This window comes from Crinia signifera, chromosome 9 (genome assembly GCF_055691185.1).
Source record: "Crinia signifera chromosome 9, ASM5569118v1, whole genome shotgun sequence".
Classification (NCBI taxonomy): Eukaryota; Metazoa; Chordata; class Amphibia; order Anura; family Myobatrachidae; genus Crinia; species Crinia signifera.
The window spans coordinates 3173142-3423439 of NC_139225.1; the positions used below are offsets into that span (position 1 = coordinate 3173142).

At 46.3% G+C, this 250298-nt stretch overlaps 1 protein-coding gene across 2 annotated transcripts; it reads right to left on the minus strand.

Moving 5' to 3' along the window:
* Window positions 1–5082: 5082 nt before the first annotated feature.
* MED27 (mediator complex subunit 27) lies at window positions 5083–203003 on the minus strand. Of its 2 annotated transcripts, none has more exons than XM_083160916.1 (8): window positions 202718–203002; window positions 196992–197136; window positions 120857–120987; window positions 56709–56802; window positions 30897–31004; window positions 26227–26268; window positions 11677–11754; window positions 5083–6791 (listed from the first exon to the last, which is right to left on the minus strand). In XM_083160916.1, the coding sequence occupies exons 1-8, from the start codon at window positions 202918–202920 to the stop codon at window positions 6657–6659; spliced, it is 936 nt and encodes a 311-aa protein (XP_083017042.1). In that variant the 5' UTR covers window positions 202921–203002; the 3' UTR covers window positions 5083–6656. The 2 variants fall into 2 exon arrangements, with proteins under 2 accessions (XP_083017042.1, XP_083017043.1); XM_083160917.1 differs by lacking the exon at window positions 5083–6791 and adding an exon at window positions 6803–7055 and having other exon boundaries at window positions 202718–203003.
* Window positions 203004–250298: the final 47295 nt, after the last annotated feature.

Genomic DNA, 250298 nt, shown 5'->3' on the forward strand with positions numbered 1-250298 from the left:
GAGCCTCCCAGCCATTACCGGGAAGGTAGGCAAGTATGGTGAAAGCCCGCCCTGTGTAAGGCTGCACATTGCTTGGGAAAATCATGACGATCAGTGGCTAGGTGCAAATCGATACACACTCACTGTACGTTTAAGTGTGTGTTACTGACCCTTCCACTACTCTGAGACAGAGACAGGCTGAGCGAGGCCGGAGCGGACGTCATACACCCTCCCTGAAACCTCCTGGGCACTCCTGCATTCTCTCTGATACCCCTTTTATACCAAAACGCCAAGTCACACCCAGGGTTTTTGGACCCAGCATCAAGCCGGGTGCGACCCGGCATTTGGTCCCTTTTACACCATGACATCATCTCCAAGCGCCGATCGCCAGGACCCGGACTGCTGTGCTGGGGGCAAGTCAAGCATTAAGGTAATCTGCCCCCAGCCCCCGTGCACAGGCATCCATTCACCTCCTCCGCTGCCGCGGCTTCTGTTTGCAGGGTACAGCAGCGGAGGTGTGTGTGCCCCCCCCCCAACCTGCGGATGTTGCGGTCCGCAAGTTGCACCTTGTAAATGGGAGCCCGGTCGGATGACCCGGCGTACCCATTTACACAGCCCTCTACCCAGGACCTAGCCGTGTTCTACCCAGGTCAGGACCTGGGTAGAAGTCCCATGAAAAGGGACACGGTGTGTCCCATTTACACTGCCGCTGACCCGGGTCTGACCCGCCGAAGACCCGGGTTTTGCGGTGGTGTAAAAGGGGTATGACACTCCCAGATTACATCCGGTTACCACCCCCAAACGCCGGCATCCTGTCAGTCAAAATAGCAACGTGCTTGCAATGAAAGAAAGAGTCCGATTATGGTCAGTTTTTGGCATCACACATGTGTACTGTAATCCACACACAAGTGCAGTCATTTGAGAACTGAATAACATTTTGTTGAGCATGTCTGGTACATACAATTGTAATAATTTGCCAAAAAAGCAAAAAACTGCAGCTGCCACCCAACATTGCAATCACAGCGCCTGGGGATGACCCCTCCTTTACAGACTGGCTGCAAAAGCAGACGCACAACTGCCATTTTTTCATTTGTTGCGACTGCATGTGACCTCAAAATGTTTTAGTCTGTGCCCCCTAAACGTTGCGTTGCTGCCCTCCGAAGTCCTTCCGGGATGCTATTGCACTTTGACACCTCAAACACGTGCAGAAATGTGAAATTGGCTTCTGCGTTCTATAATGAACTAGCCCCAATTTTTGATGTAAAGCTCATACGTCACCTCTACACAGTGCAGGCAGACATCTTGTGGAATGAGCCATCACTGGGGTATAAAGATCTCAGCTGGTTGGCTGACACGATATCCATTAAAATGCATCTCAACAATCTACTAAGAACTTGAGACGTCACAAAGGTGCCCACAAAATGGTTGCATCCACTGTGTTCTGGGATCCAGTCTGAATTAGTCCCATAATACAAATGACATTCTACAGTACTTGATTTGGAAGCGTGTAACACACTAAATCAATTCCAGGGTTAATTTTGTGGGACCCCATTAACCTACCAGTATATGTTGGATTATTATCTACGAGATCTGGAATTGGAGAACCTGGCAGAGATTGTTCATAGACCCAAGTACCAGGCTGAATCACCAGGCTGCGATGCATACACCCACAATAACACCTTTTTTTTTTTTCATTTTCTAGCTACAATGTCCTGTATACGATAAAAGGCAATCACTGTTATTTCCATTCTGCAAAATAGAAAAAAATACGATTAACCATGACACTAAATAACAATCTTATGTAACCAGGCCAGGGTGCAGAAAACGGTAAACAAGACTTCCCGCAGAGCCCCGCTTCACTTTTCTGTACCGTGACTTTCTATGTATACTGTTGGCTGGAAAACCGGTCGCTGATTCACCGCTCCCCATCTGTAAAATTTACCAAACTTTGCACAGGGACGAGGGAGAACATCTGAGCCACAGAAACCTAATTAAAGCGACGATGGACTAAGGCGTCTCTGTGCAAGCTAATTATCTCAATATACAGATGAATCTTCTTGTTTGTGTGTGATCTTTCCATGAACCCAACTGGGGGCGTTGAAGCTGTTAAAAGCGGAGATTCCCTCTGCCAAAAACATCCCGGAGGATTTATAACAACAGAGAATTATACAAGGTGTAAATAAATAGGAATTTAAAGGCAACAAGGCATGTTATCATTTAAAGGACAACTAAACGCCACAATTGAAACTCATATAAAGGATAATAGAAAAATGCATTGCTTACTCTAATCAACATCCTGTCACAGTTGTTAAAAGTGAAGAATGCGTTGCATTCAGAAATGCGCAACATAGAGCTGCAAAAACACCCGCCTCTATCCCACTCCTAACCAGAAACAGCCGCCTCTATCCCACTCCTAACCAGAAACACCCGCCTCTACCCCACTAATAACCAGAAACCCCCGCCTTTATCCCACTCCTAACCAGAAACACCCGCCTCTATCCCACTCCTAACCAGAAACACCCGCCTCTATCCCACTCCTAACCAGAAACACCTGCCTCTATCCCACTCCTAACCAGAAACACCCGCCTCTATCCCCCGCCTAACCAGAAAAACCCGCCTCTATCCCCCTCCTAACCAGAAACACCCACCTCTATCCCCCTCCTAACCAGAAACACCCGCCTCTATCCCACTCCTAACCAGAAACACCCGCCTCTATCCCACTCCTAACCAGAAAGCCCCGCCTCTATCCCACTCCTAACCAGAAAGCCCCGCCTCTATCCCACTCCTAACCAGAAACACCCGCCTCTATCCCACTCCTAACCAGAAACACCCGCCTCTATCCCCCTCCTAACCAGAAAAACCCGCCTCTATCCCCCTCCTAACCAGAAAAACCCGCCTCTATCCCCCTCCTAACCAGAAAAACCCGCCTCTATCCCACTCCTAACCAGAAACACCCGCCTCTATCCCCCTCCTAACCAGAAACACCCGCCTCTATCCCCCTCCTAACCAGAAACACCCGCCTCTATCCCACTCCTAACCAGAAACACCCGCCTCTATCCCACTCCTAACCAGAAACACCCGCCTCTATCGCTCTCCTAACCAGAAACACCCGCCTCTATCCCACTCCTAACCAGAAACACCCGCCTCTATCCCCCTCCTAACCAGAAACACTCGCCTCTATCCCCCTCCTAACCAGAAACACCCGCCTCTACCCCACTCCTAACCAGAAACACCCGCCTCTATCCCCCTCCTAACCAGAAACACCAGCCTCTACCCCACTCCTAACCAGAAACACCCGCCTCTATCCCACTCCTAACCAGAAACACCCGCCTCTATCCCACTCCTAACCAGAAACACCCGCCTCTATCCCCCTCCTAACCAGAAAAACCCGCCTCTATCCCCCTCCTAACCAGAAACACCCACCTCTATCCCCCTCCTAACCAGAAACACCCGCCTCTATCCCACTCCTAACCAGAAACACCCGCCTCTATCCCACTCCTAACCAGAAACACCCGCCTCTATCCCACTCCTAACCAGAAAGCCCCGCCTCTATCCCACTCCTAACCAGAAAGCCCCGCCTCTATCCCACTCCTAACCAGAAACACCCGCCTCTATCCCCCTCCTAACCAGAAACACCCGCCTCTATCCCCCTCCTAACGAGAAAAACCCGCCTCTATCCCCCTCCTAACCAGAAAAACCCGCCTCTATCCCCCTCCTAACCAGAAAAACCCGCCTCTATCCCACTCCTAACCAGAAACACCCGCCTCTATCCCCCTCCTAACCAGAAACACCCGCCTCTATCCCCCTCCTAACCAGAAACACCCGCCTCTATCCCCCTCCTAACCAGAAACACCCGCCTCTATCCCACTCCTAACCAGAAACACCCGCCTCTATCGCTCTCCTAACCAGAAACACCCGCCTCTATCCCACTCCTAACCAGAAACACCCGCCTCTATCCCCCTCCTAACCAGAAACACTCGCCTCTATCCCCCTCCTAACCAGAAACACCCGCCTCTACCCCACTCCTAACCAGAAACACCCGCCTCTATCCCCCTCCTAACCAGAAACACCAGCCTCTACCCCACTCCTAACCAGAAACACCCGCCTCTATCCCACTCCTAACCAGAAACACCCGCCTCTATCCCACTCCTAACCAGAAACACCAGCCTCTACCCCACTCCTAACCAGAAACACCCGCCTCTATCCCACTCCTAACCAGAAACACCCGCCTCTATCCCACTCCTAATCAGAAACACCAGCCTCTATCCCACTCCTAACCAGAAACACCCGCCTCTATCCCACTCCTAACCAGAAACACCCGCCTCTATCCCCCTCCTAACGAGAAAAACCCGCCTCTATCCCCCTCCTAACCAGAAAAACCCGCCTCTATCCCCCTCCTAACCAGAAAAACCCGCCTCTATCCCACTCCTAACCAGAAACACCCGCCTCTATCCCCCTCCTAACCAGAAACACCCGCCTCTATCCCCCTCCTAACCAGAAACACCCGCCTCTATCCCACTCCTAACCAGAAACACCCGCCTCTATCCCACTCCTAACCAGAAACACCCGCCTCTATCGCTCTCCTAACCAGAAACACCCGCCTCTACCCTACTCCTAACCAGAAACACCCGCCTCTATCCCACTCCTAACCAGAAACACCAGCCTCTACCCCACTCCTATCCAGAAACAACCATGCCTCTACCCCACTCCTAACCAGAAACACCCGCCTCTATCCCACTCCTAACCAGAAACACCAGCCTCTATCCCACTCCTAACCAGAAACACCCGCCTCTACCCTACTCCTAACCAAAAAAATGCCAGCGTTGCTCACATTTGTTATATGAATTGAAAAAAAAAAATGTTGTGTAAAAAAAGATTATTTTACCTATATACAGTACGGTAACATTGCAGGTTATTATGATGAATAAAAATGTTTGTCAATTTTCACACCTATTTTGGTAAATTCAAATATTTTGGCACTCAAAGGGTTAACTGATGGCGGAGTCCCCCTTTGTATCAAACTCATATCCTGCAATCAGGGAACCAACCACGTCTTTGGGGACCGGCATCCTCTTTTACCCAAAATGATCAGGAGACTTTGCATAGTGTAAAATCATTTTTCATTTATTCACAAGCTATGCAATAAAATGCAAACTTACACAAAGACAATATCCAAGGTATGTGCAGAACAAGGAGTCCCAGCATCATGGTCTCCACTACCGCAGACCTTCCACCCAATGGAATTTATATGTTCCATGAATGCTGCAGGTTTGGCAAGTAAAAAAAACACATAAGACCAGCTCTACCCATGGTCGGAGAGAAGTGTGTTGGGTATTGATGAGCCGCAGTATCACAATTCCCGTTGCTAGTTTAACCCTAGCGAAATAGAACACAGTGAAAAAATCATAATGTACATCGCTCAGTGTAAACCGCCATATTTAATTTTTATTTTGTTAGGTTTCTTCTATATCGAGCATGATCAAAACAAATACTACAATAAAAATGACTGAGCTGGACAATGGTAGGGTTCACTCTTTGGTACCCAAAACCTTTCAGTGTCCTTTACACTTTGGGGCTAATGTAGTGTCACATGCACAGCAGCTGTACGTATGGTTGTGTTCCGTGCTCTCCTCAGTGTCGGCCGGGTCCAAGTGGCTGTACATCTTATGAGGGGTATTCAGGGGAGACAGCCGTGACCCTGGCCCATTTTTGTTTTGCTCAACTGCAAATTGCCAAGCAGGATTCAATGTCCCACCTGCCGATTGGCAATAAGGTGGTGTTGCCGTGTAAAGGGTGGTGGATTGTCGAGATCCGGCCGTGATCGCAACAATTAACGGGCGATCTCGGGAAAACAGGGAAGACAGCATTAAATAGGCGCCTGCTGTTATTTCCCCTGTCGGAATTAGCATCAGGAATTGACTACCCCCTTTGTCTATTTGTGGGCAGCTGTCGACACCATCGTCGGTAATTTGTAGCAGCCCAATGCTTTGGGGCAAGAGATCTGTCAGCCACATGTGCACAGTCACCTCTGAATAGGCCGCAATTCTGTCTACACGGTAAACTGGCACTAAGTGCGAACATGGTGCCTCCAATGCATGCACAGACTGCGAATACACAGATGCAGCACCTCTGCATTCACCACTGAATCAGCCCCTTAATAATGTCCGCTGCCCACGTTCCACAAGTATCGGCAGACAACTTATTGAACAAACTCATAGCTGAACACAGGATAAAAATATTGATTTATCAAAAATGAAAAACTGTCTTGTACAATATCCTACTTTATCGAACATGGTGAATAATAAATGATAGAAAATGTTTCATGTACTCTTATAGAGATAAACATGGAGTTTAACACGATGGAGAATCAGATGTACAAATCATTCAACTCCCAGATGCCCTTAAGTCCAAGATCTGAGCCATCGCTGAATGTCACGGCTGGGCCTCCGGCATGGAGAAATGTCTTTGCCACTAACGTTGTCTCTAGAGAAGAACATCTCATCTGTGAAGGGTCAGAGGTCCATGTTCCCGGGTCACCATGAGCAACTTCATCTCGTCCAAAAAGCCCTTTCATTTCTTGGGATATCTGGCTAACGTAGAAGCAATTACATCACAGCAATGTTGGCATCAATGCGATCTCTGCAATGTTCCCAAGTCCTATAAATCAATACTCCTTGCTACTGCCGGCAGGTATCATGAAAGGCCTCCAAGGTACGAAAATCCCTCCACGTGGGTGGCAGGCCGTCCTGCAAAAACTTCCCGCAGCGTTGGCACGGAGCCTGGAACAGCTTGATATAACTTCTTAACCAGGTCTGCAAAGATGGAAGAGGGAAGGGGGGGAAAAAAAGAAGTGAAATCAGAAATGTCATCCCAGCTGTCATGTTTAATACACTCGGTGACGAGATGACACTCACTGGCATGGACCCATGCAAGACGCACTGAATTCACAGCAGCAAAAGTGCCCCAACTATTTCGCTCTCTCTTTCCAAGGTCACAAGATAGCTGATTTTAACAATTATCAAGAGATTGTACTTTTTTTCCTCCAAGGCTCAGCTCTCCTAAATTCAGCAGCCCATCTGTCAGGGAAAATTTTATTTAACACGCAGGAAAACCGTCATACTCGCCAAAAATAAGAAGCACTGCACAGATATAATGCTATAAATACATGTTTAATATGCTGGATTTTTGCAACATTTTACATTATAAAATGCTCCGCCATCCTCAAATTCTGTTTTAGAGAAAGAATATCAGATTTCATGTTCCCTTGATTAATTAGGAATATATCTTTGGGCAGCACACTGTGTGTAGTGGTTGGCATTTACTGCCCCACAGCACTGAAGTCCTAGGTTTGAGTGTCACTAAGGGGGTTATTGAATCTGTTCCCATTGGATTGAATAGGTGAAATTTACATTTCACCTATTCAATCCAAGTGTCGAGTCTTAAAACAGGGCCGAAACTAGGTGTTTCGGCGCCTGGGGTCAGGCAGCGGGGGTCCGGGGACTGGAGAAGGTTAACTCCGGCTCCTAGCGCTGCTGGGCGGTGGGCGGGAGGCAGATTTTGAAAAGACTTGCCGGACGCTGATTGGCTAGTCTTTTCAAAATCATCAGCGCTTCCCGCCGCCAGGCAAATAGCGAGCGGCTGTGTATGTGAAAGCCGCCAGGCAAATAGCGAGCGGCTGTGTATGTGAAAGCTGCCGCTACACCATTCCCTGGACCCCCGCTGCCAACATACCTGTGTGTAGCGTCCAGGGACTGGTGTAGAGGCAGCCTTCACTCACTCCATCTCCTAGCGCTATCTGCCTGGCGGCGGGAAGCGCTGATGACTTTGAAAAGACTTGCCGGACGCTGATTGGCTGAATTCAGCCAATCAGCGTCCGGCAAGTCTTTTCAAAACCTGCTTCCCGCCCACCGTCTGGCAGCGCTAGGAACCGGAGTTAACCCACCAGTCCCCGGGACCCCGCTAGGACCTAGTATTAACCCACCAGTCCCCGGACCCCCGCTGCTCATCCCAGGGACCACGCTGCTGGGACACCACACTAGCGCCCCCACCCTCCAGCGCCCGGTGCGCGTGACCCCCTAGCCCCCCCTAGTTACGGCCCTGCTTAAAATACATGGATCAGTGAATTACTCGCTGATCCATGAGTTTAAGTAGAAAATGTGTCTGTTTTCGACTATTTTCCACCGATACAGATTTGACTTTCACCTGCATAGGTGGAAAAACTGTCCGAAAGCAGCTGCATTGATCTGGACATCATAGGATACCCCTATGAGGCCATGAATGCAGAGGCCCATATTCAATTCCGGACTAAAATTTTACCAGCCGAAAAAAATGCAGTTTTCGCTTGTTGTTTTAGGTAAATTCGATTTGCCTAATCAATCCCAGTGCTGACTTTTTTTTGTCAGGGCAAAAATCCAGCATCAACGAAAACCACTTGTATCGTCGAAATTGCCGCAAATTCACAAGGTGCAAGAAAAGTATTATACCCCTTTCACACTCGCAGAGCCGGGTCATACTCGGGAATATGTTCCCGGATGCTTCCTGGGACTCTACTCGGGAATGTACCCTTTCACACTGCACTCAGACCTGGGATCGGCCCGGGACATTCACACTGATCCCGGGAAATCCCTGCAAATACATATGTCATTAGAAATGGACTCCAGGGCTCTGAAAGATGACATCAGCATTTGTGAACCCAAGAAAGCTCCAATCAGCAGCTTTTTTAAAGTCCCGTGTACGGGACCATTCACACTGACCACATCCTGGGTCGTTTCCGGAATCTACCCAGGTCAGGACCTGGGTAGAAATTCCGGGATATTCTTTGAAGACCCTTTCACACTTAGCTAAATCCCAGGTTGATGCGCGTTCATGTGCAAAACCCGGGATATTTTTGCAAGTGTGAAAGGGGTATTATTAGGACTCCCACCTGATCAAGGCCTTCATTGATCTTTATACGTACTAATAAAGGAGATGTGACATTCACAATGACTTGCTACAGAGTAGCATATAGGAAACCGCAAGGTTTTTAGAATTGGTTTTGGCAGTTTGTAAAACGTTCAATACTTCCTAAAGGCAAAATACGCTGCGTAATCACCACTTTACATGGCCAATTTATGTGGGAGGGAAGAGACAGTCAGGATTGGCTGCCTAACTGGTAAACAGGCGGGATTACCAGAGATGAAGTCACTGTGTATTAGCAGCACTTTGGGAACAGTCTGTGTCATCTATAAGGTTTTTATTTTCCATATGGACCACGAAATCCATATGGTTGGATCAGAGAGATCCAAGAAAACCCAGATATACATTAATCCCACTGCAGAAACATTTGGGACCCAATTAAGTCACTTATGTACGATGTCAATATTATCTATGTAACAAATGGGGAGCAATGGATTTATTCAAATGAGTCTATGGGATCTTTCTACACTAACAGAGGCAATGAGAATTATTTAGTTATTAAATGTAGGAAAATTAGACATTAATTTAGTACTGTATTTAGCTGTATTAACTTTTGGCCGACCAGGTGGCCGGACAGGGGGGCCGACCAGGTGGCCGGACAGGGGGGCCGACCAGGTGGCCGGACAGGGGGGCCGACCAGGTGGCCGGACAGGGGGGCCGACCAGGTGGCCGGACAGGGGGGCCGACCAGGTGGCCGGACAGGGGGGCCGACCAGGTGGCCGGACAGGGGGGCTGACAAGGTGGCCGGACAGGGGGGCTGATAAAATAGTCGTACATAGGGACTGATAAGATTGTAATACAGAGAGATAGATATGATGGTTACCGGTAATGTGCATACACACGGTGCGATTTCCCTTGGACTCCCGGAGCCCAGAACTACAGATTTTGACTATATTTCTGTGCAATTTTGACTATGGCCGATTTGGACTAAACGATAACACTAGATTGCGATACTGATTCTGCGGGGACAAGCTGTATACACACTGTGCAATATGCACTAACTCAGAGCCGGAAAGAAGGACTTGCCCCCAGGACACCAACTTCCATCAGCTGTGATATAAATATCCTCCCATCCTCCGGCAACCACACACTCCTTCCATTGTTCAGCTATTCACAGACAACGGACAACTGCTGCTTGGTGGGTTATGTGTCCATGCCGACACCAAATACTTAACATTCCAAAGGTCAACTTGGACAAATGTCAACACAAGCAATAGGTAGATGTGGAAATAGTCAGCACATGAAAAGGCCGACATGAGACATTTTTTATTTTGTGTCAGTTTGTAGATTTCACCACATGGATTTAAAAAAGCAAAGACCTTTTCGTGTGCCGACATTTTCTCTATGTCGACTTAGTCCGTATCGCCTGCTTGATGACCATACACAGATATAGAACAAATCCTGATTGGTGGATGCGGCACAGAATCCATTCTTCATCTAAATGTGATGTTAGTAACCCTCGGATCCAAGCGAAATTGTTCCTCACAGCGACTTACGTCGGGGTGAAAGAGCGCAGGCTGTGAGATTAAAGTGCTCTCAAAGCGGAAGGTGATTAAGACGTTTTCTGAACGCTGCAAGCTCCGCTGCTCGGCTGACTGGTGAAGGGCCCAGAATTATTGACACGTCCATTGAGTGTCTGTCAGATGTTCAGGAACGGGATCTCAGCTGGAGTTTTAGCCAAATCAATCACAGAGCCCCCTCCCCGGGAGGTTATAGAGCGAGTACCTGCTGACTGCGCTGCGGGGCTGGGGACTGCGAGACCTTTTCACTTGTCAGAGCTCATTTGAGGAGAACTCCTCGGCTCCTTGTGTAACATTACCATGTGCGGTGATATGCAGCTCTCATTGGCCTCAACTCTACATAAAATCTTACTTTATTTCAAAGAACTATTAATAGAAATCGCCAAGGGCTGATATGGTCCTGCTTACATGCAATGAGGCACAAATGGTCTCCAATATTTTAGGGAGAAATCTCGCTCTTCTTGGACACCACCGCTGTGATATGAGCGCCGGAGTAAGGAAATGACGGTCACAAATACACAGGGAGGGGTCACAAATACACAGGGGGGGTCTTAACGCGGCCTCAGTCCTCATTCAACTAACAATTTACTAATGCTATTTTCAACTCAACACATGTGTCTCTACTACAAGACCTTCTTCCATACTGTATCATCGGATTTTTGTCTTAGGCTGGGCACACAAAGCTGGCGACTGATCACTGCGCCGAGGGGCTGATTAGCTATACAAACTTACCAATCAGTCCTCCATCTGTTGGGCCAGACGTCACAACTGGGCGGACATTTACATGTGCAGTGGCGGTGGTCCATGCCGCCAGAGTTAGTGCAGTCAGATATATCAGCATCCGCTGTGCTGCAGAGCCCAGTGTATATGTCCGGGGACAACGTACATATCCCCTAATGATATATCATTAGTTGGTCGAAAGATATATATTTCCCAGCCTTAGTATTATCATGTGTTTAAAATCTTTGTTTAAAGTATTTTTCAGAAATATTCCCAGAGGGAACAGAGCGATATTTAAGTTATTGGAAGTAAAGGGAAACAGACGTTAAATAGCCGATTCCCATCGTCTCAGTACACGAAAGAAACCCCAATCTTCCTTTACACCAATGTCATGCACCTGATATTACTGTGGTCATGTCAGGTAACCGTACCAAGCCTCTTGGGTTCACGTGCCAGGATTTCCACGTCCTAGAAACATTAGTATTTCTAGGCTTAGCCTTACCATAAATGATCGGACCACCACATCGGGCATCTGGGGCAGCTGATAATGCAGGAGGGCTGTTGTGGCATGATCTGTAACCTGAGAATACAATAAGAACAGTACATGATGTTAGGAACACATACCAATTGCTTGTGAAAGTAGTAACCGGCACCTAATACAAGAGAGAGGCAATGACCTCTTCTCCCGCTACTGCAAGCCCCAGTGTGCGTTGTCTGGTATACCGCCTACCGTGAACTTTGCATTATTTCATTCAGTTCAGTAAATCTCCATGTGTTCTAAAACATACACAAGGTTCCCAACTACCCCCCCATATAAAATGAAGGCTGATTTCCCTGCGAAGCAGAGAAACATCCTCAACATTTACCTTGACAGATTTCTGCTTGGGATTATAGACTACCTAACAAGGAGCTGGGGTTATCTGTGCCAAGAGGGCAAAGACAGACACTGACTGACAGAGGTAGATTGTTCCCAATGTAGTCTGGGCTTAGATGGGAGATAACAGGCAGAGGCAGACAGCTGCCCAACTGCAAATTCCCACTTTCCAGAAAATTATTTGACACATCTAAAAGAAGTGTAAGTACACATCTGGTGAAGTACAAGCGCGCAGCCAGCAGGGCTGTCAGGAGGAGAGACAGCCTTTATCTGTGCAAACACGGACATCGGAACGACGCAAAGATCAATGCTGAACGGGAGGTGGAAAACGAAGCAGAGGAACATTGAGATGTTGGCACTTTCTGAGTGATGGGTGAAAGAAGTAAAAAACAGTTGCTGGTGAGAAGAGAGACGTGAGCAGGACAGAGACATGGTGGTGGGGGGGGGGGGGCGCTCTGTGCATAGACAATGAGGACAGATACAGATCAATGATTACAAGGAGCAGAGGAACAGGTTTATCATCACCGTCAAGTACCGTCTCATGTACGATGTGTTCCTGGTATTTTATCTCTTCTACTCAAGACATCGCTTTGGGCTAAACTGAGTTCTCACCTGTTCTGCGTTTCTGAACATCCTGTTATAAAAGAAATGGGCCGTATGTATAAGGAAGTCCTGCCTCATTTATGGTCCATGTCATGTACTCGTCACCCAGCGGGAAAGGGAATTACTTAAAAGGCTAATGTGTAATGCAATACCCAGCCAAAAGTGCTCCAGAAAGAAAGCCGCTGCCTCAGACGGCACTGTAAGAACTATCCTGTAGTAATGAGCTGGGAATAATGTGTGACTGAGGGCTGTGCTACCCCGGCCTCTCTGCTGGCCAGCGTCACACAGAAGGGTATAGCAGTGCCTGGAATGGGCGTCATGGCAAGCCTTGTAATACTGGACATGTTAAGTAGAAGAAGGAACACAACTGGTTTAAATCAGAAAATAGCCAGCAACTTATGGCCAACGAGGCAAGTGAAAGTAACTGGCCCATCACAAGTATACAGGGACTCGATAAAAACTGGAATCGGACCAGACAGGCGCCATTCATCAAACTGCCATTCTGGAGCTTGTAGTGCCCCACCTGAGAGTGCATGTCCAAGGGGTGTCCCCTATTGGTGAGGGTGCATGTAACACCTGTCACCAGGGATATGGGGAAGGAGAGAGCCTCCCTGTATGGTCTGGACTCTTCCAGATTTTACTACATCCCCGAACCATACAGGGAGGCTGTCATGTCTCCATCCCCATCTCTCTGGTGATAGATGCCAGAGGCATACCCACCGGATGGGACGTTCCCCAGATCGGACACCACAAGCACAGTTTGATGACTGGAGTCTAAGTTCCAGGTTAAGTCCAGTTCCGGTTTTTACCCATTTCCAGTTTCCATCTGTTATGAGAAGAATATAAAGCAGCATTAATCAATTCACCGGAACCCCCGATAGCAGATCTGTTACAATACTGCTGATAGTGATTGGTCAGCCATATAGGTGCGATTATATAGCGCAGTGCTGGGCACGAGACGCGGTCATCCAGGTAACGCTCCTTCTCCGCTATAGGATTGTCTGTAATAAAGCTTCCGACTGCCGTGCTTCCTCCCATTACCACCGTCCCCATCACACACACAGAACGGATACGGATGAATACTGCAGGGCATGGGATATACAATGTAGGGAGTCATATTATACGCTGTATGTTAAGTACCGTGTTATACTGTACTCATGAGCCATGGGGTCGGCTATATTGTACTCATGAGTCATGGGGTCAGCTATACTGTACTCATGAGTCATGGGGTCAGCTATATTGTACTCATGAGTCATGGGGTCAGCTATATTGTACTCATGAGTCATGGGGTCAGCTATATTGTACTCATGAGTCATGGGGTCAGCTATATTGTACTCATGAGTCATGGGGTCAGCTATATTGTACTCATGAGTCATGGGGTCGGCTATATTGTACTCATGAGTCATGGGGTCGGCTATATTGTACTCATGAGTCATGGGGTCAGCTATATTGTACTCATGAGTCATGGGGTCGGCTATATTGTACTCATGAGTCATGGGGTCGGCTATATTGTACTCATGAGTCATGGGGTCAGCTATATTGTACTCATGAGTCATGGGGTCAGCTATATTGTACTCATGAGTCATGGGGTCAGCTATATTGTACTCATGAGTCATGGGGTCGGCTATATTGTACTCATGAGTCATGGGGTCGGCTGTATTGTACTCATGAGTCATGGGGTCAGCTATATTGTACTCATGAGTCATGGGGTCGGCTGTATTGTACTCATGAGTCATGGGGTCAGCTATATTGTACTCATGAGTCATGGGGTCAGCTATATTGTACTCATGAGTCATGGGGTCAGCTATATTGTACTCATGAGTCATGGGGTCGGCTATATTGTACTCATGAGTCATGGGGTCAGCTATATTGTACTCATGAGGTCGGCTGTATTGTACTCATGAGTCATGGGGTCGGCTGTATTGTACTCATGAGTCATGGGGTCAGCTATATTGTATCTATGACATGCCACAGGATACAAAGTTTCTGTCTTACATTGCTTATACAGAAGTGCTGTATGTGTGTCTGTGTATAACACTGTATTATTATTATTTTTGTATAACCGTCACAGGAGATACATCGAAAAAAGATAAAAAAAATTCTCTGTCTTTATTCCATTAACAAGTAAGGTAACGTGTGTGTAATGTTCCCTATGTCCTTCTAAGATCAGGTAGACTATGTCACAGCTAGTAATGGTGGTGCGGGTGTGTAGTGTGATTAGACTCCTGTGTCTAAAGGGCACATGAGCAGCAATCACTGCCAACTTGTCACGGTGCATGGTGATAGCGCCATGCCATGGAAACAGGCTGGTGCACTGCCTTAGGACAGACGGTCAGTATGAGCAGCGATCTGCCCCCCCCCCCCCCCCCGGCACCGAGAGGAGGGAATGCAGTTCCTGCAGATGTTAAGGTGATGAAACATGGATACGTACATCATTTACCCTACGTATAGAACCATCCGCATATACTTTATAATATGAGTGAGCCCTGTCACGGAGACTGAGACCAGATGTCACCGCGCTCTGTAGCAGGGAAGTAACAATCACTATTAATGGTAGAACGCTTGGTAATATTGTGCTACACTCACTGATCTTTTTGTCATGCCAGATATACAACACTGTACAAAGGTTTCAGGCAGGAGTAAATAAAATTAATGTGTTAAGTTTTTTTTTATCAATTAACTAAATGCAAAGTGAATGAACAGAAGGGAAATCTAAATCAAATCAATACTTGCAATACTTTTTTCTTTCAAATACGCCTTATTTACATTGCCATGCGTTTTAGATGCTCAAGCAGCTTATGCTAATTAAAATGATGTGCCTATATTGTGTGTAAGTGGTTGTATCGGCATATATAATGTTTTCTGGGAAGACCCTGTAACAGTCCTTTGCATGCAGATATAACCACAATCACACACACAGCAAGCCACATATCATTTTAATCAACAAGGTCTGCTTGTGTGTCTAATACGCATAGCTATGTGAATAAGATGCATTTTCGGCAAAACAAAGCCTCCCAGCGTTCGCAGAACTGAAGGGGAAGTGCCAGCTTGCTCACACCAGGCATCACGCAGTGCACGGTGTACTGGGGCGAGATGTTTGAGGACACATCTGTATTTCAGAAGGTGGAAATGCTGCTTTCCCAGAGAAACCCAGAGATCTCTTAATGACATCTCCAGGACTTTTTCAATGAGCAGCATGCGTACTAAAAATCTAGGCCACCCACAAAAGACAGACGAGAGGCAGCGATAGATATGATGCATCTAATCCTTGATAACTTACCCAGCATACTGACATTAAGGGGGGTATTCAATCCCCCACCACTATTTCCGACGGGGGAAATATCGGCGGGTGCCTATTCAATGTGGTCTTTCCCGACAGCATTGAATAGGCATCTCGGCAGAACGAACCCGACTTTAAAAGCGGCCGGGCCTATTCTGCCGAGAATGGCCATAGATTGTTGAGCTCACGGCGGGATCTCGACTATCCACGGCTGTTTCTTATGGCCACGCCTCCTTTTCAGCGCTCGGCAGGGGGGACACTAAATCCCAGCTGCTGATTATCAGTCGAACAGTAAAAAAACATATAAAAAAATAAAAATACAATAAAAAGGACAAACAATAAATGGTTAGTCAATAAAAAAGAATTAAGGAAATAATAAAAAAAAAAAAACAAGAAAAGAAAAATACTGATAATTAATGATTATGGTCTCTCAAATCTTAAACTTTAAACACCATAACCTGGAGACATGGACTCATTCTGCATTTGTGCTTAACCCTTTCAGGTCCAACGTCTAGTCAGGCTCAACAGCCTTAAGGCGACTATGCCCAGCGTGTATGGACAGCGATGATGTCAATCATCGCTGCGAGAAAGCCGCTCAGTGCATACACACGGAGCGGCTTTCCCCCTGCCCGGCACCGATGGAGGGGGGGAGACAGTGTTGCATAGCGCAGCGTAATACAAAGCCGTCCTGAAAGCCGCTCATCTGCTGGTATAACCAGCAGATGAGCAGCTTTCCCGGCGATGATGCGGGAGCGCGCAGCAGCACTCACCGGGGGCGGCTTTGAGCTGAAAGCCACTCAAACTGGGTATGTATGGGCCTTTAGCGCTAGTAGCAGATCCAGTGGTGAGACACTTTAACATAAGAACATTAACATTGTTCAACCTTCATTGTAGACCATTTTTGAATAATAAAAAAAAATCCAATTAATTTAAACCAGACTGTTTGAATTGCAAAAAAAACTATTTGGATTGCAAAGGGTTAACTGTCCCGGTGACACCCAATCTCACAGTGTGTATACTTTATTCTGCCCGCACCTGGACCGATCATCCCATACTCACACAATGACAAACGCTGGACCTACAGGACCATTATATGTGATCATCAGAAATGTAAAAAAAAAAAGATGTAAAACTAAAAAAATGTAATAAATAGAACCAAAAATTAAAATAAGCACAGCAGTCTATGAATAGGTCAGTCCTGGAATAATATAGACATATTGACATTGCGTTACTCTGTAATACTAAGCAATATTTTCAGGCGACTAACGGCCTGATTCAGACCTGTTTGCTAGGCTGCATATGTTCGCAGCCCAGGAAACCATCGCCTGGCGCCCGACCAAACATCCGCCCCCCCCTCCCACTGCATTAATTCACGCATTTGCATGTGAGAGGATGAGTACGGGTAAAAAATAATTAGATGGTCGACGATTAATTATTTTTTTCCCTATTCACAAATAAATATGCTGGGCGTTCCCCTGCCCCCTCCCCGACAGTGCGAAGGTCTTGGCGAGTGGGATACTCACAGGAGGCGTTTGCACAGGGGGTTTGCAGACCCCCACCATCGGAAACGGAGCCGAATTCGGCCCCATCAGATCAAAAATGAATCAGGCCCAAATTGGATGTCAGTAACAATCGCTTCCTCTTTCTGCCCATTTCCCTAAAAACTTACAAGCTAAAAACTAGTCCAAAAATCTAAAAGGCTAGAAGTCAAATAAATATATAAAAGTCATCCTGAGTTGAACAAAAATCTCAAAAGAAATTTGGTCTGGTCATAAAGAAGTGAATGACGGGTTAAAGAATGCAAAAAATCATGTATATATATATATATATATATATATATATATATATATATATATATAGATATATATATATAGATATATATATATGAGGGTCACTGCAAACATACAATCTCTTTAATTAGAGATTATATGTAAACAAGCATTAATGCAATTAATTATTTAAATACATCCAGTTGCCTATTTGATCTCTCTTCCATGATGTAGCTCTTGTCCTTTAGCAATAACAGGGGTAACTTCAACAACGGAATCTGTTCTCATTAAATAGAGTGAAGGTCACGCGTTATCGCCGCGTCCCCAACACATACAAAGTTCCAGAACAGTTCCGCGACAGAACACGTGTGTTAGAGACTGACGGTGGCGTACGCACGACTGACATGAAATGGACTTTTTCATGTCCGCTGTACAGAAGGTATTGATCGCTGCACACGTAGCAGAACTGATAAATACAATTTGCTTGTAACATTCCGACCCTATTAGTTTCATATTAAGGCTTCTGGGAAGACAGATGGTGGGCAGCTTTGTGAATGACCGTGAAGTTGTGCCCTCTCTCACCTTGAGAACACATCATCAATAGCCAGATCTATTGGCCTCATGAATGCATTCATCGTCTAGCACTTTAGCTTGCTTGCACAATATTGATGAGAATACATTTTCATACATTACACGGCTGTATTGTCTCTGCTGTAAAAACCTGAGGTCCCACAGCAGCTTGGCTCTGCAGTGTGGGATCATATCCGCCGAGTGCATGGAATGGGCTAATGCACACAGGAAAGCGGCTCGCCTGTGGGACATGTACAACGCCATAGAGGCCTAAATAACCAAACTACAGTATATCCCATTAATGTGTATGGCGTAAAGCTTGATCGAAGGTCATCCCTGAATAGACATTAAAGCAATTCAGAAAAATATAGCAGCTTAAAGTACGGTATAGGCACTGGCGGCAGCCATATTGTAAAGCAAGATCTTCTAAGAACCAGGTCCTAATGACAGCTGGACAACCCTCATGACCCACAGGAAGTCCTCATGGCCCCTGAGCACAAACATTTTTTGCAAGATTTACGCGCTCCCCCCCCCCCCCCCCCCCACCCCAAAGATTCTTTGTAGTCACACAGCGCTAGAAGAAGCTGTGTTTCCAGTGTGGTGTAAAAGAGCAACATGACAACACAAAAACACCCAGTGGACCTTTCCATATGCTAACAGAGGCTTATGCGGGCGGACTGTGTGTCACCTGTGCTTGAGTCGCACAGAAGATTTAGTGATGGTCATGAAGACGATGAATGACCAGGAAGGTCTTGCTGGGTGGTGCATGATAGGTCAATGGATCCAAAACATAGGGTAAAAAAGGTCAACAGGTACATTAGGTTGACATGACAATGGTCAACACATGTTTTTGTCATGATCTCACAACTTTTGGTTATTTTTCTATGCGTGTACACAACTATTTTGAACGGTAAGCAGAGCAAAGCTAGTCCGCAAGGGGACACATTATCCCTAATCCCGGGCATATCTGGTTAAACATAAAAAAAAACACCCAAAAATAAAGTGTTAACATTTTTATGTCAACCAATTTCATGTCTACGTGTCAACCCTGTCTACCTTTTACAGGTTGACCTTTTCACCCTGTTGACCTATTGATTGTCGACCCAATGGTGTTGACCTATTGACTGTCCTCCTCCCCGGTTAATCCACGCCGCCTTGCTGAGGAACAGATTGCAGTGCTAGGACACCCGCCATACTCGCTAGACCTAGCGCCATGTGACATATTTAATTTCCCTAAAGTCAAAACGGTACGCAAGGGAAGCCATTTTGCCTCAGTTACGGAGGTAAACAAGAAAGTAACAGCGCTGTTGAGAAAGCCGACGGAAAAGAATGTAGATGGGGAATTCATAGAACAATGGATTTAAAATGAACTTAATATAATGAAACGTTATTTAATAGCCACACCTTGTAGACTGCTAACCACATGCAAATAAGTGAAAATTATGACGGGACAAACAAAAAGACAATGGTTTAATGTTACGGATCAATAATATTGGCCTGTAATGTAATAGTTTATAGCACATTCTTATTAAGGCTGTACCGTTAGAACAAGGCTATCCCGCCATGGCACAATAAAATGGTCTAGTGGTGATACGGTGGCAGACTTCATTCACTTCTCTGACTGGTCTAATAGACGGATTATCTGTTAAACGGTTAAAGAGGAGCCTGAAGCCTTAATCAGGACAGCCTCCCGATGGTGTATTCATAGGCATTCGGAGCTTTTGTTTGGCCTTTTTTGAAGCTCGACATGATGCAAGCTGCTGTGTTTACTAGATCACATCATCTATTCATCTTCCAGTCGGCTACCTGGAGTTTGTCACAAGAACGGCTGAGCACATGAGGCCGAATCCCTTTCTCTAAAGACGATCAGGGAGGCAGACCGGCTTGCCAGGCCTAAGGAATACACTCTAAACAGACCATTTACTGGGAGAGTTTAAATGCCACATAAAAAAAAGAAAGAAAGAAAAGTGGAATATGCCTGTCGGTGGTCAACAGGGGACCCATTCTTCATTTACCGCCGCAGCGTCCCCTTGGGGAATCAAACTCTTCTGTTGTCCATGGTCTATTGTTGGCGGACTATATTGGTAAGATTTAGAGTTGCAGCACACAAAGGGAAGACGTAATGGCAAGGTTCTGCTCCCTAGCAGGAAGTTCACAATCAATCCGTAGGGTGTTCAGTAATGTGCGGTTTGCATATTGGTATACAAGGGCCTTTGTCTGATACCATATTTATGGAAAGCGCTGTTCTATAACAAACAAAGATATAGAATGGGCTTCCTTTTATTAGGAAGTGAACATACATTGCAAAATAAATGACTACACGAAAGAGACAAGAACATAATTATTCTAAAGCAAGAGAAGTGGTTATAGTCTTGGTATGAATAAACACCTTTTATTTAAACAGTAGGTACTCCCATGCCATTACTCTGCAACCAACGCAAAGGGAGGATGGTCAAACTCAAGCATTGACAGAAGCAAAACATACCAAGGGTTTTAACAAGGTACAGGAGGGAAATATTCTTCAAGGGAGAAGTTCAAGAACACAAGGACCTAGACAAGGACATAGACAAGGACATAGCCCCATTGTAGATGCAAGGAAACGGTCATCTACAGGCTTCTTCTGCCTGCACAGAGGACACAGCTTTTGATACATGTCCACAACACTTGCACATGTCAGGGTTGTTAGGTGTGACCGCCTATTAAACGCCCCTAAACACCCCATTTCACAGAAAGATCTGTCTACGCTCTTTATGACTAAGAATAGAACAGACATGTACGCAACGATGTGTACATTTGTATCTGCAAGTGTGCTGTATCCAAAATCTCTCCATTTGTGTGAGCGCACAAAGATCCATTAGAAGCACACCTTACGGGGCTCAGACACAGTGTGCTGCTAAAGGGGGGCCATGATCGGTAAGATGATAGTGAGTGCTATTAACAATAAGGCCACTTGGTAAGAAGCATTAGCCTAGGAGCGCCTGCCAGTCAGTCCAAACACTGGAGCAGATGTATTAAGTCTGGTGAAGTGATAAAGTGGTGATTAAGTGGAAGGTGATATTGAACCAGCCAATCAGCTGTGTTGGAAAAAAAGACTGAGCTGATTGGCTGGTGTGGTGCATTATCACCTTCCACTTTATCACTTCACCAGGCTTAATGCATCTGCTCCACTGAATCTTTGGATGGATTATTCTCCAAAATAATTTAACGAAATGATAAGAAATATTTCCACAAAGGACTGTAGAACTGTACAGATGGCTGTCTCTCCACTGAGAGGGCAGACATGGAACACGCTGAGCCCAGAAAGGGTTCTCAACAGCAACGCAGAACAAGAACTCAAGAACTGTTACCAATACAATATACATGCCCATACATCAGGAGGCCCATACAGGGACGTGCCAGCAATAGACAATGCTTCGCATGTATAACCAGCTCGGTGATATGATTCAGGAAGTTGTAGAACGTCTCCAGGGGAAGAGCGATCGGTTGCCCAAGTTTGCTTTATAGCGTACAGGCAGGAAATTATCTCATCAACATTACAAGGCGCTCACAAACTTCAAAGCTTCTTCAGTGGATAACTGCTGAGCTTCCCCCTGTTGTAAAATTATTTCAATGCCAGCATGGGCAGTTTACAAGTAAAAATGATCTAAAAGCAGAAATTGCAGCGGTCGTAGAAAGCGCAGTGCTCCGAGGAGCCTCCGGCAAGGCAGGGGTTTCATAAACAAGCCTCACTGATAAGGCAGCCTGTGCTGACACAGCGCTTATTGGGAAATAAGAGCAATGACTATCTGGGATGCATTCGGCCGGCTGACGGGTAGAGGTCTCCCAAGTTTCAGGGCCTGGGGACGGTGGGAGCCAAGGTCTGCGGGGAGAGATTTGTTTCTTTCATTTTCTGACAGCAGTGCCAGCGTTACGAGACAGTGATCCGGATAGACGCAGGTGTTAAGTTAGGATTACTGAAAAGGGAATTTACAGGGAAAGGGGTCAGCAATAGTGTGTAAGACCCCAGGAGGACTCATAAGCATTTTGTAAACACTAGAAGCGACTGCAACATACAACGACATTTATGCTACTTGGAAACTTTGCCCCAAGACAAACGTAACCCGCCACAACCAAATATATTACTCTCTTTTTATTTAATAAATTAGTTTATTGTATGGTCAAAGGATTATTAAGCCAGGATAGACTACAACCTTACATAGCAAAGTAAAGGCCCCCACTAGTCCCATTTGGTCACGTTCACCAGATTCCGACAGGTCGGGTCCCAAAAAACGGGTGAAAAGTGGCCAAATCGGATATGACATCCTCCTTGCACCATGATCAGTGAAAAAATTGTGGGTGCCGGAGTCCCCTCACTTTATAAAATTGGGGTCCTGCACCACTGTTTCTGGGTCCCGTCGCAATACTTTTGAGATAACCCCCTACTACTGTGGAGGGGGTGGGGTGAAAAAAGAGAGGGCCCCATGGAAAAAGTGATTACCTTTCTTTTTCCATGAAGCCCTCTATTTCTTGCTCCTTGAAAGAGAGAAGTGAGAGACAGAGAGAGAGAGAGAGAGAGAGAGAGAGAGAGAGTGTCAAAGAGAAAGGGGGAGTGCGAACAGGAGAAAGAGAATGTCAGGGAGGGAGAGAAACACTGGAGCAAGAGATAGAAAGATGGGGAGAGAGGGTATCAGGGACAAAAAGGGGTGCCGGAGAGAGCGAGAGAGAAAGTGCAAGGTAGGGGGGTGGGTGGGGGGTGGTGGATAGACTGTCAGATAGGGTGAAGCATGGAGAAAGGAGGAGCAGAAGGAAGAGATTAGGTGAGAAAGAAAGATAGGAGACTGGCAAAGGGATAGAGGGGGAGATTCTCTAAGAATCTCCGCCCCCTTCGCCGCCTATCGCAATTATAATTATCGCATATGTTCTAACATATGAAATACTTATAGCAACGGACAGCTCTTGCGTTAAGAGCTGTCCTTTGCGGTGAGAGTCGCCGGGTCCCAGCGGCTTCCCCCTCCCTCCCACACCCGGCGCTGCTGCTGCTGTGCCAGGCTCTCCTCCTCCCTGCACCCGGAAGAGGATCAGTGCAGGGAGGAGGTCACAGGTTTTGGGATGCACTAAGGTTACCGCGGCGGGGGACATCGACAGAAAAATCTGGCGATGCCCCATAGAAGCCTATGGGCTTCTACCGCATCGCAACGACCCCCCCGCCACCCCGCACGGACCCCCGCCGCCCCACATTGCCCCCTCACCTGTGTCCGGGCAGCACAGGCTTCTATGGGGCATCGCCAGATTTTTCTGGCGATGTCCCCCGCCGCGGTAACCTTAGTGCATCCCAAAATGTGGTAAAAACCCCGATAACAGGGTTTTTACCGCATTTTTAGCTTAGAGAATCTCCCCCAGAAAGAGGAGGAACAGCAGGGGACAGAGAGCAGGGGAGAGGGGGCAAAGGTAGAGAGGAGTAACAGTAAGGGAGAGGGTGGAGTGACGAGGGAGTGGTGTGATTTTAACATGTTACCTCAAACCATATTTGATCCTTATTTCTTTGTAAGGATATCAATACGCCTATCCCAAGCATGTTTAAATTTTTCTACTGTATTTGCATCTACCACCTCTGATGGGGGGAGGCTATTCCACTTATCTACTACTCTTTCTGTGAAGTAATTCTTCCTCCCTCTAGTGTCAGTGCATGTCCTCGTGTTCTGCTGCTCCTCTTCCTGTGACTAATGTCTCCCACCTGTACCTTCCTCCCCCCAGTGTCAGTGCATGTCCTCGTGTTCTGCTGCTCCTCTTCCTGTGACTAATGTCTCCCACCTGTACCTTCCTCCCTCTAGTGTCAGTGCATGTCCTCGTGTTCTGCTGCTCCTCTTCCTGTGAAGAATGTCTCCCACCTGTACCTTCCTCCCTCTAGTGTCAGTGCATGTCCTCGTGTTCTGCTGCTCCTCTTCCTGTGAAGAATGTCTCCCACCTGTACCTTGTTATAACCCCTGATATATGTGAAAGTTTCTATCATGTCCCCCCTTTCCCTTCTCTGCTCTAAAGTATACATATTAAGATCTTTTAGTCTATCCAGGTACGTTTTGTGATGTAGGCCATGCACCATTTTAGTTGCTCTTCTTTGTACAGTCTCTAATGTATTTATATCCTTCTGGAGATATGGCCTCCAGAACTGAACACAATACAATACTCTAGGTGAGGTCGTACCAATGACCTATAAAGTGGCATTATTATGTCTTTTTTTCTGCTACTGCTACTCACTGCATCACATGCACACATGTTCCATTTGGTGGCGTAGCGCCAAATTTTGCACCCCCCCCCCCCCCCCGCCGCAAAATGTTGGCGCCCCCTCCCCCTCCTGTCTTACCTGTCCGCGTTCGTGGCCGGGAGTCGGGACCGCAGATCTACTCTGCACTCCTAGCCTCCTCCGGGCTCTGAGTCGTTATGACAAAATGTCTCTCAAAAAATGGCCACCCCCTTACAGCAGACCGTTTTGAACGATGCTAGAGCAGGCCACTGCTGCCCACTCTAGCATCCTAAATACTGTCTGCTGTAAGGGGGCGGCTCTCTCCTGGTGTAACCCAGGCACATATACTTCCGAGCTCTCCAGATGTAACCCAGGCACATATACTACCGCTCTCTCATGCTGTAAACTCAGGCACATATACTACCGCTCTCTCATGCTGTAACCCAGGCACATATACTACCGCTCTCTCATGCTGTAACCCAGGCACATATACTACCGCTCTCTCATGCTGTAACCCAGGCACATATACTTCCGAGCTCTCCTGCTGTAACCCAGGCACATATACTACTGCTCTCTCCCGATGTAACCCAGGAACATATACTACTGCTCTCTCCTGGTGTAACTCAGGCACATATACTACTGCTCTCTCCCAGTGTAACCCAGGCACATATACTACTGCTCTCTCCTGGTGTTACCAAGACACATATACTACTGCTCTCTCCTGCTGTAACCCAGGTACATATACTACCGCTCTCTCCCGGTGTAACCCAGGCACATATACTACTGCTCTCTCCTGCTGTAACCCAGGCACATATACTACTGCTCTCTCCCTGTGTAACCCAGGCACATATACTACTGCTCTCTCCTGCTGTAACCCAGGTACATATACTACTGCTCTCTCCTAGTGTAACCCAGGCACATATACTACTGCTCTCTCCCGATGTAACCCAGGAACATATACTACTGCTCTCTCCTGCTGTAACCCAGGCACATATACTACTGCTCTCTCCTGCTGTAACCCAGGCACATATACTACTGCTCTCTCCTGCTGTAACCCAGGTACATATACTACTGCTCTCTCCTGCTGTAACCCAGGCACATATACTACTGCTCTCTCCTAGTGTAACCCAGGCACATATACTACTGCTCTCTCCTGCTGTAACCCAGGCACATATATTACTGCTCTCTCCCGGTGTAACCCAGGCACATATACTACTTCTCTCTCCTGGTGTACCCAGGTACATATACTACTGCTCTCTCCCGATGTAACCCAGGAACATATACTACTGCTCTCTCCTGGTGTAACTCAGGCACATATACTACTGCTCTCTCCTGGTGTAACCCAGGCACATTTACTACCGCTCTCTCCTGGTGTAACCCAGGCACATATACTACCGCTCTCTCCTGGTGTTACCAAGACACATATTACTACTGCTCTCTCATGCTGTAACCCAGGCACATATAATACTGCTCTCTCCTGCTGTAACCCAGGCACATATACTACTGCTCTCTCCTGCTGTAACCCAGGCACATATACTACTGCTCTCTCCTGCTGTAACCCAGGTACATATACTACTGCTCTCTCCCGATGTAACCCAGGCACATGTACTACCGCTCTCTCCTGCTGTAACCCAGGCACATATACTACTTCTCTCTCCTGGTGTACCCCAGGCATGTACAGATGTAGCCACGTGCAATGTATAAGCATGTGCAAAGTGGGGAAAGGCAGATCTTACCTTTTGGAAAACTTGGTAGTTGGACTTTGACCATATGTCCAGCTGTAAGGAAGAGAAAAGAAAAAGATGGTTTTAGTTGGTGCCCAGCACAATGTTAGACAAGGACACATTTCTTCCCCCTGCTTCTTCCCGTCGCCTCCTGCCTCTCCATGTCACCCACGGCCATGCTGCATATGGTGAAATTACCTTGAGGTGGAGGAGGGCGGCCTGAAATTATATTTTTCCACCTTGCTCCATCACTGCCTCTGGCACCCAGTTTTGGGAACCACTGGCTTATAGATATGTATTTTTTGGGGGGGAAAAGGCCAAATACAATGTGCTTTGTTTGTTTAAGCATTTACGCAACGCCTGCTCTGACTGTAGTGAATGCGATTCAGCAGCTTCAGTGCTGGACTTCGGAAACATGTCACTTTCTGTTCCAGTGACTCCGTCCTGTATGGTCTCTGCACAGCACTTTTATATCAGTACATAGAGTAACACTGCACAGGACTATAACAAACACATGTCTCAGAAGAACGGGATCAAACACACAAAACGATCCTGCGTTCGCAATAATTGGTTTTCATTTCAGCAGTTCACAAATAATTACATCTAGAATCTTAATGAACAAATAAGAAAACAAAGCGTAACGCACAATTAAGAGACCCCCCCCCCAGTTCCCGCTTAGCCCCGCGTCCCCCTCCTATTTACTAGCAGAGGAACATGATGCAGTTTCTGAAGGTCGTCCGAATGATTTCAAAGTCGATAACGAATCACAACCTTCCTTGCATCTCATATCAAACAGGGATGGTGCCAGCCCCTATTATAGAAATCAGATTCCGACCCCTCCCTGCCGGAGCGCCCCCTCCCACACTAGTTCTACGCTCATCTTTGAAGTGGTAGGGAAGCAGGGATCAGAAGTTACCCCAGAGACGGCTCTGGTGATCTTTGAAGCTGCGCTTTGATAGCTTTGCTGAGGTTTGGATGATGTGAGCAGCTAGTCCCTCGCTGATGTGGGGTAATTAATGAAGCCGTGGTTCTAACAGACACTGGCACTGCTTAACAAAAGAATTCAATGGGGATGCTTAGTTTCCCTAACTGCTACACTGAAGGATGTAGCCGTTACCTTCAATGCACTACAGAGCCCAGGAGAAAGAGAGGAGTCCCAATACGGTGCTGATTACATGGGCTTACAAGCTAAGTGCCCTCCAAGAACCTCGCAGAGCAACGAAGGGGAAGGAACTGCGATAGCATGAAAACATCATTCTTACAGCACATGTACAGATCATATGACCAGAAGCAGCACAGAGGCCAGAGCTTTGTGTGTGTGCATATTTATATATGTACAAACACACACACATATATATATATTTAGTTAGTATATTAGGTATTTTTAGTTAGGTATTTGCAAATATATATATATATAGATCCACAAAAAGCCTGCACTCGCACAGTTAAAATTTTGGCAACAGTGGGGTGTTCTTTAAGGACCACAGGCGTGCCTGTGTCCATACACAAAACAAAAAACCTACCAAAGGTAGGAAAGAACACTCGCCACAAAAACAACTGATACTGCTCCTAGTTGTTTTCAAATGAGTAAAGATTCAACAAAAATATAACCTGTTTCACAGATCCATCATCCTCCAACGTTTCGGTCATCTACAGTGACCTTTGTCAAGGAATGAAAAGGGGTCAGCAATGATGCAGTGATATCCAGAGACAACGGGACCAATTCCCAGGAGAAGGGAAGCCACTAATATATATATATATATATATATATATATATATATATATATATATATATATATATATATATATATATATATATATTATTATTTTTTTTAAATTTATTTATTTATTTGACTAATAGCTATTTTAGTCTAGATCAGTGTTTTTCAACCACCGTGCCGTGGCACACTACTGTGCCTTGAGCTGTTCTCAAGTGTGCCGATCTAGAAATGCCCAAACCAGTTTACAGCCACCACCAGTTGAACTGTTATTTACTGGTCTCTTCTTTGTTACCTGTGGGAACAAATGTGATTGTTTTTTAATATGGGGGGGGGCAATAGGTTTGGATTTTTTCCTGTGGGGGCCAATGTCTTTTTGCCCTGTGTGGATCTCATGGTGTGCCTTGGCAATTTTAAATTCTTATTTAGTGTGCCGCAAGGTATAAAGGTTGAAAATCACTGGGTAGATCCTCTATATCTAGCTCTTATCTCTCGATAGAAATCTATCTATATCTCTCTCTCATTTTTTATCTCTTTCCCCCTTCTCTCCCGTTCTCTCTGCCCCTATGGGAGGTACTCAATCCCGGGTCACGATTGCCGATTCCTCCCGACAGCCGTGACTCTGGCCCATTTTTGTTTTGCTCGATAGCATATCGCCAGATGGGATTCAATGTCCCGCCTGCTGATCGGAGAAAACTGGGCGCAACCGCGTAAACGACCGCGGATTGTCGAAATTGGGCCGTGATAACTCTGCAACAATTCACGGCCGTTATCGGCAAAACGGGCCCAACAGCTTTTAAAGTCCGTCCGGTTCTGTTGATCTGCCTCCTTAATGCTGTCGGGCATTGACTAGGCGCCCGCCGCTATGTCACCTGTCTGTAATAGCGGCGGAGATTGAATACCCCCCTAAATCTATCTATGCATCTCTCTCTCAGCTTGATAAGGGGCCATGTGAAGTCTAAAAGCGGCTATGATTTAAGCCAGTGGTTCCCAAAATTTCTTGAATCAGAGCAACTTTTATCCCAGACAGCTCGAGGCTCGAAGATTCTTATTGAGAAGGAACGTATCACATTTGGTAAATTGTGTCTACCTGTCCTCTATGGTGGGGACAGTTTGGTGCTTCTGATTGTTCCCATATTATAGGACAGGCAGCCACCAGCATTGGTTTTTGGCTATAACATTACATTTGGTCCTGGACCACCAACCTGTAGTGTCCCAGCTAATGCGCCATGGTACCAGTTTAGGAGCTACTGTGTTAAGCCCATGGTGTTCCTCTATTTTGTAGCACCATGCACTACAGTGCCGCCTCCATAGTGCCGAACCCCATTAGGGTTCTTCTACTCTGAGATTTGTCAGACATACGAGGAGGGCATACGGTTAGCGGAAGGCCACAAATCACTGATCCCATAACAGCGGGTACTACTCTACCTAGTAAACCTGCAGACCGCTGCATACAGACAAGCGCTGTGGCATGCTCCCCATTCCAGGCCGAATGCCACGTGTTTGACAAACTGGGTGACTGTTATCCCCCCCCCCCCGAATCTGCCACTGCAGACTCTAGATCATGTACAATTCATACAGCATAGCCCTAAACGCGGCAGCAGAAGTAAAACATCTGCATGCTAATTACACCTCCTGCAGCAACTCGGCTCATTACAATGTGGCCTTTGGGTCCATGAGAGCATTGTGTGAGCTGTAATCAGTCAGGGAACCTGATTCCCATATTAAATTTTTCCAATAAAGGAGTCTGGACACGGCCCGGGAGGCGCTGAACTGACCAGTAAAGTCAGGAGCAGATAGTGTTCTGGCAAGGCATGGGTTAATCTCAATGCCATTCGTGTTTTTAACCCTTCTCTCAGATGGCAGAAGCAGGATCAAAGTCCCAGCTCTCCAGCAGTCCCAACACTACAACCAGCATGTCGGTTACTTACACACTACATTCCCCTGCGTCAGAGGTATCGGAGGTGTTAAAACTAAAAGGCAATTATATGAACACAGTCGGCTGTGAAGTCGGAAATTAATTTATTATCAGTAACAATGTTCTAGTGAATAAGAACGCCTTTTCTTGTTGTTTTTAAAATGCATTCATCGGTTCTTGTCTGGCCTTTTGTTTGTTAATAAATACATTTAGGGAACAGCTATCCCCTACATAAAGACACTGTGACAATACTGCACGCAGAACGGACTGAGGAGGGTGGGAGAGGTTGGACGTGCACTGAAATAAACACCCTTGTGAGGTAATGTTTGCGGTGGCACAGGATGACCTCTTCCTCGGACAGGTAGAGCCCTATACTGCATGCAGAACGGACTGAGGAGGGTGGGAGAGGTGGGACGTACACTGAAATAAACGCCCTTGTGAGGTACTGTTTGCGGTGGCACAGGATGACCTCTTCCTCGGACAGGCAGAACCCTATACAGCACACAGAACAGACTGAGGAGGGTGGGAGAGGTGTAACGTGCACTGAAATAAACGCCCCTGTGAGGTACTGTTTGCGGTGGCACAGGATGACCTCTTCCTCGGACAGGTAGAGCCCTATACTGCATGCAGAACGGACTGAGGAGGGTGGGAGAGGTGGGACGTGCACTGAAATAAACGCCCTTGTGAGGTACTGTTTGCGGTGGCACAGGATGACCTCTTCCTCGGAAGGCAGTACCCTATACTGCATGCAGAACGGACTGAGGAGGGTGAGAGAGGTGGGAGGTGCACTGAAATAAACGCCCTTGTGAGGTACTGTTTGCGGTGGCACAGGATGACCTCTTCCTCGGACAGGTAGAGCCCTATACTGCAGACAGAACGGACTGAGGAGGGTGGGAGGTGCACTGAAATAAATGCCCCTGTGAGGTACTGTTGGCGGTGGCACAGGATGACCTCTTCCTTGGACAGGCAGAACCTATACTGCAGGCAGACAGCCAGCCACACCACAGCATGAATCTGATGATGGAGCAGACAGAAGAGATTCCCACCTTGCCATCTTCCGTGTAGACGTTCTCATTGTACCCTTTCACTATGGTGCGGTCGATGAAGAGACTGCGCATCACCACGATCACTTTCAAGACTTTACCCAGCGTCACCTGCAGAGAGAGAGGGAGAGCATAGTAACATCATACAGTATAATGACTTGTCTACAGTGTCAGCTGAACGAACAGTCTGATCTCTATTCCATATTAATTGTACAATGGGCAGACAGAAAAACACATATAGGAGGGTGTGAGGGGATGATGGCCAATGCAATGTTTTCTCCACACCTGTCTATTGTGTGCTTTTGTTTAACCATACATTGCTAGAACATTCACTGTTCTTGGAACACGTTCCTTAGAATGAGCCCTAAACGCAACCTACACGGGGCTGCGCATCGCTATGGCCGCTACACATATACAATAAATGGATATACAACATGCAGCAGGCTTACAATGCGTTAGGCAGGTGACAGTTAGGCCTGCTGATGGCTGGTAATATAGATCAGACTCCCTATGACAGGTCAGACATGGAGAAGTGCCTCCCACGTATAGCCGTGCTGTACATATCTCTAACTAATTTTCTGAGAGGAAACCCACACAAGCACGGGGAGAATCTACAAACTCCACTCTGTTAGGGCCATGGTGGGAATTGCAGTTGCTGTAATGAACCAATTCTGGTTTCCCCTTTGTTATACCCATTTATAAAGCCAACGGTCTTTCTACCAGTCATATACAATGGCCGTTCAATGGTGGAACATACAGAAAGATAAATCACACAATGGACATAACCCAGATTATATTTGTCACTCTCTGACCATAGTCTCAAAATTCCCCTCAACCAGCCCCCATTCGCCAAGTCCCAGTGCCCCAGTCAATCCCCATCTTCATAAAATACACAAACCGCCATAACGGAGACCTTACTGAGCACATGGGATAAATGTTATACAAATAATCCAAAACAGGTTTTGTTTTTTTAAATGGTCAGTTTGCCGCTGTGGCTCCTGTTTGGATACATTTACTAAAATGGGAGTTCTACTGAAGATGGGATATCGCCCGTAGCAACCAATCAGATTCTGTCTATTATCTTCTAGAAAGTGCTACATACTGTATGTACATAAGTAGAATATGATTGGATGCTTTGGGAAACATCCCATCTTCAACAGACCTTCCAATGTAGTAAATTTACACCTTTGTGACCAAATCTGTTCTTTGCCACACATGCAAAGCAGACTGGGGATGGGAAACGCATCGCCAGAACTTCCTATGATTAATCAATTACTAATTATAGTAAAGTCACAAAAACTTTTGGATGCAAATGTTTGGTGTCATTTATGATCTCATTAAAAAATATATTTTAGTATTAAGTAGTATAGTTGGTGAAAATTATATATATATATATATATATATATATATATATATATATATATATATATATATATATATACACACATATATATACATATACAGTATATGCTTGATATTTTTTCGTGTGAAATATATCAATCTGTGTCTTCTGGGGACAGGTCGGTTCAGATTCTGTGTGATCCATCTGGCAGACTAATTAGCCAATGACCTACAGTGACTGATATTCATATTCAGTTCAGATCTGTGGGACTGGCGGAGGGATAAAGTACTTTTCATCCTACAAGACTTATGGAAAGTCATTTGGCCCAGCAACATGTTTCTTCCCCTTGCAGGACCGCCTGCCCAAGTGTGCTATGTTGCTGTGCCAATGCAGAAGTGCCAGGTCTGCCTTGGGTCACTTACGGCTTGAATGGCTGCTGAACAGAGCTGGCACCATGCATGCCCAGATGGCAGACTGAAAGGCTCGCTCCATGCTGCTTAAGTGGTCTCCATATCTATTAGGGATGCACTCAGCAAACCCGGTGTAACGTCTATACTTGCGGAGAGATCGGTTGTACAAACACAAAGCTGCCGATATGCAGAATGCCAGGAGAGATCTTCCTCCATCACTCTGGAATAGCAGAGTATCGATAGGTCGATACAAGCATTAGGTGGACATGGGCAAGGTCGACATGGGGTTTTTCACAGTTTTTTTTTACCTACATGTTGACACAGTTCACATGGACACAAGTTAAAGAGCACCACTGCGCTCGCCATGCTTTGGGCACGGCGCCACGCTACGCTTGGCACACTATTTTATTCTCCCACCACGCCCTAGTGGATGGCAGGGCATGAAATACAGCATGTCGGAATATGTCGACTCAAACCGTGAAAAACCTCACGTCGACATTTTGACTGCCGACCTTGCCCATGTTGACCTAATGCTTGTGTCGGCTTAATGACCTGTCGACCTAAAGCCATGTCGACCATCATGCTGTAGACCGAATGACCGTACCCGCGCTAGTAGAACACGTCCGGGCGGTGTTTAACTCGCAAAGCTGTGAAATTGGCAGGAATTGGAACGAGGGCCTAAATCTGTGACTACCACCATTCTAGAAAGTCTCTGATGTCTCGGTGATCAGGAACAGTGGGGCAGAAATATTAAGCCGGGTAAAGTCATAAATCGGTGATACAGTTGAAGGCGATAATGCACCAGCCAATCAACTCCTGTTATTTTGTCAAACACAGCTGATTGGTTGGTGCATTATCACCTTCGCCAGGCTTATTACTGTATATCTGCCCCACTGAGTGCTAGGCACTCCTAAGGTTCCAATGTCCATGCAATTAGTAGTGCCCACATGGTCTGAACTGGATGCAGCCTTTAATGCAGTGATGGAGAACCTTGGCACTCCAGCTGTTCTTGAACTACCCATCCCAGCATGCACTGCAACAGTTTAAGCATGGCCAAATAGCAAAACTGTTGCAGGATATGCTGGGTTGTGTAGTTCAACAGCAGCCGAAGTTTCCCCATCCCTGCTATACAGCATGATTAGACATTTTAATAAGAGTAAACCAGGACTGCTGGTGGCCCGGTATTTTACTGGCATCCCTGGCAGCATCCTCAGCATTACAGTACCTGTCCCTCCCTCCTCCTCATCCTCTCCTCCACACTAATTCCCAATGCTGGAAGGAATGCAGGTGGTAAGGGGACTTTGCGTATCTACCCATCAGGACAGCTAATAAGCTGTGACACCGCTTTGGCAGCGGAGGGGATGAAATGACAGATCAACATCTTTCAAAGCCCCAGATAGATCCGTGGAAGAAGAAAAACTTTGTCAACCTCTCAGAACACGGAGCATAAAATATAGATGCATCCAAACATTTCCTCCGCCCTCAGCTTATTTTGTCAAATCCCCAAACTGTTTTCTGCCCGAAGCTCTGATATAAGTTCCAGGTCGCAGAATAATTATCTGTCCCCTGTCCTTCCATTACACAGTAGGTCAAAGAGTCTCAGAAGACGTAAATACAGAAATCAGGAAGGGAGAGGGTGTCTGTATTACCAGCCTGCTCCGGCCCTAACTGCATCGGAGAGATTGCAGCTGGCAGGAACTAGTGCTGCAGACTGCAGGGATCACATAAAGGGGTGTGGATTAGGAGCTAGACGTATATTGGATGACAGTGAAAAAGTCAACACAGAGGGAAAAGTCTACATGCACTATGTTGGAAAGGGAGTGGTTGACAGGGGGGGAAACTGTCGACATGGGTTTCACAGGTTTTTTTTTTTTTGGTGTCTATGTCGACAAGGACCACAATACTGCGGGAATGGTGCCTCTCTCTGCCTCACTCGGCACACTTTACCTTTCTCAAATTGTAGTTCATATGGATTGTAAAGAATGAACATGTTATCTGAAAGAAAAAGTGGTGAAAACCGCATGTCAGCCTTTTTACCATGTCGACCTTTTGTGATCAACCTACTGACTCAAGCTAGACACCGTGGATCTAACAACCGGAACCACACATAAAGCAAATAGGATCCAGGGTTTGGCAAGTGAGAGATGTGCAACGTTCTTATAAAGATTCCTGAATACTTGGAACTGGAAGAATTAAACATGAACTGCTGGCGTGTACATTGTGGGGGAGGTGTAAGGAGATCGCGGGAGAACCCTCCTTTCCTCTGCACTGGTTAGGGTTGGCCATTCTCTAGGATACTGACAGAACCTTCGACCTTTTCAAACATCTCCAGCTAACGAAAAGCTAAGATGTTGGCTATTGGTTAAAAGCCCATCAAAAGGACGGCTTCTGCAATGTACTTTCACTTTGAGCTGTGACCGTTTTTCCTTTCACTTTGAGCTGTGACAGTTTTCAGCCCACAAATTCTCCACCCTACTCCCAAACTCTATTTGCTCCTACCTCCAATCTCTATCAACACAGCCCCCTCTCTCCATACGGAACACTTCGACACACCCCTGTACAGACAGCTCTCTGCCTTCCTCCATGCAGACAGGAGTGCCCCAAAAACAGAGTCTTCTTTCTCTCTCCATTTTTGTCTAATTGTTTACTTTGGACTCACGGGAGCACCACCAACTGATTAGTGTCCGCCCAATCAGGTACCCAGACACACGTCTAATAGTTGGTTACAGGCAACCTAAGCCGAACCCCACACGGTGGGTCGGGATCTCACTTGATCCCCCCCATCCCGAGTGGGGGTGACTTTGTGCGGAATCCAAACAAAACCCTTTGCCCCAGGAGTGAATTCATCAATGATAGCCAGCTGCGTTTAATATTAAACAGCGTCTGGCTGCAGGAAAGCGTTACTTCTACTTCTTCTTTATAGCAAAATATACAGTATTCTTATTTGGCCATTGATATAGTCTAGAAACATGGGGCAGTAGCCTTGCTCCGCCAGTAAGGCCCAGTTAGGGAATCTGCGATAGCTAGTATCCCTACAATGTCAAACAAGGACGCTCTGCACTTTCGTCAGACAAGCTAGAACAAGGGAACACACTACACAAACTACAGCGGGATCGAAGGAGCATCTACAGCCTTAGGAGTAACTTTGAAGTTAAGAAAATGTGAGGTGCTGAAATATTAATTAAGTGCACATTACAATACATCGGATTAGAACTGGAGAGCTTCCTCGGCTCGGTGCGTGGAACTTTTAAGGAAGTCGAGAATGCTAGGATTTCTCCTGGTCGCTAAACGACCTAATTATTTCCAAAACACCTCTCATTTGACAAGGAATCATCTGAGAAAAGTTTAGCCGTCTGGTTATGGGGCTTGTAGGCTCCTTAAACTTTGGTGACATTATCTTTCCCCCGGGAGGGAACGGTGTTGGCGGTTATAAATATACATTTTCTTACATCAGTGTCTGTAATGAGGAATAGGCAGCTGTCTTTAATTCACACTTCTCTGCATACGGCAGACTTGTTCCTCTACCAACCTGAGCTGCAACTCCCCCCCCCCCCCCCCCCCCCCAACTTAAAGAAGTAGCGTAATGCAGAGGTTCCAAAAAGTGTTAGTCAGACATACTAGTTCCAGGTTTTAAGGATAACCAAGATTGGCAGAGGCACCAATTAAGCCACATGCCCAATCCGATTTAAATAACGGTGCTCAGCCATGGCTAAAGCTGGCCATACATCTACAGATCGATTGTCAGATTGGGCTGGTTGGAACAAAATCATGTTAGCGGCGATCAGGCCTGAATTGGCCCCATTAATCATTACACCTTGTAGCACCATGATCCAGGGCGAAGGGAAATCGCCTCGACCATCGTCAATATAGCCGGTCATGCTGGCGAGTACCCAGCCTTACAGCAATTACATCAAAACCGTATGTCATTTTTTATTTTGTAAGTACTTTAAAGGATTTTTATCCAAGAATACAATTATTCAAGAAAGCTCCTCTTGAAATACCTACCAGCACGGACGTACATAAATTCAGAGTAAATAAAGAAATCAAAGCAAAGAATGTATAATTAACTATGTGCGGCCTCTGAAACTCCTCGTCTTGAGCCACATTAATTATGACAGCCTCCTTCTTACAGTACAGAAAACTTTTCCCATTACGTCTTAAACTTGTTCCGTCAATACCCTGTTAGACAGGTCTTTGCTTTTTCATATTTCGCCTGTAGGACGAGAGCCAACTCGACCTTGATGTGGAAAATTTTAATTCAAATCAATACATGAGCAAGGTCATTTTTAAATTCAATTAATATGAATGAAAATATAGGCTTCGCCGCTCCTGCAGGAGGAACATGGAACTGTGTTATTTTAATGTTGTTTTTTTTTTTTCAACAGGTAAAAAACATGGCGAGAAAAAAAAATACGTAATAAAATTGAGCTGAACACGTCCGTTGCCTTGAATATCACATTCAGCACAGATCGGCTCCAGTCTCTTATGAAGTGATATTAAAATCCTTAAAAGAGTATTCTCTGATCCAGGAAAATGTGCTACATACTGTACGCTTTAGATTGAACCCTTTGAGTGCCAACATCTCCGTGAGAGATGTTCAAAATACCCGCTATAAATGCCAGCGTCGCTCACATTTGTTATATCAATTCAAACAAAAAATTTGCAAAAAATATATATATTTCCTATAGAAAATAAACATTACATATCATATTAATGACCTCAAAATTACCATTTTAGTACAGTTTTCACGTGTCTAATTGTCCAAGCTGTCCAACTATAGACAGAATAGTTGCCGTCTCCTCAAAATGACAAAACATCATAACAGTAACCTCAGCGCTGGCAGCTGTGCGCGCCCCAAATGGAACAGCAATTAAATTGCCCTGTCTGACGCCATCTAGTGGCGGCGCCAGAGCCAAAAAACACTTGAATTCATCTAATAGAGGTGAGGAGCAGGTTTTGCCTTTCTCTTATATGGGATGAATCAATATACAAGTACAAAATCAGGGTATCCTATAGGCAGACAGGACTAGGAGAAGAGGAATCCTAGATTTAACAGCAATATAGAGACAGGGTCCTGTATTACTGTGATGAATCAGAGACTGTGTGTATGCCAGAGAGTCGTCGGAGGGTAGCGCCAGCAATGAGCCATTACGGCTACCAGCCTAGATTAGAAGACTGTGAAGAGAGAACAGGACCAGGCTGGATTCTAATTAAATTGGGTGATCACATTAAAATATTTATCTTGTGATAGCATTTCAAAATGCTCTGCCTACGTAGTGCCATAGAGCGCTGCGTATTTCTAAGGACTTATGGTTCCTTTCAGGTCAAGGCTGCAACCAAACCAAAGTCCAATGTGGGAGGAGAGCTCTAGATCCACATGCAGGGCCTATTGCAATTAGACTCAGTCATATGCAGTACTTGGATGTGAATGTAGGTACACACAGGAAATGAGGAAACACTGAGCTGCAATATAAAGAGTTTGGTCTTAATTTATTGTATTGTTCTGGATACCTGGAAATCCATTTACACAGATCAGTAAAAGCAGTGGCTGCCTCTCGCTGTGTTATTGTCTGTTTTACAGATCACATATACACAATTCTGCAGGACATGATATTCTCTTATACCTCCAAATCTGCCTCATTACCGAGGACCCCACACCTGCCCCTTTCACCCCTGTATCTTCTCTCTCCCCCCCCACTTCTAGCACACAACTTCAGCCTATCTATTTGAACTGGGACCAATCCCAAGAACAAAATAATGACTTGGCCTCTCTCGCTCTCCACCTACTGAGTGCCAATGAAGGAGTGTCAACCGTTAAACAGCTTATAATGCTCCTGCATCAGTCAGGACCAGGAGGTTGCATCTTATGTGCTTCACATGTGGCCTTCTGATCCTCATAGGAGTCACTAACCCCCTCCTGCTCCCGCCCCCCCCAAAGGGGTCAAAGTGGTTGATGGCTGGATAAACACACAGCCTAGTTATCAGAAGCGTTTATCCCATCAGCTAGGAATCAAACAAGTGTGTACCCAGCTTTAATCTCCAAGATTGTCAGTGTTAACTGTTGTTAACACTGCTTTATGCTAGGCAGATTTAGCACCTCTTATCTGATTCACCTCCCTATATTTTTGTTGTGTATGTGATTTACTGCATTGGTTCAGCTTACTTAAATGAAGACCACAAGCAACAGGAATGTGGAATACCACCAGGGATTCCTACCATAGTTTTTTTTTTTTAAAGCATGGCTTTGTGTCTGCAGTCACAGCATAATAAAAAAAAATTAAAAAAAGAGTGGGTTTAAACCCCCCCCCTGAAAACATTTTGTTTTATGCGCCCCCTCACCGCTACCCCAATCTTTACTCTGAGCCCCATTTGTGATTCTTGTATTAGCTGTGCCCTGTAAGCACTCCTGTTGATTTCAGGTCATCTGCATTTATTTGGTCTACCATGTACAGTATGTCCTGTTCTCACCGCTGGCTGTGACACCTTACACACAGATTGCCTACCTCCTAACCAATAGAATTACTGGGTCTGCATGCACTATGTAAAATGTGAAAACCACAACAACAACAAAAAAAGTGCAAAAATGAAAATGTTTTCATCCATTAGGACCAGCAGCATTCCTGAAATATTTAACACATTTGGTGAAACAAGCACTTAAGCAGAGGCAGCGATGCCCTTGTAGGTGCCACACTAATTAGGATGGTACCAACCGTGAAAGTGCGACCCACAGACACTCATAACAGGGTGAACATTTTATGTTCCTATCCCTAAAAGCACCTAATGAGATTGAATTAATAACATTGGAACTGTTCCTCAAAGCGCTAAAGAGGAGGTGGGGTAACATCTGTGTAGACTGTGCACATCGCTGCCAGGCAAGGTGTGAAAACCAACCCCCAAAGTTCGCTCGCCACCCTCATCCTGTGCCTGCTGTTCTCCTTCAGACTATCCTACTAATACACACTTCTATTTGCAAGACTTGTTTGTAAATAGCAAGATAGGTTGCAATTAAGCCATTAGCTGCTAAAACAAACAAGCTTGCTAATTAGCGTCTATAACAGGATGGTTTAGAGGAGAGCCTGGCATTTACCTTTCATTAATCTCACTTAATTGCAAGAGTGCATATTCTGAGAGCAAAGTCAACATGGACTGCAGGGCAAAGGGGGCAGATGGGTGAGGGCTATTCTGCTGGGTAAACACCACGAACAGCAATTATCCCTTTACTTCCCCATAAGGTTATCGGAAAGGTTACAGAACAACAACAGTCTCACCTAATGAGCCATTATACAGGGCCTGCACTCTGACGGGTGAGCGCGCTGTGGAGCCCTGAGATAAGACCTGGGGAGTGCAGCTTCGGGGAAGCCACGTGTGGCTGTGGGAGATATTCTCAGCAATATTATACCTGACTAGAAATGTGAAGCTTTGTCTGTTTCACAATGGAACATCAGACCAAGTACAGCTGACATTAACAGCTAGTACAGGACTGCAGGCTGCATGTGAGCTAGTACAGGACTGCAGGCTGCATGTGAGCTAGTACAGGACTGCAGGCTGCATGTGAGCTAGTACAGGACTGCAGGCTGCATGTGAGCTAGTACAGGACTGCAGGCTGCATGTGAGCTAGTACAGGACTGCAGGCTGCATGTGAGCTAGGACAGGACCGCAGGCTGCATGTGAGCTAGGACAGGACCGCAGGCTGCATGTGAGCTAGGACAGGACCGCAGGCTGCATGTGAGCTAGGACAGGACCGCAGGCTGCATGTGAGCTAGGACAGGACCGCAGGCTGCATGTGAGCTAGCACAGGACCGCAGGCTGCATGTGAGCTAGCACAGGACCGCAGGCTGCATGTGAGCTAGTACAGGACCGCAGGCTGCATGTGAGCTAGTACAGGACCGCAGGCTGCATGTGAGCTAGTACAGGACCGCAGGCTGCATGTGAGCTAGTACAGGACTGCAGGCTGCATGTGAGCTAGTACAGGACCGCAGGCTGCATGTGAGCTAGTACAGCCAGGACTGCAGGCTGCATGTGAGCTACTACAGGACTGCAGGCTGCATGTGAGCTAGTACAGGACCGCAGGCTGCATGTGAGCTAGTACAGCCAGGACTGCAGGCTGCATGTGAGCTACTACAGGACTGCAGGCTGCATGTGAGCTAGTACAGGACTGCAGGCTGCATGTGAGCTAGTACAGGACTGCAGGCTGCATGTGAGCTAGTACAGGACTGCAGGCTGCATGTGAGCTAGTACAGGACTGCAGGCTGCATGTGAGCTAGTACAGGACTGCAGGCTGCATGTGAGCTAGTACAGGACTGCAGGCTGCATGTGAGCTAGGACAGGACTGCAGGCTGCATGTGAGCTAGTACAGGACTGCAGGCTGCATGTGAGCTAGTACAGGACTGCAGGCTGCATGTGAGCTAGTACAGGACTGCAGGCTGCATGTGAGCAGCGGCAGCACATAGCAGGGAGGAAGGTTACAGCTACAGTATTCCTTATAGGAAAGGGAGACCTCTGCTCATAATCCATGCCATAGGGTTCGTTTGTGTCAGTGTAGATAGAGGAGAGGTTTTCCTCTACCCCAGGGGCGGCCAAACTGGTCCTCGAGAGCGAGCATCGGTCCAGGTTTCACAAATCACTTAGCTGGTGCACAGGTGTAGTCATTACTAACTGTCACATTCCACAGATCACCTAGCTGGTGCACAAGTGCAGTCATTACTACCTGTCACATTCCCCCATATCACCTAGCTGGTGCACAGGTGTAGTCATTACTAACGGTCACATTTTCAAACCTGCATTAATTCCTACTATAGAGCCACAGGCTGCCTGAGATACATGAACTGTTGGTAGACCTTGAGGACAGGTTTGCCCACCCCTGCTCTACCTCATATTCACATACAGCTGTGAGTTTGAATCCTGAGGGATTATTTCACACGCTCCGGCTCCTGCTGTGCGGCAAAACCCCGCACGGCCAAAAGCCGTGCCGCACACAGTAGTTAATAATGGACATGATTGTGTCCATTCACACGGGACTGGGACTGCCACGGCCCGGCTGCCCGGTTGCAGCCGGATCCCACCACTGGAAAGGACGGCTGCTGGGCTGTGGCCATCCCCTCCATTGCAAACTTCTCAGTGCGGCACGGCATCTTGGCCATGTGGGGATTCACCGCCCGTCAGGAGCCGGAACATGTGAAATAGCCCTTAGAGGAGCATAGTACTTACAGTACCTAGACATCAGGCATGATGAAAACCACCAACGATTTGACTACTAGAGATGTCTGGAAAGGGGATCCAGATAATTGTAATGTATGGGTCGACCTACTGACCAACGAAATATACACTGTCTATCGTATGACCCATAGCCCTGGGTTCCCATTTCTATATTCAGTCTGTTGCTAGGAAACCCATGATGACAGTTCTATCATCCGCTCTTCTTCAGGATTCAGTGAATACACAGTTTCCATAGGAGCCTAGGTGGATTGACTGTGATGGCGGTAACAGCAGTGTTTCTATAGGAGGAGTCTTCTATAGGCCGCTGCATTGCATTAATGCATTTTATTGGCCATGCCATAGGCCAGATTTTCTATTGGGGATGTGTTAATATAGGGGCAAGAAATAAAGATAGAATAGGGGTCTAATCAGAATATCTATCAGGGGCTACTGTGGGAGTGAGGCCCAATGTAGGATGCACAAATCTGGGGATCAAACTATGGGCTTGATTCAGAGTTGATCACTAATCGCAGTATCCGGGTGCAGTGGTGATAACCGCGCCATTTGCGTATTCTGTTCACATCATGCATGCGATTAGCGACAGACAGGAAGCTGGCATTTGGGGGTGTAACCTGTCCTTTTCCAGGTGACCGAAAAAAAGCAGCCATGCCAAAGCATTTTAAAGGAGGGTCCATGACACCTGCGCTGGTCTCAATCAGCCGCAGACTAGTGGAAGGGTCAGACCTGCTCACATGTGCACAGACTGCAACAACCTTTAATGGTCCGGGAATTGTGTATGCATTAGAGTCGATGCAGGTTAGTGATCCATTCGCAATTCACTCGCCCCTGGTACACGGGGCAGGGTTTCCTGTCTTGGTGGGTGGGTAACTTTGCAGATTAACGATCAGATCTGAATTGTGCCCCCAAAACAGATACCTCGTCCCTAAAGAAGTGCAAGGCTTTTAAGATAACACACACGGTATTATAAGTCGCAAGTTACTGCTAAAAAAAAAAAAAAAAAAAAAGGGCACAAAATATGTTTTTTTTTGCCCGACTACATAACCTCCGAAGGCTTAACAGGTACTAAACTTGTTATTTAAAAAGAAGTGGGAAAAATCCTAGGTGGAATTGCTGCTTTAATCTGCAGCTGTTAGAGAAAGATGTGAAGCTCTCCAACACCTATGTCCTTATTATTAAACGGTTGCCGTAACCTTGTGAGGAGCAGGTAATGACTGTTATAACAGGAGTAAATAGACACTGCGAGCTGCGATCTCATACTGAGCGCGGGAAGGCTCCGGGAATGTGGAATGATTTAATTAGATGCGCTTGCAGAAATGCCTCAGTATGATTCTCATTAGGATACATTAGCAAGATCGGAGCAAGTGTTGGCACACTCTTAATTAAATACGGGTGCGAGAGTATCACATTACGCACTCACATCCTGCAACCTTTGGAGCCGTCGTCTGTAATCAGGGATCTTTCTGTGCTGCCACCTAGACCTGGAGAATGCAGCTACGCAATCAGTTTCCCTCAGAGCCTCAACAACAAGACTGTGTGACTGGCCAGGTGGGGTGTGAGGTGATGTCGACACGCAGTAGCTTAACGCAAGAATGTCAACATCATATAGATTGTACGCTGTAAATACCCACTTTGTTGGATCACTGTCTCCAATTGTAAAGCACAACGGAATAAGCTGCGCTATATAAGAAATAAAAATAATAAACAAACATCGTCAAACAATAAACAGGCTTGATTCCCCCTTGGAGCCACACCCACCACCATTCCAAAGCGACTCACTGCCAGTTACTGTGGCTAGCCTATTTGAATTAGGGATGGCCATCGGTGCAGTCGCCATTAATTAATTGCCATTAATAGTGATACTGCAACCAGCCATCGATAGTCATAAACTATGTGAAGTATAACCATCAATAGTTTTAGCTATCGATGGTCATCTATTATATTTGACTGAATGACCCGTTGGCCAATCCAAACATGAGGGAGGGGTTTCTGGGTGTCAGGGGCGGAGTTATGCTCAGTGTCCCGGCACCTGGGAGAAAAGAATAAAACATCGGTTCTCCTTTGCCATCGATGTAGGTAAAACCAACTGGTTGTCCCACATAGATGGCAAAAGTATTTAACATCGGCCATGAACCATCTGTGATTTCAAATCATCGATGGCCAAATTTGAATTTTGTGCTGCAGCCCCTTCTTTGGAGCCGCCATTGCCTACTACTGAAATTTAATGGATTGCCCTTCCCAATGTGGTCCCCGAAGTGTATCTGGGTGCCCATCACTGCATGTGGAGTATAAATGTGCGGGATATGAGCCACCAGGATGCACAGCTGACATCCCATCCAATGTGACTCGTGTCAGTGCGCTGCAATCCATGTGTAATGATTAATAACAAAACGAGTGGGGGTTGAGAGGCGCGCGGGGGGGCGGCAGCTATGTAAAGCGGTAGAAAAGGGGGAAAAATTGTTGCTGCCCAATAATTAGCATTGATTCCCACATATCACATAAATCCCAGGTGTTAGAAATGCACTTACAATAATAAAAATCTACCATAGTTTATAAATCGCTTGCACACCAGAGGTTTCACATTGTGGTCTGTCAGCGTTGTGATATTGGAGAAAGAGGACATTTACATCTGCAAACATGGAGCTCTCGGATTTCTTGGGGAAAAATGTTCCATCATAATTTGGGTTGACTTAGACGTGCAGTGATCTCTTGACCACTAGGTGGCACAGTTCCTTCAATGCTAGTGGATTAGATGGAAGGAATAGTAATATTATTTAACAACCGTCCATGTTTTAATGAAATTAAATAAAACATTTTCCCATAAACAGGGTGTACTTTTCCATAATTCATACAGCTCAATTAAAAAAAAACAAAAAAAAAAAATACCACTGTAGATAAACCAGTGCTATAGTATAGCTTCATTTACTAAGTCATTTGCAATCACTAGCCTATTTATACACATAATTACACGCTATTTTCCTTTATTAGAACAACGCTGGACTGCAGTCTGTTTAGGCAACAGCCCAAAGAGCAGGCCATCTGAGGTCAGTAGCAAACCGCTCACACTGTAGCATCCTAGTACAGAGAACCACACGCACACCAACAGCACTGCCTCCCTAAGGACGGGGCAATGTGCCCTGCGCCAGGTGGAAGGTGTTCCCATCAGTCTATCAATCCAGTTATATAACCCAGGGTGCCTCAGTCACAAGCAGTCAGCTGTCAGGAGTCACGAATACGTCGACGTCAGTATTTCATGCTGTACAACATGATCCTGTTTCGACACCGACTCAAAATTCTTAAAAATCCAGGTCGACATTTTCATTTAACGACATTGTGCATGCTGACTATAGCACACCCTCCACTCTCAATCACCAAATGCTGGGACCACAAGTACACGGATACAAGACCTTTATTTTCTTGTCAGAAAAGCAGCAGCAGACAATGATTGAGGAGTTGTGTGGCCAGTGACACTCCATAGTGACTTGTTGTATGGTGCTCCGATGGTCGGAATCCTGACTGCTGGTGCTTGCCACGCTGCGGGCACAGTGGCTGGCTACGCTCGCCACAGGTTCTATTCTCCCTCTATCGGGGTTGTGGACCCCCAGAAGGGAGAATATCCCCTGTGTATTGGGATCCCCCCTTTCGGAACATCACCCACTTCTAATATCCCCCTTGTGGGAGATGAACATAGCATCTGTAGCCATCCAGACTGCACCTCTGTTATTTTATGGCCGTACAAAGCGATTGCAGCGACCAGAAGTGAATACGTTGTGCCGGTTACATGTTGGCATGTTGTAAATACCGGCACGCAACACTGATTAGTGATCTGCACATGCTTCCGGGTAAATACTTACATACTACTTGCTTGGTTTTACATTTACTTTATATTTGTAAATGATACAACCATTTGTTACACAGTCACTAGGTCGACACGGTTTATTTTTGAGTTGACATGTGTCCATGTTGGCATTCAGGATAAAAAAAAGAGAAAAATGTCAATGCCCCATGTCAACCTAATGCTTGTGTCGACTTAATGACCCTTTACTTTACTTTTATATATGTAAAACAAATGAAAACACAGCATTATGAACTAAAGCTGTGGACGCACGAGCCGAGCTAGCGGGCCCAGATATCAATTTGATATTGACGGCCGCCATGAGCCGGCGGGGTGCCGGAATTGGTGGGGAGGGATGGCCTGGTGGGGGGAGCAGGGGCCAGGCTACATTGAGCAGCATGGTCCTTGTTCTGAGATAGTAGCAATAGACTGCGCTGCACAGTGGAATCCGATGCCGCGGGGCCGCGTATCAGGATTGGATCGGGATCAGGTGCTGCATAGCGTGGTACGATTTGCACTATGTGCTATGACACAGGTCTTCAACCTGTATCCCTCCAGATGTTGTGGAACTACATGTCCCAGCATGCCCTGACAGGTTTGGCCTGCTCTTATAGGAAATCACACCGCATGTACACCAGCTTAGGGCAGCAATACTAAATTAATAAGTGCACCATACAATAGTAATGGTGCAAGGCCCAGTATTAATTCTATCACCACCCGTGCAGTTCCTCTTCCTGGCCTGGGATGTCGCTCTCTGCTCTGGTGCTTCTAGCACACTCCGGTCTGTATTTCAGAGCTGAGATCCAGACAAATAGGCGTCAGAAGCACCAGAGCAGAGAGCGACACCCCAGACAGGGTAGAGGAACTGCACGGGTGGTGACAGGTGCAGGGTGTTAGAATGAAAACTAAAAGTCTGATGTGGAAAACCTTGATTTGCAGGAACACACACTGAATCCTTATACACCAAGCTGGAATCTCAGCATCTGTACTGTGACAACAATCCCAAACTGCCTCAACACCTGTAATGTTCCCATCAGGCAGAATGGACCCCTAGGGGGTCACAAGGTAAAGCTCAGACTTGGCCGGTGGTGCACTGTATGATGGCCCTGCTCTAGGACACTAACACTGGATCCTAGTAATTCACAAGATGCATTCTCATTGGCATCAATTGCAAAATAATAACCAGCACTGTGGGGTGCGGAACACTTTATTTGCCTATATAGCGTCCCTCCACATCCTACAGCACAATACTTCTAAATTGAGGACTACCTGTCCAACATATTGGGCCTGACCTGATCCAACTACAATGCCAACACCGGTTTAAGCTCTGCCCACATCGAGGTCATGCATTGGCAGTAACAGGGGTGGGGTATCCTGATCAGATTTTCCCATCCGCAGCTCATACAGCAAGGTTACGCTGCACCGAGACCGCTCACACAGAGCACAAATTAGGAGGAATATGTAAGACGTGAATGGGGGTTTCGGAGGCCGCTGTTCTCCCAATATCTCGAGACATCCATCATGTTTAGGTGAGGGGTGGCTGGAAAGACATGAATTATATTTCCACGGCTCTTATCTCGCAGGATGTTCCCGTAATGGCCTGTCTGCCTTCATAGATAATTTAAGAGTGCTGGTTCACCTTTAATTTATGGCGGCTCTTCTCCTAATCCTTTTGTTCCAGGATGGACATATTAAGTGTCACATTCTTCATAAACCTGGAATATTATAGGTTAAAACAAGACGGTACTGTGTCGTTATCCATGTCTCTCTTCAGAGGGGTATGTGTGACTTTAATAAAGTGACACTGGGAACCTAATTAACTGCCAGATTGAGCCACATAATAGGAATTTATATACAAAGCCTAATAAGATCTTAGATCTCAAAGCAAAATGTATAGATCTCTATGACCAATTGTAAAATGTAACAAGAAGTTATGTCGGGCAGATCCAACCCGCTGTGGGTCACGTGTTCTGTTACGGAAAGCAGATTGCCCAGATCTATTCAATGACAGAATCCGAAGTAGTCCAGACGTAGCAGTTAAAGCTTATTCTGAGGTCAAAACAGAAACCAACGTCACCTGCTCTCGGGGTGATCGCGTGTCTGTCATTTAATAAACGTGGACACTTCTTCTTCAGGCACAGACCCTGCGACTCAGCCTACAGATAACAGAGTCTGCTCCTTGGGGTGATTATTGGTAACAAATTTTGTGCGTCAGAGGGGTCCATGTTGCATTCTGCAGTTTGGCGCTCGATAACGAATCGTTCCCTCGTTTGTACATGCAGAGAGGGGAGTCGTTAGCGACCCAAGGGAGTGCACGTCATTCATCAGGCATAGCGTACACACTGGATGTAATGAACGATATGACTAAGAATGGGCAAAATATCATTGGCTCCAGCCAGGCTTGGCTGCCACTGCTGCTCACATATACAACCTGATGCTCCAGAGAAGCAGTCGATCCTGGAAAGGGGGCAGGTACTCTTGTGGAGTGGGCGTGGCCACACAACAAACACCCCGACCAGTTTCTCTTTTTGGCGGCGTGTCCAGCTGGACAGCCCCCCGGCTCCCCTCCCAGCACTGATAATCCTTAGCTGCTTTGCAAAGCAGAACAGCAATGATCACTGCCTCCCCCAACCTGCCCCACTGCCATGGGTGGGACAAAGCAATGAAATATAACTTCATATTGCCACACTGTGTGTACCTAGTTAGCAAAAGTATTCCTGCAACACAAGTAGCAACCAATTACTTAGCCAGACAAGAAGCTTCGTAGAGCAGGTGCTGTCTAGCAATCTAGATTGCTCAGCACCATCTCCCAGTGTGTAGGCCCCTTTAGAAAGGCTTCTTGGCTTAACTCCATAATATTGTAAGCAATTATCTATCAGATATGAGAGAACCCTTAACTGTAATCAGCTAAAATAACTCTACAAATTAAACGGTTTTCAAAACCAAGTAACGTTTTAAGATCAGTTGTTTTGCGCTACAGCAAATCCCCATCTCTGCCATAATCACCCCACGGGAGGGGGATTTCTACTGAACTTTCATGAAAGATGATGCTGAATTATTTCAGAGCATTTTTTTTTTTCTTACAAGTCTTTAATCTTCCAACTGTTGACACTGGAAATAACAGATAATTAACTATTAAAATATGTATATAACTACACTTAAAAAAAATATTAAAGTCACATAAAAAAATAACCCCTTAGGCCAACTGTTCACCCGCAAACGGCCTTGTGCTGGCACGCTGCTTAAAGAGAGCACTTTACAGCAGTGTGCCCGCCTTAGGAGGTGCTTTGATCTGCGTTTAGACACAATCAGGCCTAAGTTTATATTTTTATCAGTCCCTATGCACCGCTACTTACATAACGGGGAAAACTTCCACTCGGCAACAGAAACAGACTTCATTATTTTTACACCAAAACTCGCTTGACTTATTGTAAGAAAGTTTTCTATATGTCACAGATTACTCTTGAGGCAGAAGATATTCTTCATAATGCCTCCTTGTAGAGTTATGTATGATTCTTGTTACCAATTATCAGACAGGTATTAATCAAACGGCGCCAGGGACTAAAAATCTAAGGCAAACACGTGCCAAAACATGCTAAAGCTTGTGACACAATAAAAACCGAGAGTTTGGGGGTTTAATAGAAATGACCAGCATAGTGATTACATATGCTGAATATTTTTTCTATTATTACAAATAAATAAAACAAAAATAAAATCAAAATTTAGAGATGGTTTCAGGCAAGCTCAGTTCAAAAAGTAGACCCTATATCAGTACAGGCCAACCTGTGGCTCTCCAGATGTTGTGAAACTACACATCCCAGCATGCTTTGCCACAGTATTAACACTCCCTTATAGCAAAACTGTGGCAAGGCATGATGGGATGTGTAGTTTGACAACATTTGGAAAGCCACAGGTTGGCCAGGCCTGCCCTATATGATAAAAATAAAAAAGTAGCTAAGAATCACCAGAAAAAAAGTTCACCATCATCCAACTAATTTATTTACTTGAATATCACCATAATTTTTGGATCAAAACGAAACAACATTTAAAGAAAGTGAGATATGAGGATTCACAGCTGCATCGTGTAAGCCAACGTGTGAGCACATACTTTTGGATTGATAGGCTTGATAAAGCACGTACGAATGTAAGCTTCGTGTAAGAGAAGATTCTCTTTCCATCACTGTGCTGACCCTATAGAAGAAGGAATTCTCCACTACCCACAGTTGAGGAACGGTTGATTGGACCGCTGGGAAAACAAATGTTTTTTGTGTGAAACCGATTACACTATGGTTTTCTGCTTTTATTCTCTTCACATATTTTAACCTCTTCACATACATGTCTGTCATATTTTCACTAGGTTACCTTATGTCAATAAATGAAGGTACAGTACACACATGATGATACTGTAATGCAACGTAATAATGGTTTTTGCAATATACAATCACAACATGTTTGGAGACACAGAGTTACATTTACATTTAGCAGGATTCTGTTTCTTTTCTCTGCCGTAGAACATTACACTGATATGAAGATACAATTAAAAACTGTATCTAAAGACCAGCAAAGGGCAATTTGGCTGATTTTCTATCCAGAAACTCCAAGATAATTAATAGGAAGGACAGAATTCACTTTTCTACTATTTCATTTACTTGAGTGGAAAAATAAAAATAAAATGGGACTCTCGGTGCCTGTTTAAGGGGAGTCACTGAGGTCCTGCTGCAGGCTGGGAAAGGCAATCAGTGAACGTGTTAGCTGGGAGATGTAAATATGCCTGTCCCCTCAATTTGTTTATAAATTGCACCGGATTGCAATCTATCAAGGTAATAAATTGGAGAGACACGCCACATGGTGTCAGATGAAGAATGGCAGCCTCTGTATCATCCATCATAGGCGCTAGCTATTGAGGTACATAAGGAAGGCAAGAAAACAGCCCGCAAATAAAATCCCTTAAAGTGGAACTCTGCACAACAATTGCACAGCCATTCATTAGCACACGAGAGAGAGAGAGAGAGAGAGAGAGAGAGAGAGAGAGAGAGAGAGAGAGAGAGCGAGATGTATTTTATCCTCTCTTACAGCCTACATGCTTATCTCTGACAGACAAGGGGGAGGAGCCATATACCAATAGACCAGAGACTAGTGGGAAATTTGGTCTTGGCCATGCTATACTGGATGGGTGGAGGTGTGCATACAGACTTTGTTATACAGTGGAAGGTGCAGGGTCCCCAGGCAGCGCAGAGTATACCAGGACTTGAGTGATGTGTCAGTGAGGACAAGACTGCATGTGGTGAGGGTGGGATGGAGGAAGCCACCTACCGAGAGTTATTTAGTAGAAGTAGCAGGGTCTCCCCGACAGCACTGAGTATTACCAGGAGGAGAATAATTTGTCAGCAAGGACAATACTGCATTGGGCAGGTGCAGTGACATGATGTGAGGAGGGGAATGGGGACAGCAGGATGCCACAGACTGAGAGTTATATAGTGGGAGGAGCAGGGTCCCCAGCAGCACAGAGTATATCAGGAGATGAGTGATGTGTCAGTGAGAACAGGGCTGCATGTGACAGGGGCAGTGACATGATGTGAGGAGGGGAATGGGGGCAGCAGGATGCCACAGACTGAGAGTTATATAGTGGGAGGAGCAGGGTCCCCAGCAGCACAGAGTATATCAGGAGATGAGTGATGTGTCAGTGAGGACATGGCTGCATGTGACAGGGGCAATGACATGATGTGAGGAGAGCAATGGGGGCAGCAGTAAGCCACAGACAGAGAGTTATATAGTGGGAGGAGCAGGGTCCCCAGCAGCACAGAGTATATCAGGAGATGAGTGATGTGTCAGTGAGGACAGGGCTGCATGTGACAGGGGCAGTGACATGATGTGAGGAGGGGAATGGGGGCAGCAGGAAGCCACAGACTGAGAGTTATATAGTGGGAGGAGCAGGGTCCACAGCAGCACAGAGTATATCAGGAGATGAGTAGTGTGTCAGTGAGGACAGAGCTGCATGTGACAGTGGCAGTGACATGATGTAAGGAGGGGAATGGAGGCAGCAGGAAGCCACAGACTGAGAGTTATATAGTGGGATCAGCAGGGCCTCCAGCAGCACAGAGTACATCAGGAGATGGGGGTGTGTGTCAGTGAGGACAGGGCTGCATGTGACAGGGGCAGTGACATGATGAGAGGAGGGGAATGGGGGCAGCAGGAAGCCACAGACTGAGAGTTATATAGTGGGAGGAGCAGGGTCCCCAGCAGCACAAAGTATATCAGGAGATGAGTGATGTGACAGTGAGGACAGGGCTGCATGTGACAGGGGCAGTGACATGATGTGATAAGGGGAATGGGGGCAGCAGGAGGACACAGACTGAGAGTTATATAGTGGGAGGAGCAGGGTCCCCAGCAGCACAGAGTATATCAGGAGATGAGTGATGTGTCAGTGAGGACAGGGCTGCATGTGACAGGGGCAGTGACATGATGTGAGGAGGGGAATTGCGGCAGCAGGAAGCCACAGACTGAGAGTTATATAATGGGAGGAGCAGGGTCCCCAGCAGCACAGAGTATATCAGGAGATGGGGGATGTGTCAGTGAGGACAGGGCTCCATGTGACCGGGGCAGTGACATGATGTGAGGAGGGGAATGGAGGCAGCAGGAGGCCACAGACTGAGAGTTATATAGTGGGAGGAGCAGGGTCCCCAGCAGCACAGAGTATATCAGGGGATGAGTAATGTGTCAGTGAGGACAGGCTCATGTGACAGGGGCAGTGACATGATGTGAGGAGGGGAATGGAGGCAGCAGGAAGCCACAGACTGATAGTCATATAGTGGGAGGAGCAGGGTCCCCAGCAGCACAGAGTATATCAGGAGATGAGGGATGTGTCAGTGAGGACAGGGCTGCATGTGACAGGGGCAGTGACATGATGTGAGCAGGGGAATGGGGGCAGCAGGAAGCCACAGACTGAGAGTTATATAGTGTGAGGAGCAGGGTCCCCAGCAGCACAGAGTATATCAGGAGATGGGGGATGTGTCAGTGAGGACAGGGCTGCGTGTGACCGGGGCAGTGACCTGATGTGAGGAGGGAAATGGGGGCAGCAGGAAGCCACAGACTGAGAGTTATATAGTGGGAGGAGCAGGGTCCCCAGCAGCACAGAGTATATCAGGAGATGAGGGATGTGTCAGTGAGGACAGGGCTGCATGTGACAGTGGCAGTGACATGATGTGAGGAGGGGAATGGAGGCAGCAGGAAGCCACAGACTGAGAGTTATATAGTGGGAAGGATCAGGGTCCCCAGCAACACAGAGTATATCAGGAGATGAGTGATGTGTCAGTGAGGACAGGGCTGCATGTGACAGGGGCAGTGACATGATGTGAGGAGGGGAATGGAGGCAGCAGGAAGCCACAGACTGAGAGTTATATAGTGGGAGGAGCAGGGTCCCAGCAGCACAGAGTATATCAGGAGATGAGTTATGTGTCAGTGAGGACAGGGCTGCATGTGACAGGGGCTGTGACATGATGTGAGGAGGGGAATGGAGGCAGCAGGAAGCCACAGACTGAGAGTTATATAGTGGGATGAGCAGGGTCCCCAGCAGCACAGAGTATATCAGGAGATGAGTGATGTGTCAGTGAGGACAGGGCTGCATGTGACAGGGGCAGTGACATGATGTGAGGAGGGGAATGGAGGCAGCAGGAAGCCACAGACTGAGAGTTATATAGTGGGAGGAGCAGGGTCCCAGCAGCACAGAGTATATCAGGAGATGAGTTATGTGTCAGTGAGGACAGGGCTGCATGTGACAGGGGCAGTGACATGATGTGAGGAGGGGAATGGAGTCAACAGGAAGCTTCAAAGAGTGTCAGGAGCAGGACCTCCAGCAGCATCTGTTGCAAGAATATTGCTTTGTCAAATGACAAATATATTAAAGAAAATACAAACTTCAATTTATTTAGGGTATAAATAGATTAGAAAGTTTAAATTAAAAAAAATGATGTAAAAATAAAGCCATAATGGAACCTGGTTAGAAGCAGAAACACTGGCTCTATAAACTAGAAGCTAAAAGCCTGAGTGTGATATAAGCGAGGACAGTGTGTACGTGTCTGTTTGATGAACAGCGGGCAGCTTTTTGGGGGATTTTGACATTAATTGGAGGTGACACTGAATATATTGTGCTTCTTTTCCTGTTGATTACGGTTTCTTAATTACAAACCCGCCTATTGCCTTCCTTTATTGTTTGCTTATTCAATTTTGCCTTTACCATTCTTTCAGAAGCAGGTGTTCAGTTTACTTTTTAATTAGAGGCCTGGTTTTCTCGCTCTTTTTTTGGTGTGGGGGGGGGGGGGGGGGGGGGGGGAGGAGAAAAACCTTCCCCTAAGGCACAACGGGATCTGCCTCCAAACATTTTTTAACTCTACTGGACAGCAGATATGATGAGGTTAATGTTTCTGGAAACATCAGCGGAATTTCTAGCTTCTAAAATGAATGTGCAAAACTTCACATATTATGCAACTTATAACCAGGGTGTTTCTGAGGTAAAATGCACTGTCTGCCTATGCACAGTGGAGGCGGCCATGTTGTCACTCAGCACCAACCCTGAGGAATGAAGTAATCATCGATGCGTCTCTGCGTCTTACACAATTGCCAAGACTACTGGTCTAGTCCACAAAATGGCTGCCTTTGTGAGTAAGAACATGTTTTATTGTTTTTGTAAATTTTTATGGCTCAGCAGGAAAACAGGGCAAATATAAAGCGGGGACATAAGCGGTAGATGACCAACAAAGATGCCTAAAGAATGAAAAAATAAAATAAAAGATACCCTCCCAAAAAGGAGGGATTCCCATCCTCGGTCCTTAATGCACATTAAAGCTTGTTACATTCCCAAAGATATATCTGCAGATCTGCATCAGGAAGTGTGTTCTCGGTAACTACTGACGATCAGTGGTGAATGACATCACAACACCGCCGGCTTCGAGTGTAAGGGCCGTACACACATCATGACATGCTACGCCGCTGATGCAATGGTGGAAATGTACTAAGATGGGAGTTTTATTTCACATGGGATGTTGTTATAGACAAGCAATAGGAGATTCTTATTTATTTTGCACCTTCTAGAAGATAGTAGACAGTATCTGATTGGTACATCCCATCTGATGAACAGAACTCCCATCATAGTAAATTTCCCCCAATATGTCTAAACCACATTGTTCACACTCATATCGTTGCACACACCGGACGGCTGACATATTGGCCAGTGTGTACCCAGCAGGATTTGGTGATATCCAGGCTTCAGCACCGATGGTTAAATAACGGAGGTACTAATTAAGTCACCTGTGCTGAAGCATGAATAGAACTGAAACCTGGACTGTTAGTCTGTCCTGTAGACAGAGGTCGGGATGCTTCGGCTAGCGGATTACAGGTGCATTTAAAACGTCAAATAGAACGTGCACACATCAGATAAGAAAAGTGTGTTTTACCCAGGAGTATTGAGGCAAAAGGCCCTGCTCGTGTGAGCTGACAATCTATGCCAGATTAACGTTGAACAATGTATTTTTAAAGCGTATTTTCCACTCCATCCAGCATGTTCTAATTGAGAACTCAGGGGCAGATTTTTTAAACTCGGTGAAATGATAAAGTGTCTGGTACTTTATCACCGGCCAATCAGCTCCTAACTGTGAAGTTACAGGCTTGGTTTAAAAAATGACAGGTAGGAGCTGATTGGCCGGTGATAAAGACCAAACACTTCATCACTTCACCGAGCTTAATAAATCTACCCCTCAATACTGGGGATATTCAACATGTGGCCCTTCAACAGGTGAGTCTGGCCCTGTCTGCTACAAAATGAATGGGTTAAGAAAGGGGTGCACGTTTTCCAGGCAGCCTGTGTATCTATAGTAGGAATGAATGCAGCAGGTTTTAAAATGTGACAGTTAGTAATGACTACACCTGTGCACCAGCTAGGTGATCTGGGGAATGTGACAGGTACTAATGACTACAGCTGTGCACCAGCTAGGTGATCTGGGGGAATGTGACAGTTAGTAATGACTACAGCTGTGCACCAGCTAGGTGATCTGGAAAACGTGGACCGTTGGTAGATCTCGAGGACCGGTTTGGCCACCCCTGGGTTAAGGTGTCCCTTCCACAGGACAGCAGTGTGACTTTCTCCATGCGTGGGTCACGGAGCATCTGTCACACATGAGGCCTGTCTAGGTGTCCTGCGGTAATATCCGCTATGAGAGAGACTTCTGCCTGACAAAGCAGGTTTTCTACTCCGCCGGGAGAGACAAATGCTTATTTCCTGCAGTTCATGAGCTAATGGAATTCATAAGATGGACAAGTGCTGTCTCCTAATTCACAGAGGAAGCCCTGCAGCCAATAATGCTGTACAGAGTAGGGACCCTGTCTCCATCCACAGCCGCGGTGTATCTACTACATCACATGTTCCCATAATGCGAGCCAGCGGGATTAGTGGTGACGTAAAGATGCTTTCTTCACAGTTAAGATGTCAAATTAATCTCATTGACATTTATTTGTGCGGAGTACGACACTGTGTAAAACTACACAATACGTATAGGACACGGGTTTTATCTGCATCTGACACACCTATATGGTGCGGTCTGAATATTAGCAGAAAAACGAGTGAATGCCTTACAGGCATAAAGTTTGCACTGACCTAGTTATAGCTCACATGACCTGTGACCTCCACTAAGAACTAGGACCCGCGCAGTCTTAAATTCTGTCTACAAGATACAGACATTGGCATCCCTGATTCAGAAGCCTATAAGGTAGTAAGCTACTGTTCAATTAGGAGAGACGTCCAGCTGGACAGAAACCAATACACAGAGTCTATAACAGTGATGGAGGTGCCTTGGCATGGCCATGCTAAAATGGTTGCTGGTCATACTGGGATGTGTAGTCCAAGGACAGATGGCCTTCCAAGGTTCTCCATCACTGGTCTATGACAAAAGGAAGGGAGGGTCCCCAAGATGGACAAAGCCAGCCAATGTAACGATGTATAAACAAGGATCAGGACTGCTGCTTACCAATAACATGGCAGAAGTACCGTTGGGTCTCGATAAATGAATGGTCATCTCTGGGAACATCCGATCAATCCGGCTGATTACATCATCGATATACCTAAGAGAGAGCAGATAAGGAAAACTGTTCAAATGGATGTAATCCTAATATTGATGCAAACCCTCAGTTAGCCATCTTATTTCCCCATGGAAGTCTTCACACAACATATGAGAGGTGATAACGGGGATTCCCTCCGGTTACTAACTATACGCCAAACTAGGCTATTTGTGGGATTTGGTGGATATGGCAGCACCTGTATATGGTTCATTAGGAAAAGTTCTGCAAGTTTACATTGCCAGCTGGTGTAGTGGTTAGCATCACCAACTCTCCGCACTGGGGTGGGATCCACCAGGACCCTAACTGTCCCGAGATGGTATATTCCCCCTGTGGTTCTGTGGGTATCCTCTGCTTTCACTCTCATACTACCCAAAAAAATATTGGTACTGTAGGTTAATGGTCTCCAAATAAAAAGTAACCCTACTATTGTATGTATGTATGTATGTATGTATGTGTGTGTGTGTGTGTGTGTGTGTGTGTGTGTGTGTGTGTATGTGTGTGTGTATGTGTGTGTGTATGTGTGTGTGTATGTGTGTGTGTGTGTGTGTGTCCGCGTGGTAGGGAACATTGAGTGAAAGCTCCACGGAGGCAGGGACTGATATCAATGGCTACACATTCACCGTAAAGTGCTGTGTAATATGTGTGCGTTATATACAGTGCTATGCATAACTCCAACAAAGTCTAGGGCGCTCTGCTATGGTCAATTGTTGTATTCAATTGCTTTAAATTTTGTTAACAAAGAAAAGTGCAAAGAACTGTACACATTGTTGTGTCCTTATACAGCCTCAATGCACCATGTGGGGAGATGGCCTATAAGGAGCCACATTGAGAACTGCAGCGTCTTTCCCACTGGATTGTACATTTTAACAAGATGCGACAAAACCTCCTCACGAGACGGCACTAATTGCTGTGATAGTAGTGCTACAAAGTCTGTAAATGAAGCACATCAGAACCTGGCATGGAAAAAAGGTGCGATCACGGTGCACAATTGGGCAAAAAACATGCTTGTCGCTGGTGGAGACACACAGGACCTGACGCACCATGAAGGGATATTTGCAGTTTGTATTCTTGTGTAGAGTATAGAAGTATATGAGTCTGAACACCTCTCTGAGTAGAGGTCAGGTAGTTATCATTTTATACACTGTTATGATTCTAAACCATGTTGGCAGAAAGGATTAATGTTTAGTAGACTACACAAGCTCATTTCACCCTTTGGTTGCCAAATGAATTTGTTAAAACAGGTGTCAAAATTACCAAGCAAACTAATATATATATATAGGGGAGGAGGGATCGGCACTCAGGGAAAGCAACAGTCAGTATATCAGTATAGTGCCCGGGTGCCTATGAGGGGCATAGAATGCCAAATACAGCAAGGTGGAGACAGAGGCACTCCAGGGTCTTGTAACAAATGAGGCAGACACAGGGGTCCGTGCGACGTTTCGGTCTTTAGTGAGCTTGAAAAAGGTAATTAAAGACCGAAACGTCGCACGGACCCCTGTGTCTGCCTCATTTGTTACAAGACCCTGGAGTGCCTCTGTCTCCACCTTGCTATATATATATATATATATATATATATATATATATATATATATATATATATATATATATATATATATATATCTGTCCAATATCCCATGGGTGTGGGAATAAACGGCACTCTTAAGACTTGGTAAAGCAGAAAAGGTGTATTGAATGTTTGAGAAGGGGAACGTTTCGGGGATTTAAACCCCATCTTCAGCCCCAAGCTACAGCCTATAATTCAAGTGCGATTGCTAGGCTACACACTTCCTAATGTTAGCAAGTGAAGCTGCCACCAATAAATGGAGAGGCCTCCATTGGAGCCATCACAAACTCATTAGGAAATGCATACATGTTAGCGGGCTATACACAAAAAACAGCAACAGGGAGCGACTCGGATGCCAAGTTTCTGCATGTATGAGCTAGCAGCTGTCAGCAGGTACAGGCCCCAAAAATGGCCGCCCCTGACACACCTGTGCTTTCCTAACCACTCCCCATAATCACCTCCGAACAGTTACTTGAGAGCAGGTTTGCTCATTGTGATGTTGGCATGTCTACTTATAAATCATCCATAGTGTGTACTGTGAAACTGCAGTGACATGTAATCACCCCTATTTCATTGTTCTGAGTGACAATCGGCACCTTACCGCAGTGCTAGCGCAGTCACTGGTTTCTGTGCTCCGCAAATAAAACTGTAATGCCGCTTCACGGAGGAACAAAGGTCACTGCTAACTATATGCTAATAAAGACAGAAGATATTTCTCTTCCGCCAAACCACAAATCAATAAAACATCTCAACTTCTGGACACCGGCCGGAGCCTGCAGAATGGAAGCGAACAAGCAAAGGTGATGACAGCAAACAAATGGCAAGTGCAGAAGAGGGAGAGCGCCGGGAAGATGCGCTCATACACTTTATATCAATCCAATGCTGGGGTCATTATTGCATCGTCCTTTTATAAATCCCAATGCACTCGATTTCTGAGCGGAGAGCTTTCACCAAAAGCATATGTTCATTTACAGTCCTCTATTCTCAAGGCAGGTTACAATAGAAAAAAAATAGGCTTTAAATTAAAATTGCTTTAAGTTGCAATAAGCACAGTTCACTTATAATATACAAATGATGCTAACAGAAGTATAAATGACCTAATATATATACCGCACAACTGTCTAGATTTTCGCGGAACAGTTATGATTTTGTTTTTGTGACTGTCCCGTGTCCTGCAGTGTCCGCGGTGGGGCGGGCAGTTATGTTCTGCATAGCAGGTGAGGAAGGGACTGGGGTAATGGGCAGCAGTGTCCGCGGTGGGGCAGTTATGCTCTGCATAGCAGGTGAGGAAGGGATCCCGGCGTTCAGAATCCCGACGCTGGAATCCCGATCGCCGAAATCCCGACACTTTCGGGATTTCGGCGATCGGGATTCCAGCGTCGGGATTCTGAACGCCGGGATTTAATACTGAATCCGAGGAAGGGGCTGGGAGAATGGGCAGCAGTGTCCGCGGTGGGGTGGGGCAGTTATGCTCTGCATAGCAGGTGAGGAAGGGACTTTGGGAATGGCCAGCAGTGTCCGCGGTGGGGCGGGGCAGTTATGCTCTGCATAGCAGGTGAGGAAGGGACTGGGGGAATGGGCAGCAGCGTCCTCGGTGGGGCGGGGCAGTTATGCTCTGCATAGCAGGTGAGGAAGGGACTGGGGGAATGGCCAGCAGTGTCTGCGGTGGGGCGGGGCAGTTATTCTCTGCATAGCAGGTGAGGAAGGGACTGGGGGAATGGCCAGCAGTGACCGCTGTGGGGCGGGGCAGTTATGCTCTGCATAGCAGATGAGGAAGGGACTGGGGGAATGGGCAGCAGTGTCCGCGGTGGGGCGGGGCAGTTATGTTCTGCATAGCAGGTGAGGAAGGGGCTGGGGGAATGGGCAGCAGTGTCCGCGGTGGGGCGGGCAGTTATTCTCTGCATAGCAGGTGAGGAAGGGACTGGGGGAATGGCCAGCAGTGACCGCTGTGGGGCGGGGCAGTTATGCTCTGCATAGCAGGTGAGGAAGGGACTGGGGGAATGGGCAGCAGTGTCTGCGGTGGGGCGGGGCAGTTATGCTCTGCATAGCAGGTGAGGAAGGGACTGGGGGAATGGGCAGCAGTGTCCGCAGTGGGGCGGGGCAGTTATGCTCTGCATAGCAGGTGAGGAAGGAACTGGGGGAATGGGCAGCAGTGTCCGCGGTGGGGCGGGCAGTTATTCTCTGCATAGCAGGTGAGGAAGGGACTGGGGGAATGGCCAGCAGTGACCGCTGTGGGGCGGGGCAGTTATGCTCTGCATAGCAGGTGAGGAAGGGACTGGGGGAATGGGCAGCAGTGTCTGCGGTGGGGCGGGGCAGTTATGCTCTGCATAGCAGGTGAGGAAGGGACTGGGGGAATGGGCAGCAGTGTCCGCGGTGGGGCGGGGCAGTTATTCTCTGCAAAGCAGGTGAGGAAAGGACTGGGGGAATGGGCAGCAGTGACCGCGGTGGGGCGGGGCAGTTATGTTCTGCATAGCAGGTGAGGAAGGGATCCCGGCGTTCAGAATCCCGATCGCCGAAATCCTGACACTTTCTCCCTCCGGGGGTGTACACGACAAGGGGGGGCAATCCACGTCCCCCCCTTGTCGGGATTTCGGCGATCGGGATTCCAGCGTCGGGATTCTGAACGCCGGGATTTAATACTGAATCCGAGGAAGGGGCTGGGAGAATGGGCAGCAGTGTCCGCGGTGGGGCGGGCAGTTATGCTCTGCATAGCAGGTGAGGAAGGGACTGGGGGAATGGGCAGCAGTGTCCGCGGTGGGGCGGGGCAGTTATGCTCTGCATAGCAGGTGAGGAAGGGACTTTGGGAATGGGCAGCAGCGTCCTCGATGGGGCAGGGCAGTTATGCTCTGCATAGCAGGTGAGGAAGGGGCTGGGGGAATGGGCAGCAGTGTCCGCGGTGGGGCGGGGCAGTTATGCTCTGCATAGCAGGTGAGGAAGGGGCTGGGGGAATGGGCAGCAGTGTCCGCGGTGGGGCGGGGCAGTTATGCTCTGCATAGCAGGTGAGGAAGGGACTGGGGGAATGGGCAGCAGCGTCCTCGGTGGGGCGGGGCAGTTATGCTCTGCATAGCAGGTGAGGAAGGGGCTGGGGGAATGGCCAGCAGTGACCACGGTGGGGCGGGGCAGTTATGCTCTGCATAGCAGGTGAGGAAGGGGCTGGGGGAATGGGCAGCAGTGTCCGCGGTGGCCAAGATAACGAGATGTGCAGCAGCCGATTCGTCCGCCCAACATATCAGAACCTGAGAAAACGTTGAGCGATGTTAAAAACAGACGAACCTGGGATGATTTCTTCCTTCATCAGAATTCATTGTGCCACCAACGGTATTGTCAGCTTTGATATGGCAACACGACGTCGTCGCTAGCAACCACGTGTATATCATACACATACTATGCCCGATATGCCCCGTATTACTAGATATGTTGCTCTGGTTTGTCGGATCAGAGGACGTATCGCTCAGCGTGTACCAAGGTTATATAATGTAACCCCGGCTTCCTCCCACACGTACCAACGTAAACTAATAATGAAATAGACCCTGGGTGACTTCTGACAGCCCAATGAGTGACATCTATACGTGCCTTGTCAGTGCCAGCAGCAGCAGTAACCGGACCATTATGCACCGATGTGAAGGCGCTCATTTCTCAACAACTTGGAATTCTGATTAACGTCTGGACAGATGGTGACGAGTTTCAGCCTGACCCTCTCCTTGCTCTGGATGAGATCCAACCCTGGTGCGATGCCGCTCAGCTTCAGCGAGATTTAAATAGCAATGTATCCCACACAGTGTGCAAGAGACATGCTGTTCATTTCATACACCCATGCAAAGTTGAGAAAGTAGGAATCTCTGGCATGAAAACAGCAGTTTAAAAAAAAAATGAAAGAAAAAAGTAATAGCAACAGAGTAATAGAATATCAGAATGCACCCTACAGACAAGGTCCTAGTGCACAGTGATCTGGTGCACACGTGGGAACCCAGAGACAAGGTACTAGTGCACAGTGATCTGGTGCACACGAGGGAACCCAGAGACAAGGTCCTAGTGCACAGTGATCTGGTGCACACGAGGGAACCCAGAGACAAGGTCCTAGTGCACAGTGATCTGGTGCACACGTGGGAACCCAGAGACAAGGTCCTAGTGCACAGTGATCTGGTGCACACGTGGGAACCCAGAGACAAGGTACTAGTGCACAGTGATCTGGTGCACACGTGGGAACCCAGAGACAAGGTCCTAGTGCACAGTGATCTGGTGCACACGAGGGAACCCAGAGACAAGGTCCTAGTGCACAGTGATCTGGTGCACACGTGGGAACCCAGAGACAAGGTCCTAGTGCACAGTGATCTGGTGCACACGAGGGAACCCAGAGACAAGGTCCTAGTGCACAGTGATCTGGTGCACACGTGGGAACCCAGAGACAAGGTCCTAGTGCACAGTGATCTGGTGCACACGTGGGAGCCCAGAGACAAGGTCCTAGCGCACAGTGATCTGGTGCACACGAGGGAACCCAGAGACAAGGTACTAGTGTACAGTGATCTGGCGTACACGTGGGAACCCAGAGACAAGGTACTAGTGCACAGTGATCTGGTGCACACGTGGGAACCCAGAGACAAGGTCCTAGTGCACAGTGATCTGGTGCACACGTGGGAGCCCAGAGACAAGGTCCTAGCGCACAGTGATCTGGTGCACACGAGGGAACCCAGAGACAAGGTACTAGTGTACAGTGATCTGGCGTACACGTGGGAACCCAGAGACAAGGTACTAGTGCACAGTGATCTGGTGCACACGTGGGAACCCAGAGACAAGGTCCTAGTGCACAGTGATCTGGTGCACACGTGGGAACCCAGAGACAAGGTCCTAGTGCACAGTGATCTGGTGCACACGTGGGAACCCAGAGACAAGGTCCTAGTGAACAGTGATCTGGCGCACACGTGGGAACCCAGAGACAAGGTACTAGTGCACACGTGAGAACCCAGAGACAAGGTACTAGTGCACAGTGATCTGGTGCATACATGGGAAGGCAGAGACAAGGTACTAGTGCACAGTGATCTGGTGCACACGTGGGAGCCCAGAGACAAGGTCCTAGTGCACAGTGATCTGGTGCACACGTGGGAACCTAGAGACAAGGACCTAGTGCACAGTGATCTGGTGCACACGTGGGAACCCAGAGACAAGGTACTAGTGCACAGTGATCTGGTGCACACGTGGGAACCCAGAGACAAGGTACTAGTGCACAGTGATCTGGTGCACACGAGGGAACCCAGAGACAAGGTCCTAGTGCACAGTGATCTGGTGCACACGTGGGAACCCAGAGACAAGGTCCTAGTGCACAGTGATCTGGTGCACACGAGGGAACCCAGAGACAAGGTCCTAGTGCACAGTGATCTGGTGCACACGTGGGAACCCAGAGACAAGGTCCTAGTGCACAGTGATCTGGTGCACACGAGGGAACCCAGAGACAAGGTCCTAGTGCACAGTGATCTGGTGCACACGTGGGAACCCAGAGACAAGGTCCTAGTGCACAGTGATCTGGTGCACACGTGGGAGCCCAGAGACAAGGTCCTAGCGCACAGTGATCTGGTGCACACGAGGGAACCCAGAGACAAGGTACTAGTGTACAGTGATCTGGCGTACACGTGGGAACCCAGAGACAAGGTACTAGTGCACAGTGATCTGGTGCACACGTGGGAACCCAGAGACAAGGTCCTAGTGCACAGTGATCTGGTGCACACGTGGGAGCCCAGAGACAAGGTCCTAGCGCACAGTGATCTGGTGCACACGAGGGAACCCAGAGACAAGGTACTAGTGTACAGTGATCTGGCGTACACGTGGGAACCCAGAGACAAGGTACTAGTGCACAGTGATCTGGTGCACACGTGGGAACCCAGAGACAAGGTCCTAGTGCACAGTGATCTGGTGCACACGTGGGAACCCAGAGACAAGGTCCTAGTGCACAGTGATCTGGTGCACACGTGGGAACCCAGAGACAAGGTCCTAGTGAACAGTGATCTGGCGCACACGTGGGAACCCAGAGACAAGGTACTAGTGCACACGTGAGAACCCAGAGACAAGGTACTAGTGCACAGTGATCTGGTGCATACATGGGAAGGCAGAGACAAGGTACTAGTGCACAGTGATCTGGTGCACACGTGGGAGCCCAGAGACAAGGTCCTAGTGCACAGTGATCTGGTGCACACGTGGGAACCTAGAGACAAGGACCTAGTGCACAGTGATCTGGTGCACACGTGGGAACCCAGAGACAAGGTACTAGTGCACAGTGATCTGGTGCACACGTGGGAACCCAGAGACAAGGTACTAGTGCACAGTGATCTGGTGCACACGTGGGAACCCAGAGACAAGGTACTAGTGCACAGTGATCTGGTGCACGCGTGGGAACCCAGAGACAAGGTACTAGTGCACAGTGATCTGGTGCACACATGGGAACCCAGAGACAAGGTCCTAGTGCACAGTGATCTGGTGCACACGTGAGAACCCAGCGATGCAATATTTTATTGTACAGTGTGGGTCTTTGGACCCGAAAATCGGGTCCCATCGCATCCCTTAATTAGTGGTATGCGATGCGATGGGCGCCGTGATAATACACAAGTACCCAAGAATTTATTCTGAGTGCCGCCGGACTGCTGTGTATATATATACATACACAAGTTAAACACCAATTATCTGGCACCTAATGGTCTGGATCCTCCTGTAATCCGGACAGATCAGGTGTTGGGAGAAGTTAGGAATGTTAGGGTGTTAGACTGTAGAAGGGGCTGTGGTGGGTTTAAAAATACTAAGCAGGTTAGTGGCATGGTTAATAAAGGCAGTGGGAATGCAGGGGGGGGGGGGGGGGTTGTGTTGCGGGGACTGAGACGCGCTGTGAGAGGATTTCCTTCAAGTGGGAGGAGCTAATCGTGCTATGGGGATCCCTGCTTTAATATGGTAGCACCGATATTCCGGCAAAATCTGCAATCCTGCTCAGTGCTGGAAATGATAATGCCGGTTAATCAGTGTTCAACACACACACACACACACCAATAACACAGATTTATTATTTATTTACAGTTTCTTATATAGCGCAGCAGATTCTGTTACAGCGTCTTGTATAGCGCAGCAGATTCCGTTACAGCGTCTTATATAGCGCAGCAGATTCTGTTAGTGTCTAATATAGCGCAGCAGATTCCGTTAGTGTCTAATATAGCGCAGCAGATTCCGTTACAGCGTCTTATATAGCGCAGCAGGTTCCGTTACAGCGTCTTATATAGCGCAGTAGATTCCGTTACAGTGTCTTATATAGCGCAGCATTTCCGTTACAGTGTCTTATATAGCGCAGCAGATTCCGTTACAGTATCTTATATAGTGCAGCAGATTCCGTTACAGCGTCTTATATAGTGCAGCAGATTCCGTTACAGCGTCTTATATAGCGCAGCAGATTCCGTTACAGTGTCTTATATAGCGCAGCATATTCCGTTACAGCGTCTTATATAGCGCAGCAGATTCCGTTACAGTGTCTTATATAGCGCAGCAGATTCCGTTACAGTGTCTTATATAGCGCAGCAGATTCCGTTACAGTGTCTTATATAGCGCAGCATATTCTGTTACAGCGTCTTATATAGCACAGCAGATTCCGTTACAGCTTCTTATATAGCGCAGCAGATTCCGTTACAGTGTCTTATATAGCGCAGCAGATTCCGTTACAGCGTCTTATATAGCGCAGCAGATTCCGTTACAGCGTCTTATATAGCGCAGCAGATTCCGTTACAGCGTCTTATATAGCGCAGCAGATTCCGTTACAGCGTCTTATATAGCGCAGCAGATTCCGTTACAGCGTCTTATATAGCGCAGCAGATTCCGTTACAGTTTCTTATATAGCGCAGCAGATTCCGTTACAGTGTCTTATATAGCACAGCAGATTCCGTTACAGTTTCTTATATAGCGCAGCAGATTCCGTTACAGAGTCTTATATAGTGCAGCAGATTCCGTTGCGCTTTACAATAGTAGACAGTGATAAAACAAACTGGGTAACGACAGACAGACTTGGAGGTAGGGGGGCCCTGCTGGAAGCTTGCACTCTATAGGGATATAGGGGGGAAACACAAGGACAGGCATCAGTAATAGCATAGCAGTCCCACCAAGTTACAAGTCCAGAAGGGAAGCTATATAATACATAAGTGCCTCAGAGGGTTATGTGTGCGGTATATATGAGATGGGAGATATTTTGTGATAAGTGCAGAGATATATGCTGGTGCAGTATGGTTAACAGATAGGAAATTAATAAAATAATAAACACATTCTTATGGTAGATCCTTAATTGCGATCATAAAGAGGTTAAAAAGGCGAGATTAACTAAACAAAATATATAAAACACCAGTAAAGTAGTGAATAAGACATGTACAGCAGAATTAATATATATGTGTTGCAGACAAATTGTGCTGATAAAACAACTGCCCCCTTTACCAGGAGCACCATATCTATAGACCCCCCCCCCCCCTCCCTTCCTATCTTTTCTTGCATTTTTGATTTATTTATTAACCTCCAGAATAGGGGAGGGGGTGGGGGAGCAAGGTGAATTTCATCTCCACCACAGCTGTCTCCTGCACAAGTCTCTACATGTCAGCAAATAAACCAGCTCGGTCCTTCCAGCAACACCAATTAACAATGTTTAATAAGGCAGAATGAGAAGCAAAGTACATGGAGGGAATGCTCAGTGATATTCCAGCAGCTGAGAATGCAACAGATTCAAATCCCAGGAGTCCAGGATACAGTCTGATCCCAGGCCACAACAGAGCCAGCAGCAGACACAGGCGAAGCAGTTTGAGGTTTTTGGGAGAGAATGTGACAATGGGAGGCCAGGATACAGTCTGATCCCAGACCACAACAGAGCCAGCAGCAGACACAGGCGAAGCAGTTTGAGGTTTTTGGGAGAGAATGGGACAATGGGAGGCCAGGATACAGTCTGATCCCACTGATACCAGACACCAACAGATCCAGCAGCAGACACAGCCGAAGCAGAATTAGGTTATTGGGAGAGGAGAATGGGACATTGGGAGACCAGAAAGGTACCCACATTGGGTACACCAGTGGTTCCCAAACTGGGCACCCTGGGGTGGTGCAGGATGGAGGTCCAAGACCAAACCAAATTATTTATAGGTAAAGTGATAGGAGAAACCTGTGCTAGTGGCTGCAATCATAAAACGTGGTCAAACAGAAACACAACTGTACACCACCATATAACTGACCATAAGGTGACAGGTAGGCAGTAAACACAATTTACTTAAATGTAATATTGTTTCCCAGATGTATCCTAGGGGTGCCAGGGGTGGACATGTTGCACTTCATTATTTTTGTGGACAAAACACACAAAAGGAAAAAACAACCCAAGTACCACACAGGCGGTAATAGGAATCTATTGGCAACTGCTGGTAATTGCTGATCGCATATGCAGATGACCACTGTCCATCTGTATTCATAGTCACCCGTCAACCACATCAACCTTCCCCAAAGTGCCTCAGACATTGTTTGGGGTGTTGCAGGCAGACAGGGCAATAAGACCAATATGTGGCCAAGTTTGTAATGGACATCTTTACAGGTTATGTGGCCGAGTCACATGGTCAGTCTCCAGGCGGTCAGTTACTGCGAACAATGTAAGCGTATATCATGTGTACAGCAGTTCTAGTATGACATCACAAGAGGGCGTACACCGGCGCACACTGACAAACCGCTCTCCACAACAGAGCTATTTAAAGAAAAATGAATGTCAATGTTATGTGAGCAGGGAAAATGGTGGGTGAGGGGTACCTCTCTCTGTACACTGGGGCCATATTTAGCTAAAACTAGAAATGTCCTTTAAGATGTTGTCATATGAAAATGTATGGATTTAGCCTAGAGGTGTCTCATGGGTAGATGTCACATGCTGTCATCTGCTAGAAGGTATAAACCGCATTTACAGACAGCAGAAACAAAGTCAGATAAATAATGGCTTCTCAGACGTGTATGCAGATCATGACAATTGCCCTCACTCCATTGCAAACTGCAGGCACCTGGAGGGGGGGGGGTTTCCCCACCAGCACCTTAAATAAAGTGGTACAAACGGTGCACAAGAAGCTCTGGTGTCATCGTCTCCACACTACGCGCAAGATATCTATCAGAAACAGGCCTCCCGTACCCCGTACGTACATCTCAGATATGCGAAGAGCTTAACACGCGCCAATCACACTCCCACCAGAAAGGGCGGGTCTGTGCTTTTGCATTGATGAGACCATGAAACGCCCAATTTCACAGAAAGACTAATCTGAATGAGTTCAGTACGACATCAGTATGAATAGGACAGTGCGGGAAGATCCCAGTGGATCTCTGGTCCGGCAAAAGCACAAGGAGACGCTGATGCTGCCGCTGCAGACGGAACCGGAAGTGACGCAACGTGGTTCAGCTCCACAGCAATGGGAGACTTCTTCCACCATTGGGAGACTTGTACTTCTTTTTCTGCCATTAACAATATTATTTTCAAGTACCCCCAATGGGTCTATAGCATACCCCCAGGGGTACAAGTACCCCAGGTTGGGCATCACTGATCTAAAGTAATGGGGAAATAGGGGTTTTCAAAGGTAGAGACTCCCCATTATAAAGCTGATGATATAAAATAGGCAGAAGGAATACATCGGGAATAACGCAGCACTGTCAGTAGAGGTGACTCCTGGACAAAGAGCCTGTCAGAGGGGAGAGTTGTATATAAACGTGGGAGAGAGCCACGTGAGGAACCAGTGCCAGGCTGTGATGGATGGAGCGGGGCAATGTCAATACCTTTCGCAGGACCTGCAGCGACTGCACAATGCTCATAATGGTAGATGAACAAGGCTGCTGCTGCCCAGCTTGTGTCAGTGGCCATTTATACATTTATCTACGTGTACGATACATTAACAGGGGGAGGAGGGCTGAATTGTCAGTGTCCCCCTAAAATCCCTGAGCCAATGGAGAAACCTCAGGGAGCCTGTACCCACTGCCTGCCTCTTACAAAGTACATGATGACATAGTTTGTCAGTGTATTACGAGAACAAGAGTTCATTATTTTCTGGGTAGTGGCCCATTTAGGGATCAAGGGCAACTAACCCTGATATACAAGTCAGGACCCGATTCAGAGATGATCTCTGTTGTGCGAATTCACAATCCTATTGAATTACTGCGCATGCGTACAGATGGTAGAGTCCATGCACGAGCCAAATAGCGCCAGAAATATGGAAACTGTCTAATCGCAATCCCCTCGCCATTGCTCAGGCGTGCCCAGGCATTCTAAGGGAGGGGATGTGATATCAGCACCGTCCTCAGTCAGCCGCTCTCTGTCAGAGGGGTAAAAGTATGACGATTGGAGAAGGGGAATCTATCCCCATAAGAACGTCATGTGCAAGTGGTGCTCCAGCCAATCAGATCCAATATGTACTCTGACAGGTAGGATCTGATTGGATGGAGCATGGTCACAAAATGTTCTTTATGGGGATACTGCTTTCCCAAGCTTCATACATTCACCCCTGAGTTACCCATATACGAACAGACTGGAAAAATTATTCTGTGAATTGCGTATGGATGTGTGACAATAGAGCAGATAGCGTATGGATGTGTGACAATAGAGCAGATAGCGTATGGACGTGTGACAATAGAGCAGATAGCGTATGGATGTGTGACAATAGAGCAGATAGCGTATGGACGTGTGACAATAGAGCAGATAGCGTATGGACGTGTGACAATAGAGCAGATTGCGTATGGACGTGTGACAATAGAGCAGATAGCGTATGGATGTGACAATAGAGCAGATAGCGTATGGACGTGTGACAATAGAGCAGACAGCGTATGGATGTGACAATAGAGCAGATAGCGTATGGACGTGTGACAATAGAGCAGATAGCGTATGGACGTGTGACAATAGAGCAGATAGCGTATGGACGTGTGACAATAGAGCAGATAGCGTATGGACGTGTGACAATAGAGCAGATAGCGTATGGACGTGTGACAATAGAGCAGATAGCGTATGGACGTGTGACAATAGAGCAGATAGCGTATGGACGTGTGACAATAGAGCAGATAGCGTATGGATGTGTGACAATAGAGCAGATAGCGTATGGATGTGTGACAATAGAGCAGATAGCGTATGGACGTGTGACAATAGAGCAGATAGCGTATGGATGTGACAATAGAGCAGATAGCGTATGGACGTGTGACAATAGAGCAGATAACGTATGGACGTGTGACAATAGAGCAGATAGCGTATGGACGTGTGACAATAGAGCAGATAGCGTATGGACGTGTGACAATAGAGCAGATAGCGTATGGATGTGTGACAATAGAGCAGATAGCGTATGGATGTGTGACAATAGAGCAGATAGCGTATGGACGTGTGACAATAGAGCAGATAGCGTATGGATGTGACAATAGAGCAGATAGCGTATGGACGTGTGACAATAGAGCAGATAGCGTATGGACGTGTGACAATAGAGCAGACAGCGTATGGATGTGTGACAATAGAGCAGATAGCGCATGGATGTGTGACAATAGAGCAGATTGCGTATGGATGTGTGCCGGAGTGCACCAGTGAAGCCCAGCACCGCCATAGATTGCGGTGCACAGCGCTTTCCCTGCAGCTCGGGGACGTGGTCACGGTCGGGCAAGCCCCCTTCGGTGATGCGGCGGCCCGGGCACGCCCCCTTCGGTGATGCGGCGGCCTGGGCACGCCCCCTTCCGTGACGCGGCCCGGGCACGCCCCCATTTGTGACGCGCCGGCCCGGGCATGCCCCCATTCGTGACGCGCCGGACCGGGCACGCCCCCATATGTGCCGTCGCCGTGCCTGGTCCGCCCCTCCAGCGCCCTGCCCCGTTTGGTTCCTGGAAGGAACACATATATATATATATATATATATTCTATATGCATGCCCAGCTGTGTGTGTCACAGTACTGTAGTGTACAAGGACCTAATGCAGTGCAGTGTGTCAGGCCCTTGTGTATAACACGCTTCCCTGCATGATACCCCGCCCACTTCTACAGTAGAGTCAACTAGTCTGTACTGCCGCTGGCACCGTGTTTCGTTGCCTGGTTATAGGCTCCTGTCAGGGTAATACCCATCTCTGGTCTAGGGGAAAACATTGCACAGACTGTCACTGTATCATCCTGTAATACTGACACTAATAGTTACCTGGACGTCACAATATCAATGGCTATACCACACATGGGGGTAGATAGCAGTAATAAGGAACGCACTTTATCTCTTCTTCTCCTTTATAGATAGCAGTAATAAGGGAGAAGAGATAATGTGCCTGGTACCACCAGCCAATCAGCTCCTGACTGTTAAATTACAGACTGGAATTAAAAAGGGACAGTTAGGAGCTGCTTGGCTGGTGACAAGTACCAGGTGCTTTATCACTTCTCCCTTATCACTGCTTCATAGATCTGCCTCATATCCATTGATGATGATGAATCATCACCATCAATGGCTGCCAGGCTGTGTACCATACTAGCAGGATATACCATCAATTTCTGGGGGTACAGTGTGTAATACAATTCTACGATTTCCTTCCTTTCAAATCAAGGGGGCAACATTGGCTTATCTAAATATATTTTGGGGTAAAAGGTAAAAAAAGTTCCCTGACCCCTGCCTTAGAACATGTGTAAAACAATACAACTACAGGTCCTTCAACAACCAGTAGAATAACCCCAATCGCTTCTCTTGTCCTGTGCGCTACAGCTGTGCCGGCAGTTATAGCCCCTGACCGAAACCCTATAGCCTAAACCCGACTTGCAATGGCGCTTTCACAAAAACAATTTTTAGAAACACATAATTAGCTATTCGACAACAGCATTCACATATCGCTTGCTTAGAGCAGAAGGATAAAAGTGAAGACTTTTGCGTGACGGCACGACTCCGCGGGGAAACAAAGTTGCTAAAACCACATGTTACATTGCATCAGACTGTTCTATTCCCATTACAGCGGAATGTGTTGAAAGCTCAAGTTCCTTATGGCTGACTCTTTGAACAGTAGCAGTAAGTTGGAAAGGCAGACATATGGTCACATATGTTCAGAGATTATAAATACCAGCAGACGAGGCACCGGATAGGAAACCAGATTAGACGGTGCTCTGCTTGCTTCAAATATAGAAGCGGAGACTAATATGCTTCACTTACGCACAAGCTGAGCCTATCAACTTTAAGAAAGTCACACATTTACTCTCTGATTGGTCAAATTATTGTGACCACCAGGCAATTTTATGAAAAGTTTTTTACTGTTGATCTAGAGCAGTGGTTCCCAACCTCGGTTCTCAGGAACCCCCAACAGTTCACGTTTTCCATGTCACCCGGCAGATGCACTCATTATTCACTGACATTTTAAAAGATCACAGGTGGAGCTAATTATTTTACCTGTGATTCTGTGTGGAGACCTGAAAAACGTGCACTGTTGGGGGGTCCGGAGGACCGAGGTTGGGAACCACTGATCTAGACGCTGCCAAACATTTGTAGGTGTCTAACTAGACTCGTTCGACCGTGTGATTGTCGAACTAGACATGGTCGTTCCAATATACCCTAATCCTACAGAACAGCAGAGTCCCCCTGAATTTGTAGTTCACAAACCTTAAAGCTGTGAGTCCGCTTCTTGTAGGCCCAATGCACAAGTACTCACAATGACGGACAAAAAGGAGAGCGCGCCCTGCTCATCACTAGTCACAAAAGCTGCGGCGCTGACCGTTATCATCTCCCACTATCTAGCAGTCAACCGCACAGAGAATCGCACCGGGCCACTTCCAGCAGACCCTTAAGATGCAAGACACATCATCATTTTAATTTATTTATAAAGTGTGGGCATTCTGCAACGCGGCACAATAGGTGTGAAAATGAAAACAATGGGACATGAGCAAATATTACTATGCTAATGCCGCAGCGTTGCATAGGAATCAGGAGGTTCTTCCTTTAATCTACCAGCGAGGATGGGAAACAAGATATAGTGAAGATAAAGTGGATTGGGGATGAACGGTCTCTCGCGAGTGGAAAGACTGGTGGGGGGGGGGGGGGGGGGAGTTGGCATTGAGTAATAGGTATTCTGGTGTTGACTGTATAAACTGCTCATCACTGGAAGTGATATGGGTGGGGGATGAGAAATCAAATGATAAATCAAATACCTATTTCACAAAGATAATTTATAGCCTTCCAGGTTTACACTGTACTGTAACGTGTATCGCAACTATAACATCCTTCAGATGATGATTGTACTGCACCCCCCTACCCGCTCGGTTCTGGGATAAGTGATCGATAATCACTAGGTCGGCAGTGGCAGTATGCAGACACAAGCAGAAGGTCGACATGAACATGTTCAACATGAGTTTTTGCACACTTTTTGTGCGTCTATGATGACGTCTTGTGTGTCTACATGGACAACGTATACTGTAGGTGCACTGCTGCTTACTTTCTGACACAGGACATTGTTGTTGTTTACAAGTAACATATGTTAAACCTGACTGTTTGTACAAAGTGTTGCCCTCTAGATCGAGAAACTCCCAGGACAACACCGAATTAGAATATACTTTGTACTTTTGCTAGATGACAAGTGGTTTGTTTATCTATATACCGTAACATTTGCAATGTATTATTGTTACTTTCACTGTTATGTTCATTATTTTCACAACCCTGTACAGTATGCTACTGTGAATTGTATGACGTCAAATTGAAAACCCCAATAAACATATTTTCCCCCCCAAAAAAAGTGCACCGCTGCACTCAGCACACCATTATATTCCGCCTCAACGTCCACTGGTATGGTAAAGTACGAACAAGTCCGTTATAATAAAATCATGAAAAACTCACGTCCACCTTTCCCGCTTGCCATGTTTCAGGTATGATGCCTCGCTCATGTCAACCCTTTGCTTGTGTTGATTTTCTGTCAATGTCGACCTACTCACTGTCGACCATTAGTGGTCAATCTAGCGATTATTGACCTAGACATTGTCGACCTGCTGAACGGATCCCCCTCTCTCCACCTTCATCGCCCATGTGTTCAGTGCAGATGCCATCTCTAGCCCGTATTTCATTGTCGGCGATGCGCACACGGTACCGCAACATCACCAATTCTTGTAGGTGTACCATCTGTGCAAGTGAATCTCCCACCATGGCTTTGTAGAACTACAAATCCCATCATGCCTAACACCGTATGGTCCTGAAATACCTTGAAGGCCTAACTCTATTATAGAGGTTTGAGGTGACAAACTGTAATGCTCAACGGCCACCAGAAAGGATTTAAAGAGCTGCACTGGCTGCGGCGGAGGGAGGGGGTATACAGAGGAATAACAAGGAAGAACAGCTCATCCACCCACTGCCTAATGAAATGCTCTCTGACACAGCTTATCTGCCTTCATTAGCAGATATGATGGCACATATCAGAAGCTGCGACTGTTGTTTACAGATAAAGTTAAAAGGAAGCACAGCATGAGGGAAGGATGCTGGGACATCGTGTCCAACGGGCGCAGGAAACCGCAACTATCCATAGACATGTATTGATTTAATTAAGTCTAGGAGTCTAAATGTCATTAGATTAATGGCGACATGGATTTGCTGCTCGCAGTCTTGCTTAGCGCCCCGGTCTCCCCCTTTTTTATTTATAACTATGTTACGGACCGCATGAGTCACTAAAGGGTCTTTCTTTTGTCACAGGTCATTAATTAATGTCGGAAAGATGGGAAAATTAGAGTGAAAAAGGCGACCACATAAAAGTTTGTAAATAGAAAACACATCACAAAGCGATCCGTCTGCATTACTAGATGAACCAGGCTCCAATAGAACAGACTGGCATGTTCCTTCAGACACAGGCTGACATGGCTGGCCTCTTTCCTTGTGTTTGAACCCACATCTGTGTGGAACATTGCTGCTAGAACCTGCAGACCAATCAATGTGCTCTACACAGCTCTTATCTCCTAGTCTGTGCGCTGAGCCCCCTTCACCACTATATACGTATAGAGGCAACTCCTCTGCCCCATTCCTTCCTCTCATTAAACATGACAGACCCACAATAGATTTATATATAAACCAATAGCTCAGGGCAGTGGTTCCCAAAATGTCTTCCTCCATGGTGCCCTAGAACAGTGGTTCTCAACCTCGTCCTTAAGGACCCTCAACAGCGCACGTTTTCCAGGTCACCTGGCAGGTGCACAGGTGCACTCATTTACAGAAACATTTTAAAAGATCACAGGTGGAGATGATTATTTCACCTGTGATTCTGTGAGACCTGAAAAACGTGCACTGTTGGGGGTTCTTAAAGACCGAGGTTCAGAGCCACTGCCCTAGAAGATCAGTGTATTTATCACATCACCGTAACTTTTTTTTTTTTTTTTTTAGAAAAGTAATGTTTTTGGCGCTCAAAAAAAAATCCCCCCCATACATATTAAGCCACATAAAATTCCTAACATGCCACACAGTATTAGTACCCCATGTACACATTATGCCACATAGTAATAGTACTCCATGTACATGTTACTACGTACAGTAGTAGTAACCCCAAATACATGGCAGCGGACATCACACACCCAGCGCTAAATGCCTGCATTCCCTAAGCACGTCTAGCATTTTCTTTCTGGCACGCCTGCGGTTTTCTTGGCACTCCCGCTAAAAAGCCAGTGAACACTCCTAGGCGCCATCTTCTTGTCAATCACTTTGTGAATGTCCAGCAAAAGAAAAAAGTAGCAGGATTTCTTCACTGGCAGGCATCAGGCCTCAGTCATCCCTTAGTCACAACAGAGTGCAAGTTTGGTACACAAGTCACACCACAGCCATCAAACCTCATCTTGGTGCCAGACCCACCATCTACGCATTGTTCTGGGATAATGGATCGATAATGTCTAGGTGGACACCCAAGAATGGTGAACAATGTGACAGAAGGTAGACAAGTTTAAGGTCGATGAGGGTTACGGAGGGGAGAGGTCTAGCCTGGTTGTGATGTTAATGCCGAGATGCCAGTGTCAATCTTGTGCCGCAAACCGGTACCCAACCTATTATGATAACTACTGATTTGGCACAAAGGACGTTTCCACTGTAAGAGGTGAATGAACAGTAACATTAAAGCAAGCTTTGGGATTGTGAGCTCTGCTGAAACTAGGCATGTGAAGATCCGGATTTATAAACGGGATCTTATTGGCTATTCGGCTGTCACATGTTTTGAAGCCAAAACATGTGACAGCTGATCGCCAATAAGATCCAGATTTGAGCTCTGGGTAAATCCTGATCTGCACATGTGTAGCTGAAACAAGATTAAGATAGTGACTTCACACATGTAATGGTCATCCTCATGAAAACCAGTAGTATCCTTACTTAGCATTACACGGCAAGGACCAGAAGCATCTTAGACAAGGACACAACCTTGTTTAGCTCCCCAAGAATAACCCTACAAGCACTGAATTTCCACATGGGAATATGTCAAGCCTCGGTGAGAAACAAAATGGAGGAGTTGCCAAAGCAACCAATCAGCTTCTTACTGTCATTTCATAGGCTGTGTTAGATATATGACAGAAGCGGATTGGTCGCTTTGTGCAACCTCTCCAATTTACCTATCTCCAAGGTTTAATGCATGTCCAACAAAATCACTTCTTATTACTATAAAACCCTTTATCACTCAACATCAAAAATCCCATTTTTGCATATTCATTAGGCAGCTTTACATCATGTTCTGACAACGATTTTTAAAATATTAATTTTGTTTGTTCTAAATTAAACTGAAGCCTCAATACAGTATCTATCCCAAGCACCCTCTAGCACCAGGCGCTAATGACAGCCTGAAGTCTACGCATGGTGGGGTTCCGGGTCAGTTGGCTCATGTAATGCATACGTCTTGTTATACACGTACAATGCAACATTTGCCGATGTCTCCTGGAAGAGCGATTGGGGCATTTAGAATATTCTTAAAGACTGCAAAGTAAGATATAGGGCAGAACACTGAATTATTTATTAGTAGCTTGGAAATTAAACAGCATCAGTACACTTTAAGACTGCAAAACAGAAGTCCTCGATGCTTCATAACCTTAACTGTCTCCTTGCTGAAAGATCGAGGAAGCGGAGCCAGAAAGAAACATCAATATGAATAATTACCATTTGCTCAATATCCCGGAAACCAACGCTCCCGATTCAGACTCGTTCATTCGGGTTGGATTCCTCACGTTGTTTGATGGTGGGGGTGGGGGGAGGGGGGTTGCGCATGCGTGTTTATGATTATGCAAATCAACCATTCGCATAACTGAGGGGGATCAAGGTTCGAGAGGGGGGGGGTGGACTGTCGTACGGGTCAACCAGGATAAGGTCCAATATGCGCTGCTGCGAACATCTCCAGAATTCCAAACACAAAGAATGATTCCCGCGACAGTCTTTTATATTTGTGAGATTGTCCTATCTCCTCTAATATAAGAATCCCTTGGGGAAGTTCCCCTATATTTTTTCAAAAAGGAGGTGCCACCTACTACTTAAGCAAAGACACACATTTCTACAGGTTGTGCCTTCCCACACAAACCGCTCAGACTTTACAGACTTTACTCAGCTCTCGTGAATGTTTTGCCTCCTCATCTGTAGCCGGACTTTATGGACTGTGTCTCAGGGACGGATTACAGGATATGCTACGAAACGCGTGATCTTAGCTCCAGTTGGTAATACATCAAACTGACAACCCCAAAGACACCACCAATTAACTTATAAGGCGACAATTCTGAATTTATTACCAGTTATTTATATAGCGCACACATATTACGCAGCGCTTTACAGAGAATATTTCCCTGCCCCAGAGGAGCTTACAATCTATATTCCCTACCACATGTACGCACACACAGACATTCTAGGGTCAACATTGTTGGGAGCCAATTAGCCTACCAGTATATTTTTGGACTGTGGGAGGAAACTGGAGTACACAGAGTAAACCCACTCAAGCACAGGGAGAATATACAAACTCCGCACAGTTAGGGTCATGGTGGGAATGGCTCCCATGACCTCAGTGCTGTAAGGCTGCAATGCTAACCATTACATCATCCATGCTGCCTTAATCATATATGTACATAGCAAAGTGTTTTCCTATAAAATTCTAAATGGTGATGAAATAGTTATATGCCTTCAAAAACATTGTCTCATTAAATCCAAATGATACTACTGAACTCTCGCCACTGTCCATAACCCACTGGCATTTTTAAGATTTGCTTGCTTTTTTTTCGGGCAGGCCTTTCTATAACCACTATGAGGTTACACTCCAAACTATGTTTTCATTATAAAGCAGACAGAGACTGACAAACCAAACGTTCAGAGAGCCGCAGAACCGGAAAGCTAGCATACGCTCGTACAATATGGCCCTTTTCTGAACCTGAAGGCTTTCATACGCTCGTACAATATGGCCCTTTTCTGAACCTGAAGGCTTTCATACGCTCGTACTATATGGCCCTTTTCCACCAATCTTGTGGATATATCGTATGAAATGTCGTATCATATCGCATTCGATGCGCAGTCCTGTGAGTGTTGGATTGGATCCGGAAATCGTCATGGCTTCCACAGGCGGACATCGTACCATTGTTTGTTAGTTAATATAACACTGTGGCAGACATGAAATGAGAATGTATTGGTGTAACTGTTTTTTTACTATTGACTGATTTAGTTAAAATAAGGTATTTCCCATGATGCTTAGCACCTGATTGGTTTAGCAACAGCTGGAATTCCAAAAGGTAACCAAGAGACCACGCATATCTTATATAATTATAGATGGGCACATTTATATGCATCCTCTAAATATTTCAATAGTGTGTGACCTGCTTAATATACAAGTGAAATCATACAGCGAGACCCTTCCCCTCCAGCTCTCACTTGCTGCAGATGGCTCTGAAGAAATTGGATTACAGCTAACCCTTAGCTCTCTCCCACCACGTAAAGCAGTGGGGCTATCAGGATGCACAGCCCCCCCAAAATATAAAAAAAAATATAAAGAAAAAGATAATTACACCTGTGACCCCAGGTGAAGATGCTGATGAAAGGATTTTAAATATGCAGATGATTGACAGGGGAGGCTACGCCGCAAGGTTACAGACACCTTCACATGACACTTAGACCCCGTGCTGGCTGCTGCCTCCTGTCCGCTCACAGCTGACAGTTACAGGCTCCATCCTTCACGCTCTCCTTGTATCCAAGCTCAGCTCCGTGTGCACAAGTTATTTCCAGAAACGCGTTTCTGCAAAAAGAGCCCGTTTCTCAGGCAGCTAGCTCTGCGCTATAAAAAGGAGCACGAACAAAAAAAACCCCATAAAACAATCACGCAGTACAACAAAAATAGAAGTGATCAAACCACGGGCATTAAAAAGGGCTCACTGGGAAAAAAAAGGTCTGTAGATAACACAGCTGTGTGTCAGAAGCACGGTATGCCAAAAACGGTATATATTACATTAATATAAAGGAAAAAACTTAAGGCGAGACATGAAAAGATCCAGATGTCAGACTGCAATGACACCTAAAATCGTACACCTGTCTGCATAAAGCTCTGCACCTCTTATCGCAACTAAACGGAGATTTAGCAACAAAGCATTAATATAACAGCATACAGTATATAACACAGCAACGTAGCCAAAGAAGGGAATATGAGAAGCAGCAGTACATTGGGCATATTGAGGAATGGGCCTAATTCAATCTTGATTGCAGAACAAATTTGCTCTCAAAATGGATAAAACCATGCTGCAAAGCAGGGGGGCAAATGGAACATGTGCAGAGAGTTAGATTTGGGTGGGGTGTGTTCAAGCTAAAATCTAAATTGCAGTGCAAAAATAAAGCAGCCAGTATGAAAAAATAAATCCCCCAAATCTAACTCTCTCTGCACAGGTTACATCTGCCCTACCTGCAGTGCAGCATGGTCTTGCCCATTTGTCCTACAATCAGGTCTGAATTAGACCCAATGTACAGAGCGTTACATATAGTGCACACTACAAGCCCACATAGATGTAGGTCTGTTACACAATTAATAGAGCAGTGGAAGGGGGTGAGGTAAGCAGGTCGACCAATATTGGTTGACAGGCTGTACGTCGACACATGAAAAGGATTGACACACCTTAGATCGACATACTAAAAATAAAACAAATGGACTGACATGAGTTTAAAAAAAAAAAAAATTCCCAAAACGAGTGGTTTTTCATACTTAACTATCCAAATGGATATAGAGTTAGATTATAATACTGTGCCCAAACCATGCGAGGGGGTCGCGGTACACTTATACTGTGCCCAAACCATGCGAGGGGGTCGCGGTACACTTATACTGCGCCCAAACCATGCGAGGGGGTCGCGGTACACTTATACTGCGCCCAAACCATGCGAGGGGGTCGCGGTACACTTATACTGTGTACTAACCCTGCTAGGAGGTCGCGGTACACTTATACTGTGCCCAAACCATGCTAGGGGGTCGCGGTACACTTATACTGTGCCCAAACCATGCGCGGGGGTCGCGGTACACTTATACTGTGCCCAAACCATGCGCGGGGGTCGCGGTACACTTATACTGTGCCCAAACCATGCGAGGGGGTCGCGGTACACTTATACTGTGCCCAAACCATGCGAGGGGGTCGCGGTACACTTATACTGTGCCCAAACCATGCGAGGGGGTCGCGGTACACTTATACTGTGCACAAACCATGCGAGGGGGTCGCGGAACACTTATACTGTGCCCAAACCATGCGAGGGGGTCGCGGTACACTTATACTGTGCCAAACCATGCTAGGGGGTCGCGGTACACTTATACTGTGCCCAAACCATGCTAGGGGGTCGCGGTACACTTATACTGTGCCCAAACCATGCTAGGGGGTCGCGGTACACTTATAATGTGCCCAAACCATGCTAGGGGGTCGCGGTACACTTATAATGTGCCCAAACCATGCTAGGGGGTCGCGGTACACTTATACTGTGCCCAAACCATGCTAGGGGGTCGCGGTACACTTATACTGTGCCCAAACCATGCTAGGGGGTCGCGGTACACTTATACTGTGCCCAAACCATGCGAGGGGGTCGCGGTACACTTATGCTGTGCCCAAACCATGCGAGGGGGTCGCGGTACACTTTACTGTGCCCAAACCATGCGAGGGGGTCGCGGTACACTTTACTGTGCCCAAACCATGCTAGGGGGTCGCGGTACACTTATACTGTGCCCAAACCATGCTAGGGGGTCGCGGTACACTTATACTGTGCCCAAACCATGCTAGGGGGTCGCGGTACACTTATACTGTGCCCAAACCATGCTAGTGGGTCGCGGTACACTTATAATGTGCCCAAACCATGCTAGGGGGTCGTGGTACACTAATACTGTGCCCAAACCATGCTAGGGTGTCGCGGTACACTTATACTGTGCCCAAACCATGCTAGGGGGTCGCGGTACACTTATACTGTGCCCAAACCATGCTAGGGGGTCGCGGTACACTTATTCTGTGCCCAAACCATGCGAGGGGGTCGCGGTACACTTATTCTGTGCCCAAACCATGCTAGGGGGTCGCGGTACACTTATACTGTGCCCAAACCATGCTAGGGGGTCGCGGTACACTTATACTGTGCCCAAACCATGCTAGGGGGTCGCGGTACACTTATACTGTGCCCAAACCATGCGAGGGGGTCGCGGTACACTTATACTGTGCCCAAACCATGCGAGGGGGTCGCGGTACACTTTTACTGTGCCCAAACCATGCTAGGGGGTCGCGGTACACTTATTCTGTGCCCAAACCATGCTAGGGGGTCGCGGTACACTTATACTGTGCCCAAACCATGCTAGGGAGTCGCGGTACACTTATACTGTGCCCAAACCATGCGAGGGGGTCGCGGTACACTTATACTGTGCCCAAACCATGCAAGGGGGTCGCGGTACACTTATTCTGTGCCCAAACCATGCTAGGGGGTCGCGGTACACTTATACTGTGCCCAAACCATGCTAGGGGGTCGCGGTACACTTATACTGTGCGCAAACCATGCTAGGGGGTCGCGGTACACTTATACTGTGCCCAAACCATGCTAGGGGGTCGCGTTACACTTATTCTGTGCCCAAACCATGGTAGGGGGTCGCGGTACACTAATACTTTGCCCAAACCATGCGGGGGGTCGCGGTACACTTATACCGTGTCCGTGTTGACAGGAACAAAAATGTGGAAACCTCATATCAACCTTTTGACCCTGACAACCTAAGACATATGGATATTTTTCATGTGTCTACCTATGGCCTGTCAACCAAAAGTGGTGGACCTATGGAAAGTCGGCCTTCTTAATTTCGGCCCTATGACCCTTTATCCCGCAGAAGTACAAAGAGATGATCCCCTCCATCTAGTGTGTACACATGCCACACATACAGCAGCCACAAGTGTACGTACAGATGGAACCATCCTCATCCAGCCCGTTATTAGGATGAAGTGAGCCAGAGCTGTGGGACGTAATCCTCTGCTACTCCCCTACTGTATTGTTTTATGTAGTGTATTGCAGCCGAGAACAATAGGTAATAGCCATGGCTCACCAGAGAAGGCTAGCTGAGGAAGGCTCCATCTGTACTTCAGGGGCAGTGGTGTAGCTATGTGCCACTGTGTCCGGTGCAAGGGCATGTTTCCCGCCCCCCGTGCCTGCTCCTTACCCCATGCCCCCTGTGCCTGCTCCATACCCCATGTCCCCTGTGCCTGTCCTTACCATGTGCCCCCTGTGTCTGTGTCTACCCTGTGCCCACTCCTTACACCCTGTGACGGCTCCTTTCCCCATTGCCCCCCCCCCATGCCTGCTCCTTTCTCTGTGCCCCCCCCTCCCCTTCCTGCTGCTTACCCCGTGCTCCGGGGATACTACGAGCGGGCCATGAAGAGGGTGGGTGGCAGCAGCAGCGGAGCCGGTGCTCCAGCAGAAGCAGCGCGGGAGTCCGGAGGAGACCCAGGCCAGCTGGAACCAACGATGCCGCCTTCAATCAGTGGAGCTGAGGGGACCAGCAGCAATAGTAGTGCTGTGCCTCCTCACCCCACCCCTCCCTGCCGCCAGCTCACAGTGAACTGAATTCTGACCCGGGCCCAGGTAACATGTACCCTCCCCCCCCCCCTGCACATCACTTGGCACAGCGTGAGCCGGGAGCGGACAGGGCTGGCGGTGCAGGGAAGTGCAGGGCTGGCGGGCGATGCAGGCACGGCTCCGGCGCACGGAGCTTGTGCTCCGCCCTCACTATGCCACTGTTCAGGGGATGGGGAACAATACCAGCTTATGGAGCAAAATGGGTGTGAATGTGTTTCCAAAGGTGTAACACAGGCACCACCCTTTAGTAAATCACCAACCATTTAGTTCTTTCTGGCAGCAATGGGGCCAATATAAATTGTGGGCATGTCTGACCATGCACGTTACTGCGTTTTGCATAAAGGACCTTTTGCTTATTGCCCTGCATACCTCTATGGGGTGCAAGCAAAAATTAAAAAGATCCAATGTGCCACAGAGTATTTCTAGAACGCTCGTTAATGGCCGTCCAGGTTAATCTAATGAAGCGAACTGTGCATTCAATGAACCTTCCCACAGAACTCTATTACTGTCTCTGAATGCAGCCTTGGTATTGACGCAAGTAAAGCATTGCCCATTATGTATGAACATAAGGGACATTATATCCATTGCATAGAGAAATCTGTGCGTGTATAACACATCTCAGTACTGGCATCATGCCGGCCATACCCCTGTGTGTGCCCATGCATGAACAGAACAAGCAGATGTCTTGTGACATCAGTTATGCCATCATGGCAGGCTCTCCAACCTCTATCACTGTGTCACCCTGCAGTCACAACAGAGTCATTAACCAGTCACTGCATGCTGGCTGTCAGCTACCCCGCCATGTCAGGAACGCTTTCAGTGACTGTCGATTCGTTTGGCAGGTAATCACCTACATTTCATGAGTCTTCATTAGTACATGGCGTATCGACACGAGTCTGTGATGGAATAACTGCGAGTAACTGGAACCGTACGCTGTGTGAACAGGTTCCGCCGGCTGCAAATCTCAACTTGCTCTGTATTTTATGGCTATAGAAAGACTAACAATGCGTTTTATTACCAGCGTGGCTGAGACACAGCAAATAAATGTAAAATACAAGCTGACGCAACGCCTGATTAATAAGAATATACACACTGTGCTCCAGTCATTTAATGAGATGATCTGTGGGAGTAGGCGAAGAATAAAAAAATAAATGTAGGAAGCATTTTCTAGTCAAAGAACTCCCCCCCCCCCCCCAAACACATTTGTGCTGAATTACATAGATTACAAGAAAAGGTTTGGGGCTCCCAGGTAAAATATGGATTCCTTATATAAACAGAAAAACAATCCTACCCAATAGAACATTCTCCTCTCAGAAACATTACAATAAAATAATAATCATTTACAATACTCTCCATAAACAGAACATATTTCAGTCAGATAAATAAGATCATGGTACGGAAGCTCATTTAGGGGGCGATGAACCAACTATTGCAAATAATAAAGGGCCCAAATCAGACGGCCTGCTGTGTTCCGAGCCCAGCAAGCAGGTTAGAGTCACAAGCCATGGCTGCCCTTGCCCCCTACAACAGAACAGACCGCTGTGTAAGAACACAGTGCATAACAACCCTTGCACAGGGCCAAGCATTCCACCTACCCAGGCCGGGAGCCGCATGTGCAGCACAGAGCGCAATGAGAGAAGGTAACGGTCAGAGCAAGATACTGGGGTGGGGGGTGGGGGTGTTATCTCTGTCTGGGTAAATTACTAAGGAGTAAAAGAACATTTAGGCAGTATAACAAATGTATTCTATGACTGTAAGCCATTAGCGAAAACAATTAGCAACCAATTAAGTTGCAGTCTGCCGCCTGTTCTTTTCTAATTTACTTTGTAAACGTTTATAGGTGAGAAAGGAAGCTTATGCCGCTGCCTGTGATGCCAACAATAGATAAGGAGCGAAGCAAAGTAACAGCGTAATGTACTGTTCAACAGCAAACTTGTCATTTAGAATAGTTACAGTGTTTCCTATTAGGAGAGCTGTCACATTACATGAAAAGGTTTAGTGTAAACCTGGAATTCCGCTGTCAGTGATCGTGTGCACCGTTCATTCTGTACCCACTATATCGTGAGCGATGAGCGGTAATGACGACCCCTATAATAATATCGCTGTGATTGTGGCACTGCTGATATTGTTAGTGTGAAGGGGTAGTGGAAGGTAGTCCCTTCCAAGTGCTTAAACCAGGTGTGGGGAACCTCAGGGCCGGTCTGAGTGGCCCGCCCACCCACCCACCCAGCGGCTTTGCCGGGAGTCAAGTACAGTGGAATTCTCATGAGATTCCTCTTAATCAACAGCAGCCGGAGACTGTCAGTCCTATTCAGCGGCAGCCGCCCGAACCTGGGACGGCTGCAGCAGGAGAATTTGTAAGAGAAATTTTTACATATGGCCCCGAAGGATTTTTTCCCCCATACAAACGGCCCTTGGCACAAAAAAGGTTCCCCACCCCTGGCTTAAACCTTTGTTCCGGAATATACAGATGACGGAGGATATCGCTGAGGGCGTGCAGGGTCACGCTTCCTCAGAGACATAATGGGTACACATGGGAATCGCTCAGAATATTCTCTAGAATGTACCCATCTGAAAGATTACTTGTAAAGCATATACAAATAGACTATTATACAAATAGACTTATTCTTCCTATATAAAGCATGAAGGTAAGTACTTGCCAGTATTAATGTACCTTGTAATCTCAGTGATGTTTTAAAAACAAAAGAAATTCAAATATAGCATTACCACTTTTGCAGAGCCCGACTGTCACTCACACACTGGTAACACAGAATGATGAAAGATAGAGAAGCACGCTCCTCGTAACATGACAACCAGCTGCAAAGAAGGTTGTGTGCACAGAGCTATATGATCAGGAATAATCAATATAACTGAGCTTGCGACTACTTAGTCTTTCATATAGATTTATGTGACAGATTAGATATATACGGCATTTCATATATGTATACAGTATCTGGTCAGACCAGTCTACATTCACACATAAATACATGTAAAATATATCACATTAGAACTGGGGATTGGCTGGCACAATATACAGGTAAATTCCGTCATTGCTGCTCATTCCTGAGACAACAGAATATTTATACAACAGTCATCAAGAAATGAGACCTTGTATGAAGAACGACAGACAATGGACAGTCCAGCACAATACGTTCATATGTCATATTGCTTCCTCCTTCAGGGAATGGAGTAGAAGGCGATGGACCCAAAACCCCAACTACTGTCCAAACAAACGTAAATAGATAATAGATGAAAAATCTAGACTTTAAAAATAAAACTCCTTGCATCTATTAGTTTGGGATTGGCCCACCTCTGGGGATTCTAGCTGGGAGGACCTTCTTACATAGGAACACTGCACCCCATGCTTTTCTTCATGTGACTATTCGGGAAATGTGCTGCTACTAGATGGGAAGGTTTATCGAGCGTCCACTCAACAGACTTTAATAATAAATAAGATGTATTGAACTAAACAGAACATTTTCGTTTCTGTGTATGAATCACACGTCCAGTCCAGGTATAGGCTATAAAACAGACCAGAGAAGACGAGGAAGCCTGTCTTACAGTGTATGGCTTTGTTGGTACTTATGTAGTATCTGGGCTGCCGATTTTGTGATTGTATGCCTTACCTTAAGGCATACAATCAGATGCGATGCGATTCGATACGATTTTGCATAGGATTCAATGTTAAGAAGGTCCTGTTCATTTCCCCACTATCCAAGTGGGCATAGAGTTGATTTTATATAGCGTGGCGAGCGCAGCGAGCCACCGAGCCCGAAGCGTGGCGAGCGAAGCGAGCCCCGCGAGGGGACGCATATTTCTTAAAAAGTATTCCTTGTACCCTTGCGGGGCTCGCTACGCTCGCCACGCTTCGGGCTCGGTGGCTCGCTACGCTCGCCACAGGTTTATATCCAACTCCATGCCCACTTGGATAGTGGGGAAAGGAAAAGGACCCCTTTTTCCCATTGAATTCTATGTTAAAATGGACTCAGACCATTTTAACATTGAATCCTATGGAAAAATCTTGACCATCGCATCGCATACGATTTGGTCGCATGCGATGCGATACGATGCGATCCGATACGATTTCTAAATCGGCAGCCCAGATACTACATAAGTACCGCTTTGTTTATTCAACGTGTAAAGAAATTTACAAAGAAATAAATTTTAATTTAATATATAATATATTTTTTATTTATGTGAACATCCTTTTTATGATGGGCTACTGCGTACTCACATTACCCACATTGGCTGCACACTAAGCTCACGACTAGGCGAGATCACCTACTGCATTTTGATAGGCTAATACAAGTTCCTAATCTGATGCACACTTTGGCTGCTTTCCATTCCTGCGTACATCGGATCAGATGCGGAGGTTGTCATGACTGCCACAAGGATTGTCGTAAAATGGGATCGCATGCGATATATTATATGTAAAAGGATCACATACGATGCGATCCAGCCGCCGGGGAGCTGCCGGGTCAGTTGTTGGGGTATCGCATCCGATCCAGCTGCCGGGTCAGTTGTTGGGGTATCGCATCCGATCCAGCTGCCGGGTCAGTTGTTGGGGTATCGCATCCGATCCAGCTGCCGGGTCAGTTGCTGGGGTATCGCATGCAATCCATCTGCCGGGTCAGTTGCTGGGGTATCGCATGCAATCCAGCTGCCGGGTCAGTTGCTGGGGTATCGCATCCGATCCAGCTGCCGGGTCAGTTGCTGGGGTATCGCATGCAATCCATCTGCCGGGTCAGTTGCTGGGGTATCGCATGCAATCCAGCTGCCGTGTCAGTTGCTGGGGTATCGCATGCAATCCAGCTGCCGTGTCAGTTGCTGGGGTATCGCATGCAATCCAGCTGCCGGGTCAGTTGCTGGGGTATCGCATGCAATCCATCTGCCGGGTCAGTTGCTGGGGTATCGCATGCAATCCAGCTGCCAGGTCAGTTGCTGGGGTATCACATGCAATCCAGCTGCCAGGTCAGTTGCTGGAGTATCGCAGGCAATCCAGCTGCCGGGTCAGTTGCTGGGGTATCGCATCCAATCCAGCTGCCAGGTCAGTTGCTGGGGTATCGCATGCAATCCATCTGCCGGGTCAGTTGCTGGGGTATCGCATGCAATCCATCTGCCGGGTCAGTTGCTGGGGTATCGCATGCAATCCAGCTGCCGGGTCAGTTGCTGGAGTATCGCAGGCAATCCAGCTGCCGGGTCAGTTGCTGGGGTATCGCATGCAATCCAGCTGCCAGGTCAGTTGCTGGGGTATCACATGCAATCCAGCTGCCAGGTCAGTTGCTGGAGTATCGCAGGCAATCCAGCTGCCGGGTCAGTTGCTGGAGTATCGCAGGCAATCCAGCTGCCGGGTCAAGTTGCTGGAGTATCGCAGGCAATCCAGCTGCCGGGTCAGTTGCTGGAGTATCGCATCCGATCCAGCTGCCGGGTCAGTTGCTGGGGTATTGCATCCGATCCAGCTGCCAGGTCAGTTGCTGGAGTATCGCAGGCAATCCAGCTGCCGGGTCAGTTGCAGGAGTATCGCAGGCAATCCAGCTGCCGTGGTCAGTTGTTGGGGTATCGCATCCGATCCAGCTGCCGGGTCAGTTGCTGGAGTATCGCAGGAAATCCAGCTGCCGTGGTCAGTTGTTGGGGTATCGCATCCGATCCAGCTGCCGGGTCAGTTGCTGGAGTATCGCAGGAAATCCAGCTGCCGTGGTCAGTTGTTGGGGTATCGCATCCGATCCAGCTGCCAGGTCAGTTGCTGGGGTATCGCATGCAATCCAGCTGCCGGGTCAGATGTTGGGGTATCGCATCCGATCCAGCTGCCAGGTCAGTTGCTGGAGTATCACAGGCAATCCAGCTGCCGGGTCAGTTGTTGGGGTATCGCATCCGATCCAGCTGCCGGGTCAGTTGCTGAAGTATCGCAGGCAATCCAGCCAAAGGCGGAGCTGCTGGTTTAGTTGCCAGAGTATCGCATGCGATCCAGCACTGGGTAGCTGCTGAGATATTGCATGCGATCCAGCGCATACACATCCGGAGCATACACATTCATGGCACATGGCGCGTTACTATACACAGCCGGAGCATACACATTCATGGCACATGGCGCGTTACTATACACAGCTGGGGCATACACATTCATGGCGCATTACTATACACAGCCGGAGCATACACATTCATGACACATGGCGCATTAATATACACATCCGGAGCATACACATTCATGGCACATGGCGCATTACTATACACAGCCGGAGCATACACATTCATGACACATGGCGCATTAATATGCACATCCGGAGCATACACATTCATGGCACATGGCGCGTTACTATACACAGCCGGAGCATACACATTCATGGCACATGGCGCGTTACTATACACAGCCGGAGCATACACATTCATGGCGCGTTACTATACACAGCTGGGGCATACACATTCATGGCGCATTACTATACACAGCCGGAGCATACACATTCATGGCACATGGTGCATTAATATACACAGCCGGAGCATACACATTCATGGCACATGGCACATTAATATACACAGCCGGAGCATACACATTCATGACACATGGCGCATTACTATACACATCCGGAGCATACACATTCATGGCACATTAATATACACAGCCGGATAATACACATTCATGGCGCATTACTATACACAGCCGGAGCATACACATTCATGGCGCATTACTATACACAGCCGGATAATACACATTCATGGCACATGGCGCATTAATATACAAAGCCGGAGTATACACATTCATGGCGCATTAATATACACATCCGGAGCATACACATTCATGGCACATGGCGCATTACTATACACAGCCGGAGCATACACATTCATGACACATGGCGCATTAATATATACAGCCGGATAATACACATTCATGGCGCATTACTATACACAGCCGGATAATACACATTCATGGCACATGGCGCATTAATATACAAAGCCGGAGTATACACATTCATGGCACATTAATATACACAGCCGGAGCATACACATTCATGGCACATGGCGCATTAATATACACAGCCGGATAATACACATTCATGGCGCATTACTATACACAGCCGGATAATACACATTCATGGCACATGGCGCATTAATATACAAAGCCGGAGTATACACATTCATGGCACATTAATATACACAGCCGGAGCATACACATTCATGGCACATGGCGCATTAATATACACAGCCGGGGGCATACACATTCATGGCACATTAATATACACAGCCGGGGGCATACACATTCATGGCACATGGCGCATTAAATACACAACCGGGGGCATACAGATTCATGGCACATGGCGCATTAATATACACAGCCGGAGCATACACATTCATGGCACATGGCGCATTACTATACACATCCGGAGCATACACATTCATGGCACATGGCACATTAATATACACAGCCGGATAATACACATTCATGGCGCATTATTATACACAGCCGGATAATACACATTCATGGCACATGGCGCATTAATATACAAAGCCGGAGTATACACATTCATGGCACATTAATATACACAGCCGGAGCATACACATTCATGGCACATGGCGCATTAATATACACAGCCGGGGGCATACACATTCATGGCACATTAATATACACAGCCGGGGGCATACACATTCATGGCACATGGCGCATTAAATACACAACCGGGGGCATACAGATTCATGGCACATGGCGCATTAATATACACAGCCGGAGCATACACATTCATGGCACATGGCGCATTACTATACACAGCTGGAGCATACACATTCATGGCACATTAATATACACAGCCGGAGCATACACATTCATGGCGCATTACTATACACAGCCGGAGCATACACATTCATGGCACATGGCGCATTAATATACACAGCCGGAGCATACACATTCATGGCACATGGCGCATTAATATACACAGCTGGAGCATACACATTCATGGCACATTAATATACACAGCCGGAGCATACACATTCATGGCACATTAATATACACAGCCGGAGCATACACATTCATGGCACATGGCGCATTACTATACACAGCCGGAGCATACACATTCATGGCACATTAATATACACAGCCAGAGCATACACATTCATGGCACATGGCGCATTAATATGCACAGCTGGAGCATACACATTCATGGCACATTAATATACACAGCCGGAGCATACACATTCATGGCACATGGCGCTTTAATATACACAGCCGGAGCATAAACATTCATGGCACATGGCGCCTTACTATACACAGCCGGAGCATACACATTCATGGCGCATTACTATACACAGCCGGAGCATACACATTCATGGCACATGGCGCAATAATATACACAGCCGGAGCATACACATTCATGGCACATGGCGCATTAATATACACAGCCGGAGCATACACATTCATGGCACATGGCGCATTACTATACACATCCGGAGCATACACATTCATGGCACATGGCGCATTACTATACACAGCCGGAGCATACACATTCATGGCACATGGCGCATTAATATACACAGCCGGAGCATACACATTCATGGCACATGGCGCATTAATATACACAGCCGGAGCATACACATTCATGGCACATGGCGCATTACTATACACATCCGGAGCATACACATTCATGGCACATGGCGCATTAATATACACAGCTGGAGCATACACATTCATGGCACATTAATATACACAGCCAGAGCATACACATTCATGGCGCATTAATATACACAGCTGGAGCATACACATTCATGGCATATGGCGCATTACTATACACAGCCGGAGCATACACATTCATGGCACATGGTGCATTAATATACACAGCCGGGGCATACACATTCATGGCACATGGTGCATTAATATACACAGCTGGAGCATACACATTCATGGCGCATTACTATACACATCCGGAGCATACACATTCATGGCACATTAATATACACAGCCGGAGCATACACATTCATGGCACATGGCGCTTTAATATACACAGCCGGAGCATAAACATTCATGGCACATGGCGCCTTACTATACACAGCCGGAGCATACACATTCATGGCGCATTACTATACACAGCCGGAGCATACACATTCATGGCACATGGCGCAATAATATACACAGCCGGAGCATACACATTCATGGCACATGGCGCATTAATATACACAGCCGGAGCATACACATTCATGGCACATGGCGCATTACTATACACATCCGGAGCATACACATTCATGGCACATGGCGCATTACTATACACAGCCGGAGCATACACATTCATGGCACATGGCGCATTAATATACACAGCCGGAGCATACACATTCATGGCACATGGTGCATTAATATACACAGCCGGGGCATACACATTCATGGCACATGGTGCATTAATATACACAGCCGGAGCATACACATTCATGGCACATTAATATACACAGCCGGAGCATACACATTCATGGCACATGGTGCATTAATATACACAGCCGGAGCATACACATTCATGGCACATGGCGCATTACTATACACAGCCGGAGCATACACATTCATGGCGCATTAATATACACAGCCGGAGCATACACATTCATGGCACATGGCGCATTAATATACACAGCCGGAGCATACACATTCATGGCGCATTAATATACACAGCTGGAGCATACACATTCATGGCACATGGCGCATTACTATACACAGCTAGAGCATACACATTCATGGCACATGGTGCATAAATATACACAGCTGGAGCATACACATTCATGGCACATGGTGCATAAATATACACAGCTAGAGCATACACATTCATGGCACATGGTGCATAAATATACACAGCTGGAGCATACACATTCATGGCACATGGCACATTACTATACCCAGCCGGAGCATACACATTCATGGCACATGGCGCATTACTATACACAGCCGGAGCATACACATTCATGGTTAATCTGCAAGTGAACTGTTTATGCATTTTGCAAGGGAGTCAATGTTGTGCACTGCCTCCTGACCCGAGACAAAAGCAGCCGTTTCCCCCCTTTTGTTAGAAGGAGAAATCCACCTGGGGATCTTGATCATCTGCCTGTTCATCAGAAAATTCTGTTCCAAACTGTTAGAGCCTCAGCTAAACCAGGACTCACCCTCCCAAAGGGAATAGCTCACCCCAGCCTCGGAGCACAGATTTACTTAACAAGACATGAATAGGAGGAGGTGAGGGGATAAGCGATACTAGGGGGTTCCACCCACTCTGTTCAATACACAAACAAATGTCCTATTTATAAAAGAAAAAAATGAGTTTTCATGTCCCAGGTGCACTGAGGGTCCTTATCAGACAGACGAAAAACATTCAAATCTAATATAAACAACAAAACTAACACTTTGCTGAAAGGAACCCCATTTTACGTGGTTATCCACTTTATAACACCTTCTTAATAAAATATAACCCACATTTACAGCAAAATCCTTTGCGGTTACTAGTTATTTATTCAACACAACAAGGTGAATATGGATGTGGTGGGCTGGACTTAACAGAAAATATGGAAGTGTGTAATGAACATTTTCTGAAGGATTTTCATAGTTAAGTGTTCCTGGCATGCAAAATAGTTCACATTATCGCTCTCTTTACAGCAGCGCTTCCCAACCAATGACAAAATGTTGTGATAAGTATACATGTACGCTTACATGTAAATAGCTTTCATATGTAATGGCCGGTGTATATCGCTAATGTCTTCTTGTGCTTCTGTCGTTTCTGCTGTTCGGATGTAAACTAAAATACAACACCTGCTGCAAAGCTTTGCTGTCCGCTCTAAAATTAGGACAACAGAGGCTGTGTGAGGACAGGGGAATACGAGAGGAATCGGAGGAGACAATAAGAATAAATTAGCAGAGGGATTATTATTTTTAGCTCACACAAGCACAATCCCAGAATTGATTTTCTGTCTGTTGGATTCAAACTGCTCTCAGAAATAATAATAATAATTAAAAAAAAAAAAGAATAATGCTCCAGAAGCCTCAAACATGCAGGAATATTTCCAGTTGGTGCCAATCGGTTACTAAAATACACCGTTCCGAAACTAGATGAAAAGATCCGCCCACCATTGGCTTCCCCGGCAAAAGTCTTTGTGCCCAAGTTGTAAGTCTAGATTGTCTGCTATTTCTATTCTGTGTAAATTAAACAAATCTGTTACAAACACAGATGTCTTATTGTCTTGTGGGTCAGAAGATCCTAATTAACACGGGCACACTTAAAATATGCTCATTGGACAATGTATTTATGTAACAACCGGAGTCACGTGATGTAATGAGCAGTGATGCTTAGGAAAATGTCTTTGAGCTTTGTTTTCAATGTAAAATCCTCCTCCAACTTTTCTCACACTGCTTTCAAAGGACTGAAATGGAGTTTGGCAGCCAGAAGTGTTATGAATTCTCTGTGCGGGAAAGCTGCAGCCATATCTATCTACCCCACACAGGGGTATTGAATAGAAGATATTGTTTTGTAGGAGGATAACCAAGAACAAGGACTATCAGATTCCTGTATAAAAAAATACTTCATTTATTACCGTATTTCAAGAAAAAAATAAAAACCTTTATGTGGGATTGGTTTAGTTAAAGCGAAAAAGAGCTGTCAAAGGAGCAAAAAAATAAACTATATAGAGAGAGAGAGAGAGAGAGAGAGAGAGAGAGACACACACACACACACAGACAAAGACATCTATGTAATATACATACACACGCACAAATACATATATAACATTTTTAATAGGACATCACAGTTGGAATGAGCAAAGGTTTCGGACTGACTGGCAGATCATCAGTGAAGCTTTGTTTTTATTCCAAATCCCTCCACTCGCTGTAACAAAAGTGCTAATTGGAAGAACAGTAGTAACATCAGAGCTTTGATGTCGGCTTCAAATATGAACTTGAGCTGACTTTTCTGTCTCTGTCCAACTGTATTAAATGCCTCCAACACCATGCACAGACTGAAATACAGAGCTCAGAGGGAAGAGGAAACTTTTACAGTCAACACTCATCCGTTCAGACAGGCCGGTAATACCTTGGTCATAACTTATAGAAGGTTAACTAATATTTCACAGCCATCTTGAAGGACACCTATGCTTCACAAAAGAACACAGCATCTATGTAGTTACTCAAGAGACACTACAGTGTGTTGTGTGTGTGTGTGTGGTGGTGGTAAGGGTAAGGGGGGGGGGGTGCACACTAGCTTTTCTAGTACTGGGCAGAATTCGCCCTGTTAATAAATGGTGGTCCATGTTATCATGACAGCACTGTACAGTAGCTGCACATTTATATGGTGATGCTAACCATAATGGAATGTAGTATGAATGTCTAGGTCTCCCGATACTTGAGACGCTGCGGACTGGGATCGACCCGCCAGTAAGCACTATGTTGCTGGTCCCTGCTGGTCTCAGTATATTATGCTGCTGTGGGTGTAAAATGACAGAACTGCTGCTGTGAATGAAAATCATCATCTGTATGGCTAGCGTATAGATCCGGATCTATAAAGTCTCAAAGGTTCTTCATTGAATTGAGAGCTGGTCCCTGGAGACCAATGGAGGACACAGTGCTCTTTCTTCTGTTCATTGAACCAATCTGAAAATGTGTGCGCTATGTGACATGGGCATAGCCAATAGAAGATGGGAAGGACTATGGCGTTTAAAATGATGAAGTTAGTGTGAAGGTGCCTAAAGTGTGCTAAAATCATTACCTTTCTCCCCTCATACCGCTCTCCTCATTCCTAAACTCTCCTAATGCCTCAGTCCTTACCTATCTCCCCTCATCCCATACCTCTCTCCCCTCATCCCTAAGTCCATACCTCTCCTCCCTCATCCCTCAGGCCATACCTCTCCCCCCTCATCCCTCAGTCCATACCCCTCTCCACCCTTATCCCATACCTTTCTCTCCCTTCATCTCTAAGGGTGCGTACACACGGGGCGATATACCGCCCAGCGATAACTTGCCGGGCGGTATATCAGCGAGCTATTTATCGCTCAATGCTCCCTTTTCATCTGCGACCAGAGATAGTCGCTGATGAAAAGAAACCTCTGCCAGCGGTGCCACAGAGGTAATCAGCTGGTCGCAGGAGTGATTAGAACAGGGCTGAAAACGGGAGCGCGCACCTGGCGATTTATCGCTGGGGCACTCTCCCATCACTGGCAATATGACTGCCACTCCGATCACTGGCAAACGCTGCGGTGTGTACACGGCTTAAGTCCTTACCTTTCTCCCCTCGTTCCTCAGTCCTTACCTCTCTCCTCATCCATCAAATCTTTTCCCCTTATTCCTAACCTCTCCCCATTTCCTTAACTCTCCTCATTCCTCAGTCTTTACCTATCTCCCCTCATCCCTCAGCCTATACCTCTCTCCACCCTCATCCCATACCTATCTCCCCTCATCTCTAACCTCTCTCCCCCCTCATCCCTCAGCCCATACCTCTTTCCCACCTCATCCCTCAGTTCATACCTCTCTCCCCCCTCATCCCCTCAGGCCATACCTCTCTCCCCCCCTCATCTCCCCCCTCATCCCTCAGGCCATACCTCTCCCCACCCTCATCCCTCAGTCAATTCCTCTCTCTCTCCCCTCATCCCTCAGGCCATACATTTCTCTCCCTTCATCCCTAAGTCCATACCTCTCCCCCCTCATCCCTCAGTCCATACCTCTCTCTCCCCTCATTCCCCAGTCCTTACCTTTCTCCCCTCAATACTTAGTCCTTACATCTCTCCTCATCCTTCAAATCTTTTCCCCCTCATTCCTAACCATTTCCTTAACTCTCCTCATTCCTCAGTCCTTAAATCTCTCTCCCGTTATCCCTTACATATCTCCCCTCATCTCTAACCTCTCTCCCTACATCCGTCACCTTTCCCCCCTTCAGTCTTTACCTCTCTCTCCTCATTACTTAATTGTTTTCTCACTCTTGGCTTATCCTTCAATCCTTACCTCTTTCTTCATCCCTCACCTCTATTTTCCTTCACCCTTACCTCATCCCTCAATCTGTACCCTACTCTTCATCCTTCAGTCATTTTCTCACTTTCTCCTCATGCCTCAGTCCACACCTCTCTCTGGATTAAAAACTGGTTGCACAATCAGGGACAGAGAGTGGTGGTAAATGGCATACATTCCAGCTGGGGTAAGGTCCAAAGTGGAGTTCCGCGAGGTTCAATATTGGGACCCTCCTTGTTTAATATATTGTTTTATAATATGATATTGAAAGTGACATAGGGGGTTATTCTGGTTCACTCCTTCTTGCAAATTCCTTTTTAGATGAACAAAACCCTTTGAATTAAAGGTGGGGTAGATGTTACTTGTGCAGAGAGTTAGATTTGGGTGGGGTTTTACTTCAAAGTGAGATCTATATTGCAGTGTAAAAAAAGGGATTTTTGTAAGAACTTACCGTTCGAATCCCTTTCTCTGATATGGTCCTGGTGACACAGCTCAACACTGGGATGTAGGAGGGTCCGAAGGAGCCAGGCACCTATCCTAAAGTTTTAGAGGGTAGGCTCCTCCCCTACTGCATCCCTGGACTCTTCAGTTCAATCTTTCAAAGCCACTGGAATACATAACCCAGTACAAACGCCTGCACATATTATATGCACATTTTATAACAGAAACTGTTAACTTTTAACCATTTTAACATGAACATCATGAAACTTCTGGCATACTTACTGAGCGTAAGGGAGGGATCGCTGTGTCACCAGGACCATATCAGAGAAAGGGATTCGAACGGTAAGTTCTTACAAAAATCCCTTTTTCTCTTTCAATGGTCCTGGTGACACAGCTCAACACTGGGACGTTCCAGAGCCGGTCCTTTGGGAGGGTACGCTCAGGTCTGCAGCTCTCAGCACTGCTCGCCCGAATGATGCGTCCTCCGACGCGAACTCATGGAATCTATAGAATTTGGCAAATGTGTGAACAGATGACCAAGTGGCAGCTCTGCAAACCTTCTCAGCTGTGGCCCCATGTCGAACCGCCCAAGAGGTGGCAACTGACCTGGTGGTATGCGCATTTATTTTGGCCGGTACCGGTCTACCCACTTTGGTGTATGCAAAGGCTATCACAGACCGCAACCACCTAGCAATAGTCTGCTTAGATGCAGGCCAACCAATTTTGTGTACGTCATACAATACCAACAATGTGTCAGTCTTCCTGACACTCTTCATTCTGTCCACATATATGCGTAAAGCACGCACAACATCCAAAGTTCTCAACTTGTCCCTTTTCTTAGAACCCTCTGGGGGTTGAAACACAGGTAGAACTATCTCCTGATTTAAATGGAAGGTAGATACCACCTTCGGTAAAAACTGAGGCACTGTTCTCAAAACAGCCCTGTCATCATGAAAAATTAAGAAGGGAGATTTACATGACAAGGCTCCCAACTCTGAAACTCTTTTAGCAGATGCTACTGCTAACAAAAACACTAGCTTCCACGTGAGAAACTTAAAGTCAGCCGACCTTAAAGGTTCAAATGGTGCCTTCTGAAGGCATTCCAAAACCAGTGATAGATCCCAAGGTGCTACTGGTTGCTTGTATGGAGGTTTCAACCTGGATACTCCTTGTAAAAAGGTTTGAATTTCCGGCAAAATGGCTATCTTTTTCTGGAAATAGATGGACAAGGCCGAAATCTGCACCTTCAGTGACTGAAGGCTTAGACCCGATGAAAAACCATCTTGTAAGAATTCCATCATTCTTGATAGCTTAAAATGAGATGTATGAGCCTTTCTTCTCTCACACCATCGGATGTAAGTCTTCCAGACTCTATAATAATTTGCCGAAGATACAGCTTTTCTGGCTTTTATCATCGTCTGAACTACTGCATCAGAAAACCCTTTCCTTTTCAAAATGGTGGTTTCAATAGCCAGGCCGTCAAAATCAATCGATCGGAATCCAGGTGATTGAATGGGCCTGGTCTTAGAAGGTCTGGTCTCAGAGGTAGACGCCATGAGTCCACAGACAACCTCTGAAGCCTCGAGTACCAGGACCTCCTTGGCCAATCTGGGGCCACTAAGATCACTGGAACCTTCTGCCCCTGTATTTTCTTCAGAAGTCTCGGTAACATTGGTACTGGTGGGAACGCATAAAGGAGATCTCCCTGCCAGTGAATAGTCATGGCATCCACTGCCTCCGCTAGTGGATCCCTCGTTCTGGCATAGAACCTGGGCACTTGACGGTTGACCCTGGATGCCATCAGGTCCACATCCGGAATTCCCCACATCGAAGTGATCTGGTGAAACACCTGAGGGTGTAAGCTCCATTCCCCTTCCTTGAGCTCCTCCCTGCTCAGGAAGTCGGCTTCTATATTCTCTATTCCTGGAATGAATATAGCCGATACAGCTGGAACATTCTGTTCCGCCCATAGGAAGATTCTGGACACCTCCCACATGGCCAATTTGCTGCGTGTACCTCCCTGGTGATTCAGATACGCCACAGCTGTGGCATTGTCGGTCTGAATCCTCAAAGGGAGGTTCTGTAACCTGTCTCCCGCCAAGGAAATCACTTTCCAGACAGCTCTCAGCTCCAAGATGTTGATTGGTAACGCTGATTCCTCTGCCGTCCACAGGCCCTGAAGCCTGAGATCCAGGACTACTGCCCCCCAGCCCCTGAGACTGGCGTCGGTAGTTACTACCAACCAGTCCCAGGTCTGTAATGACCGACCCCACTGAAGGGAATCTACTTCTGTCCACCATTTCAAGGATTCCCGAGTGTCCGAAGACAGCACTATCATCTCGGATTTCATGGTCAAAGTGTTTCCTGACCAGGCTGACAAAATGTTCCATTGGAACCTCCGAGAGTGGAACCTGGCAAATTGAAGCGTCTCGAATGACGCCACCATTTTCCCCAGGAGCTTGAGGCACCTCCATACTGAAATGCTCTGAGCCCTGAGAATCTCCTGGACTAGGGTGACCAGATCCCTGGCCTTTACCTCCGGGAGGAAAACCCGATGAAGATGGGTGTCCAGTATGACTCCCAAGAATTGGAGCCTTTGTGACGGTACCAACTGAGATTTTTGCAAATTTAAAATCCAGCCGTGAGCCTGCAAAAAACTGATGGCCTCTGCCAAGTGACTCTGCAGCATGGCTGCTGACTCTGCTTTGAACAGGAGATCGTCCAAATAGGGTATTACTGTGATTCCCCTGAGCCTCAGCACCGCCGCCATCACTGACATTATCTTTGTGAATACCCTTGGCGCGGTTGCTAGCCCAAAGGGTAACGCCCGGAATTGTAAATGCAGGTCTCCTATGGCAAACCTCAACAAGGTCTGATGCTCCGGGTGTATAGGGACGTGCAGATATGCGTCCTGGACATCCATGGACGCCAAAAATTCTCCCTGGTCCAGACTCAGGAGTACTGACCGTAGGGACTCCATTTTGAAATGGTCTACCCATAAATGAACATTTAGAGACTTCAAATTTAGTATTGGTCTGAAAGACCCGTCTGGTTTGGGCACCAGGAACAGCGTGGAGTAAAAGCCTTTCTTCCACTCTGCCCTGGGGACTAGTGTAACCACCCCTTTTTCCAAAAGGGAGTGAGCTGCTCTCACAAGAGCTGTACGAAGCCGTGCCTCCTTTGGTAAGGATGTGGGAATGAACCTCTTCGGAGGCGGCCCTCTGAAAGGGATTTTGTAACCCTGTGTTATAATATCTAACACCCAGGCATCCTGGCCTAGAGAAGCCCAAGCGTCCCTGAAGAGTGTGAGACGCCCCCCCACTTTTGTCACTGTCGGGCGAAGCCCCTGACAGTCATGCAGAGGGTTTATCCTCTCCTTTTGTGGCAGGCTTCTTGTGAAAAGAGCCAAATTTTGACTTTTGTGTCTTGCCTCTAGAGGACTGAAACCTTCCCCTGAAAGACTGTCCTCGAAAGGACGCACCACCTCTAGGGGAGGGCCGAAAGGACGGCTTAAAAGCAGAAAATCTGGACGTCTGCTTTGCTGAGGAGGCCGGCAGGAATGTACTTTTGCCGCCCGTGGCCTGTTTTATAATCTCCTCTAATTCGGTACCAAAGAGTACCTTTCCTTTGAAGGCTAATGTTTCCAGAGCCTTCTTGGACTCATTGTCTGCTTCCCAGGCTTTAAGCCAAAGCACTCTCCTGGCATTAATGGAGACTGTGGACACTCTGGTCGCCATTTTAATAGCTTCCTCCTCTGCTTCCACTGCATATTCTGCAGCTGCCTTAATCTTTTCTGCAAGCAGTAACGCACCAGGGTCAGCCTGCAGCATGGTGCATAATTCACCAGCCCACTCTATCATGGCCTTAGAGACCCAGGCTGAAGCAATAAGGGGCCGTAAGGTAAACCCCACCCCTTCAAAGATAGCCTTGAGGTTTCCCTCCAGCTTTTTATCCACAGAATCTTTAAAAGCTGCACCGCCTTGTACTGGTAATACAGTAGCCTTGGACAACCGTGCCACTGAAGCGTCCACAACTGGGACCTTTTCCCAGAGCTCCGCATGAGACTCTGGCATGGGGTACAGACTAAGGAATCGCTTAGGCATCTGAAGCCTCCTATCAGGAGTTTTCCAAGCCCCTTCTAACAATTCCTGTAACCCCTCATCTGAAGGAAAAGTAACAGCCTCCTTCCGCTGTCGCTTAAAAACACCTTTAACAGGAGTCTTATCCTCCACAGACAGCTTTAAAGCCTGCTTCACAGCTACAATGAGATCCTCTATACCAGCAGCAGAGTTCTCTTCCAAATCATCACCCTGATCCCAGGGGATGTCAGTATACTCTCCTTCCTCCTCATCTACCACAGTAGTCAAAGCATAAGACCTTCTAGGGGTCCCTGCCACATCATCCATTTTGTCCAGCATTTCACTGAACCTGTTGATCCCTTTAGCAGTATCCTGCATCACCTGAATCAGCGCAGGATCTGCCTGGGTAAGAGGCAAGGAGCCAGACGACTGCTGAGATGATGACATAGGTCTCTGTGATTCTACCAGCCCATCACTCTGCCTGTCCAAAAGCTGCACCAAAGCGTTTACTGACCTGCCTAGGGCCCTGGCCCACGCAGGTTCCATCTGCTCTGCCCTATGGGGTTCACTGCCCATGGGTCTCACATCAGCGCAAGTAATACATAAGCCCCCCTTGGCCATCTGCTCAGGGACAAACTTTTGTGTGCAAACATTGCACGCGCTCAGTGCACTAAGGGCTCCCTCCCCCAAAACCACAGCCTGATGCTCAGACATGATGCAAGTGATAAATGTATATCTATCAGTATACACAGTGCAAACAATGTACAAGCGTTTATACAGAGGCAATGCACCCAGTCACTTATCTGTCTGTTGGTTTCAACTGCGGGGAAGCGATGCCCAGGAAATCCAAGTCACTCTGCCAGGATCAGTAAGCCAGCTCAGCTCCGCTGCAAGCGTTCTGAAAGGCGCCAAAGTCAGAGTGAAGGAAGAGACCACAGGTCCCTGCTGCTGCGGGGTCCGTGACCTTTTGGCGCCAACCACCCCCAGCCAGCCGCTCCTTAGGTAGGATTTCCTAGTTCCAGTGTCTCCCCCTCAACTGGGGATCACTTGGAACATGCCTGTCACAACGCTGCTGTCCTCTCATCTAGGAGCTCAGCGTGTAAGCTCCGCATAAAATGGCCACCGCCATCACGGAGCGCCTGTCCCCCATGATCCCCACCTAAATGTGGAGCCGGTTTCAGGGTACTCCGGAGCCCAGGCAGCCTCTTAGAAAAGGCTATAAGCGCTGCACAGGGAGACCAGACAGTGTCTCCCCTGTGCACAGTGAGCTGACAGGACGCGCTTCTGTCAGCTCCTGCTTCGCTAGCAGTGTGAGGATTCACTATGAGAATCCTCACACTGTGCCTACCTAGCTAGGGTAAAAGTTAATAAAACAATAAAAATCCCCTAACTACTCTAATTCTTCGGCTGCTCCTGCAGCCCTTTAGAATAGCACCCACTCCAGTGGGCACCTAACACGAACTGAAGAGTCCAGGGATGCAGTAGGGGAGGAGCCTACCCTCTAAAACTTTAGGATAGGTGCCTGGCTCCTTCGGACCCTCCTACATCCCAGTGTTGAGCTGTGTCACCAGGACCATTGAAAGAGAAATAAAGCAGTCAGTATTTTTACTGCACAGAAACAAAATAACTCACCCGAATCGAATTCTCTCTGCACATGTTACATCTGCCCCCCTGCAGTGCACATGTTTTTTCCACCTAAGAAGGTATTTACCAGAATGAGTGAACCAGAATAAGGCCCATAGTGAGTAAAATTTAAATATTTGTGGACAACACAAAATTGAGTAAAGAAATTAACTCAGGAGAGGATGTGGATACACTACAAAGTGACTTCAATAAACTGGAAAAATGGGCAGCAAGGTGGAAATGCAGTTTAACGTTGATAAATTTAAAATAATTAATTATAGGAACAAAATTGAACAAGCTACGTATAGGCTAAATGGAGTTGTTATAGGTATCTCTGCTGCAGAGAAGGACTTGGGGGTCATCATAGATGAAAAATTGGGTAATAGTGCACAGTGCTCAAGTGCAGCAGCAAAAGCAAACAGGACACTGGCATGCATTAAAAGGGGTATGGTTTCAAGGGATGCCAATGTGATAGTGCCTCTTTACAAGGCATTGGTGAGACCACACTTGGAATATTGTGTTCAGTTCTGGGCACCGCACCTTAAAAAGGACATAAATGAATTGGAACAGGTACAGAGAAGGGCGACTAAGCTAGTAAAAGGTCTCGAATCACTAGAATACAAAGATAGGTTATACCAGGCTGAATATGTTCTCACTGGAGAAACGGAGGCTGAGAGGTGATATGATTAGTATGTACATATACAGGATTGGGAATCATATGGAACTGGGAGATTGGTCACTAAGAGGCCTATACTTAGGACACGCGGCATGTACTGAGGCTCGAGGAAAAGAGATTCCGTACTGAATTAAGAAGAGGATTCTTCACCATTAGAGCAGTAACATTCTGGAGCTCATTGCCGGTGGGGTGATTACAGCAACTACTGCTAATGAATTTAAATCAAAACTGGATACATTTTTGGCCACTAAGGGAATCCTATAGATATGACTCAAGTCAGTAGTTACAAGTCAGATAGGTTGAACTCGATGGACTATCGTCTTTTTTCAACCTTAATTACTATTACTAAAAAAAAAACAGTATTAAAATATATATATGACGACGGAGTGAGAGGTTCGCAATTAGAAACAAACTGGTTCAGTATATGAGAAGTCTACTTGAAAACGCTTTCTACATACTGTATGATAACATAATGTTTCTGACATTTGAGGAAACCGAAAACATGAATACAGAGGAAATGGAAGATCTGGCTTGTACAATATTGTTTAATATTTAAAAGAGCTTGTTAGCGCTGTGCATGTCCATTCGTGTGATTTGTAAAGGACGGATGAACAGGCCTGCTTTAAAGGGAAAACTATATACAAGTGATTTAAATCTCTGCGGGGAAACCAAGATAAGCTTGTCACCAGCTAACGTCAGCTGTCTGCTGAAGGAGGAATATGAAAAGAAGAAAATCTCTAGATTAGATGACTGAAGAGCAGACAGGGAGGTTAGACAGATACCAGCCACAAGGCAGATTTAATATCGTATCAGATACTAGGAGATGAAACACAAGAGGTATAGGCAGACGTGTCACAAGGATGTAGCGGGCAGCACTAAGCCAATTGTGATTTAATGCTTTGGTCGCTAAAGCCTCTTGATAGCTTTATAACCCATTATTCAGCGTGATAGATGGAGCGTTGGTGAAGAGCTGGAATTTGTATCAGGCTGTGGGGTGGGCACAGCTGGGCAGCGCCATGCAATATTTATCCAGCTATAGGGTGTGCGGAGGAGAACCAACAGCTCGCTTGTATTATATACCTAGTCCTAGACGCTGCAAACCTTCCAACCACTTCGCACTAATGGGGGCTATACACGGGGAGATGCTGAGCGGCGTGACGCTAGATCGCTCAGAGCGCTTTAACAAGGTGGCTCAGCAGCGCACAGCGATGTGTCAGCGCTGTGTGACCTGTCAGAGCCAGTGATCTCCGCTTAGAACCCTGACACTGGGATTATAGATGTATCCGGCAGGCGGGATATTAATCACCGGGTTATAGCGACGAGCGCGCCGTGCATCGCTATCGATGAAGAGAAGCTTAGTAAGCAAGTTCTACCTCTGTAACCATTGCGTACGATAAATGGTGCTACAGCCAATCATCTTCTGTTATACAGTTATTAGGGGATACGGTCACTAGGTTGACATGACGAAAGGTTAACATGGGTTAGGTCGACACAAGCATCAGGTCAACATAGGGAAGGTCGACAGTCAAAAGGTTGACACAGGGTTTTTCACTTTTACACAGCCGACGCAATACGTCTATACAACACTGCGAATAATGTGTACACTATATTAAGCAATCATTAATGCAAAAGATGTCGCCACAAGATGTCGTACACTATAAAAACAAGCCACCAACAGCTTCTCAAACACAAACCTCCAGTACCCTCAGCTGGGCAGCCACTGTGTCAACATCTCCAACCTTAAACTAACCCACTCACGGCTATTCCCACAGCTCCAGTGTAATGACAGGCCAGGGAAACCACCGTTTATATTGACGTAATCCTGGCTCCCATGTACCCGTATGTATGATGTCTCATTATCAGACTGCTCATGTGAGGCACAATGCCTTCTCTCTCCACCTGTAGGATACACTATAAAGCTAATCAGCAACAGAAACAACAACATGACTAGGGTCTTTGGTGCACATAAAGTGACCTTACAGCAAGACCAACAGGCTCCAGAGCAGCATCCGCTGTGCCTGCAAGGAATACAGACTGGGCATCAAGGGTGAATAGCAGAGTCAGATACACAAGAGGATGGTCCAAAACAGATTAAAGAGAGGGTATACTGTATATTTGTTATCCCTGCAGAATTACACATACATACTCAGCAGCAATTCATTCACTTCTCTCTTCCCGCTTCTATTTTACTAAACTTTCTGAGCAACAAGTCTGCAAAATAAGAAGATCTTCTATCTAGAATACTGTACCTTCTACATATAGGATAATGTACTCCTTACTGGAAATGATACAGATGATAATCTGAGTACACACACAAAGATTTATCTGTCCAGTCTGTCTGGTGGGAACCAAAATCTGGAAATGTATAGGAGAAAATGACAAAATCGATCAATTGCTCCAAAACACTGGAAAATGGATAAAAAATTATTGTTCAGTTTCATTTGATAAATCAAACAACTTTAATTAATTTATCTAAATTACTATTGTTTGTTTTCCAGCATTTGGGAGCAAATAGCTGAGTCTCATATGATCCTATACATTGTCAGATTTTTGTTCCCACAAGAAATAATGGACAAATAAATCTGTGGGTGTGTACCCAGCATTACTTATTCCTAGATCTCCGTCTATTTACTGTCCCTCTGATTTACAATGCCTCCAAGCATCTGCAGTAAGTAGTTTCCATGCTCACCTCATTCCACTCAGACTTTCTCAGTCTCTCCATTTAAACCTAAACTTGCTTCTCAGGACCAAATGTAAAGGGGTCTCTCCTCCCAAAGCAATCTGTGGTATCACACCTCTGCCTGCAGAATATTATCTCTATAAGCCTCTAATGCCATTTCATGCGCAAAAAAACGGCGGAAATTTCGACAAAACCATGTGAATTCCTGGCAAGTGCACCACTTTGCACAGTTGGCCGATGTTGGAAAAATTGGAATGGGGATTGAATTGGGCAGGTCAAATTCACCCCAACAATCATTGAGCTTATCAGCTGCTGCCTTGTGCACCCACAATATCACCGGTATACAGATAGCCAGATTTAATGCACTCAACCCATGACCTACAGTATCTGGTCTCACCTACTGTCTTGTAGCCATTTCCTATTAAACTCATCTCATATTTCTCCCCCTCCCCCAAATGTACCGTCACCCTTGCCTCTACCCTTGCATTCAGTCACCTCACTCATACAGCTTCCACCTCAGCAATATTTCCCTGGAATCAACTAAAACATAATCAATATCAAACTCATTTCAATAACCTACAAAGCTCTTCTCCTTCCTACATCTACCGCCACACAGCCATCCTGTGTACTGTGTCCTGCCAAAGACTACGGTCGCTCTACCGCCTACTCTCAGGACTTCTCCTCAATGGCTTCCAAGCTCTGGAATGCCCATCAACAATGAAATCTTTTCTCTGCCTACAAAGCCACCTATTATCCGAAGACTACCACCCCACATCTAACTCTGTAGCCTCTGAATCTCAATTGTATGTATCCAATAGAACGTAAGCTCTTGTGAACAGGACCCACTCCCGTTTATTTCTCCATCCAGTAGTGTAAATTGCGGACTGTAATTCTGCCATAATTGACATATGTAAATTGTAAACACGTTAGAACTTGTAAATAGAAGATAACATTCTCTATATAGCACTGCTACACATAAATAACTATAATGATATATGAAGAGATCAGTGACCATATTAATGTACAAGGCTGTGTTACTGATACAGTCAGGTCCACAAACATTGGGACATTGACATAATTCTCATATTTTGGGCTCTATACACCCCCACAATGGATTTGAAATGGAACCCAGCACCAGGTGATGTATGTGTTCCAGACTTCAGGCTGTAACTGACTGCAAAGGATTTGCAACAAAGTATTACAAAGTGAAAGTTTGATTTAGGATTGTTTAGTTTGTCCCATTACTTTCTACATATATAAACTATTGTAATAATGCCGATTATGTACAACTTTCTTGTTAATCAAACCCTAATTATAAGGGATGGCGGTCTAATTTAGCATGAATCGCTAAGAGAAAACACAATCCTGTCGATTTTTGAAGGACTGAGCAGCATTTGCTTTGTGCATCCACAATATGCAAATTATTCCATATACACAATTACAGTTTGATGTAAGGGAAGCCGGTGTTCAGGGAAGGAAATATAGAATTTAGCTGTGTGTTTGTCCACACGTAGATGTGACTAGGAGTTTTTGGGTGGGTCTAGACATCAGTGATGACCATTTCCAGCCTGTTGCTTTAGCAGAGCTGTGGAAGCCACTAACTGGCACAGACAGAAGCTACTGTTCAATGTTATGCCAATGGTTCTGTGAATGCATCACGTATTACGATGTGAATGCAATAAGAACTCACCATTTACAGCAACTGATACATATATTCACGTGAACAGCGTGTATTGAGGGATTCTATAAATACATAATAGGAACAAGGCACAGTTCTCAGAACTCAAAGTGGATTTTTATTTATTTCTGTTTCAAAATACGAGGTACCAGAGGCCTTCGGAGAACAGTCTTTGCCAATTCTATGCTATTATCTAAAACTTGGGTTCTGCCCTCTTTGTCTTTCTCTTGCCCCACTGTGCCTGGCACCCTTCACATGCTTCTTGCATTAGGGTGGTCATTTCTGTACTTGACCTGAAAGGCTTTCACCCTTCTTGCCAACAAAGTGGTGCTGACTGCTGACATTAGATCCAGCATGACTCTGACAGCGCCATGCATTGTGACTAGGATGCATTTTCAGGCAAAACAAGATGCCAAAAGGAGCTGAGAATGAGGACACATCTGAATATACAAGTTAGGGTAACGTGCCCGGAAAATGCACCTGTTTCCTAAAGCTCTGCCGTCCTCCCACCACATCTCTTCCACGTTCACCTCCAAGATCAAGCCAATTCTTTAGACCAGTGGTTCACAAACTGTACGCTTAGGTACCCAGGGGTGCGCTGAGACTCTTGCAGGGTGCTTCAGGTTGGCCAACGCCGACCCCCATGCATGGGTTTTTTCATGTACTCCAGTTTCCTTCCACAAACTAAAAATACAATTGTTGGGTATTTGGCACCGGACAAAAAATAACCCTAGAGTGAATGCGTGTGCATGGACATGTGGTAGGGAATATAGATTGTAAGCTCCATAGGAGCAGGGACGGATATGAATGGCCAGATAGCATCTGTAAAGCATGGTGGCATAAGTAAGCACTATTTAAATAACTTAACATACATTTAAGTTGAAAAAAAGCTTGTGGCGTGCAAGCTTAATGGCGTAAGAAAACACGTTAACAATTTGCACGGCTATTTCTCGGACATTACCCAAACACCGCCACTTAATGCACCCAACGCACTCCCAGTGGCTTGTATGACTTCAGAGCCGCTGTGATGGATATAGAAGACATAAACGCCAACTTCAATTGCTCAGCCCATCAAACAGTTCTCCATGTTCTTGGCAAATTGTCTATACATCAACTCTAGTAAGTGAATTTGTAGTCTATTGAATCTCTATGAACAGAATCATCACATACTGAACCACCCTAAAGACTCTAGAGCGCGCGCGCACACACACACACACAGGCAGGAGTGTGTTAATTGAGTTGTGCAACCACAAGAGACTCTTCAATATCTGGTAAAAGCACATAATAGCTTTGGTAATCAAATTTAGCATGGGAATTGTGCCCTGATGATAAAACATGAGACGGCTCCTTATGCTTCAGTGAAACCTAGTATCACAACAAAAATGAAAGGGGCCTACAAACCGGGCAGCACCGCTGAGAAATCTACATCGCTCAGCACACAACTCTGCACAGCAATGTGCTGAGCGATCTGTCCGGGCCAATGTTCTCCGGTTAGAACACTGGCCCTCACTGGTGACCGGACTAGATTTATCCTGCTGGCAGGATCTTAATCGCTCGGTGATAGCAACGCTACAGCCCCTAGACATGGAGTGATGTAGGGTCCGTATGTAAAGATCACTAAGAGCAGCGGTTCTCAACATCCGTCCTCAAGGACCCCAACAGTGCACGTTCTCCTGGTCTCCACACAGAATCACAGGTGAAATAATCAGCTCCTCCTGTGATCTTTGAAAATGTTTCAGTGAATAACGAGTGCACCTGCCAGGTGACCTGGAAAACATGCACTGTTGAGAACCACTGACTTAGAGGATGGGATGAGATTGCCCCGCATGTAGGCCCCATAACACTATCCTGTGATATCCTGCACATGCAGTACAGAGAGCAGCGACACCAGATATGCTGTCCGCCATAGTCATCTAATGGTGATCCCAGGGACAGAGTGAAAGCAGGAGAAGGAAACTTTGCACATTTGTACCCCTTTTCCACTAGCAGAAGTAGCCCAGTAATTTACCCGGGTTTTCTTCTAGTGAAGATGCTTCCCCAGCAATCCAACCCAGGTGATTAAAAGGGCGATTACCAGGGTTAAACCCAGGACACTACCGGGTCGAGGGGTAGTGGAAATGCTCCCGGGATATTTGAAAAACAGAGCTGATTGGAGCTTCTGAGGCAGTTTTATGTGTATATTGTATATGTTTATGTGCCCTTTGTGCCCGTCTGGGTGCACCAATGGGGTTATGAGCCCTTTGTGCCCGTCTGGGTGCACCAATGGGGTTATGAGCCCTTTGTGCCCGTCTGGGTGCACCAATGGGGTTGTGTGCCCTTTGTGCCCGTCTGGGTGCACCAATGGGGTTGTGTGCCCTTTGTGCCCGTCTGGGTGCACCAATGGGGTTGTGTGCCCTTTGTGCCCGTCTGGGTGCACCAATGGGGTTGTGTGCCCTTTGTGCCCGTCTGGGTGCACCAATGGGGTTGTGTGCCCTTTGTGCACGTCTAGGTGCACCAATGGGGTTGTGTGCCCTTTGTGCACGTCTAGGTGCACCAATGGGGTTGTGTGCCCTTTGTGCACGTCTAGGTGCACCAATGGGGTTGTGTGCACTTTGTGCACGTCTAGGTGCACCAATGGGGTTATGTGCACTTTGTGCACGTCTAGGTGCACCTATGGTGTTATGTGCCCTTTGTACACGTCTAGGTGCACCAATGGGGTTATGTGCCCTTTGTACACGTCTAGGTGCACCAATGGGGTTATGTGCACTTTGTGCACGTCTAGGTGCACCTATGGTGTTATGTGCCCTTTGTACACGTCTAGGTGCACCAATGGGGTTATGTGCCCTTTGTACACGTCTAGGTGCACCAATGGGGTTATGTGTACTTTGTACACGTCTAGGCCTTTTCTTATGTAATCTATAGGAAAAAACAGGCCTTACCTGGGTTAAGTGTAAACAGAGTTGATCCTGCATTTTACTGGGTAGCACTGCAGTGGAAATGTGTCTTAAACCCAGGTACAATCCGGCATTGACCCGGGGACAAATTACCAGGTCTGACCCAGGTTGCTAGTGAAAAAGGGGTATTAGTTTCATTCAACAGTATATCACACTTCACACTACCATATTTCTGTAAAAATCTAACTCCTATCTAATCCAGTAGATCCCTAACCCAGTCCTCAAGGCTATCCACGGTTCAGCACAGATGACTAAATCCAATTGACTGGGGTACTAATTAAGTCACCTGTGCTCAAACCTGGATACGCTTGAAACATGGAGGATTGTTAGAGGACAGAGTTTGGTAACATCTGTTCCAGGGACTAAAGGGTCTCTCCCTTGTGTACAGCAGGCCTGGCCAATGTGGTCCTCCAGCTGTTGTGAAACTACAAGTACCAACATGCATTGCCACTATTTTGCTAGTAGGGAATGCTAAATCTGTGGCAGTGCATGCTGGGATGTGTAGTTTCACAAAAGCTGGAGTGCCACATTGGTGTAGACCCCCAAATCCACCCCCCCCCCCCCAAAAAAAAAAAAAAAAAAAAAAAAACACGTATTTTTAATCTGTACAAATGGGTCGAACAAGCATGGAATTTTTTATATTTTAATTCAGTGTGAATTTTAGTTTTACCTGAATAGAGACCCCAGACTTTTACTTGGGGTGCCTGGTTAAGGTTGCAGAGCATTAGCAGAACGCTCAGTGAGTATTATGCTCAGTAAGCAATCATTGTTAAGTCTCCAACCATCACACAATTACCCTAATCGCCAAGCCGTTTATCCTGTATGTAAAAAGACTGAAAATAGCTGGGGATCCCCCTAGCTGGAGCTCAGCGTGGAATTCCAGACAGCGACCATTAATTCTGCCAGGGTTTGAGGAACGCCAAGCAGACAATCCCTGAGGTTTCAGCTAATGGCTGTGGCGCAGTGAAGGATCTGTCAATGGAGCAGAGTAACCTATTTAAACATGCTGTCGTCCTGGCCCAATGATTTTGTAATTATGCTTGCTGCCAGCGACAGAGAGCGTGCCGGTATGTTAACAAGCACAGACGCAGTATGTTAACACGGAAGCCTTTAGACTATAGCTACGAGGCATGGGAGATTTCAAGGGTATCACACCACGCCCAGAAACAAACCCCAACAACTTGTACTCACTTGAAAAATCACAAGAGTGGCGACAGCTGTGCTAATGAAAAAATCTAATTATAGATTTTTTCATACAGGTTGCATAGAATTGTAAGTGCCTGTGTGACAAAACCTGGGGTTCAATTAAGCACTGATAGATTGCATACGTGCAGCGCTGTTTACCACAGACAGCTTTGCCGAGCCAAGTATTATTGTTTCATACCATTAAGTCACAACACGAGTGAATAACATCTTGCACAGAAGCAGATAGTTACCTCCCAGGATGCTGAGCAAAACGCCAGCAATCGCAGGTGAGGCCAAATTACCCAGTAAGAGAAACGCATGAAGGTGTTGAATTAAGCAGGATGCTATGGAAAGCCACCCACCCCATCGTTCATCTGCTGGTAATACCAACAGATGAGCGGTCAGGAGAGCGATGATGCAGAAGTGCGCATCAGCGCTCATGGCTGCCCCGTACAGTGCGCATCAGCGCTCATGGCTGCCCCGTACAGTGCGCATCAGCGCGCAAGGCTGCCCCGTACAGTGCGCATCAGCGCGCATGGCTGCCCCGTACAGTGCGCATCAGCGCGCATGGCTGCCCCGTACAGTGCGCATCAGCGCTCATGGCTGCCCCGTGTGCGCATCAGCGCTCATGGCTGCCCCGTACAGTGCGCATCAGCGCGCATGGCTGCCCCGTACAGTGCGCATCAGCGCGCATGGCTGCCCCGTACAGTGCGCATGGCTGCCCCGTACAGTGCGCATCAGCGCGCATGGCTGCCCCGTACAGTGCGCATCAGCGCGCATGGCTGCCCCGTACAGTGCGCATCAGCGCGCATGGCTGCCCCGTACAGTGCGCATCAGCGCGCATGGCTGCCCCGTACAGTGCGCATCAGCGCGCATGGCTGCCCCGTACAGTGCGCATCAGCGCTCATGGCTGCCCCGTACAGTGCGCATCAGCGCTCATGGCTGCCCCGTACAGTGCGCATCAGCGCTCATGGCTGCCCCGTACAGTGCGCATCAGCGCTCATGGCTGCCCCGTACAGTGCGCATCAGCGCTCATGGCTGCCCCGTACAGTGCGCATCAGCGCTCATGGCTGCCCCGTACAGTGCGCATCAGCGCTCATGGCTGCCCCGTACAGTGCGCATCAGCGCGCATGGCTGCCCCGTACAGTGCGCATCAGCGCTCATGGCTGCCCCGTACAGTGCGCATCAGCGCTCATGGCTGCCCCGTACAGTGCGCATCAGCGCGCATGGCTGCCCCGTACAGTGCGCATCAGCGCTCACGGCTGCCCCGTACAGTGCGCATCAGCGCTCACGGCTGCCCCGTACAGTGCGCATCAGCGCTCACGGCTGCCCCGTACAGTGCGCATCAGCGCTCACGGCTGCCCCGTACAGTGCGCATCAGCGCTCACGGCTGCCCCGTACAGTGCGCATTAGCGCACACGGCTGCCCCGTACAGTGCGCATCAGCGCACACGGCTGCACCGTACAGTGCGCATCAGCGCACACGGCTGCCCCGTACAGTGCGCATCAGCGGTCACGGCTGCCCCGTACAGTGCGCATCAGCGGTCACGGCTGCCCCGTACAGTGCGCATCAGCGCTCACGGCTGCCCCGTACAGTGCGCATCAGCGCTCATGGCTGCCCCGTACAGTGCGCATCAGCGCTCATGGCTGCCCCGTACAGTGCGCATCAGCGCGCACGGCTGCCCCGTACAGTGCGCATCAGCGCTCACGGCTGCCCCGTACAGTGCGCATCAGCGCTCATGGCTGCCCCGTACAGTGCGCATCAGCTCTCACGGCTGCCCCGTACAGTGCGCATCAGCGCGCATGGCTGCCCCGTACAGTGCGCATGGCTGCCCCGTACAGTGCGCATCAGCGCACATGGCTGCCCCGTACAGTGCGCATCAGCGCTCATGGCTGCCCCGTACAGTGCGCATCAGCGCTCATGGCTGCCCCGTACAGTGCGCATCAGCACTCATGGCTGCCCCGTACACACTGGGCGACTTTCGAGCTGAAAGCTGCTCAAACTATTAAACTGGTCAGCTCTCGGCTCAAAGTCGCCCAGTGTGTATGGGATTTTAGTTAATGGATTGATCAGTGCATTCGAGATGCAGGACAACAACACAGGACCCCTTTTCATTTCAAGTCCTATTATAAAATCCAGACTCCTAACAACTGCTGTAACCGGGTTCCACCACCTGTAATGGTGAGATGGAACATTTCTACCTCCACCTTGGCCCTGCACAGTAAATCTTACAGAAAAACATTCTAGTTTGCAGGGAATATGAAAAACCCTACCACTGGCCCTCTCTCTGCCTAATGGAGGGAGGGGAGGAGGAATAATTAGCCGGCAGAGGGAAAGGACTTCCCCCACCTCTCCGGGACCACTGTTCCGAAGAATGGGGTGATGGGAGCTCTGTTCTGAGCGAGGTACTCAACACACCTCGCTGTCACACATGCGATGCACCAGCGATGTGTGCTCTCTGCTGGGAACACTGGCGATGTCACTAGATTTTGACTGCATGCATCTAGTCAGGCGATGACGACGCGCAGAACCGCGCATCACCATCACTACGGGCAGTACACACTGAGCAATCCATGCTTACTTTCTAAGAGATCTAGATAGATTGCACCATGGTCGGGTCACAATATTAGCAGACTCCCTATGTGTGTGCATGTTTAATAGGGAGACTTTCAAACTAAACTAAAATCTCACAAATAAAGGACAATAATTAAAAAATAAATAAAAAAAAAAAAGCTTGAAATAAGAAAGCAAAGATTTTGCGGCGTCTCTCTTCGACAAAGCCCAGTCTCACGTGGTTTGGAGTTTTATGTGTAGGGAGATTAGGCAGAGATTTGCTAAGGTCATATGTCTAAATAAAGAGGAGGGAATTGGGCGCTGGGTCTGGACATAAAGAAAAGAACATCCACGGAGACTGGCGTAAAAGTCCAGCCAATCCCAAAGCAGCAGCTGTTTCGGTGAGAGTAAGTCCGCTCTGCGCCGCTCCGACTGTACATTTCAGCTGCGCTGAATACGTCTTTCTAGTAATTAAGTTTTAGGGCCTTGGCTAAGCCCAAGTCCCACTCTCCCCAAGCACAGGCTAAGATACTCATTACGTTTCAATGATATTATGTACATATATAAGCTTACATGGTTATTGCTATTAATGCAGTGTAAACCTAGTCTATTACTGGTTAGTAAACACCAGTGCAAAGTTTATAAGCCAATAAACAGCACAGATGAGACCAGGTGATGAGAAACAAAAATAAAATAAAACACAAGCAGCAGTCCCATCAATGAAACCTCAAATTCTTATTGCCCAGCACAGGAATATTATATCCGTTTACTATGTGCACAGGTAATGAGCAAATGCAGTAGACCAGATTTGTCCAAACTATGGCCCTCCAGCTGTTGTGAAACTACAAATCCCATCATGCCTTGCCACAGTTTTGCTATTAGGGAATGCTAAACCTATGGCAAGGCATGCTGGGATGTGTAGTTTCACAACAGCTGGAGGGCCACAGTTAGGACATGCCTGTGTAGGACACATGATTTCCTGCTGTGGTCCCAATTTGGTGCCTAGCAGCAAGGGGGCTTGGCCTATGCTTGCGACACGCCAGCTATGCCACGCCCCATTTTCATCACTGTGGGGGCATGGCCAGGGTGTCTGTGAGCCTCTGCCCATGTTGTCAGCCCTTCTGTGCTCGGGAATAGAGGCTGTGCCCCACCGCTGCTGGGACACTGCTGGCCCTAGGCGGGGCAGGACACATGACCCCCACCACAACAAAAAATAAAAAACGGAGCGGTCCTGCGTAATATATATATTAAATGCCAATGAGGTTGTTGGAAAAAAGTATATATTTTAAAGGTTTGATCAACACCTAATTAGCTGTGGTTAACTCCCGCAGCTACAGGACCTACCCAGGGCTATTCAGTTAGCCCAGAAAACCCAGCAGTCATCGCAGATCATACTTTAGGGGCCCTCACTGGATAGCATAGTCATACATCATTCTATCAGCCTGATTTCGGGGGGGGGGGGGGGGGGGACAGATCAGGGCTAATTCCAAGTCAGCAAAAGTGCCCCTCACCCTGCAGTACAGAGGCTTCAGATGCCGAACTTTTCACAGGACAATGTAAAACAGCGAAACTTTGGTTCGGGTATAGAAGCAGTTTGTGCATTAAGCTCAGCATCCCTATGCGACGCCATGTCAGTCTTCCACAGACACTGAGCGATATGCAGCGGCTGAAGGCAGCAACAATAGCGAGATTCCTTGTGTTAAAGCCCAGAGGATCCTGCATGAGCTGTTTGATAATGAAACTTATTGGCCAAAGATCTTGTTCTTATTAGCTCAATCCCAGACTTGTACAAATACCTATCTCGGTGTGCTGGAAATGCAAACAGTGTTTTCATTTTTAATTAGGCTGCTCTCTGTTCTCCAATTCAAGAGAGGGGCAGGAATGCGGATGCGGGGATTACTACTTCATTACAGGTTATCTGCAGCTATCCCGTGAATATTGGTAGTTAATGCTCTGCAATAAGAAATACGAGCGGATGTCAAACTCTTCAGATCTCTGGAGAGCGGATATAAAGTATGACAAAGAAACAGAACCGCGCATCACACTGTAACTCTGTACTGTATTACCTGTGGGTCAGAGAGGACGTCTGCATGTGTGTTATAGGAGAAACAGAACAGCGCATCACACTGTAACTCTGTACTGTATTACCTGTGTGTCAGAGAGGACGTCTGCATGTGTGTTATAGGAGAAACAGAACCGCGCATCACACTGTAACTCTGTACTGTATTACCTGTGGGTCAGAGAGGACGTCTGCATGTGTGTTATAGGAGAAACAGAACAGCGCATCACACTGTAACTCTGTACTGTATTACCTGTGTGTCAGAGAGGACGTCTGCATGTGTGTTATAGGAGAAACAGAACAGCGCATCACACTAACTCTGTACTGTATTACCTGTGGGTCAGAGAGGACGTCTGCATGTGTGTTATAGGAGAAACAGAACAGCGCATCACACTAACTCTGTACTGCATTACCTGTGTGTCAGAGAGGACGTCTGCATGTGTGTTATAGGAGAAACAGAACAGCGCGTCACACTGTAACTCTGTACTGCATTACCTGTGGGTCAGAGAGGACGTCTGCATGTGTGCTATAGGAGAAACAGAGCAGCGCATCACACTGTAACTCTGTACTGTACTACCTGTGGGTCAGAGAGGACGTCTGCATGTGTGTTATAGGAGAAACAGAGCAGCGCATCACACTGTAACTCTGTACTGCATTACCTGTGTGTCAGAGAGGACGTCTGCATGCGTGTTATAGGAGAAACAGAGCAACGCATCACACTGTAACTCTGTACTGCATTACCTGTGTGTCAGAGAGGACGTCTGCATGTGTGTTATAGGAGAAACAGAGCAGCGCATCACACTGTAACTCTGTACTGTATTACCTGTGGGTCAGAGAGGACGTCTGCATGTGTGTTATAGGAGAAACAGAACAGCGTATCACACTGTACAGTAACTCTGTACTGTATTACCTGTGTGTCAGAGAGGACGTCTGCATGTGTGTTATAGGAGAAACAGAACAGCGCATCACACTGTAACTCTGTACTGTATTACCTGTGTGTCAGAGAGGACGTCTGCATGTGTGTTATAGGAGAAACAGAACAGCGCATCACACTAACTCTGTACTGTATTACCTGTGGGTCAGAGAGGACGTCTGCATGTGTGTTATAGGAGAGACAGAACAGCGCATCACACTGTAACTCTGTACTGTATTACCTGTGTGTCAGAGAGGACGTCTGCATGTGTGTTATAGGAGAAATAGAACAGCGCATCACACTAACTCTGTACTGTATTACCTGTGGGTCAGAGAGGACGTCTGCATGTGTGTTATAGGAGAGACAGAACAGCGCATCACACTGTAACTCTGTACTGTATTACCTGTGTGTCAGAGAGGACGTCTGCATGTGTGTTATAGGAGAAATAGAACAGCGCATCACACTGTAACTCTGTACTGTATTACCTGTGGGTCAGAGAGGACGTCTGCATGTGTGTTATAGGAGAAACAGAACAGCGCATCACACTGTAACTCTGTACTGTATTACCTGTGGGTCAGAGAGGACGTCTGCGTGTGTGTTATAGGAGAAACAGAACAGCGCATCACACTAACTCTGTACTGCATTACCTGTGTGTCGGACGTCTGCATGTGTGTTATAGGAGAAACAGAGCAGCGCATCACACTGTAACTCTGTACTGTATTACCTGTGTGTCAGAGAGGACGCCTGCATGCGTGTTATAGGAGAAACAGAGCAACGCATCACACTGTAACTCTGTACTGCATTACCTGTGGGTCAGAGAGGACGTATGCATGCGTGTTATAGGAGAAACAGAGCAGCGCATCACACTGTAACTCTGTACTGTACTACCTGTGTGTCAGAGAGGACGTCTGCATGTGTGTTATAGGAGAAACAGAGCAGCGCATCACACTGTAACTCTGTACTGCATTACCTGTGGGTCAGAGAGGACGTCTGCATGTGTGTTATAGGAGAAACAGAACAGCGTATCACACTGTACAGTAACTCTGTACTGTATTACCTGTGTGTCAGAGAGGACGTCTGCATGTGTGTTATAGGAGAAACAGAACAGCGCATCACACTGTAACTCTGTACTGTATTACCTGTGGGTCAGAGAGGACGTCTGCATGTGTGTTATAGGAGAAACAGAACAGCGCATCACACTGTAACTCTGTACTGTATTACCTGTGTGTCAGAGAGGACGTCTGCATGTGTGTTATAGGAGAAATAGAACAGCGCATCACACTGTAACTCTGTACTGTATTACCTGTGTGTCAGAGAGGACGTCTGCATGTGTGTTATAGGAGAAACAGAGCAGCGCATCACACTGTAACTCTGTACTGCATTACCTGTGGGTCAGAGAGGACGTCTGCATGTGTGTTCTAGGAGAAACAGAACAGCGCATCACACTGTAACTCTGTACTGCATTACCTGTGGGTCAGAGAGGACGTCTGCATGTGTGTTATAGGAGAAACGGAACAGCGGATCACACTGTAACTCTGTACTGCATTACCTGTGGGTCAGAGAGGACGTCTGCATGTGTGTTATAGGAGAAACGGAACAGCGGATCACACTGTAACTCTGTACTGCATTACCTGTGGGTCAGAGAGGACGTCTGCACGTGTGTTATAGGAGCAGGTGGACATATTGTGGCCTCAATTCCTCAATGTTGGCACACGGGAGATAGAAGTACTTCTAAAGCCATGTACACATGGCAGCTATATGGGCTATAACTGCTGGAAATATGGTCACTGGCGACCATATTGCCAGTGATGGGAGTGTGCCCCGGCGATAAATCGCCGGGTGCATGCTCCCGTTTTCAGCCCCATTCTAATCGCTGGTCGTAGGAGCTTGCGCTGCAGAATCTGTCCATGCGCCGCAGAATCTGTCCATGCGCCGCAGAATCTGTCCATGCGCCGCGCCGCAGAATCTCTCCATGCGCCGCGCCGCAGAATCTCTCCATGCGCCGCGCTGCAGAATCTCTCCATGCGCCGCACTGCAGAATCTCTCCATGCGCCGCACTGCAGAATCTCTCCATGCGCCGCACTGCAGAATCTCTCCATGCGCCACACTGCAGAATCTCTCCATGCGCCGCACTGCAGCATCTCTCCATGCGCCGCGCTGCAGCATCTCTCCATGCACCGCACTGCAGAATCTCTCCATGCAACGCGCTGCAGAATCTCTCCATGCGCCGCACTGCAGAATCTCTCCATGCACCGCGCTGCAGAATCTCTCCATGCGCCGCACTGTAGAATCTCTCCATGCGCCGCGCTGTAGAATCTCTCCATTCGCCGCGCTGTAGAATCTCTCCATTCGCCGCGCTGTAGAATCTCTCCATGTGCTGCACGTGTACTGACTTTCCTGACCAGGTGCATCATATCAATGGGCCTTCTCGGAAATCATTCTAGGGCATCCATGAATTTTTGGAGACAGGACCTCCAGAAATGTACACAGTAATAGAGGATTACCATGTACATAGAACTTCCTGTTACCATTAGCTCTTTCTATTAAACAATCTCCCATGGGCTCCTGCCGCTACTTGTTACCTGCTTATCCACCCGCCTGTAATCTCCCCCCCCCCCCTCTTCTGTTGTTAGAGATAGTCCCTCTATATTATGATTACAGATCTGCCGCACATGCATTGTTTTATGTTTAGCGGGTTACATGTTCTAACACTCACTGCGGAGGGAGGACCAGGGTGGTCGGCTGAGCCTTGGGTCTTCGTTTCGCGGACACGCCCATCTGATTAGCAGATCGTTTCAGGGATTGCTGGTTCAGAAGCCCAGATGCTAGTCCAGCATGGTACTGCAACTGGGGAGAGACAGCAAAAACACTCAATTGTATACCATCAAATTCTGTAACAAATAAAAAATAAAAATAACAATAAGAAAGTGCACCTAGATGCCCAAAAGGTCATTATATATCTTTCTGCTTTCTGAATGACAACTAGAGTGCTGTTTTGCATATCTTACAATAACAAGCTTGTGTGTGGGAGTATGTATGTATGTATGTATGTATGTATGTAAGACGCAACCCACGGCTTTACCGCTTGTATACTGCACTGGACAAATTCACAAAGAAGACCAACTTAACAAACGGAACATTGTGTAAAACAAACATACTGTGCTTAAAAACTGTGCTCCGGTGCTACCATGAAAATAGTGTGTGACATTTTAATTGTAATGCAATATATTAAGAAAAACTTAATTAAAAAGTATTCCCATTTATTGTCAACTATTAGTATATTATCCCTTTCTCATTATATCAAACTCTATCATCATATAAACTTCTAAGGGATATTTTTTTTTTTTACCATATACATACATACATGCAGTAGCGCACGCAGAGGGGGTTTCTGAGTACCCAGAAACCCCCCCAGGAGTCTAAGGGACCTAGACTGAAAGCTGAGGTTCCCCTCTTTCCATGGGTACAAGAATTTTAAAAATCGGCCCTTGGAAACCAGAGATATCTGACTTCAAAGCAGTGATCCCCATCCAAGCCTGTTAATTGCTTTCCCAGTCAGATATTTCAGGTTCTATCTGGCTTATAGTTTTTCTGAGGGTATATTACAAAAGCTGGGACTCTCCCCCTTTGATGGACACTAGTATCTTGTCCCTACTTTTCCCTGAACCAGAGATATCAGCCTTCCAGCAGCTGGTTACTGCTCCAGCTCCACACACCTGGTATGTAGTTTTATATACTCATTGGCAGATTGCTCTGCCTCCTGAACTCTGATCCCCTAGTGCCCAATACCATTTGGTAGGTGGGATTCTCTAGTTTTTAATTCCATTAAAATCTAAGAAATCTATTTTTCGGGAACTGGAGATATCTGCAGTCAAGCAAGCTGTCCTCCCACCAGAAAATTATGAATAATAAGCCCACTCCACTATATATATTTATCATTATTATTATTTATATTCATTTGGTCTGTCTATAATACTTTAACTGACCTGGCTTTGCTCCGCCCCTCTGGAAACCCCCTTCTGAAAATCCTGCGTTTTCCCCTGACATATATATACACATATACATATATGTACATATATATATATATATATATATATATATATATATATACATACATACACATACATACACACACACACACACACACACACACACGCACACACACACACACACATATATTAGTTCTTGTTTTCATAGCCATATCATAGGGGGACAATATGTCACAATATTAATTGTATAGCTTTGACACAGTTAAGATAAGGTATATAATAAATTGTGTATTACATGAATGTTTTTAAAAACACATTACATGCTATTGTTTCCTTTAACCCTTTGTATTCAAAGTATGCAACCATCTGAATTCCCTCAATTTAATTGGTCTTAATTACAGTGAGTTCAATTAAACTAAGACATCATATGAGCACAAGTAAAATCAATTAATTAGATGTATCCATTGGTCTTTATAATAGTGTACTAAATACAGAGATCATTTTCAATGGAAACCGACCGAAACAGATAAAAACACCCTTCTTCAATACAGTAGATGTCACGCACCAGCATTGAGGATGGGTCTTCCAAAATCCCAAATGATAACAGCTGCCTGTATCACTAGTGACAACGCCCAACTAGAACGCGCCTTGGATCATATGGTAGACAAGTTTGCTAAAAGGCTCAATGATTTGAACATACTCAAAAAAAAACAAAAAAACAAGAGGCATTAAAAATACCAAGAGAAACTTCTAGAGGGAATATCAAAACAGGCCAAAGAAACCAAGCACTTTAAATGCCCTTTGACCAAAAGTGTCGAGAGACGATCTTTACTCTTTAATGCCCAGTTATCGCAGAGGTAAAAACATATGTGACATGTTAACGAAAACCAATATAAGAAGCCATCAAATCCTCTGTTAACATAAGACCAGGCTGTTACAGATGCCCCTAGTGCCAGCAGGTGGAGGGGACAGACAAAAGTTTTTCCATGGAGGTGTACAGGGAAAAGGGCAGGGGGGCAAGGACAGAACACTGTGGGATGCCAACTGGAAGGATGGATGGGGGTGAGGTGGAGGCAGACACAGGAGCAGTTGGCACGATAGGAGGTGAACCAAGCACAGTTGGTGCTAGAGAGGCCAATGGTCTGAAGTAGGATCCATGGAGTCGTAGGCTGGTGCGTGAGGTCTAAGAGCAGAGAGAAGCCACCCCTGGATTTGTATAGAAGAAGGACATTGGTGACTTTGACAGTGGCAGTTTCAGTGGTGTGACGTGGGCAACATCGAGATTGAAGAGGATCAAGGAGGGAGTTCTCAGAGATGCAGCTGGTGATTGGTTGTAGACAAGTCACTTATTCATTTTGATACCAGTGGAGAAAAAGAGGTTGAAAAGTTGAGGGTAACAGTGGTACCATGGGTCCTGAATATATGACTACATCGTATACTGGGTTGTTAGGCTCGTTGTGCCCGATATTCAACTAATTGTGTTATTCCATGTGTAAATCATTATGTTGCCAAACCATTAATTTCCTATTTGTCTGGCAGCACTGGTTCCTGGGAAATGACAACAGCAATTTGGTATACCCGTCCATGTACAGGTAGTGCACCTCAGCTCTAGAAGGATCGCACATCTTGTTTCTGGTGTTTTGTCCAAGGCTATCCTAATGTGTCAGTCATTCATAATTACTCCAGGAGCAGGTGCAATTATTTCCTGCGTAAGCAAAGATGTTCTGACAACCAAGGAAAAAATTATAACAACATGCTGCAATTCATCTGCATTGTACCATAGGCAATTTATATTTCATCTGTAGACCGTGATTCTGGGTGTAACGGCTTTATCAACACAAAATAATTACACGTTTAAAGGAACACTGCTTGCATAGTTTTTCCAATTTAAATACATGGCTTTTAGGCATGTAAACAACAGGCGTAGGTAAGGTGCCACTCTATAAAAGCAGGCGCCGGTAAGGTGCCACTCTATAAAAGCAGGCGCCGGTAAGGTGCCACTCTATAAAAGCAGGCGCCGGTAAGGTGCCACTCTATAAAAGCAGGCGCCGGTAAGGTGCCACTCTATAAAAGCAGGCGCCGGTAAGGTGCCACTCTATAAAAGCAGGCGCCGGTAAGGTGCCACTCTATAAAAGCAGGCGCCGGTAAGGTGCCACTCTATAAAAGCAGGCGCCGGTAAGGTGCCACTCTATAAAAGCAGGCGCCGGTAAGGTGCCACTCTATAAAAGCAGGCGCCGGTAAGGTGCCACTCTATAAAAGCAGGCGCCGGTAAGGTGCCACTCGATAAAAGCAGGCGCCGGTAAGGTGCCACTCTATAAAAGCAGGCAACGGTAAGGTGCCACTCTATAAAAGCAGGCGCCGGTAAGGTGCCACTCTATAAAAGCAGGCGCCGGTAAGGTGCCACTCTATAAAAGCAGGCGCCGGTAAGGTGCCACTCTATAAAAGCAGGCTCCGGTAAGGTGCCACTCTATAAAAGCAGGCGCCGGTAAGGTGCCACTCTATAAAGTAGGCGCCGGTAAGGTGCCACTCTATAAAAGCAGGCGCCGGTAAGGTGCCACTCTATAAAAGCAGGCGCCGGTAAGGTGCCACTCTATAAAGTAGGCGCCGGTAAGGTGCCACTCTAGAAAGCAGGCGCCGGTAAGGTGCCACTCTATAAAGCAGGCGCCGGTAAGGTACCTCGTTCAAATCATGTTACTTGATAAAGTTATAAAAGCGGATCACCCCTTCTCTGGGGCTCTATTGAGGTCATTGCAAATCTTCACTCTCTCTCTCTACACAAATCTCCAAATTGTATTCATAACATTGGGGCCTTATTCAGACCCGATCGGAAGGGGTCGTAACCGGACCTGTTCTGATGGTGGGGGGTCTGCGCATGCAAACCACCAGGAGCGAATGGCTTCAGTGAGTTTCACACTCGCCAAGCCATTCACTCCAGGGGCCGATTAAAATGCCTGGCGTTCCTCTGGGAATGTAGACTGACGGATACCTGCTCAGTTGGGGCAGCTGCCGTCCCATGACGTCAGTACTCGCCCCGTATCCGTCATCTCTGTTAGAAATAAGTCAGTTTTAGCTGATTTATTTCCTAAGGGGAGAGAAATCATTCAATGGCCGCGACCATCGAATGATTTCTCTCCCCTTCGGCCACATGCGAGGGGGGGGGGATGTGTTCCCAGACACATCCCCTCGCATGTTTTCAATGGGATACAGGCGGAGCTGGTGGTGGGAGAGGGTGCGGGCATTCGTTGCTTTGTCGCTTGCTAGACAACGTATATACAGTATACACCTACATCTGTGTGGACTATCCTTTATTTGTTAGGTGGAACAGTGTAGTGGTGGTGCGTGAGGAGAGGATACGGTGTTTAAAGATTGGTGTTTATTTGCAGTTTATAATTTGGGGTAATAAAAGTGTGCAATTAATCCGTGTTTTTATTACACCTATTTGGAGTCCCCCCACTGGGGAATTTTCAGGGCTGTGTTACTTCAGAGAGGGTCCCCTAACAGGGGTTCAGGTAATCCCTTAAGGGGCTCCTGTGAACTTCCGTAGGTCCCTTTAATTTCCCAGGATCTACGGTCTCTCTGGGTGATGTGCACTGAAAAAGATTGTTGTGCTGTATGTGAGTGGGCTTAAGGCAATTCCAGAGGAACTCCTTTACAATCTCATAGACTTAAATCAAGCCTATGTCCTTTCTCACTCCTGTCTTTCAAAATGGCTTCAGGCGATCACAATGACACACACCCCCCCCCCCCCTTCCATTCCATTCCAACTTTTGAAAGACAGGAGTGAGAAAGGAATAGGCTTAATTTAAGTCTATGAGATAGTAAAGGAGTTCCTCAGGAATTGCCTTAAGCCCACAGAGCTCCTTTCCACTCACATATCCCAAAACACGACCGTACAACAATCTTTTTCAGTGCACATCATCCCGACAGTCAGTAAAACGACATTGGAATCCCGACTGCTGGTGCCCTGACAGGGGTGCAAGCACAACAAATCCCTTTGCGGCCTCAGTGGTTCACTTCACTTGCCACAGGTTCTATTCTCCCTCTATGGGGTGTTGTGGACCCCAACAAGGGAGAATAGCCCCTGTCAGTCAGGATCCCCCTTGTCGGAGCACCGACGTCGGTATACTGATTGTCGGGATCCTGATTGTTGGGAAGTCATCCGGCACCCATGTGAGTCTACCAAATGCCTTTCAAGTTTTTCCGTTACAGAAATGGCTGTACATAATTTTTGCGAACAATGTTAAGACCACAAATATCAGTATCAATATCAATATCTAGTCCTACAAACAGGTTTCATGCATCAATATAAAAAAGTGGAAACAAAAGATGAACTCAAAAGTTTAAACAAATTTTTTAGTTTGAAACTTGCCGCAGATGCAAGAACCACTGCAACTAGCGGCAGATCAACCAGAAAATTGGACTAAAAAAAAAAAATAGACAAAAAAAAGACGAAACCTTCCAGGGTCTCCTTCAACAATGGCCTCGCCATAAACACTATTCATTAACTGAAAGCTGCAGAGACTGATTGAGGGAAGACGGATTTAATGAATGCGGGAATTGAAGGCACGGGCAAGTTCAGGCGGAAAATGAGTAATTGACACCGATGACAGATAAAGAATTTCTTCCCTCCAAAGAAACACGTAGGACCAGCACCAATTAATTCCTTGCCGTAATCATTTCAGGAAGCGACACTTCTATTCAACACTACAGGCAAACGCGTAGTGTTACCACTTTCCAACGCCAGCTTCCTAGGCAATTGTGTTCAGTGCTGTCATGAAGTTCTTTATAGGTGGCTCCAGGCAGACATCTTATAGACACGTATTACTGTGTTCAGAAGGTGCTGCTCACATTGATACGCCTGTAGGGACCACCATCTCAATATCCAACCTCTTTCAACTGACACCGAACGCAGAGGTTTTGCAACACAGAGGTTTTGTCATAAAAGAGGGGGAAAAAAATCACTTTTATTTGAGGTTGGGTAGAGAATTCTAGAATCTAGAAACTGAGAATTCTAGAAACTGATATGGCTTCAATGAAGCTTTCGCACCTTCAGACTGATGTCTAATTTTCCCTGTCAAGAAACAGAGATCAAGGCCCACAAGCGTATTATGGAAATGAAACTCAAACGGTAGAACTTGGGAAAGAAAGAAAACAGCTATTAATGGAAAAGGCAGAAGACCGCACTTGGAGAACCCACGGAAATGTTCAGTACCACAGATTTAATAATATTCTTATATAGCTATACTAAGGATCTTGGACAGTCCTTTAGGAAGTGGCACTCTTCCTGCGCTTCTCGGAGGAACGGCGATATAGATTCTTGCACTGGTTCCTCCTGTCCTAGAACCGCTGAGAACTATCAGTAACCGGCACGGATATCTACATTCTCATAAACTAACACACATTGGACCCAATTCAGAGAGGAAAAAGTCAATGTTTTCACTGTGCATGCGCATAAGTCAACGAGCCACCCGTATATAGAAACGTAGAATGTCACTGCAGATAAGAACCACTTGGCCCATCTTGTCTGCCCATGTACACGCACACGCGTGTACATGGGCAGGAGCCAACTAACCTACCAGGGTTTGATTAACTGTTCAAACCAGCAAGAAGCATAAAGCTTGAGCCTGGTTATTGGTCATCCCTCTCAAACCCCCTCCACAGCTATTTTATAGTTGGCGACATCAGGGACAGTAACGTTAGGAAAATCAAAAATGTAACACAAATCCATAAATCCTTCAGCGATTATTTCAGTGTCTTGTCAGAATCTTGACAATGACATCAGATTGCTCACCCCCCAAAAAAATCATATCGCTAGCATCATAGACTGTGGAGGACAGGAAAGGCATGCAAAGTTTTATACAGAAGGATTACAAATCCCTGGTAGGATGCAGCAGTTCACCTGAAATTAAATGTTTTTTTCCCTCCCCTACCACCAAAAAAAATCCACTCTCTCTCTCAGATTTCCCTGAACGAGAAATCAATAAAAAAAGAAAAAAGGGACATAGCAGCTTTGAAAGAGACATGTTTCAAAATGTCAGCGGCTCCAGGCTTCGATCTCCACATTCTGAATTTGCAATGAGAGCAATATGCAGAGAGTGCGTTATGGAATTAGAGAGAGAGACAGCTTGGCAGGATTCGCGCTCAGACGTTTCTTCTGCTCTTTTCTAGATACAGATTATACAGGGGGGGGAAATCCATGAACACAGGGTGCGAGCTCAGTCACGGAAGCCGCAGCTGGGTACAGTGAAGCAGAATCTGTAAATCCAAGTTATTACCATTTTTTGGGGGTTTGATACTTTTTATGGGGGTTGAGGAGAACGTCCCGCCTTCGCCTCTATTACACTGTATGTACCGGCGGCAACATTTGCACAATACGCCATGTACATACACTGGGTTTCATACAGCATCATTCCCAAAGCATTTTACAGACACATTATTACTGCAATATAAAAAGTCAGGCAAATAACAAATAGCGTCCCGGGATTGGAAGGTCGACACAAGCATTAAGTTGATAATGGCTAAGTTGAAAAGTCAACATGAGTTCTTCACATTGTTTGGACATGGACACCATCAGAGTGTACCACTGAGCTCGCCAAGCTTCAGGCACGGTGCACCGGTGCGCTATTCTACTCTCCCTACACGCCATAGTGGATGGTGGGGCATAAAATACCGCCTGTTGGCACACGTTGGCTAAAATAAAAACAGTAAAAAAAAAAGAATGTTGACCTTTTGACTCTAGTTCTAGCAATTGTCGACCCGATGCTTCAGTCGACCTTATAACCCTGTCAACCTTAGCAGGGTCGACCTAAAGCCCAATGACTGGATTCCTACCCGCGAGCAGCGGGTCTGAACGCACACAACACCCCCCCCAACAGCATTCCTGCACCCACGCAACCCCCTCCCCCATCATCGGGTCTGCATGCACACCCCCCCCCCCCCAGATCAACGGTTATGCCTGCACAACCCCCCGCTGAATGAGCGGGTCTGCCCGCACCCACCCCACTCGCCGGAGCAGTGGCTATGCCTGCAACCCCCCCCCCCCCAACCCCACATCAGCGGGTCTGCCTGCACCTCCCCAACCCCACAGCAGCGGGTCTGCCCGCTACCCCCCCCCTCGCTGGAGCAGCAAGTATGACCGCCCCCTCAAGCAGCAGGTCTGCTTGCACCCCCCCCCCCCCCCCTCCGGAGCAGCGGGTCTGCCCACACTACACCCTCACTGCTCCGGGGAGTTGCCGGCAGACCACCCGCTCCAGCAGGGGGGGGGGTGTTTGCGGGCATAGCCCCTTACGGTGGTGTGAAGAGCGCCCAGAGGGTGCGATGAATCACCTAGTATTATATATATTTTACACAACATTTTTTATTTTAATTTATATAACAAATGTGAGCGACGCTGGGGCATTTTTAGCCGATATTTTGCTCATCTCTCACAGATGTTGGTGCTCAAAGGGTTTAGTGCGTCTCAGTCTTTACGCCCTTTCATTTTTTGTGAGGTCTAAATTTAAAGCTTTTGCAGGTACTTATGTAGTATCTGGGCGTCCGATTTAGAAATCGGATCGCATCGCATCGCATGCGACCAAATCGTATGAGATGCGATGGTCAAGATTTTTCCATAGGATTCAATTTTAAAATGGTCTGAGTCCATTTTAACATAGAATTCAATGGGAAAAAGGGGTCCTTTTCCTTTCCCCACTATCCAAGTGGGCATGGAGTTGGATATAAACCTGTGGCGAGCGTAGCGAGCCACCGAGCCCGAAGCGTGGCGAGCGTAGCGAGCCCCGCGAGGGGACACAGAATACTTTTTAAGAAATATGCGTTCGCTCGCCACGCTTCGGGCTCGGTGGCTCGCTGCGCTCGCCACACTATATAAAATCAACTCTATGCCCACTTGGATAGTGGGGAAATGAACAGGACCTTCTTAACATTGAATCCTATGCAAAATCGCATCGAATCGCATCGCATCGCATCTGATTGTATGCCTTAGGTAAGGCATACAATCACAAAATCGGCAGCCCAGATACTACATAAGTACCCTTTTGCAAATAGTAAAAAGTTCTGGTTTGGAATATTAGCAATACTGAATGTCTGGTGATAACAATAGGAACTATGTTGGTGATTCAGGATGGTTTGCAAAAGCAAACTCCTTCTTTAATGGACTGCACTGCAGGCGGGGCAGATGTAACATGTGCAGAGAGAGTTACATTTGGGGGAGTTATATTGTTTCTGTGCAGGGTAAAAACTGGCTGCTTTATTCTTACACTGCAATTTAGATTTCAGTTTGAACACACCCCACCCAAATCTAACTCTCTCTGCACCTATAACATCTGCCACAACTGCAGTGCAGCATGGTTTTGTCCATTCAAGAAGGAATTTGAATTTGCAAACCAACCTGAATGAACCCCCCCTATAAGCAGGGTTAGTATGGGACACAAAACCAAAAAATACCAGGGCAACTTATTAAGTTCTGTTAATCAGATGCACCTTGCCCCTTCTTCCAGAAAAGAGAGCCTAAAATCTATAAGCTAGCATTAAATATTTAGAAACTGCTTTTTAATGGCGAAAAGGTCAAAGTTAATAAAACGGAGCTTCAGTCTGGCCTGGCTTATCCATTATTTAAGCACCCCGCGCCGTATTCCAGTGAATATATTTTTGATCTTGGGGAATGAGAACTTCCAAGTTTACAGGTCGCAACTCATGACCGACAACGGGATGACAAGCATGGGTGGAAATTAGCATAAGAAGAAAAAATGTGGTTTAAAATAAAAATGATATTTCACTGTGGAAACCCAGGCAGAAAAGTCTACACATCTTACTACGTTGACCTTTGCTGCCTGATGAGTACATGAAATAAATTCGGTAGAATGGACACGGTGGACTCTGAGCAGAGACCTCTCTGAGGCTCTTGCCGTTGCCTCCGTGTTTTGAGTGGAATATTACCGTGTGGATTTGCATGTTAAAGCTTACAAGGTTCTTGAAACGGCTACAGAAATTTCCCAGGAGCCGCAGAGAACATGCTTTTTCAGCTTTAACGCAGGAAAAGATATGGAGAGTGAAACATTACTTGAAAAGGTAATCAGTGCAGACATTCAAAGAATGGGCTCTACATAATGCATGAAAAATACCAGTCGTTATGGGGGTAATTCAATTGTGGTGGAGGGGACAAATTGACGTTTGCACAGAGTTTACACGCAATCAACTTGCACCCTTCGTCCGGCTGTTTCCCTTCCCTATGTGCTCAAAAGAGAGCTCATTACCCTATAAAGCATCAAACATCAAGTGTCAAGCAAACACAGCTGGGCAAATCCATTCGCCACAATTAAATCCCCCCCTAGATCTCCAGCTTAAATGGAATGGTGGCAACAAGCGATGCGGTTCTACAAAAACCATGACGTGACACAAACAAGAAGTCATATTTTCCTGTACATGGCTCAACCGTGAGACATCGCTGGAGGCACCGATCCTGCCGTACCAGTCGCCACTAGACCAACAGGGACTATTCTAATCCTGCCGGTATGTCACCAGTATTGACAAGTCACTATGCTGCTTCCCAACACTATGACCATGTCAATACAATGCAGAACACCACTAAAAACTACCCAGTAACGTAGTATTCCACTAAACCCCACCGTCTCATTGAGCTTCTAGCATCTGAGAAGGTCAATTCCACTTCTCACGTTCTAGGACATTATTGCATGCTGCCTCTTCTATCTGTTAGAAGTACAGAAGACCATGCTTAAGGTTAGTGCTTCTCTAATTTCCAGCAACAGAAGTGCTGGATACACTGGCTGGAGTGGAAATACTGACAGTCTCATGTCCTTTGGGAACGGGAAGGGGTGATAACAGCCTCCGCCTGTGTAAATAGAGGCTTGTTGCTGTTGTTTAGAGGGAGGGGAAAGGCCAGGCCTCAGCTTGGATCACTACTGCAATAGAGGCCTCATGCTGCATTTATACACAGAGCTATTTCTGCTGCTCGTAAACCCGATGGTTTACAAAAATCTCCGATAGTTGCAGATCTGCGCATGTGTAAGATCCATACCGTCTGCGACCATAGATCCAGTGCCCCCAAATACAGCTAACGTGGTGAAGTCAGTGGCGTGGGACGGATCTCCTGGCCACCCTGAGTAAGCCTAGGGTTAGAACACTTTTCAGACATAAATCCCCGGCATCTGCGCCAAGAGTTTTGAAGATGTTTCCGCCATTGTAGAAAAGGGTAACAATACTGGTAGGCTGAACATCTATGTAGGGCTCTGGAAGACAGAATATATAAGTAATTTAATGGTTGTTACCAAGACTCAAACCATGATTGTTGTATTCTTAGCCTAGTGGGCTCACAAACATCACATATGATCTGAAACACACAAATGTTCTAAGCACAGGAACAAAGAATTGTTCCCAGAGGATTCTGCAAAAAAAAATACAAAAAATACAATTTATATTGTTTCAAAATAAAGCAGAAGAGATCTAAATGCCTCATGTCAGGCTATCTCCTTTCCCTTAGGGGAATCTATGCATTATTTAGCAGATGCCAGGGCCTAATCGGCGTAGTCGCTTTTATACATGCAATTGGCATACACTCTTCTGTTCTCTTTTTAAGGAAAAAAAAAAATAGGCCCTTGTTTCTCCTCATTAAAATCGTTTTCTTTCCCCCGTTAATGAGGGAGAGTTTCTCTGCTCGGAGAAAAGGCAGCTCGTCTTTTGAACGCGACTCGGAGCGAGCAGGAGCTGGCTGCCCTTGGTTTCATCCCTATAGAAGAAAGCCAGCGAGAGAGAAAATTACACGGCTTTAATTGATTAAAGAGAAACTCTCCGATAATGAGACCAGTTTGGGGGAATGTTTGTCGTTCAAACAGTGTTTGATCCACTAACAGGGAGGTAAATTCTCAACATGGAATAACGCCGAGACCAATGTGGGTGCCTAGTTTGTTTACTCCCCCCCCCCCATGGACTTTGTTCTGCTCCCATCTTTCAGGGCCTCAAGTTAACAAGTAACCAAGGCACAGGCAGAGATCCGGCCTGTTTTCTGGTCCAATTAGATGACCATTAAGCAGGCTTTGCCGAGCGATGGGAGGGGACCAAAGCCTACATGAGGTAACACAAGCCTACACAGGGTCAAGCTGTAATGGATCATCAGAAACCTTTACTTTTGCTGAGACATACAAGGTAAAAAAACAATGTTAGGGTATTCCTACAGTCAGAGGGCCAAAAAAGACAGACAAGAACTAGCTCGTGCATCAAACTAATGAAACAAAAAGATAATTAAAAAATTACCGCCAGAGGTGTTGTACATGGAATACATAGTAGTATTGGGGGTTATATTTATAAGACTGTTACAACAAGGGAAAACCAGGTTGTGTGTTAGTGCGAATGGGTTGACCATGGTCCACGGCCTTGGATATGAGAAGGGTTTTCCCCAAAGGCTAAAATGGGGGTTGGGTTACTCTACCTGTATTATGTTACAGGCCGCTGATGGCTGCCTAGGCGCTGTGCAGCTCGGCAAATATATGTTTCCTGCGTCTACAATCCCCAGGGCACATCGAGCATATACCTGTATGTATTATGTATATCTGTACTGTCACTGTTTAACTAAACAGCTATTGTGCAGTAATCCAAATCAAATTCCTAGTATACGCCAGTACCTGGCCAATAAAGTGGATTCTGATTCTTTATAAAACTAGAAGGAACTTGTTTAGCCATTCTGCTTTTTCTATGTCTGGAGACTGAAAAGTAGATCACATGCATATCGGAACAGTCGTGTGTATAACATCACACAGCCTGCGCGACCCTCCCCCTAAATGGCCTGGACCCCCCCAGAATTTTCCACAGATAATCACTGTCTAAATCTGTTCTTATACAGTAGGACTCTGCACATAATCCAATAAATGTTAGATGTTACCAGAGAGCGGGGCTGATCAATCCTTGCAGGACTGTGTGGTATGCTGGGACGACCGTTGGGATTCTGATGGTCAGTATACAGACATCGGAATCCCAACTGCCGGTACTCTGACAGGATGGTGAGCGCAACAAAGCCCCTTGTGAGCTTGGTGGCTCGCTGCACTCACCACAGATTCTTCCTCATGGGGGTCGTATGGGAGAGGGAGAATAGCACCTGTCAGTTGAGATCAATCCAGACTGTCGGGCTTCATACAGTCGGTATTCCAAGGTCGGAGTACTGACTGCCAGAATCCCGACTGTCGCTCAGTCATCCGGAACCCATTTGCAGATGGGGGTGGGCTGTAGGTGATCTCCACTAGGTAACTGCAGAGAACTGATCCAATTGGGAACGACGGGAGTCCTGAAATAGTCACCCAGCTTCATCAGAAGCATATGGCTGTGGCGTAACCTTGTACTACACTTTCTGCCTGATCTGTGCACTGGCTCTATGCGGTATTAGGGTGCAGCATCAATGCACGCGCAATTGCTCCATAATTTAAGCAAATGTTTCTACAGTATATTATTATTTTCCAACTTCTAATCACTTTAAATGTGCATCGTGGACAAAAGCTCCATTTAAAAGAAAAGGCTCTAAAGCAACTCTTTGTAATATAACATCCGTGATAATAAAATAGGCATAAAAACCACCTAAATAACTGGTATAGTCTTCCCGCTGAACAGTGTCGCACAAAGATGCAGATCCCTCTAATAATCAGCTTCATATTGCTCCTGCTTCCGTAATGTCCAAAGCAATCTCACAAAAGGAGCGTTTCCCTGTATTTTCCGTATTAATAATCCTCCCTGTATCAGCTGCATTTGCAGTTGTGTAGAAGGTGAAGCCATGGAACAAACACCAATCCGTCATACATATGGCATTTGGCGGAACCCCTTAACGCAGCCAGAACAAGATCAATCTTATGATGTACACAGATGTAACCTCTTTAATGCCAGAGAGATGTGAATAAAGGGGTACTGTATAGTATATTAACTAGTGTCAATAGCAAGAAGCCTGTTCTGGACAACATACGGCTAACATTGTCGGTGCAGCGCAGTAAAAGCCTGATAGCGATATATAAAGTACATTACCGCAATAACGATTTAGGCATTAGAGTATATTGTGTAGGCCAAAATGACTGAACATTAATCTGATCAGTCAGAGCCGATGTCCCTTTGCTGTCTCAGTGGTAAGGAATAAATTCTCAAAACCTTTTACTTAACATTCTGCATTCTTCTGTTCCTCCACAATTATCCAGTGCGAAACAGGTGCAACGCTGCAGCCTGCGGCTGATCTGTTCACAAGGGGGGGGGGGGGGGGATTTTGGTTGGTTGGTTCGCACATGGGAGCGATGTTTTGTTTCTGTGCAAGCGCATAATTTCGGCGCATGTGCAGACTCTTTGTGAATGGACTCGGCGACTTGCATAGTCGCCGGCCTGTTCGAATGGAGCAGTGCAGGAGGGGGGACGTGGGGTGGTGGGCACGGGTCGAGAGTTGCAAGGGGAATACAGCAACGGGGTATGCCCTCCTGGACTTGGGTAAGATGCGAGCTTCGCAGCTTGCCAAGAACCAGAATGAGGGCCAATATGCACTGTCCCAGTCAATGTTCATGTGTGTGAGTTTGTGATGTATCCACTTGTGTCAATCTTAATTCAAACATTTGCACATGCGAGATCAGAATAAGCCCCCTCCGTTACAACTCAAATCCACCATTTTTGAATCTCCATGCCTTCCAAGGCTCATAAATCAGTTGGGAAATATTTGCCAGTGAGGGTAAGATCTGTGTGTAAGGGTAAGATATGTGAGAGGGCCAGTGACATAATGTGGGGAGAATAAAAAAGGCAGCAGGAAGCCACAGACAGATATATATAGCGGAACGAGCAGGGTCTCCACCAGCACAGAGTATACCCAGAGATGTGTGGTGTACCAGTGAGGACACTGCTGTATGTGAAAGGGACAGAGACAGGATGGTAGGAGAGGACAGGAGGAGGAAGGAAGTCACAGACAGATATATATATATATAGCGGAACGAGCAGGGTCTCCACCAGCACAGAGTATACCCAGAGATGTGTGGTGTACCAGTGAGGACACTGCTGTATGTGAAAGGGACAGAGACAGGATGGTAGGAGAGGAATGGAGGAGGAAGTCAGTCACATACTGAGACTTTATTTGTTTATTCATTTATTGATTTTATCAAGATCAATAAAGTCCTTGTAACATCTGACCTGGTCATGATATGTTCTGACCAGAAAAGAGGAATATTCACTCTGAAACATATGCAGAAGATCTCGAATGTCAGTTATAAATAAAGTGACAGCCACAACCCGGAAGTGATAAGACCCAAAGAGGTCAAACTTTATATCCCTTTGATTATGTTTTTCATCCTTTTATTATGTTTTATTTTAGATATTGATACTATATCCAATTGTTATTAATAAACTAAGTCTCCGAGCCATTAGTAATTTGATTTTAATGTATAGAAAGTGCATGCATCAATTAAATTATGCAAATTACCTACACAGGAAGTAGGGTATATAAGTGAGTTTCCTGTTTGATACAATACACCTTGAAAAAGCTGTGAGCCAACACAGCGAAACGCGTTGGTGTTGCATTGGACCCAAGTTGGAGAGAGACCTATCCAAGTTTCACCAGGGAGATCGTTGACCACCTGCTTTATTCCTTCTGATCCTGTCCAAACAATCGGTTTACGGAGACGGTGAGGAGCCTATCAAGGCACTAAACAGGACAAAAACGGCTATATTCACACAGACGTCCTCTAGAGATTCCATGGACATAAGCTCTCGGATCAGTGCGGGAAATGACACCGTTAAAAGACAACAAAGCCTAACAACCACCATGTTCCTAAAGGTAAATGCAAGCAAACGTATCAGTAGCGGAGCAGTAGTATGTTGGAACCAGTCACCCTGGTTGTCCCCATCTTCATTCCCCATACACATGAGTCTCTTCTGTTCCCACACCGGTATACGGTCATTAGGTTGACCCAATCTAGGACGACATGCATTGGGTCAACCACTATAGGTCAACAGGCATTAGGTCGACACATGAAATAGGTAAGTTTGACAGGGTCTGAAGGTCGACGCAAGCATTAGGTCAGCAATGGGAAGGTCGACAGTCAAAAGTTTCAAAAAAGTATTTTAGCCAACAGGTGGTGTTCATGCCCTACCATCCACTTCAGTGGAGCCATGGGAGGAGACGTGGTACGCGTCAACAGTGTCGATATTTGGGACAAATAAACACACGTCGACCTTTTGACTGTTGACCTTCCCATTGTAGGCCTAATGCTTATGTCGACCTATTTCAGGTATCGACCTTCAGGGGTTGACCCAATGCCTGGCGATCTAAAGCTGGTCGACCTAATGACCCCTTAGCTCGCTCCTCCCCATTCTTGCCTCCACCGCCCTTGAGTCCTGGCAGTCAGCCCTTTCTAACAGGTGTAGGCTACATAGAGAAAGGCCGGACATGGCGTTTCCAGGCCATGCAGCTCAGATATATATTATATATACCAACAGAAGAGCCACTATTAGTGGAATTTGGGGAAGGGGTGAGGGAGACATGAATGCTGTAACGCTCTCACCACCGTCTCTCACTGTATATGTCAATAACACATGCGCAGTGATGGGTTAATTTGAGAGCGGTATGTGAGGGGGCTAAATCTTTATATTAAAAAGCCTGGCATCCTACTCACGCCACAAGGCTCCCCCTAGAGAGGTACAAGTACCTGTGCTTCAGTGTAGTGTAGCCTGCCTCCCTCCTTCCAGCATTTCCTGCTCACTCGCAGCCAGACAATCCGCAGACAAGACAATACAACCTCCTCCATCCCATAAGAGATCTGCAGCAATATTCTGAAGAGGGGACAATTGCAGACGCACTGCTATAGGGGTGAGACGGATTGATCTATAGTACCAACAGCAGATGCATCGGGTTTTTGTAGGTGCTTAAAATAACTCTCCCCTTACTGGCACCTGACCATGGATCTCCAATACAACATTACAGGGAGGAACCCATGTCCGCTGTCTATAACTATACCCCAGTGTAGAACTCATCCCAAACTATGGTCGGGTCAGTCAATGATTAGGCTACACTACTAATTCGAATATCTTACCAATATTAACAAATATAAAATAACTTCAGGGTTCATAAACTTTATTATAAGTGACCATAATTATGTTTTTCTTCACACAGGTAGACACGGGGATTCATGTGGACTCAGAAGTTTGTGTCGTTCTGCGTCAGCTGCTGAGGGCATTACTTGCTGAGCGAGTCGTCCCCACGAAGCGTGGAACGTACTATCGCCAACAAACACAATGGGATAAAGACTGCAGGGGAACGACTCTGGTCATAGATGCAAACCTACATTTAGTAAGGCTGGAGAAGTTACTAAGGGCATACTTGTTACATGCTAGCTAGAAGCTTCGTGGTTGCTATGAGAACCTTCTCTGTCCTCTTTAGGAAGAGCTCCCTCCTTATGGTCATATGATATGCATAACAAGCCATGTGCATGCTTACCTGACAACGAAGCAGCTGTTCTACATCAAGGACAGTTTTCTAGATCTAGGAGAGCATTAGGGGATCATAGAGGTCCCCATAGTAACAGATCCTCCAGTATAGACATTCTGCCCTAAAGATTTGGCTCCGACTACTGCAGAGGGAGTAACTATACCATGGGGGTTATTCTGATTCACTCGCAAAGGCACAATCACTCTCTAATGGACAAAACCATGTGCACTGCAGGTGGGGTAGATGTAACATGTGCAAAGAGAGTTGCACCCCAGTCTGGGAGGACTAGAATTCTGTAAAATGCAACAGAAACCAGGAATTTGTTTTTAGCAGTAAAATGAAACAGCTCTCTGTAATTCCTTTGCTTTTGTTTAACTAGAAACCATTGCTAAACTCTGTGTGTGACCATTCTGGCTTATTCCATAGTGCAATGTATCATAATGTATAACTTTATTAATGAAGCACCGGAGAGATCAATTGAAAAATGGGATTTTGGTACCTACCTTTTCTCTGAATCTGCAGGAGCCTCTGGCGTTCACAGTGGGAATTAGAGCTGGCTTGCTGGGAGCTAGGCACACTAAAACTTTTAGAAAAGTCTGGCTCCTCCCCTCTATTACCCAGCAACCACCAATTAGGAATTTTTTGGGAATGAGAGGAGATAGAAACAGAAATAACAGTGAAAACATCATTCAACTGACCCAAGAACAACCATAAATCAGGACAACAACAGGCAGGTCCCACTGGCGCCTTTCCCCCACCGCAAGACCCGCTTATCAGCCGGCGGACAGCTAAGCGTTGAATGCGCTAGGTGAGTGGGGAGGCGCCGTCACACACAGACAAGCGCTGAGGGGATCTGAGCAGGGGAACACAGAGGCACAGCGGGTACTTACTGTGCTGGAGGCTGTGTCTGGCTGGGGTGTATGCCGGTCCCTTTGTCCAGGGAACACAGGACGTGCAGGCAGGCACCTTTAATGAGGCCCTGACCGATGGCTGGCCTAAGCCAGGGGGCGCAGCAGACCCGGACCCACACTTTTTTACTAAGTAGGGAAGGGCTGATAGTGTTATTAGAAAAAGATAAAAAAAATTATTAAAATGTAGAAAAATGTGCAAGTTATGTGGAGCTGTGGCTCCATTGGGCACAAAAATCTAACTAGGGGTTGCTGGGTAATAGAGGGGAGGAGCCAGACTTTTCTAAAAGTTTTAGTGTGCCTAGCTCCCAGCAAGCCAGCTCTATTACCCGTTGTGAACGCCAGTGGCCCCTGCTGGATGAAAGAGAAAAAAAAAATACACATTTGTCTTTATAATAGAGGAAGAAACGGGAAAGTGTTTATTAGGAATCTCACTGTTACATTATGAACTCTGAGAGCTGACAGATGGCTGCTACTAATCTGATTGGCCGCTAGGCTGCCTGTCACAGGGATGTCTCTGCTAAACCCCACCCCATGAGTTATTCAAAACCCACTCCCCAGTGCAAAAAACAAACACACCTCGATCCCATCTGGGGCTCCCACCAGGGGGCCACATACGTCTCTCTGGCCTCAGGTTGTGCATAGCTGCTATAACCCAACCGGACTATGTACTTGTGTTAGGAGCTGAAATACCATGTGCTGCTGTTTATCGAATTCTTAGGTGTGGTACACCATGTCCCAACTATACTCACTCCCATGTCTCCAATAGTGAGGAAGAAATACCTCCAACACCTCATAACTGCTAAAATCTGGTCGCTCTAAATGCAGAAAACAAAGTTTCCATTAGAAGATTGAGGCAATTTCAGCTTTGACCTTTCCCTTTAAGACCAGCTTAAAGAATATGCCGCAACACGCAGCACCCCTCCCCATCATCCAATTTGCCAGTCACAGCAATGCTATAATTTATACATAAACTCAGTCTCGGGGGAGAGAACAAGGTACAGAATTTTAACAGAGTTTCAGGTCAAAGATAAAAAGAGAAATGACTTTTCCCTTTCAAAGGGAAACAATTATGTGTAAAAGATTTCATTCCAGCAAAAGAATCGTCAACATCTGAAGACAACAAATGAGTCACTTGCTATGAGCGGTAAAACGGACTGCAGCAGCTGAAATCCATCTCCCCCTCTAGATGAGGGCCAAAAGCCCATTCCCAGGCACCCTCCAGCAACTTTAACGCCCCTTTGCATTCTTTCTTTTTTTCTTCTTACCTTCATTATTTCCCTGCTCTGTTCTTTATTATTATTAGCATGTTCCGTTAGGCGCTAGCGAGTTTCTGCCTTGAGTGATGTTTTAATTACCTCACTCCTTTAGTGTGTTCCCGATTCAGTCCTCTGTCTTCCCCTCATCTTCTGAAAAACATTTTCCCTTAGGGAAAATTTGACTGCGAAACAAGGAACCCATCAAACTCGTCCTTGGTTCTGATTTAAGCTGACAGAGGTAGTATTGTTTGAAAGGGATCAGCAGGACAGGCGATGGGGGGGAGGGGGGGGGGAGTCTTGTAGCAGTCTAAATATAAAAATGTATGTGTGTGTGTGTGTGTGTGTGGGAAACATCAGAAACTGCACATGTCGAACATTTGTGGAACCCCATAGTTCTGGGTTTGTTGGGCCCCCACCCTGCCTTGTGCAATGGCCAGGTGATTGGAGAATGTTAATATCAGGCCCATAATGTTACAGTTGAAAAACACAATGGAGCAGACTTAGTGACTGCAAGGAACAGTATGGCCAGATTCAGAGTAGGCCAGGCATGTCCAAACTGTGGCCCTCCAGCTGTTGTGAAACTACACATCCCAGCATGCCTTGCAATCGTTTTAAATTCCCTAATAGCAAAACTGTGGCAAGGCATGATGGGAATTGTAGTTTCACAACATCTGGGAGGGCCATAGTTTGGACATGCCTGGAGTAGGCCGTTATTACCCAACGGTCATGCAATTATATGCTAACAATGCAGCAGACGTCTTCTGCACACAAACCCCTTCTGCCGTTTTCTCTGATACGTGGCTGCGTCCAATGATGCAGCATCGAATCATCTGTGTAGAAATCGGTCAATTCAGTAACTTTCAGGTTATTAAGAACGAGCAATGTTTTATGCAGCTGAAGCCACTATTGGCTTTAGAACGCCACAGTCCTCTCTCATGCTGCCAATCACCACTCCTGCTCCTCCCGTATATGGTGGTAAACTGTCAATCATGCTTCAGCTTGGGGGCAATGCTTGCAGTCTTCGCAAAGCACGTGGGCAATGAGGCATTTGAGCATAAGAAGATCTCTCACCATCGGGATTATTGCACATCTTTCCATCAAGTGGAATATGGAACTGAGGCGGGCAATGGTAAATCACCACCCGGGTCACCGACATCTTGATGATGAAGAATTTGTTTTATAAATGAAAGCTCATCAGTCTCTGCATGGGACAGCTAGACGTTTTGTCCATCAAGCACTTAGATTGCAGATGGTGGCATTTACTTAGCTGTGTTCATGTTCTAGTTCCACAAGAGCCTCTCTACCCAAGACAATGTATTCAAGACAAGGCCAGAAAACTTACAGCATTCCACAGGCTGCCCACTCGCTGGCTAAAAACATCCCGTGTGGCACTTAGAATCCAGTAAAGAGCAGATACAGGTAGCAATATCAACAATTCATTTCAGGTAGTTATTTCCTCAGGATACAAAAGGCAATACAAAATTGTGCCCACCTTATACCCCACCGCTGGGATCACAAAGCAGGAACACTGGTCAATGGGCATCGCATATCAATAATGTCATCAGATGCCGCAGTAGGAGGTGCAGGGGCAGGACGGCTAGATGTCAGCAATTCTTTCAATATAATTCGATAATACATTGACTGTTACTGAGTAAGTGTACAGACCTCCACTTATTCGGTGACTGTAACAGTCAATGCTGATTTATTATCTAATTATATGGAAAGAATTTGTATATACAATGTTTTGCCCATAGGGCTAATTTTTATTAAACATTTTATTTATACATTTGTTTATAATTTCTTAGCGCCCTCTGAACCTTTCTTCCTTTTCATTTCTAAAACTTTGGGTCCATTTAACAGGGGATTCCTCAGAGGTGCTGCTTCATATATTCAAAGACTGCGGATTGGGGTACCCTACACACACACACACATATATATATATTTTGAGGAAGTGGCGTCTGGGTACCCCAAGATGGTGGTCTCATCGCCGGAGACCCCTGTGCAAATGGCAGTGGCGGATGTGGACAGGCCGTGTAGCAGCTTGCCGATAAAAGATCCCCAACTAATAAATGCCTCTAAGGAGGAGCCCAGAAATAAGTAACCAGCTCCCGAGGACACTAATCTAAGACTGGCTTGTAGGCGGGGTAAAGAGGAGAAAAAGCAGTCGCGCCAGTTACAATTCTTAAAGTAGTAGCTCCCAGCGACTATCAATCTATACCCAATGTATGTATCACTCCAGAGTCCCCTGCTGGATTAAAGAGAAATATATCGATCTATCTACGTTTACTACACACCCACTCTCTCTCTCACTCACACTCACACAGATACACATACTTACAGCTACCTATATATATATGATGGGGAAAAAAACAATGTGGCATGAAGGCGACGCAGAACCATGGTAATCCCTAATAAAAGAGCGGCAAGGCAAATGTTTCATTAAACCAAATGTTGAATTCGGAGAAAAGAGCGGAGACTAGAAAGGAATATTATAGATGAGAGGTGATTCAGCTTAAAATTGGTCACAGTATTAAAATTTCAAATATCAGATCCAGGAAGCGGAGGAATCTCCGAGTGATTGATAAACCAGAAGGGGATTTTTTTTCTAGCCGCTGTTGCTCTGGTCTAATTTGCTTTCTTGGCCGTTTTGCACTATGCGGCACATAAATCAAAGAAATGCTAAGAGAGGCACATGCATCATGGATTGGCATTTCAAAACCACTTGCAAAATGCGCATTGGATACAGGGCAGGAGACAGAGCAGGGTGACCCGTACAGGCGGGGAACAAATAAAAGGCCAGTGCAGCCAGGGTGATGTAGTAATTAAGCTTCGTTAGAAAACTTCCTTGGAAAGGCAAAAGGATTTTTAAAGTAGCACTAAAGCTGTTGTGTGTCCATAGCGGTGGTTACGTATTGTATGCGGAAACTGAATGGACGAAAGCCACGGCCAATAAAACCCTTGTGTTGACTATTGGTATCGGTAGGACGGGTATATTGTAACAGCAAGTGTGAAAAATGCTTCAGCAAGCTGAGTAACATGGCCAGCCAGGAACAGTCAGCATTTCACTCTCTATTTCCAACCTATTGAGATGGCTTCATGGTGAGGACAACCTGTCAGTTACATTCTGTTAAATAACTGTCTGGATAGCAGATAACATTTAACTGCAGTCTCTACAATGGAAGCATACCATGAAAGCAGAGAGTTCATTTATATAGAAAAGTAGGAGTGTCTCTAAAAGAACCAATGGAAGATCAGAAATCCAAACTCCTGAGGGATCTACAGTACACAAGTATCCTCGTTTATGTACCCTGCCTCCTACTGGCTAGTTAGGAGGAGGACAGAAGCCGCAGTTGCCTGTGTGTAAGCCCAACAAACATTAGTGCAAATACAGAATAAGCTAAGTAGCAGATACATCTTCTAGAAGAACAGACTTCTCCTAAAGCCTTCTCCTGTGTCCATACATTGGGGTGGGCTGGGTTACGATACACTGCAAACTCTCTCTGCTTATAATACTTCACTGCAGACAAGATGTATTATCACTAGTTAGATGGAGTGGATATGTACAGTACAGTATAGCAAGCCTATACCGGTGCAATTTCAGTTTGAACACGCCTCGCCCAAATCTAACTCTCTGCATAGGTTACATCTGCCCCACCTGCAGTGCAGCATGGTTTTGTCCATTTGAATCAGGCCCTAGAACAGGAGCAATGTGTGAAACTCATGTACAGGTTTGATGCTCATGAACATACAATAAATCCAGAGTGTATCTCTCCACTGACAGTAACCTACAGGACATTATCATTCATATTATTCAGGACATGGGTTGTGATGCTGCATCCTCAAACCCCAAGGGTGAGAAGAGAAAATGTTGAGAGAAATATTGAATTTGCAGCCGTACTGTGTACAATATTCTATAAAGCACACATACATGTTATCATTACGGACTTAGAATACGTAAAAAAAAGATTTAAGATGCTGTATTTGACCAATGTTTGGTTAAAACAATTTGTGGAAAGCTGGAAAATATCTAACGTCTGTAATAAACTCTACAGCTGCCCACACACGGATAGATTTGTTTTAAACCATATGGCCGTTTGCGACCAATTGGAACGAACAACCTATAATTTCAAAAAGGCCCATGTGTTGGTAGGATAACAATGCAATGCGGGTACCCGCCAGTCATTCATCTTGCTTGCTTATCCCTTCTGCATGCAGAAAGACCTGTCTTGAACGATTTGGCACCCATCGGTCCGTGTGGAGTCACTATGCCAATGATGTGTTAATGATTTGTAGTCGATAATTGACCAATCTAATCCTCCGATTGTTTACTCGATCATTCTGTGTGCGTGATATTGTTTGGCCCAGAGTGTTCTGGATTTCAAGGGAAATTGGGTGACGGATGGGAATTGTACATAAAATCTTGCCCTGTGTGGGCACCTTAAAAGGTGCCCATACATTTATGCGAGGAATTGCATGCCACCCCTGCCTGCTGGGTGCTCAGGATTAAAAATAATTGTTTAGTATTGAAGTAGCCGATCATTGTACAGTGTGTGTGTGTGTGTGTGTGTGTGTGTTATGATCAGAGAGATCGGCTTTGATTGGATAAAACAGAAACCTAGAATTTAACAGCAGGTAATAAAATTAGATGGACCTGTAGGTTGTGTGTTTGTTTGTCATTAAAAAGTCTTCGATATAATATATACAGAAAGTTAAATATATAACAAAGTACAGATCTTTCATGCTGAAAGAGTTAATGTCATCAAATAACAGAGTAAGCCATTAAAAGTGCCAAATCTTCATTAGTACCGACGTGCAATTTTCCAAAAAGTAAAAAACAACGGTACTGCTTTCTACTACAAACATCACCATGGAAACCTGAAATGTAAGATCATGTAGATCAATTGCTTCATCAGTAACTGTGTATTTAATAAATATACAAATATATATTATATATATAAAAATTATTTATTTTTATTACAGCATATATCGCTTAAACAGAGGCAAAACTAGTATAATGTGGCAATAGGCACCACGCCTCGTGCCGCATTACTGATGTGCACACTAGGACAATGTACTGGATCAGTGGTTCCCAAACTGTGTGCCGTGGCTCCCTGGGGTGCCTCGGGACACATGCAGGGGTGCCGCGGCTTGGTGGTCTAGGACCAACTCAAATTATTAATGGTTAATTATTTATGAGCAAAACCTGTGTTGGTAGCTGGCAATCATAGAATGTGTACCAACAGAAGCAAATCCTGCCCTTTACCAAATAACTGCCACTAAGAATCGCATATAAACCCAATCTAAATGAAAAAAAAAATTGACCTAGGGGTGCCGTGAAAAAAAGTCTGATTCTCTAGGGTGCCGTGAATCAAAAAAGATTGGGAACCCCTGTACTGGATTATCTAGGACACTATCGGCCAGATGCATAACCCAAGGGGTTGTTTCCTCTGGCCACTGCTGCTCCTACCTACAGGCCAGCAAATCTCCATCCTCTGACTCTGAGATTCTGGTCTCTGCCCTCCCCCACAATGGTGGCAACTTGCCTATTTCTGGGGAAGGCCATTGCCACAACCAAACTGAATCAGACGGTCAATCGCTTACAGTCTGATGCGGTCAACTGTTCCAGACCTGGATAGTACAGGTGCAGCATGCGCCTACCACCTGCCGCATAACTGAATGAGGGCTAATGTGCGCGCTATATAAGTAACTAATAATGAACAAAACTGTGGGTACAGAAAAAAACGGTACTTATGTAGTATCTGGGCGCCCGATTTAGAAATCGGGTCGGATCGGGCACATCGCATCGCATGCGACCAAATCGGATGCGATGCGATGGACCCGATTTTTCCATAGGATTCAATGTTAAAATGGTCTGAGTCCATTTTAACATAGAATTCAATGGGAAAAAGGGGTCCTTTTCATACCCCTACTATCCAAGTGGGCATGGAGTTGGATATAAACCTGTGGCGAGCGTAGCGAGCCACCGAGCCCGAAGCGTGGCGAGCGAAGCGTGGCGAGCAAAACGAGCCCCGCGAGGGGACGGTATTCTGTGTCCCCTCGTGGGGCTCGCTACGCTCGCCACGCTTCGGGCTCGGTGGCTCGCTACGCTCGCCACAGGTTTATATCCAACTCCATGCCCACTTGGATAGTAGGGGTATGAAAAGGACCCCTTTTTCCCATTGAATTCTATGTTAAAATGGACTCAGACCATTTTAACATTGAATCCTATGGAAAAATCGGGTCATCGCATCGCATGCGATATGGTCGGATGTGATGCGATGCGATATCACATCGCATCTGATTGTATGCCTTAACTTAAGGCATACAATCAAAAAATCGGGCGCCCAGATACTACATAAGTACCGAAAAAAACAATGGAGGCGAAGGTCGTTCTGTTGGTAGAATAGAAAAAGCATCTGAATATGAACAATATCTGTGCCTCGATGCCTCTCCTAGCTCATGGTGACATCTAATGACATGGAGGGTCAGTGCCACCACTATGGTGGCTGACGTGTTGGACAGCTCCACTAGCAAGAGAGGGCTTGGCTGGGACGCAGGGAACTCTCACAAGTTAGATCATGGTCTCCTGACATTTATCGGTCTACAAAACCCTCCCACCAGGACGCGTGACTGATTGAATATGATCATCAACTGCAGTAATGACAGGGAAACATACGCAGGGACTGGTAGCAGACAGTGCTACTAGAACTCACAGCATTTCCTACAGAACAGCATTAGCCCAAGGCAATCTGTTAAATGCATATTTAATGGTTTGCTATTGCAACATTTAACTAATGGAAGGCTGTATTCTCATAACCAAAGGCCAGCTAAAGCAAAGGTGACCGGCTTACTTGAACTTGCCAGCTTATTGGTTAGAACACTGTGCACTTTAGTGTTAACATTTATATATTACTTTTATTTCATTACAATCTAATCCTAGGAGAAGATGGAAAATTATTTTTTACTTTGCAATAAAGAAGAAAACATTTGGCATGGCACAGATCATAGTATGGTAAAAGGTATATAGGACCCACTTAAGGCCCATACACACTGGGCGACTTTGAGCTAAAAGTCATTCAAAAAAGGAGGTTTGAGCGTCTTTCAGCTCAAAGCCGCCCAGTGTGTATGGCCCGGCGATGAATGGTGAGCGCTGTTGCGCGCTCCCGCAACATTGCCGGGAAAGCCGCTCATCTGCTGGTTATACCAGCAGATGAGCGGCTTTCAGGACGGCTTTGTATAGCAATCCGCTATGCAACGCCGTCCTCCCCCCCTCCGTCGGCGCCGGGCAGGGGGAAAGCCGCTCAGTGTGTATGCACTGAGCAGCTTTCCCCGCAGCGATGAACGCGATCATCGCTGTCCATACACGCTGGGCATAGTCGCCCAGTGTGTATGGACCTTAAGGCAAACATCAATACTTCATATAGTAACACTTCGGCCATCCCATTTGTAATCAAGGGAGCTGCCGTTTCGGGCTTTTACTGTAACAGATGCTTTCCCTCCTACGCATTCATTCATTTGCAAATGCTCCCAGGTTGGGAGATAATAGAGTGAAAAACATTCCTCTGCTGGGGCCTCTGGTTACCTGGAGGTGGATCGGGCAGATGAATGGGTGCCGATGGGGAGAAGCATCATGACAGTTAGAAGTCCCCATCCATGACACAAACATGTACTGAATGGACTACATCTGTATGAAGGTTACAAGATGAGGGTGCAAGATTTAATACTAGCAACATGTGAGGACAAGCGGGCACAGAAAGGCCTTGTACACACTACTTGTGAGTGCAGTCACAATACTGTACATATTAATCACACTAGGATGAGGTAAGGGGATGGACAGTGTCACACTTTCTGACAAGCAATCATTCAGCTTTGACTGATGTTTCACAACGGTGTTCTGCAAGAACTCTCTAGGCTGCAGGAGGCAAATATCAGCAGTTACAGTGTTTATATAGCATGTATATCGTCGGGTGCCGGACGGCTCCCCGACAGTCATTCCTCCGACGTCGGAATCCCGACTGCTCCCTTGTGGGGGTCCACGACCCCCATAGAGGGAGAATAAAATAGGTGGCGAGAGCAGCGGGCCTGCAAGGGGCTTCGTTGCGCTCCCCAAGCTGTGCAGTCGGGATTCCGATGTCTGAGTAATGACTTCGGGGAAATATCCCACACCCATATCGTCTGCATCACTTGTACTACAGACTTTCACATGAGTCTGCCCCAATCTATGGGCCTGATTCAGAGTTCATCAATGAAGTGCGTTCTGTGCATGCGTGCCAGGGCGTTTGCAGTTTTAGAACTGGACGGGGTGACAGAACTTTGTGGGGTAGTCGTGTTGGCGTTTTGTAGCATGTCTGGATCGCTCGGCAGAGGGTCATGGCAGCTGCGTGACATCACACTTCGTCAATACAACCCAAAACATAGGCAGGCTGCACAGCTGGTAATGTGCGAGAGATTCACTATGTAGTGAGCTGCTTGCACTTCTTTACAGGCACATCATGGGGAAAGACCTGGCAAGCAGGGTGGCCTGGTCCTGTACTGGGCAACCCTGGCAGCATAGCGCTGGCTCATGGTGCAAACTGCAACTGAGTCCAAGGCCCTATATTCCTTATTGAATGCATACACATATATATATATATATATATATATATATATATATATATATATACACACACACACACACACACACACACACATATATATATATATATATATATATATATATATATATATATATATATATATATATATATATATATATATATATATATATATATATATATATATATATATATGGGTAACAGGACGGCACTCCAATGATGAAGCTTTCGTCGGTGCCAGGTCATAAATAGAAATGCAGAACACTTACCCCCCCCCGTAGAAGGATGAAGACCAGCACTCGGACGCAGGTAAAGGTGAAGAAAAAAACGTGTTTATTCCATAAGTACAGGTAATAGCAACACGGGCTGTCCCGACAGCCGTTTCAACTGGGCATCAACCAGTTGTCATCAGGGGAACAGAGCACTCAGCAGCCCCAGTTTAAATAGTGTAACAATTGCGCCAAAACATATGTTAATGAGAGTACTATGACCTTACAGATTAGGTCTGACATCAACTGAGCCCCGTCAGGTGGAGGGGGCGGGTGGCGTTGGAGTGAGTGACAGCGGGATTCCCCGTGCTGGCAGCCTGTGATAGGCTCGCTGCAGGGATCCCGCTGTCAGCTGAGTGCGCGCTGCGTTGCTAAGAAACGGACACTAGCGTCCAGTGGCAGTGACGATGTGAAGAGGGAGAGTGACGCGCGAGGAATGCGGGCGGGTTGGACGGAGGTGATCCCGTCTGTATGGCTAGGACGGGGGCTGTCTCTGTGATGTCAGATCTACAGCCAAAAACACAACACAATCACAGATGCGGGCGCACGCAGTGCGGGGGTTGTCAACACAGAGGTGTGCGCTGACATACAGTCGCGTCAGCTCACAAGAACAGCGAGCGCTGACCAACCACGGCGTTGGTTCCACTGACAGGGTGTCTCATTGACAAATAAACAATCCTGGTGTGTGAACAGCATGGGATCATAGCTAATGAAGAGCGCCGACATGCAGCGATGTCCGCTCTGGTAGCTCCAAGAAACATAATAATCGACAGGAGCACTGCACTGCAGGGATGGGAATATACACATTGTTGTCAAAGTACCTAATGCTGAACATCTACCAATAGATGAAAAAATGAGGTAGACACCACTTCGTGTCGACTATATGCCAAAAGGTCAGAACAGTCAGAACTGAAACTGATCAACTTTGAGCCAGTGAAAATAAGCAGACCAATAAGGTAATATCAATAGCAGTCATAGAGCAACGTGTGGGCACACGGCGGTGTCACCACGGCAGACAACGGTGTGCGGACACACGGCGATGTCAACACAGCAAAACATGTGGAATAATTGGCACACGGAGGTGTCGACATTAAATGCATAGCAAAACAAAGGGATGGTAAATAAAAGTCTTGCACTGTGAAAGAGGGGGGAAAGGGCGCGTCCAACCCAGGGGTATGAAAGGGGGCATACAGGGAGTACTAATTATTAAATGAAACAGCCCAGTTTGAAATCTTCGTTAAGTCCAGAAGGAGCCATTGTGTTCAGCTTGAAAATCCATTGGAGTTCTCTTTGGAGGAGAAGTCTGTCTCTGTCCCCCCCTGGTTTGAGTGGGGGGATGTGGTCGATGATGGCACATCGGAGTTGTGTGACCTTGTGGGCTTTAGATAAAAAGTGTCTTGCCACTGGGAGATTCTTCAAGTCATTGGTTGCATCTTGCGTTGTATAGCACTTTTTGATGGAGGATCGATGTTGGCTCAGCCTCTCCTTGAGCATCCTGGAGGTTTTGCCAATGTACAGAAGATTGCAGGGACATTTGAGGGCATAGATAACGAACTTGCTATTACAGTCCAGGCGATGTTTAATGGTGTATGATATGTGGTCTTGGGGGTTAATGAATTTGTCACCAGTGATGAGAAAGTGACAGTTGGAACACCCTGCACATTTGAAGGTTCCTTTTTTCTTACTGAGCCAATGTACTTTGCTGGCTGGTGCGGGTCCTGGGGCCGTTTTCACAAGAAGGTCTCGGAGGTTGGGTCCCCTTCTATAAGCAAAGCGTGGCGGTGCGGCCAGTTCTTTGGACAGGGTTGGGTCACTGGCAATCAGATGCCAGTGTTCGTTGACTTTCTTGCGAATGTGGTTGGAAGCCACCGTGTAGGTGCTACAGAAATTCATTGTTTTGGAGGTAGCTGTCACAGGCTGTGGTTTGGTGCCTAAGAGTTCTTGTCTGTCCATACTTTCAACTCTTGCTATAGCCTCCTTGACTTCTCGTTGGCTATAGCCTCTCTCGAGGAATCTGTCCCCCATGGCGGTTAATTCTGCTTTGCATTCATTCGGGTCAGATGTGATGCGTCTAGCCCGGAGAAGTTGGGAAAAGGGGAGTCCTCTTTTCAAGGGAGCAGGGTGGAAGCTGGTGGCGTGCAGCAGAGTATTTTTGTCGGACTCCTTGGAATAAATTGTAGTCATTATGTTGGGTCCGTCAATCTTGACTGTGACATCCAAAAAGTTGATAAACTTGTCACTGAAGTTCATCGTGAACTTGATGGTGCTGGGGAGTGAGTTCAAAAAATTGAAGAATTCGATCAATTTGGATTCTCCTCCTGACCAGAGGATGAACAAGTCATCAATATAGCGAACGAAGAATAATAGTGAGTCCTTGTAGGTTTCGTTGCCCGTGATGAATTCGGTCTCGTACTCTGACATAACAATGTTCGCATACGATGGGGCCATGTTGGACCCCATCGCAGTGCCCTGCTTTTGGAGGTAAAAGCGGTTCTCGAACAAGAAATAATTCTTGGTGAGGATGGTTTCAATCAGAACCAAAAGATATTCAACTGGGGGGCCATTGTAGTAGGCATTGTTTGTGTGTGTTGCTCGGCAGGAATCCAACCCCAATTTGTGAGGAATGTTGGTATAAAGACTTGACACGTCTAGCGTGACCAATAGTGTCCCTGCCGGTATTGCTTTCAATAGCCCGATTTTGCGCAGAAAGTCGCTGGTGTCCGAGATAAATGTCGGGATCTGTTTCACCACAGGTTGAAGGTAGAAATCCACCAATTGTGAGATGGGCTGGCACAAGGAACCCCTGGCCGAAATGATCGGTCTGCCTGGGGGGGTTGACATCGACTTGTGCACTTTAGGCAACGTATAGAGAAAGGGGATCTTGGGGTGGGTTTGGCACAGAAAGTCAGCGGTATCCTGATTGATGAAAGAGTTGTTGGTACCGATTTGGATAATTTGATCAATAATTGTTTTGAACTTCCATGTGGGGTCAAAGTCCAGTGTTTCATAACACGTAGTGTCAGCCAATTGTGTCAGGGCTTCCGCGGTATAGTAAGATTGGTTAAGGAGCACAATACCACCCCCTTTGTCCGCTGGTCGAATGACCAATTTGGTGTCATTGGTCAGGGATTTGATCGCTGCTCTCTCATCACTAGAAATGTTGTGGTATGAGATCTTTTGAGCCTTGATGAAGGGGTTCGTATCCCTTTTCAGCACCCTGGTGAAGGTGGTGATGGACGGGTTGATCGTGGGGGGGGTCAAAAGTGCTTTTGCATTTCAATTTTGTCGGTTGCGGTGTAAGCATGGTCACAGGTGCTGGTGAAGCAGTTGGCTTCAGGAAATAGTCACGTAATCTCAGTTGTCTGCCCAAGTGAAACATATCAACCTGCCATTTGAACAGGTCTTGGGTGAGGGTGGGCACAAACGAAAGGCCTTTATTAAGCAGGGATAATTCTGCCTGTGTGAGTTGGTGTTCCGAGAGATTAAAGACCACCGTACCCATATTCATTTTGTTGTTTTCTTTCTTGATTTTTCTCCCACCTCTGCGGGTGGGTAAAGCGGGTTTTTTGGCGGTTTGCGAGCGCGTTCACCTCTAGCAAGGTATCTGGTCTCTTGAGTATTGGATGTCGTAGCTTCAGAATCACTTGTGGACGTATGGGATCTGCTTTCCACGTCTGTGTACTGTGCAGGTTGTCGTCGTCCCGGGCCTCGTCTTTGTTGCTGGCGAAAACGCCTAGGCTCAATTCGTGAGAACCACGGGTAGACCCTATTTTCTTTATAGTCTAGTTTGACTATTTTGTATTTACTTTTTTTGAATTTAAGTAAATTCTCCTTAAACATCTCAATTTCCTTGTCAAGTTTGGTGCCTAGCTCACTGGCTGGGTCCCGAATGGCTTGGTAAGGGTCAGTTCTCTGGAGGTCCGCGATGTCCGCTTTGATCAATTGCAGATCAATAGAAGTTTGCTCAATGACCAGGAGCATGAGGTCTTGCGAACATTTATTTAGCACGTTGCACCACTTGATGCAAAACTCGTTGTTGTGCCTGCCAAGGGTGGGTTGGTTGTGCAGTCTGAAGCCTCTCGGAATGAAGGATTCTTTGAAATACTGGGAGAGTGTTTGGCCGTGTAGTTGGAGTTCGATTTCCCTCTTTTTAAGTTTCAGCAAGTCGTAATAGGTCTCCTCTGGCGTGTCCCTGTCAAATGCTAGATCATCTGTGTCCGAAAAAAGGATCCGCTCTACATCGGTGGTGCTGAAATGCAAAAGCACTTTTGACCCCCCCACGATCAACCCGTCCATCACCACCTTCACCAGGGTGCTGAAAAGGGATACGAACCCCTTCATCAAGGCTCAAAAGATCTCATACCACAACATTTCTAGTGATGAAAGAGCAGCGATCAAATCCCTGACCAATGACACCAAATTGGTCATTCGACCAGCGGACAAAGGGGGTGGTATTGTGCTCCTTAACCAATCTTACTATACCGCGGAAGCCCTGACACAATTGGCTGACACTACGTGTTATGAAACACTGGACTTTGACCCCACATGGAAGTTCAAAACAATTATTGATCAAATTATCCAAATCGGTACCAACAACTCTTTCATCAATCAGGATACCGCTGACATTCTGTGCCAAACCCACCCCAAGATCCCCTTTCTCTATACGTTGCCTAAAGTGCACAAGTCGATGTCAACCCCCCCAGGCAGACCGATCATTTCGGCCAGGGGTTCCTTGTGCCAGCCCATCTCACAATTGGTGGATTTCTACCTTCAACCTGTGGTGAAACAGATCCCGACATTTATCTCGGACACCAGCGACTTTCTGCGCAAAATCGGGCTATTGAAAGCAATACCGGCAGGGACACTATTGGTCACGCTAGACGTGTCAAGTCTTTATACCAACATTCCTCACAAATTGGGGTTGGATTCCTGCCGAGCAACACACACAAACAATGCCTACTACAATGGCCCCCCAGTTGAATATCTTTTGGTTCTGATTGAAACCATCCTCACCAAGAATTATTTCTTGTTCGAGAACCGCTTTTACCTCCAAAAGCAGGGCACTGCGATGGGGTCCAACATGGCCCCATCGTATGCATGTCGGCGCTCTTCATTAGCTATGATCCCATGCTGTTCACACACCAGGATTGTTTATTTGTCAATGAGACACCCTGTCAGTGGAACCAACGCCGTGGTTGGTCAGCGCTCGCTGTTCTTGTGAGCTGACGCGGCGGTATGTCAGCGCACACCTCTGTGTTGACAACCCCCGCACTGCGTGCGCCCGCATCTGTGATTGTGTTGTGTTTTTGGCTGTAGATCTGACATCACAGAGACAGCCCCCATCCTAGCCATACAGACGGGAACACCTCCGTCCAACCCGCCCGCATTCCTCGCGCGTCACTCTCCCTCTTCACATCGTCACTGCCACTGGACGCAAGTGTCCGTTTCTTAGCAACGCAGCGCGCACTCAGCTGACAGCGGGATCCCCGCAGCGAGCCTATCACAGGCTGCCAGCACGGGGAATCCCGCTGTCACTCACTCCAACGCCACCCGCCCCCTCCACCTGACGGGGCTCAGTTGATGTCAGACCTAATCTGTAAGGTCATAGAACTCTCATTAACATATGTTTTGGCGCAATTGTTACACTATTTAAACTGGGGCTGCTGAGTGCTCTGTTCCCCTGATGACAACTGGTTGATGCCCAGTTGAAACGGCTGTCGGGACAGCCCGTGTTGCTATTACCTGTACTTATGGAATAAACACGTTTTTTTCTTCACCTTTACCTGCGTCCGAGTGCTGGTCTTCATCCTTCTACGGGGGGGGGGGGGTAAGTGTTATATATATATATATATATATATATATATATTAAGGTGTATTCTTTTGTCAACAGCAAATTAACTCACCAGCGTGCTTACAGAGTGTGAGAGAAGAGCACTGCTCCTAGAGGCAATGGCAGCACATACAAAGTGCACACAGATGGACCAGGAGTGGGAATTGAACCCATGACCTTAGTGCTGTGAAGAGGGGAGTTACCAACGTTGTGGTGAACTAGGCGCGTGATATAGGTCACTTCTCAATTTCCTAGTAGCAGCTGCTTGTTAGTGGTTATAACGGACCTCTAGAATTTGGTACAACAAGAAAAAACAAGCAAAGAAGCAGTGAAAGCTTGAAAAAGCTGATGTAATTCAGCGAAACGCGTCCGTGTTGAGCTCCCAAATACCCTCTACTCGTCACTTTCACTTGGCATCATCCCTGGCAATCACTTTTCTAAAGGAAAAACCTCCGGAAAGGCAATCATCAACGGGCAATTGAAAAGTTTTCCTTGGATTCAAAAAGACCCAAGGACACCACCAACAAATTCGGGAAATCCTACAAGGTCCTGGCATTCCTCCAGTGGCGATTTACCATCAGTGCACACCCGCAACATAGAGAGGACATAGAGACATAGAGAGGACAATTGGACATATTTGGAAACCCGGACATTTCATCTGTGGGGAGATATCATACAAACTATGCCCAAAATACAGCCCTTATAAGAGGACTTCCTAAGCCAGCCAAGCCGTAATAGAAAGAGTGAGGGTACCTTTTAACATCAACATTTCATGTCAAATTGCTTATGATATTTGTTCCTTTTTAAATGCTTTTTAATAAATGTGTTATATATTTTTCCGATAATCTTTTGTAACTAGTGTTTATATCCAAGCGCTGCTTCTTTGCTTGTTTTTTCCTTAGTGCTGTGAGGCAGACACTGTACAAGGTTAGGATTGTGCTTTAACCACGGCTGTCACAACATTGGCCTTCCCCTCAGCAATAAGTGTGGGCAGAGAACATATGGCCGTGTGATCCATGAAGAGCCATGTTTTGTACTGGCAGAGAAAGCTCCTCAGCCCTAAAGACCTCACATATAGTTACAGGGACAGCACAGGCCGGGCAATCTGCAGCTTTACCGCTTTTGTGGTCTGCATGCTGGGACTTGTAGTTTCCAAACACATGTACAGCTAGCAATAACTCTGATATCTCAACATTTGCAAAGGGTCAGTATGGAAACAATCCCAATCTATGTACTAAATAAAAAGTATAGCACCATCATTGCCTAATTAGGGGATACAGTCAAAATCCAGACGGTCAAAATCCCGACATATAGAATGTACAGGTGAAACAGTCAACATGAATGTCGACGGGTCGCGAGTTCAACATGTTTTTTTTTTTCACTGTTTTTTGACCAAACATTTGCCAACAGGCGGTATTTCATGCCCTACCATCCACTAGGGCGTGGTGGGGGAATGAAATAGTGTGCGAGCGAAGCGAGGGGCGGCGGTTCACTACCAACTGCGTCCATGTCGACATTCGGGTAAAAAAACAGTGAAAAAACCCATGTCGAACTCCCGACACAAAGTCATGTTGACCGTTTCACCTGTACATTCTATATGTCAGTATTTTGACCTTGTCGGTATTTTGACCGTCGGGATTTCATACCGAATCCCTAATAAGCTTAGATTGCTTTAGGTGGTACAACCATATTGTGCACACTCATACTTATATCCTTATTATCCCCCTCACTAATAGGAGGGTATATTAATGGTGCTGCTACTAGACTTTTGCTCAGCGCTTTGAAGGGGTCACACACTCTCCACATAGTCAACTAACTATAATCTTACGATCTCATGTGCACCCTTAAAAAATGAAAGGAAATTATCTCTACTACTTGTCCCATTTTCTAATCCCTCTTTGTCTCCCCCTCTTGTGTCTCACTTGGTCTGGTCTGATCTGGTCTCCCCCCCCCCCTTTTTTTTTTTTTTGCTATTAAAAGCATTGCCCTTTTCACATTTTGGGCTTTACACATCCGTGCACGCTGGGCAGTGGCTCCCTACAGTAAGCCCTATGTCATTCTTCATGGCAAAAAATACTACTAACCCTACAATGCACTTTTAATAAAGTAAATAATCTCAAAAACTAGTTGGGGTTAAGTCATTGTACAATATTCTGTAAATTATACCACACCCGCAATATTTACTGAAGAAAGAACACAAATAGTTAATATCAGCAAAGATTTAAAGGAGAGTTAAACCTTACAAGAGACAAAACCTGTACCGGGAAACCATTTCTACCTGATGTATTTTCGGTGCTCGCGACGTGCGAGTAAAGGCAATCTGAGCAAGCCTGCCTGTCTTAAAAATGCAAATGACTTTCAAAGATTAAATACCTACTTTGCTTAAATACTCTTGATAATGAGTTTTGCCTTTTTATAAACATCTTTTAAAGGGTGTTTCATGTTGGCAACTGCTGGAATCTGTGTTAAATTGTTTTAATTCGAAACAGCACCATCTGTTGTTAACATAACGGGAGCTCGGGATTGAGCAGCTAGACAGCTCTGCAGAGGACCCACTGCGCTACTGGAGGTAGACGGGGGGTAGGCAGCTGAAAGAAGCGACTTTCAGAGCGGGTAGTGGATTAAAGGAAGGGAACGGGATACAAGGTGGGGAACCGACTATATAAATACAGAAAAAGGAAAGCACAGCAACTGTGCCTTGTATAGGCGTATTACAGTCCACAGAAGCATTCATTGTCAGGAGCCAAGTTCACTGACCAGTAATGAGTCCATAGTGGTTCCGCTGTACCAATAATTTATAATTAATACTTTTACAGAATGTTGCACAAAGACCAAATAGAAGTATCTTTGATTCATTAAACCAAGTCTCATATTTATTGCACAGGAACCGCCATTCAGTCCTGGATCTATTTTCAGCCACTGCATTCATAGGAACTCCTAGCTTCACCCAATTACTTTAGCTTTTAAAATTCAACAGTATATTATAATGGAGAACTCGTTAGCAGCAGTCCCACTTTTGTTGTAGAATTGGGAAGAATAGGCTTTCATCTGCTTCTGCAAAGCCTCTGGACAACCTCATTCCTGTGGTCTCCCATATATTTTACATTTAGTCATAATATAATACCAATATGCAGATTACAGCTATGTAATTGCATCATTTTTTTAAAACAGACTATTATAAAACGAAATAATACACAGCAGCACCATGACACCACAACCCATGCTTTATAGTAGGGGTGGCCAAACCAGTCCTTCAGATCTACTTATACTTCACATTTTCCTAACCACCTAGCTGGTGCACAGGTGTAGTCATTATGGTCATATTTTTAAATGTGTGGTGCATTCATTTCTGACACATTCTATATGTTCACGGGAGGTCTGAAATACAGGAACTGTTGCTATAACTCGAGTTTTCTGCTGTCCTAAAGCAATCATCCAAGTCCTGAAACTAGCACATGTGTGCTGCTGTCTATGGTGCTGAAACGCAGAGCAAGCAATGGACGTGTGCTGCTGTCTATGGTGCTGAAACTCAGAGCAAGCAATGGCCGTGTGCTGCTGTCTATGGTGCTGAAACTCAGAGCAAGCAATGGCCGTGTGCTGCTGTCTATGGTGCTGAAACTCAGAGCAAGTAATGGACGTGTGCTGCTGTCTATGGTGCTGAAACTCAGAGCAAGCAATGGCCGTGTGCTGCTGTCTATGGTGCTGAAACTCAGAGCAAGTAATGGCCGTGTGCTGCTGTCTATGGTGCTGAAACTCAGAGCAAGCAATGGACGTGTGATGCTGTCTATGGTGCTGAAACTCAGAGCAAGCAATGGCCGTGTGCTGTTGTCTATGGTGCTGAAACTCAGAGCAAGCAATGGCCGTGTGCTGCTGTCTATGGTGCTGAAACGCAGAGCAAGCAATGGACGTGTGCTGCTGTCTATGGTGCTGAAACGCAGAGCAAGCAATGGACGTGTGCTGCTGTCTATGGTGCTGAAACTCAGAGTAATTTTGGATAATGGAGATTTTCCATATTTTGGAATGTTTTTATATTTGAATGAGGTATCTTGCATTTATGTTGTATAACTACATCAAACACATGAAATACACAAATTTATTTTATTTGTGCATGAAATAAGGATTTAAAACATGAAACAAAGTTTGTGTACTACCTCAGACACTGACTTTGAATTCCAAGCAATCATGTCCTTGTACATATTTAGTGCCAGTAACATGTTACTTCCCCAGTAGTGCCAGTTACAGATGTACCCAGATTTTAAGCAAAAAAGACAATTACATTTTGGAGACTATGGTTTTTAGAATAATTTGGATAACAGATATTTGGATAGGGGATACTCAACCTGAATATGAAACTTGTATGCTACTGAGCCTCTAAATATGTATACAAGGTGCAACAATGTAGCAGCCGCAGCCTTTTCCAATACAACTTCTTTTCTACAGACTCAGTCACACACACAATACACAAGTGTCATTACAAATAAATCAGCAGTCTCCTCATGCGTCCTAGTCGGACTGCATGGAACTGCAACCAATATGCATTTTAGGCAAAAACAGGTACATAACTTGCCCTGCATTACAGCACCATACACAACAGCATATATTTGCTACATGCTGTCAATTCCAGCATTGGTCTGGTTGCTTCAGTACTGTGGAAAACAAGCACCCTTAAAACAGGGGTTGCCAAAAAGAATGAGCAACAGGAGTGGGACCTGGAGGCTCACTCACACCAGGCACTTTGTACTGTATGGTGTATTGGGGCTAGATTTATGAGGACACCTCTTTACCTCTGTTCTATAATGTATGTTTAAAACAGGCATGCAGACCGTATAACTTTACTGGTGAAACCACAGCACAAAACACACCCTCTTCACACTGCCTTGAATATGCTGGGTGAATGTGCAGTGTGAAAGCACCCGGTTGAAATAAGCCGTGTCATTTCAACACCGGTAGCAAGCATGGTTGAACACCAGCTAAAGCCAGCTGGCTGTGCAGAGTGAAAGGGTAAGCTGGATCGATAAAACCAGGCACCATTTAACAGCATAGGAAGAGCTGGCACTAGGACATGACCTATCCGCAAGCGCCGGCTTGGGAATCGCCAGTGGTGTGGTCACCAACCCAGCAATTATCCAGGTCGGGGACTCAGCCAGGTCCCAACCAAAAAGCATCCATGTACACAATCCTGGGTGCTAGCCAGCACAGTGATCTGGTATTCCAGGTAGTTATTGTACAGATCTTCACACCACCCCCGCCCCTTTGTTTTCCTGTTTAACATTAATTAATCCCGCCATTCTTTTTAAAAGCCGTTCTGGAAAGTGTATTCACTATCATGATTAATGTCTACAGCGCCAATCATCAAACGTACTACTGTACAATACAAAAGCTAAGAAGGGCAGGTCTGAAAAACAAGATACGATCTGCAAATTGTATTTACACGGAGCATCTCTGTACAGTATGAACAAATGCCAACAAAAAAATGAAGTTTAGTTTCACCATTTAACAATGTCTCAGCCAGTTCGGTGCTTGTGGAAACGGATGATGTTGTAAGGGTCATTAACAGATTCCAATTTACACAGTTAAGAGTTGTGGATGAGAAGAGCAACAATAAAATCAGCTGCAGACGTTAAAGGGCGTTTCTTCATTTTAGCTGTAGTGACAGAGGATACAGTGGATAAGCAGAACATAGAAGCTCTGCAATTTAAAGCATTCTGCACTGAAATCAGAACCATCGTCTTCCAAGGTGCTTTATATCCTACCTTTCAAACAGAATATTACGGTTGCCAATTTACTTCAGCTGAAATGCCAACAGCTGATGCCTTGAGCGCTTAATGTTTGTCTTTGAGCAGAAACCACTCAGCCTGTTGGTTAAATAAATAATAGCTTCTGAACATATCTAGTGCACGTTTCCGCCAGCCCAGTCTTAATGCTGACACAGCAAATTGTGCAGAGAGTAAGAAGGCCCGGAGTACAAGACCTGGAGCAGAGGTGGAAGGGGGAAGGGAAGGGCAACCAGGAGACAAGGCAACGCACATAGGAGAGAGGATGAAACAATGTTCACCAAAGAATGTAAGAGAGAGAGAGAGAGAGAGAGAGAGAGAGCGCGCAAGCAAGGGGGACAGTGAAAGTACACAAGGAAGAGAGCAAGGGAAAAGAATGGGAGCTCACAAAATACCGGTAGCACAAAGGAGAAGGACAAAAAACCCTTGCAACAGAGGCAAAGGGGATGCAAGAAAGAGAGCAGTAGAGTTACAGAGAGCATGAATGAAAGAGAGCACAGGACAGAGCCAGCGAGTAAGAGAAGCAAGGGGCATGGGCAACTTAGAGAAAGCAGAGCATGAGCGAGGGAAGAGAGCACGATAGCGCAGAAGACAGAAGGGAAGAGCGTGTGAAAGAGCGTACACGAGAAAAGTGTGTGAGAGGAAGATCGCTTTGACACTTGAGAGCGGAACTGGCTGCAGAAACCGTTCCACGCTCTCATGGGACATCACGATGTGACAACTGCACGCTGTTCATGGTCAAGTTACAGCTGATCCTAAGGTCAACAAATAAATTGCTTTTACTGTGAATAAGGATACAAAACCCCAAAGGATTATTTAAAACTTCAACTCTAAGTGGTTTATTTAACAAAATGGGTATGGCAATTAATAATCAGGAACCACGTAATACATTTAAAAAAAAAAAAGAACTGTAAAACTAAAAAACTTGTTATTTTCTTATTTGCATTGTCAAGGTCATGGGATACAGACTTCATTCTGCATACAAGTACTAAAATGCACTACATATAAATAGGGTATCATCTCTCCCAACAGGCACTGAATTGGCCATCAATTTACATAGTATAACTGATCTCTGGGGGATAATAAATAAAATAACAAGTGTGCGTGTATAATATATATATATTTTTATACACACAGACAGCTGCCCACATGCGTTCGCATGATGACGCCCAGCATTTTCCAGAATTTTTGTGCTCGACTCGATCCAGCCCCCCCCGCGCGAGTGCCATGGCGACTATGCAAGTCACTGGTGGCACCCGCAAAGCAGCCCTGTGCGCATATGCAGAGGCTCAACATTGGTCCCCAGTGCGAACGCGCCAGGAACTGAAGCAGCTACAATGACCTCCTTAATTCCTTTAACCATTACGTTCTGCTCTCATTGACTTATTCGGTCTTTACGTGGTGATTATAGGAATAAACAAATACAGAAATATTGCTTTTAGAGTGGTTAAAGCCACATTTTTGGTTTGCCCAAATTACCTTCTCCCAAGCAGGTTCTACCTTCTGTAGTTAGGGTGGAAAATGTAATCTGCCCCTTAATGTCTTGCTTCAGGTTGATAGGTCATCCAACATTGATCGACTGGCTAAAAGTCGACATGGTCAAAAACTTGACATTCACTAGGTCAACATGGACAAAAGGTTGACACAAGCAATGGGTTGCCGCGGCATTGGTAGACAGGAGTTAATTTTTTTTTTTTTTATTCAGGTAACTTGAGAACATTAAGATCCACATTGGGAACGTTACCGTGCCTAAAGCAAGGGTAGGCGCCACACTAATTGGGAGCCCATGTCAACAGACATCAAAAGCCATGAAAAACTCATGTCAGTCTTTTCAGGAGTCGACCATTCCCGTGTCCACCCTCTCACTGTTGACAAATAGTGGATCATTAGGACAATCTAGTTACGGTCTACCCGATGATCCTCAGATCCTCCTAGTTAAACAGAACGGGGTATAAGATCGGCTTCCTTCTCGGCTGATTTCAACTCAAAACTGAAAGCAGCTCTCGTAAAACACGCGTGTGTTCCCCGTGTCACGTTAAATGTGATGCTCAAACCAGCGGTGAAGCGTCAGCTAACAAAGGCCGCAGCTTCATAACTGTACCTCAAAATATGCACCCCAAGATATTAGCTTGCAAGCCATAAAACGTACACGGAGTATGGCAAACAGTTAACAAATCATGTGCTCAAGGAATCATCTGGATTTCAGAAGTCACAACTAAAACCTAAAAGCCTCATCAAGCTGGCTGATGGACGGATTCCATCTGTGTTTTGACTACGTATCTAGCGTTTGTTTGACAAGAACTGGTTAGTTTCTCCAGTGTGTCTTGAAAGGAGTCGTACGTAAAGCAGTGACTATAGATACAATGCACCGGCAATTATCTGACACATGGAATATACTTATCACAGGAATGACAAGAGGGAGGATGTGCAGCCAAAGCAAGCCGACACTGTATGTGCGAGTGGGAGGGTGACGGGAGCGTGGAAAATCCATACATTAAGACACATTATAGAAATTGACAAGCAACATTATGTAGAACCGTGCAAACAGTAACGTGTGACAGGACAACTCAATTCAATGAAAGCGACTGGATACAGGACTCCCTACTGCGGAGTAGAGCAGCCAGACTGAGAATTGAAAATAAAGCAACCCTCCGTGCGGCACAGTGGCTAGCATTGCTGTCTCAGAGTACTGGGCCAAGAGCTTGAATTCCAGCCAATGTAAGGTCTGTGTGGAGTTTTTATGTTCTCATTGTGTTTGAATTTTCTCTACCAGGGGTTAATCGGACCTGACTGCTGCTGCGAGAACTTGCAGAGACCTACGATCAGATAGTCGCAACCTAGACAGAAAAATCCCGCCCTGTGCAAGTCTGCGAATTACTTGTGAAATCATCGCTGATTGGTGACTAACTGCAAAGCCGTACGCCGCTCACACTAATGATTTCCCAGTCTGCGACAGAGACAGGCTGATCGAGACGGCTCTGATGTCATACACCCTTCCCTTAAGAAGCACCCTATGTCGGATTCAGTATTGAATCCCGGCGGTCGGGATCCCGACGCCGGAATCCCGACAGCCGAAATGCCGACAAGGGTGGGACGTGGATCGCCCCCCCTTGCGGGCTCGCTGCGCTCGGCACGCTATTTTATTCTCCCTCCAGGGGTGTCGTGGACACCCCAGGAGGGAGAAAGTGTCGGCATTTCGGCGGTCGGGATTCCGGCGTCGGGATTCTGAACGCCGGGATCCCGACGGCATCCCGTTATGTCGACATTATACTTGTGTCGACCTTCTGTCAACGTCGACCATGAGTATGTCGACCTACCCACTGTTGACCATTGGTGGTCGACCTAGAGTCAATCTATCATGAGTCCAGTTACCGGCATGAAATATTGCCTGTTAACAAAAAAAAACGTGAAGTACCCATATCAACCTTTGGACTGTCGACCTAATGCACTTGTCGGTGCCGACTTTCAGTGGTCGACCCAATTTATATGTCAACCATAATTAAGTCAACCTAACGACTGTGTCCCGCGGGCCACATGCCCCATTCATTGCCTGCAGCGAAGGGTTTAAACCGCAGTCACCTGCAGCTTGTCTGTCATACTGGAGAACCACACAACCGGGAGAGAGGTTATACTGGAGGGCAGACAGGCTGCGACCTATTCTTCCAGGCGGACCGTCAGCACACGTGCTATCTGCAGTCTAACAATTCCCAGCCTCTACACCATGATGGCTGAAAAGTGTCATCCTCGGCCTCAGTCACCAATTAGAGGCACAGAGATCATTTATGCTCTATATATGGAACTACAGATGCAAAAATGCTCCAAATGAGACATTGTTAGGAGCACAGTTGTTCAGTCATATCCAAAGTAGCCCACTGGAGAAAGAGACATTGACGTGGAAGACTTCACTCATTCTTCAAGGCTTCGGTGCTTTTCTGTAGCCAATTCCCCAGGAATGCTCAACTAACAGCCAACAAAAACTACAATGAAGCTGGGCCCAGCAGGAGAGCTGCATTTCAGCAGCTATTAAATGATACTTTGAACGGAAGGTCACATGGGCTAATTGGTATGAATGGTTCTAGCTCAGCTTCCACGGTCCTTGCTGGGCTATGGCGGTGCTTGTGATTCATTACTTGAAGGCCCGCACTGCAATGTCTACCCCCAGCGGTGACCTGTCATACAGGAGACAGCAAGGCTTGGCAATATCTATCCTGGTCGCAGCGGCCCAGCGAGATAGAACTTCACTGACAATACAAGGCTACTGCAACAGCTGGCTCTGCTTAGTGTGTTCAGCGGCACAGAATGAGCTGTCATTGCTCTGGCGGCTTCAGTAAACAAGCAGTTAAAAGTCTGCTAGAGCGCATCAATTTTCATTATGTCCACCTAATTTAGGCTCAGAGCGGACATTTAAAGTGTGCTTGTCTATCATAATTGTAACCCAGAAAGTGTAGGGAATTGTGGAATGTGCTGTTCTATTTACAGAAAGATCTGTGTCAAAGTACGATGCGGAGGCAGCCATTTTGTCAGCTAATAATTGTAGTAGGAAGCAGAGACATCACTACGGTGTAAAAGCAATACCCAATATTAACAACAATAAAGTGGATCAATGAACTAAGGATTAGGGAAGACCCTAAGGCAGGCATTCCCAACATCGGTCCTAAAGGCCCACACAATGTGATTTGGGCACAATCTCACCCGATTCCGGCCGATCGGGTGAAATCAGCCCAAATAGCATCTGTCTAACGTCCACCCGTGTGCATCGGATCCGGAGATCATACACGCTGCATGTATGATCTCTGTGTCAGACCACGCAATCATTTATAGCAATGAACACATGGTGCCAGTGACAAATGTACTGATTTCAGGCAAATCCCTTACAGTGCTTCCAGAATGAATATCGCAGCTCAGCCAATCTAGTCAGACCACTCTCATTTTACATTCACCGACTTCTTACTGTGCAAACATTTTACTGACCTTTGTATGTGAAGGACGCTCCGCAGTCTGCTGTCCACAGACTCGCCTGCGAAACCTTTACAGATATCTCTTATGAAATGAGCCACCGAGCACTGATTGGGCTTACACAATATAACAGAACTCATGGGACATACATACATACATACATATATACATATACACACACACACACACACAGATGGAGCCTTCTTCAGCTATCCTTCTCTGGTGAGCCAGGGTTATCACCACCTATTGTTCTCAGCTGCAATACAATACATAGAACAACACAGTAGGGGATTAGCAGAGGATTAGGTCCCACAGCTCTGACTCACTTATATCCTATTGGAATGGGATCATTAGGCAGACAAGCATTAGGTCGACACCACACGGTTGACATGCATTAAGGTCGAAATGACTGAATGTCGACATGGGGTTGTTCACTGTGTTGTTTTTTTTTGGTCCCAAATGTTGACATGGACACTAAAAAAGTGCACTGCGTTCGCCATGCTTCAGGCTCGGTGCCTCGCTACGCACGGGACACTATTATATTCTCCCACCACGCCCAAGTGTTGGTACATGTTGGCTCAAAAAAATTATATATACACACATACACACACACATACTGTGTATATACACCTACATACATACACAGAAGGCTAACTACTCCTCACCTCTATGAGGTCAAGTACACCTAGTGACCACTAGAGCCCACTAAACAGAGCAAATTACTCCTTTGCGTGCTAAAAGGGGTCATAACAAAAAATTACGTACAATTTTTAAAGGGACACTGATCAGTTTCAAACTCGCTGGATCAATGTTAATTACACCCCCCGCCAAGCATTTATTTGAACACTGTACAACACTGCATCCCTGTCCCAGCACAATGGGCTGCACGTACACCATAGAGGTATTGGCATACAGTAACATTGCTCTCTGTAACAGAGCGTAGTTTCATCGCACTCTTAGCAGAAACATATTAAACCTTATATTCCCTATGTCACCTTCCTCCTGATAGCGGCCCTGGCAGAGCGCCATGTTACCCTGCTGTATATGAAGAACTCCTACATCTATTTTCACTTTACAGAGAGCAGCTTGTCCTTGCCAAGGTCAGGTCAGAGGGACGTATACACTGAAAATTAAACCTAACTCAGAACTGCAGGCAATCTCTGCTGGCAGGATACATGGTGCTGATGTTACGGCGGTCACCAAACCAGGGACATTATACAAACACACACGTGTGCCGATTCAGACCCATCGTTATGAGCCGAATTCGTCTGCTTCCCCAATGTACAGGGTTTGTGCCTGCCGGGAGCGGCTGCTTGGCGACTTTCACACAAGTGATAAAAGCATTCGATGTGCATTCTATTTCCATTCGATTTTGCGAATAGTGGAAATCTCACCGAGTGTATCGTTATTACTTATCAGACCGAAGGCTGGAAAAATCACTCGATGTGAGCAACCATCAAACCATTTCTCCTCCTTGCAGCCACATGCGAGGAAACGAGTTACCGTACCCATCCCCGCGCACGCTACCAAGGGAATTCATAGGACGGGGAGGGCGGGCGTTCAGCCGTTGTTTGTTAGGCTGCGATTACACACTGAATCAGGCCCATAATGACTACTCTCTGTTTATTGGCCAATGTGCCACCGCACAGCTGGATAATTCGCCGTGGCTTTGCCCAGCGAGACGAGCAGTTGTAACCTATTCTTTTGGCCATGTTGTTTAAAATAAATCAAATCGGCTCACGCAGGATAAACGTACTGTCACGGTGGATAGTGCAGTGTCAGTGTATTCCCGTCTTATCCGCTCCACTGTCAGGAGGTTTGTAAGTTCTATAAATCTATTCCAAGCGTCACGTTCTTGCTGGTATAATCATGTAGAGAAGTATCTGCTCTGTATTAAACATTACATTACGGCAGCCGCTTTGTATGCAGTCTTACATGTAAAGGCACCTATTCATCAAAGTCAAAGCTTAAGATACCTGTAGGGTTTTATTCTGTAAATCAGCTTTTTTTTCTCCCCACTCCTGACAATTTCAAAGCAGTATTAGCATACATTATCAAATGTATATACATTCACACAAGTGGGCAGTTAGAAGGAAATGGAAGAGTGTCATACAAAGCCAGTGGATTCGCTCTGGACAACTACTGTCATCTTTTATTTATAGACGGTTGACAGATTATACAGCGCTGCACATTGACAAGATTGATGCGCTCAAAAAAAACCCAACAACCTTTCAATGTGAGGTGTTGCGGGTGCAACTGATGTATAAGATAGTGGGATAGCTGCATATGTTGGTGGGGATAATCATAGATACAGGCACTACTAAACTATGTGGTTACCTTACGCACATACACAGTACTGGTTACTAGCCCTGTGCTAGTTTCTGGCTCTGGACAGTTGGTGGATGCAGGCAATGTGCTAGTTCCTGACTGAGCAGTTGGTGGAAACCATGTGCAAGTTTTACACTCTGGGCATTCGGTGGAAACACACACTGTGCTATTTCGTGACTGAGCAGTTGGTGGAAACACACACTGTGCTAGTTCCTGACTGAGCAGTTGGTGGAAACACACATTGTGCTAGTTCCTGACTGAGCAGTTGGTGGAAACCATGTGGAAGTTCTACACTCTGGGCATTCGGTGGAAACACGCACTGTGCTAGTTCCAGACTCTGAGCAGTTGGTGGAAACACGCACTGTGCTAGCTCCTGACTCTCAGCAGTTGGTAGAAACACGCACTGTGCCAGCTCCTGACTCTCAGAAGTTGGTGGAAACACGCACTGTGCTAGCTCCTGACTCTCAGCAGTTGGTGGAAACACGCACTGTGCTAGCTCCTGACTCTCAGCAGTTGGTGGAAACACGCACTGTGCTAGCTCCTGACTCAGCAGTTGGTGGAAACACGCACTGTGCTAGCTCCTGACTCAGCAGTTGGTGGAAACACGCACTGTGCTAGTTCCTGACTCAGCAGTTGGTGGAAACATGCACTGTGCTATTTTCTGACTCTGAGCAGTTGGTGGAAACCATGTGCAAGTTCTACACTCTGGGCATTCGGTGGAAACACGCACTGTGCTAGTTTCAGACTCTGAGCGGTTGGTGGAAACACGCACTGTGCTATTTAGTGACTCTGAGCAGTTGGTGGAAACACGCACTGTGCTAGCTCCTGACTCAGCAGTTGGTAGAAACACGCACTGTGCTAGCTCCTGACTCTCAGCAGTTGGTAGAAACACGCACTGTGCTAGCTCCTGACTCTCAGCAGTTGGTAGAAACACGCACTGTGCTAGCTCCTGACTCAGCAGTTGGTGGAAACACGCACTGTGCTAGCTCCCGACTCAGCAGTTGGTGGAAACACGCACTGTGCTAGCTCCTGACTGTCAGCAGTTGGTGGAAACACGCACTGTGCTAGCTCCTGACTGTCAGCAGTTGGTGGAAACACGCACTGTGCTAGCTCCTGACTCAGCAGTTGGTGGAAACACGCACTGTGCTAGCTCCTGACTCAGCAGTTGGTGGAAACACGCACTGTGCTAGCTCCTGACTCAGCAGTTGGTGGAAACACACACTGTGCTAGTTCCTGACTGAGCAGTTGGTGGAAACACACACTGTGCTATTTTCTGACTCTGAGCAGTTGGTGGAAACCATGTGCAAGTTCTACACTCTGGGCATTCGGTGGAAACACACACTGTGCTAGTTCCAGACTCTGAGCGGTTGGTGGAAACACGCACTGTGCTATTTAGTGACTCTGAGCAGTTGGTGGAAACACGCACTGTGCTAGCTCCTGACTCAGCAGTTGGTAGAAACACGCACTGTGCTAGCTCCTGACTCTCAGCAGTTGGTAGAAACACGCACTGTGCTAGCTCCTGACTCTCAGCAGTTGGTGGAAACACGCACTGTGCTAGCTCCTGACTCAGCAGTTGGTGGAAACACGCACTGTGCTAGCTCCTGACTCAGCAGTTGGTGGAAACACGCACTGTGCTAGCTCCTGACTCTGAGCGGTTGGTGGAAACACGCACTGTGCTATTTAGTGACTCTGAGCAGTTGGTGGAAACACGCACTGTGCTAGCTCCTGACTCAGCAGTTGGTAGAAACACGCACTGTGCTAGCTCCTGACTCTCAGCAGTTGGTAGAAACACGCACTGTGCTAGTTCCTGACTCTCAGCAGTTGGTAGAAACACGCACTGTGCTAGCTCCTGACTCAGCAGTTGGTGGAAACACGCACTGTGCTAGCTCCTGACTCAGCAGTTGGTGGAAACACGCACTGTGCTAGCTCCTGACTCTCAGCAGTTGGTAGAAACACGCACTGTGCTAGCTCCTGACTCTCAGCAGTTGGTGGAAACACGCACTGTGCTAGCTCCTGACTCAGCAGTTGGTGGAAACACGCACTGTGCTAGCTCCTGACTCAGCAGTTGGTGGAAACACGCACTGTGCTAGCTCCTGACTCAGCAGTTGGTGGAAACACGCACTGTGCTAGTTCCTGACTGAGCAGTTGGTGGAAACACACACTGTGCTATTTTCTGACTCTGAGCAGTTGGTGGAAACCATGTGCAAGTTCTACACTCTGGGCATTCGGTGGAAACACGCACTGTGCTAGTTCCAGACTCTGAGCGGTTGGTGGAAACACGCACTGTGCTATTTAGTGACTCTGAGCAGTTGGTGGAAACACGCACTGTGCTAGCTCCTGACTCAGCAGTTGGTGGAAAAACGCACTGTGCTAGCTCCTGACTCTCAGCAGTTGGTAGAAACACGCACTGTGCTAGCTTCTGACTCTCAGCAGTTGGTAGAAACACGCACTGTGCTAGCTCCTGACTCAGCAGTTGGTGGAAACACGCACTGTGCTAGCTCCTGACTCAGCAGTTGGTGGAAACACGCACTGTGCTAGCTTCTGACTTTCAGCAGTTGGTAGAAACACGCACTGTGCTAGCTCCTGACTCTCAGCAGTTGGTGGAAACCCGCACTGTGCTAGCTCCTGACTCAGCAGTTGGTAGAAACACGCACTGTGCTAGCTCCTGACTCTCAGCAGTTGGTAGAAACACGCACTGTGCTAGCTCCTGACTCTCAGCAGTTGGTAGAAACACGCACTGTGCTAGCTCCTGACTCTCAGCAGTTGGTAGAAACACGCACTGTGCTAGCTCCTGACTCTCAGCAGTTGGTAGAAACACGCACTGTGCTAGCTCCTGGCTCTCAGCAGTTGGTAGAAACACGCACTGTGCTAGCTCCTGACTCTCAGCAGTTGGTAGAAACACGCACTGTGCTAGCTCCTGACTCTCAGCAGTTGGTAGAAACACGCACTGTGCTAGCTCCTGACTCTCAGCAGTTGGTAGAAACACGCACTGTGCTAGCTCCTGACTCTCAGCAGTTGGTGGAAACACGCACTGTGCTAGCTCCTGACTCAGCAGTTGGTGGAAACACGCACTGTGCTAGCTCCTGACTCAGCAGTTGGTGGAAACACGCACTGTGCTAGCTCCTGACTCTCAGCAGTTGGTAGAAACACGCACTGTGCTAGCTCCTGACTCTCAGCAGTTGGTAGAAACACGCACTGTGCTAGCTCCTGACTCTCAGCAGTTGGTGGAAACACGCACTGTGCTAGCTCCTGACTCAGCAGTTGGTGGAAACACGCACTGTGCTAGCTCCTGACTCAGCAGTTGGTGGAAACACGCACTGTGCTAGCTCCTGACTCAGCAGTTGGTGGAAACACACACTGTGCTAGTTCCTGACTGAGCAGTTGGTAGAAACACACACTGTGCTATTTTCTGACTCTGAGCAGTTGGTGGAAACCATGTGCAAGTTCTACACTCTGGGCATTCGGTGGAAACACGCACTGTGCTAGCTCCTGACTCAGCAGTTGGTGGAAACACGCACTGTGCTAGCTTCTGACTCTCAGCAGTTGGTAGAAACACGCACTGTGCTAGCTCCTGACTCAGCAGTTGGTGGAAACACGCACTGTGCTAGCTCCTGACTCAGCAGTTGGTGGAAACACACACTGTGCTAGCTTCTGACTTTCAGCAGTTGGTAGAAACACGCACTGTGCTAGCTCCTGACTCTCAGCAGTTGGTGGAAACACGCACTGTGCTAGCTCCTGACTCAGCAGTTGGTGGAAACACGCACTGTGCTAGCTCCTGACTTTCAGCAGTTGGTAGAAACACGCACTGTGCTAGCTCCTGACTCTCAGCAGTTGGTGGAAACACGCACTGTGCTAGCTCCTGACTCTCAGCAGTTGGTGGAAACACGCACTGTGCTAGTTCCTGACTGAGCAGTTGGTGGAAAAACATGCTCTGTGCTAGTCCCCGACTCTGAGCTGTTGGTGGAAACCCTGTGCAAGTTATGCACTCTGGGCATTCTGTGGAAAAATGCACTGTGCTAGTTCCAGACTCTGAACCGTTGGTGGACACACGCACTGTGCTAGTTCCAGACTCTGAGCAGTTGGTGATTAGTGGCATAGTGCCCGCTTCTGTTGTGTGATGGCAACAAATGCTCCATTTAACACTAGTTATATTCTTTTTTTGAACCACCCTTTACTACTGGTTACTGTAGTTACAAACAAGCGCATTTATATCAGGCGCCTTTGACTATTATAAATATTAATCTGAACAATAGAAAGTACAGGCAAACATTTCATGTATTTATAATTACAGTATACGTCCAACAGTCATCATATCCCTGATCCATTCTTATACTGCTGATCAGTTCTGTTACATTCAGATCACTCCAGCCAGCACCAATGATCCTGGCATTGCGATGGTAACACAGTACACTTGTACATGAAATGATGTATTTTACTAAGAAAGAAGGCCGCCAAACATTGACATTGATTGGGTCATGCATGCAGAAATAGTACATATACCAGAAACGCTGAAGTGCAGCCTCAGCAGCCAGCAAAGGTCTCTGCTCCTCTCAGGACGGGATCCATATTGATAGTTATTAGGAGGTGTGCGTGCCGGGTATACACAAGGGAAGGTGAGACGTAGAAGCTTAATCTCCTGTAATCCTAGGGCAGCTAAAGCCTGGGCTTTATACTCAATGGAAACTGTAGCTCATGTCCCACTATTGCTGACATTCCAGAATAAGGACCCTCGGTGTTTGGCTAAAGAAACACCATTTTCTGCCAGAAATGCAGAAGATACACAATTCAGTTATGTGAGAATCTACATGCGGCTATAGGTGCGATGGTCAGCACTAAGAAACGTCTGGAACGCAGATGCTGTATCTATCTATATAAAGGCCCATACACACAGAGTGATTTTTGGCCTGAAAACCGCTCAGTTTTGGCGTTTGATTGGCTTTTAGCACAAAAGACACCCAAGTGTGTACGGGGCAGCGGTGCGAGGCGAGTGCTGATGCGCGCTCCCACATCTTCGCCTGACAGGCGAGTGACAGCTTTCCATAGTGTCCTGCTATGGAAAGTCATCCACCCCCAGGAAAAGTGTTCACAAGGGCGAAAATTGCTCTGTGTGTATGCACTGAGCAATTTTCAGTCCAGCGATTTTCCCCATCATTGCAAAATCTAGGCAAAATCACCCAGTGTGTATGGACCTTACGGCTAAATCCCCACCTCTGAGTGAAGTACCGCCAGTGACCACTAGGGGACACTCGTCAGACCAAATTGCTCTAACTGAAAGTGAAAGCAAAATGATCCATTTCAAACTTGCTGGATATGCAGAGAGGGAGCTGTGAAGACAGAGATTGGATGAAGGCGCAGATAGGAACAAAGACGTAATTTTGACAGGCTTTTAACTAGAAAAGAAAACACCATCATATTATTGGGTTAAATCCCACATATTCATTCCCAACCAAAGATCTGCTGCTCTGAAAAAAAAAAAATATTAAAATTACATTTGAAATATTATGAAACAATGCGGTGTAATGTTAACATTGGCCGCAGTCTAGATTGTCACACGCTCGTATATTGCATGATAGATTGTTATGCAAGAATGACGGCTCGCTGTCTATTGATCACATTCAGCTTCGGCATTCCGGAACAATATGCCTGATAAGACAAGGTACTATACACTGAAAGGGATTCCATGCTTAGATATATCCAGTAACCTTCATACAGTATATGGCCGAGGAGCGCAAGCTGGAGGTTCTTCACTGGTAGTAACAAAGCGGAGAGGAAGACCTGGCGCTCCACATAAATCACATTCATATTGCCCAGGTGCGCTCCAATCTGTGGTCAGCCCAATGTAGCATAGGAACAGGGAGGCACTCGCAGTATACCTATTGTAAACAGTATAAATCAGCAGCTCATTCTGGAGGACTCGCTAAGCAGCAGTAGATCGCTGCTTAGCGAGCCTTCTACTGCCACCTACCTGTCCCTCTACTGTCACCTTTCCCACTACTGTCACCTGTAGCGCTCTCATAAGAGGACAAGTATTTTAAAGGCTACAGATGTTTCCTCATACACTATTGTAGTGGTGCAATTACCCCCGAATGGCTCCACGTGTCCTCAGCAGACCGCACACGCATAATAGCATGGAAGGGGCACAAAACAAGTCAAGTGACCTCTAATGCTTCGAGGAGGCAGTGGGTCATGTGGGAGGAAGAGGGAGGTTCACTTCGCTACCTATATTCCCTTTAAACAGAGATATACCACAAAGTCTGTGCTCTCCTCCTTCCCACTTATGCTGCTTTCCGTAACCACCCCTCTTTGTGCCCCCGGATGCCCCCCCCCCCCCCGTCCCAATGCTACACTTAAGGCCCATACACACTAGATGATTTTGAGCTCAAAATATCCTAGTGCGTACGGGCAGGCAATGGGCGGTACATTTTTTGGAGCCAAAACATGTGACTGCTGATAGCCAATAAGATCCCATTTTTAAAGCCGGGTAAATCCGGATCTGTACATCCCTAGTCCGCACCTTTACTAACAAGAGGTTCTTCACAGGATTTTCTTCCTAATTATTGAGAATGGACTTCTCTAAATCGGACTGCGGCCTACCTGTGTTATCTGTAATATTCCTACAGCTCAGTGCCCCCTGTAGATATCTGCATGTAAATAATGAGGCTGCTTCTCAGGGTAGCAGCTGCTGCTTGGCGGGACAGGATTGGCAGAGCCCTGGTGTGGGAGCAGACTTGTCTGATGGCTCCTCTGATCTCTAAAATCAGTGATCCAAGGAGCCTGAAGGAATTCAATGTTTAGGTCACGGCGGTCGAGCTTGCTCGACCGCCGTGACCCTGTCCCTTTCTCGGTCAGCTTGACCGAGAACATGCAGGTGGGATACAATGTCCCGCCTTCCGGAGAGCAAGAAGGGGGCGTGACCACTTTGGGGCCTGGACACACAGTTTGAGAACAGCTGCTCTACTATAAAGCCAGATAAGTATATTAAACAAAATATATTTTTTGGGATATTCAAAAAATATATATTTTTTCGACCAAAACAAAAAAAAAACACTATTTTGATTAAACCTATGACACATAACACTAGATTAGTGAACACCATACCCACACCACTATTTAGATACTCCAAAAGTAGTGTAAAATAAGTGTAAGACTGAGGCTTCCAATATGAAGAGACAGGTCTCTGTCGCTACAACGCTGGAACTATTCCCGTTGTTCCATACTCTTTCATCCACCATGGTAACGGTTAGTTAAAGTTGTCATGAGGGGGAATGGGTGACCAGCAAGAGACACCTTACTCATATCCCTGTTCCAGAGAACACTCCCTCGCAATGGGATTTATCCAGGACAGCATACTTTAGAATGAACAGGTTTCCCTGAGCCAATTAGAAGCACTTAAAAAAAAAAAAAAAAACGTAGTTACTACAATAGATCTCCATTGTGGTTAGTACAATAGAACCAGAGACCAACCTCGCTGTCAGAATGGACTGAACAATAAAATCCAATACGCAAAGTGAAGCTGGCAAATGTTTTATTTTCACGACATAATTAAAAACCTGTTCAGTTTAAACTTTGCCCTTTATAATTTTATATTTCAGTAACAAATCCTCTCACTGTGGAACAGGGCTGGGAATCTCTCTGTTGGCATCATTAGGGAAAGCAGAGAATATCCAAAGCTGGTCACCCTGTCGGCTCAAAGGATTTTGCAGGAAAGATCTGCAGCAGAACCCATATTCTGGGAGACACAGATTCATTGCAAACTCAAAAGCGTTTCCAATGTCTGTAAAACATTATCCGAGTTCCAGATTATTTAAATATCACAGAAAGGCGTTTTAACTTGACCTGCCGGGACCCAGAGATGTGAAAAAGACGTCAAATGTATACGATTAGAAGCAAATGTTTGGTAGGGAGTCGCTTCAGCATGGTATGCGAAATATCAGAAAAGGTTTTCTAGCAAAAAAAAGGCGTTACGTCAATCACAATTTATAAATGAAAGATTATTTATTGCTAAAAGGGGATGCTAGTGGTAGACTGTAAATTGGTAAGGGGATTCCTTTTTTGGGACCTTTACCCCAGAGCTGTGGATATGCAGCCACAATACAGGCCTTGGTACCGGGTCCACCTGCTATATAATAAAGTATGTGGGTGCTGGATAGGAAGAAGCCTTCTATAAGAAGATATTAATGCACTTCATATACTGTACCCACATTAGCAGGCTGTGCCGATGTTTCCGACACTCACAACATTGTCACTTTTCGACAAAATGTGGTGGAATTCACATTCCACCTATTCATTCCTGACAGTCAAAAAGTGTTGCGGTCGGAAAACACATGTTTTAGTCAAAAACACGTCAGTTTGACTATTTTCCGCGGATGCAGATTAGACTTTAAAGAAAGACGGATCTGTATAAGCGGAAAAGACGTCCGAAAACAGCCGCAAGGAATGCTCTGAATTTTTCGGCTAGCCAAAAAACAAAAAAAAAAGATTAAATACCCCCTGCATCTTTAGTCGCAGGCAAAGTGGCTAAAGTTGAGGGCAGCCGCATAAGCACGATTTATGCGAATGAGAAAATTCTTGCGTAAATCTGCGCCGATAATGGATGTTATATTGCCGCAACAGCCCTGACCGGTATTGTCATTTGCACCTAAACAACTAGGAGATCTGTCTCACACGGACTTCCCTTTCCAGTACGCAAAGAGCATTTCACAGAAGACATTGCTCTCACAAGACAGGATGGTTTTATGCAACCGCATAGTTACCTCCTAGTTCCCACCTCATATATATATATATATATATATATAATCCGGGGTGTATCTACACCTATATAGGTGTAGAATATCCAGCACTCTCCAAAATATGAATTCCAAACAAGTGCGAGTGCGGTCTATACTTGGAACTATATATATATATATATATATATATATATATATATATATATATATATATATATATATATATATATATATATATATATATATATATATATATATATATATATATATATATATTAAAAGTCTGTTTTATATGATGTTGTTGATGCAGTATTTGATATAGTACAATTCCAGCTTTGACTTTCACCTCTGTACATAAGGAAATTCAACATTGACATGTAGCAGAACCCAATGCGTTTTGTCTCAAGGAGACTTCATCAGGAGTTTTTCTTTTTTTTTTATCTGTTTATTAGTTTTTCCAACCATCATACAAAATGACACATATCTTGGTCTTAAAACGCAGGTATTTCAAAAATTTACAGCAAGCATTAAACACATTACATAAGACAAATTTCCATATACAATATCTCACGAACAGCCACTTTTCTTCTATTAGTTGGTCTTCTACTGTTTTTAAAGCTGTCGTGTAATGCCCGTTGTATTTTGATAACCGTTTACTTTTCATCTCTGAGGCCCATACAATCACAGAGAGACAAACCAAGAAACACACACCACATTAGACAAGGGGATTACAAACACATAACAAGGGGTAAAAAGAGCATCAGGAGTTTTTCTATAAAAACGTGATACATAAATATAATGAGTAACAATGGATAGACTAGACTTCACGGTTTGAATTTTTTAAATAAAACTGGCTTACAATAGTTCATTCTAAAGTTATGTATACAATATACCCATGGGGAGCAACAGGCAGAGGAACATGCAATGAAGAAAAAGGGGAGGGAGCAAATAGAAGTACAAATACCGATCCTTTACACCAAAATAACGAGATCATAAAACATACCAGGATGTAGAAGTGGATTTAAAAAGGGGCAACAAAATTTAGATGGTGAGATACCTGAAAATTCAATCAACAATTAGATGACTAAGTAATAACTGAAATATAGAATTGAAGAAATTATACTCACTGACTCGTTTGCATACACATACATATATAAAAATGAACGTTCAGACAAATTGATTATAGCCATTTCATTTAACCAAATTGTTCCGAACGTCCATCGGTCCATATCGAACCCCATCCATTACAGGATTTTCATTTCAAACAGAAAGATTGGACAGATTATTTTAGAATGTGTATCCAGCATAAGGACCAGAAAAATGGGGAGAAATAAATCACTATACTACTATTGAAGGTTATTCTAAGTTGAATAACTTGTCTCTTACACTTACTTAATATCCCCATACGCTCTACAAGAAAACTTACGGAGAGTGCCTGAACAGATGGCACAAAGCAGTGAACATACTTGAGCTTGAAATAAACTTTTTGTGTGCAGTGGGAGGGGAGTGATGGAGTGGGAGAGGAGGGGAGGTTTAAAAAATGTGCAGCCCCCCCCCGCTTTTCCTCTTCTGCAACCAAAGGATGAATAATACAAAAAAAAAAGAAAAAGCAAGATGATATCAGGTAAAAAGCTGCAAGATTTCCACCAGAGGGACCAAACATGCAATTAGCATTCTTTTCATCCACCGTTTGGACACTTGCACTTTTAGTTGTTAAACGGCTGATTATCAACAGCGACTGAAAAATTAATATAATACTGGAATGAATTAGTAAATATTTTATATGCGGTTCAGCAGATTAAACGGATTTCAGCACAGCCTACAGGGAAAACACCAAAAGTTTCAGAAAATGAGGAAAACGATTAAAAATAAAAACACTTTCAAGATAATGCAAGAAGATATTCATTAAGTGAGGAAAAGTCGAAAATGTACTCCAGCTGCTGCATTTAAAATATATGGGTCACACATGAATATGTAGGGAGAGAAATCTTACAGTTTATCCGAGAATAACTAGAAAGTATGGAGGCTGTGACCTTGAAGATCGCACATTTTTTCTATATCGCAGAATATCAGTTATACCCCTTTTACACTGCCGCAAAACCCCGGGTCTTCGGCGGGTCAGCAGCGGTGTAAATGGGACACATGGCTAGGACCTGGGTAGAGGGCGGTGTAAATGGGTACGCCGGGTAGGATGACCCGGCTCCCATTTACATTAATGGGGGACGTACAACCTGCGGACCGCCTGCGCTGCTGTCTGCTATACCCTGCAGATAGCAGCAGCGGAGGAGGTGAATGGATGCCTGTGTGCAGTGTCCATTCACCTCTCAGACAAGGGCTGGGGGCAGCCCAGCAGCTTACCTTAGTGCTGGGCTTGCCCCAGCACATCGCTCCGGGTCCCGGCGGCGGCGATCGGCACTTGGAGATGACGTAATCTCCAAGTGGCCAGGAGGGGTGCGAGGGGTGTAAATGGGAGCAAACGCCAGGTCACACCCAGCTTGAAGCGGGGATCAAAAACCAGGGTGTGACCCGGCGTTTTTGGTATAAAACGGGTATTCGTTATACCCCTTTCACACCAAACATCAAATTACAGGGTGAGCAGTTCAACCAGTAATTTGTTCAGTGTGAAAGGCTCAACCCTGGTCTTAAATCCCGGGTGGTCGCCGACCCTGCTCTTTACCAGGGTTGGCGGGCGGCCCGGGATTAAAGACCCGTGCTGACCCTTTCACACTGAAGAAATACCTGTGTAATTCAGCAAATTTCCAGGCTGACATTTTTACTCCGGTAATTTGCTGCTCAGTGTGAAAGGGGGTCAGACTGCACCCAGCAAAATTGCCGGGTCGCATGTCTGAAAGGAGTATTATACCGCTTTTACACTGCTCAAAATATCCCTGTTAGTGCACATGAATGAATGTGCTGCAACCCAGGATATTGTGCGGTTGAAATACACCCAGTTAAAATTTTGCATTTCATCCAGGCTAATGAGTAGGGTCGAACGCAGATTCAATCCGGCTGGCGGCGCAGTGTAAATGGGTACAAAATTCCAGATGCAACCCGGCTATTTGGCATAAAAGCAGTATAAGTGTTACTTCTTTCAGCCCCACCTAAATAATGTGAAACTACTTACCTTCTCTTATTCCAAATAGCTAACTTTCAAACCCAGCTACTAATGAGGACTACTGCCCACATTACTGCCCATACTACTCACAGGGGCCAATACAAATCACTATCCTAATGAGATCCTTCAGGAAATACTTAGCTATCGCTAGCCCCGCCCATGCATCATGCGTCAACCAATGAATGTTTGTGGATTCAATCAACTTGGCCATGTGTCAGCAGAGCTCTACCCAAAACATTGCCACCTGTGCCATGAAAAGGAACACTTGGGACACGTTTAGCAATAAGCGCTCATGTATTTATCAAGCAATAATACATGTCTATTAAAAAGCAGATTTAGTTCACAGAGAATGATTTATCAAATCCTAAAATGCAGCTTCCTGAAAATTAAATATTTCATAAACAAAATACACAAATTCTGAAAATAGACTTTGGCTCAGGGGTACAGCAAATCAATTTGATTTGATTAATTTATCCGAACAAACATTTTTTGGCAATTTTCTTGCTTTTGGGAGAGAATGGTTCAATATAAATTGCTCCCAAATAATATGCAACAACAACAGCCGGGGAGACCAGCTCAGAGCTAGTCGCTGATACGCATTACTAGCTCCTGACAGCCTCGAGAAGTATTTGGTTGGTTAATGGTTAGCTTCTTTGTCTGGAGGTGGAAATTACAGGAATGTAAGAGGTGCTGAATGTGGGGGTTTAAAGGGAGAGGGAGGAGTCAAGAATAACACCAAGGCAGCGTACATGGGTGTTGGAGAAGATAGTTGTTCCATTAATAGAGTGAAAATGAGGGAAGTAAGGTTATTCGGGAGGGAGGTAAGGTGATCAGTTCAGTCTTATACAGGGCACACAGATTGGGAACCATTGGCCTTGTGTGTTTGGGCCTTAAGAAAACAGAGGCCGTTGTTCTGCTATCACTATAAACTAAGAATCTCAGGTATTGACAATGGTATAACACTTTCTATATTTTCTCTGCATATGCAAAAATGTGTGGACCCCCCTTTTTTTCTACAGATGGAATGTCTCTGAGGAATAAACATTTTTGGATGCCAGCCTTGATACTGACCACCCTGCCAAATCTATAATTTGCTTCGCAGGACCCTTGTGTTCCCAAACTGCATTAAATTCTGAAGGTTTTGAGCCTATCCAGCAATGTAAATGAACTTTGCTGGAATGAGCGCAAAGTTTTCACAACAAGAAACCATGAACAGGAGACATGAATGAAAATACAGCTTTACCGGGTTCTTTTCAACTATCAAACCAAACATTCTATGGGATATCACTGCATTTAAACAGAGTTCTTGTGGCTAAATCAATAGCAGCATATACAGGGGTGAAGAGCCCTTCACAAAGTTGTATTGATCGCAGAGAAATAGGTGCTTTAGTAAATTAAATACAAGTCAGGAAAATTCAAAGTATGAGCAATTTACCATAAGATGCTCTATAATCCGAGCTGTTATCCATTTGCAGAAAAACAGATCATGAATGTTGCAAAATGATTAAGAAACAAATAATTACGGATTGTCTGCTAACGAACATTTATTAGTATTCAAAACCTCATCAGGAAGAACATGTCAGAAACCTCAACAACAACCTGATTTATTCATAAATAATAAATTCATTATTTATTAGGAGAAATCATCACTTATTACGCTGCAGATTTATAATGTAACATGGTTTCATTTATAATGATACATAAGCACCTTCCTTCAATTGAATACTATATGTGTTGAGGCTAGAAGTACAATCTAACAAAAAGGATTACTGAACATTTCAACTGATTAGACAACTGTAGAAAAACATTTCCTCTGAGCTGCATTTTCTGGTATCCGGTCCCTGAGTAGACAATGTCTAGGGTCAACCACTAGTGGACGACAGTGGGCATAGATTAGAACAGTGTGCCTAGCGCAGTGAGGCACCGTGCCCGATGCATGGCGAGCGCAGAGACACTTATACAGTCGCCATGTCGACCAACACTACAAAAAAAAAAGTGAAAAAACAATGTCGACCTTTTCAATGTTGACCTTTATCTTGTGCCAACTTTTTGTTACAGTCGACCTCCATTTACTTTATAAATCACCCAATCTCCCATCTAAAGTCGTAGCGGAGAAATCAAATTGATTATTACAATCATTACGGCCGCGTAAAGGGGCTAAACCCAAATAAAACGAATGGGCTTGGAATGAAAAGGGCTCAAACAGGTCACTTTTCGCTCACTGCAGATCGCCACCCCCAGGGGTGTGAGCTGGAATGCCGACACAAGCAGACGATCGCGCCCAAATGTTGCAACAATTATCTAGATATGTAAGGGCACCATCTGCTGATTGCCGGCGCACTAACAACTGAATAGTGCCCTATATACCCATGTGTATACAGACCGCGCATCAGCTTAAAATGAATATGAAAGATATCAAATCTTAAAAAAAAAAAATATATATATATATATATATATATATATATATATATATATATATATATATATATATATATATATATATATATATATATATATTCTGTAGCTCTGGCACTCAGTTGACACAACTGTTACTGTTGCCTTCCCCCGATACGGGACTCCATGAACAATGGCTCCCACATACAACCAACTGGTGGACGGCGGCACTCAGAAATAACGACACGTACACATGCCAGTATATATATATATATATATATATATATATATATATATATATATATATATATATATATATATATATATATATATATATATATATATATATATATATATATATATATATATATATTATTGCTGGGCAAGTTAACGCGTTAACGCACCAGCACCTTAACTCAGATTAACTTTAACGCCGTTAACGCTGGGAGGGTGCCCAGCGGCAGGGGTAGTGGCGTCGCAAAGGCGCAGGGTCTCTGACAGCAATACAGAGACCCTGCGCCTCTCCAAAAATGGCCCCCGCCAGAGAGAAGACACGCTAGAAGCACTTCTGTACCTCTAGCGGCTGTCTCCTCTGCTGCTGTGGCGCAGGCTGGTTGGGAGGCGCTGGTTGTTTCTGCTGCCTAGCACTGCTGCCTTTGGTGGGGAGACACAGATCCCCGCTACTGCCGCTGACTGGTGGCGCTGCTCCCCCCCCCCCACAATTAAGATTTATCTCCCCCTTGACAACGAGCATTTAACCCCCATAGCAGCAAGCATGTAATACACCCTGGCAACTAGCATGGAACTCTTGGCTACGAGATTGTAGGTAAGCAGCACCTTTGTGCCTAAAAATGCGATTAATCGCAGTTAATCGCAAAAATTTCATGCGATTAATCGCGATTAAAAAATTTAATCGTTGCCCACCACTAATAAATATATATATATATATATATATATATATATATATATATATATATATATATATATATATATATATATATATATATATATATATATATATATATATATATAGGAAGAGACTGGCACTCAAGGGTCTTTGTAAAAAGCAGTGTATTCACAGGAAAAACATCCAACGTTTCGGGGCTGCGCCCCTTTGTCAAGGTGTATGTGGCACCTTGACAAAGGGGCGCAGCCCCGAAACGTTGGATGTTTTTCCTGTGAATACACTGCTTTTTACAAAGACCCTTGAGTGCCAGTCTCTTCCTTCCTATATCCCATTGTCTGTATGGGCACCGGGGCAGCTGACCAACTGGAGTGAGTGCCGGACCGTATCACTATATATATATATATATATATTTGTCTATTGCAGTGATTTTCAACCTTTTTACCTTGCGGCACACTAAATAATATTTTAAAATTGCCAAGGCACACCATGAGATCCCCACAGTGCAAAACACATTGGCCCCCACATGGAAAAAAAAACAAACCTATTGGGCCCCATATAAAAAACAATCACACTGGTCCCCACAGGTAACAAAAATAAAATACATTGGCCCTTTACATGAAAAGAAGAGACCAGTAAATAACAGTTGAACTGGTGGTGGCTGTAAACTGGTTTGGGCATCTCTAGATCTGGGGGCACACTTGAGAACAACTCAAGGCACAGTAGTGTACCACGGCACAGTGGTTGAAAAACACTGGTCTAGTGTCTTGAGTCTCCGAAACACTGCCATCTGCTGGCAGTGAGTGAAACTAGATCTCTTTCTCACACATGCACAAACACAGAAGGTAGCAGACTAGCTTTCAAAGCTTTTGCTTTGAGCGGGCTCACTAGTATATACACAATTATAAAAGACTGTGCTACATTAGCGATTTATCTTACTCCATGAAAATAAATAGAACCAAACCTAAAGCACAATATGAAGAGCTTATCACAGCTAATAGGGCAAAGTGACAGAAAACCCATTAACATGATTGGACACATTAGATCGCAAGACCGTGTATTTTGTCCCAATGACAGCACAGTTCCCAGCGTAACTGCGTATATACGCACACACATTTACACACACACACTTATGCCCGGATCCCACCGATTATCCCATCAGCTAGCGGGGGGGAAAAACATACTGTACAAGTATGGCGGCACTCACAGACTGTTGAATAAGCAGACCAATAGATTTGAGAAGCCTCTGTCTGCTTACTCAACCATCCGCGAGTGCCACCATTCTCATTCCATAGTATATATAAATATAATAGCCACATAACTAAATATAGCCACAAAACAAGTAGACAGCGGGCATCTGTTAAAAAAACCTGTATTATAAAATAGATTCCTGAGTGCAGGATTGAGTTAGTCAGAGATGAGCTGTGGCTAAGTTGTATACAAAAAAGGATCGCTTTTGTTGGCAAACATATATATACTAAAAATAATTCAATTAAAGAGGCTAAAGTTTACCCCATTCCATTTCCAACCATTTAGCAACAAGTAATTGATAAAGGAAGTCACAACAAACATTTGAACTCCCCTGCGGAATTCCTACTGAACAAAACGCGTTAGAGGATTTGCCTTTTGGAAAATCATGGTCCGCAGTTAACTAAAACAAGATTCACACCCTATAGATATAACATTTTCTAATGTAAGTCATAATTTTGTGTATGATGTGGTATTTAAAATGTAATATGAAGTAAATAATTTTACAGGTGCTACTTGATGGGTTATGGCTATAATGGGAGCTCATGAACCAACCTGGTGGCCCCATAGGACTGCCCACAAAAATGTGGTTTTAATAAGACTGGGAATACCCAATCTGCTTAAAAGGTGATTCACATTGGGGTAGAATTATTAAGCTCGGTGAAGTGATAGTGTCTGGTTTTTGTCACCGTCCAATCAGCTACGAACTGTCATTTTTCAAAACAAGCCTGTAACTTCACAGGTAGGAGCTGATTGGCCGGGGATAAAAACCAGACCCTTTATCACTTCACCAAGCTTAATAAATCTGCCCCATTGTTATTTATTGTTCATTCCCTAAATTACACTGGTAAATGGAAAAGCCACAAGATTTTAGTGGTTTACCATCAATATAAAGCAGCCCGGTGTTGCCTTTTAGAAGAGTGTTGCTAATCTAGCATAAACTAGCTGGTTCTCCGACCCCCTGCCTGTTTACATCCTGCTATATAACCACCACCCACTTGCTTGCACCTCTTGTAATCTGTCTGTCTCCCCTTCCTACTAGATTGTAAGCTCCTCCGAGTAGGGCCCTCTTCCCTCCTGTTGTCAAAGCCCACTTCTCTTCACATGTCACTCACAGCTCTCCTATACTCCAACACTCAGTGACCATCTTTGTCCGCATACTCATCTTCATCATTGGCCTCAAGCCTCTAGTTGTATGTGGATTGAGTCCTCACTACTTATATTTAAGCTGTAATGTGTATTGATCTGTGGCGCTCTTTATTTGTACTCTATTTCTGTTATTTATTCAATGTTATGCCAAGCTTTGTCTCCCTGTATTGTTCCTTTGTACGGTGCTGCGAAACACTTGTGGCGCCTTATAAATAAAATGATAATAATCTCACTATGTCCGCAGGCCATGGCATGTCCTGCATATAGTGTGTGTACAGTGCACAAGGTATATATAGTGTGAAGCTTATACGCAGATAAAATAAAAAAAGATGTGTTAAAATCATGTTTATTACATACATCTCTGATATAAGCCCATTATTACTATTATTAAAACATGAAGTTTAAAATAGTCTGTGGCTTTTCCTCTTTTAATTGGTGTGAATGCCAGCAGGGAAAATGAAAGAAAAAAAATCCTCATATCCCTAACATAAATAAGACGCCTATTTAAGCAAGCGTTCCCACCTAGCATCAGCCGTTCCTAACCGCCAGAGACTTCATGCTAATTTTTATTTCCTGGGGCAAACTTAACACGGGCTGATAAACCTTAACTAAATTATGTAAGTACAGCTTGTAGTTACTGTACCCTGAACCAAGTTCTGTTCACTGAAATGATGTTACAAGAACAGTAACAAGTAAAGCAATTTAAAGAGACTTTATAGCCAAGCAGACTGACAGCACAGTATTTGTACAATATATGCTAACAAACTGCAATAAATCCATTTATTGTCCTCATTACAGGGGTCTGTGAATGGACCGGAATCAGGATTTATTGATGCATGCGTCTACTATGGCAGGAGGTGTGCAACCTATCAACTGGTTCCAAAAGATAAGAGAGGTGTGTCTGCGCCAAACCTGACTGCAGCAGCGTGTCGCACCGGGGACAACCTACCCCCGAATCCAAATACACAAATAACACACAAGCGGTGGACACAAATTGCACTGTCTTTCTAATAAGGATGTGTGGTTCACTCCTCTTTCGTTGTAGTATTATTCCTTCATTGGTACCAGCTTATAAATACGGTGACAGGATAAGAAATGGAAAGTGGTTGATACACACTAATATATCAACAGGTTCAAGAGCGAATCCCTTCTGACTGACCTGTATCACAGGCCCTATATGCCCATAAAGGTATCTTTGGTGTCTCTCAATTTCTTACCTGGATAGTTCTGCAACAACCCCTCAAAGTGTAAGCTCACCTTAGAGATTTGCCCTATGTTCCTCAAAAGGTACCTTTACTCCCAAATCGCCAATAGGATGCGACTCCAGTCTTTAGTTAAAAGCAGGTAAGTTTTATTCCAAAGTCCATTCACCATACAGGGGTAAAAAAAGTAAAAAAAAAATATATATCCAAAATACATAAAAAAAAAAACACAGGTTTCCAACCACTACTTCACCTCCGTCACCACCACTCGCCCGGGTTTTTGAGGGGGGGGGGGGGGGATGGAAAGATGGAAATAGGACACCAGAGGGTCTGCAATGGTGGTCTCCTGGCTCCACAAAATACCAACGCGTTTCGGACCTATATTGGTCCTTTTTCAACCACAATTTGTGTCCACCGCTTGTGTGTTATTTGTGTTTTTGGTTCCAAAAGATAGCCCTAGAATTAAATGATCAGGCTTTCTTAGTTGTCACCTCATTAAGAAATACAGAAAAGAAAAACAGTGCCTACGACAAAACGTTGCTCTCTGATTTACATGGGAAATAAGGATCACCTGAATTTAAAAGGGTAACCAAAATTACATGTAGGTTAGCTCATTAACAAATAAAAGAGGTTCTCACTGCTTAGGAGAAGGCTGCAATAATGAGATGACCTTTAAGAACACTGGTGTTAGAATGCTATGGTATAATTCGGTCCACTACAGAAAAGTGATCATTTCTTTATTTATAAAGGATTAAAATCATAAAACCAATTATGGACTTATCAGGAGTTTCTTTACATAGAGTGGGGTTGTGCAAGCCAACACTTCTGAGTGTTTATGCCGAATTTTAAAAATGATAACGCAATTACTAGCAAGACACAGCCAGGAAAAGAATCACCTTTTTAAAATGGGGCACAAACATGATCAGATGTGTAGGGTTTAACAACTCGACTCTTCTTGAACCAAGTCATTAAGGTCTTTGTGGTAGAGAACAGTACAATGGCTGGATTTGGACAAAGCGCAGGTAACTGATGCGTTTCACTGGTTGTACGCTTTATCAGAAAAGATTGTGATTTAGTAGCGAGAGAATGATTGATTCTGCTAATCACTGCAGGAGGGGCCTACATAGAAACAGAGAAGTTGACAGCAAATAAGAACCATTTGGCCCGTCTAGTCTGCCCTTTACTTAGCCATATTGATAACACAATCTATTTGATCCTTATTTCTGTGTAAGGATATCAAAATGCCTATCCCAAGTATGATTACATTGCCCCAAACTATACAGAGATTGTTTTTAGTCTTTCCTGGTACGTTTTGTGATGTAGGCCATGCTTTTAGTTGCTCTTCTTTGTACAGTCTCTACTGTATTTATATCCTTCTGGAGATATGGCCTCCAGAACTGAACACAATACTCTAGGTGAGGTCGTACCAATGACCTATACAGTGGCATTATTACTTCTTTCTTTCTACTGCTGATACCTCTCCCTATGCAACCAAGCATCTGACTTGCCTTCTTCATTGCTTTGTTACATTGCCTACCTGCTTTTAAGTCCCCTGAAATAGTGACACCTAGATCCCTCTCTTCCTGAGTAGTTTCCATTATAGTGCCATTTATACTATATTTAGTCTTTGGATTTTTGAGACCCAAGTGCAGGATTTGGCATTTTTGGCATTAAACTGTAGTTGCCATTCTCTTGACCATTCCTCTAATCTACATAGATCATCAATCATTTGTGTTACCCCTCCTGGTGTGTCTACCCTGTAGCATACCTTTGTGTCATCCGTAAAAGGCACATTTTACCCTCCAATACCACTGGTAACATTTCCCTAATGTGAAGGCACTCCATTTTCTATCTTATACTCAAAATAATTAAATGTACTCATTTAATTTTTCTGAATATCACTAAACGACATAATAAAAAATAGAATAAAAGACGTGTTCTCACTGTTCAATATGCATTTATGTAAAACAGAGAAACAAAAGGTGAAAAGACAGGCGGCATACTCATCCATGGGGGTTATTACCCAACATGCCTACACCAATTCTGCCTTATTCTTAATGTGCATTTGCTGTTATCTCTTTCTGTCTGTGTGGCTGGTCTTTTGCTTTATTACATAAATCTTCTGTATTCTGTGCATTGTGTTTGATGTCTGCAAGGCGCCTTGAGTATTTGTTGTATATGGACCACTTTCTTGAAGTAGAACTACTTAGAAATGTGAGCAATCGGTAGAAACCATCACTGTCGCAAAGCCTTTAGTGGACCTCCTGCAGCAACATCGGTATTTTGATGTTCATCCTCCAAACGCTCCTGACAGTCATCCTGCTGGTGCTATGGGAACAGGTGAGAACCTCTCTAATAACAAGCCGTGCATCATTTCTGCTCTCAGAGGACAGCATGTCTACGTTGCTTTATAGTCCCCCCAGCCCAACAAGGCCACGATAAGGATTGAAGGCGACCGTCATTTAAGATGACAAAACATGAAGGAGCCCTCGCTGAAATCATGGAAGGCTGGAGATAAAGCTTTTGCAGTAGTGTCAGGGCTGTAATTGCTCTGGGAGTGGCTTTCAAAATCCTGCATCCTTAAGACCTTGCACCGCGGACACAGGAATGACGCTGACCCAATCTGAGCGCTGTTCCCAAACTTCAAGTGAGAGCTTGTTAAACATGCGACGTTTGATATCAGATTTCGCATGATCATGTCACTGTCATTCTTCCAGATCTCTCCCCCCTGCCCTTCAGGTGCACCCTTCTCGAGTCTTCGCTCGTATCTCTCCTTGCCTCACAGTCACTCAAGCAAGCAGTAATATCGGGATAGCCTGAGCGGAGGGAGAGAGGCGATCCCTTATATCAACTCAACAAATACACAAAGTGGGGAGTGTGTGTTTGTGTGTGTGTGGGGGGGCACATAAATTATTGAGATGCAAGAGAAAAAAAAAACAGAGCAGAAAAAAACAGCTGCCACCTCAAATGCCGAACAGCACAATATTGAGCTTTAGCAGAGTGTGTGTGTGTGTGTGGGGGGGGGGGGGGGGGGGAGCAACAGAGTAAAGGATGCAATGCCTTTTAACACTGGCTCAGGATAAGCCCACATGCGCTATCCTATTATTTCATAGACTATCTGTGACCAAGATGTTCTAAAATGTTAACATTAGAACAGAACTCTCATTGCACATATGCCTTCGTAACGCAAATCATTAATAAAGAATGTCACTCAATCTCCGTTCTTATTCTTTATAAAAGGATATAGTCATTCAAATATTCCTTATTTATATTCCTAGCCTCCAATTGACGAGAGAACTTGCATTTATACTGGATGCATTAATTTCTGCTGCCGTATGGTTGAAAAATGTAGAATTCCAGTATCTGTGCCAGTGCAGCTTTATCGCTAAGCCATACAAGGGACTGGCAACCGCCGACAAACAACCAATTACCGCAGATTGCCCATTTGGTGGTAGCGCACTTCCTGCAAGGGTGAGCTATGCAAATGATTCTTAATTGCCGTGTAGTATGACATCACCTTTAAAAGCAAAACTGTATTGTGTGCTGTGCATGTCAAGCAATGTAGGGTCCGGAAATAATTGTTATTGACGCCGCAAAGTCTTCAATCATCGTAATTTTATAAGTTAATGGAAAAAGGCTTTAAAACCTTCACAAGTAAAACCCCTGCATCGCATCCAGTTACTATAAAGTGGAGAACTATAATAATGTATCTCCACCTGTATATATTAGACACAGTTGCAGAGAAGTGTCATGTTAACGCTGCACAGTTTTCGACGTCACTCACAATACGAAAGCTTTCATGTTCCAGTTTAGCAGTCCATCGCGGCAACGGATTAGCATCACCAACTAACAAAATGAGTTGTTTGAAATGTCTGGTGAATCAAGTTGTACGAATTGTTAAAACACTACTTTTATGCGTTTAATCTCCAGAGACAGGAAGGAGTTGGGAGGGGGTACAATGATCAATTAATATTTCCAATTTTTTTTTTTATTTTATGCGCATCTCCGAATTTAATGAGTCCGTGTCAGTCTCTAATCTTCTCTTGATATATGCTGGATAAAATATGAAGTGTCTAGACACATCATCCGACTATACGCCAACAGAAAAGGGGGGGGGGGGGGGGGGAGGAAGTTACAATTTAGACTTTTAAAAGACTGAAAATGATAGAACGATCTTTTTAGATGAATCGGTGTTTGCTGCAACCAGCACTAATAATTCAATCACACGTTCTCATTTTAGCAGATTACTGCAGCAAGCATGAAGAAAAAAACAGTGATATCGCAAGTTACAAGGAATCTCAGTCCTTGTTTACAGAGAGCGGCTGACACTCTCAGCACCTGCATCAAAGAGACAAAATCCATCAGCAAGAAGACGTATTACACAATGCTACAAGACAAGCTCCCATAAATGCTTAGCATTTAAAGCAGAACCAACCCCAATCAGATCTTGGTAATGGTGTAGGGAACGGTGCTGTACTCTATACGTTCATGAATTTCATGATCGTTTCATGCAGAAAATCATTAAAAAAATGCTGGCTTAGGGCTTGGTGTATGGAGCAGTAAAAAGAGTGAGGTGGGCAAGTGAAAAGTTGCTCGTACCAACCATTATGCTTTAAAATAAGACTTATGATACTTCTTTCTCCTTCATCCATCTGGGGGACAAATTTGGGTGTAGTGAGGGCTGAGGTGCCAGCAATTAATTGGTTATTTTTTAAAATTCTATAAAGCTCCTCCTCTCCAGCCTCTTGGAGAAGTTGAAGGACAGGATAGCATCGTTCCCATGCGCACAACTTAATAAGAGAAGGATTGACGGTTCCCCAGATGGATGAAGGATTTAATGGTAAGTAGAAAAAATATTATTGTCTCATATATCTATATGGGGGAGTACTTCTATACATCTGGTTCTCAAACAATTTTGCCTAATACAAATTACAGGACCCCAGCAAGTTACTGTAGAATGGTGTGGTCAGCAGACTGCACATTCATAGTAGCATTGGCTAATGGAAGAGGATGAAGAAGATGGAAGAAGTAGGCAGTGTGTGTGTTTACTGATTGAGTTTTCCCTTTCCAACCTTGGATCACTGTCTGAGAGATCCCATACTGAGAAGGTCGGTCCCACCGCTGTTCTAGACCATGGGGATGTACAAACAGGGTACATTCAGTCTTAGCTGAACCTGATACTTTCCACCCAAGGAACATCCCGGGACACAAAATAATAAAAAAATAAAGGTACTTGTTTCCTAGCACGGCCACACCGATTTACATCGGGGTGGTCGTGTCGGAAAAATCGGGTCGATCGCAACGCATGCGATGCGATCGTCGCGACCGACCGATTTTGGACCCGATTTTTTTTTTAATTAAATGTAAATCGGGTCCCTGGGACCCGATTTTACATTGGATTCAATGTAAAATATTCCCAACCCCCCCAAATGTCACGGCGTACACCCCACCCCACGATAGACGCCAACCCGAAGCGTGGCGAGCGCAGCGAGCCCGCGAGGGGCGGCGGTGCGCGTCCTCCGACCTTTTCATTCCCCTACTATCCACGTCGGCGTGGAGTTGAGAATAGAATAGTGTGGCGAGCGCAGCGAGCCCCCGAGCCCGAAGCGTGGCGAGCGCAGCGAGCCCCGCGAGGGGACGCGGATACCTTCACAGGTAAACGCGTCCCTTCGCGGACTTCACAGGTGTCCGCGTCGCCACGGACACCTGTGAAGCCCGCGAGGACGCGTATAACTGTGAAGGTATCCGCGTCCCCTCGCCACGCTTCGGGCTCGGTGGCTCGCTGCGCTCGCCACACTATTCTATTCTCAACTCCACGCCGACGTGGATAGTAGGGGAATGAAAAGGTCGGAGGACGCGCACCGCCGTCCCTCGCGGCCTCGCTTCGCTCGCCACGCTTCGGGTTGGCGTCTATCGTGGGGTGACGACGGGGACATCTAAAATGTGAAATGGGTCATATTGGCCCATTTCACATTTTTCACATTTTTTCAGGATTTCAATGTTAAAAAATCTTTTAACATTGAAGCCTATGTAAAAATCGGGGGCATCGCGTCGGGACCTATGTTAATGGTCCCGACCGACGCGATGCCCCCGATATTTTACCTTTCCCGCCATGATTTCAATGTTAAAATATTTTTTAACATTGAACCCTATGGGGAAATCGCGGGCATCGCGTCGGGACCATTGTTAACGGTCCCGACCGACGCGATGCCCCCGATATTTTGTCCTAGCCGGCCAAATGGACCTGATTTCAAAGGAAATCGGGTCCATCGTATGGATCGTGTACCTTAACTAAAGGTACACGATCCATAAGATATGTGGCCGTGCTAGGAAACAAGTACCAAAAATAATAATAATTGGTGACCGTATGAACCACGGTCCCTGTAATGGATCTTCACAACTGTTCCGTGGGTGTGCAATACCATGATGCCCATGAAGCACCAGCCGAGCAAGTAAAATAGTCACAGATTGTAAATGGTATACATTGTCCAGCCCCCTCATATGTCATCTGAATTGTGACGCTAATCTGTCTGGCTGCCTGGAAGTTGGCCAATGTCATTCATTAGTGTCATAATAAGTAAATCTATCAGTTGTCTTGTACTGGTTAACCTCTCCAGATACATATACAATGTCTAAGAGGGACACTGACTCTAATCTGATGTGATGCTGATTTAGCAAAAGGTGTTAATACATTTTTCTGAATAATGAGGGGATGTCACTACTTTTGGATGGGGAACAGGTAGTGTATAGAACACTACCCATGTGCTCTCCAAGATAAGCTCTTAATTTTGACACACTTGTTTATAAATTACCCACTTCAGGTCCACCTCCAGCGAAAGTTCATAGGTTAAAGTTTAACACGGGCATCTATGGTGGGAACAGGACACACGGTTTGCTTTTTGTTTGTTTGTTTTTTTAACACCAGTGGACGCCTACTTGGAACAAAGAGGATCGATCTATGCCAGAGGGGATGGCGAGTATAATTTCCTTTCACTGGTACCCTATGGATTTCTACTGAAGAGGAGAGGCCTACGGTGGACTCTATAGGTAAGAATGTATGTGTGATTTCAGTATGTATTAAAGTTGTACTTTTTTTGTGTGTCTGTGTTTTATTTTGCTATTGGTTATGTCGTAAAATTACAAAAACCAGCAGGCCCATTAATGCCCCACATGCGGGGGAGACTTGCCGGGAATTAAAGTTCCACAACATAACCCAACAGTTTATTGGGTTGGTAATAGCCGGGTATGGGGACTGCAAACCAGGAAATCACCTTGTATGATTTTTAAACAATTTATTTGTATATTCTTGCGGAAAAGATTTGGACAATCAAAAAGTTCAACTCAATACTTTGTAATATAATCGTGGTTGGCAATTACAGAGGTCAAACGTTTCCTGTAGTGATCAGGCTTGCGCACACTGCAGCAGGTATATTATTCCACACTTCCATGCAGATCTTCTCTAGATCTGTCATGTTTTGGGGCTGTCGCCAGGCAACAAGGACTTCCAACTCCCTCCACAGAGTTTCAATTGGGTTGAGGTCTGGAGACCGGCTAGGCCACTGCAGGACCTTGAAATGCTTCTTATGCAGCCACTCCTTAGCTGCCCGGACGGTGTGTTTGGGGTCATTGTCATACTGGAAGACCCAGCCATGTTCCATCTTCAATGCTCTTACTGAGTGAAGGAGGTTTTTGGCCAAAATCTCACACTATATAGCCCCATTCATCCGGTTCCCTTTACAGAAAAGCAGCCCCAAATCCTGTTTCCACCCCTATGCCTCACAGTGGGTATGGTGTTTTTGGGATGCCACTCATCATTCTTCTCCCTCCAACACGGCGATTGGAGTTTATACCAAAAATTCTATTTTACGCTCATCTGACCACATGACATTCTCCCAATCTCCTCTGGATCATCCAGATGGTCACTGGTAAACTTCAGATGGTCCTGGACATGTGCTGGCTTAAGCAGGGGGGGCCTTTCCGGCGCTGCAGGATTTGTATCCATGACAACGTAGTGTGTTATTAATGGTAACCTTTGTGACGGTGGTTCCAGCTCTCTTGAGGTCACTGACCAGGTCCCCCCGTGTAGTTCTGGGCTGATTCCTCACCGTTTTTAAGATCATTGATACCCCACGAGGTGAGATCTTGTAGGTCAAGGGAGATTCAGTGATCTTGTATTATTAATAACTGCGCCAGCAGGTGACCTCTTCTCACCAAGCTGCTGCATATTGCACGTAGCTCATCCCAGCCTTGTGTGGCTCTACAATTCTGTCCCTGGGGTCCTTAGACAGCTCTCTGGTCTTGGCCATGGTGGAGAGGTCACAGTCTGACTGTTTGAAGGTGTGGACAGGTGTCTTTTATACAGATAAGCAGTTCAATCATGTGCCACTTATACAGGTAACAAGTGGAGGATAGAAGAGCTTCGTATAGAAGACATAACAGGCCTGTGAGAGCAAGAAATCTTGCTGGTTGGTCGGTGTCCAAACATTTATTATCCACAAGCATATACAAATAATTTGTTTCAGGACTGCAGGCACCAGCATCAGAACCAAGCAGATGTGTCAGGGGTTGAGGGTTCTATTTAAAGTAAAACAAAAATATATGTGGGTTTTAAGGTGCATTTGTGTCCGAAGAAAAGTTCTGTATTATACCAGTCCTTCGGCATTATGATACATTTGCATGTAAAAAAGAAAACCGGGAACACCATGGTAATATCGAACCAACAAATAGAGCTTTTGGAATCCTAACACATACCAGTCATAGCATTAGAAATATACAAACTAGCAATTTACAGATCCAGCCTACCACATAGATACATGATGCTCTTTGGCCCAACTTGCCACAGACATATTATTATTGCAGAAGATCCTACATGTTAAGTTGATGATATATATTAGTCTTATGGGTAATATGGAAGGAAATGGGGGGGGGTTTTGTCAATCGCACAAGACTTTAATCTGGATGGACCCCTGAAGTATTGATCAATTAATTGTATAAACTGTATGAGCAAAGGGGTGCTACCTCAGGACACTGTAATCGGAGCATAAGGAAAAAGAGAGAAAAGGAGTGTCCTATTGTGGGTGCACCACAGAAATCTTTGTGGGTGCACCACACCTATCTGTGGTGCACCCACAATAGGACACTCCTTTTCTCTCTTTTTCCTTATGCTCTTATGGGTAATAGCATGGTGTGAGTCAGTACAAGTCTCTTCCCAGAGCAGTGCAAAGCTGACTTCTTATTTGTGATTGGTAGTTCATCAGTGTTCTGTGCTAATTTACCGATCACAGTGTCATTATCATGATGATGCCAGTCGCCATCTACTTCACTGCACGGAAACTGGGAGACAGAGGAGCAAAGCCAATTAGCCAGAGACGTCTACATTATGGCAGGCTGCAAAATGGACAGTAACAGGTGTCTCTCCTTTCACCACCAACATCATTAACATAGCTGCACAAAATGACCGAGGAGACCCTTCTGGGGGCGAGAATGCATTCTGCAACATACATGTTAACACGGTCTACATGCTACCATCCATTTCACTTCTGGGACTCTCAGCAGGGTGTGTGTGGGTCATACACACTCTGCTTCTCTGCACGACCAAAGCTTGTACACACATACAGTGTATGGAACAGGGATATCCTGCCATAGGTCTCTAGCCCACAACTACAAGTATAATGGGAGTTATGTAATTACAGCTAGACAATGACAGGCCGCACACTATTCTACACAACCTCCTACAGCCTGGGGAACGCCAGACACTCTCCTTACCTTGTTGGACCATTTATAAGCCTGAAGCAGCTGACTATACAGGGGGGTCTTGTCGTGAACCGGGTCCAGGCTGAGTAAGCCGCTGTTATGGAGCGGGTGGTTCTCAGACGGTTTCCCGACTAAGTTGCTGAGACGTTCCAGTTCACTAAAAAAAAAAAAATAATAATAATTGAATTGAGGGACATAGAAAAGGACGAGTTCGGATAAGCTACAGTTGTTCTCAGAAATCCAGCAGTTGTTGGACCACAATATACAACAATGGGGAGCGAATACAATAGAACCTTCAGTAATCAAACCATGTAAAGCTCAAATCAAAAACAGATCATTCATTATCCAGCGTTGTCTCCATTATATATAAACACATAAAGCTGTATGATCTCGTGTGGAACGCTGACCACGGGATCACTTCTGGCTTATGCAGTGGTCTGAGACCCCAAGGTCATCGTTCAGTCACATGCTCCAATGAGAACGGGCGCCAGTCTTCTTTGAGGCCACAAACACTGCACTAGAGCCACTTTGAAAGGCCAACTACAGGGAACTATGGACCTTACTCTGCTCCGTTTGCTCGCATGCAAGCGCAATGCGCATGGGCCGGGTGTGTGCGGCCATGGCGTACAGATTTTGCGCCAGGTGCATCACCCAACATTTAGTGTTCATTCTAGCACCCGCTATCTTTAAAAACCCATGCAGTTCTTCTTCCCTGCCTGTGGTGTCGCTGTCTGTTGTAGTGCTTCTAGCACAGTGTGGTCTGTCTATCAGCACTGATGCAAACCAGACCTGTGCTAGAAGCACTACAGCAGACAGCGACACCCCAGACAGGGAAGAGGAACTGCATGGGTTTTCAAAGATGGAGGGTGCTAGAATGAACACTAACATTGCGGCCGGTGGGCAAGGGGGGGCATGGGGCCCCGGGGGAATCGCCCCATGGGAATGCCCAGCCTTTCAAGGCCGTTCCCATGAAAACACTGGTCATTACCATAGAAATCACCAGGTGATGTCAGATACCCACACCTGGCGCCCACATCACTGCATGTCAGCTGCCCACCCACTTCCTTCAGAATGCCCACGCACATCTAAGGTTACCTCAGGTGTGTGTGTGCCTTCCACATCATTCAATGGTCAGCGACCGTCAAATTATGTTAAACAACCATTCGCAGCCAGTGCCTGTGAACACACGCTGCAAATTGGTGGCGGCCATCCACCTCCTCGGAGACAGGCACTAGAGGTCTTTTTGGTTTTTAGCATCTGACAGGGAGCACAGCGCTACAGTTACCCAGAAGCGCCAATGCCACAAGTAAAAGATGCAGCTTTAAGCAAGGCTGCATCTAATACACTGCAACCCCCAGGCAACATGTACTGCACCCCTGGCAACAAGTAGGTAATTTTAAATAAATTAGAAGCCTTACTGTGGTGCATAATGCATCAGGAGCATAACGGTGTGCGGCATATTGCGCCAGGGGCACTACGGTGTGCGGCATATTGCGCCTGGGGCACTACGGTGTGCGGCATATTGCGCCAGGGGCACTACGGTGTGCGGCATATTGCGCCAGGGGCACTACGGTGTGCGGCATATTGCGCCAGGGGCACTACGGTGTGCGGCATATTGCGCCAGGGGCACTACGGTGTGCGGCATATTGCGCCATGGGCACTACGGTGTGCGGCATATTGCGCCAGGGGCACTACGGTGTGCGGCATATTGCGCCAGGGGCACTACAGTGTGCGGCATATTGCGCCAGGGGCACTACAGTGTGCGGCATATTGCGCCAGGGGCACTACAGTGTTCGGCATATTGCGCCAGGGGCACTACGGTGTGCGGCATATTGTGCCAGGGGCACTACGGTGTGCGGCATATTGTGCCAGGGGCACTACGGTGTGCTGCATATTGCGCCAGGGGCACTACGGTGTGCTGCATATTGCGCCAGGGGCACTATGGTGTGCTGCATATTGCGCCAGGGGCACTATGGTGTGCGGCATATTGCGCCAGGGGCACTACGGTATGCAGCATATTGCGCCAGGGGCACTACGGTATGCGGCATATTGCGTCAGGGGCACTACGGTGTGCGGCATATTGCGCCAGGGGCACTACGGTGTGCGGCATATTGCGCCAGGGGCACTACGGTGTGCTGCATATTGCGCCAGGGGCACTACGGTGTGCGGCATATTGCACCAGGGGCACTATGGTGTGCGGCATATTGCACCAGGGGCACTACGGTATGCAGCATATTGCGCCAGGGGCACTACGGTATGCGGCATATTGCATCAGGGGCACTACGGTGTGCGGCATTGTGCCAGGGGCATTAGTGTGGTATAATGTGTTAATAAGTGTTATGGTGCGTGCCATAATGTGTAAAGGGGCATTTTTTAGTTTTTCTTATATTTTACTAGCACTTCAGGAGGTTTAATTTATCTCGGATGGCTCACACCCAATTAAGGTTGGAGACCACAGGTTTGACTGAAGGCAGTGTTGTATTTACAGGGGCCAATTCTTGGGTAAGCACTGTTCTACGGACAGATCACATGTGCAGAAATAACAAGACAAGCTGGCCATGCAAACGAGCAGCCATTTATACAAATAGCATATGCCACTGTAAAATAGTACAGCCAAGTGGCCAGAAAATTATACCCAGTATTGCCAAGACTGTACACGGACAAGCGCTCAACTCCCTGGATCGACCAAGATAAGCTGCAGCGTGGATGGCAAAAGTTAGCTGACAAGGGTTACATTTTAAAGCTGCCGATTGGCTGTTTCTCTTGAGGTCCGAATTAAGGGAGTGGCATACAGGGCAGATACCAGTGCAATGCGGGTGCAGCATGAACGAGGACAACCTCAAAATAAACCATGTCCAAGGTGCAGCGTGAAAGGGGCATGAGCTTTATACAGTGTTCAGTCCCCCAGATTGGACCCAGAATATCAGTGTGAAAGGCGTAAGCCTGGGCAGCTGGACATTTTTACCTGTCTCTGCATGCCACTGTAGCTGTACAATACAGTTATTGTTGTATATATACACCTTTCCTACAAATATCAATGTTTCATAACATATCGGTTAATAATGGAAGATAGCTGCTATTTCCCACTGAGAGTCAAATCTGTGCCAAGTGAAATATCAATACTCGTGTAACCATAGAAACACAATTTTCAATTTGATTACAGCAAATTCAACATTATACAATAAACAGAGTCAATGTGAAGGCCTTATTTATGCTGAAGTCTAAGCGGGAGATATGGCGGTGTGGCCCAGCACAATGGCCTATGGCAACAAGAGTCTCACAGTCATCAAGCACATTAAAGGCCCATACACACTGGGCAACTTTGAGCTGAAAGTAGCACAGTTCTGCCGTTTGAGCGACTTTCAGAGCCGCGTGTGCAGGACAGCAATGAGCGGTGAGCACCAATTCGCGCTACGGTCGCTCATCTGGTATAACCAGCAAATGAACGATGTAAATGACAGTTTTCCATAGCGTCCCGTTATGGAATGTCGCCCACCCCTGGGAAAAAATCGCTACAACTGTCTATAAACGCTCAGTGTGTATGGACCTTAAGCTCTGGTCGCTATTTAAGGCTTGTATCACATACAGATCCTATGAGCAAAGTTCACCTTTTATTTTCTGCTCATTAGGACCTAAAAATCCCAAAGCTCTCACCAAGTCCTACATTTCCATAGCGCCAATATCACGTGACTATCACGTGATTTCAGTGGTTCTTATTACCACACAATATAAGCATATATATGTAGCAGCCGGTTGGAGAATAATTAGGCGCAATCTGATTCCTCTGTCATTTCAGCTAGGTATGTCAACACCATTAGGCCGACATGCATTTAGGTCAACATGGGGTTTTTTTTATGTTTTTTTGAGCAAAAATGTGCCGACAGGCGGTATTTCATGCCCTACCATCTACTAGGGCGTGGTAGTAGAATATAATAGTGTGCCCGAAGCATGGCGAGCCATGGGAGGGGATGCGGAGCTAGGTTTCAGTCTCCATGTTGACACAACATGTGCCGACAGGCGGTATTTCATGGCCCACCGTCCACTAGGGCGTGGTGGGAGAATAAGATAGTGTGTTGAGCGTAGCGAGGCACCGTGCCCGAAGCATAGCAAGCCATGCGATACATTTCAACATGTACACCAAACATGTACACCAAAAAAAAAACTGAAAAACTCATGTTGACGTTTTCGTGTGTCAGCATAGACCGACTTATTTGCGAACGGGTAAATCAAATTCGACCACCGAATTATGTTTTTGCCCACATGCGAATGGCTGTGTACACGTGCACCACCCATGTTACCACCTGACGCTGTGTACACACTGTGTGATTTGTAGTACATTGTCGGTACTCCCGGATGAACGATGTAGTGACGACACACTGAATGATATCGTTAACATTATCGTTCAGTGACTCAACCGGGACCCCCGCTAAGCATGCAGTCAAATCATATATTATAACCAGACATGCTGGAACTTGTAGTGCAACACTAGTGCACCTGCGCAGCGCCCAACTTTTCTGAAACCACAAATCCTGATGGGCATCATGGGACATGTAGTTCAACAAGCCATGTGACCTACAGTATAGTTCCCCAGTTGTTGTGGCACATGTCCTGACAGGGCATGCTGGGACTGCTAGTTCTACAGTGTCCTGAAAGGGCATGCTGGGACGGCTAGTTCTACAGTGTCCTGACAGGGCATGCTGGGACGGCTAGTTCTACAGTGTCCTGACAGGGCGTGCTGGGACGGCTAGTTCTACAGTGTCCTGACAGGGCGTGCTGGGACGGCTAGTTCTACAGTGTCCTGACAGGGCGTGCTGGGACGGCTAGTTCTACAGTGTCCTGACAGGGCATGCTGGGACGGCTAGTTCTACAGTGTCCTGACAGGGCGTGCTGGGACGGCTAGTTCTACAGTGTCCTGACAGGGCGTGCTGGGACGGCTAGTTCTACAGTGTCCTGACAGGGCATGCTGGGACGGCTAGTTCTACAGTGTCCTGACAGGGCGTGCTGGGACTGCTAGTTCTACAGTGTCCTGACAGGGCGTGCTGGGACGGCTAGTTCTACAGTGTCCTGACAGGGCACGCTGGGACTGCTAGTTCTACAGTGTCCTGGCAGGGCACGCTGGGACTGCTAGTTCTACAGTGTCCTGACAGGGCATGCTGGGACTGCTAGTTCTACAGTGTCCTGACAGGGCGTGCTGGGACTGCTAGTTATACAGTGTCCTGACAGGGAATGCTGGGACTGGTAGTTCTACAGTGTCCTGACAGGGCATGCTGGGACTGCCAGTTCTACAGTGTAATGGCAGGGCATGCTGGGACTGCTAGTTATACAGTGTCCTGACAGGGAATGCTGGGACTGGTAGTTCTACAGTGTCCTGACAGGGCATGCTGGGACTGCCAGTTCTACAGTGTAATGGCAGGGCATGCTGGGACTGCTAGTTGTACAGTGTCCTGGCAGGGCATGCTGGGACTGCTAGTTCTACAGTGTCCTGACAGGGCATGCTGGGACTGCTAGTTCTACAGTGTCCTGACAGGGCGTGCTGGGACGGCTAGTTCTACAGTGTCCTGACAGGGCGTGCTGGGACGGCTAGTTCTACAGTATCCTGACAGGGCGTGCTGGGACGGCTAGTTCTACAGTGTCCTGGCAGGGCATGCTGGGACTGCTAGTTCTACAGTGTCCTGTCAAGGCATGCTGGGACTGCTAGTTCTACCCCACCCCCAGGTGCATGCTCCCAGCGTCCCTACTTGAGGTCCTGGTTGACGGAGTGCAGGTTGTCCTGGAAGTCGCTGACGAAGGCTCGCTCCCGGGCCTCCTGGCTCTCCTTGTTCCGCATACCATCCTTCAGGCAGTCGAAGACCCGGGTGACGCTGGAACGCAGCGCCTGAATGGAGTGAATGGCCTGGGAGAAGGCCTCCAGGTTCACCCCGACGTTCATCGAGTCCGCCATCCTGCAACCGAACGAAGCCGCCGCCGCCGCTGCTGCTGTCCCTGACTGATGGCGTTACTGCCGCCGCGCAGGGGATGCCGGGACTTGTAGTCCTGGCTGTGGAGAGACTTAAGTTCCTTCACTCCCTGACACTCACAGCTAGATGAAAACTGTAGGCTCCTATGCAGTTGGGCAATGAGTTCTGGGCCCCTGCTCCTTTCACAGCACTGGGCCCCGGCCCCTGCTCCTTTCACAGTAATGGACCCCTGCTCCTTTCACAGTACTGGGCCCTTGCTCCTTTCACAGTAATGGGCCCCTGCTCCTTTCACAGTAATGGGCCCCTGCTCCTTTCACAGTAATGGGTCCCTGCTCCTTTCACAGCACTGGGCCCCTGCTCCTTTCACAGTAATGGGCCCCTGCTCCTTTCACAGTAATGGGCCCCTGCTCCTTTCACAGCACTGGGCCCCTGCTCCTTTCACAGCACTGGGCCCCTGCTCCTTTCACAGTAATGGGCCCCTGCTCCTTTCACAGTAATGGGCCCCTGCTCCTTTCACAGTAATGGGCCCCTGCTCCTTTCACAGTAATGGGCCCCTGCTCCTTTCACAGTAATGGGCCCCTGCTCCTTTCACAGTAATGGGCCCCTGCTCCTTTCACAGCACTGGGCCCCTGCTCCTCACAGCACTGGGCCCCTGCTCCTTTTACAGTAATAGGCCCCTGCACCTTTCACAGTAATGGGCCCCTGCTCCTTTCACAGTACTGGGCCCCTGCTCAATTCACAGTACTGGGCCCCTGCTCCATTCACAGTACTGGGCACCTGCTCCTTTCACAGTAGTGGGGCCCTGCTCCTTTCACAGCACTGGGCTCCTGCTCCTTTCACAGTAATGGGCCCCTGCTCACTTCATAGTACTGGGCCCCTGCTCCTCTCACAATACTTGGGATCTGTGAAAAAAAAATTAAATGTGACCTGAAAATATGGGGGAAATTTACTAAAGGAAATTTGTAAAAAATAGGTGTATTTGTATCCAGAAATACACTTATTTTTGACATTTACTATTCCAAAAATACGGCAATTTGTAATCGTATTGATAGCACATCAATACAACTACGAATTGCCGTATTTTTAGGATAGTAAATGTCAAAAATAAGTGTATTTCTGGATACAAATACACCTATTTTTTACAAATTTCCTTTAGTAAATTTCCCCCTATATTTCAAATGCTAGAGGTACATAGCATAACTCACTGTATAATGTTGACTGGTAGGAGAATAACCCTATGATTTTCTTACAGACCTACAAAGCAGTCCATATTCAAATGTTATTGCAGCGGCAGCCACCAGAGGGCGCTCAATGGAGTTACTCAATTTGGCTCCGTTTGGGCGTGTCTGGCCGCCAGCATCAGCCTCTCAGCTCACAGGGCCCTTGGCTGGAGCATGGTGAAACTGATATTTAGGGCCTAATTCTGCTTGCCTCGATAAGCAGTGAAAATCGCTGCTTACCGAGTGCTGAAACTCCTCGGTACTATGTGAGGGCATGTGTTCCCTGGTCACCAGCCATCGAATGATTTCTCTTTCCTACGCATATGAGTCAGTCTCAATTGTCTTTTTTCCCCCTTCTGTGTCTGCTGAAGATGGGGTACAGCCAGCATTTTCATAAGATAGTGGGCATTCCCATGCACGAGCCCCGTTTCTGTCCTCGGCCCTCCCACCCTGTAACGAATGGCCCGGCGGGTGTTATCTTGGCTTAGACCTGATGTGTAATGTGTCTGAATTTGCTCTTGTCTTCCTGTGGTCCAGCAAAACTCTATTAACTACAAAACAGACTGCAGGACTCCTGGGGGGGGTGATTCAGGGATGATTTGCACGGCATGTTTGGTTTGCTAATGGCCAAAACTTTGTGCACTGCAGGTGGGGCAGATGTAACGTGTATAGAGAGAGTTAGATTTGTGTGAAGTTGTTGTGTTTCTGTGCAGGGTAAATACTGGCTGCTTTATATTTACACTGCAATATAGATATCCGTTTGAATTACACACCCCACTTAAATCTAACTCTCTCTACACATGTTACATCTGCCCCACCTGCAGTGCACATGGTTTTGTCCAAGGGGCCGATTCTGTAACACACGCAGTGATCCGAATTTGGCCCCTGCCCCGATGGTTAGGTTTGCGCATTTGCACCCCGACTGCGAACATCCGCTACAAGTTGCTCACTCTCTGGGCTGTTTGCAACCTATTTGCGAAGGCCGGAAATCCTAAGGATCGTGTTGTAACTTGTGGTAGGTGGGTAGGTGTCTGGCAGCTGTTGGGCAGTAACAGGGGCAGTGCAGAGCGCATCTCTAAAACTGTACAGTGTTCCAAACTAGGGCCCCCTTACAATGTGGGGCCCAGAGCACTGTGTCCCTGCACCCTCCACCTGTCCACACCTTGTCCTGGGCACTGCTGCAGTATATTATACCATAAGTATAGGCTTTCTTAGACAAAATAGCTGTTTGTGTTAAATAATAACCACACTATGGTTAATGAGTCCTAGGGGTAATAGTAACAACCTGCAAACTGTCGGCATCTGTGGGTTCTGCAAGTCTCCCCCAATTCTTTAAAGTTGCAATCTTTTAAAAGGCTAAATACACCTGGTTTTGCCTTTTAAATCTATTCTACATGAAAACATTGGGCAGACTCCTCTGTACCCCAACAATGTCTTCAATTCTCGGGCTGCGCCATTCATCCCCTAGTTCTTCATTGAGAAACGCGGGGCTCAGTGCATTTAATCATTGGATCCAATAGACCTCTTACAGTAAGTGCAGGTATCTTTGTGCCATTGAGCACTGAGCCCCATGGGTCTTAATGAATGTCTAGAACTCAATGAGCCATTCATCTAAATCCTCAGTCTGATAATAATGTGATGGACATAGATGAATGGCATCAGTTTGGAACACCACCCTGCAGAAGCTATAGGTCACCCTGACCTCTTATAGTATGTCCAATTTGAGCAGTGACACTCTCTGATTTATATTATATTCGCAAGCCCTGGTGTAGTTGAGTAATTGTTCCTGGTGGTGAATAGTGTGTTTGTCCTGTGTCTTTGCTTTCCGAAGACGATTCGTCCCAAAGCGTCATTAATGAACTACCTACAATTTCAGCACCTGTGTCCCTGTGGACCATGACTGGTTCCAGTTTAATGTATTTAGTGCTAATATCTGACCCCAGCAGAATGGGTTCAGATTCCTTTTGACAAATCAGCAGTAAACATGGCAGCAAGACTACTTACTATATATATATATAGAGAGAGAGAGAGATAGAGAGAAAATGTAGGGGCTCTGCACTCAGTAAATTAACTGATATTATTATTATTATTATTATTATTATTATTATTATTATTTTATTTATAAGGCACCACAAGTGTTTCTCAGCACCGTACAAAGGAACAATACAGGGAGACAAAGCTTGGCATAACATTGAATAAATAACAAAAATAGAGTACAAATAAAGAGCGCCACAGTTCAATACACATTACAGCTTGGATATAAGTAGTGAGGACTCAACGAAGATGGTCACTGAGTGTTGGAGTATAGGAGAGCTGTGAGTGACATGTGAAGAGAAGTGGGCTTTGACAACAGGAGGGAAGAGGGCCCTGCTCTTAATAAATAGTGGAGATTTAGTTCATGAATTGATCAATTCATGAACTAAATCTCCACTATTTATTAATATCAGTTAAATTAGTGAGTGCAGAGCCCCTATATTTTCTGTTTAAACAATGTGGTCACAAGCCATAGGGCACCCCAAAACGGGTGTGGATCGTATTGTCGACCCGACTTAGGTTGACAGTCATTAGTCGACACCGTTGGGTCAACAGGCAACTAGGTCGACAGGGTTCTAGGTCGACATGGGTGAAGGTGAACAGGTGTCTAGGTCGACATGGGTGAAGGTGAACAGATGTATAGGTCGACATGGGTTTATTTCAGCTCCCCCATCACCCCTTCTGTACGGGGCCTTAGAGAGAGAGAGAGAGAGAGAGAGAGAGAGATCTCCTTCAGTCTTACATGACTGGCTGGGTTTCCTCTTCCCAAATTAAAAGCAGCTGCTTCTGTAGAGTTATTAATCTGTGCAGCGTAACTAATTAAAGAGTAGACCATGGGCTAATTCCGGAAGGATTCCAGTCAGTGCCAATTAGACAGACAATCGGTCGATCCCATATGGTGCAAATACAATAGGTGGACATGGCCAAAAGGTCAGCTGTGTCTAATGTCAACAAGTACAAAAGGTTGACAGATTCACATGGTCGAAACCAGGTTTTTCTTCCATTTTTAAAACCTTTTTCTGGACTACACTTGAGAAGAGTTACATGTGCCAAGTACAGCGGTTGCGCAGCAAGAGACCTTGACTGTATCGTGGTGTGCGTATCGAGTTCTTGATATACTGCTTTTTCACTAATCGTGGCCACACAAAAAATCGTCAAAATTTGAACAATTTGGGAACAACCCCAAAATAACGCGGGTTTAATCGTGCACATACACTTTTGTGATCGGATGCGATGTACACCTACCTTTTTCTTCTGCCTATACATAATTGGGAGAATTACACACTCCCCGTACAGCAGCTTTGGCCGTGCCTGTGGTTCTTTTCTTTTTTCATTATCCAGGGAACATCTTGCAGCAGGACCACTGAAAGGTTTATCACATACTTTTTATTTCCAGAGTATTATAAGCTCTTTCAGAAGAACTCAGAGCGTGATAAATATCCCCCCCGCCTCTTTGCCTCACATAAGATTATTTAGTGATCTAGTATTGACAAGGATTCTGTTAAAAAATCTAAACATAAAAAAGAAGCACATTTAACCCGGGATCATTTTTCATCGTCATTTAGCGACAGCAGCGTCTGTAGTCAATTTCAGCATATTTATCTTTTGTGATATCGATTCAGTTCACCCAGGACACTTTCCAGATGCATCATGTACAGACTGCAGTGTGTAAAGGGGCCTATCTGAGTATGCACCTGGGCATCCGTGCCACACATATAAACAGATTCCTCATCTGAAAAGACTTTTACACAAAAGCTATAGAAATATCGTTTGTTTGCAGACATGGCAGCATAACCACAGTTTAATCAGTAGAGAAATCAAATGGTAAAATTGGAGAGTAACGCTGCCATGTCCCGAAATGGGTGACTGCTAAGTGATATTCTGTACATCCAGAATACCTGAACACACACCAGGAGAAGTTTGATATTCAAGATTTGACAACAGCCAATCAGAACTGTTGATGCTGTGGGAAACTTCTGCTGCCTCCTTCCATTCAATTAAATGTCAATGTAATGTGTGTGTTATAATGGGTGTGGTGTAAATCCCCGATGGTCGGGATTCCGACAGTCATTACACAGACGTCGGAATACCGACTACACAGCGGGGGGAATGCAATGAAGCCCCTTGCAGGCTTGCTGCACTCGCCACACTGCGGGCACGGTGGCAAGCTGTACTCGCCACCTATTTTATTCTCCCTCTATGAGGGAGCAGTCGGGATTCCGACGTCGGAGTAATGACTGTCGGAATCCCCACTGTCGGGGAGCCATCCGGCACCCGTTATAATAGCCCCCCACCCCTGCGTAATGAAGCAATCTGCACCAGTAAGAGGGGGGCCAAACTTTGTGAGTCTCCCAGACGTTCCTGAGAGGGCCGGCAATTCTGCCTTAATGCAGTATTTACAAACCATTGGCCCTCAAGGCAGCATTCCTCCCATCTCAGTACAGTCCCATTTTTTGGGCACTGCCTTGCTGTCCCACGTGCAGGCCGCAGTGAGCCACATTAAGGGGCGGGGAGCTGGGCGGTACCCTCTACTCTGCTTAGCACGCACATATACCCAATTACCGTGATTCTACCCAATGAGTGTCAGGTACTCTTTCCAAATATGTGCAGGGAGCAGACTGTTCCTTTATGATTGAGCTCCCCTAAATTGGGGATTATCTGGTCGATAGGTCGAAAGTCAAAAGGTTGACCACTGTTCGTCAACGGGCAATAAATTGACACATTAAAAGGTCGACATTGACATTGTGTAGGTCGACATTGACAAAAGGTCGACAAGCAAAAGGTCGACGTGTCCTCCCACACACAGAGGAGGGGTTTCTAGTATCTAGAAACCCCCCCTGCCCGCCGATCTATCCACCCAGCTGTCTGATTTTTATATGTATGTCTGAAGCTGACGGCCGCTGGGTACTAATAGAACAGTGAGACAGGCTGGTGGCTGGTCTGCATGAAGCTAGGGGGAGCTAGAGTGCAGCTCCTGCTCCCGGGCAGTGCTCCATGTGACTGAGGCTGTTGGAGTCAGGCGGAGAGAGCTGGCCGGGGTGGGGAGGAGTGTGCATCTGAAGGCAGGTGTGTGGTATGTGCCGGGAGTAAGGTAATTATGCTGGCCAGGTGAGGCACTGACTGTACTGATGCTTGTTTTAGGTTAAACGAATGTGTGTATGCTATGTGTGCATACCTCCCAACTTTTTAGACAGAAAAAGAGGGACAGCGGCGCACACCTCTGAGGCGCACCCTGAATCAGGGGTATGGCTTAGCAGCAAGGAGGTGTGGCCTGAAAATCGCATAATTACTGGGAGGCCATTTTTCGCCTGACCATCGGATCTGTAAACTGCTGGCCAGCCCCCAGCCTCTCTGCTGTGGGAATAGACTAATAGGGTGAGATTTAATAGGATGAGAGATTCAGAAAGTGAGAGATTTGGGAAGAAATCGTCAGTTTTTTTAAAGCGGCAATCATTTACACTGCAAAACTGGCAGTGCTCCGCGTAGGGGGGTGGGGGGAAGTTGTTGGGAGCCCCTCCTGTCTGCTGCAGATGGGGAATCTATACGCATGCGCACAGCATCTACTCAGTAAAACAGAGGATAGAAAATGGGCATGGCTTGCAGCCACTGCATCATTGCAAGGCCTGTCCCCTTCAGCAGAGGTCACACCCCTTTTCTATGTGCACACGTGGATCTGCCACGCAAGTGTCAGGATCAAAAAATTACAATGTTGGCGAGGTACGGAACAGGTGGGCAGGTGCCACAGTGCATTTCTTTACTCAAGACCTGCCCTACTGTTAGGACAGCCCTGGGGAATGTTCAAGGCCCAATAACAGTCCAGCTTTTAAGGATGTCCATGGCTGAACACAGATGGTTAAATCAAATTAACTGGCGTACTAATTAAACCTTCCTAAGGTTGTAAATCATTGTTTGCACGCTTGCCATGATATTCCTTTACTTATTTACACAGGTGCTGTGGCTGATTAAAACGGGTGTGGTATGACTGCCTCACAATCAGGATCCCAACAGTCAGTATACCAACAGCGGAATCCCCCTCCCACTTGTCATTGGCCGCAAACTGCACGGGAGAATATTACACTGTCAAAACACAGAGTAAAGGCAATATAAACTTGGTCAATGGGCAACTGCAGGGGGGGGGGGGGTAATATATACTGTATAAGCCTGTGTTTGTCCCTCTGTACCTTACCCTGACAGGCTCAGCGCTGCCTCTGATTAAAAATCCTCCCATGACGAGGCCACAGCAGCTGTCCTCCCTGGGCCTGAGAAGCATAGGATAAGCTCCACCAAGCAGAGATAGACTAATGAACTCTGCTAGACTAATGAACTCTGACATTTGATTGGCTGCTATGGGTTGGTCTGCTCTTATTAGCATGTTATTGTATCCATTAACTTTTCAGCAAGATTATTCAGCAAATTAATTCATAGGACAGACATGTCCAAACTGCGGCCCTCCAGTTGTTGTGAAACTACACATCCCAGCATGCCTTGCCATAGTTTTAGCATTCCCTAATAGCAAAACTGTGGCAAGGCATGATGGGGCTTGTAGTTTCACAACAGTTGGAGGGCCATAGTTTGGACATGCCTGGCCATAGGACACCAGGGTAGGACCATTCCGCTAATTCTTCCTTCCTTGTGACTCCTAGCAGCAATAGCAGCAGAAGTTTGCAAGGTTTTCCCTACAATAAATCCCGGAAATCCGCACATGAGATGTTCCGAGGAAATCTCGCTGCTCATTGAATCTGGCCCCATATCTTTGTAAGATTAATCTGGCAAGATTCACTTGATGGTAATTCCCATAATTGCACATATTGCCAAGGAAGTAGTGGCAAGACGTTGACTAGCTGAGGAAAGGCTGACCTTGGCAGGGAATATTCATAGACCAGGCAAGAACTGGGAGTACGCTGGAGGAGAGGAGGGTGGGGGGAGGAGAGGAGGGTGGGGGGAAGCTCTGATTATTCTGTCTGCAACTTGTCCATTTTTCTCTTGTAACATTCCAATAAAGAAAAGATCGATTTGGTTTTCATAAGTAGCTGTTGTGAAGTTCAGCTTTCCATGTTGTTGGTTCAGCAAAAAGCGTTCCTCTTAAACTCCGTCTGTCCATTGTGCTTTAAATAAAATGATCGCAAAAGGAATTACCAAAAGAAAGTAACCCTTAGTGTACTGAAACTATGGAAACAATCTGTTTAGAAGTTATAATCATACTATATACTGTGTATATATATTACAGTTTAATACATGTACAGTAGGTAACAGTGTTATGGAGGAAACCATTACATTATTGTTGTGGGACATGAATTAAAATGAATAGTTAGTTGGTGTGTCTGACTTTTTTCAGTATTAAGGGGGAAATTTACTAAAGGAAATTTGTAAAAAATAGGTGTATTTGTATCCAGAAATATACTTATTTTTGACATTTACTATTCCGAAAATACGGCAATTTGTATTCGTATTGATAGCACATCAATACGAATACGAATTGCCGTATTTTCGGTATAGTAAATGTCAAAAATAAGTATATTTCTGGATACAAATACACCTATTTTTTTACAAATTTCCTTTAGTAAATTTCCCCCTTACTAAATACTGGAATAATAAAATATTAAAAGCATTAGAAACTACAATGAAATATACATTGGCAGCATAGTATTAAAAGCACCGTATGTTAGATATACAGATGGAGCCAGCCTCTTCCACCTGGGGGCTGACGGTCGCATCGCAACCACCAGCCCCCGACAGCCACCAGGAGACGCACACGCACGAGCCGGGTGCGCATCCCCTTCTAATGGTGCTTCCCCTCATCCCAGCCACCTTGCTGCTGGTCCCTGATGCTTGGCTTCCAATGCTAAGCACCATTAATCATTGGCAGATAGGTGAAGCTGCAGCACTACCCCACTAACATGCACAAAACCTTTAGCTAAAAAAAAATGTATTCTTAAAATACATGCCGACCCCCCCATTTAATCCGTCCCTGTCTCACAGTGGCCCTTATTCTGATCGGTGCGGCCCGATCAGAAATATGCGGTGATGTCCGTCTTTGCGAATCCCCGCCTTCCATACGGATCGCCACCTCCGTCCGTATGCGGATATGTGGCGGTCCGCATGAATGTGGACGGGTATACGCCTCCTCCATGGTGGGAGCAGCCCCTGCATTCGATGGTCGCCGAACATCGAATGCAGGGCCGCACGCTCCACCAGGTCCCGCAACACAAGACCACACGGACACTTGTCCGTGTGAAATCTTGTATGGGGGCGGGCAGCTGACATCCGGCGATGTCAGATGCCCGCCCCGTACCCACGCGTCACGGCCTCATTACCATGCATACGCCCCGCGTTTGCATGGGAACGCCCATGAAACGCGGGGCGTATGCATAGGGTAATGAGGATAAGTAGCCCCTCACGCCCCTCTATGCCCCCTGTGCGGCGTATGAAGAATCCATGCGGCGAAATCGCCTGCACATGCGCAGAGTGACCTCTGCACATGCGCAGATGATAAACATCGGCGGCCCATACGCAAGCGGGAATATCCGCACCGATCAGAATAAGGGCCAGTATCTGATCTCTGAGGTGGTGCTGATGGGCAGGTGTTAAGCAGCTTCCCTGAGAACACGCCTTTTTCTTTACGTTTCTCCAAGACATGCCCTTGGCACACAGTTTAAGGATACCCCCCCTTTGCTCATAGCTTCGCCAGTGAAGGGCCTTGTTGTAGCCGTGTAATCATTTAGTGTTAACCTATACTCCAATATTCAGCTCTTAGTACATTCTAGTAACTTGCTTAGAACTGTGTAGGAATCAGACCTAGGGTCCATAGCCGACAACACATTGCCCTTTGACCCTTGCCAGTACTGGTGTTAGTACCTTACTGGGCTCCCATGTTAAATGCACCCCATTTTTCATACCCCTATTATCCAACTACGCATGGAGTTGATTTTATATAGTGTGGCGAGCGCAGCGAGCCACCGTGCCCGAAGCGTGGCGAGGGGACGCGGTCTCATAAGAAAAACGGGAGCCCAGATATTACATAAGTACCCCTTACTGCAACTGTTGGGTTTCAGCAGATCCAGCTATTTGTATTTCACAGACTATACTATGTCTCGAGTAGTTCATGCCCCAAAAATGGTTGGCGACCACTGACCTAGACATTGTCTACCCAGTGACCGCCAACCAGCATTGTGTTCGCCTGTTAATTCCCATATTCTACTGCAGAAACACTTACGATAGTGTGTATATTTCCTCCGTTTCTTACTACAGATTACGCACTATGCACACAGATGTAGTCTTCAAGTATTCTGATACTCTACTATATTTTACCAGTCCAAACCCAATTTCCAACATTTCTTGTACAACCCCAGTGTTAAGCATTACCAGTCCTTGTCCAGGTTCCGAGTGTCCACATGATTGGTCACAGGCAGGTTTCCATGTGAAGCATTACTGTCAAAGTGAAGCATGTTGCTGAGACTATTATTGAGGCCGGTACCTGCTCTCCTCTGTTGCTGAGACTATTATTGAGGCCGGTACCTGCTCTCCTCTGTTGCTGAGACTATTATTGAGGCCGGTACCTGCTCTCCTCTGTTGCTGAGACTATTATTGAGGCCGGTACCTGCTCTCCTCTGTTGCTGAGACTATTATTGAGGCCGGTACCTGCTCTCCTCTGTTGCTGAGACTATTATTGAGGCCGGTACCTGCTCTCCTCTGTTGCTGAGACTATTATTGAGGCCGGTACCTGCTCTCCTCTGTTGCTGAGACTATTATTGAGGCCGGTACCTGCTCTCCTCTGTTGCTGAGACTATTATTGAGAACAGTACCAGCTCTTCATTGTTGCTGCAGCCAGAGGCGTAATGCGTAATGCGACTCTTGTGGGTCCCATAGCAAAAATGTGAAAGCCCCGACCCCTGCTCCATGAGAGTGACAGGGAGCAGTAGTTTCAGTTGATGGGGTCAGAACAAAAGAGGTGAGCAATCCTGGGGAGGTTGTTGCACCCCCCTCTGACCCATTGACAGCTTGCCAGATAGCCCCCAATCAACGCCCATCTCCTAGTACAAACCCCCTCAGATCCGGTGACTGCTTGCAAAGAAGGGTGCCGGACGGGGTCGGGATCCCTACTGTTAAAACACAGACGGCCGGGTTCCCGGCGGCCGCCGGCTATTTTCCCTCGTGGGGGTCCACAACCCCCATAGAGGGAGAATAGAATTGGTGGCTCATGTAGAATGCGTGGTGAGCGCAGCAAGCCCGCAAGGGGCTTTGTTGCGCTGGCCACGCTGTCTGAGTCCGGGCAGTCGGGATAATGACTGTCGGGATCCCGACTGTCGGAGAGACATACCACACCCTGCAAAGAAAGCCACCCCTCCCATCCCCCAGACCCAGTGACTGCTTGACTTCTACAACCCCCCTTCCACATCTCACCCCCTGTAACCATTGACAACACCACCACTGACCTGGTGACAGTTTGCACAGCTAGCCCCAGCACAGCACTCCAAGCAGTGGCTCCACTACCTAATGCTCGCAGTCAGGAGTCAGGACAGTGGAGGAGAAAGTTCATGGCCGGATAAGGAGGAGCCCATCAGAGCATAAAATGGAGAGTGATAAACCATGGCCAATCAGCTCCAACCTGTCATTTTTCAAACACTGTCACATGGCAGTTAGGAGCTCTGCAGTTTATCACTTTTTGAGTGTAGTGTTTTTTCCCTTAGTGTTGGTGACAAAGAGTCGCCGCATGACTGAAGCTCAGGGAGCTGAAGTTATCGACAGGGGAGCACTGGCCCACATGCAAGTGCCCCTATCCTTTGGAACCTCCACCCATGACAGATGCTCACTTCCCCCCAACCCCTTCCACAGTGTGAGATGTTGGGCCCTGTTCCTACAGCTTTCGTACGGAATTTGGTCCTTGTGGACAGGTAAGAGGCTGCAGGTCCCGTGACCACTCCTTCAGCTTCCCACTTTACAGTCCCATGCTACACCTATACTTCCAGGCCCGGAAACTGGGTGCAGAGGAATCGGGATGATCTTTGTCATCTATTGGGCTCCAGTGTCCCTCATTTGGGTGCATTGGGGGCCTTCGTGAGATGAGGATGCAGTGTCACTGTGTGCAGGGGGAGCTGTGGGCCCTAGAGACACTTTGGGCCCCATAGCAGCTGCCCCGACCCCATGGTGGTTATGCCACTGGCTGCAGCCATCATTGAAGCAGTACCTGCTCTACTCTGTTGCTGAGACCATCATAGAGATAGGTATATAATGTATAATGTTTCGCTAATAATGAATAATCGCTCCTGGCTGATTCTCCTGTGTTTTCATGTGATCTGTCCCCTTGCACAAGCACCTGATCAATGATCACAAGTCTTGCACGAGTTTCTGTATTTGCCTGTGAACATGCCCTAACCGTGAATATATCCATGAATGAAGTTCCCCTTTAGCACCACAGTATTTTTATGTTTTGTGTAGTGGCGATGGGAAACGAAGCTCATGTTATTTGTGGTTTCCCTTCTAATCCAGATCAAAACACATGATTACATAATATAATATAATAGGAATTTATGGTAAATTTGCATGGGCGGATATAAACCTTTATTTAGACACATCACTATTAAATAATTATAGATCCAGATGGCCTGCGCTATGCTTTGGTTTGGCACGTTACAGATGACTAAATGTGAATCACCTGCTCGTAAGCATGATTTCATTAGGGAGATGGCTGGGCCTTCACTCTGCAAGTGCGAGTGCTCTGCTTATATAGAAAATCAGAATCGGGGTAATGGTGCATCACAAACAGCAAATAACAATAAAATATAAGGGCCTAATTCAGACCTGATCACAGGACAAAACCATGTGCACTGCAGGTGGGGCAGATAAGATGTGCAGAGAGAGTAAAGGCCCCCATCCACTAGGGCGAGGCATGGTCAATGGAATCCGCCAACGTATCTAGATAGTACCTAGTTAGGTATAAACAAAACACAAGGTCGTCACAATGGCTGAAAATAATGCATCACAAGTCGGGGTCTTTTACGTCCTGTACGCATCGGATTCGGAGATTGACATAGCATACAGTATGGAGGGCATTAGTCTAAAGAAGAAAGATGTTAACTGTCTGAAAGCAGCATTACAGGCTTTGCCCCACAGCCTTCCCCCCACATTCCCCGCAGCCTAAGCCCCCACAAGTGCCTAAACCTGACCCTTCCTTCCTCACCTGCACTCTAGCCAGCTGTTGGTATTCCAGCATAGAGATCCAGAAGCATTCAGAGTTCCGGCATTGGCGTTGTGATGGTAGTCAGATGCCAGTGTCGGCAAACTATACGCCATCGTCCTGACTGCCGTAGTTTATCACTCTGAACACTCTGAAACTGATAGCATGCATCTGGGCGATTCAGAGTCTTAAGCTGGCCATACTGTACATCTACAGATTGATTGTCAGATCTGTTAGGATGTGGGCGTGGTGTACCGCCACATTATTGGAATATCCGAAGCTGAAGAGCAAATATTAGAGCAGTGTTTTGTATACCTAAAGGGAATCCCAGATCTTTTTAGGACTGTGGAAGTCAAGGGGTTAAGCGGCACTCCAAAGAGGTGTTGGAATGTGATAGTGGGTAGCAGCGTGGATGGATGGAGCTTGTTACCCACGCGTTTCGCTGCAGGCAGCAGCTTTTTCAAGGTGACAATGGTCACCTTGAAAAAGCTGCTGCCTGCAGCGAAACGCACATCACCCCTGGACTCATACAGCACACTTAGCAGCACCCCATGAATTATACAGCAGACTTTGCAGCAACCCATGAATTATATGACACACTTGGCTCACCCCAGGAATTATCATACCTCCCAGCATGCCCCTCTCTAGGAGGACATAATGCTCTGTTCCTGGGCTTCCCTGGTAATGTATGATTGCCAGCACCTGTGGTGACACCTTTCTTATCAGTTACCTGGCTCCCCACAGGTGCTGGCAATCCTACATTATCCATACTTCCCAGCATGCCCCTCTCCAGGAGGGACACAATGCTCTGCTCTGGGCTTCCCTGGTAATGTATGATTGCCAGCACCTGTGGTGACACCTTTCTTATCAGTTACCCAGCTCCCCACAGGTGCTGGCAATCCTGCATTATCCATACCTCCCAGCATGCCCCTCTCCAGGAGGACACAATGCTCTGCTCCTGGGTTTCCCTGGTAATGTATGATTGCCAGCACCTGTGGTGACACCTTTCTTATCAGTTACCTAGCTCCCCACAGGTGCTGGCAATCATACATTATCCATACCTCCCAGCATGCCCCTCTCCAGGAGGACAGAATGCTCTGCTCCTGGACTTCCCTGGTAATGTATGATTGCCAGCACCTGTGGTGACACCTTTCTTATCAGTTACCTAGCTCCCCACAGGTGCTGGCAATCATACATTATCCATACCTCCCAGCATGCCCCTCTCCAGGAGGACACAATGCTCTGCTCCTGGGTTTCCCTGGTAATGTATGATTGCCAGCACCTGTGGTGACACCTTTCTTATCAGTTACCTAGCTCCCCACAGGTGCTGGCAATCATACATTATCCATACCTCCCAGCATGCCCCTCTCCAGGAGGACACAATGCTCTGCTCCTGGCCTTCCCTGGTAATGTATGACTGCCAGCACCTGTGGTGACACCTTTCTTATCAGTTACCTAGCTCTCCACTGGTGCTGGCAATCATACATTATCCATACCTCCCAGCATGCCCCTCTCCAGGAGGACACAATGCTCTGCTCCTGGGCTTCCTTGGTAATGTATGATTACCAGCACCTGTGGTGACACCTTTCTTATCAATTAACATGTTCAACACAGGTGATGGTAATCATGCATTAGAGAAAAGTCCAGAAGCAGAGCTTTGTGTCCCGCCTGGAAAGGGTCATGTTGGGTGGTATGAATTATGCGTCACACATGCGGGCACCTCTGACCTGATACAGCACACATGGAATTATATGGCACAGATGGCGGCACACATGGACTGATACGGCACACATGGCAGCAGACATGGCAACATTCCTGCAGTAAAAAAAAAAAAAAACTTTTACTCTTTTAATTAAAAAAAGAGCAGCACACCTGGAATTATACTGCAGACTTAGCAACACCCCATGAATTATATGGCACTCTTGACTCACCCCTGGACTGATACAGCACATCTAACAGCCCTTGCAGTAAAAATAAAAACACCTTTTTTTTCTTTTCATTAAAAAAAGGGCAACTCCCCTGGTCTGATACAGGACACATGGGGGCACCCCTGGACTGATACGGGACACATGCGGGCACCCCTGGACTGATATGGGACACATGCGGGCACCCCTGGTTTGATATGGGACACATGGGGGCACCCCTGGAATTATACGGCTCACATGCGGGCACCCCTGGTCTGATAGGGACATATGGGGGCATCCCTGGAATTATACGGCGCACATGTGGGCACCCCTGGACTAATAAGGGACACATGGGGGCACCCCTAGAATTATATGGCACACTTGCGGGCACCCCTGGACTGAAACGGGACACATGGCGGCACACATGGAATTATACGACAGACATGGCAACATTCCTACACTAAAAAAAAGAAAAACTTTAATTCTTTAAATTTAAAAAAAAAAGAGCGGCACACCTGGAATAATACGGCAGACTTTATTAACACCACTTGAATTATATGGCACTCTTGGCTCACCCCAGGACTGATACAGCACATCTAACAGCCCTTGAAGTAAAAATTACAAAAAAAACCACCTTTTTTTTCTTTTCATTAAAAAAGGGCAACTCCCCTGGTCTGATACAGGACAAACATGGGGGCACCCCTGGTCTGATACAGGACACATGGGGGCACCCCTGTACTGATACGGGACACATGGGGCACCCATATAATTATACGGCACACATGGGGGCACCCCTGGACTGATACGGGACACATGGGGCACCCATATAATTATACGGCACACATGGGGGCACCCCTGGACTGATACGAGACACGTGGGCACACCTGTACTGATACGGGACACATGGGGCACCCATATAATTATACGGCACACATGGGGGCACCCCTGGACTGGTACGGGACACATGTGGGCACCCCATGACTGATACGGGACACATGGGGCACCCATATAATTATACGGCACACATGGGGGCACCCCTGGACTGATACGGGACACATGTGGGCACCCCATGACTGATACGGGACACATGGGGCACCCATATAATTATACGGCACACATGGGGGCACCCCTGGACTGATACGGGACACATGTGGGCACCCCTGGACTGATACGGGACACATGTGGGCACCCTGTGCTCAGAGCCATTAAGGAGGAGGGGGAGGGGGGGCGGCACAGGGGATATGTTCCTGCAGGCATCCTATCTCTTAGCTGTTCATTTTTTTGGGAAAGAAAATAGAGATTTATATATTCCCATGGAATCATCATCAGAGCCATTTCCCTGCATTGGTAATATGACACAATGGGGCAGATGTATTAAGCCTTAACAAGAGATAAATGCAAGGGTGATAAAGAGAGATAAACATCCAGCCAATCAGCTCCTTACTGACTTTTTTCAAACACAGTATTCAATCCTGGGCGATTTTTTCGACAGGTGAAAAAATCTGCAATTTTCGCATGTTTTTGGGGCGAATTCGACTCACCCTATTCAATCCCAGTGCTTATTTTTTCACCTTGGCAAAAAGTCCAGAATCTGAATAAACTGTGTGGATCGCCAAATTGCCACCTATTCATGAATTTTGACGAATTTGCAGCCGCTTTCACCCCCCAAAAAAGTGAAACGTCATCGGCGAAAATGGACTCAAAAACGCTCGAAAAAGCCCATGATTGAATAATAATCAGTGAATTATTGACGATTTTTCGCCTGGCAAGGGAATTCAGCTGGGATTGGATACCCCCCTTAATCTCACAAAATAATACTACATTTAATTTTGACTTTAAAATACAAATATTCAAAGTGGTTGAAGTGGGAATTCAGAAATGGCAGTATGGAAATTGTGGTACTTGTTTCCTAGCACGGCCACAATCTTATGGATCGTGTACCTTTAAGTTAAGGTACACGATCCATACGATGGACCCGATTTCCTTTGAAATCAGGTCCATTTTGCCGGCTAGGACACAATATCGGGGGCATCGCGTCGGTCGGGACCATTAACATTGGTCCCGACGCGACCGACGCGATGCCCCCGATATTGCCATAGGCTTCAATGTTAAAAAATATTTTAACATTGAAATCGTGTCGGGAAAGGTAAATTATCGGGGGCATCGCGTCGGTCGGGACCATTAACATTGGTCCCGACGCGATGCCCCCGATTTTTCCATAGGCTTCAATGTTAAAATATTTTTTAACATTGAAATCGTGAGAAAATGTGAAAAATGTGAAATGGGCCAATATGACCCATTTCACATTATAGATGTCCCCGTCGTCACCCCACGATAGACGCGAACCCGAAGCGTGGCGAGCGCAGCGAGCCCGCGAGGAGCGGCGGTGCGCGTCCTCCGACCTTTTCATTCCCCTACTATCCACGTCGGCGTGGAGTTGAGAATAGAATAGTGTGGCGAGCGCAGCGAGCCACCGAGCCCGAAGCGTGGCGAGCGCAGCGAGCCCCGCGAGGGGACGCGTATAACTTCACAGGTATACGCGTCCGCTCGCCACGCTTCGGGCTCGGTGGCTCGCTGCGCTCGCCACACTATTCTATTCTCAACTCCACGCCGACGTGGATAGTAGGGGAATGAAAAGGTCGGAGGACGCGCACTGCCGCCCCTCGCGGGCTCGCTGCGCTCGCCACACTTCGGGTTGGCGTCTATCGTGGGGTGGGGTGTACGCCGTTAAATTTGGGGGGGGTTGGGAATATTTTACATTGAATCCAATGTAAAATCGGGTCCCAGGGACCCGATTTACATTTCATTCAATCAAAAAATCGGGTCGAAAATCGATGCGATCGACCCGATTTTTCCGACACGACCACCCCGATGTAAATCGGTGTGGCCGTGCTAGGAAACAAGTACCGAAATTGTTTTTGATACCATATCACCATATCCACCATGCCACCATATCACCATATCCACCTCTTGGCTAGCCTCCGTAACTCAAGACACACCCTTGTGAGATGTGGGCATGACCCTTTTCCCGTTTGAATGCTTATCCCAGAAGTGGGGTGTGAAAGTATTTATATTCTGATTAAAGGGCAACAAATCCTGTAACTGGGAAAACATAGCAAAAATAAAGTTCTGTATAAGTATAAATACGTTATAAAGGGAAATAATTATAACAGCATTCCATTCTCATCATCAATGTATGCATCACAGGAATACTAGGAAGCAACTCTGACTGTGTGTTATTAAAATGAAGTTGTCCTAAGCCAATTAACCTCACTGGTGTTCTGGTATGTCTCAATGTACCAATTTATTATGTTGTATATGGTATGTATTATTGTATTGGACCCAATGCAGTTTGTTAAATTGCAGTCTTGCGGCCATTTAAAAAAGGACAAAGCGATTTTTATTTAAACTAAGCTTTGCATTTCTCTGTTACAATTAAACCTCTTCCTGCTTGTTTTATCTTCCCCGTTCCCCATGGGATATGCAGCAATAACCGGACTTTCTCACCCTTCCCATGCTGCACTAAAACCTTTTCACTCCCATTAGAAATTCAATATTTAGATCCTTTCCGACAAACAGAAATAACTTTAACTCTTCGTCTTCTGCAGGATAAGCATAAATTAGTGATCAGGAAGGAGGGGATCATGAAAGCGCTGAAACTGTCATTCTGGCTAATGGTCTAATACCGACGCATGGCGTTATTCTGATTTAAAGATCTATTCCCAAAATCTAATTTTGGCTGAAATAAATGTAAATATTTTTTTTTTCTTTTACCACATTTCAAATGCAGAATCACTGAACTGTATCCCTGGGAGCAGTAATTTTGATTAACCTAATACCGTTTGTCAGTTGAGGTCATCTGATAATTTTAACAAGGAGGTAAGGGATGGAAAGGTTTTGTATGCAAGTAGAAGAGAAATGTTTTCCCCAGCACAGGAGAATGATCAGGATACAGACATGAGCACTGCATGATAATACAAAATTCAAGGCTGTTCTGAAAAGTTTTGTTGGTGGTTGCCCTCGATGGCAATAGGAATGCAATGGGAGACTATCAAAGTTTTTACCTATTGATAGTTATCCATTTCCTTTGACTAATTGGCCTATGGACCAATCAAACCATGGGGGCGGGTCTTCACAGGTGTCGGGGCGTGAAGACGGACATTGATGGTTCTTCACTATCAATGGCAAAACTATTCTACATTGACCATCAATAATACTGAATCACCGGTGGTTGATGGCCAACCCTAATGTCAAGTCTGACAGGATCACTACAGTATCACCCCCCCCCCCCCCCCCCCTTGGCTGCGGAGAGAGGCTACTGCAGCAAACTTTTCTCTCTTCTGTTTTTTTTTTTTTACTAAGTTGGGAGTTCTATTGAACATGAGATGTTGGCTATAGGAGGTTATTCTGATTGACTTGCTCAGATAAGACTTCGGTCGGAGCGCATCTCTTAGCCCACTGTGCATGCATACTGATATACTATGCACATGAGCAGCTGCCCACCACCGCGCACGGACGTAACTCATCGAATAGAAATACTCTGCTGAGCACAGTTGGACACAGTGGGTGCAGCACAAAACTGGGCAGTAGCCGGGGCGTGCATGTGGGTGCTGGGCGTACGCCTCGCCCGAGTCACCGAGTGCTCGGACTGGCTCATATAAGAAACACTCGGAATAAAAAATCAAGTCTCACTCCTCGCAGCCCTGCCGCAGCAGCCGGCCCGCATTCGCTCGGACAATCAACAAGCACAATAGCTTCCGTGCGGATTGGTGCAGACACCAGTGCTAATCACCAGCAGAGCCGGTTCGCTCGGCCGTCCTCCCGTCCACACGCTGGAAGTCTGTGCGGACAGGGTAAGATCTGGATGCACATGGTAGCGGACGTGCGTTAGCTTTTCGTTGTACCGAACAGATGACTTTGGTGGCCTTATAGGCTTCGCTCACCGTGTGGGTGCATGGTGCATTCGCTTGGCTGCGTGCGAATGCGTATATGAAGGAATGAACCAGAATAAAGTCCGTAATTTTTATTTATTTAGCACCTTCTAAAAGATAATAGATCAAATCCGATTGATTTCCCATAGCAACGTCCCATCTGCAATAGAACGTCCAACTTACCACGTCATGTCTGAAGCAGGTTTGCCTACCCTCCCGGCCCCTGGGGATGGTGGGCACGTCTCCCACATCAGCCACGCTGTCCCCATCAGCCCCCCTTCCCCGCTGTGCTACGTAGCGATTTGCTCAGTCCGTGGCGAGGGGCGGGGCTAAAATGATGCAAATCGCATCATTTTAGCCCCACCCCCAATTCGCGGACTGTCTCCTTTGCCTGCTTGGTGACATCCACCTCGTCCCGCCCCCTGACATGCTACAGTCTGGTCTCCTCTCCGGGCTTCTCCCGGAGAGTAGAATGAAAAAGTAGGCAAGTATGGTCTGAAGTGCCCCCGCCACTGCCTGTGATAGGAGGAAGGAATGCTGGCAGGTTAGACCCCTCCAACAGGCACAGGCCCCTCCAACAGGCACAGACGCCTCCAATCGGCACAGACCCCTCCAACAGGCACAGACCCCTCCAACAGGCACAGACCCCTCCAACAGGCACAGACCCCTCCAACAGGCACAGAGACCCCTCCAACAGGCACAGACCCCTCCAATCGGCACAGACCCCTCCAATCGGCACAGACCCCTCCAATCGGCACAGACCCCTCCAACAGGCACAGACCCCTCCAACAGGCACAGACCCCTCCAACAGGCACAGACCCCTCCAATCGGCACAGACCCCTCCAACAGGCACAGACCCCTCCAACAGGCACAGACCCCTCCAACAGGCACAGGTAAGAGCTTGGATTAACGGTATAGTTCACATTAAAGCTATACATTTAGTATTTCTAATAGCCCAAACAAGGGGCCGATGGTGTGAATTTGCGCATGAGCAAACCCCGGGAGCAAAAGCCTTCTGTGCGTTTCACACTCGCCAGGGTAATCGCAACAGGTTGGGCAGGAAGGGGGCGGGCATATGACAGACGCAGGGGACCGCCCAACATTTTATAGGCGTGCCCGTGAAAACGGTGGGAGCACCCATGGAAATGCTGGGCATACTCCTGTAGGCGCCGGCGTACCTATGCATCCTCAGGTCAGGCGCCTGACATCACATGACATGTTTTGCTGGGTGGGTGGGGCTTGCTAGGCAGCTGTACATATCTATAGGCTTGCTTTTTTGTCAATGAGCCTAATGCAGATCACCTCTGGGCAGCTTATATAAGTACAAAGGAGCTGCTAGGATCTATTAGGCCAGGGGTGGCCAACTCCAGTCCTCGAGAGCTACCAACAGTTCATGTTTTCCAGGTCTCCTCACAAAATCACAAGGGAAGTAATTAGCTCCACCTTTGGATCTTTTAAAATGTGTCAGTGAGTAATGAGTGCACCTGTGTACCTGCAAGGTGAGCTGGAAAACGTGAACTGTTGGTAGCTCCTGAGGACTGGAGTTGGCTACCCCTGTATTAGGGTATTCACAGACAAGCTGTAGGATTGATAGAGACATTCTGAGCACCCTGTACCAAGGACTGATTCACCAACCAGGATAATATCGCTGCTTAAGGTCCTTATAGAAACTTTGATTTGATTTTTACCATTAGCGTTCACCCTACATTCAGTAAAATGGCATTTCATAGCTACTGGTTGCTATTGGCAACTTCTACACAGTTACACTCTATATTGCTTGAAATATCTACTCCTTGGTCTTTACAGATGTATAGCTGACAAATCAGAAGGTTCTGGCATGTAATTCCTAGTACGCATTATCCGGAACCAAACGCACACCTCTACAGGCAATGCTGGGCCATGCACAAACGGGGCCTACGCACGGGGCGAATTCAGGACAATATCTAAGCGATCTGACTTTATTTGACTAGATCATTTAGAAAATGCCCCTACATCGCTTCGTGTGTCATAGCGATGTGTGGCCCTGTGTGTCACTATCGCCTGCCCATTAAGATACAGCATGCTGGATAAATCTAGTTAATCGCCGGTCAGGCGAACACTGATGCTGACCGATCGCTCAGCACACAGCGCTGACTCATCGATGGCCCTGACAGATCACTCAGCACATAGAGCTGACTCATCGATGTGCAGCATTGTGTGCTGAGCGATCTAGCATCGCTCAGATCTCTCAGCAAAATCTCTACGTGTGTAGGCCCCGTTACTCATTTCACCACTTGCAGCTAGGATAAAACAGAACTGGGTGAAATCTGGGTATTAAGCATCGTCCGTTGAGGGCGTTCTGATGACATGCCAGGTTGTTCATGCACTCAGATGTCTTGTGCCAGGGATATTCTCATCCACAGATAATGATGCTTAGAATCCATGTATACGGTTGTTACTGTCACATTGATGCGTACAGCTTATTATTATACGTACAGATATCAGTGTATTCCTTAGTTCTCACTGATCTGAGGTGTAAGGGCCAGACGCTGGCTCCCAACTCCACATCGGCCTCAATGTAGGGGTGCGATCACTCATTTAGAACATATTCCCTCTGAATATAAACGTGGCTGTTGTAGTTCCACGTCTTTGCTACGGTGCTGAAATGTTCTCGCCTGACATTATGCTATATAACACATTTATTATTCAATTGTTCTTCAAAGGTGACTGCTGGGACTGATATATCAAAATATAGATTTTTTTTCCCCTTGCAAGGTTCCTATCCATCTCTCTGCGGCAGCAATTCTCTGTCACTGGTATAAAAATAGGGATTTTACTGTACTTGTCCTGCAGTATCGGATTCCAGAGGTAGGACTTGTGAATGAGCTGCGCCTTCCGTCCGCTGCCTCCTGACTGTAACCTTGTGGGGTCACATTACACAGACCCAAGCACAAAGTATAAGTCTCCCCCAGAGCTCTGCTAAGTGCCTAGTTCTGCAAGGTTAAGCTATGCTGAGGTGTGACATGGATTTTCACTCTTTGCTTATCAGCTCTTTGCCTTATTTTGTTACTGTCCAGAGGTGAAGGACAGAGGACACAAACGTCAGCAAAAATAATACATGGTACTTGTAGTTCCCCTGAAGACAACAGAATGCACAGTAACGGGTGACCCCAGACTGGCATTTGCCATATAGGCAGGCAGATTCTGCAAGTTCCTAGGCCATGACTATTCAGGGGCAGCGTACAGATGGCTGTATCTTAATCTTATTCATGGAGCAGCCATGGGCGCTCTGGCTAAGGGGGAAAGCAGATCAGTAATGTTTGTGGAGCAGCCATGGGCGCTCCGGCTAGGGGAGAAAGCAGATCAGTAATGTTTGTGGAGCAGCCATGGGCGCTCCGGCTAGGGGAGAAAGCAGGTCAGTAATGTTTGTGGAGCAGCCATGGGCGCTCTGGCTAAGGGGGAAAGCAGATCAGTAATGTTTGTGGAGCAGCCATGGGCGCTCCGGCTAGGGGAGAAAGCAGGTCAGTAATGTTTGTGGAGCAGCCATGGGCGCTCCGGCTAGGGGAGAAAGCAGGTCAGTAATGTTTGTGGAGCAGCCATGGGCGCTCCCGCTAGGGGAGAAAGCAGGTCAGTAATGTTTGTGGAGCAGCCATGGGTGCCCCGGCTAGGGGAGAAAGCAGGTCAGTAATGTTTGTGGAGCAGCCATGGGTGCCCCGGCTAGGGGAGAAAGCAGGTCAGTAATGTTTGTGGAGCAGACATGGGCGCTCCGGCTAGGGGAGAAAGCAGGTCAGTAATGTTTGTGGTGCAGCCATGGGCGCTCCAGCTAGGGGAGAAAGCAAGTCAGTAATGTTTGTGGAGCAGCCATTGGTGCCCCGGCTAGGGGAGAAAGCAGGTCAGTAATGTTTGTGGAGTAGCCATGGGCGCTCCGGCTAGGGGAGAAAGCAGGTCAGTAATGTTTGTGGAGCAGACATGGGCGCTCCGGCTAGGGGAGAAAGCAGGTCAGTAATGTTTGTGGTGCAGCCATGGGCGCTCCGGCTAGGGGAGAGAGCAGGTCAGTAATGTTTGTGGAGCAGCCATGGGCGCTCTGGCTAGGGGAGAAAGCAGGTCAGTAATGTTTGTGGTGCAGCCATGGGCGCTCTGGCTAGGGGAGAAAGCAGGTCAGTAATGTTTGTGGTGCAGCCATGGGCGCTCCGGCTAGGGGAGAAAGCAGGTCAGTAATGTTTGTGGTGCAGCCATGGGCGCTCTGGCTAGGGGAGAAAGCAGATCAGTAATGTTTGTGGAGTAGCCATGGGCGCTCCGGCTAGGGGAGAAAGCAGGTCAGTAATGTTTGTGGTGCAGCCATGGGCGCTCTGGCTAGGGGAGAAAGCAGGTCAGTAATGTTTGTGGTGCAGCCATGGGCGCTCTGGCTAGGGGAGAAAGCAGGTCAGTAATGTTTGTGGTGCAGCCATGGGCGCTCCGGCTAGGGGAGAAAGCAGGTCAGTAATGTTTGTGGAGTAGCCATGGTTGCTCCGGCTAGGGGAGAAAGCAGGTCAGTAATGTTTGTGGTGCAGCCATGGGCGCTCCGGCTAGGGGAGAAAGCAGGTCAGTAATGTTTGTGGTGCAGCCATGGGCGCTCCGGCTAGGGGAGAAAGCAGGTCAGTAATGTTTGTGGTGCAGCCATGGGCGCTCTGGCTAGGGGAGAAAGCAGATCAGTAATGTTTGTGGAGTAGCCATGGGCACTCCGGCTAGGGGAGAAAGCAGGTCAGTAATGTTTGTTGAGCAGCCATGGGCGCTCCGGCTAGGGGAGAAAGCAGGTCAGTAATGTTTGTGGTGCAGCCATGGGCGCTCCGGCTAGGGGAGAAAGCAGGTCAGTAATGTTTGTGGAGCAGCCATGGGCGCTCCGGCTAGGGGAGAGAGCAGGTCAGTAATGTTTGTGGAGCAGACATGGGCGCTCTGGCTAGGGGAGAAAGCAGGTCAGTAATGTTTGTGGTGCAGCCATGGGCGCTCTGGCTAGGGGAGAAAGCAGGTCAGTAATGTTTGTGGAGCAGCCATGGGCGCTCCGGCTAGGGGAGAAAGCAGGTCAGTAATGTTTGTGGAGCAGCCATGGGCGCTCCGGCTAGGGGAGAGAGCAGGTCAGTAATGTTTGTGGAGCAGACATGGGCGCTCCGGCTAGGGGAGAAAGCAGGTCAGTAATGTTTGTGGCTGTGCAGCCGATAGCAGCTTCGGAATGGCCAATGGTGGCCTCAATGGTTTGTAACCACTCAGGCCTGCACAGGAGCAGTCCTTTCAAGTGAAAGAATGTTGCCATCAGAACTCCCCCATCGATGGTAAAACTTTTCACCTTTGAGATGGATCCTTAGATGGTTCTGAATCCTTGATGGCCAATGGCCAGCCTCTGGTAATGCAGTTTCTTAAGGCAGAGGTTAAGGCAGAGGTTAAGGCAGAGGTTAAGGCAGAGGTTAAGGCAGAGTTTCTTGCTAAAGTCTGCTCTCTGTGCCCCCCCTGTTGGCTAACGCCCGACAGCAAAAGGCTCCATTGCCTCCGGGAGTTATGCCACTGTACTTATGTTACCTTATTATGCACAGGATTATGGTGTATTTTATGCAGTGCACTGCTGTTATTATTGTGATACATTATTATGCATGCACTAACAGTAATTACTATACAGTATATATTTATCAAAGGGTCCAAAACCATGCACTCACTAATGGTTTGCCACACCACTGTGGTGGCTGGTCACACCGCCTCCGGTAACTGACCACACCCATAAACATGAGCCCTTACCGCAGTATTCCCCCAGTGGGCCTTTCATAGCCCAGTCCGCCACTGATGGTCTCAGAAATGTCTTTCATTCCTCAGCAGTAACAGGGATGTGGCTAAATGGACATACTGAGCCGGCCCATCATATGGGCGTGTAATGGGCGTGTGCTGGGGGGTCGCTGTACTGGATGGGAAGTCACATGCACAATCATAGACATTGGATGCCAGTGGCAGAATCTACTCCTAGAATGAGGCTGGTACAAGTTGTGATGGTGATACCAGATCGTCCAAAGTGGGTATCCCAGTCCTTGCACATTCATATGCATCTGCATCAGAAGTAAGATGTAGATACATTTGCATAAAGTCACAGGTGTGCAGCCAACAAAGCTGCAGGCGCGGGTGCTGCAATATACGTACAACTTAGAATCAGCCTCATTGCTGTTCTATGACAATTCTGTGTACTATGATGTTTCATACCAAAGAGCAATCGGATCACATTTAAATTTAAACTTGCAATAACCAATTCTTTATATTGAATACTTAGATGATGCTATCGCTTCTCACCTTACAGTTATGCAGTACGGACGGTGTAATGGTTACATTACTGCCTCACAGCGCTGAGGTCATGGGTTCTATCCCCACCATGTGTTATATATACGGGGCAGTACGGATGGTGTAATGGTTAGCATTACCGCCTCACAGCACTGAGGTCATGGGTTCTATCCCCACCATGTGTTATATATACGGGGCAGTACGGACGGTGTAATGGTTACATTACTGCCTCACAGCGCTGAGGTCATGGGTTCTATCCCCACCATGTGTTATATATACAGGGCAGTACGGACGGTGTAATGGTTACATTACTGCCTCACAGCACTGAGGTCATGGGTTCTATCCCCACCATGTGTTATATATACGGGGCAGTACGGATGGTGTAATGGTTAGAATTACTGCCTCACAGCGCTGAGGTCATGGGTTCTATCCCCCCCATGTGTTATATATACGGGGCAGTACGGATGGTGTAATGGTTACATTACTGCCTCACAGCGCTGAGGTCATGGGTTCTATCCCCACCATGTGTTATATATACGGAGCAGTACGGACGGTGTAATGGTTACATTACTGCCTCACAGCGCTGAGGTCATGGGTTCTATCCCCCCCATGTGTTATATATACGGGGCAGTACGGATGGTGTAATGGTTACATTACTGCCTCACAGCGCTGAGGTCATGGGTTCTATCCCCACCATGTGTTATATATACGGAGCAGTACGGACGGTGTAATGGTTACATTACTGCCTCACAGCGCTGAGGTCATGGGTTCTATCCCCACCATGTGTTATATATACGGGGCAGTACGGATGGTGTAATGGTTACATTACTGCCTCACAGCGCTGAGGTCATGGGTTCTATCCCCACCATGTGTTATATATACGGGGCAGTACGGATGGTGTAATGGTTAGAATTACTGCCTCACAGCGCTGAGGTCATGGGTTCTATCCCCCCCATGTGTTATATATACGGGGCAGTACGGATGGTGTAATGGTTACATTACTGCCTCACAGCGCTGAGGTCATGGGTTCTATTCCCACCATGTGTTATATATACGGGGCAGTACGGATGGTGTAATGGTTACATTAATGCCTCACAGCGCTGATGTCATGGGTTCTATTCCCACCATGTGTTATATATACGGGGCAGTACGGATGGTGTAATGGTTACATTACTGCCTCACAGCACTGAGGTCATGGGTTCTATCCCCACCATGTGTTATATATACGGGGCAGTACGGATGGTGTAATGGTTACATTACTGCCTCACAGCGCTGAGGTCATGGGTTCTATCCCCACCATGTGTTATATATACGGGGCAGTACGGACGGTGTAATGGTTACATTACTGCCTCACAGCGCTGAGGTCATGGGTTCTATCCCCACCATGTGTTATATATACGGGGCAGTACGGACGGTGTAATGGTTACATTACTGCCTCACAGCGCTGAGGTCATGGGTTCTATCCCCACCATGTGTTATATATACGGGGCAGTACGGACGGTGTAATGGTTACATTACTGCCTCACAGCGCTGAGGTCATGGGTTCTATCCCCACCATGTGTTATATATACGGGGCAGTACGGACGGTGTAATGGTTATAGCATTACTGCCTCACAGCGCTGAGGTCATGGGTTCTATTCCCACCATGTGTTATATATACAGGGCAGTACGGACGGTGTAATGGTTAGCATTACTGCCTCACAGCGCTGAGGTCATGGGTTCTATTCCCACCATGTGTTATATATACCGGGCAGTACGGACGGTGTAATGGTTATAGCATTACTGCCTCACAGCACTGAGGTCATGGGTGCTATTCCCATCATGTGTTATATATACGGGGCAGTACGGACGGTGTAATGGTTATAGCATTACTGCCTCACAGCGCTGAGGTCATGGGTTCTATTCCCACCATGTGTTATATATACAGGGCAGTACGGACGGTGTAATGGTTAGCATTACTGCCTCACAGCGCTGAGGTCATGGGTTCTATTCCCACCATGTGTTATATATACCGGGCAGTACGGACGGTGTAATGGTTATAGCATTACTGCCTCACAGCACTGAGGTCATGGGTGCTATTCCCATCATGTGTTATATATACGGGGCAGTACGGACGGTGTAATGGTTATAGCATTACTGCCTCACAGCACTGAGGTCATGGGTGCTATTCCCATCATGTGTTATATATACGGGGCAGTACAGATGGTGTAATGGATACATTACTGCCTCACAGCACTGAGGTCATGGGTTCTATCCCCACTATGTGTTATATATACGGGGCAGTACGGACGGTGTAATGGTTACATTACTGCCTCACAGTGCTGAGGTCATGGGTTCTATCCCCCCCATGTGTTATATATACAGGGCAGTACGGATGGTGTAATGGTTACATTACTGCCTCACAGCGCTGAGGTCATGGGTTCTATTCCCACCATGTGTTATATATACCGGGCAGTACGGACGGTGTAATGGTTATAGCATTACTGCCTCACAGCACTGAGGTCATGGGTGCTATTCCCATCATGTGTTATATATACGGGGCAGTACGGATGGTGTAATGGTTACATTACTGCCTCACAGCACTGAGGTCATGGGTTCTATCCCCACCATGTGTTATATATACGGGGCAGTATGGATGGTGTAATGGTTACATTACTGCCTTACAGCACTGAGGTCACGGGTTCTATTCCCACCATGTGTTATATATACGGAGCAGTACGGACGGTGTAATGGTTACATTACTGCCTCACAGCACTGAGGTTATGGGTTCTATCCCCACCATGTGTTATATATACGGGGCAGTACGGATGGTGTAATGGTTACATTACTGCCTCACAGCACTGAGGTCATGGGTTCTATTCCCACCATGTGTTATATATACGGGGCAGTACGGATGGTGTAATGGTTAGCATTACTGCCTAACAGCACTGAGGTCATGGGTTCTATCCCCCCCATGTGTTATATATACAGGGCAGTACGGATGGTGTAATGGTTACATTACTGCCTCACAGCGCTGAGGTCATGGGTTCTATTCCCACCATGTGTTATATATACCGGGCAGTACGGACGGTGTAATGGTTATAGCATTACTGCCTCACAGCACTGAGGTCATGGGTGCTATTCCCATCATGTGTTATATATACGGGGCAGTACAGATGGTGTAATGGTTACATTACTGCCTCACAGCACTGAGGTCATGGGTTCTATCCCCACCATGTGTTATATATACGGGGCAGTACGGACGGTGTAATGGTTACATTACTGCCTCACAGTGCTGAGGTCATGGGTTCTATCCCCCCCATGTGTTATATATACAGGGCAGTACGGATGGTGTAATGGTTACATTACTGCCTCACAGCGCTGAGGTCATGGGTTCTATTCCCACCATGTGTTATATATACCGGGCAGTACGGATGGTGTAATGGTTATAGCATTACTGCCTCACAGCACTGAGGTCATGGGTGCTATTCCCATCATGTGTTATATATACGGGGCAGTACAGATGGTGTAATGGTTACATTACTGCCTCACAGCACTGAGGTCATGGGTTCTATCCCCACCATGTGTTATATATACGGGGCAGTACGGACGGTGTAATGGTTACATTACTGCCTCACAGTGCTGAGGTCATGGGTTCTATCCCCCCCATGTGTTATATATACAGGGCAGTACGGATGGTGTAATGGTTACATTACTGCCTCACAGCGCTGAGGTCATGGGTTCTATTCCCACCATGTGTTATATATACCGGGCAGTACGGACGGTGTAATGGTTATAGCATTACTGCCTCACAGCACTGAGGTCATGGGTGCTATTCCCATCATGTGTTATATATACGGGGCAGTACGGATGGTGTAATGGTTACATTACTGCCTCACAGCACTGAGGTCATGGGTTCTATCCCCACCATGTGTTATATATACGGGGCAGTATGGATGGTGTAATGGTTACATTACTGCCTTACAGCACTGAGGTCACGGGTTCTATTCCCACCATGTGTTATATATACGGAGCAGTACGGACGGTGTAATGGTTACATTACTGCCTCACAGTGCTGAGGTCATGGGTTCTTTCCCCCCCATGTGTTATATATACAGGGCAGTACGGATGGTGTAATGGTTACATTACTGCCTCACAGCGCTGAGGTCATGGGTTCTATCCCCACCATGTGTTATATATACGGGGCAGTACGGACGGTGTAATGGTTACATTACTGCCTCACAGTGCTGAGGTCATGGGTTCTATCCCCCCCATGTGTTATATATACAGGGCAGTACGGATGGTGTAATGGTTACATTACTGCCTCACAGCGCTGAGGTCATGGGTTCTATTCCCACCATGTGTTATATATACCGGGCAGTACGGACGGTGTAATGGTTATAGCATTACTGCCTCACAGCACTGAGGTCATGGGTGCTATTCCCATCATGTGTTATATATACGGGGCAGTACAGATGGTGTAATGGTTACATTACTGCCTCACAGCACTGAGGTCATGGGTTCTATCCCCACCATGTGTTATATATACGGGGCAGTACGGACGGTGTAATGGTTACATTACTGCCTCACAGTGCTGAGGTCATGGGTTCTATCCCCCCCATGTGTTATATATACAGGGCAGTACGGATGGTGTAATGGTTACATTACTGCCTCACAGCGCTGAGGTCATGGGTTCTATTCCCACCATGTGTTATATATACCGGGCAGTACGGACGGTGTAATGGTTATAGCATTACTGCCTCACAGCACTGAGGTCATGGGTGCTATTCCCATCATGTGTTATATATACGGGGCAGTACGGATGGTGTAATGGTTACATTACTGCCTCACAGCACTGAGGTCATGGGTTCTATCCCCACCATGTGTTATATATACGGGGCAGTATGGATGGTGTAATGGTTACATTACTGCCTTACAGCACTGAGGTCACGGGTTCTATTCCCACCATGTGTTATATATACGGAGCAGTACGGACGGTGTAATGGTTACATTACTGCCTCACAGTGCTGAGGTCATGGGTTCTATCCCCCCCATGTGTTATATATACAGGGCAGTACGGATGGTGTAATGGTTACATTACTGCCTCACAGCGCTGAGGTGATCTGCAAGGAGGGTGTGTGTTGCAGGTGCTCCAGAGAAGGTAGAGACTCAGACTTTTGCAGTAGCTCCTCCTCTGGGAATCCCCAAGCCAGGGGACCCTGGTGGGGGAAGCTTGCAGGCAAGGGCCTGCTGTACCTTTCTATGGTACGTGGAGGAGGCCGTGCAGTTGAGAGCCGGTCCAAGAGGAAGAACATCCCTGCTGTTGCAACACCTGCAGCAGGAGCCTCAGACAAAGATACAGTGAGTACAATGGAAAATGTCCCCCCGGATGAATCCGGAGGTACCCCTGTGGCAAGCCAGCCACGGGGGGAAATGATGGAAGAACCCGGCGGGGATGCAAACGCCGGTGGTGACATAGCAGTCGCTGCGGGGGGACCTGGTGAAATGGTGTCAGAAGAGTCTGAGGAAGAAATGCAGTCTGAGGATGAAGACTTAAGTGCAGAAGAAGATAATGCTTTTGAGAAAATGGGTCTGGAGGAATTAAATAAAGAGGCGAAAAAAGTTTACCAAAGAGTCTATAAAGCAAAGAAAAAGAGAAATTCTTGCCTTTCATGGGAGCGCCATGTATGGAGAGATAAGATTCAAAAATCTTGTCAAAATTAAAGACTCATATTGCAAAAAAAATGAAAGGTGAAAGAAAAAGCAAAGATTTACCTCAGGCGGAGAAAGGGTTAATTGCAAGCCAGGAGCTTCAGGATTCCCTTGCTCCAGCTGATGCAGATGAGTTAATGGAGAGCAGCTGCAAAGGAGGCGGCCTATTCCCTGCAAGTCCAGATCAGCTGATGGAAAAAACCAGCAGCATGGAGATGCAGCTGCAGATTGAGAAGCCCATGCAAATGGACTCAGAGGAAAAGAGAGTGCAGCTAACAGCTGAGGTGGAAGGCACTGAAAAGATGAAGCAGGTCCCCCGGGACACAGTAAGTATGAAAGTTGCAAATGTTGTGTCCCGGGGAGACTCTGGTGCAAAGTCTGAAACCAATGAAAAAAACTGTATGATACGGGACAGTGCTCTAACTCCGGCTGTGGGTGCAGGTAAAGGGGAAAGTTTTGTCTACATTGCAGACAGTACTCCCAACCTTGCAGGGACAGCTGGGGGAGGGGGAAATATGGACAGTGAAAAAATTGATACAAATTGTGCGATGAAGGATGATGGGCAGATGCCCGGACCGAGCAATGTCACTGCTAATGCCCAAAAATGTTTTAAAGGTGTTAAAGAAACGGCTGAGAGTAATAATAATGTTTCTACCAGAAATGTAAAATTGTGTGAAGCTGAAAAGTTGGCACAGGGCCAAAAATGTTTAAATAAGGCAAATTTAAAGGCTGATGAGGCACAAATAATGCAAACTGTATATGGGGATGTACTAGTACCTGAAAGAGCTGGGGCTGCTTTCAAGTTGATTGCAGAAAACATCCGTACAAAGAAAGTGCAGGTAAAAGCCGGTGATGGTACTGGAGTTTCTGAGCTTGGAACTCCAGACCCAATTCAAATGCCAGCACCTATATCTTATGCCAATATGATAAAACAAACAAATAAAAGAAATGAAGACAGACAAAGTCAGGTCATGAGCCAGAGTGTAATTCAGAGAAGGAGAAATGTGATACAGTTTAAGTGGGTTCAGTCAGATCCGGGTCCCACGAAAGAAAAATTTCTTAATTTAATCTTTACTCTGGATTGCAGTGCTCATGACCTAACGGCATGTATTCATCCAGAAAGGTCTCAAATTTTTGATCTCAGTTTTGTTTTTATGAGGAAAATGAATGAGGTTGTAGACCAATGGCAAGTAAGAAAATTTGAAGAAGCTTATAAGGGCTATGAAATTGTATCAGTGTCAAAACCAGAGAATGTCAGAGCAAGGATATTGGTGAGGGATGAAACTATCCCAGCTGACGACATAAAGTACTGGTTGAGTAGACAATGCATCTGGATAGGGGACATGGTTAAGGTTGGACACACCTTAGGAGTCTGGGGAGGTGCATGGTCTGTGCAGATAAGATTACACCAAGTTGAAGGAAGGACAAATCATCTCCCTTCGGCTGCTTATATCGGGAGAGACCGTATACAGGTGTTCTATCCAGGCCAGCCAAGGACCTGCTTTCGTTGTGGCGAAGAGGGGCATATGAGCAGTGAATGTGGAAACGTAAAATGCTCCCTCTGCAACGAGGCAGGTCACCCCTCGAGGTCGTGTAACATAGTAAAATGTAACTTGTGCGGCCTTGAGGGGCATCCCTACAGTAGATGCCCAGAATCTATGCGCCATATGGATAGAACACCTGGAGCGGGAACAAAGGGGAAATTCAAAAAGGCTACAGTAGAAGAGGAGACTCTGGTAGTTTGGGAAAGAGACAAAGATTCAGAAAGGGAGGAACAGTTTCAGGAAGTGAGGAAGAGGAAAAGTGCCACAAAAAGGAAAGGGGATGAAGAGATAGTGAGCATATCCAACAGGTTTCTAGTTTTTTCCGAAGAAGATGAGGATAGGGAGGAGGAGGAGGAGGAGGAGGAGGAGGAAGTCTATAAGGAAGGGGAGACTTTAGCTCTTAGGAAAGTTGAGAAAGAAGTAGGGAAGAGAAAGAAGAAAAAAGCAAATAAGAAAGGGAAAACGCAAGGGAAGAAAAGTAAGAAGGAGGAAGGAAACGGGGAGAAAATAGAAAAAGTAGCCTTGGAGACAGGGAAAGTGGTAAAATTAATTAGTTCAAAAGAGAAAAAGGGAGAAGGGGAGCATGAAACAATACACAGAGAGGTGGTGACAAGGGATGAAGGAGAGCAAGGTGACCCGGAAAGAAACAGAGTCAACTTGCTAAATGTCTCAGACAGGCCTCCTGATCCTGTAAAAAGGAATGATGGTTTGTCTGAGGGTATGGCTGAGGATATGGATGTGTTGGGTGGTGGTGAATGTAAGGATGGTGGTGGGTCTGGTGTAAATAAGTAAAGGATTTGGTATTGCCCTACACTATGGTTTTTTGCATGGATCCTCACCCCATAAGATGTGCCACAATTAATGTGGCTTCTATACATTCTGAGCGAGCTCGGTTCATGGCTTTTGATTTTTTTAGAACAGCAGAGGTAGACATCTTTTTCCTCCAGGAGACCAGACTGAGGACCCTAGAAGCCTTGCATAAGGCTAAAAGGGAATGGAGTAGGGAGCCCTCATTCTGGTCTCTTGCGGCCGAGCCGTATACTGGGGTGGCGGTACTTTTTTCCGACATGGTAACCGTGCACAGAATCATAGAAATTGAAGTAGGAAGATGTATGGTTTTGGATGTCACCTTTAGAGGACATGACCTAAGGCTGATCAATATCTATGGTCCCCAAAAAGCTTGGGATAGGAAATGTCTTTTTGAGGTGATAAAACCATTCTTATTCACAGCCCAACAGGTCGTTTTTGGTGGTGATTATAACACTGTTGTAAGAACCAAAGACAGAGGAGGTACCAGAAGCAGTAGGACCTTGGGCTATGATGCAAATTATTTAGTTAGAATGGTAAGAGAGGCTGGTCTGGTGGATGTCCATATTAGGCATACTCCGGACCTCACTGGGTACACTTTTTATAGCGGTCAGAATAAAAGTAGAATAGATAGATTTTTTGTCAAAACAAATTCGAAAACTCTGCCTTCCAAGGTGGAGCCAGTAGAATTTTCAGATCACTGCTTTCTTAGTTTTTCATTGAATGCTTCACAGTCCATCCAGAAAGGGAGGGGTCTGTGGAGGCTGAACTCAGAGCTCCTAAAGGAAGAGAGTGTGAAGCAGTCTCTCAGAGGTCTCTTTGAGGATCATGAATCACTGTTGGAGGCAGGATGGAGTAAATCAGAGTGGTGGGAGGAAATGAAAAAGAAGGTCCAAGGTTTTTTCAAAAGACTGATTAAAAACAGAGGATTGAAAAAAAAGAGTGCCTACTATGTTCTTAAAAGGAAATTGGATTTCTTGATCTCTGAGGGTGGAGATGGTGGGGAAATCTCCCAGGTGAAGGCTCAGATGAAGGAATTTCAGTATAACCGATTGGCATCTTTGATTCTGGAGAGGGATTATGGTACATACCACTCACCGGATCCCTACCAGAATTGTAGAAAAGCCGTCGAGGCAAGAGAAGTCAGTGGCCTATATGATGGAAGGGGTGTGCTTCAGGAGAGGAGGGAAGGCATCCTGGACGTCATTAGAGCCTATTATTCTGATCTCTTGTCTGAGCAAGCACCTATCAGAGAGAAGATGGAGACTTTTCTGAGGGAGACACCAGGTCTGATGGAGCCAGATGGCTCTCTTGAGTGTTTGGACAATAAGATTGGAGTAGAGGAAGTTAGGGAAGCAATTGATGGTTTGACATCAAAAAAGTCACCTGGACCGGATGGTCTAACATCGGAGTTCTATAAGGAATTCTCTGATGTATTAGCTCCCCGTCTCACGGATGTGTTCAATGCAAGTTTGGAGGAAGGAAATCTGCCTCCTTCCATGAGACGGTCGGCTCTAATCTTATTGTCCAAAGGAAAAGACCCAGCCCGTATTGAGAATTGGCGCCCCATCGCTCTTCTTAATACGGACAGGAAGATTTTGGCAAAAGTTTTCTTTAACAGAATAATGGAGTTTTCTGAGAGGCTTCTCTCCCCCTCCCAGCACTGTACAGTGAAGGGGCGTAGCACTTTTAGTGCGGTCCTTGGTGTCCGGGAAGCCGTGGAGCGGTGCAGGGCTGGGGGGGAAGGAAAATTCCTGCTGGCCTTGGATCAATCTAAAGCTTTTGACCGTGTCAATCATGAGTATCTTTGGAAATTACTTGAAAGGTATGGCTTTCCGTCAAAAATGGTCAATTGGTTAAAGGTTCTTTATAAAGAGGCCGAGAGCTTCCCGCTTGTGAATGGTTGGGTAGGGCCCAAATTTGGGGTAAGCTCGGGTGTGCGTCAGGGTTGCCCCCTGAGCCCTCTTTTATACGTGTTTGCAATTGATCCTTTCGTGAGGAGGATTGAGAGCAGCAGGTTGGAAGGGGTGCAGCTGTCACCGGAGTGTACTCTAAAGGTGGTAGCCTATGCAGATGATGTTACGGTGGTCTTGTCAGCGGAGGAGGAGGCAAGTGACATCAACCAACTAGTGACTGATTTTTCTGAGGCGTCTGGTTCGAAGATAAATCAGGACAAGTGTGAAGTTTTCTGGATGGAGGAGGGAGGGAAAGAATTTTCTCTCCCGGACACCCTCCCCAGGCCTAAAGATAGTATCAAAATATTAGGCATCCAATTTGATCACGGAGATTATTCCTTGCTAAATTGGGGAAGAAAGCTAGATGATGTCACCAAGAAGGTCAATTTCTGGAAAGGGTGCAAGTTCTCCCTGAGAGAAAGGGTTGACATTTGCAAAACTTATTTGATACCAATGTTCCTTTACATCAGCTATGTCTGTTTTTTGCCTCAGTCTTTGTGGTCTAGATTATGTTCCGTGTTTTTTCAGATGTTCTGGGGAAACAAGATGAACATAGTCAAGAGAGGAATCACGTACAGATGGAGGGCAGAAGGGGGCCAGGAAATGGTCAATCCTGTAGTCCTTTTTGTAACAACTTTTTTTAAATTGAATGTGGGAGGTCTATTTTTAGACAACCCCCCTCGATGGGTACATGGTTTCATGGAATGGATGTCTCCTTATTCTAGAACATGGATAGATGGTGGTCGGATGGGAAGACCTTGGACCAGGCGAGGTTACCTTCCGATTTACGTGATTCAATCCATAAAGATGATTACCAAGTGGAGTTTGAAGGTGGGTGATGTGAGAGATCTCTCGAGAAAGGAGATGGGGAAGAGGATCTTGCAGACCTACTTTTATGCTCCACTGGCTTTGAGAGATTGCCCAGGGGATGTCTGTTCAGCTGGGTTGAAACTGCTTAATGAGCAGAGGATCCCACTGAAGTTTAGAGACATTGCCTGGCTTTCTTTCCAAGGGAGACTTTACGTTAAAGGGAATATTAAGTTTAGAGGTGCCAATACCCGTGATTGTCCACGTGAGGAATGTCCTGGGGAGGAGGAGACAATGGACCATTTCTTTCTTAAATGTCCCTTCAATGTAAACATTTATCAAGATGTCTCAGTTGCTCTAGGGATCCCTTGTCTTTCGGGGCTAAGTTACCCGGAGTGGGTCTATGGGGCATTCAAAGGTTATGGGAATTTTGATTTATGCACAATTTATATGATTAGTTTAGCAGTCAGGTATCACACGTGGAATGCACGGTGTCATGTTATATTGAGACAAAAGATCCTCCCTGTTAGGACGGTGGTGGGTCTTTATTCTACATGAGGTGAAGGTAATGATGGAAATGGAAAAGGAGAAGCTGGATGCCATCAGCTGGTCTCGCTTGTGGGGCCGGTTGAAACCTCCTTAGTAGGTGGCAAATAGTAGAACCTGGAACATACTGGGACTCTGTTCTTTTTATTTTCACACAAAATAGGGGGAATATGGAATATGAAATAAAAGAATGTTTTACATACATGTTTTGCTAGTACCAGATCCTTCACTTAAAAAATAAATGTAGGTGGAGAAAATGGTTGGGGGGAGTAAATGAAGAGATGAAAGGCGTCTTGTGGGTAAGGGTAATGAATGTGTTCTGTATTAAAGGTGATGGGTATAGTGGTGAAGGTGGAGGAGAGGTATGATAGGAATGAATGTAGTGAGAATGAATGAAGATGGAAGGACGGGAGGATATGGTAAAAATGATGGTTAAGTTTAAAAGTGGAGTGGAAGGAGAGATGTATGGGAAGGTATGAGTATGAGAGGGTATGGGTCAGGGTGGATGTTTTGGAGAAGGAGAAATGGTGGAGCTCAGGATCAGGAGAAAGTACAGAATAGGAAAGTTTATTTTGTATAAGATTGTTAGGTGGTGAAGGTGGGAAATAAAAAAAAAAAAAAAAAAAAGGGGTGGGGGGATGGTGGGAAGGTATGGGGATATGGATCAAATTGATGTTTGTAAATTTATGTGAAATTATATTTTATACTGTATATGAAATGGTATATATTTTTGTACAAAAGGTTGCAATCTTCAATAAAGAAGCATTGTCATGGGTTCTATTCCCACCATGTGTTATATATACCGGGCAGTACGGACGGTGTAATGGTTATAGCATTACTGCCTCACAGCACTGAGGTCATGGGTGCTATTCCCATCATGTGTTATATATACGGGGCAGTACGGATGGTGTAATGGTTACATTACTGCCTCACAGCACTGAGGTCATGGGTTCTATCCCCACCATGTGTTATATATACGGGGCAGTACGGACGGTGTAATGGTTACATTACTGCCTCACAGTGCTGAGGTCATGGGTTCTATCCCCCCCATGTGTTATATATACAGGGCAGTACGGATGGTGTAATGGTTACATTACTGCCTCACAGCGCTGAGGTCATGGGTTCTATTCCCACCATGTGTTATATATACCGGGCAGTACGGACGGTGTAATGGTTATAGCATTACTGCCTCACAGCACTGAGGTCATGGGTGCTATTCCCATCATGTGTTATATATACGGGGCAGTACGGATGGTGTAATGGTTACATTACTGCCTCACAGCACTGAGGTCATGGGTTCTATCCCCACCATGTGTTATATATACGGGGCAGTATGGATGGTGTAATGGTTACATTACTGCCTTACAGCACTGAGGTCACGGGTTCTATTCCCACCATGTGTTATATATACGGAGCAGTACGGACGGTGTAATGGTTACATTACTGCCTCACAGCACTGAGGTTATGGGTTCTATTCCCACCATGTGTTATATATACGGGGCAGTACGGATGGTGTAATGGTTACATTACTGCCTCACAGCACTGAGGTCATGGGTTCTATTCCCACCATGTGTTATATATACGGGGCAGTACGGATGGTGTAATGGTTAGCATTACTGCCTAACAGCACTGAGGTCATGGGTTCTATCCCCCCCATGTGTTATATATACAGGGCAGTACGGATGGTGTAATGGTTACATTACTGCCTCACAGCGCTGAGGTCATGGGTTCTATTCCCACCATGTGTTATATATACCGGGCAGTACGGACGGTGTAATGGTTATAGCATTACTGCCTCACAGCACTGAGGTCATGGGTGCTATTCCCATCATGTGTTATATATACGGGGCAGTACAGATGGTGTAATGGTTACATTACTGCCTCACAGCACTGAGGTCATGGGTTCTATCCCGACCATGTGTTATATATACGGGGCAGTACGGACGGTGTAATGGTTACATTACTGCCTCACAGTGCTGAGGTCATGGGTTCTACCCCCCCCCCCCCATGTGTTATATATACAGGGCAGTACGGATGGTGTAATGGTTACATTACTGCCTCACAGCGCCGAGGTCATGGGTTCTATTCCCACCATGTGTTATATATACCGGGCAGTACGGACGGTGTAATGGTTATAGCATTACTGCCTCACAGCACTGAGGTCATGGGTGCTATTCCCATCATGTGTTATATATACGGGGCAGTACGGATGGTGTAATGGTTACATTACTGCCTCACAGCACTGAGGTCATGGGTTCTATCCCCACCATGTGTTATATATACGGGGCAGTACGGACGGTGTAATGGTTACATTACTGCCTCACAGTGCTGAGGTCATGGGTTCTATCCCCCCCATGTGTTATATATACAGGGCAGTACGGATGGTGTAATGGTTACATTACTGCCTCACAGCGCTGAGGTCATGGGTTCTATTCCCACCATGTGTTATATATACCGGGCAGTACGGACGGTGTAATGGTTATAGCATTACTGCCTCACAGCACTGAGGTCATGGGTGCTATTCCCATCATGTGTTATATATACGGGGCAGTACGGATGGTGTAATGGTTACATTACTGCCTCACAGCACTGAGGTCATGGGTTCTATCCCCACCATGTGTTATATATACGGGGCAGTATGGATGGTGTAATGGTTACATTACTGCCTTACAGCACTGAGGTCACGGGTTCTATTCCCACCATGTGTTATATATACGGAGCAGTACGGACGGTGTAATGGTTACATTACTGCCTCACAGCACTGAGGTTATGGGTTCTATCCCCACCATGTGTTATATATACGGGGCAGTACGGATGGTGTAATGGTTACATTACTGCCTCACAGCACTGAGGTCATGGGTTCTATCCCCACCATGTGTTATATATACGGGGCAGTATGGATGGTGTAATGGTTACATTACTGCCTTACAGCACTGAGGTCACGGGTTCTATTCCCACCATGTGTTATATATACGGAGCAGTACGGACGGTGTAATGGTTACATTACTGCCTCACAGCACTGAGGTTATGGGTTCTATCTCCACCATGTGTTATATATACGGGGCAGTACGGATGGTGTAATGGTTACATTACTGCCTCACAGCACTGAGGTCATGGGTTCTATTCCCACCATGTTTTATATATACGGGGCAGTACGGATGGTGTAATGGTTAGCATTACTGCCTAACAGCACTGAGGTCATGGGTTCTATCCCCCCCATGTGTTATATATACAGGGCAGTACGGATGGTGTAATGGTTACATTACTGCCTCACAGCGCTGAGGTCATGGGTTCTATTCCCACCATGTGTTATATATACCGGGCAGTACGGACGGTGTAATGGTTATAGCATTACTGCCTCACAGCACTGAGGTCATGGGTGCTATTCCCATCATGTGTTATATATATGGGGCAGTACAGATGGTGTAATGGTTACATTACTGCCTCACAGCACTGAGGTCATGGGTTCTATCCCCACCATGTGTTATATATACGGGGCAGTACGGACGGTGTAATGGTTACATTACTGCCTCACAGTGCTGAGGTCATGGGTTCTATCCCCCCCATGTGTTATATATACAGGGCAGTACGGATGGTGTAATGGTTACATTACTGCCTCACAGCGCTGAGGTCATGGGTTCTATTCCCACCATGTGTTATATATACCGGGCAGTACGGACGGTGTAATGGTTATAGCATTACTGCCTCACAGCACTGAGGTCATGGGTGCTATTCCCATCATGTGTTATATATACGGGGCAGTACGGATGGTGTAATGGTTACATTACTGCCTCACAGCACTGAGGTCATGGGTTCTATCCCCACCATGTGTTATATATACGGGGCAGTATGGATGGTGTAATGGTTACATTACTGCCTTACAGCACTGAGGTCACGGGTTCTATTCCCACCATGTGTTATATATACGGAGCAGTACGGACGGTGTAATGGTTACATTACTGCCTCACAGCACTGAGGTTATGGGTTCTATCCCCACCATGTGTTATATATACGGGGCAGTACGGATGGTGTAATGGTTACATTACTGCCTCACAGCACTGAGGTCATGGGTTCTATTCCCACCATGTGTTATATATACGGGGCAGTACGGATGGTGTAATGGTTAGCATTACTGCCTAACAGCACTGAGGTCATGGGTTCTATCCCCACCATGTGTTATATATACGGGGCAGTATGGATGGTGTAATGGTTACATTACTGCCTCACAGCGCTGAGGTCATGGGTTCTATCCCCACCATGTGTTATATATACGGGGCAGTACGGATGGTGTAATGGTTACATTACTGCCTCACAGTGCTGAGGTCATGGGTTCTATCCCCCCCATGTGTTATATATACAGGGCAGTACGGATGGTGTAATGGTTACATTACTGCCTCACAGCGCCGAGGTCATGGGTTCTATTCCCACCATGTGTTATATATACCGGGCAGTACGGACGGTGTAATGGTTATAGCATTACTGCCTCACAGCACTGAGGTCATGGGTGCTATTCCCATCATGTATTATATATACGGGGCAGTACGGATGGTGTAATGGTTACATTACTGCCTCACAGCACTGAGGTCATGGGTTCTATCCCCACCATGTGTTATATATACGGGGCAGTACGGACGGTGTAATGGTTACATTACTGCCTCACAGCACTGAGGTCATGGGTTCTATCCCCACCATGTGTTATATATACGGGGCAGTACGGACGGTGTAATGGTTACATTACTGCCTCACAGTGCTGAGGTCATGGGTTCTATCCCCCCCATGTGTTATATATACAGGGCAGTACGGATGGTGTAATGGTTACATTACTGCCTCACAGCGCTGAGGTCATGGGTTCTATTCCCACCATGTGTTATATATACCGGGCAGTACGGACGGTGTAATGGTTATAGCATTACTGCCTCACAGCACTGAGGTCATGGGTGCTATTCCCATCATGTGTTATATATACGGGGCAGTACGGATGGTGTAATGGTTACATTACTGCCTCACAGCACTGAGGTCATGGGTTCTATCCCCACCATGTGTTATATATACGGGGCAGTATGGATGGTGTAATGGTTACATTACTGCCTTACAGCACTGAGGTCACGGGTTCTATTCCCACCATGTGTTATATATACGGAGCAGTACGGACGGTATAATGGTTACATTACTGCCTCACAGCACTGAGGTTATGGGTTCTATCCCCACCATGTGTTATATATACGGGGCAGTACGGATGGTGTAATGGTTACATTACTGCCTCACAGCACTGAGGTCATGGGTTCTATTCCCACCATGTGTTATATATACAGGGCAGTACGGATGGTGTAATGGTTAGCATTACTGCCTAACAGCACTGAGGTCATGGGTTCTATCCCCACCATGTGTTATATATACGGGGCAGTACGGATGGTGTAATGGTTACATTACTGCCTCACAGCACTGAGGTCATGGGTTCTATCCCCACCATGTGTTATATATATACGGGGCAGTACGGATGGTGTAATGGTTATATTACTGCCTCACAGCGCTGAGGTCATGGGTTCTATCCCCACCATGTGTTATATATACGGGGCAGTACGGATGGTGTAATGGTTACATTACTGCCTCACAGCACTGAGGACATGGGTTCTATCCCCACCATGTGTTATATATACGGGGCAGTACGGACGGTGTAATGGTTATATTACTGCCTCACAGCACTGAGGACATGGGTTCTATCCCCACCATGTGTTATATATATGGGGCAGTACGGACGGTGTAATGGTTAGTATTACTGCCTCACAGCACTGAGGTCATGGGTTCTATCCCCAGCATGTGTTATATATACGGGGCAGTACGGACGGTGTAATGGTTAGTATTACTGCCTCACAGCACTGAGGTCATGGGTTCTATCCCTACCATGTGTTATATATACGGGGCAGTACGGACGGTGTAATGGTTATATTACTGCCTCACAGCACTGAGGTCATGGGTTCTATCCCCACCATGTGTTATATATACGAGGCAGTATGGACAGTGTAGTGGTTACATTACTGCCTCACAGCGCTGAGGTCATGGGTTCTATCCCCACCATGTGTTATATATACGGGACAGTATGGACGGTGTAATGGTTATAGCATTACTGCCTCACAGCACTGAGGTCATGGGTTCTATCCCCACCATGTGTCATTTATACGGGGCAGTACGGACGGTGTAATGGTTATATTACTGCCTCACAGCACTGAGGTCATGGGTTCTATCCCCACCATGTGTTATATATACGAGGCAGTATGGACAGTGTAGTGGTTACATTACTGCCTCACAGCGCTGAGGTCATGGGTTCTATCCCCACCATGTGTTATATATACGGGACAGTATGGACGGTGTAATGGTTATAGCATTACTGCCTCACAGCACTGAGGTCATGGGTTCTATCCCCACCATGTGTTATTTATACGGGGCAGTACGGACGGTGTAATGGTTACATTACTGCCTTACAGCACTGAGGACATGGGTTCTATCCCCACCATGTGTTATATATACGGGGCAGTACGGACGGTGTAGTGGTTACATTACTGCCTCACAGCGCTGAGGTCATGGGTTCTATCCCCACCATGTGTTATATATACGGGACAGTATGTACGGTGTAATGGTTATAGCATTACTGCCTCACAGCACTGAGGTCATGGGTTCTATCCCCACCATGTGTTATTTATACGGGGCAGTACGGACGGTGTAATGGTTACATTACTGCCTCACAGCACTGAGGACATGGGTTCTATCCCCACCATGTGTTATATATACGGGGCAGTACGGACGGTGTAATGGTTATATTACTGCCTCACAGCACTGAGGTCATGGGTTCTATCCCCACCATGTGTTATTTATACGGGGCAGTACGGACGGTGTAATGGTTAGTATTACTGCCTCACAGCGCTGAGGTCATGGGTTCTATCCCCACCATGTGTTATATATACGGGGCAGTACGGATGGTGTAATGGTTACATTACTGCCTCACAGCACTGAGGACATGGGTTCTATCCCCACCATGTGTTATTTATACGGGGCAGTACGGACGGTGTAATGGTTAGTATTACTGCCTCACAGCGCTGAGGTCATGGGTTCTATCCCCACCATGTTTTATATATACGGGGCAGTACGGATGGTGTAATGGTTATAGCATTACTGCCTCACAGCACTGAGGTCATGGGTTCTATCCCCACCATGTGTTATATATACGGGGCAGTACGGATGGTGTAATGGTTAGTATTACTGCGTCACAGCACTAAGGTCATGGGTTCTATCCCCACCATATGTTATATATACGGGGCAGTACGGATGGTGTAATGGTTATATTACTGCCTCACAGCGCTGAGGTCATGGGTTCTATCCCCACCATGTGTTATATATACGGGGCAGTACGGATGGTGTAATGGTTAGCATTACTGCCTCACAGCGCTGAGGTCATGGGTACTCCTCTGGGTACTCCAATTTTCCCACAATACAAAAATATACTGGTAGGTAAATTGGCTCCCAACAAAATTAACCCTAGAATGTCTGTGTGTGTGCGTGTACATGTGGTAGGGAATATAGATTGTAAGCTCCACTGGGGCAGGGACTGATACGAATGTTTAATGATTCTCTGTAAAGTGTTGCAGAATATGTGTGCACTATATAAGAAACTGTAAATATGCAGAAATATCTTAAATAGATCTTATTTTTTATACTTATATTACATAATTACAATGTCTGAATCCGTTTAATCATCTTTTCTATGTATCGGACATTACTGGCTCTGGCTCCCCGCCACAAGACTAATGTGAGTGGGATAAATATTGACCTCACAGGTGTTCCCCTTTTATCAGGCGTATTGTACACTGGGAGCAGGGAAGCGTAAAGTGGTGACACACTGGTCCTTAGGGGATAAGGTGTCAATAAAATGACTGACCCTTATCAGAGAGGTCCGCGGGGTGTGAGATGAGTCACAGTGTAGTTTTGGTTAAGTAATGTTTGCAGCAATCTTAAGTGACACTTGCTAAAATCCCTGTAGTCAAATGAAACATGTCCTGAAGTATGATCTAATACACGGAGATAGAAAGGTGTGTAAGATTGGTGTTACCAGTGCTGTGCATTGTGTGCGTATTGTGTGTATATCTGTCTGTTTAGTTACATATGGAAAAGGTGAGCATTTATCACCAACCATTGTGCAAACTACATGGCGTTTATATGTTCTGCATGTTCATGTGGGGTTTCGTTTAAGTGATCCAACCGGCACTATGCCCAATGGTGCTGTCCTGCACGTGCGTAGGACCCGTTCCGCCGATGTGCTGGACGGGTCCTTTGTTCGTAGCACAGAATAGCCAAAGGGCCAAATGCACTAAACTTCAAAAGTGATAAAATGGAGAGTGATAAACAGCCAGCCAATCAGCTCCTACCTGTCATGTCACAGACGGTGTTTGAAAAATGTCAGGCAGGAGCTGATTGGTTGCTGGTTTATCACGTTTGAAGCTTAGTGTATCTGGCCCATAGTCTTTGCCTGATTGACAGACAGAGGTGCTTGCTGTGAGGGCCAGAGTCGGTCAGTGTTTCTGGAAATGGCGTGGCACACCGTTCTCCGCGAGTGGCCAACATGGTTTATGTTTGTAAGTAAAGCAAGAAAGCAATTAACTGGGCAAAACCATCTTGTACTGCAGGTTACTCAATCATCTAGACAAACAGGCGAAATACACATATACGCACACACAGATCACACCATAATAGCAAAACCAGTATCGGGGTTCTTCACCAAACTGCAAACGTATTTTGTTAAGTCATACAAACAATGGTAGCATTGACAAACTCTGACAAATTCCATCGCCAATACCTACAACTTCATTTACCCTAGAAATGGTGTAATGGTTAGCATTGCCACCTCACAGCACACTAATGAGTTCCATTCCCACCATGACCCTATCTGTGTGGAGTTTGTATTTCTTCCTCTTGCTTGCGTGAGATTTCTGGTTTCCTCCCACAACCAAAAAATATACTGGAGGGCTAATTGGCTCAACATGAACCCTAGAATGTCTGTGTGCGCGTGTACATGTGGTGGGGAATATAGATTGTAAGCTCCACTGGGGCAGGGACTGATGTGAATGTTCAAATATTCTCTGTACAGTGCTGCGGAATATGTGTGCACTATATAATAACTGGTAATAATAGTCTCTGTACAATGCTGCGGAATATGTGTGCGCTATATAATAACTGGTAATAATAGTCTCTGTACAGCGCTGCGGAATATGTGTGCGCTATATAATAACTGGTAATAATATCCTCTGTACAATGCTGCGGAATATGTGTGCGCTATATAAATAACTGGTAATATTATTCTCTGTACAGCGCTGCGGAATATGTGTGCGCTATATAATAACTGGTAATAGTCTCTGTACAGCTCTGCAGAATATGTGTGCGCTATATAATAACTGGTAATAATAGTCTCTGTACAATGCTGCGGAATATGT

Excerpts from the sequence above, each read along its gene's own strand:
- MED27 (XM_083160916.1), bottom strand. The coding sequence starts at position 202,920 with ATGGCGGACTCGATGAACGTCGGGGTGAACCTGGAGGCCTTCTCCCAG. Across the intron at positions 197,137-202,717 it reads TCCGTCAACCAGGACCTCAA|TGAACTGGAACGTCTCAGCA; the intron begins GTAGGGACGCTG and ends TTTTTTTTTTAG. Across the intron at positions 26,269-30,896 it reads TCTACACGGAAGATGGCAAG|CTGGACATATGGTCAAAGTC; the intron begins GTGGGAATCTCT and ends TCTTCCTTACAG.